Here is a 288,358-nt window from a genome sequence, read left to right on the forward strand (position 1 = left end):
GAACGTGGTTATCTACGCATTTGGACATATGACCGCAGCGCCCTCTCCTGTATAGACGTTGAGCGGCTACATGCAACGTTTCCTCCATGACATCCCCAGCTCTTGAGTTACTACCACACCTCAGAGCCCCCTACTCTGTGCCGCAGTCGTGGCCGAGACATTCTTCTTCCGGCACTCGTTGGGTACGGACGGCGAATCATGAGCTCCGTCGGAGCGGCGATAACGGCCCAGCCGGGCCGCGGTGACTGGGCCTACGGTGCTAAACACCTCGTTTCTTCATGCTGATGTTCGTGGCCGTCCGTACCGCGTCGAGGACTTCCGCGACACCCTGAGCCACCTGGGACTGCTCCCCGAGGTTCTCGCCTTGGGGGCATACCAAATGAACCACGTCTGGGCCGTGACCTTCAAGTCACTCGACGGAAAGCGGAAGATCCTTGCGGCGGGAGACCTCGTCGTTAAAGGCCATCGCTGCGTCAGCATTGACCCGGGAAACCGGGACATTCGAATCAAGCTGCACTGGCTGCTTTACCACGTGCCGGACGACGAGGTAAGGGCGGCTTTCGCACCCTACGGACATGTGGGCGAGGTAGGGATCGAAAAGTGGAGAGTTCAGGGAGTTGTGGGCTGCGGGTCAATGACTCGCACCGCTGTCATCCGGCTTAAGCCTGGGCTGAGTTTAGACAAGCTGCCTCATCAGATGCGCATCGCTGGCGGGATGGTACTCGTCGTGGTGCCGGGCAGGGCTCCACTCTGCTTGCGTTGTGAACGGATGGGCCACATCCGCCGTGAATGTCGGGTGCCCAAGTGCGGCAGCTGCTACCGGTTTGGCCATGACGCCGAGCATTGCGTGAAAACGTACGCAGCTGCTACGGGTCCTGGAGGAGGAGAGGCCAATAGTGAACACCACATGGACGAGGCAGACGCGGAAGAGGCGGTCGAAGGAGTGGGTTCGTCCGCCGAGGTGCCCGTGGAAAAGGCTACAAAGGAACCTGACCAAGTCGCATCGGGTGGACAGCCGAAGCCCGTGGTTAACCAGTCGGCCGTTGTGTTTGCGGCAAAACCTGACTCGGCGACAGGGAGCAAGGGAGGTGTGACAACGAAGGCTGCATCACCGGGCGATAAGTCGACGACGGCAACTGCAGTGCCGCCGGTGAATGAGGTTGACATGGTGGACGCTAGTGTCAACGCGCTAACGATGAAGCGGCCTCGGGAACAGGAGTACCGACGCCCAAAAGATCAGGGGAGACTCGAGCGCGGCAGAACCTCCTGTGAAGACAGCCCTGCAAAAGAAAAGGCCAGTGCGACTTCCTTCCAGCCCTGCGTCCGATCCCAGGGGACCGAACAAGCCGGCTGGTTGATGTTGTACAGGTGCAGCGCCTCTGGGTCTCTAGACGAGGTGAGTCCCTGACTCGCGAGGACGCCTAAAGTCGCCGATATCCTGAAGGTAGGAACGCTGAACGTGCGAGGTTTCGCCTCGCGTCGTAAGCAATACCAAGTTCAAAGGCTTCTTATTGATAAAGGCATTGACGTCCTCGCGATTCAGGAGACAAAAGTTCACAGTGATGAAGAGACCGTACGCCTGTTGGCGCCTTTTTTACCGTGTTTTGAGGTTTGCGTGTCACGCGCATATGGTCTGTCAGAAGGTTGCATGTTGTTTTTAAGGAAGTCGTTAAACGCACAAGTTCAAAATGTGATTGCCGACAGTGCATGTCGATTCGTTATTTGTGATTGCAATGTTAATAACGTCGAATATCGAATAATCAATGTGTACGCGCCAAACGCTTCAAGTGAAAGGAAAATATTTTTTCAGAGTATGGGGTCATATTTAGATTGTCAAAGTAGTATTCTAATGATAGGTGATTTCAACTGTGTTTGTGACACGCGAGACAGATCTAGTACAATACGTTATGACGATAACAGCACGAAGGTGCTGAAAGATTTGACAATAAATTTCAGTTTAGTTGATGTCGCGACTTTTCAGAGGAACAACACGAGTTTGCGTTACACGCACTACCAATCCTCTTGTCACGCTCGCCTCGATAGGGCATACGTGTCTATTGGTCTCTTGTCAGGGCATGATGGTTACAATGTGGCCCCAGTTTTCTTTTCGGACCATGCATTGGTTTCATTTGTTCTCGGTGGGAGCGGAAAGAGGAAAACCAACTTGCGGTGGGAGATGTGGAAGCTTAATAATAGCCTTCTCGAGGACGATGTGTTTAATGAGGCCGTTGAGGAATTATTTAGTAAGATGGCTGGAGTAAGTGAAAGCGCGAGTGAGAGATGGGAATGGTTTAAGGCCACGGTCCCACAGAATGTGGAAGTTTAGGTACTTTTTGGCAGGTCATTACTCATCTCCTTTTAAATACTGTTTTCTGAGATTGATGTCATTCGAAAAACAATGCAATCCTCTTTCATTTGATATTATCTACGTGTTGGTTTTTACTGTACATGCGCATTTGTAGCATTGCGAATATGATGGCGTGGACCCTCACTTGCTCCGCTAGTTCATGTTTTATGAACGATCCATTAAAGGTACCACGGTTCCAATATAGCAGTTTTGTTAAGATGATGTTGGAGCAGAATGTAACGATACACTTTTTTGATATTTGCACTACTTTGTTTTTTAGAGCGCAGCTCTTAGGGGCCCGTTTCCGGCTTGAGCGGCGTCGCCGTCGCCGTCGGCGTAACCGCGCGGTGCATCATGGGAAATGTCCCATAATGCACCGCGCGAGCCCCCCCACCGGGGTCACGTGACCTCGTGGGGGGTCACGTGACCCCCCCGAGGTCACGTGACTCCCCTGAGGTCACGTGACCCCCTCCTCAAGGTCACGTGACCCCCTCCTCGAGGTCACGTGACCCCCCCGAGGTCACGTGACCCCCGCCGATGTCGCGTGACCCCCCGATGACGTCATCGTCACTGATGACGTCACCGGCATCCACATCGTCATCGTCATCATCACTGATGACGTCACCAGCATCCACATCGTCATCGTCATCATCACTGATGACGTCACCGGCATCCACATCGTCATCGTCATCATCACTGATGACGTCACCGGCATCCGCATCGTCATCGTCATCATTACTGATGACGTCACCGGCATCCACATCGTCATCGTCATCATCACTGATGACGTCACCGGCATCCTCATCGTCATCGTCATCATCACTGATGACGTCACCGGCATCCACATCGTCATCGTCAGCATCACTGATGACGTCACCGGCATCCACATCGTCATCGTCATCATCACTGATGTCACCGGCATCCACATCGTCATCGTCATCATCACTGATGACGTCACCGGCATCCCCACCGTCATCGTCATCATCACTGATGTCACCGGCATCCACATCGTCATCGTCATCATCACTGATGACGTCACCGGCATCCACATTGTCATCGTCATCATCACTGATGACGTCACCGGCATCCACATCGTCATCGTCATCATCACTGACGACGTCACCGGCATCCGCATCGTCATCGTCATCATCACTGATGACGTCATCAGTGACGTCACTGATGTCGTCACCGGCATCCGCATCGTCATCGTCATCATCACTGATGACGTCATCAGCGACGTCACTGATGACGTCACCGACATTCGCATCGTCATCATCATCATCACTGGTGAAGCCATCAGTGACGTCACTAATGACGTCATCGGTACCCGCATCGTCATCGTCACGGATGACGTCATCAGTGACGTCAGTGATGACATCATCGGCATTGGGGGTCACGTGACCCCCAAGGTCCCGTGACCCCCCCCCCCCTGGTTAGTTTACCCCCCCCCCCGTGCCCTTCCCTCCTCCTCCTCAAGAGCTGCGCTCTAATTCGGCGTTACAGGGAGTTGTAAGCGGCTTTCATTTTTTCATTCCTCCAAATATTGCCCTAAAATTGACATTTTACAGCACGAATATGTTTTTAATGACAAGCGCTAGGGTAATGCAATTAGCTACAGATGTAGTGCTTATAATTGGTAATATACAAAAAAAAATTTAATGTTGTTTAAAATTTTTTTGTTTAGATATTTTATATCAAACGTAGCACTTTTTGTGCTTCGAGTCATGGTACTTCAAATGCCGCTGAGCAAATAATTAAACTATGATAAAATCTTTTATAACATTTAGAGCTACAATGGTTGCCCAAGAGGTGGACGATGGCTTTTTTTCATTTTCAAAGTCATAACGCTCCAGGAGCACTTCAAACTTACCTGTTTTTGACGCATATCTTGTTTGGACATCGAACAGATTTATTGGCATCTAATAACATTTATTGGTTGTAATAGATATACATTGCGATGTATTACATCTCCACAATGATCTTGCTTTGGTTTCTTAGTAGGTGTAGAGCTTAGCTAATTTTAAAAACATTAAAACACTGTTTGGGTGTTTTGTTGCGCTACCTGGCGGATGGCAGACAAACTGCTGATTTCTAATGTTCAAAAAATTTCCGAGGGCGGCGTTGGCGTCTGTATCATCATCAATCTCCGTGTCTTTTTACCTTCACATTTAAAAAATATATTGAAAGATTTACTATCGATAAATGAATGGTTTAAGTACTGGGTCAGGTTAATAAATCTCAGAAAAATAATTACACAAGCGTAGCGTGATATAATGTGTTCATTATTCGATATGGTTGAAATCAATAAACAATAAAGACGAAGAGGAAAAGAATACACCCGAGTTCACTTCATGCCTAGAGTCACTAAATGAGCTTTAAAGTATTGGCACTCCGTTCCCAAAAAATTGTTTTGGGCGCCGCCACTTTGGGTCTTGCTCAGAGCAAGCGCAACTGCCAATCGTCATGATCCAAAAGTACGACTTCCTCAGCATTAGATGCGGTGCTAGGAAGCTGATGCACTATTGCAATGCTCTGTCGTGGGTTGTTTAAACATTTGTGGGAGACGGAAAAGCATTTCCTGTGATTTTAGATAAAGCTTCAGATAACTGGCAACCATGATTTTAAGCCACAATATGGCCAAGTGTCGTTATTCTGAATCGTAGCTAATTTACTGGCACAAGCGGGAACAATGGGGAAGAGGCAGGTGTCAAAAGGTAGTGGCTTGTGGAATCCACGGGGCTTACTTCATGGCCCCTACAGGTTATACAAGCCTCTTGAACAAGAGCATGAATAGAGTCATTAAATAAGCTACGTTTCAGAGTAGCGACACTTGACCATATTGTGGCTTAAAATCATGGTTGCCAGTTACTTGAAGCTTTATCTGAAATCACAAGAAAAGCTTTTCCGTCCTCCAATTTAAACAGTTTGCGACAAAGCAAAGCAACATTACATGAGCTTCCTAACACCGAATCTAATGCTGAGGATGCCGCACTTTTGAATCATGACGATCGGCAGTTGCGCCTGCTCTGCACAATCACCAAAATGGCGGCGTTCACAACACTGTCGGGGAAGAGAGTGCCGATACTCTAAGCGCAGCTCATTTATTGGCTCTAGTTCCCTCGAAACTCCTTTTCCCTAACTGAAACTAAAAGTAAATATGAATCATACACCATTATTATAGCTTATTTAGTTATATAACCAACTCCACATAATGAGAGGAGGAAGCGGCCGGGTAGGAGAAACGCGGGTTTTATGTGCGACCGTTCTAACCGTCTCAAAAGAGAGAACGCGCGAGCTTGCGCTGGTTTAAAAAATGAAAGCCGCTTACAACTCCCTGTAACGCCGAATTAGAGCGCAGCTCTTGAGGAGGAGGAGGGAAGGGCACGGGGGGGGGGGGTAAACTAACCAGGGGGGGGGGGGTCACGTGACCTTGGGGGTCACGTGACCCCCAATGCCGATGATGTCATCACTGACGTCACTGATGACGTCATCCGTGACGATGACGATGCGGGTACCGATGACGTCATTAGTGACGTCACTGATGGCTTCACCAGTGATGATGATGATGACGATGCGAATGTCGGTGACGTCATCAGTGACGTCGCTGATGACGTCATCAGTGATGATGACGATGACGATGCGGATGCCGGTGACGACATCAGTGACGTCACTGATGACGTCATCAGTGATGATGACGATGCGGATGCCGGTGACGTCGTCAGTGATGATGACGATGACGATGTGGATGCCGGTGACGTCATCAGTGATGATGACGATGACAATGTGGATGCCGGTGACGTCATCAGTGATGATGACGATGACGATGTGGATGCCGGTGACATCAGTGATGATGACGATGACGATGGGGATGCCGGTGACGTCATCAGTGATGATGACGATGACGATGTGGATGCCGGTGACATCAGTGATGATGACGATGACGATGTGGATGCCGGTGACGTCATCAGTGATGCTGACGATGACGATGTGGATGCCGGTGACGTCATCAGTGATGATGACGATGACGATGGGGATGCCGGTGACGTCATCAGTGATGATGACGATGACGATGTGGATGCCGGTGACGTCATCAGTAATGATGACGATGACGATGCGGATGCCGGTGACGTCATCAGTGATGATGACGATGACGATGTGGATGCCGGTGACGTCATCAGTGATGATGACGATGACGATGTGGATGCTGGTGACGTCATCAGTGATGATGACGATGACGATGTGGATGCCGGTGACGTCATCAGTGACGATGACGTCATCGGGGGGTCACGCGACATCGGCGGGGGTCACGTGACCTCGGGGGGTCACGTGACCTCGAGGAGGGGGTCACGTGACCTTGAGGAGGGGGTCACGTGACCTCAGGGGAGTCACGTGACCTCGGGGGGGGGGTCACGTGACCCCCACGAGGTCACGTGACCCCGGTGGGGGGGCTCGCGCGGTGCATTATGGGACATTTCCCATGATGCACCGCGCGGTTACGCCGACGGCGACGCCGACGGCGACGGCGACGCCGACGGCGACGGCGACGGCGACGCCGCTCAAGCCGGAAACGGGCCCCTAAGAGCTGCGCTCTAAAAAGTGAAAGCTGCTTACAACTCCCTGTAACGCCGAATTAGAGCGCAGCTCTTGAGGAGGAGGAGGGAAGGGCACTGGGGGGGGGGGTTAAACTAACCAGGGGGTGGTTACGTGACCTTGGGGGTCACGTGACCCCCAATGCCGATGATGTCATCACTGAGGTTACTGATGACGTCATCATTGACGATCACGATGCGGGTACCAATGACGTCATTAGTGACGTCACTGATGACTTCGCCAGTGATGATGACGATGACGATGCGAATGTCGGTGACGTCATCAGCGACGTCGCTGATGACGTCATCAGTGATGATGACGATGACGATGCGGATGTCGGTAACGTCATCAGTGATGATGACGATGACGATGCGGATGCCGGTGACGTCATCAGTGATGACGATGACGATGCGGATGCCGGTGACGTCATCAGTGACGATGACGATGACGATGTGGATGCCGGTGACGACATCAGTGACGTCACTGATGACGTCATCAGTGATGATGACGATGACGATGCGGATGTCGGTAACGTCATCAGTGATGATGACGATGACGATGCGGATGCCGGTGACATCATCAGTGTTGACGACGATGACGATGTGGATGCCGGTGACGTCATCAGTGATGATGACGATGACGATGTGGATGCCGGTGACGTCATCAGTGACGATGACGTCATTGGGGGTCACGCGACATCGGCGGGGGTCACGTGACCTCAGGGGAGTCACGTGACTTCGGGGGGTCACGTGACCTCGGGGGGGTCACGTGACCTCGGGGGGGTCACGTGCCCCCCACGAGGTCACGTGACCCCGGTGGGGGCTCGCGCGGTGCATTATGGGACATTTCCCATGATGCACCGGGGTCACGTGACCTCGGGGGGTCACGTGCCCCCCCCCCACAAGGTCACGTGACCCCGGTGGGGGGCTCGCGCGGTGCATTATGGGACATTTCCCATGATGCACCGCGCGGTTACGCCGACGGCGACGCCGACGGCGACGCCAACGGCGACGGCGACGCCGACGCCGCTCAAGCCGGAAACGGGCCCCTAAGAGCTGCGCTCTAGAAAAAGGCATCAAAAGAAAAGAGGTGGCACGCTGTGTTCTTTGTTATTACGCGTCTAATTGCAAATTGTTGTGTGTATGTTTATACAGCCGGAAGTTAGTCTGGCTTAGTGGGCGTCTGGTGTCTCAGCTGTAGATGAGCAATTTAGCCAGTGCGGTACAACCGCAAACCTGGGGTCTTTAACGTGCACCACGCAGTAGTGATACACGATCGCACGCCGGTACGATGCTCTTCCAGATCGAAACGGGCAGGGGCGGGATGGGTTCTGCAGCGCGAGCTTTCGCTCTTTCGCTCCATGTGCTCCAAGCTGGTGTGCGCTAGACCATGCACTCGGCCACCTCCACCCCCCCCCCCCCCCCCCCCGCCGTTGTGCGCCTAATTTTTATACAGGTATAAGTATTTGAAGATCGACGATGGACGTCGATCGTCTCGAGGTAATGTAACGTAATAACATTATATAAATAATAAACTTGTTGAAGCACTGAACGACTCAATTTTTCAATTCTTGGATTGTAATATGGCGGTAGCCTATTGTACTTAATGTTGATGAAGAGCAATATAAGGTGACGAGGTAATGATTAAATGATGAGGCTCTATAAGGACGACGACATTAGTGGGTGCCGAACCGCAACGTACAGTGCCAGACTTGTTTCAAGTATCGTGTACCCAAAGACTTTCCTCACCCTCAACAGAATACGGTAGAATCGATGAGGATGCTGCTTTACAACTGTACGTGGAACAGGAAAACTGCACTGTGCAGAAGTGCGGCTTATTCGTTAATATGAGGGACGGATTTCTAGCAGCATTCCCTGATAGACTACTTGGAACAAATGGCCTCGTTGACGTAAAGTGTCCCCGTTCCAAAAGATTCTTGAAATGTACTTAAACCACAAAGGAGTATGAGGCGAAAAATAAGAAAAAGGAGCCTGGTGTGAAAGGTACAAATCACCACCATAGCTTCTACTATCAAATACAAGGGCAGTTACACAATACACAAAGAGAGTTTTGTGATTTAGTTATATTTACACTCAAGGGCATTGATATCCAACGTATTCAGAGGGATGACACCTTTTGGTCAACCAACATAGAGCCTTTTCTACTCAAGTTTTACATGGAAGGCCCGACTTCCGCTGAAATTCCTTACGTAGACAAGTTGTCCGACCGAATAAACTGCCATTACTCCCGATCTTGGAATCTCCCGATCTTCGTTCGTAGGCCATAGTATCATGAGATTGAGTGGTGTGGCTCTTCGTCCGCCGAGTATTGCTTCGGCGGGTGTTTTAGCGAGTAAAATGAGACCGTCGCGTGCTGCTGGAACAAGAACCTGGCGATTCTTCACTGAACTGCTCCTTCCGTAAGCTTCAAAAGGGCTTTTTTTCCGTTTCGCACACCATCTGTTCTGCTTGCCCGTTAGCTGCAGGATGCTATGGTGCACTAATTTGGTGCCTGATGCCGGTTTTTTTTTTTTAGAGCGCAGCTCTTAGGGGCCCGTTTCCGGCTTGAGCGGCGTCGCCGTCGCCGTCGCCGTCGGCGTCGCCGTCGGCGTAACCGTGCGGTGCATCATGGGAAATGTCCCATAATGCACCGCGCGAGCCCCCCCACCGGGGTCACGTGACCTCGTGGGGGGTCACGTGACCCCCCCGAGGTCACGTGACCCCCTCCTCGAGGTCACGTGACCCCCCGAGGTCACGTGACCCCCGCCGATGTCGCGTGACCCCCCGATGACGTCATCGTCACTGATGACGTCACCGGCATCCACATCGTCATCGTCATCATCACTGATGACGTCACCAGCATCCACATCGTCATCGTCATCATCACTGATGACGTCACCGGCATCCACATCGTCATCGTCATCATCACTGATGACGTCACCGGCATCCGCATCGTCATCGTCATCATTACTGATGACGTCACCGACATCCACATCGTCATCGTCATCATCACTGATGACGTCACCGGCATCCCCATCGTCATCGTCATCATCACTGATGACGTCACCGGCATCCACATCGTCATCGTCATCATCACTGATGACGTCACCGGCATCCACATCGTCATCGTCATCATCACTGATGTCACCGGCATCCACATCGTCATCGTCATCATCACTGATGACGTCACCGGCATCCCCATCGTCATCATCACTGATGTCACCGGCATCCACATCGTCATCGTCATCATCACTGATGACGTCACCGGCATCCACATTGTCATCGTCATCATCACTGATGACGTCACCGGCATCCACATCGTCATCGTCATCATCACTGACGACGTCACCGGCATCCGCATCGTCATCGTCATCATCACTGATGACGTCATCAGTGACGTCACTGATGTCGTCACCGGCATCCGCATCGTCATCGTCATCATCACTGATGACGTCATCAGCGACGTCACTGATGACGTCACCGACATTCGCATCGTCATCATCATCATCACTGGTGAAGCCATCAGTGACGTCACTAATGACGTCATCGGTACCCGCATCGTCATCGTCACGGATGACGTCATCAGTGACGTCAGTGATGACATCATCGGCATTGGGGGTCACGTGACCCCCAAGGTCACGTGACCCCCCCCCCTGGTGAGTTTACCCCCCCCCCCCCCCGTGCCCTTCCCTCCTCCTCCTCAAGAGCTGCGCTCTAATTCGGCGTTACAGGGAGTTGTAAGCGGCTTTTTTTTCTTCAAAAACTTGTTTGTTTTATTTGAAGCAAGATTTGGCGCGTTTTCAGAGAAAAGTATTTTCGGTAGGGCAAAAGTAGGTAAAAGAGACCGTAGAACGTTAATGACGTGTTTGGACATCGTGGCAGGCATCGTGTAAACTTCCAACCACTTAGAGTACGCATCGACCTTGACTCCGCAGATGCGGATACGTTTAGCCACCCACCGACTGAATAGTGGATCGTTTTCAGTTATTGTTCATGATGGCGTTGGACTCAAGGAAGTCTTCGAGTCTTTCTACAAAGTAAGCCCAGGTGCCAGGACTTTTGTCGAAAGCGGTAAGTGTTGGAAACGTCGACAACGTCGGTAGCCACGTGTTGTGCTTGACAGTGGACACTTACCATTCGCTGAGAAGAAACTTGCTTGTTCGTCTGCCACGAGTCGTCCGATATCAGGTCATCACCGCAACACCATCTCCCGACAAAACTGGTCATCATTGTCCGCATGTCCATAGTTAGCAATCACGTGAACTTATAAATTCCCGAACGCTCATAACTTGCCGTCGCTAAACGCCGTTCATTCATAGCGTCTTCATTGCAAATAAACGTCTTCCTATTTCTTCTGATGGTTTTCATCATATTCCTCATAAGCTGTACTTACAACATTATGTGTGTCGGTACTTCCGAAACTATTGCAACGGCGTTTGTTTCCTGGGAACTATGTTGTAACAACCTTTACAACATCTTCCGGACCTCGCGAAACACAATATTTCGTGACGTTATTTTAGTCTTCATTAAAATAGTGAGGTAAGTACCGTAAATCGCGAAGCAGTTTATTTGACGTCCGGTTCCACTGGTGTCTTGGAAGATTGAGTCTACTGAGAGTGCATTCCTGCAGAAGAAATTTTCATTGATAGAATATTAACACGTCAATCAACATTTGATTCCTTCTTGGTAAGGTTTATTGCGGAAACCCGTTACAACCGCGGAACCGCATCTCCCTATATCAGAGAAGAATTTATACCCAGCCTGACATTCTGGCATACATCCGTTTGCTGGGCCACGCTACTTGAGCTAGCTGAGCACAGATGGCAGCGGCGCGAGCAAGGCCACGAGGGGAACGTGATGGTTCTTGAGCCATCCCACTGTGAACCAATGTTCCGGCCACCCCACGGGTGCGTGTCGCCATCTATTGGTTGAACTAACGCCTTGTTCAAGATGGCTGCCGTGGGACCGCAGCCTTAAGTGCGAATTTAAATTGTGTGCGATAGAACGCTCCGGTATTCTCGCGTACTGGAAGAAAGCGGAGGAAAAGCTACTCATGGAAGATCTTCAACGGATACATCGCCTTGAATGTGAGAACCCCGGCACGTTCACAGAGTAGCTTAAATGCGTAAAGTCCAATATCGCGGATTTCGAAACTGAAAAATATAAAGGGGCACTTGTACGAGCGCGGGCAGGAAAGTATGTTTTAGGTGAGCAACCAACCAAACGGGCATTAAGTAGCGAGGCTCAGTATGTAAAAAAAGAAAAGCATTGTCGAAATAGAATATGGTGGTCTTGTAAGTAGTCGTCCCGATGTTATAGAAAAGGCGTTCGTCGATTACTACAGCGCAATGTTGCAGCAGGACGGTGGCAATGACTCGCAACTCGGCGACTATCTGTCGGTGATGCCGCGTGTAAACGACGAGATGAAAGAAAGATTAGAAGAGCCGATAAGCGTCGCCGAAATCGAGCGCACCATCGAGGAACTGCCAACGAAAAAGTCTCCGGGACCTGATGGTTTGACAGCGGCACTGTATAAAAAATATAAAAGCGAAATTTCTGAGCAGCTTTATCAAGTCATACGTGAGGCATTCATGACAAACAAATTGCCGCCGTCTTTTCTAAACACGCATACCGTACTCATACCCAAGGATGATGACGCCCAAAAGCTAAGGAACGTTAAAAATTATAGACCGATTGCGCTTAGTAACGTTGATTACAAAGTTTGAAAGTTCTAGCCCGTAGGTTACAAAATGTTATTACTGAAATAGTTGGGGAGCATCAGACTTGTGCTATTAAAGGTAGATCCATTTTAACAAACGTGCATATTGCTAGAAGTTTATTAGAGCTGTGCGACGAGGAGGCGGACCAGGTAGCTATGCTCCAGATTGACCTGGAAAAAGCTTTCGACCGGGTTCAGCACAGTGTAATGTACAAAATCCTAGAATATGTAGGAGTGGGTGAAGTTATAACTAGCTTTGTCAAGATGGCATACACCGAGTGTACTACGCAACTCATAATTAATGGGAAGCCGTCTGCGCGCATCAGCGTACAGTCGTCCGTCAAGCAAGGCTGCCCCTTGTCGCCCTTGTTATTTTGTGTTTATTTAGAACCCTTTTGTAGAACTATATTGAAGAATAGATTAATTAATGGTTTTTCGCTCCACGGAACCGAAGTCAAACTACTTTCATATGCAGATGATGTCGCTATTTTCTGTAGAGACAAAGCAAGTATTGTACAAGCCGTTCGTGACCTAAAATATTACTGCGACCTGACCGGTGCCGCAGTTAATTGTTAAAAGTGTTGCGAGCTTTGGCATGGAACGTGGGCCACGAAGCCTCGTGTATTTTTAGATATCAATTTTATGTCAACGCCTACGCAGTATTTAGGAATACCGTTGCAGCATTATAAAAGCTCGAAGGCGTACTGGTCAAATGTTGTCAAGGAAACACGCGATAGGTGTAGTAAGTGGGGTGGGTGGGAGTTGTCTATATTTACGCGCGCCACCGTCTGTAACATCTTTTAATTGCAAAAGTTTGGTATGTGCTTCAAGTATTGGCGTGCGCACGTGTAAATGTGCAAAAGCTGCACCGCGTTTTTGCTGAGTTCATCTGGCGGTCTGGATTGGAAAGGATTTGTCGCGACAATTTGTTTCGTCACGTCAAAAACGGCGGGTTGTCATTGTCACACATTTTTGTCAGGCAGGTTGTGTCGCGCTTCATGTTTCTTAGGGACCAATCAAATCCATTTCTTCGAGCTGTAATTCAGACCAGACTGCCAGAAGAAATTCCTTTGTTTGTCGTTTCATCGTGTTGTCGGAAACAGCGCCACATTGGTAGTTTTCTTAGAGAAGTGGTAGAGGCGTTCCGTTTTCTGTCTGTTCGTTTTTCTCTTGAATACCTGTCGGGTGTCACGCGTAAGCGCTTAACGCGTGATATCATTGAAACTGTTTTCCCCGTCCCTTTGTACCGGTCCATTTTCCAGGCAAGTCCTGGGCAAGACGAGTTATCCCGGGTTAAAAAGATGGCAATCCCACCTGGTATAAAAACTTTTTTTCTTTTACTTACACACAAACACCCTCCCTGTGAAAGTTTGGCTTGAGCAGAAAAATATTTTTGTTCCATGGGCTGTTCATTGTTCTCTGTGCCAGAAATCTGAGACCATAGAGCACGTATTTTTAGACTGCAGGGACGCTTTACTGTTCTGGGATGTCCTTCAGAGGGCTATCAAAAAAGAGTTACCGTTAACGCCCCAAGGCATCAGATTCCTTCCTGTTGATAAAGATGGTGAAACTCCTGTTGATTTTATTATGGTTTTGGGTTTGCACGCGATTCGGCAAAGCAGAATGGCTGTGCGGCACGCGGATGTTGATGCACGTCCTGTGTGGATGTATTTCGTGGAAACGGTCCGCAGACTGAACTCAGTTTATGCCACGCTGAAGTGTCCACCTGACTGTGTGTCAGTTCTGAATGTGCTAGAAAATATAAGAAATTTTTAACCCTCATGCACGTCGGCCATCCGTCGTGCATGTGTTTTCATCCATGTGACTGTTTGTGTTCTTGTCTAAGCAGGCAATTAAAAAAAAAAAAAAAAAGCAGTCGTGGCCGAGTGGTTAAGGCGATGGACTAGAAATCCATTGGGGTCTCCCCGCACAGGTTCGAATCCTGTCGACTGCGCAAAGATTTTTTTTCTTTTTTATATGAGCACGGACGCCGGACGGAGGGACAAGGCTATACCCTAAGGAGCTTCGCCCCTAAAACGTATTCAAGCATTCCCTTTCTGCGTGATAGTGTTCTGTGGCTAGCAACAATCATTTCCTCATGAAGATCACGCTTATGGCGCAATAGTTGACGGAAGTAGTTGACGACAGTCGTCGCTAGGTCCGACAGAACGGCCGATACAATCTTTTGCCGCATTTCCCCGCTCGCTGTCAAGGATGAGGGGGTTCGCTTCAACCAGCAAAATATGGCTGTTTACTGAGCAGTCGTGCCTGTCGCCATCCCACTCGCTGGCGTCACGGGCGATAATATAAGGCACAAAGGGGCACAGCGACAGACAGCAGAATCCCCAAATACTCGATAAATACCTAAATACAATAGAGCTAAACACCGTCGCCATGTTAACCTAGGAAAGGTTGACATGGCGAGAGTGTTTACGCTCTAGGTAAGGAAAAGCATGGCGTGTGGTATGAGCCGGATCCTTACACAAGGTGCAAGGTGTTTGCGCCAAGGTCCCAGCCAGAAGGACGTGATCTTTGTCATTCTCGACGGGGCGAAAACGTTCGTGCCAAAGCGCTTCCTGACACACTCAATCCGAGAAGCCTTTCGTGCATACAAAGACAAACATCTTGATTCCGGCGTTGGGCTAACGAAATTTTATTCCTTGCGCCTTAGATGGGTCCATTGTATTCCACACCAGGAAGTGTGCGTTTGTGTGCAGCTGCGTTAATTATTACCTTTGTATTGCCGCTCTAGGGAACGTTACAGGCTCAACATTCAGCACTGGTAAAATGAACTCAGCATTTCTGTGCGACCCACAGGTCTGTGTCTTTTAGGAGACTGCGATCACTGCCCAAAAGGCCTGTCCCTTACACTCGAAGAACTTCATATCCTAGAGCAGGGGCGGCCAAACCGCGGCTCGCGAGCCGCATGCGGCTCTTTACTGGTCCAAGTGCGGCTCGTGGATCCCTCGTAAAAGAACCCCCCCCCCCCCCCCCCCTGCACGTATCCGCGTTTCCCCAGAAAAAAAAGAAAGGATTTCAGGATAAAGCAGGCGGTTTGGGAGCCTTTGCCCCCGCAAGTACAGTCGTACAGCCTTGTGCCCCATACGTACGGTCTGTCTCTAAACAAAATTGAAGTTTGTCCTTCCCCCCCCGCGGCTCTTAGAAGTTTCGTGGTTTCGTTTGCGGCTCTTAGGCCGGGTTAGCCTGGCCACCCGTGTCCTAGAGGCTGAAAAGATTGTGCTTACAACTTGAAAGCCCGGCGACCATGTGAAAAAAAACAAAAAAAAACATTGGATTCTGACTTTCCAAAACGTTGTTCAAGTAACGGTTGAAAGTTGGACATTTCCCAACCTTATCCGACCAGCGGATGATAAAGCGATATACGATGAAAATCAGTGAATGCAACGCGGGACCATTTTCTTTCATTTTGACTTTGCTGAAAACTGAACCATCGCGCTTCCTGACAGGGTTCAAGCATATACCACCAAGGAAAAAATTTTTCTACGATATTTACATGTGTAGTGACGACAAGAAAATCTACAAACAGCTTTGCTATCATCAGTGAGGACCTGTGTGACGACGACGCTCACACGAGCTTGAGTGGGTTGAAAACAACGTTGCGGTATACTCAGACGGCTGGCAGCCCCGTCACGTAAGTGACGGGGCTGCCAGTCATTTTAAGAATCGCTACCAGCTTCACCAGTTTGCACAAAACGATTGCCCACAAGCCCCTTGTTATTTTCTGCATCTGGACATGGGAAAATGCATGCAACGGAGTTGGCGGACTCATGAAGCACCAGGCCACGCTAAACAACCTGAGAGAACGTTCAATAAATGCAACTCAGACAACCAGGACAATGGTGAGCGTTCTATCCGAGAAACTAAAAGGCGTGCATATTGTGTATCTGGACAAAAATGAAAATGTTCAATATCGTCAACAGAAAAAAAAAAAAGAGTGGTTGACGGTGCGCGCCTTTCCTGACATTCAGTCTTGGCACGCGTGGCGGCTTTGCAAGTCACCAACCGAAGGAACCTGTGACATATATGTAGCACGGACAGCCGGATCTGGTTAGAAGAAACTATTAAATGGGTACATCGAAGAAAGCCTTAGCGTAAAGTGCCAAATTTGATTCACCAAGGACTGTTCATTTTGAATGCAGGGCCATCTTATTTATAACAGTTTTCTTCGCGGGGTATTTAACATACTGTTTTACTTGGTGATTGCTTATAATCTGTATTTGATCATCATACGAGAATCGCGGAACGTTATCCTTGCGCAGGGTAAAATACCTCGGCTTGCCACGATCTATTCGTACACCGAGAGTATCGGCTCGGTGGCACCCCTCACCTGAAATGGTTTGTCCCCTGAAATACATAGCTAACCTGAACAATTTTAGTATTCTATCTTTATTTTTGTATGTGGAAGTAAAGTTATTTCTTTTATTTTAAGCATAAAATACACTGGAAAGTAAAACTTCACACTGCATCGTCTTTTCTCGAATCATCTCTAATATACCTCGTTGTACGCTGCATGTAAAATGCTGTATATAGTTTCTCTTCACTTTTACTGAGTGAACAATTTCTATAGTTATCCATAGCCTCATCTGAATAAAAATATATGAAAGATGTGCGTTAGTTTCATGAAACGGGAACTCAGAGTCACTTCTCGTATAGTGCACTGCTAAGGGTAGCTGTGTTCTATACGAGTCTTTGAAAAAGGACCCCACTTTGGGGAGTTATGTCTTCTTTCTGAATCAAATAATGCAACGTGTTTTTAATAGAAATGAATGCCGAAATAAAGTATAACAGGGTACCCAAATTAAAAAAAAATCAAAGGTGGTGCTTTTTTTTTTTTTTTTTATTCGCATCGGAAGTTTTCGTTGCTTGATTTTTTCCCCGTGTTTGCCTAAATATATCACGACTATAATGTCACTCAGACACCTACCATATATTTTAATATTTTAAATAATATTCATATATAAATAGAATACTATCTGAAAAGTACATGATGTGATTAAATTATTTCGTGAGATACAAGCCTCCAAATTTTGCCATTTGTCATTCGAGCAGGCATGTTTGGCAATTTTTAGAAAACAAAATATAATATAAATAAACATTATACCTATATTCTACGTGCAAGCTGTACCCATTGTTTGTTTCCAGAAAGTATTAAAATTATCCTAACGTTATCATTTTAGTTATTCACTTTCAAACGTGCCCCTTCCATCAGTGCGCGTTTATGCAACTGTCCACCTCTTCATGCCTTGCAACTTCTCCTGTCCCCAATTTTTTTTTTTTTTCTGGTGGAAACTAAGTGTGGGTTTGTTGATACCAGACACTAGACAATGGCATATACATGCATCAGTTCATTTAAAAATGTCGACCAGCCACCCTTTGGTCGGTTCTATCTGAAATCACCCGGCTGTTTCTTTCCTCTATTTTTTCTGCATCTTCCACTCCGCGGAAAGGAAAAGTAATGAGTGTTTTTGCGAGTTATCAACGTCAGGGATTAGTTTTTACCGGGTTGCTTAATGTACAAAATTGTTCACGTCCTGGACATTTTACATGTACACACTATTGAGACACCCAGACATGTTTTTGTTGTTGCTGAACTGCCTCAGAAAGCTGTCCTCGAGAATTAGAAGGACTAAATGTGACTTATTGATCCAACGTTTCATAGAACTGCAAGTGTGTACGGGAGGAATACCTGAAAAGAAAGATCCTATAGTTGCCTTAGAGAGATAGTCGAGCGTTGGCAGCCGCTCTAAGTCTTACAGGAGTGTCGTTCTCAAGTTCTTCCCCAAGCTTCAACCACCTCTGTATTTTGTTTAAACTTCACAGTTGCGTGCTAAATAAAAGCAATGGAGGATTACTGTGAACGAGTGACACAGATATACTCGTCAAAATAACACCTCCAGGCGGAGAAGGGAGTCCCGCAAGAATAGAATGTATTTGTTGTATTTAAATGTTTCCCAAGTTCTATTGCGCCCGTGTTGTCAGGGTTGCGTCCCAGTAGCGCTTGACCCCCCCATGTTGTTTTACGTTATATAAATAAGTACGCCATCAGCCACCAACCGTGTCGGACGCCTCTTTCCTTCCGGGGCTCCCGCGCCCCCGGCCCACCGGTCACCACCTCGTCAATGTGAGACCCCTCGTTTTTTCCGCAGGCTCGCGTGGGCACTGCTCTTTTTTATTTCCACGGGAGACCGCCTTTTCTTTTAGAGCGCAGCTCTTAGGCGCCCGTTTCCGGCTTGAGCGGCGTCGGCGTCGCCGTAACCGCGCGGTGCATTATGGGTAAATTTCGCCGCTAAATCTAGCGGAAAAATTTCCCCGCTAAATCTAGCGGAAAATTTTCCCCGCTAGATCCAGCGGAAAAATTTTCACGCTAAATCTAGCGGAAACATTTCCCCGTTAAATCTAGCGGAAAAATTTCCCCGCTAGATCCAGCGGAAAAATTTCCCCGCTAAATCTAGTGGAAAAATTTCCCCGCTAGATCTAGCGGAAAAATTCCCCCGCTAAATCTAGCGGAAAAATTTCCCCGCTAAATCTAGCGGAAAATTTTCCCCGCTAAATCCAGCGGAAAACTCCCTCTGGGGGGTCACGTGACCCCCGCGGAGGTCACGTGACCCCCCCAAGGTCACGTGACCACACCCCCAGATCACATGACCCCCCCCGAGAACACGTGACCCTCAGTACCCGTCCCTCCTCCTCCTCAAGAGCTGCGCTCTAATTTGGCGTTACAGGGAGTTGTAAAAGGCTTTCATTTTTTAACTACACTGTATTCTCTGGAGGAGCAATGAAAAAACAAAAGGAAGGAGGTGGGGGAAAGGGGGGGGTTAAAAACATACTGTATTGTAAAGGTTCCTTTGCCACGCACCTTCGGCACAGACCAGAAAGCGTGGCCCCGCCAACTTACTTTCTTTGCAAAAAAAAAAAAAACACACTTTTGTTAGAAGGCGCGTTTTTGTGGTGCCAGGTCCTCGCGCCGTTGCTCACGAAGCTGCACCAAGCGAGCATAATTTTTCTAATATATACGGCTTGCACTGGGCGCGAACCTTCTGCAGCGTGCACTTTGCACCGCCGAATTCGATTTTTTTTTTTTCAGCAGGAACAAATCGCATTAAACACCAGCATATAGTGCGACCAAAACGAACTGTCATGTTTTAAAAGAAACATAGGAACGAATTGACATGTGAGCTTAGGAAAGCAAAATCATCATATTATAAGCAAAAGTTTCGTGAGGCTACTAAACAACGCCCTGACGTTGCCTGGAAAATTACTAATACCCGTGCCCCACTAGAGCGACAGACAGAAGCAAACCACAACGACAAGCCTCAAACCAGAGTCTTTCGCGATTTGAGACGCTTTGTAGACTAACGGAGGCTATGCTCAAACACGAGCATCATGCACGCGAGGGTATCTTTGGCAGGCTTGCAATCGCTCGTGCTTACTTCACGAGCACCGAACGACTAAACGCCTGCCAAAGATACCATCGCGAGCATGCTGCATGGGTTTGAGGCTTGTCGCTGTCTATTGTCTCTGTCTGTCGCTCCAGTGGGACACGGGCATAATGAAGTTTTAAATCGTAGTCAGGTGCATGTTTGGCGGAACATTTTAATGCTAGCTATTCCAATGCACAGCCCAGTGCTGATGATACGTTTTTTTTTTTTTTTTTTTCTCGAACCAACTGACGAAGTAGAGGTGTTTAACATCTTTCTAGGACTAAAAAAAAAAACAGCAAAATTATTGACATTGATAAATTACAAATAAAATCAGTTAAATTTGTATTGGATATAACTGCCCCACACTTAGCACACATATACAACTTACCATTATTATTTGGTCAGTTTCCCTCAAACATGAGGTTGACTAAAGTCACTGTTGTACATAAAGGAGGCGATGGCAGGTTATGAATAACTATAGGCCAATATCTGTGTTACGTACCTGTCTTTTCTAAGGTACTCGAAAAGATTAATCTTACGCGCCTCGATCACTTTTTTTTTTTTTTTTTTATTTGTAAACATTCTATATCAACAGACTATCACATCGGCTTCGTAGCGCATCGCGTGACGCACCGCAAACCGGACACGTAGGCGCTTGGCAGTGCCCCGGCTGACCGGCTGACGTTATTTTTGGTGTTCTGGATGTACAGGACTCTAATAAAAGGCGTCTTCGCCAGTTTCTTTCTGTGCCAAGAATAGAGCAGTTGTTGAATTCAATCGTGTGACCCTCTTTTTGGACGTGTTCTGCCAGCGCACTGCCCTGCACGTTATTCTTTTGAACGTCATACTGATGCTGGCGTAGACGTTCCGGGAAGTTTTTAGTTTCCCCAACGTAGGAGGCGGCGCAGTCACCACAAGGGATCCTGTAGATGAGTCCCTGAGCTTTTTCTTTAGGGGGACGATCCTTTGGAAGCGAGAAGAGGCGTCCAATGGTGGACACCGGTTTGTGTGTCACACTGACGCCGTATTTTCGCAAAACGCGCGCGAGAGTCTCGCTTGGGCCCTTGATGTACGGGACGCATACGCGGTTGGGTGGAGGAGGGACGTCTTCTGTTTCATTCCGTCTAAGTTTTTTGTACACGTTGTTCAAAAACCTGGGAGGATAGCCATTCTGTTTTAGGTCGTGTTTGATCGTTGTAACCTCTTTCTTAAGAGCCTCTTCAGTGGAGCAGACAGTAATTGCTCGCCTGAAGAGTGCGGAAGCCACAGAACACCAAAAATAACGTCAGCCGGTCAGCCGGGACACTTCCAAGCGCCTACGTGACCGGTTTGCGGTGAGTCACGCGATGCGCTACGAACCAAAAAGCGCGCGCAGATACAACGGCCGTTTCAAAGAATCCAAAAACACCGGGCAATTCGCAAGACGACGACAGGGACAAAAACAGTCACCCGTGATCAAGGGGCCGAACTGGCCTTGAAACGTCGGGCTTCATTTCAATTTTTGGTTAGAGTTTTTCCTTTCTTTCAATGTCATTCGTAACCAGGTGGATGTCCACCGAAAGGTTTACGTTTAATTCAAATAGAAATTATATCACAAAATACAGAAAAAAAAATTTGATTACTGTAGGTGTGTTCATTGATTTCAGTGAAGCGTTTGTTGTCCTAAATCACACGGTACTACTTATGAAGCTTACTCAATATGGGGTCCGCGGTGTACCACTTGCCTTACTTCACTCGTATCAAAGAAATAGGACACAGTGTGTAGCTATTGACGGTTCTTTCTCTTCTTTCCAAAGTATTCTTTGTGGTGTACCGCAGGGAAGCATACTTGGACCCATCAATGACCTAGCAAACATTGATGACGAAGTGCCGTTCGTTATATATGCGGACGATACGAGTATGTTTTTCTCTGCGGCCGAGGCTGATACACTGTTGTGCCAAGCCAATTCTACTCTTACCAAATTTGTATTGTGGTCTGATACTAACGGCCTTAAGGCAAATACAACCAAGTCTAAAGCAATCTTATACAGATCAAAAAATAAACCCATTTCAATAAATTACACTCTCTCACTAGGTACTTCATCAATCGAAATAGTCATCCAACATTCATTCTTTTCAAAGCATATGACGTGGTATTGTCATGTAAATTATTTGCTAGCTAAACTCTCTCGGGTCGTTGGTATTGTTTCTCGTTGCCGCCGCAATATTTTACCCCTCAACATGAAACGTAAAATTGATTACGCATTATTTCATTCCCACTTAAGTTACTGACACCTTGTACGGGCTACTAAAAAAAAAAAAAACCTTAAAAGCATATTCTTATTACAAAAGAAACTAATACGATATATTGCTGATGTTTCCTACACAGACCACACAGAAGCGTTATTTTTTTCAATATCAAATAGTTCCGGTTAAACGCATGTATGAGTATCGTTTGCTTTGTTCCATTCGTTTCTTATCTACACTATTCATTGATTTCTTATTCACTATTTCCGAGCTTGTAAGGCATAACAGTGATATCAACACACGTCGCAGAGAAGCATAGGTCCTCCCTTGTTCCCGCACAGACTACAACTTACAAACCTTACATTATAATGTACCACTATTTTAAATAAATGCCTCACAAACAACATAAACATATACATGATTAGCAAACGAGTCTTGCGCTCTTATATCTTCGTTGTTCCCTAACTTAGTGTTATAATGTTTACAAAGTTCTGATTTTTAATTTATTTTTTGTTTCACCAATGTCACGCTAGCAGAGTGTTGCCCTACCAAGCTGCTGCCAATGTAATAAGGGTTCCAGACCCAGTCGAGCTGACTCAACAGCTTTTTGTCTGGGACTCCTTCCAGTGTTTCTGGAAATAAAGCTTTGATTTGATTTGATAACGTCACGTGCAAACCACGTAAAACCGTTCAGTTTCCAGGTGAAATCGATGTCCGCAACACGAGCAAAAGTAGATGTCCGAATTGTAAAGTTGTGCACTAGCGGTCTCGCGATGATGTATGGCGGCCTAATAAAATGTTAGAGTGTATGACTAATAAAGCACAGAGCTGTAAAATGAGGTCCCAAAACAAGTTCAGGTAAAACCGAACATAGCATTAGCCTCCCGAGGCAGTATTTCGCGAAGTTTCGAGTTCATGCAAGCTGATGCCCAAACCTGATTTATTTATATTAAGAATAAAAGAACCTTCGTGCTGTCCTTCGCGCTATTTATGTGTAATTAGGATTATCATTACATATTTATGTATTTCTTTTAGCAGTAAAACATCGTAAATCGGATTCTCTCGAAGAATACCATTTAATACGTTTTTTTTCTCTCTCTTTTTGCACATTTTGTTTGCTTGCCTTCAGCTTTATCGTATGAGCACAAAGCCATTTTTGGCATACTCCAAGACCCGGTGTTTTACGCTGCCAAACGGCAAACAAAAAAAGCACGTTTCTGCAAATGAGCGCGACAGCTGGAGTATTTTTGGTCCTCACGCGTGTTGGTCTCAAACAGCTATGGGAACTTACGGTCAAATTTATTGATGATGGTAAACATATATTTAATTACTGGCTGAAGATTCGACTACATAAAGAAAGGACCGAACACGTTAATATCCATCACAAGTAAATGCACCTCCAAATTATCTGAAAGATATGTTCTGCACATTTTTTCCAGTGTTTTTAACCTCGATTAACACGTGTACAAGTGATTTGCTGATTTATATAATTATGTGTTCCTGACACATTATAATTTTTCAAGCATGTTATTGTTACTGCCTGTTATCGCCTCGTTTATGTGATTAACATCGAGTCCATGTGTCTACGGGCTGGACAAAGCAAAGTACACAGGGGCACGTGGCGGAACTATGATGATTACGCAAGCAGACCGCCAGAACCTGACCAATCGAGTAGCTGCTGTATCGAGTAGAGCATGAAATACTACTCAGTTCTATTTAACAAATATCACCAGTTAGCTAGGGTGATGCTCATTTGTAAATTAAATAGACCGACATCTAGTCAACAACAAATATCAACAGCCAGGCCATGCAAGTTTATCCTGTATAAGAAAATGTTCACTGTGGTACGCGCTATTTTAAGCCAGGTTCGGTCTCAGTACAAGGGTGCGTATATATTGAACAATTTTGATCACTCCTTTCGCTTCTTTCGCATGATTCTTCGCGTAGATGACAGTGCTGAGTGTAAACAGTGTTGGTTAGGACAGCAAGCGTTGTGATTGCCGCTCAGTGTTCTATGAAGAGTAAATTGAAAGGGCTCGTCCTAAACTTTTTGTGTATTGTTGCTTTTAGCTCAGTTGCGACGTCATCATATATATATTGTGCCATGTATTTCGCAAACTATATTTCACGACATATACCAATTTCATCATTTTATATGCGCTGTAATTAATTCTTTTGTTCAAGAGCATAACTAAGATTAGACTTTTAAAATACTCCGGACGCAAAGATGTACCAAACACGCAATGGCGCACCAACTTGTGTTTGAGTGAAGAGGCAAACCAAACCCCCCACCAAGGGGCGGTGCATCCCTTGGGCGCGCCGCCGGCCAGTGTTTGCCCTGCCCAGTGGCGGCTGTTAAGGGGGGGGGGGGGGGGGGGCCAGAGCCCCCCATGCCCCCCCCCCCCCCCCCCCCCCCCCCCCGGTTGGTGGTACGCCCATGCAAACACGGGTGTTTTAGGCGAACTTCCACATTTCGTGACAAGCTTCCGATTCAAATTGCTTGGGGCCCGACCTGCGGGATATTCTTCAGCCAGTTTCAGAGTTCTCCTCGTCACACTTTCCTTTTTCGCCCTCCCTTAAGGGGTGTCCAAACAGGACACTACAAAACGCACGACTCCGACAAATCGTGAAAATTGAAGCGGACTCGCCCGCTTCAAGCCCGCTTCAATTTTCACGATTTGTCGGAGTCGTGCGTTTTGTAATGTCCTGTTTGGACACCCCTTTAGTGGGGGGGGGGGGGGGGGGGGGGGGGGGGGGGTGACGATGGGGCCCCCCTTTCATGACGGCACCTTTCTCCGTGAAGGGACAAACCTCCCTTCACGAGGGGGCCTCCAGTCGCCCTCAGTGGGGGAGGGCGGGAGGAAGACTGGCGAGGAGGGCTTCCACCGTCACTGAGGAGTGTTTTACAGGTCGGGCATTACGATTGTTTGGAAATTTTTCGAACTTTGTGATTGTTTGTTTCCTGGTTGTTTGATTGTTTTTTCTCTGGTTTTTGCTTGTTTTGTTTCCTGGAGGGTCGGCTAGCAGACGCTCTCGCGTACAGGCGCCTTCCTGCTTCGGCTCGCACGCCCTCCAGGACACAGCCCGCTCTTTGTGCAAATAAGAAGTATTATTACTCCATGTGAGTGATGTAAACAAATAGATGTTGAGTCGTATAACCACGACGTTTTGTATGCTATTTAAGACTTTTTTTACCTTTCCGTTGAAATTAAATAGCGCAATTTCTTATTTTTTTATTTGAAAATAAAGATTGATTGTGCGAAAGATAAGAAACTACATAATTACTCGTTTTACGGCGGCAATCGTGTCTATTGCAAAAACAACGCGGAAAATATGTTCTCAATTTAGCGGTTCGAACCGGTTTAAACCTCGTATCCAGCGACTTTAATTTGAACCGCTCCCCGGAGCTGAACCGGAATTGAACCAAAAGCCGTGAACCCGAACCCAAACTGAACCGATAAGAATGGCGGTTCGAGATTCCTCACGCAGCAGGTGCAATGAACAAAATTGAACGAGTGCAAAAAAAACTTGCTGGAAGATTAGCGTCAGGTTTACTGGAACAAGCTAACATCCAATCACTGGAAACTAGAGCGACAATAAACAGATTGCGTATTTTACTACTCTTTTATCCATGGGTTATTTGATGTTAAAGGGTCATGAAACAATTTCCAACTTTTTCCTGTTTAGCTTTCCTCCTCAACTCATAAATCGCGCATTGAACCAAACAGGACTCTTGTTTGTGTACCCGGGCACAGCCATTCTCCCCTAGAAGAGTAGCTCGTCGCTCAAAATGCAGACAAAGGTTGCTTTCCCCACCCTGTTCACCCCGAAGCTGACAGTGCTGTGGAAGCTGCGTGCTCCTTGGGCCAGCCACACCTTTGCCACGTGATCACGCCCACGCGCAGAGGATGAGGTCAGGTGATGAAAGGAAAGCGGCTGATTGGTCCGGCAAGCGCGTCGCTTCCACCACAATGCCAGCTCAGGGTTGAGGGGATTAAGTGAGATCCGGTGTCGTGTGACGTGCGTTTGGGCCCGGTGATGCGCTGCGGGGACCGCGGATGTATCGCAGTGAAAAGGCAGAGAGCTTACGAAGGGAAGGCGTCCGATCCGACGTCCGACCGCGCAATACGGCGGTCGGAGGCGAGGGTTTTCAACGCTCTCCGATGCTACGAAAACCCTCTCCCCCCAAGGTCATTCCGGCAGTCCGCACGTCGGATCGAACGGTTTCGTCGTACATGTGTTTCGCGCTGTACCGCAGTGTTCTCAAATTTTCGTACCGAAAGTCGGGTTTTTGACTTTCTACCTTTTTTTCTTTTGGCCCACTGAACGATGTGCTATTAGTAAAATCCCAATCTAAATTTATTTATTAATAGTGCGAAATACGTAGAATTTTTTTAAACAGGATCGGCTACACTAAATCGTACAAGGGATTGTACGATACAAATTGTATCGTACAATCGTACGATACAATTTTAGGCACGATTTGTTTCGATATTCTTATTTCCCTGCAACAATCGACGTTTGGACGTATCGACGCATGGGAGGGGGTTGTAACCCTTCCGTCGTTGTACGTTTTTGTTCAGGCAATTACTTGTACAACGACTAAGTGTTCTCGAGGGCAATATGCCATTGTTTTTTTGTAACCAGCCCTGCTATGGCCCACAAGTAAAGCAAAAACATATAAAACGTTGATGTCTGTATTTGTTGAAAATTCCTCCAGATTCCCTTCCCTTCGAAGAAACATATTTTAAATCCGTAACATAGTACGTGGCCCAACGAGCGCCTAGCTTCCACTGTACTCGGGGCTGATCATTTTGGAAGAAAAAGAACGGAAGCACACGTCTTTCTCGATTTTTTGTTTTCTTTCGAGTATGCTTGCACCGCTCCCCAACGATCCATCGTCCCCCGACCCCCTGCTCCCGAGAAATATACAATCGCGGCGAGAACAAAAGCGCTTTTACTTTTACAACGCACCCGCCCCCTTCCTCCTTCCCGGTCGAGAGGTCGAACAAAAGCAAACACAAACAACCCAAGCGGAGTAGGGGAGGCCAGGGAGGCGGGCGGCATCGCGTTGTCCGTGAGCTTTCCTACCGTAGGCCGCTCGTCGGCTGGCCTCGCGCAATCAACATGACCTCTATGGAGACACAGGCGAGTATCCCTTGATCTTCGAAACCTTTCTAACCGGAGCCCATTTCGCTCCGTTACCGCAGTAGCATCGAGCGACAGCGTACCGCCGTAGCCCCGCGCCGAGCCGCCAAAGCTGTTTCCGACCGAGGAAGCATTCGCACACTCCAAATTTGTGCCGTCGGTTTGCGTCCGACTTTGTGCGTTTATTTGGAGTTGGGGAAGCAGGCTGGGGAAATGCACTATGTCTCAAAGAAGGTTTCGCCACTTTTTTGTTTATTTTCTTTGTCGCGGAAAACTCGGGAGGGAGATAGCTCGGCAAGTAGCCTATGACCTCGGGAGCCGCAAGAGATACATTGCCCTTGTCACGAGCGCATTGTTTTGACTGGCTTACCTTGCTGATCGCGCGGTAACTCGGCTATTCTTCACGCGCCTGTTTTCGGTAGCTATTGTTTCGGCGAAGGAGAGCTCGGCTTAAAAGACGTCAGGTACGTTTTCGCGTTCCCCGTGGTAATAACTGTCAATGTTTTCGCTCTTTTGGCGCCAAAGTAAGGTATTCCACACCGTCGCTTCTGGTTGGATGACTCGAAACACCCAACTCTCTGTTTGAACGAACCAATTTGTAAACATTTGAGGGCAGGTAGAGCGTTTTTGTACGACAAACCCAATCAAGAGTACGAACATAGCCTTCCTTTAGAAGCCAGTGAAATTACGTGGGTCTGTCCTTTTTTTATATCGAATGAAAATAAACAAATGCCTCCGATTTACTTCGTTCTAATTACGACAATATTCCGACTATGCACCGAGCTCCGTATTAAATATTTGGACATAAAGCGAAGGTTACACTTGCTTTGCACGGCTCAAAGTTAGCAAAGTGGCAAAGTACCCCGTAGACTCGGTGACGCCAGGCAAGCCAGTCAGCCAGTCCGGTCACACTTCACACCCTCCGGAGTTGTCTTCTTCCGCGATAAAAAGTAGTTTCGCGCGGTTCCTGTCGTCTTCGGGTAATCTATCCCATATTTATATACGATGAAAATGTCGCACATATCTATACAGTTTGCCATATAATTTTTAATAACTCGTACTGTCAAGGTTTCCTTTAAATTCAAAATATAGTGGGAGGGTAACGTCAGCGTGGCGGAGTGGTACACCACCAACTAAATTTTCGCCTCTGACGCTAAATTGTTGATGTGTTGTGATTGGTAATTATTGTGTTCCACTGCCGAGCTGCACGGCCGATTTGACCCGGATTTCGTCGAAGGCTGGCCGTTTGGCTTCACTTCAAATGGCCGTGCTTCCGTACGAAGCCTACTGACACCACAGGCCGTCTCGGTTATGCATTCAGGTAATTTCTTTGGCGGTCGACGACTGCTTTTCTTTGAGCACCGAAGTAGGCCTACAACCCCTTAACCTGTGGAAAAGAAATCCCCACGATTGCTCGCACCGTTGCAATAGGACAACGTTATTAAATGGCCCTCGTTTATCTGTTCACGCCTCTGGTGACGTTTGCTGCCGAGTTTACGAGTTGAGTGTTGCGCCTCCGCTGAGCCACTTGCGTTAGCCGATGTATCTGTACGCTCTCTTCAAGCGCAACGTTCGGTATGCATACTCCGCCCTTTCTTCAGAAAACACTGGAAACCTAAAAATGTCCTTTCGCTTACTGGGGTCTAACCGCTTTTAGCGATCATCAACATAATCGCAGCCGTATTCACGAGGTTCCGCTCCAGCTCATAGCCGAAGAGTCGAGTGTCTGCATGTTTATGGACCGAATTCTGCCCGTAGCTACGCGCTTACCGAGGTGTTACTTCCGAGAAGAAAACCATTTGAAACGAGCGCAGCCGTTTTTCTTTCTGGGTCGATCATTTGGCCGTTTTGTTTTTTTCTATTTGTTAGGAAGTATGAGTCATGACTCGCGATGGGGGACGGGAACTTCCCATTGCGGTGTGTTTTGACGATGGGATGGACTAACCTGCTGTGTCAGTTCGACCGATTTTTTTTTTTTTTTTCGCCAGTTACGAGGGGGGTTTTGACGCAGCTGTGGTTGTAAACGCCGTTGTAATTCATTTTTGTTTGTTTTGTGCTTTGGTTGGTTGCGGCAACGCGTAGAACGCAAGGGCGCCCCCGTGACTAACGTTCATCGTGAATCGAGTTGCTTTTAATCGTGTGACGTAGCTCGCGTGAATACGTCGTGGTCTCGGTTTTACGGTCGCGCTACTCATTCGGCTCTCTTGTTGTCGTTTCCTGGCCGTCGGGATCTGCTCTCGTTAGCTTTGGCGCTATTAGAAAGACCGAGGTAAGACCTGTTTGCGAAAATAGTTGGTCTCATACTTGTAGCTCGTCAGCTTTCCTTTGCCCGTTAATCCTGTCTAAATACGATAGCCTCTGCACTTCAGCCATGTATACACCTGTCTTGCTCAGAGAGGGACCACTTGGTGTTCTCGCATCATGCTCATATATTTATGTTTTTGAAAGTTTGAGCTCGGAGCAAATCGAGAGAACTTGTTGATTTCTTTAACAGGTATTGAGATAATTCCTCGATATTGATCATATCGATGCAGTCTTAATTTTAATTTTTGTTAAAAAAAAGGGAAGATGTTTTTTGTTTTTTTTTGCCATTGTTTAATTTTTTAGACGTAGGTGTTTTTAATAATCCTGTCATAATGTGCTGATATCTGACTGAAATGCTTTCTTTGTCAACAAATGATCCTGCCTTTGTATTGTTCTAATGTGCGATAAAAATGTCAAGAACGAATAACAATGCCAATAGTTTTGTACTTTGTTACTTTTTCATTTCTTTATTTTCATTCGCATCCACTGGCATATATACTTTGCTCTTTTCCTAGGAGAGAGGCTGTTCTTTGTGCTTGGATTGTCATCTGTTTTTGAGCCATGTACATTTTTAGATTTTCTCGCGTTTTCAGCTTGACATGTTAGGAATTGGTCGAGGCAAAAGGGAAGACGCTTACTCTTTTGGAATCATGCGGCATCCTTATCTATGTTTTCCCCACCTTTTAAGTTGTATCTCTGTAAGCAGGCTTGACAGCAGTTCAGCTTAACTACAGAAAGGGATAGTGCACAAAAAACAACAAAAAACCTACACAACTACCTTGGTTTAAAACAGCCAACAAGGTAGCCAAGATAGACGGCAGTGCTGACTATCAACTGAAAGTTTATGTCCACCCTTTCCAGTATATGGGCAACAGTGAAATACACAGAGTGTGAGAGAAAAGACATTCAGCATATTGTTAGCTAGGGTATAAAGTGCTGTGCCATAGTCGGTCGCTAACATGCGCCAGTAAGGAAACATATTTCTTTATCCCACAGGCACATTTGTCTTTTAGTTTGTTTATTCTTCCGTTATCTCTGGAGTTAGTTTGTCACCAGTCCTTTTAATTATTTTGCTGTTTTGGTAGTCATATGAAATAAACAAACTTAAAGATAAATCTGTCACCATGGCCTCCCTTAGTCTGTAAAGAAATGTATTTCCTTGCCGGTGCATGTTGGGGACCGACTATGACACAGCACTGTATAATCTAACTAATATCATGCTTAGACTGCATGTATTTTTGTGTCCTTTTTTTTTCACACTGTTTATTTGGCTGTTACCCATATACTGGGAGTGGTGGATATAAACTTTCAGTTGGTAGTCAGCACTGTGCCTGTCTCATCTTTACTTTGTCCTTGTCTTGTCGCACTGTTGTATACCAAGATGCTCAGCAAGCAACTAGCCCAAACATACCTTTTAGAGAATCTACGCGACTACAAGGAAAAGACAGGACACACACCTGTAAGCGCAATGTGTTTTGTCCTGCCTTCAGTATTGATGGAGAAGTGAAGTGGACATAGGAATCTGTCTTATTCAGCCATGGTGTCTCTAACCGGGGTTCTAACCCTGTGCTCAGTCGTGGTCCCTCGAGTCATGCTGCTGCCTGCAGTGATCCTGGCAGTGGCACATGAAGTGGAGCTGAATACCAACATTACTAGATCAAGCTCACAATCTTCCTAGAACGCCTTTTCGTGGCATGTCCACTCTGTGGCGCTTGCTACGCTATAGGCCCAGTGCTATGGACAGAATTGGTCTACGTGCATTCTTGTGGTGGGAGGTAATTCCCTCGTGGCTTTTATGGTAAACATAAACTTTGTGCAAAAATACCGTCATTTGAAAATGATTCTTCTCCATTGCCTATGGATGCGTTGCCACTGGTAGGGCTAGGAACGCTATCCGCCCGTACCCCCTCGTGTGCAGGCAACAGAGAAGAACTGTTTTCGATCATCATTCTTCTATTGAACTTGTCAAATGAGAGATCTGAGAACTTTGGTGGAAACAGCAGACGTCTGCTCTGCCGTAGCTTGTTCTCCAGCTTGGCAGTCCAAGGAAACTTTGGCAGCTAGGAGGTAAGACGCCACAACGACAAGTTTGCTTTGGCTCGTCTTTTTTGCCGGAACTTCTGCGACCAACAGCCAGGATCTCAACATCCGTCAGCATGACACGCGGGGTCGTCCAGTGTTATTGGTTGCCACTCCAGGACCACTTTGGATGCATGGGCAGTGTACGGGCTGTTTGCTCTTCTTCCGGCCTGCAAATACACGAGAGAAACTCCTGGCGTTAACCTTGTCTTTGGGTGGGTTCTCTAGCGAACAATTGCGCGAGAGCTACGGTTTAGAAATGCCCCGATGCTTTTAGGTTGCCGATGCGCACTGGTACGAACAAAATGTCGAGTGAAGTTTTTTCAATTATCTCGAAACAAGGAACGCCGCTGGGCACGGGTGATTGCAGTATAGCTAGCCTACTTGGATGTGCTGCCGACAGATGGCGCAAGGCACCAAATGTGAGAATGTGGCACCTCGACAGACCATCTCTGTACAACAATATGTGCCAACCGGGTCATTACGGCACGTATAAATGCAAGGTGACACGGTGCTCTGGAAAAGAACCCGGGAATGCCGAAGCAAGCGAGTCCAAACATTAGAAAAATTGTGCATTACAGAGACTCCTGTTGCGCTGAAGGAAGCGTAATAAAAACTTTGGGAGATTATCTGCTAAAACCAAAGTCTGGCTCGGCGACCCGTGCGGGGAAGTTTGGCGCATATCTTAGGCGCCGGGGGAGGTAGGTTTCCATCGTCGATGCCTTGCCATTCACAAAGTAGTCGTGCAGATATGGCAACGATACCTTTGGTAGTAGATTTGTAACCTCTTAGAGGAACAAGTGCTCTTTCTTTTCACTCGAGGGATCGGGAAGGCATGTGGATCCCGTATAAGTCAATTCCAAGAGGCACCGCAGTTAGTCCCTTGCGATGAGACATTTGAGGGCCCCCAAAAAAGAGCAAAGTCCCCCCGGAAGTTTGGCCATGTTTGTTTCCCTTAGAATGGCCTGTAGAGGTGTGTGAGGATGTGTTCCAGATGTCGTAACGACTAGCGAGGAAACCCATAAAGCTTTTCTTGGCTGCTCATTGAGAAGGGCGCTCAAAAGTTGAGCCGACGTAGAAAGGTGTCACACTCCACCTTCGGCCGCTTTGGCTGTGGCAGCGGGTGTTGCTTGTGCCCACCCTGTGACGTTCCTCGCCCACAGAGCATGGTGAGCAATGGCTACAGCGGCGGCGGAGCGGGTGGCGGCGCCTTTGACAAGCTGGAGGACGCCATGTCCACGCTGAACAGCCTCTTCTCGTTCACGAGCCCCGCGGTGAAGAAGCTGCTGGGCTGGAAGCAGGGGGATGAGGAGGAGAAATGGGCTGAGAAGGCGGTGGACTCGCTCGTCAAGAAGCTGAAGAAGCGCAAGGGGGCCATCGAGGACCTCGAGAAGGCCCTCTCGTGCCCCGGCCAGCCGTCCAAGTGCGTCACCATCCCCCGCTCCCTCGACGGCAGGCTTCAGGTGGGTGCGGGGCCCCGCCCTTCGGCCAGATTCAGTGTACGCCTGCTCGGGACTTCCATAACTGGAATGGTTTCGTACCTCGGACGCTTTTGTCGGTCTGACAGCTCTGCAAGTGGGACACTTCTGTAACTTGCATGGCAGAGACCGGTGGTTCTCAACTACTGATATTCCAGTGCTCCATTCTGGACCGACGAAAGTGATGGGGGGACCCCAGCCGCTGGGGGAGGGGGGAAGGAACGGGTGAATGAGGAAATTGCATGGCAGACCTAGGCTAAAGCTTTGAAATGGAGTATGATCAACCCTTCTTTGGGCACGCATCTGTTTAGCTTTGTGGAAGAGCCATCATCTGTAAATGATTTTATCGCTCGGCGTGACTGACGTTTGAGGGCTTAACGGTCCCTAAAGATGCCTTTGGGGACTCCAAAGAGTCCCCGAAGGCTTTCAAATTCAAACACTTCATTAAGACGGAAGCTTAGGCGTGTTGGTGATTCATCTTGAGGTCACGGCGCACTATATGAAAGCAAAAAGGGGCAGTCACAAAGAGACAAACAAAAGCGCTGACTTACAACTCTTTTGTATTCTGCATCTACTTCCTTCCTCTTCACGACACGAGTTTAAATAACAGATTGGTTATAAATGAAAATTAAAATGTTTTTCACAAACCAGTGCTATCACTGTGCTAATTATCCTACCATTTTTTGTGTGTCAGTAGTGTTGTGTCAATTGTGTCAGTACCCCATCCCTAATGCTGTCAGAAAAAGAAGTAGAATATTCAGCGCGATGATCGCAGTGGCTTGGGAGAAGAATTTTGGTTTTTCCCTATTTTCATTTATAACCGATCTGGTATTTAAACTAGTCTCATGAAGAGGAAGTAGAAGTAGAAGAATACAAAGGAGTTTTAAGTCAGTGGTATTGTTTGTCTCTTTGTGTGTCTCTCGTTTTGTCCTCGTCTGGTGCGCTGTAACCTCAAGATCAAACACTTCCCTAACTTGGATAAAACCTCGTACTCGGACACTTCTGTAATTTGGTCACTTCCTTGGATGAATATCTTTTGAATTGAGACAGGATCATTGAGCTTTGACATTCCGCACATCCTACGATTAGACAAGTCCGACGTTATAAACGCCCACTGTCTTTTTCCAGTTGGAAAAGTTTCAATGTATTGCATCATGGAATTATTGGGGTTCAAGAATAAGTTATGTCGCTCAGTCCACCATAATTTTTCACAAAATTAGAGTTACAACAAGTAATACATATTAAAATATCTTTGCACATACAATTATGTCAATAAAAAGGTAAATTTCAAAATTACTTTTTTTTCTTGTTGAAAAGTTATTTTTGTTAAAATCAAGTTAGTGATGACAGTTTCTGTGTACATTGTTTTAGTATGGCAATGGTTGTTCCAACTTAGCAACAGTTGTGGAGGGAATAAAGTTCTTATTCAGCACTGTTTTGTCGAGATAAACATGGTTGGGTAGTGTCCAGCCAGCGAGAAAGAGGATATTTTATTACGTCGGAACATTGGAAACACCTCTTTTGCGGAAAATCACAACTCCTGCGGTCACGCTGCCGATTTAATTTAATTTCCCCAGTTACTAGACTCTAAGGAGTTGGCGGCACTTTCTCTTGCATCTCTAGAGCTGGCAATGAATGCGGGAGCCGCCTCTGGAGCAGTTGATTCATTGACGGTTTGATCGGTGAACGTGGATGGTTTAATTGTTAGGAGAGGACTCTCGCGTAACTGGGTCACGGTGGGGCTTTGCTTGGGAGTTGGGCGGAGGGTGACCGGGAGGGTGTCTCCCTCAGGTGTCTCACCGCAAAGGCCTGCCGCACGTCATCTACTGCCGGGTGTGGCGGTGGCCCGACCTGCAGAGCCACCACGAGCTGAAACCCCTGGAGTGCTGCGAGTACCCCTTCTCGGCCAAGCAGAAGGAGGTTTGCATCAACCCCTACCACTACAAGAGGGTCGAGAGTCCAGGTGGGTCTCCTCTCGGTAGAACCCGCTAGGCCAGAACAGATTGGGGACAGGAACGTGTTTTAGAAGAACCGATACTCTGAGCGTAGCTTATTTGGTGGCACTATGCGGTTTGTTCGCTTCTTGCGCTCCAACCGGAAGGATGGCGTGTAAAGCTCGAGGCAGCTAGCACGGAGGTTAACCCACTGCCCTTCCGGTCGGAGCCGGTGGGAGCACGCCATTCCAACGTCACCACGACCCCTGCGCAAGAAGCGGACCAACTTGCGCTCCGCATAGTCGCCGACGGGGCTAGAGTGGCATCTCTTTCCGAGGCGTTCGGCGTGCGCTCGTTGCCTTTTGTAGTGCTTTGACTCTGCATGCGGGGCTCACACCCAAGCTTTATAGAAGGTGGGACACTCTGCCAGAGTGTCGAACCGAAATTTTTATTGGTTTGGTTAGGGTTTGCGGCTTTTGGTTCAGTTCCGGGGAACAAAACAGTTTGAACTTCTACAGTAAAACCTTGTTATAACAAAGTTGAAGGAGCGGTCGTAATTATTTCGTTATAACCATTAGTTTGTTATAGCCAATGTCCATTTCTTCCCACTATTAGCAAGCAAGGGGAATTATAATTGCTTTGTTATATCCATTAGTTTGTTATATCCCGTTTTGTTATAACGAGGTTTTACTGTATATTAAAAATATATTTTCCGCTTTCTGGCACTAGGCACTATTTCTGCCATGAAACGATTAACTATATACTGTAAACGACTAAATTTTCACGAGCATCTAATTTTCGCGAATCTCCTACAATTTGCGAAAAATGCATCCCACGAACAATTCGGGCAATATGTGAATGCTACGGAAGCTGCACTCGATTCGCAAAAACTTGAGCCCGCGAAAATTAAGTCATTTACAGTAGTTGTTTTCTATCGTTCGTATGATTCACTTTTGAGGTACCAAAAATATGAAATCCCTACAACTCAACATCCCTTTGCTTACCGGAGTCGCATATATTTTACCCAAACTAAAAGGTTGTCGCGAAGTGTGGTAGTTCGCCTAAAGTGCCCGTGATTGGTACTTTGCATCGCAGTATTCAAAGGTAAATCGTACTTGCACCGACACAATGTCCTAATTGGAATTGGAGTCGTCCGAGATAAAATCCAACAATTCACTTACATCGCTCTCGCTTTCCGATGAACAATTAATTTCCTCGTCTTTTGAATCTGAAGAGACGTCACAATATCTTCGTTCTCGCCCCAATTTTGAGGCAAGATTGTCACTATGAATGCAGCGACCAGTAGTTGACGCTGCAATTTCTAAATCCCTGTTGCCTCCGGTGGCACATTTTTCTGACAAATTCAGAGATCTACCTTGTAATTCTTTTTTGTGAAGCGCCATCTATTTACGGCAAAGCTAACTAGAAACATGCGGACAAATTCAGGTTGTCCATGGTAGGGAAAGAAATGGGGAGAGCAAAACATATATATGCTTAATTTCCTAACGTGATTTTTCAGTTTTTACGCTAACACCATTTTATGCAAATAAGCGGTCGTACATGCTCTCACAAGTAGTGTCAAAGTGCACTCATAGAGAGTCATATCAGCTGGTATGCGCAGTGACATCATGATGGCAGTGCACCTCACTCGCAAACTACCTATCCTGCTCGCCCAAGTGCCTTACTCTAGTTATTGAATTCAAGAAGGGAAAGACAGTAAAAGGTAATCTAAAAGTTTAAAAAAAAAGAAAGATAAAATAAAACGGGCCACATGCTGTTTTTAAATGTTTAGGGCTTTGGGTTGTTCGGGGCGATTGGTGTCCTGGCGACCAGCGCCACAGTGTCAATCATGCTCGTCGTGGCTTTGCCTTTTGGCGCTTCCAGATTTTGCCACTGCAGAACAAACATGCCAAGAGCACCCGTCTTTTTGTTTTTATTTTGATGTTTATGTTTGCTAATTTTTCCTCAGGGAATATTGCTTTGTAGCAGGAAAAGAAACACACACACTAATGCCACAATAAAGGCACGCGGAGAGAATAGCTCTAGCCTCTTGGCATAGTCAGATGTACTCCATTCCACATTACAATCTTCCACTATGGACGCCACGAGCTACCCGCACCAATCCATAGCGCGTAACTACTTGTCACGTGACTGCGCCCGCTGCGGCGCACCGCCTAACCAGAAGGACACGGGGCACTCTCCGAGCCATGGATTGGTCCGGTGGCTCGCCCTTTGAGGTCCGTGGTAAGGTGAAGCAAAGAAGTGTACTCCACCGCACCGACTTTTCGACGCCAAGTTGTGCTGCACACATACGTGAAATGTTTTTGTTCCATTATTATCGAGCTGTCTCCACGACGACGACGTTAGTTTAGTCAAGACTGCTCCGCTAAAGCCACCGTTGCGAACATTTCATTCACTTCACGCCGCCTCCCACGAGATGGCTCGGCTCACATTCTATATCACCAAACTGTTTTCCAATGAACCAGTAACCGCCACATGAAATTACGGTTCTGTTCTATGGCGCACCGTGCATTCACGAGGGCGCCCATCAAACCACTCTGCCATCTCGCCGCGGGGTCGATCGGGATTTCGAATTCGGCTCCCAACGTGCCGCTTTCTCTCCTAGCCACTGGATGGCACTACAGGCGCCCCATGGCAGGCGAGGAGAAACCTCCTTGCCCATCGATCGATATATATCCGGTAGACAGGGTGCGAAGGGCCTCTTAGAACTTCGGATGCTACCGAGCCCAGGCAAGTGTAGGGCGACCGGATCTAGGGTAATCGCGGGGCACGAGGCCTGGGGGCCCTCTTTGTGTTAAGCTTTGGGTTTAACGTGCGTTTGTAAATATTTGTCTAATGTTGCGTGTATTTGTAGTTTAGATTGAGTGTTTTGTAGCGTTGTGTTTTATGTACCAATAAACGGGGAGCGGAACCTTATTCCGCGAAAGAACCAGGCTGGACTCTGGTCGTTGACGGACCACGTGGGAAATGGCGAATCGGCGGCGGTACGCGAATTAGTACAGTTCCAGTTTGGGTTCAATATTATGTGCTTGACTTTGGTTGCGGTGTTCCGGTTCGGTCCAGAAATAACGGTTTTGCTCCGGTTTTCGGTTCGGGTTTTGTTGGACATCCTGGAAAAAGGGAAATAAGCTTGGGATGTCCCAAATACCTCCCTGATCTTGAGCTCTGTTGTCGACTGAGGCGTCTGCTTGCTTCTCACCGACACCAGAGACAACGCCAACGAAGAATCGCTTACATGCGCGTGAATAGGTAGCTTTATTGATCAGGTAGTTTTTGAACACGTTGCTTGGTCCCGCGTTTGAGAGTGACGTCGGGCGTAAGAACTCTCTCACTTGTATGCAGTGCTCCCTCCGGTCCTGGTGCCACGCCACAGCGAGTACCCACCGGGGGGCCACGCCCTGATCGCTCCGGTGTTCCAGCAAGTGGCGGAGCCTCCCATGCCACACAATGTGAGCTTCTCGCCCCAAGGGTTCAGCAGCCCGGCATCTTCGGCGGCCGGGTCGGCTGCGGGAAGCAGTGCAGCGGGCGGTGCGGGGGCGGCCGCTGCGGGGGTGCCGTCGCCGGGACCCAGCCTGAGCAGCTCGGCACCCAACAGCCCCTTCGGACTGCCCGGTTGGTGCCTTTGGGTTGGTCGGGGGAAGATTTGCCTGGTTTACCTGGGCTCCGACTTTGGTCAGTGAGATCCAATCTGCATCTTGTGGAGCGAGCAAAGAATGCGACTCATGCGCTACGAAGCGCCATTGGCAGACGTAAATAACACGAGAGAACTCCGTACGTCGTCTGCTAACGAGACCTTATAAAATCATGAGCCATTCCACTTTGTGAAGGTGCATGACCACACAATGCCGAAGACTGTCGGGAGCCAGAGGAAACTACATAGCGCGACGGGACTGCCACCCGGTGGAAGGAAAGGAAACTAGGCACGCAAGCGTTTGAAATGACGACAAAGACAGGGCAGTGCGGAGCCCTCTACGAGTTTTTGTCGACGCGTACGAAAAATTCTCTGAACCCTAGCCACAAACGGCTTCGCCAAAAAATGTTGATCGTCTGCTACAAACCGAGCGTCGCGGTGAAGTGAGATCAGACGCAAGTTGAAATTGCGATCGTCCGCTATTTCACGTTGGAAGCCGTCGATGACCCACATTTCGTTTGCAAATCCCAAGTTCCACTGCCACACACGAGCCTACATCGACCGGTGGATGAAGGAGTACTATACTCTGTTTCATACTTAGCGTGCAACGCTGTCAAAGCTACCGGCGCGAGTGTGTGGCCTCATCTATGGTGTTGTTTGCGCGAGAATGCGTGCAAATGATCAACGCCATGCTCGCGCCAGTAGCTTTGGCGGCGTTGCACGCGAAATATGAAACGGAGTATAAGGACAAGGACATCCGAGGCTGCACGACCTCTTTTGCTGTTTGTGTTTCTGAGACGTTCTCACCGAAACATTGCTCAATTGTGAACTTCTGAACGGGTTGAAAATATCCGATGAGGAACTTTTTACTGGAGTCCACGATTCGGCAGTATTTTGACGAGGTTTTTTCACCAACGCAGAAATAATGAGAGAGATCTCACCATTGTCCCAAGTACGCCATATCCACTCACCCAAGTCTACTTATGTACGTCAACAGAATAATTTGAGATTTGCAAAAGAAGCGCGGGTTGTCACTTGCTTCTAACGTAATTTCAGCCGACATGGCACCTCATTTCCTTGTGGCTCACAGTTTGTAGTAAACAATCCACTTTTTTTTATCAGTTTATTAATGCGTGACATACCATATTTACTCGTATAATGAACACACTTTTCTTCCCAAACAATTTACACAGATTTGGGGTGTGCGTTCATGATGCGGGGTAAAATTTCTGCATTTACGCACTTTGCGCAAATCTCATTTTAGGTGCCAATATGATACGGCAGGGTGCTGTGGCTTGTCTCCACTGACGGGGGCGTACTCACGGCTGGTTCTGGGTGCACCACAGTAACCATTCTCTGTAAATTGCGAAACTTTTTTAGGGCATTTTCGGCTTGCCTTCTGCAGAAGGAAAAGCGCCCTACGAAGCTCACTCAGCCTGGAGAGCGACGCGACCGTTCTTGAGCCTTAACCACATTCACAATTTCACTCTTCAAAAGCGGACCACAGACGACGGTGTGTTTGTTGACATCAATGCATCCGATAGGCAAAGAATATCCGGGGCTGGGCGATTCCTCGCCCTCAGCTTCGTTAGGTGTGCGTGCTGGTCGGTTTCACGGTTGATTACTTCCGCAACTATACACTTACAGCCATTACGAGAGCGGCTTGGCTTGGCTTGGCTTGACTTGGCATGGCCGCTTGGCGGCAAAAGGAAATTGGCTTGGTTGTGTTTGTCCTTGGTACTCGCGGAGCCGGAAATTGGAGGTGCATTCATTATGCGAGGGGGAAAAAAACATCTCCACGTGGTGAATGATGTTGATTGGGGCGAAGCTCTGGTGGTGCTGATGATACCGATTTTGTTCATAGGTAGTGCTGACGGTGCTCATTTTTTTTTTTTTTTATTGCTCATAGGTAGTGCTGAGTTCCGTGTTGCGTTTCGACTTCCATTATTACAGCTTTATGGTCGGTGAAATGCAGAGCCAGTGGTTCTTCTCATCCTTTCTCATCGTTTTCATCCATGTCAGAAAGAGAATGTCTGGTATGGAACGTGGTTATATACGCATTTCAGTATTTGCATTAATTGCATTTCAGTATTTGCATTAATTGCATTTCAGCAATTAATGCAAATGTGCAGGCGAGCTGGACAAGAATGACTTTAATAATCCCTGTAGAAGGGGGACAAGTGACAAACACAAACATTTAAACACAGCTAGGTGACTGGTGTGCGATCAAACGTTTGTGTTTGTCCTTTGTCCCCCTTCCAGGGATTATTATTGTCATTCTTGACGATAATAATTGTCAAGAATGGCAATGCGGGGACGTGAATGAAAACACCCAACTGTGGCTTCTTTCGGAGCTTTAACGACTAGGAGTGGTTTGTTAATATTGGCTAAGTGTTGGCATGGTTGATGGCACTGAATGTTCATTTTACTTTTGTGGATTTTGCTGCTTCTGCACCAGGTTGTGGCTTCCTGCTTGCTCTTTCTCTCGTTGCTTCTGACACTTTCTTTACGATTTGGCCCCAATTTTTTCCTAGACAGTTTTGTTGTTTTGTGTCCCGCTTGCATTTGACATATTTGCGCAAGTTGATGCCATGTGCAGCTGTCGCATGACTGGGTGTTCGAAAATTTGCTTAGACAATAATCGGTTATTTAGGCAGGGTTGAAATGCGCGAAAATATAATAAAATGATCAGTTTTCTGACGCACACTGTGCTTATCTCTTTTGAAGCCAAGTACCTTTTGTATATATTGTAGAATTATAGAAATTGGGTTAGCTTGGGATCACTTTAAGCAGCAATTGCTAATGTGTGAAAACACCATTGTGATTGCCGTTAGGCTTTTTATTCTGACGAGAAAGCATTTTTTCGGCCTACTGGTGCAGTTTCTTGTTTTGGCCACCAGAGGCAGTGAACTCTAACTGGCTAGGAGGCATCTTTATTTATTTAGACGCAAGAAATAAAGCCTTTGGTGGCGGAAGCATGCTACCGCCAAAACATGTCGGAAAAAGTTGAGCCAGAAAGTCGGCACTAAGAAACCCCCTAAAGTCCGGAGGATTCTGGGAAAACGGTGGGGCAAAGTCTGAATGCAAGCGAAGGGTTTGGAGCGTGTGTGACCTTGAACGCCCTTGTCCTCCTCTCCCAGACCCCTCCTCACCCTCTCCCAGGGAACCCCCTCGCCACCCCTGCAGGAGCCTCCTCCCCTATGACCTGAGCGCCCCTAAAATAATGCGAGGTGTGTGTGGACCCTCCCCCCCACCGCATGGATGCATTGTTTGCTTGGGACCGCCACTAGAGACGTCTCCTTGTCGGACCCTGCATTGCCTTCCGCTTTTTCTCTGCAGTGTTGTCCTTTTCACTGTACCTGTCGTCACTTCAAATGCTGCAATAAAATTAAATTTATATAATTTTAAATCTCTCACAGGCGGAAGAGACCGTGCTTCAGTGTAACCGCATTAAATTTGCTCTTATTTTATATACATTTACATTAAGAGTAAACTGTGGTTTTGTTTAACTTTATATACAAACAGACCATTATTTTTATGGGTAGGCACAATGCCAGCGTAACTTGCCTGAGCGACATGGAAAGGCTGTAGAAGTTTCGTTTGAAGTTGACACGTGTCATTTTGCTGTCCTCGAATTGAGTCGCTCATTTTCCCCGAGTCTTGCTTGTCCAAGACGCTGTAGGCCCTGACGAGGGATCCTCTCGTAGCTGGAATTCTTGTGGGCAGGTGGAGCTGTGCAAGACATCTCTCTTGCAGTTAATGCTTGTGGTTTTTTTTCATAGTGCACACTCTTTTCATCACGATTTAGATGTCTGCAAACGCTGGTTAGAAGTGCACATAATGTATGTATACATGTAATGGCCGCATTTTCTTTTTTTAATTTTAGTGAAAAGTATGGGTGTGAGCATTGCACAAAAACACTTAGTAAATTTCTTTTTGAGGCCAGACATTATTTATTTTTTAAATGGAGCCACCCACACGGATTGTCAGAGGAAGTGAAATTTTTTGAACGCAAGCTGAGGTGGACAACAGCCGCCAAACCGGAAGTAAAAAAGCTGGCTCCGTTTCTGAGTTTGAAATCGACGCATGAGTTGCAAACTGAAGTGGAAATTTTGAGTGCCGTCTGGCGGGTGTTGTTGAAAGATTGTTCTAGAGTCCTTGCGGCCCATGTCGGACTGCGCTTTCAGCCTTTCAAAACTCGGACGCTGGAGGGTTTTCTGGTTGCATGTTGAAAGCGGTTCTGGGTCGCCTTTGCCTGCTGGCATGCCACGCGATACGGGGAGAATTCCGATGCCGTTTGACATGCGTTCCCTTTTGTGCAGCTGAGACCCCGCCTCCGGCCTACAGCACCCAGGACGACAGCCAATCGGGGACTGACAACCAGACGCAATCAATGGACACCTCAACCGTGCCCCCCGGTAAGACCCGTGTTTCAGTGGCATGCTGGCTGGTTGGCATCGGAAGCACTCCTTGTCTGCTTTACTTGCAAAAACTTGGGCCTTAGAAGGGAACACTAGGGAGAAACAAGAAGAAATTCTGCGAAACCAGTTAATTTTGAAAAATGCCCCATTTACATCCATCAACATTTAGAGAGTATTCCCAGAAAGTTCATTTGTTTACACTGCATAGTTATTTTTTTGTACATCTGGTACTTGTTTGGTAATGGTACAAAAGGAAAAGCTCACACATCCTTTTCCCTGACTGGAATTTAAGGGCAATGCAATTGTGGCATTGTTTTTTTTACTTTGTGGATGTCTTTTATAAAAGATGGGAAGATTTTGTCGACAACATAAAAGGCAAGACAAGTTTGTTTTCTTTTTTACTTTTCGGCGCAGTGTTAGCATAAAATAAATTACATTTTGGAAATTTTGTTTTTTCACTTGCACTCTGCAGGCATTCTGCTGCGTGTCTAGCAAAGAAAAATGTTGGGTATTTCGTTAGTTTTCTAGCTATAGTCTTCCTAATCAATGTCAGTGTGTTCCTGATAAAAACAACTACCGTATTTATTCGAATATAAGGCGGTCACGATTATAAGGCGAGGGGGCAGTTGAAGGACCCGAGAAAAAGAAAAAAAATCGTCATATTGCTATACTGAGCTTCGAATATAAGGCGGGGTATGACTTTGAGACTACGGATTTTGGAAAAAAAGCTCGCCTTATATTAGAATAAATACGGTATAATTTCTTTCATTTTTTGCGTACACAGATTAAACTTTGCACTGCATTCTGCCTCGCAAGTGCCAGTATATGCCTTAAAATCTATTCATGTTAGTAATGGTTTATAGGTTAACCCTTTTGGGTAGTGTCCTCCCCTAAAAACGGACACACTCTTGTCCACCTCTTCCTCCTTTCCCATATCCTTTCCACTTTGTTACCTTGCCCCAACTTTATTGACCTTGCAGCTTAGGTGAGGAGGCCGCTGAGAGGATAATCTCCCTCGCAGAAAACTGAGGTTGTCCCTTTGCCCTTAAAGGGGTATGGAAACCCGATTCTGAAGCCCATCTCTGCGCTTAAACATGAAGCGGGTTAAAGCAGGACTGCACCAACACCAATATTGCGTAGGATAACGCGAGAAAACATACTTTAAGGGGAGACACTGGCGTAATTATTAACTTTTGAACTCCTCGTCCGATTTTAATGAAATTTGGAGAGTGCATTTATGAGCAGATGCAGGGGCACTGTGCAAACTTTGACTTCTCTAGGAGGATTATGTAAAAAGTTACATATTTGTGTATGAGGCTGTGGCACCTTTCCTTAGGAAATCTATCGTATGAAAATGAAATGTTAAACCACTGTTTTTATTGCTTGGATATGAAGTAGAGGGTATGTGGCTTTGGGCTATCTAATTTGTATGATTCAAATGTAAATATTTCAGAGAGAAATTCTGTCTCCAAAAATCGTATGCACTTTCTTTGAATGCCATTTTGCCAAAATGTCACTTTTTCTCAGTGATGACTTCAACTTAAAACAAAATGAAGTAGATAGCCCAATTCCCCAGTAAATTTCAGTTCAGAAACACTTTGAACGAGGCACATGGATATGTTTACCATCAAATGATAGATTCCTTGCTACAAAGTTTGCAGCAAAAAAGTGAAACTGAGAAAAACGCATTCAAACATTGAGCACCTTTACTTTATTAGTTTGGCCCAGTCTGTGTCCACTAAAAGGCGCCGGCAGAGTAGGTCTCCCCTTCGGCTGCCTGGTCCCTCTGTGCCTTGGCGATTGCCGCCAGCTTCCTTTGCTTATGGGCCACTTTCGAAGAGTTGAGGGCCTTCTGCTTCGCCTTGGAGACCTTGGCTTGGAGGGCCTTGTCAGCGTGCTGAACCTGGTGGCTTCCGGGCTTGATTCCCATTTCATGAAGGGCCCTCTCAAAGCCCTTGGGGCCCAGGTTGAATTCCAGGACGGCAAGAGCCACGGCAGTTTCCACAGTTCTTCGAGAGGCGAAATCCGTCTTGGGACACCGCCTCCACACCAGAGCATTGAACGACTCGTTGTTGTTCTGCGTTCCCATCCTAGCACACCTCTCGAGTAGGTCCCGCCTTGAGAGTCTATTGTAGAGGGGCACCAACTCCTTTGCGATGTCTCTGGAGAAGGCAGGGCGGTGTGGCTGTGGCTTCGTCGGCTCTCCTGCTGCCTCCAGCGCTTTCTGGCGATTGAAGTGACACCAGGAATGTTCTCCATGAGGGCAGGCCTGATGCCGGGGCTCCTCATCGGTGGAGTAGCTGTGGAGGAGGCTGGCAAACACTGCCTTCTGCATGGCTGGAACGTCTGGGGCACTGGTCTTCAGTGCAGATGCATAGTAGCTGGTCAATTTCTTCATGACAAGGTTCGTTAGTTTGCCCCTTCCACCGAGACCTTTTTTTGTTTTCTTTAGGGCCTCCATGCCAGCATACATTCTTTTGGCGACGTGGTTCACACAGTCTTCTTTCCTCATGCCCTTGTTGTAAAGATCAAGTCCCGCAACATGGTTGAAGGCTTTACTGTCTCCGTCGCACAGCACTGTCACATACTGCAGGTTGTGGAGTTGAACAGACCGACGGAAGATCTCGTCTGCTGCTTGCAGCTCCATCGCATTTGCAGACCCAGCAAAGTTCTTCTGGCATACTGCCCTGTGATTCTTGGCCCAGTCTTCATGGCTGTCAGATCCCTGTGCAGGTCCAAGGCTACATCCATGGCAATAATTGCTCTGGACAGAATAGTCCAAAACTAGTCCAGTCTCAAGCTCGATGGCAACTCCAACACCAAAGTGTGAAGTGTGCCCACGCTTATGCCAAGTGCCATCATATGTCACACAAACGTCCATCAAATCGCCGCTATCTGACTCGCGTGTTTCTCGTACAGCTTCTGCTGCCTTGCTCATTACGTTGCTGGCTGCTCTCACTGAGGCGTCGTGGACCTTTTCTCCCAGATCTTGATAAGATCGGAGATGCATGGGCTAAGGAGCATTGATACCGGCAAAAAAGTTCGTAAGCTTCGTGTATCCGATTCCACATTCACGAGACGCAAGAGAAATCCGTGCTGCCAATTCATTCTGCCGCGAGTGTCCGATGGTCGACGAGTGCGGCGTCCGAGCAACGTCCCCGCAGTCTGGGCAGGCGACGACGAATTGCGCCTGAACTCCCTTGCCACTCTCGCTTAGCTGAAGGTCTGATCCACGGCACACTGGGCACAGAAGAGCGGACACCAGTGTCTCGATGGCAGATAAAGCAACCAGACGATAACCTTCGGTTGGGGCACCGTCGGGAGCAGCGGGAGCGTCCGTGGGATCCGCAGCGGGATCGCTCTCTTGCAGTAGCGAGATCTTGCGCTCTATCGCCGTGAGCTCCTCCACAACCTCATAATCTTCAGGAAGAGACGAAGAAACGTCGGCTGGTTGTTCAGAGGTCAGGTCCTGAAGCGACGAACCGGGAGATGGTGACGCGCTCGGGAGCGAAGCAGCTGACGCGTCCGACGTGGTTCCGTTAGGGTTAGCGCATCGTACGCGTCCACCTGACGAGCCTCTTGGTTTCACAGAACGGCGGCGAGCTCCAAAGGCTTGGAGGGAATGCCGTTTAACGGCCGGCATCGCGGCGACGAGACCGTAGATAAAACGATAAAACTGTGAGAAATATATAACGAGCAAGCAAAAGAAGCGAACGTTCGGCCGAAGCAACGAGACGAAACAATTCGGGCGAGCGGATCACGTGGGGTGTCACGGGCCAATCCAGGCTTGAGTTTCGTTTTCAAGCCAATTATAGCCGACAACTAGAGGGCTCTGGCTTTGTTCATGCTTACTCTCGAACGAAGTTTACTATCGTCATAAAAGCCCGAAGAAACGACGCTTCTAACGAGGGTATCAACATCGCGGTAGGCCAAATGGGCGCGGAGCGGTCGGCATTTGAAAATGGCGAATATTGTCAACCGATCGCGCGACGGAACGACTCGGGGATAGGAGGCGCGTCGCCGACCTGTCGAAAATCTTTTATATCGGCTTAAATACTCGACGTACGGGCATGAAATTTTATGGAAGGGTACATCATTAGTTTCTGAAATCAGATATAACAAATTTGAAAAATGCACTTTTTTAAAAAAAATCGGGAATTGGAGCCCGTGTCCCCCCTTAAACCAAATAAAACAATGACCAAAAACTACTTGGTGGATGTCTGCGAAGCTTGGATGGAATGTTGCGACGACAAGATGTTAGAGTTGCGCCACAGTGGGATGCATGCTCCTCCATAGAGATGACTTGGGCGCTTTGGTGCAGAAAGTAACGGCAGAGTTGGCCACCATAAGTTTTTGTATCGGGTGGCCTTTCCGGCAACGCTGGTTGGGGTGGCTGGGGGACTGTACATGCGATGTAACGTCTTTTTAAAGCGGCCCGAATGCCCACCTCTTTCGATGACGGGATAGCCGCCTCAATCGACTGTGACTAACTCAATCACTAAGTCGACGCAACTACGATCGTTGCTGAAAGGAGACGGCCCGTACGGCTCTGCAAAGCGGCGCGCATGCAAACAAATTGCCGCGACATTTTTCGTGGCCTCGGGGATGTGGGAGGAGCCGACGTCCAGGAAGATACGTTTGGATCAAAAGAGTGTCGGCAAGATCCACGTGTACGCGTGCACGGTGCCAATGCGCATCGGAACTGCATTGGTACTGCACTCTCGGTAACCGCTTCGAAAACAATCTTTTACGACCGATTTTATGAACCACCGGGTCAGTAGACGATCGCAACTCGACGCTGACGTGACGTTCGACGGAGAAAGGTTGTACCGGCATTGCGTAGCTCCCAAAAAAAGAATGCTTTAATGTGTTGGAATAAAATGGACGTAATAAAAAAATGTGTACGTACGCACCTTGCGAAGGCAATTTATACGGTGTTTATTTAAACCCAATAACGCAAAAAAAGGAGACAGAAACGAGGAGAGTGTCCCTTTAGAACATTTGGCCCCGCTGCATCTGAAAACAAGCTAGGTACGACAAGGGGAAAGACGGGCCTTCTTATCCCGAAATGGAGGTCGGGGCTCAAACTATTCGCGCGAGAAGGGGGCGTGGGCATATTCCATTCCAGCCAGTCCGTCATGTACAGAGGGTAGTGTCCTGGGTTGTGGAAGCGTCGCTCTAAGCCCGGCGTTCCTAGACAGTCCTCGGTGGTCGCTCGGTCAGTGGCGTCGTTACCGTTGTAGCTTTTTCGGGTATCCGTGGTTCCAGCGTTGGTTTCCCCCGCGGCGTTCAGTTTCAAGCACTTCTTTTTTTTTTTTTTTTCGTTTCTCTCGCTGCTGGACACACACAAAAAGAACACACAGAAATTTAAGTTGGTCGTCGCAGCGACGTAAGCAATCTGTGTTGCGGCGATGTAGATTTGATAATAAAAAAAGAGTAAAGCTTTGGAGCTGTCGTAGGCGTGGTCGTAGGATTTCATTGTAGCGTACAAACAATTTGTTCTTTCGCTTTGCTAATATAAATTTCTTCTTAGGTTTTGTCGTAAGATTGTTTGGTGAATAAGCTCCGTTACCTGTTGCGGACGGCAAAGACGAGGCAGACGGGTCTTATAGACGCTTTGCAGCAGCTGTGCATGGGCGCCGCCATAACCGACCTTCAGTTTTTGTTTCCTCTTATTCCGTTCGCTTCACTTCGTCATTAACATAGCAGGCCAGGTCATTGCCATTTTAGATCCTGCCGTGTCCTTCCACCCATCATTGCTCTTTCTGCAGACTCGTCAACTCGGTGTGTCGGTGAAACGAAAGAAGGTCAGCCATGGCGGACGTAATTTGGCGTGTGTGTAAAGCGTCCATAAATACGACTATGCCGAATTGCTTCTCGGCCATCGTGGTCACCGGTGATGTAGCAGCGTCTTGGCCCTCATTAATCTCTTCATACCCACCGCTCTCTTCAGCTTTGGTCGGCAACCGCACACTTCAGGCAGCTCTGCCGGCTCGGCGATATGTTACAGCCCTCGGGTATTTCGACTAAGCGAGATTGTAACGCTATGGTATGCTTGGCCCTACATGGCATGGTGACGTAAAAACTGCTCCAGATCTACCGTATCTCCTGAGATGCATCGCACCCTTCGACAGCTGATTTTGAAGCGCTTGCCTAAATCTAGGCATTTAGAAAGAAAACTATTTGCCTCGAGACTCGATTGGCACGGCTCATGTGGTGAAAAGGAGCACTACGCTTTGTTTTCCACTTACTTGGAGGAAAAGGAATGCTATGCACGCGAGGCCGAAGCAATGAAGGCGCCAATGCAGCGCTTGCGCACTGGAATGATCTGCTAAGAGCTCATGCTCTGTGCCGCGAGTGTGGATGCTTTGTTTCCACCCGCATTGTGGACAGGTGGAATCACCACATGCCTCATGAAGAACCATTGATAAACAAGCGCACACTTCTACACAATTCAATCTGGGTCTCTAGGCCAGTAGCCATCCGCTTAAAATACAACCATGCGATTATCAATCACAGCTTTGTCTGATTCTATTTGACTTATCTCTCAATGTTTTCTGTATATTTTAAGTTTCGATTCAGTACCCCTTTTAATAGGGGAGGTTGGCATGGAGCTTAAATTTTTTTTATTTTTAGAGCTATCTGCGTGAAATTTTCAGGGGACATTCATGACACGCATATAAGAGTAACTGCCAAGTTTCATAAAGCTGTACCCATGGGTTTTTTAAGTTACATATTTTGTTCAGTATGGTTCCCTTGCTTTCTTTATCTCAGGCCTGGAGAAATAGCACAACATAGTGGGAATGTGAAATTTATTACCTATAAGTAGGGCTCCGTGTTTTCGAAGTTTATTTTTTGTGAAATTCGGAGGGTGTTTTTCGGAGTTTATTTTTTAGAAAAAATTTGGTGTTTATTGGAGTTTATTTTTCATAAATCCCCAATTCTCCGAAATTCAAAGATTAATTTCGCAGTATTTCCTATTAAAAATAATAAATAATAATCGGATGCAAATGTATGCCAGATAAAAAATAAAACGCGTTTATATCTATTATGATTTCTTCAGTTGAATTTGGCGTTGGTGTCATTTGCAATACTAATTTGTCCCACGACAAAAGCTGCACAGAAGTGTGGCTTCGATAAACGTCGATATTTTAAAATCAATAAACTGCCGGAGATAGCCGCAAGGAAGCTCGTAGCCATGCCATCAATCTATCCCGCTGCCGCTCGAGGTGGATGTTATAGAGAAGTTTCAACTGCCCCTCTTCCCTATTTTATGCAATCTCTATGGTTCATAGCTTTCACTGTTAACCCCAGAAACATACCCTCTCCTTTCTCTAAATCCCAAATCCCATGGCCCAAACCCAAACTGGAACCCAAAAGAGTGGCTTTTGTCGTGACACGAATGGTACGATGACCTGTTTCCCTGAACCAATTTTGACGAGACAAGTCGTAAGACCATCTTTTGACAACGGTCCGAGGCTTGAAAGATAATTATGGTGTCATTTTCCCAGGACCATTAAACCTGCGCTGCCAAAAATGTAAAAAAAAAAAAAAAAAAAAAAAAAAAAACTAAAATGTTTTTTTTTTGTTGTTGTTGTTTGAGGGGGGGGGGGGGGGGGGGTGGCGGCACGGGCACATAACAGTTCGGAGTTTATCGGATAAACCCAATTGCCAAAAATTTTACCGACGGGTGTTTTTCGGAGTTTTTCGGATTTATCTGAAAACACGGAGCCCTACCTATAAGCATTCCTAAATAGGCACCTCCGGGCCTATTTATTATTTTATTATTTTCCTTTCAGAAACTTTTTCTTAACAACATTAAATTGTATTTGAGTACAGTAAAACCTCGTTTCAACAAAATGGGATATAACAAAGCAATCATAATTTCCCTTGCTTGCTAATAGTGGGAAGAGATGCACATAGGCTATAACAAACTAATGGTTATAACGAAATAATTACGACCGCTCCTTCAACTTTGTTATAACGAGGTTTTACTGTATTATAAATGTTTAGCAGAATTTTATAAAAAAGGAAGCTTGTCATGCCCTCAAAAAGCTATTTAGTAACAATAGAAAAACTTCATGCAAAATCATTAAACTGTTCTCGAGATATTGCCGGGATAAGTGCCAATGCCAGCAGAAAAATCAATTTCGAGAAAATGGCAGTTGAAAGTTGCACGCACATTTTCAGCATTTAGCTCGTTTCAAGTGGCACAATTCTGCTCGCAATTTGTGTTCTCGTGCAGGAAAGAGCTTGTGGACACAGTATGCATGCACATCATTCACCATTTACGGCTTTTATTCATTGGTTTTCTCTCTTGCGAGCAACGTTGCAACCGAAAATCCCGAAAATCGCAAGCAGGATTGCGCCACATGAAACGGCTTACCCACGGTCTAGCTGGAAATGTCCTCGCATACTTTCTTTTTGTTCCGCCGTTGTCTTTACTTAGTTTCGATGGCCGACGGCATAGATAAAAAAATCGCAAGAAGCGACACAATGAGCATGGGTATCCCGCCACGCAGAGGTGGACCAATGATGCTGCTTTTGACGTTCTTAAGAGACAGGATAACTGGGCTAGTTCTCCTGGCAAGCTCTGCTTCCATACGCCACATGCATGCGCTGTCTCCTAATTCATTCTCTGCATCTCTTGCGGTCACAATACACGCGGGGAAAGTATGCGAAAATACTAAAATGAAGGGCTGCAAACGATCGTAAAGATGCCGAAAAGCGAAGTGGAGTTGACAAAGCACAGGAACAAGCAGACGACACAAGGTGGCAAGACGCGCCCTGGCGTCTTGGTAGCCATGGCAATGGAAGGACAACAAACTTCGTGGCCAATAGCAGTCGCGCGCTCTCTTGAGCGGGCCCTTTGGCCAATCCCTGCTTCGCAATTGCGAGGCGGGAAAACGCTGATCACGCCAAAACTATGATGCGGACACAAGTTTGAAGGGCGGCACAATGAAAAAAAAAAAAAAAAAGCTTCATAACAAGACCAAGATGGTGGCCGTTTGCCAAGTCGAAAGCAAGTGGGAATTGCTCAAAATCCGGCTCGATTTTGCCTCTTTAGCGCTATTTGGAAGCCTCCGGGACCTCTTAAATATTTTTTAAGCATATTTTTACGGTGAATTAGGTGCTGATAATTACGGAGGGAGGTAGTTTATGGAATGTACAATCATAGAAAGCGGTTTCCTAAAAATCATCTTTTTCGCAATTTTTCGGCTTTTAATTTTTGCGACCAATAACTTTTTGAAAAAGTTTAAAACTTTTTCTAACCCGACATGCAATTCAAGCCAGCAGAAATCAATGAAAACCGAGGTTGTCGCAGGTGCTAAGAAAGCTTGAAATACCTTTTTTTACAGCAGAGCTGTTAAAGGGATGGTGAACCGAAATTTGGATTTCAGAAAAAACAATGCTAGAGATGTAGGCGGGACGCCACAATCCCTACACCGCTACTCGTAAGGCGATATCTCGAATGGACGACCATATTTTTTGGAAAAAGAGGTCGAGCTTGAACCAGGCCGACGAGGCGCGCGACGTCAATAAACCAAGTTTCCTCCTCTCTTTGCTTCGCTCCCTCAAGGCCGCGAGGCGGAGAAGACGCGAGGCCGTTCCCTCTCCTTCTCGGAGAAACATGACGACATCATCTCTGTCAAATGCGTCTCCTTTTCTTGAAAAATTTGGTCATTCTTTTGAGATATCGCTGTATGAGTGATGTTTTGGTGTTTGTAGCATCCCGTTGCACGCGTTTACCGCGTGTTTTGTGGAATCAAAATTTCGGTTCAGCATCCCTTTAAGGGCTAGGTTCCCCAAGATCGTGTCCGTGTATGTCGACACAAAGCTACCTGGACAGCTACCGTCATCTATAAGCGACGGCAGCAAGCACACAACTAGTATGGTTTCCGCCGTCGCTCGTAGATGGCGGCAACCTTTCCAGCTATAATAGAAGAATGGATAGGTGGGCGCGTTGGTGGAAATTCATTGTGGGAAACTGCGCAAAAAACGGATAACGACAAAGAATCGGGCGCGTGTGCGTTGCGGCAGCGTATCGAGTACAGCTCCACTGGTCTTCCTTCTTCATGAGAGTGGAAAGGCTGAACATTTTTTTGTTGCTATTATTGTTTTGCTTAGTGCTGGCTTTCTTCTCCCATTCTTTCAGCAGAGAGTTGCCAGTACTGGCATCCATGCTTCAAAATTCTATGTTACCCAATTCCATCAGTTTCGATGCTTGCAGCCTTCGCTGGAGTGCCGCACAAAAACGTTACCGGTCGGTACATTTTCCTAGATTGTAGGCTTTTATTTATCGCAGTCCCCCCCAAATACAACGGGTTCTGCAAAATTATTGTTAGTAGTAGTAGTAGTAGCATGGTGTTTGATAAACTGCTTACTGGTGTAAAAACATTGGCGGTTTATGCCCTAACAGTTTTTGGCGGCACAGGTAGTGCTGATCCATGTACCGTAATACCCCGAAAGATGCCCATGTAAGATGGAAAGCAATTCGGGGGAAAATAAGGAGCAAGCTAACTTTCAGTGTGCGATAAAAAAAAAAAAAGAAGAAAAAATGCTAGCTCTAGATTTAGTGACCTGCACAACTTGGGATTGCAGGGCGGGGCAATGAACCCAAGACCCTTCCCAGTGAGCAATGTTGGCTTATCTTCCGTCATGGCTGAACATTACCGAGGGAAATAGGGCTTGCAATTACTAGGAGTGGGCTATCTTTTGGTCTTTCTGTAAAAATATCAAATCGTGCCACAAAAAGGGGGGAGGGGGGCTTATCTTTCGAGGGTTTCGAAGGTCCCTTGGGATATTACAATAGGTGTGAAAGAAAGTCAAGAGACATAACTAGAAGTTTAAGGAAGTAAAAATTATAGAAATATTTTGATCATTCTTTTGAAAGAGATATGGCTCCCTTTACGTGGCATTTTAATTATTCCGATATAGTATTGCCGCGCACAGGGCCAAGCAAGCGACGCTCGGTCACTGGCTTCTGGAAGATTCGCGTTTGTTCTTACTCAAGACGTGACCATCATCATTGCATCCTAGTTTCTTGTTCTCAAAAGTGCCTGTTCATTCTCACCCCCGAACGCTCGAACCTTCTGGGCCAAATTTTCACGATGCCGATTGTGTCGCGACCACGTGGAGTTAGTCTCGCTCTCGCTTCCTGTTACGCCGCCAAATCGCCGTCCGCTTTTCTGCTGTCTCGACGCTAGTCCTTTGTTTTGTTTGGCACAAGGACGCCCCATGAAACTTTCAGTTTGAAACGAGATTTCCACCGCTTCTGCTCCCGTCGATCGTGACGGTATGACCCCTAGGTCTCGGGTATGCCGAAGTGGCATTTCCTATCGTCCATTCTCTCGGCGGGTCTGTGGGGTTGTATGAAAGTGTGGACACATTTGGCGCCTTTCTTCATGGTGGCTTCTCCAGACCCAGATTCTTCCACTCAGAGCAACCCGATTGCTTGACTCCTTTGGTCTGTGGCACGCCTCTGGTGCTTCTGGGAAAACACACTGGTAGCACAATGAAAGGATTGCAGACATGTGAGGAAGTACAGGATTGCCTGTGTTGCAGACGTGTCCCCGGTGAACTACCAGGAGCCGCAGTACTGGTGCACAATTGCCTACTACGAGCTCAACTCGAGGGTGGGCGAGATCTTCCACGCGCAGAACCATGCCATCGTCATTGACGGCTTCACGGACCCCTCCAACAACAACAATCGCTTCTGCCTGGGCCTGCTGTCCAACGTCAACCGGAACTCCACCATCGAGAACACGCGGCGGCACATCGGCAAAGGTTGGTGGTGCTCGCACCTTGCTCCGGTTGCCCGTGTGCTTTCTGCGCTTTGTGGGAGGGATGGAAGGTTGCCGTGTCGCAAGTACCCAATCTGGTGCAAAGTGCAACGCAAAAATTTTTTTTTCTTTTTTTTTAGAAAAAGTTGTTTTTGAAGAAATTTAATTTTTAGCTTTACAAACTCCCAAACTGTCCCCTCGAGGTTTCAATAGTGTCCGCTGCGTGGTTGTTTTTGCTATGTATTATTTTCGATGCACGAGTAATGCGAGACTGTGCGAGGCACGCGGGATCTTGCAGCGTTTTTGTTTTCCCTTTGGAGGTACTTTGTGTATGCTTGGCCTAGCGAGAAGATTGTATTGTCATTTATCGATTTTGCAAAACGTAATTCTTAAACAAAAAGAACACAAAAAAAAAGAAAAAAAGTAATACTTATTGCAAAAGAAAAAAAAGATGTATGGCCACCAGGGTTGTCTCCGAATTTTTTAGGGGTGGACACTTTGCGAAAGCCCGAGCCCGGCCCGCGGGCCGGGCCGGGCCGGGCCCAGGCTTTCGGGTAGGCCCGGGCCCGTGCAGTGCTTTAGCCTACCATCTGCCGCTGTCCATTGTAAAGCAAAACAAAAGTAACTCAAACGTTCTGTTCAGGTGGTTGGTCTTGCTTGGATTCACACACGCATAATTCACACTTTGGGATAATTGAAACGAGTCCTAGATATTTTAATGGCTGTTTATTATCGCGATGCATTTGTAAACCACCTTATTTGTGCCTTAAATTTGGGCTTATACAAGCTTTTCAAACTGTGTTCTTGAAGCTACAAGCGCTGACTTTAATGTTGATCGAGACATATTGGGGCACTACAAACTACCAATGATTATTGCTGGTTTGTATGAGATATATTGTTGTTATTATTACTATTATTAGCGTGAGTAGAAGTAAATTACCCGTTTTACAGAAAGAGAAAAGTGTGAAACGGTATAACCTGCAAGCATAAGTAGTGATAGTGGTCACGTACCAGAGTGTGTGTGTCATCCCCGGTGGAGATGATGTGCCGTGCCCATAACTTTGCCGTTTCTGGACCGGAAGTTGGGGCACCGGTCCATTGATCTCGTCCAACTGCATCTGGTGAACCAAACAATTTGTAGAAAAGATAAAACGTTCCAGGGTGGAAACATCCAAGACATTTTCACATAACGTGTGCAGGGAGTCAGGAGTGCTCCTTTTCTTTCCCCCAGGCGTCCACTTGTACTACATTGGAGGGGAGGTGTACGCCGAGTGCTTGAGCGACAGCGCCATCTTTGTGCAAAGCCGCAACTGCAACCACTCGCACCAGTTCCACCCGACGACGGTGTGCAAGATCCCGTCCGGGTGCAGTCTCAAGATCTTCAACAATCAGGTGGATTTTCTTGCCTGCATTTGTTCGTCTCGGTTGGGATTTCCGACTTGACGGGGAAGTTGCAACGGTTAACATTCCCAGGGAGTTGTCTGAAATCTGGGAATTGCGAGCCACCAGGGGCATAATTATGTGTTTTTGATGTAGTAGTAACAACGAGGATTTTAATTGTAAACCTTTATTTGCCAAAAGAAACATAATTATGTATGCCGAAGCCATGGGAAGGCATCTGGAGCTACTACACACCTGCTCCTTAAAATGTTATTGGCACTATGGCAATGAGAAAAATCTGTGGTAAAATCAATAAAAAGTAACTACACTTAAAAAAAATATCTATATATAAAAAAAAGTAAACTTTTTTTTTTATATTTTAGCTTTATTTTTTAGCAAGCAGAATTTTTTTTTATTAGGAGCTATCTAGGCCTCCAGATGGTGTCAACATGTGTTGCTACACATCAGGTTTCTTATTGCACCATTCTTTGTGTATTCCATATTTTTGCAAAATTCGGGAGTTTGAAATTACCGTAAAATACTGGGCAAACGCCCACTCAAAATGGAGAAATAATCGCGGGAGAATGGGGGACGGGCGCTTGTCTCGTCATCGATTTCACGTGTAAATGTACTGTGTGTATTGCCTCAAATCTTACAAATTTGAGGAAATGGGCCCATAAGGGACATGGGCCTAAGTTTCAAAATGTTTTGAAAAAATTCATTTTTCAATTTTGAGGTTTTCGGTTTTAGAAACTAATTATGCACCCTTACACTAAATTTCGTAACTATGCGCCAAATAGTTATGTTGATATAAAATATTTTCAACACATTGTGAGGCAGTAACAAAGTAAAGGAGTTCAATGTTTGAATGCATTTTTCTCAGTTCCGCTTTTTGCTGCAAATCTCATACGAAGGAATATTTTGTTCGAAGGTGAAAGTATTCTGATACCACAATCAAGATGTTTCTGAACTGAAATTTACTGGAAAATCGGGGTTATCTTCTTTATTTTGTTTTAATTAAAAGTCCTCATTGAGGAAAAGCTACGTTTTCAAAAATTGACATAGGACAGATTTGCATCTCATATTTTGAGGTAATCACTCTTCCTGAAATATTTACATTTGAGTTATAAAAACTAGATAGCCCGAAGTCCCACACCCCCCACTTTTCATTCAAGCAGTTAAAATGATGCCTAATAGCTTCATTTGCATATCGTAGAGTTTTTTTACGAAGGGTGACACATCGTCTTATGCAGTATGTAAAGTTGTCCTAGAGAGCTGAAAGTCTGCACATTACAGCTAAATCTGAAGTTAAATCTCCCCTGCAAATTTCATTCCGATCACTTGAGTAGCTCAGAAGTTCAACCTCTAGCCAGTGTCCCCCCTTAATGTGGTATGGGCGGATGTGCGGTATTCCACGGTAGGTCCTTTTTTTCTTTGCTCGAATCTGCTTAAAAATTGTGTTGTTTGTTGATTCAGTTTCATGTTGCCGTACAAAAGCCTACCATAAAATTCTGAGCAATTGCCCGTTCAAAGTTTGGTGATAATCATGTAAAAATGTTTGTCTATTTTCCGAATGTTACAAAACTGAGGAGTGGGCGCTTCTTGTGGAATGGGAGGATGCTTGGTATTCTACGGTAGCTCAAATTCCGAATTAGAAGCATGCTTTTCATGTAAGGGTCGTAAAAATATTAGGCACTAGAGAAAAACAGCTAGCTGCATTAGGTCCTTATCTCAAACTCTATGTTCACATTTCACACATTGAAAAGCACGCTGAAAGAGCCTGAGCTTCCGCCTGACCTTGCCACAGTGCAGTCTCCTTTCGCCCGTCCATCTGCTACGCTCGCCGTCACCATGGCAACGAAGTCTCTGCCGAATAGACGTACACGCAGACAGTGGAGCCAGCAATAGCAGACGCCATTTGCCTATTTTGGTTACCCGGCGGACATTTTTTTCCTCCTGGAATATAGGACCAAGGTATCCAACTGCCGTTTCGCTTTGTCAAACTCTATGAATTCGTAAGTTTCTAGAGTTGTGGATGTTCGTTCGAGGGGAAGGGAAATCTCTGCTAAAAAAAACATCCGAGCCTGCAAAGATGATTTATACCGCACAAATGCCATATCTCACTTAAGAGCTCATTTGAGCTCATTGTTTGAACTGCCATTAGACAGTTTGTGACACCTCGCCCCCATCCTTTCTCTCGTCCCTGGCAGGAGTTTGCCGAACTGTTGACGCAGGCCGTGAACCACGGCTTCGAGGCAGTCTACGAGCTCACCAAGATGTGCACGATCCGGATGAGCTTTGTCAAGGGCTGGGGGGCCGAGTACCACCGCCAGGACGTCACGTCCACGCCCTGCTGGATCGAGGTGCACTTGTCGGGGCCCCTCCAGTGGCTGGACAAGGTCCTCACCCAGATGGGGTCGCCACATAACCCCATCTCCTCAGTGTCGTGACCCCACCCTCACCCGTCTAACGGTCCCCCGTCTGTCGGCGCTTCGTTCCCCTCCGTTTATTTTTCCTTTCCTTTTTTTTGTTTTTGTTTTTTCCGGCCCCCCCATCACAAACTTGCAGTAAAGACGAGGACGACATACCGGCCGCTTGTTCGGGGCGGGTGACCAGTTTTGGGAAGGCAGCGGCATCCGTTTGTGTGGACGACGGAGTTCCCGTGTAAGGGACGGGGAAGCTGCCTCTAATACAAGACTACGAACGCCGCTGCCTTTCCGCAATGGCAGCTCGAATCCTTCAAGCAAAGGGCTCAGTGGCACCGTAGAAGCTTGCGGCGACAAGGAGGCGTCGTCAAAGTCGCTGGGGGCGTTTCCCCGACGAGGTTCGTACCGTGACGACGGTGGAAGTTTCTGCTTTGCCTCCCGCGTCGTCTCTTCCCGTTGCCGACGGCGTCGCAGACTTTGGGGCTACCGAAGGGGGTCGCCGGGCGCCACCATAAAATGCTGGGAGTCGTCTCGACCACCCCGGACGGACAAGGTGCCATCCTCTCGACACGGTCGTCGCGCACACATGCGTTGCGGCCCTTCTTTATTACGTGTCCCGGCCTTCTGAACAGAGTCTGTGCGTGTCCTCGAGACCCTTTTTGTGTCGTTGAAGGCTTCCTCGCCTTTACGTAGTACCTCACAAAGCATGCCAGGGTGGCGCCTGCAACGCGGTGCTATACTGCGAGACTTGGTTCTTTCCTCTTTTTTTTGTTCGTTGTTTGCGCAGATTGGCGAGACACTGGCAGTTTTTATCCGCTTTTGTTTATTCTTTTTTCTTTCTTTGGAACCGCGTCGCAATTTGTCGTTGCAGCCTAGCCCAGGTGCGGTACCAGGAATCTTGAGGCAGAAGTGAAGCGGCACAATTCCCATATTACGGCACCTCCCGCACCAAAACCTGAATTCCCCGTCCCCAAAGACGCGGTTGCGTAGTAAAACTCCATCATAATACGTAGAGTGAGATCTGTCTATCGGTGAACGCATTTTTGCTTAGTTTATTGTAGCTATATTATGCCGAGACTTCTACGCATACAAAGTATCATTTAACTGCATTGTGAAAAACATCAGTGGCTTTTTCGTGCCATCCTTTTCCTCTTAAATTTTGCTGGCATCCGCTTTCAGTGGGGCTTTCTTCAGTTAGATTGGAAGGGCAAATGAGAACTCATTATTTGATTGTGATGCGTCGTGCTGCTACTGTTTGTTTGTAACACCTGGGCTGCGCACTCTTCGTAGGTAGGTTAGGACAGAATGCCTCCCAGGCGCTCGTCTAATCTATCCGGAAAACCTTGTTTTCTTTTGAGCTTGTTTCAGTGTCCAGAGTGTCGAGCTACCCTTTTTTAAGGTGCGTTTTTATTTCTTGTAAAAAATTTAATTCATTTTTTAAATGTTTCTTTGCACGTGTGTTCTGCCCATTTGTTATGTCGTGGAAGCTGAACTGCCGTTATTTTTTTAGTTGTCATTGTTCGAGACGCTTCCTTTTTTACCTTCCGTTTTATTAGGCTACATGCAGCTCCACTTTTCCAACTTTGCCCAGATGTGTTTTTACCGCATTTTGCGCTTACAGCCGCATGTTTCATTTTACCCCCATGTTTGTTGACAGCTTGTGTTTTAGTCGGGAAGAGACTGAATGTTAACACGAATGGGCTTTTAGTTCTCAAAATGATAGCGGCACACTTATTTCGCACATTATATTTTGACGACGTCGAAACGAGACTAAGATGTGAAGGCGATTCTAGCGACCCCTGTATGCCGTAAACGGAACCTCCTTCGCTTTAGCTGCCGCTTTTGTTCACTACGGTTCAGCTTTGTGAAACTATCGTTTGGGGAGGCTTTCGAGGGAACCTGATCCCTCGAAATGGGTTGAAAAAGAAAGCATGTTTGGCTGGCAGCTTGTGGGTACCAAAGTGCTCGCATGCAAAGGCCTTACAAGGGGACATTCAGAAATCTACAAGCTGACACGTGTATCACTCTGCCAATGTTTTTGTACATCTCTACATGGCAATGTGATACCACGTGACGACGAAAAAGTCTTGTTTACGAATTTCTTTTCTTTTTGTAGATAAGATTGATGTCCCATGCAATAAGTTGAGTGTCTAGAGCAATCAGTATCATTGGTGGTCAGTTGGTCGACACTTTTGTTGCAATAGCACAAGCAATTATCTTTGTTTCTCCCTTGGACGCGTGCCGTGTTTTACTTGAGTGTACTCGGCAGATCCGGAGCATAGCCATATTATTTTGTCACAGCGACTTTGTTTGCAATGCCTGTTTTAGTCCCTCTAGTGCCATGTCTGCCTCTCTGAGAGTTTTGCTGCAGGTTCATAGTTGGCATACTTAAAAGGAAAGCTCATCTTGTCAAGCTGTGTCGACTGAGTTTTAGAAGCTGCAATGTTGTTCTGCTTGGGGACAAATTATGTCTGGTGCCCCCAACGGCTATCGTCTTGGTGCTCAAGTTGTGCAATGTACGCTGGAGAGTGTTGTAGTGCGACGCACCATGAAATGCAATCTGGACAAAGTAAATCGCTGCCTTTTTATACTAATCATCTGCATTGCCTTTTAGAAGCGGTGTTTGCAGCTGCAGTAGATTTTTGTAGGGAGCCTTTAGCAGCAGCACTCTGCTTGTGTGCCTATGCTTTTTATATGCAGTTGCCGATTGCGAGAGACGTTTTGTACAGAAAAAAAGAGAAAAAAGAAATAGAAAGCGCCTTGCCACTTCTTGAGTTGCCAGCTGTGGAAGACTTGTTTTTGCTCAACAGTGTCATCCAGTCGTGGTCTTCAGTGTCGTCCTCAAGTGAATCCTGGCTTTCCTGTTTTGAACCCCATCTAGCCATTTACACATGAGATTACCTTTACCGTTGCATATACTGAAAGTGGAGAGGTCCGTTTGTCCATGTTTCGTCATAGTTTTGCCATCTCTGTTAACGTTTCTGAGGGCACCTTCGCGACAGTGGTCACGGTGCCGCTACTGACTGTCAGAAGGATTCTCGCTAGATTTTTTTTTTTTTTGTTTGTTTTATGTAGAGATTTTTTTTTTAAAGACAATTCACAAATCGTGGTCTTGGGCTTGATTGCACTTGACAGTTTTTGTACAGTTTGTATTTGAAGAAATGAATGCAAAGTGACGTATGTGCTATATTTTGTATTCTGGATTTCATTGCATCACAAAGAAAATTAAAAACATCTCTGTCAAACAGGTGCCCGTTTACTCGCCACGACTACCTGGACCGGGTCATCCATGGTCTAGTTATCATTCAGTCCATATCAGTGGCGCATCCAGGGGGAAGCCCCCCGAAAGCGTCGACACTATGACAGCCTCATTCGACTTACCTGCACCGGTGCAGAGAACTTTAGTGCGGTGGACTTCCGGTCATATCTCTCCACAGAACGGAAGTACATTGCCCTACACTTTTCTGCACCGGGGCAGGTAAAGCGAACAAAGCTAATATACATATGCACTTTGAGCCTGTAGCAATCGGTTTATTGAAAGACGTTTCATTGACGAATCATTTCATAGACAGCTCAGATTAGCTTGTTTCCGTAATAAAGTGCATCAGACTGTCACCTCAAAGCGCCTTCTACAAGTGGGTCAGGTGGGTTAACATTTTTGTAATGAGCCGCCGCAGACTGTCACCACGAAGCGACAAAAACGGGGCGGCTGGATGGGTTAACACTTGCCTCGGCGATGCACGCGCGACAAAATGTCCCTACAGCGTGCAATTCACATAACGAGTGTCGATGTAACATTTGTGCGGAGGATGTCCATGAAAAGTTGTCCACGAAATGTAATTCTGTGAAACGAGTTTCGACAAACGATGGGGACCCACTTTGACCTCCTCTCCCCCTCGGCCCCCCTCCGAAAAAAACACTCACTCGTGCAAACATGTTTGCGTTGAGTGCTATCTGTATGGGTAACCCCAAAGGCTGAAGCCCAAATATGGCAAATCATATTTGTCCAGTTTCTTTCGTAAAAGCAAAATTTACCAGGGAAGGTAAATAGCTTATAAAACGTCGTTGGACGTACCGAGTGCCAGGCAGCACGACAGCGAAGCCAGCGTTGCGTGAGGCTTGCACAAGGGGAAATAACCCACCCCGAATAGAGAGGCAACGGGAAATAGGTTCGACGACGGGCCTTTCATTGTACGCCACCGGGAAATCCCGGAGTACGGGGTACGAGCGTCGAGGCGGTTGCGCGGCCGGTAGGCCTCGTGAATACCGCTACGTGCAACCACACTGGCCACGTCTCGCAAGGTAGCAGGTAGCTTCCGATTCTCCTCATCTCGCCGTAGGACCCGTAGCAGCCCGTAGTACCGACACATCGAAACAGTAAAGTTGTATTCGTTTTTTTCTTATCTGCCCGATGATAAGGAATCAGCTTTAGAACACGACGATCTGGCAACCGCGTTTGTTTACGCGATGGTCCGGAAGAAGCGACGAGCTGCGTGTGGATGAGTGTAGCCGGCTTCGCGGCCGACATGTGCTTTCCCTGTAGTAAGCGTCGTAATTTTATATCGGGAATAAAATAGTAACCGACGAACTGGGTAAGTACTAGGTCGCTCCGAGGAAGTCGACGAGTTGGCGTCGTCGTGTTCGGAAAAGGGTGGCGTAACCTTACATCGCGAGTAACTTTTTGGCCTGACGATGCGCGGATCGTGTGTTTACGGGGAAGTGACCGGGGGTTCGGTCGACGATAGCTGGAGTTCTCGCGCTTGACATTTGCCCACCCTTCGTGTCGCAAGGGCGGATATTCGAAGATTACAGCAATCGCATTCTCACGGATCTGTGTTATCTGTACCGGAGTTTGTTCGGGCCATGGCTGCGGCACTTTTCTGTTCCAGGTCATGTGTTCTCAACTCATTGGCGTGCATCTTGTGGGTGAGGTTGACCTGAATCGAACCAACACGAGGAGCGACGTCGTCGGAGTTCTACGCTTACCAAAAGCCGACGCGTCACTCGTTGAAGTGAGGGGTCTCATCTCCAGCGAACTTGCGGCGTTCCGTCACGACTTCGTGTTCCTCACCCAAGAAAAGTGAGCACCCCCATTGAACGCGTGGCCTCTCTGCAATGATAGAAATGATCCTCTCCTTCTAGGATCCCGGTATGGAAACACCAAGAAAGAAACATAACAGCCAGCGATGTTCTAGGGGGGACCACAGCGTTGTTCATCACGAGAAATTTCGGTGCGGGAATTTTTACCTCGGTGGAGTTCACTGTAACGACAGACACACTATATTTTTGTTTTATTTCTGTTTCAGAGAAATGGCGGATCGGTGTGAAGAAATCCGTTGGACCGGTGATTGGCTTCATATTCGCGGACAGAAACATTTCGCTCAACCAGTTTCGTTCTGAAATCAATGAACAGGCAAGTTTTCTCCTGTTACACACATCTCACAGTTGACCTGCTATCCAGTTTTTGCAAAGTAGTCACTCTACAGGTTCCTGGTTTCATTATCAATCTTGCATAACACAATATAGTCATATAGTCGGTGACGGGTGAAGGGTGGAACCTCCTCCCACCTCCCCCCCTTTGGCAGAGCGAACGCTGGAAGGTGACGTCCTCTGCATCGTTCATTTTGTTAAGGTGGAAAGAGCTTCCACTTTACTCAAGACCGATGACCAGTTCGCACTTTCCACTTTTCCCCCGCTTCCTCCTCCCTCCCCTTCTACCCTGTCCACCATTGCCTGTTTTCCCCTCTTCCAGGGTGGGGAGGATCTTCTGCCTTGCAGAATCTTCTGTCTGGTCATCGGCCTTCAACCTGTCACCGACTCTAGTGTCTGCACGCGCAGAAACAGCACCTCGTTGAGGCAGACCGAGAGTGCCGTGCTTGACGGACATCTGGAGAGTGCGCTAAAATTGCCCAAGCAGAATGCCAGTGAATAGCTACATAGCATATGCGCAATGACGGGGAAGGCAGCGGGACAGTAGAGGTAGCACTACAGTTGACCTTGAAAACTTGGCAGGCAAGGGATCTCAAATGCTATTGGATTACATGCCATTTGGCAGGAGCCAGAATGAAGGAAAAGCTTCCTGACTTCTCGTTGTTGCCCTGGAAGTAACATGTGCATACCTCTCTTCAATTTCAGCTTTTAGATGGAGAGTTTTCCTTCTGCGATAGAAACGGCTGGCCCGTGAAGCAGGAGCAGGAGAAGGACCTGGCTGGATGGGACGTTATTTCTCAGGGAGTTGTGACAATACAGCTACCTCATATCAAGCCACCCCTACCTTGCAATATAAAGGGGAGCAAGGACTGCAGGAAGAGGAAGAAAAACAGGTAACCTTTGTTCACTAACTGTTGTTTTCTTCACATCTAAGTGACATTTTGGTCAAGATGTTCTTTCCACATCCTCATATTTTCTTGACGTTCTGTGGAAATTCTCACATATCCTTGATGTTCTGTCCAAATCCTCGTATCTTGTTGCTGATCTGCTCCAATGTTTGTATCTTATTGCCATTCTTTTCCATTCGTCATACTTTTTTTATGTTCCGTTCAAATCCCAATACAGTCTAAGCTCGTTACAACAGACCTTGATTTTGATCAAGATATCGGTCTGTTGTAAGAGGAGTATCTTGTATGCAGATATTAAGTTGAGTCAATGGTATGTAGAGGAAAACCAACCAAACTTCACAAATTGGTATGTTATATCCAAATGTCTGTTGTAACCAGGTCTGTTGTAATGATCTTAGACTGTACCTTTTTTATGGTTTGTTGAAATCTGTGTATCTTGTTGATGCTACTTGATGCTCTTTCAAATCCTCAACTTCTTTATGTTTTGTTCAAGCTCTTGTAGTTTGATGTTTTGTTCTGTTCAGACCCTTGTATCTCCTTGATGTTTTTTTCTGTTCAAGTCCTTGTATCTTGACATTTTGTTCAAATCCCAATGTCTTAATGTTTTCTTCTAATACTCATACCTTGATGGCAGTGGCATAGCCAGGAGAGAGGCTTATGGGGCTTCAGTCCCCCCCTGAAATTCAACCGACCCTGTAATATAAACATGCATTTGACTCCCCTTTCCCCTTCTTCTCTTCACACCCCAAGTTAAGGACCTCCCAGTCACCTTAACCCCTCCTGAAAAAAATTCCTGGCTATGCCACTGCTTGATGATTTCTGAAGTACTAATACTGTTAAAAAAAAGAAAAAAAAAAAAGACCTCTTTTAGTTTTGTGTGACTGTTTTCATTAATTTTGTGGGGCAAGAACATTAGGTTGCAGAGTAGATCATTGCCCGATCCTTCGCGCTAATGCTTCTTGATTTTATCCTTCTGCTTACTCGCAGCATATAAAATCATATAGCGAGGAATGCACTGGCTATTTATTGACAGTTCACTGGCAGTACACCTTAACCGAGGACCGACACTTTTGAGTCTGCCGTGTGCCTGAGAAACAACTCGATCTAATCTTTCTGAAGCAACTCATGAATATCAGAAATTGGGTCAGCTATCTGAGCTGTAGGCCCCGCACGCTCAGATTTTCATAGGTCCAACTTTGTATGGGTACTGACACAAGATGTCAACCTAAGATCCCGTCAATGTACGACAAATAACACAAAATTGTTCTGAAGTGATATATACTCTGTTTCATGCTTAGTGTGCAGCGCTGTCAAAGCTTTTGGCGCGAGCATGGGGCTTGATCTCGTTGATCATTTGCATGCGTTCTCGTGCGAACAAAACCATTGATGAAGCCACGCGCTCGTGCCAGTAGCTTTGACAGCGTTGCACGCTAAGTGTGAAACAGAGTATAGTTTCTTGCTCATTGTTGAACGATGTGTCTCACTTAACATTATTGAACACTGCGAGAGAAGCTCTTTCCGAGGGCAGTAGTGTGAACCTCCTACGTTTTGCGATTTCAGCACTGGATTCACGCTTCAGGATGACTCCAAGAAAGACATTGTCATCAGCTATGCGCGCAGCGAAGCTGACGAACACGCCAGGAAGCTGAAGGAGTCATTGGAGAGCCTAGGAGCTAAGGTGTTCTTGGTGAGTGAGCATGACTCAGCGGTTTTGTTTTGTAGTACCATACTAGTACAGCCCTGCTTTTGAGTAAAACTTGATTTTAACCGAAATTTGTACACCAAAAAGTTTGAGCAAAATTGGGTGAAACCTGATTTCTCTCTGAATATATGGCAAACTCACATATTGTTTCCAGCCTGGCTTTTAAAGCTATTTGTAGACATTAAGGCGAGGCATAAGTTGTAAATAAAATGTAGTAATTGATGGTTTGACTGATTGATTGATTATAGGACCAAGATGACATTGTACCCGGTGATGATTGGCAAAACCGACTGAACGACGCCATCCAGAGCTGTACCATTTTTGTGCCTCTGGTAACTGCGAGATATGGCAACACAACATACACAAACAAAGAGGTAAGGCTTGGTATAATTAGTAATGTTCTTAGAAACACTTTACTTATACTTAACCAGTGTTAGGAAGTACTTTAACTCTTTCCTGACCATGGGAAAAGTAGCAATTTTAAAAAGATTTGCAAACGCTTTTATTTTCCTAACTAACTTGCATATGGAGAAATATGACACATCAAAATGTGGCCAATTGTTCTTTCAAAAGAAACAGGTTGGTGTAATGTGGGAAAAAGATTTTAAACCTTTATTTCTTGAAAGTACAATGTATGTGTGGAATTTTCATAAATGACAAAACTTCTACAGCTATGTCGAATTAAACAACAAATAGAAAAAAAAAATTCAGAATACAAAAAGCCTGTATTCTGAATTTTCATTCCGTTGGCCCCACGTTGGGCGCCATTGTGGTCAGTTTGCCTTGCTGCATACCCGACCCGGAGGAACAACACAGAGCCAACAATTTCAACAACAAGCTACTACATTTAATGGAACATGGACGAGATGATTAACATGGTTACCAGCGGCGCCTGAGCCAAGGCAGCGACTCTCTGTGCGCCGCGTGTGATCTGCCTTATCAAGGCGCCGCATCCGATGTGCGCGTGGCTTGCGTGACGTCGCCGCCACGCGGGATAAGTTCGGCACCTTTGCCTCGCAGTCGGGCAACTGGGCTGGGAAGCTGCCAGGGTGCCCACAACCTACGGCTATTACTTCTAAAAGTTAATGTACTCTAACTGACGTCTATTTTTGGTTTGTTGGAGAGTTGGCCTCTGTAACACGTGTGGTTTTCAACGAAGGAATGCTTATATTGGTGAAACAGAGATAGTACACCTCACATCCCCAGCAGATGCTTTCTTTGTGTTCTACCTTGGCTCTGTCATAACCTTGATTGCAGTTCCTTCCTGTTTAGCATTTTGGTCCACCTTGTTGGGAACATGAAACGTGCATGCCGGCTCAGGACATTGTTGGAAATTATAGTGATGCTTACTGACGAACATCTGTTAAGTGACACCCAGAGCCGTGTTTAAAGAGAAAGTGGTTAATGGGAGGACCGGGCAGAGCCAGGGCGTGCACCAGATGCAGACAGAGGGCTTGGCATGCGCTCTTGGCCAACCAGAAGCCGAAAAAAATCCCCTGCTGGTGGTAGTGAGAGGAAGAAAAAGAAGAAAGACGTTTACACTTTCTGTAGTGCCGAATTAGAGTGCAGTTCTGGAGGAGGAGAAGGGGAGGGTATGCCCCTCCTCCTCTCTTGCTCCTTTCTCATTTAGCGGAAAATTTTCGCGACATTTATTGCTAAATTTCTCGCTAAATCTACCGGGGAATTCTTTCTGCTAAATTCCCCACTAAATTCCTCTCTAAATCTACCATGGAATTTTTCGCACTAAATTCCTCGCTAAATCTACCGGGGAATTTTTTCCGCTAAATTCCCCACTAAATTCCTCGCGAAATCTACCGGGGAATTTTTTCCGCTAAATTCCCCTCTAAATTCCTCTCTAAATCTACCATGGAATTTTTTGCACTAAATTTCTCGCGAAATCTACTGGGGAATTTTTTCTGCTAAATTCCCCACTAAATTCCTCTCTAAATCTACCATGGAATTTTTCGCACTAAATTTCTCGCAAAATCTACCGGGGAATTTTTTCTGCTAAATTCCCCACTAAATTCCTCTCTAAATCTACCATGGAATTTTTCGCACTAAATTCCTCGCTAAATCTACCGGGGAATTTTTTCCGCTAAATTCCCCACTAAATTCCTCACGAAATCCACCGGGGAATTTTTTCCGCTAAATTCCCCTCTAAATTCGTCTCTAAATCTACCATGGAATTTTTTGCACTAAATTTCTCCCTAAATCTACCGGGGAATTTTTTCTGCTAAATTCCCCACTAAATTCCTCTCTAAATCTACCATGGAATTTTTCGCACTAAATTTCTCGCAAAATCTACCGGGGAATTTTTTCTGCTAAATTCCCCACTAAATTCCTCTCTAAATCTACCATGGAATTTTTCGCACTAAATTCCTCGCTAAATCTACCGGGGAATTTTTTCCGCTAAATTCCCCACTAAATTCCTCGCAAAATCTACCGGGGAATTTTTTCCGCTACATTCCCCTCTAAATTTTTCTCTAAATCTACCATGGAATTTTTTGCACTAAATTTCTCGCGAAATCTACCGGGGAATTTTTTCCGCTAAATTCCCCTCTAAATTCCTCTCTAAAGTTACCATGGAATTTTTTGCACTAAATTCCTCGCGAATCTACCGGGGAATTTTTTCCGCTAAATTCCTCGCTAAATCTACCGTGGAATTTTTTGCGCTAAATTTAGTGGGAATTTTTTTTGCTAAATTTAGCAATTAAATTTTTTTGCTAAATTTAGTGGGAAACTTTAAGCTAAATTAAGCGGGGAAATTTTCTGCTAAATTTAGCGGGGAAGTTTTTCCGTTAAATTTCACGGAGATTCTAAATATAGCGGGAAATTTCTTCCACTAAATTTATCGGAGAATGTTTTCCGCTAAATTCGGCGTGGAAATTTTTCAGTTAAATTTTGCAGGGGATTTTAATTTTGTGCGGAAATTTTTCTGGTATATCTAACGAGGAATTTTTCCCGCTAGAATTAGCAAGGAAATTTTTTGTTAAATTTAGCGGGGAAGTTTTTTCGCTAAATTTTGCGGGAAATTTCTTTTTCTACATTTTGTAAGGAATTATTTTTTACTAAATTTAGCGGAGAAATTTTTCCGGTAAATTTAGCGGGGGACTTTTTCCACTAAATTTAGCGGGGAAATTTTTTTGCTAAATCTAGCGTGAAAATTTTTTCTCTAAATTTAGCGGAAAAAATTTCGTCCTCTTCCTCTCTCGTGATGACACATGTGATGTCATTATGGGAAACCAATGCGCAGTTACGCTGACCAAGTCGGAATTGGGTGCCTAAGAGGTGCACTCTAAAAGTTTTTATAAGAGCATAAGGGTTAAATGTAGTAACTCTTCATGGTTGAAAATAGGGTGCACATGATGTTTCGATTATGATCATGCAGAAAGATGTAAGAAACAAATGTATCACTCTAACTCTGTTTTGCTCTGACAGTGTGTGACTGCTCGGACAGCAGATTTCCGACACTCTGCGCCTGGCGTTTTTGGATTATGTCGATCGTTCCGCTAGTTGCACTCTTCCACCATGATCTTGGATGTCCGTGATTGAAACATCACGCGCACAATATTTTCAGTCACCGAGAGTTGCTCCGACGCACTTACAATGGTGGAACTGCTGCGTCATTTGCGCCAAACTGCGCCAGAATGAAAACCCTGCCACATGCTGCTCCAAAGGTTGCACTTGTTCACAGTTTGCGCCATGTCTGCGCCAAAAGGCAGCTGTTCTCAGAAAGGAAACAAATTGTCTTGCACGTGGTATTCTTGGTGATGCCACTGAAAATGAAGAAAGTACAGTTGTTTTTTCGGATGCCTAAGTGCTATGTGCAAAGAGTAAGTTTGCGCGAATATTCAAATGATTATATACTAGTTTTAAATTATAGGCTATTTGATATTCACTTCAAAATAAAGTGCAATATTCATACAGTGGAATCTCGTTAATTTGAACCTGAGAGGTACCAAAACTTTGTTTGAATAATGCAAAGTTTGAATTACCAGGAGTTTTCTTCCTGGAAACTCATAGGACGGAACCTGCATGTTAGTTACAATTATTCGCCAGTTTGAAGTACAGTGTAGACCGCATATAACGTATGTCGCGGGAGTCGCGAAAATCCGCACTATAAGCGGTACCGCGCTATAACCAAAGCATCAATTTTTCAGGCCAAAATACATGCCATGAGACAACTTGCCTTTGTAAAACAATTTATTTTATATTAGATGAAAAATAAAGCTTAGTTTGAGGAAAGTCTATTTCACCAGACTAGTACAGTTCCGTCTCAAGTGTGTCACACATTTTGAAAGAAATGAGCAGCTTTTGCCTGGCGCAGCCTTTTAACGGCATCGCGGGTTGCGGACGGACGTTGCGAGCGTTCAGGATTGCTAACCCAAATCACTTTTCTCCGGTGATGAAAACGCGTGAAAATTCGCATCTTTTATATGGTACGGACCAGTAATACCTTCAACTTGAGGGTAGGCATGAAATGCTCCAAATAAGAAATCCGGGCAATGTTCGAAAACACAAATGCTTACAAAGCACCACAGGGGGGCTATGTTGCACGTTTTGGACTCCCAGGAGACTAGGGAGAAGGAAGTGACGTCAATGACACAACGAACGCAGCTTGGATGTTGACTGAAGAAAACAAAATCAACATCCAATCTGCATTTGCTGCGTTGTTGACGTGCACTTCCTTCTCCCAAGTCTCCTGGGAGTGCAAAATGTGCAACATAGCCCCCTGTAGTCGAAGTAAACAAACACGACAACACGGGCGTTTCTGCCGTCTTGAGAGTGCCGCCACGCATCGCCGCACGAATAGGTGGATCTTCCCTTCTAGTACGTGCTGGATTATCATAGCGACACACAGTGAAAATTCACGGTCAAGAATAGCGGTTTTACGCGGAACGATGCGCTTCCACCACGCTGTCTATGTCGACGATCACAACCGACGCCGTGTTTGCGGATAGAAGAAGCCGGCCCGCGACCGGCATGCAACGCACGCAAACACTTCTCCTCGACCTGCGACTGGTCTGTCAGGTCTGTCGTTGCGGTTGTTTCAAATGCAGTCGCTATGGCAACTGAAGCCTCTCTCTTCGCTTCTCCCCGCTTCTTCGAGCAACCTCCTTGCCCCGCGAGTGCCGCTTGCGGCTAGCGCCGTTATCTAGTGTCGCACAGGGAAGCCTGCTCGCTGCGCCGGTTGGTCGGCGTTGTCGGCAGGCTGTTCCAGAAACCGCACTGTAACCAATATTTCCCTTCGCGCGCCTGCATTTTAAGCGGTATGTAATTACATGGAGTTCTATGGGAGGCGAACCGGTAATTTAAAAAGGCCGCGTTATACCCGGTCCTGCACTATAACAGGGGTGGAACGGCTGCGCCATTTGCGCCATTTTGCGCCAGACGCATATGTCTGCGCCATCCTGCGCCATGTTGCAGAAACTGCGCCACAGCCAATACCTCGCGCCATTATGCGCCAGATCGCAAAACGTGCGCCAAGAAACTTTTGATTTTGTCTTGGTTTCGGTTTTATTGACTCGATTCGCAACAATGAGCGCGTTCAGCCTGGTCGGCCTTGCAATCCTTTGTTCTGTTTATTCTCCCTGTGTATCCCGAGTCGGAAGCGCGCGAAAAAACTCGGATTCTAAGCGCCACACCACCTGCGACTGGATTGTTATTCTTCAACCATAAGCGGTTAAGCAAGTCGGCTGAGGTGAGGTCGAGTCGTTAAGCGTCAGATTGCCTGAGGCTCTGCGGCCCGGGATCCGGACGTCAGCCAGTTGAAAACAAATGAGCAAGATATTCCTTTTAGTACTTCGTCGTTAGAAGTTGGAACCGCATTCTCGCAAGATAAATCGTGATTTGATTGAACTGAAACGCGGTCCGATCCGAAACCTTGCCGGCCAGCAGCTCTTTTGCGAGTAATAGATCTGCTCGGCGTACTTTAACCTTGCTCCTGCTTATCGCTTCAAATACGATAACTTCGTTAATCGTAGTCTGCTGCTTCGTAATCGAGTTGCACAATAGGATAAACTCGAAATTTGTTGCCCTGTTCCTCCGTGCAACTGCACGTCCATTGCTTGCGCACATCACGGGGTTCGCACATATAATTACTATGTCAAGCACGTGTGGGTTGTGCGATAAGCAGTGCTGGTTTGCATTTTGAGCAGCTGAAAGCCGCTCGGAAAATATCAAGGACGCTATCTTGAGAAACAGGGTACTGGCTTTTTGATTCTCATTAAGGCTCACAAAGTTTCAAGTTATCCCATCTGTTACACTGTTATCCCATCTACCTAGGTCCCTAACCGTTCATGTTCATCTGTTCTGCTAAGTACGATTGAAATTGCTCCCGTGCTTGTCTAAGACGCAAGCTGAAGTGCAATGAAAACTGATCTGAGCTGCTCCTAGCCTGCTCCAGAACGTAGTTTTAGCTGCTCCCAACCTGCTCCATAACAGCTGTTTCAGCTGCTCCCGTGGCTGCTCCCAGGTACATTTCATGAGTTCCACCCCTGTATAAGCGGTTACGTTGTAAGTGGGCTATACTGTAACTACTTTTCAAAGTGTTGATCGCAGCGGGTTAGCCCCCTTGAGTGCGCTTCTTTTCAAGCACTTATGCACTGCAGAGGAGCAATACCCGCAGAGCTGACACCGCAATCTCGCGACTCGCTTCGCCGCAGCGCAGCCGTGCACTTACCGTAGAATACCGCGCATCTGCCCATTCCACACTAAGCACACATACCGAAATTTGTAAGATCTGAGAAAATATGCACAGTACATAGTCTACAGTACAAGCATAGTATAACAGTAATGAAAGGCATGGAAAGAGGCACAGCTACTATTCAATATTCAATTAAAAAATATTTGACCAAAACCACTACTACCATAAAATCCTGAGAAATGGGGTGGGCTACTTCCAAAAGGTAACCCACCCCTATTTTTGGCTTGATCTGGTATTTTCTTTTAAACACCGAAATATAGCCCACTCTTAGTAATCTCGGTGTTCTGGTCAAGGATGACCTTGGCGTAAATGCTTCTAGTTAGCTATTGCGGGATATAAACAAACATTGCAGATTGGGAAGTACAGTCATCTTTGCTTCATTGTCCCTCGCCGCGATAGCAAGTTTGACAAAGACACATGATCTAAATGTAGCATTTTTTTTCAACTTTTCTCGGTTGCACACCAAAAGTCAGCCCACTCCTTATTTTCACCCAATTTTTTTTCAATTTTAGGTTGGCTATCGGGATTTTACGGTATTCACCTTGAATCTGCTTCTACCCGAAATCCATTATTTCCACATGCCTAACGAAGAGTTATTGGTTTTTGTGCGAACGGTGCTCACGTTGATTGGTTGAACAGGTAGCGCTACTCGTGATCAGTTAGAGTAGCTCTGTGCTCCACTTAGCTGCTCTAAGAACAGTGGCAGGTGGAATACGAGCGAGGGCAGCATGAGACACATTCACACAAGAGTAGCCTTGATGTCAAACTCGCAACATTTACCTTGCCATGGTACAAACGCTACAAAGTAGCCAAAAACTTATTCTTTACATCAAAAACATTGTTTTTACGTCAAACACAAATCGGTACACTTAAAGGGCAACTCGGCTTCATTTTTGATATTTAGAAAACTATGTAGCCCTCTTCAGTATCATATAGGAAGACCCCATGTCAAATATTACGATCTAATTCCGTCTATATATTTAATAAACTGGCCAGCAAACCTTCAAGCGAGCCAAGTCGCCGAGATCTGCCAACTCTAGCGTGCAACGTGAGGCGCAATCGTCAGCGCACTCAATGCGACGGAGTTGGAGCGGCCAACGTTGAGCCACTACGTCAGAGGCATGACTACGTCATTCTCACGTTTTGTTTGTTTTTACTTCTCAGAGCAAAATTGAACGATGACATCATGAGTTTCTCCTCCCGGTGTTGGCTGAACGGCATCCACGTGATCACCGTAACACGGATGTGCTAGTTTGCGCTGCCCTGCGTGCTTATCGGTCGGTTTCTCCGCTCCCCCTCTCCTCTTTCGTCTTCTCCCCTTCCCCCTCTCCCCCGGGCAATCACCATCCACGCCATGCGAAGTGACCTGCCCGCGTCGCGTGTCCCGTCCCTCGCCCCCACGAACATCACAAGACCACGTGGTTCGACGTGACGTGGCCATGACTCTGACGGCACGAGACCAATGTTGCCTGACGCAACCGAAGTTTCGGTTTTGGTATGAGCTGATGTTTAAATTAAGATTAGTCAAATAATATTCCACATTTTGCGAATCTGAGGACGTAGAGCTGTTTAGTAGTGCTTTGTGAAATGGAATCACATGTAAGCCTAAATTTTTCGAAATTGAGCGGAGTTGCCCTTTAATGGGTTAATTGAGTCATCTGGAAAATTACTGATGTATGATTGTTCAATAAATGAATAAAAAAAAAGTGAAAGCCGTTTACAACTTCCTGTAACGCCGAATTGGAGCGCAGCTCTTGAGGAGGAGGAGTGGAGGGTATATTCCTCCTCCTCCCTCGTGATCATGCCTGCTAGTCCTCCTCCCCTCCTGCTCCTTCTCCCTCTCCTTTACCCCTCCCCCCGAGGTCACGTGACCCCCCGGACCATACTAGACAATGAGGGGAGGAGGAGGAGGGGGAGGAGGAGGAGGGCAGAGGTCCGGGGGGTCACGTGACCTCGAGGGGACGGGATCACATGACCTTGGGCGGGCCGTCACGTGACTTCGGCGGGGGGAGGGGAGTCACCCCCGGGGTCACGTGACCTTGGCGGGGGAGGAGGAGGAGCGGAGGGGGAGGAGGAGGAGGGGGAGGGGCGACGCCGACGCCGCACAGGCTGGAAACGGGTCATGTGACCCCCTCCCCCCGAGGTCACGTGACCCGCCCGGACCATACTACACAATGAGGGGAGGAGGAGGAGGAGGAGGGGAGGAGGAGGAGGAGAGGGAGGGGCGCGGTTACGCCGACGGCGACGCCGACGCCGCTCAGGCTGGAAACAGGCCCCTAAGAGCTGCGCTCTAATATCTGTAGTGGTCAAGTCCCCTGTAGGTATGATACCTTAAATAGTCTCCCAACATTCCAACAACTGAAGTTTTAAGTTTTTTCCACAGGCTAACTTTTAAAGATATCATATAAGAATTTTTGTCATGAAAGCTGAATATTGTTTGCTTCAAAAGTGGGAATCTCTGCGCCAAAACCCGTTGTTCCCCCCTACGAAAACTGCTCCAGATCACTGTTTGTCAGTTCTGCCACTGCACTTATTTTGTTTCTTACGACCACCGCCAGGGTATTATTTCTGGCTTCTGGTTGGCCACATTCAAATTTGTGAAGACTCCCTGGAACACAACCAGCCCGCTTTCGGCCAATGGCGTTTTTTTATTTGCCTCCTATACTTCCCAATGAATGGCCAAACACCCTCTAAATATGGCTGTGGTGACGTCTATAACATAATTTAAAGTGTCCCATGTGCTCTTGAGGTCTAAAAATATGCCACGATACAGTTGAATTATGTAAATAATGCCGTCTTTGTTACAAAGACTGATGCAACCAGTTTAGCCACGCTAGACTAGTGCAACCAGCGTTCCCAGGACTATTTTTGACTGCCCACCAACTTGTGATAAAGCTTAAACCTACGTTAAAATTGGAACAAGAGTTATTTGGTTAGCCACGAGATTGTGGAACATAAGTCTCCCCAGTAAATTTAATTTCTTGACAGCCCTTGGAAACCATTTATCATCGGTGATCGGTGACCTTTGGCGGTGATCGATGGCCTTTGGGTGTGGTCTGGAAAGCGTTTAAGTACATTGTATTTAAAGTACTACTTTGGTGAGGTTTAGAAAACTTATACTTTACTTGAAGTACATTGTCTTAGTGTACTTGTAATTTACTTAAAGTATTTTTTTTTCTGGTACTTTCCAAGCAAACTACAACTCCCAAGTTTGGAAGTACATTCCCCAAATTCCTGTGACCTTTTTGGCGGGGTATAAGGCAGCCCCCTATAAAAACAGTGATAGACAAAGAGCACAAGAAGTGTCTTTTGGGCAAGCCAAGATCACTCTGTTATTTTTGACATCCACTGGCCAAACTTGTCTTGTCACCAACTTGGAACAACGTCCAAGCTGCTGCGTGGCCACAGGCTTCCACAGCAGCTTACCAACACGCTCGTTAGGAATATAACGTCTCTTTTATCATTCTCGGAAGGCAATAACCACACTACATACGTTGTGTAAAGTGCCGAGAAAGACATGAGGATGAGCGGGTTGGTTCGGGCAGTACCTTGCGCTCGGTGAAATTGACCTCTTTCAAGGACCACACACTCGCGTCCTTGTCTTTCCCAGTACTAGAGTACACAACTTCCGAGTATAACCGTTCACCAACTACTAATAAAAAAAATGGCATATGACAACGTGCTGTCATCTTTCGAAATTTCATCCGGCCATTTCTTTGAGTGAAGTAATGGTGGCTATAAAACCAAAACAATATAAGTGCTTTATAACTTATAAGGCACAAGTCCTAAGTTATAAGTTGACTCTGTTAAACAGTTTGTCAGCGAGAGTAAAACATCTACTCTGTGGCCACTTGACATCATCCCATATTTGCCGCCATTTCCCGAAATAACGGATGCACCCCCGATTGTCCCCAGGGCATTACATACAAAAACTAAAAAACACAAAAAAAACACTGTATAGAGGAATGAAAGGGCATCGTGAAAGATTGTGTTAAAAAGTTAAGTGTTAAGTTTAACACAAGTAATTTGATCATGTTAAAAGTTAAGTAGAGGGCATTTATTTTCTTTCTTGCTGACAAGTTTCTTTCAGTGAAATAGCTGCCAGAGGCATCGACAATGTCATTTTTTGTTTTGACGAAATAAGGTCTAGCTGGATATCGGCTCATAGAGAACGTTAGTTTCTCTTCATTATATTCTGATCCCAGTAATGTCATGTTCTCAAATTTTCACATTCTTTCCCAACCACTCACATCACGTCCTCACGATGTTGGAGCATTCTATGACGCATTGTAGTTTATTTACCCGGGCTGAAAAACACTGTTCTTGTTTCTCTGTAACTGGCTGTGCTTTACTTTGCAAGTACAGCATGTCCCCCCAAAAAATTTACGCGGTTTTTTTCACCGTAAAAATGAACCATGCAATTTTAGGGGCGCTGCACGCGCTTCAGGCGATATGGTCATGGAGGCTCGAAACAAGCTAGTCATTGCTGTTTTTTTTTTATTGTTTTTTTTTTTTCTGGCATAAAATGTTGGGACAGGCACTGCCAAATAAACAAATATTAATACGAGAGTGATAAAATTCGTTGAAGACCGCATTCAATGGCTAAAAGGATGGCACATATCTTGCACTTTAACAGAGTCGGAATAATCGCTTTGGCTCAGGCCGGTCTCTCTTGGACAGGCATCAGTAGGACATAGTCGTGGCATGACGCTGACGAGCTGTTCTCAGTCGTGAAACTGAAACTGGTAAGCGCATGTTGCGCTTTAGCCGAGCCCCGAGTAGTCCGGATTGCCCAGAGGATGCACAGCGCGACCATGAGGCACCGTCTCAGCCACGCGCTCCCAGTGGGCCTTTCACATTGCGGGATATTTTACTTAACCATACATTCTTCGTTTGCAACTTTGTCCAAATTTCGCACGGGGACAGTGAGTAACTTGGGCGTAATAACTGCCATCAAACTCTTTGGCACGATATGTATTTGGGTGGGTAGGATACTATGGTCAACAACAGGCTAAAGGGACCACGACATGAATTTTGTGCTAGAATAAGTGGTATGAGAATGGAAATTTTACTGCATAGGATTTTCGTTGATGGCCAATGAGTATGGGCAGTTGTCGTCACTCGCGAATGACCAGTGGCATGGTGTGCTTAAGCAGCATGCTGGAAGCTTGGAGTCCTAGCATCCCAAACATGTCACGAAAGTTGAAAAATAATTTGGTGGTACGTCCGAACCCCAGGGATGCTTCAGCAGGTGCTTTTCACCAGGCTTTGGCTGTGCATACGACCCAGTGTTATCAAAGACAGCGTGCACTGGAGGGGGAGCAAATGCCGGGTCCTGTCAGCCACTGTAGTGGTCATGCATTTGTGCCTTGGAACTGCTTAATGGTGGGGGAAGTGAGATCATCGGTGGGGGAAGTGAGAGCGTGGGTCGAGGAGAACGCCAGAATGAATCGCAAAGTGCTTGACTCTGTGTTACTTAACAGCTGGCTGTGACTAGATATTGACAGGCCTCTCCTGCTAAATGCGACTCTCCAGCTTGCATTGTTTTGCATTTCTATTGTATTCTATTCTGTTCTTATTAGGTTGCTAGCAGATGCATTTGTCGTTGCGTGCAGGTGAAGCTGGCCGACTACATTGGAAAATTTGTCATTCCCGTCAACTTTCTGAGGACGTGGCCCCCGAACCACCTTGCCATACAGTTTGCATCCATACAGTACATCGACTGGAGGAAACCCAGCGAGGTCCAGCAAGGTACGCCTGTTTCCCCGAAATCCTTCCAAATGCAGTTTTGACCGGTCAATTCTCTGGGAGTTTCTGGCAAAGGCAGCGATGGTAGGGTGACTGGTAGTCACCCTAGATATTCTCTTAACCGCAACTGAGTCACCTGGGGCCTGCGTGCAAGTGGGCTCGTTTCTATTCTCGAGATAAAGTGTGACCCTCGCCAATCCTTGATAACCATATCTTTGGGACCCCACCCGGTGATTGTCTGTAGGTGTTCCACACTGCATAAAATTTCAACCTTGTAGTCTACTATGAACCAAGCTTTATTAACGTAGACATCTCTAGTTGCCACAACAAACCTCCTTCCTTGTGTGAGATCGGCAGATTTAACCTTGTTTTCTCGGAAATGATCAGCAATGTGAGATACATTCATCTTCCTTTTGCACTGAAGGCCTCCTCCCGACAGCACGTCCACGCAGTCCGCTACATATCTTGGTCTATCATTCTCTCGGGCTTTAGCAGCTATGTCGGGGATGTTATACAACCTATCAAATCCTCGCTGTTTAGCTTCTACACAAAATTTAGGACCTTTTTTGACCCCTTCGCGTATATCTTTCGGAAGAGGTTCGCCACCCAAGATGGTGGCAGACTCACCCTTCCACTGTGCCTTCATTTTCGTCATTCTCTTTTTTGTTTAATTTTCGTCTATCTCTTTTCACGCATTAAACACTCGGTCGATAGTAAGCGTTTGTCCTCTCCGTACCTTTGTTCCATCCTTGTCTTTTGCACTTTAGTATTTAAAATGGTCCTGCCAGTTGTGTACGTTAGATGGCGAGTTTCCGCGCTCTTGATGACCAGTTGTTTCGTCCAAATTATTGACTGAAAGTGGAGATCTCATTCACTGTGCACGGATCCAGCACGCACGCTGGACTTAGTCTGAGACGGCGCTGATCACTCCCAGGTTCCCGCGAGAGCGACGGGGAGGAGGAAGAGAGCCTGAGGGTTTGGGAGAAGAGATCGGTGGAACGCGTCGCGAGCGACATCTTCTCCAGTCTGAGGCAGTGCAGGGAGGAATTCCCCTACCCCCACTCCTTTTCGGTGAGTCTCCCACTGGCCCAAAGGGCAAGTCGCTAGCGCCTCCTGCTTTGAGCTGTTCGGGAAAGTCTGTCGAATAAGAACTGAAATCCGGCCAAACGCTTGGCATCCATGATTGCTACTAATATCTCGTTAGGTATGATTTCAGATTTGACGGGAACACCGCTTGTGTTGTCGCCAGCGTCTTTGATATAGGCGACGAGGAAAGGCGACATAGTGCCATTTCTTTTATTAATAGTTTTGTACTCTCATGCACGGTGATTTACGTTGGTTTTGGCTGATTTTATGTTGCGCACATTTGGAATGAATACCATCGAAGGTCGATTTTATGCTCGAGAAGTAATTGGTGACTATTTGCGCACGATCGTGCTGGAAACAAATGCAAAAAACCTCTATCTGCATCTCCCATGCATGATGATGACAACCCTGTGGTTCTAATCTCTTCCACAATGCACACTCTTTTTCTTCTAGGAGAAATCTGTGATTGCACCTGCGGACAGTGGAACACCAATGATTTGTCCAGATGGCCGGCCATTTGTCATCATCAGTGCCCATCCGCAAGATAAGGATTTCGTAAGTCGATGCGCGAAGTGCAACACCTTGACGGGAGAAGTCCGAGGGGATTCTGAAAATGAATAGAATTAAAGAGAAACTCCGCTTCATTCTCGGTTGTTACCAAACACTGTGGCTCTCTTTAGTATCATCTAGAGAGACCGAATATCAAATATTATAACGTAATACCGCCTAAAAGATCACTAAACCGGCCGACAAAAACTGAGACGCGCGAAGTCACCAAAATCCGCTAATTTAGCGGGCGACGTGCGGCGCGGCCAACGTTGTATTTCCGTTGTGGCTGACGTCTGTTGCATACACAGTTTTTTTCTTAGTATTTTTATTTCCAGGGAGAGCTTACCGGGCGGCGCTACGGACGCGCTCCACGTTTGAGCAAGCAAAGAGGCGAGCCTACTACAATAAAGATCAGTGGGCGAGACAGACAAAAAAGAAAAAAATGAATGAGAACAAGAGAAACAAAAAAAGGGAGAGAAGGTTGTACAGGATGACGGGATGAGTTTCGCTGACACACCTGCGAACCGGTGCCAACCGACGAGCCGCCTGGGTTGTTGCCTGGGTTGCCGCCTACATAGCCTGCTTCGTTGCTGCCTGTTCGCCGCCGCGAACAGGGAGCAGGGAGGAGGGAGGGTTGCCGCCCTCCCTCCTCCCTCCTTGCCCTTCCCCTCGCATCCGCGTTTTTCTTGGGTTACCGCTAGTAGATCACGTGACCCCTTGTATTCCACGTGGGTGCCCATGCAACTATCGTTGAGGGTACAATGTTGCCCGGCTGTGCCGAAGTTTCAGTTTCGGTTTGCGATTATGGTAAATAACAAGATCGCACAAAAAATATTTTGCTTTTAATGAGACAAACGGTCTAGGGTTGTTTTGAAGTACTTTTCACGTTTATATCATCCACTATCTCAAAATTTCCGAAATCGAGCGGAGTTGCCCTTTAACTGCAGCTTAGATTATTGGCAGTCGAAAATGAAGAAACGGTGCCACTACATCCACGGATCGCTTGGAATGTCCAGTAAATCTGCCGCGTCAAAATTAGATTATGTAGCCGATCGCCGAACATTTTTTGACAGCTTAAAACACGAGCGCAGTGTCCCTGTTGGGATTTTCCCCTATAAACCTCTAAAAATATTTTGGACAGCTGCAGCCAAGGGAGTTGGGACGCTCGCGAAAATGTTGTCTCATATCTTGAAACTTGAACCACTTAGTGCTCTTTCAATGTGGCAGTGTTGCTGCGTGCTGACGCTCTACATGGCGCAAGGATGCGTGCACAAGGATTTGGTCAAAACTTGGAACTCGCTCATTGGGAACCCGGGTGTTCCCCCGAGTACATGCGCAGTTTGTCGAGGAGTTCACTCGTCACTGACACAATGAGAATGGCAGGGCATGTCCGGGATGCCTGGGATGCCTCCGCCACTCGTTTCTTGCATCGTGTTTTGACTGTACGCGCCTCGAGGTGCGCAAGAGGCCAAAGTGCCGTTGTTCTCACCTTGGCAGTCTTTCCTGCCAACTAGCCCCCAAAAAGGGCAATAAACTGTGCATTGCCCAGCGCTCTTTCTCCCCCAATTATAGTGTTAGAAGTTCAGAGGCCAAAGATCCGCAACTTACCATCATTCAAAAGTTATGCTGTCGAGACTGGTTATAACGAAGTCAGCGGGAATTGGAAATCGCTTCGCTATATCCGCATCTTCATTGTATATAAATTCGTACAAATAACATAAAAGAAAAAAGAAAACGATAACACGGTTTGTCTCGGGCACATGTTTATCGAGCCTGCAGAAAGCGGTCGAGGCTTCCCTGCACGCGTCCTATGCTAGATCGGAGCTGCTTCTTGCACCTGCGAGAAGCCCCGATCGAAAATGGTCCTGCTATTACGGACCGTGTCCACAGCTGTGAGGAGGATGCCGGCGGTAGATGGCATTCTTTACGTTTATGCGCACTTCGTCGAGGATGGCACGCTTTTGGTTCAAGGAGATTGGCTTCGTCTCCCCTTCAAGGTGCCAGCAGTTCCGGGAATCTTCATCGTTGAGTGGCGACGATTCGCCAAATCGGGGCTTGAGCAAAGTACACTTTTGTGCGAGAGTGACCTGAATGACGAGACGCCGACACGGATCACGAAGCAAACAAAGAACCGCGCATGGCACTGAGTTTGCGCTCAAGCTTTTCTGCCGTCGCTATAGAGAGCCTAGATGTAAGAGACGGGGCAACCGCTTGGTCGGGGTCACGTGGTGTGTGGGCCGCGTTTTCAAAACGAATTGCCACATGCAAGGAGTCAGAACTCAAAAGCGTTCACCTTCTGCAAACGTGTCCGCCTCTCCGCCCTGTTACCTCGCCACACTGGTGACGCGACAATCAAATGCAGGCGTACTTACTGCTCCCTCTCTTAAATCTAAGCTAAATCTACGTTATTGCTGGCGCTCTGAACACCCCTATTGGCATACAGCGACGGCTTCTCCGCATGCGATGCGGTAAAGCCGCTTCTCAGATAAGAACCGGGGAGCAGACGACATTGCAGAGACTGCCGCCAGAGGCCTCTCCAGCATCTGAAGTCGGCGGGAATTGGAAATCGCTGATCGCGGTAGCTTCTTGGCCGCGGCAGCAAAGTGTGGCGGTCTGAGACTTAGTAAACTTTCCAAATTTTATTATTTTTTAAAATTATCACAAAGTTTCTTTTCACGATATCTGCGGGAGCCGCTCAATTTCCTTCGCTAAAAACAGACACAAATGCATTGAAAAAGTGCAAGCGGGAATGGGAAGTCGTGATCGTTTCGCTGTAGCCGCTATTTCGTTATAACCGTCTTCGTTATAATCGGTGTCAATAGTAGCTGATTTTTCCGAAAATTTCAATGGAAAAATGGGGCTCGCTTTCGGTAACTGGCGCACTTCAGCTTCATGTATTCCAGTGTGCCGACAACCACCATTTTCCCATAGAAAATTTCAACAATTCACTTATAACTTTTGAGTAAGATAACGGTTCGTGCTGAAACTCTAACATCTGGTTCGGACCCCTAGGGCTACATTTGGGCCGAGAATGAGCCCCAAGCGTTCAACCACGCAGTTTATTTTTGTGATAAAAGAAACCCTAACATTTTTTGGGAGGACTATGCTAGGCTCTATCTGACTAGTTGTGCTGTCAAAGCTGTGGACAGGAGAGGGGAGAGCTGCCTTTGTAGGAATTTCGGGTGACGGGCTAGCCTCTGACGGGGACAGATGCGATCTCTGGGACAAACCAAAAAGGATAAGGGGGGAGTTCCCTCCTCCCCCTCCTCCCATGAGGGCTGTCACATGCTTTGTCTCTGTCGCTCCGATTGGCTCCAAGGGGTAGAACCTTTCCATTTTAATCAAGCTACGGTGAAACGAAGCATCGGACATTTGTGAGAGCGCCTCGGTTTTCGACTTGCTTAAATGAATCGCAGCAAGCTGGAACTTTGTGAGAATGTGACGCTAGCGGTTGGGGTAGAATGTGAAAGTTTGAGCATGTGACGTTACTTGGATCAAAAGATATTCCTTTACAAGGTGGCGTCCACTTAAGCCTAATATTGTCCAAACAAGAACCAAGATTGTGGACCCATGTGGCCTTTATGTCGGTGAAAAACACTTACCAACAAAAAGGAAGATATTGTTTTCTTTCTTGCTGTTAAGATTTTTTTTTGCTGGAGTACACGCATGCTGCGTGTGCCCGCAATGTCATTCCTTGTTTTGGCAATAGTATTGGGCTTAAATGGACGTCGGCTCATGGAGAACTTTTGTTTCTCTTTATCTTTGAATCCAGGTAACATCATGTGCTCAAACTTTTGTGTTCCATCACGACCGCCAGCGTCGCATTCTCGCACGGAGTTCTGGCGTTTTGCAGTGCATTACGTGGGCCGAAAAACAGACTTCTTTTCTCCCGTATGGCCGCTGTATTGGTCGGCCAGAGAAATGAGCAAACGGGTTTCTGCCGGTCGCAGTGTGCCCGCCTGCAGTCCCTCCTGGAGCGCAACTGCTACGAGGCCTGGTGCTCGCTGGACGTGCTGACCTCCTCGTCGCAGAACGCTGGCGCGTCCAGCCCGAGCAGCTCGAACACGACTCCCACGACACCGATGGCCGGCGTGCCGGTCTTCAGCTCGCAGGAGAGCCAGGGTCCGTTGGACGGATGCTTCAGCCAGCCCGCACGGCCGCCCCCGCTCCTCAGAGTCCCGTCCTTCCAATTTTCCTCTAGCATGGACACTGTCGGCAAGTGCCTCTGGCAGATCCCCCCCTCTCTTCCTCCTGCCTTTGCTTGCATCTCAAAAAAAAAAAAAAAAAATCTTATTTTATTGAGTTGTACTGCAAGTAAGTGGAGGCAAAAGCCGAGCCGCTGCTGCACAATCACAGTGCACACTGACCACAATGTCACGTGATGTGGCATCACGCGAAGTCGCGGTGTTGTGTAGCATTTTAGTCCCGCATGATGTCACGGTGTCGCCAACGTTATTGGATGAGCTTAGTTGTGGTACCCCCCTCTCTCTTTCCAGTTCGCCTCTGGTCGTTTGAAGCGCCATCTTGAGTTTTGTTTCAAAACTGTATTTCATATAGTATGGTGAAGTGGCATCTAGATTCGGCGCTTCAAAACATGTATTGCATAGAACGCACCGCAGTTACCGTAACAGCCGTTTGCAAAACGGTGGTGCATCGAACGACGGGAGGCAGACCGGGGGGTGAGAGGGGGAGGGGTATCGCTTGTGGAAGCGGCGTCCATGGACAGTTCCGTAACCGAGTTGATCTAATAATGTTGGATGTCGCATCACGTCGCACCGGGATGTTTAGCGGAGAAATTTTTCCTCTAAGTATAGCGGAAAAATTTTTCCGCTGAATTTAGTGGAGAAATGTTACCGCTAAATTTAGTGAGAAAATTTCTCCGCTAGGCGTCACGGTGTCACGGGGTGACTGCGTTACATCAGCCGCGACGACCCGGCAGGAGATGCACTTGGGGATCTGCTGCGAAACCTCGCCAATGACCGCTCTTGCCATATGAGAGGAGGAAATCCCTCTCAGGTTGTGCTTGCTGCGATGCCAGGGCTGGTTCGGAAGTTTGAGTGTAATGGACTGCATTGCAATTGCTTGCGACGGGGGAGCACGCTGGCACACTGACGCCATCTATCGGCTAACAGATTGTGGAAAACTATCTTAAAATCCCGTATGAATGCCCCCCCCCCCCCCAAGAGATTGCACCGTGACATGCGAATCTGCTGCTTCTGCGGGAAGAGACGCGAGAGTTTGTAGATCATTCCCACATTTTTTTGTTTACGATCTGCACACACAATGTCGGTTCCCGCAATACACAAGTACTATATATGTAGTAGTTTCCCACTTGTCTATCACACTGTGAAACGCAAGTTTGCCACGTCTGCAATCTGCAGTGTCCATTCTTGTGACGTACTAGTTTGCGGTGGGATCCCGCACTTTTGTCCACGATTTGCAAGCAAGAGATTGGTTTTCGTGGCACTTCAGTCTGTAGCAGGTTCTCGGTGAAGCTCGGTGAAGTGTTGATCTGCCGCGTCTGCGTCTGTGGTGCCTGCTTCTGTAACAAGAATTTGTAGTGAATACTCGCATGTTTATTGCACCGTAAAACGCGAAATTGCTCCGTTCACGACCCGTGAGATCGGTTCTCGTTTCGCCTGGCTTGTAGAGGGGCTCCAATGTTTATCGCTAATTTTTGTTTTACAATTTCACCGTCGCATCTTGAAAGATGGCTTACCCCATATTTTTCACGATTTCTCTCTTCTTTTTGAGTGGGCGTTCTTAACCGGATTTTATGGTAATAGTCGGTGACGGGTGGGCAACCCAGGAGATACTCTGCCTCGAGCTTTCTGCCTCTGTAACACTTGGTTCACGCGCAGCTAAATCTCGGAGGAAGGTGAGGAGAGGATGCCAGACCCAGACCTGCTACTAGGTGTCAGCGACTATACACTCCGTGCGGGAACTATAGGGGGCGCTTTGAAAAACGCGCGCAGCGCCGCTAGCGGAGGAGCTGGCGTTCGACCGTGAGGCGCGTTCAGCAGCCTGCGGCGCCTTTTCGCGTGCCAAGCTGTGGTGGCGGAAGCGCGCACGGACGGAATTTTTGCTTTTTGAGCCGATACGTTGAGGGTGACGTTGCATGAATGCTGGGGCAGACCTAAGAAGGGCATTTAGCTGTTCTCCTCTTCTTATATATTGAGTTTTAGTCGTTATTCGGGGGAATTTCTCTAGTTGTGGCCAAAAAAGGAGTTGGAGCAATTTTCCGAAAAGCAAGACGGCCGCCACGATAATTGCTTTGAGTGGGAAATTTATTTCGCTCGTCGCTGTAAACGTAGGGCTGCTGGAACGATGATATTGGAGGCGAGTGAGATGTCCACTAAATTTTTGCACCAAGTGTGCCAAGTTTCATTAATATAGCAGTTGTGATAGTTGTTTATAACGAATGAAGAAATAAAGCTGTACGGTATATCCAATATTGGACCCAAAATGTTGTGTTATTTCGAGCTGTGCAAAGTGCAGATTTGGGCACACGGGTGCTTGGACTTGACAGTAACATGACACAGCACTTATTATAAAAAAAAAAAAAAAAGTGGCATAGGGAAATCAGGTGAAAATTTGGTTTGGGCGGCGTAACTCAATGGGAACCGGTTTTGACCATGAAAAGGTTGTCAAGAGAATACCACTGGTCGGGGGAGGTGGATATTTTAGAGGTAGGAAGGGACTAGTGGACTGGGAGGCACTCACTTGATCGAATGACGTTTTAGCGAACGCCCACGTTTCATCGAACGCCCACGTTTCATCGAACGCCCACGTTTCATCGAACGACACTTTAGCGAAAAGTCGGACGCCGCGAAGCGGCGTTTTCGGGTGGGCCAAGTGAGTTCGTATTTTTGTAATGAGCTGCCGCAGACTGTCGCCGCGAAGCGGCGTAAAGCGCAGCGCGACGGATGGGTTAACGCACGCCCCCGTTATTCGCTAAAACTACCATTCGCTCAAATGTCGCCGTTCGCTAAAATGTCATTCGCTCTTGTCATATGGGCCCCTAGTGGACTGTACTTCCCATTAAAACAACTTTACGAAAGGTGGTTCCAAAGTCGAGAAAACGAAGTTGTCGGCCAACACGGTTTGGCCGCCAAGGGCTTTTGCGGTCAGCTGTTGTGTAATAACCTGTTGTGCGAGGTGCTGATTTTCGGCCCACAGGTACTTTGACATGACTGCACTTGGCACAACACTTATTATAACAAAAATAGTTGGCATAGCGAAACCAGGTGGAAATTTAGTTTGGGCGGCGTAACTAAATGGGAACTGGCTTTGACCGTCAAAGGCTGTCAGAAAATACCACTCATCGTGGGAGGTGCACACTTTACAGGTAGGAAGGGACCAGTGGACGGTACTTCCAGTTCAAACCACTTTGCGATAGGTGGCTCTAAAGCCGAGAAAAAAATATTGTTGTCTACAGAACTCGGGGTGTCAGTGTTTCCACATCCAAAAGGAGGCTGATCAAGAAAGAAAGCACACCACATAAACTTGCATACTCAAACGCCGATTCTCCAGTGATTCCTAGATTCATGGTTGTTTTCTTTAGATTTATATTTGTCACTTTTTTTACCGTTCAAATCTTTCTTCATGAAGTACAGATTGCGTGCCATGTTTGTCTGGAAATATCATCGACACGTACGATGGGGACGAAACTTCTTCGGAGGGCATTCCTCCAACGAAATTGGTACTGCATACCCGCGAGTGTGGGATGGCATTTCACTTCGTCCCATCGGCGCTGACACATGTAGGCGTTACTGGTACGAAAACGAACGCAGGGCGCAAAGCGGCAGTGTAGAATATGTCAGCCGTGCCGACACAGTGGCAGACATGATTGGGACACCAAATTTCTCGCGTCGTACGGCACGGCTCCATCGTTGTCGCTGTCCCACAAAACATCGGCGAGGTGAAAAACTGGGAAACTTTGTCTCCAGGAGATACGACGCATAACTATTGAAGCACTTCATGACGCAGCACTTCATGCTGTGAACCCAGCGCAACAGCACCACTCCGACTTCAACGCGTACCAACGTACGCGGCGTGGTTTCGGTTTCGTTTTCTCTGGGGTGCTCACTGCCTACCTTCGGTACCGGCCGCGCGGCGGCGCGCCAGTCGCTTCGCACGGAGTGTATAGACTGGCAGTTTTGCAGGATTTGCGAGATAAATCTACTATGAGAAATGGTCACTCGTAACATTATGACAATTATTTGGAGATGAGAGAAGGATCCGGACAGATGGCACCAATTTGTTGCAAGTGAATAGAGTGGTCACGAGGTAACGTCTGAGGCAGCTTTCAGAATTGCAAATTTGAAAAAGGTAATAACTGTGTGTGTGTGCCCATCTTCCTCGACCTTGTGGAAACTCTCGAGACACCTTGCACCGAGCAGATCTTGGTGTCAATGTTCTATTGTTTGCCCCCATCAACGTAATCTCTGCCTGGGTTTCTTAGAAACATTTAAATCGAATCCATACGGTCATGACTCGATCGGCGTTGCTTCTAGCAAACCTGCTTTAGAAATTCGGTACAATGAGCACGTTGGTATAGTTCAGCTACAGCGAGGGAAGAATGAACGAGGTCTGGACACACCCTCATTTGTGTTTTTTCCGCTGATGATAGCAGCCTCGAGAATGTGCGCTCATTTGCTCCGTCTCGCCCTGGCTAATGTCTCTGGTGCGCAATGAAAAGCGCACATGGAGTGTGGTTTCCGCTCGTGTCCTGCGCAGAATGTGTCCCGTACGCAGCACAGGCACGCTGCATGGATTCCATGCTCCTTGGTCTTTGGCGGCATGATCGAGCGAAAGATAGTTTTTTAATCCGTAGATTTTCCTAATTCCAGAAACTATGAGACAGAGCTCTTATAAAGCATCGGTCAGCTGCCCGTCTTTTGGACTTGTCTTTAAGTTACCAAACGCATCTTTACACGCTCAAATAGACCTTTTGCCAAATTATCCGAGCACCGAGGAGAATGCTGGGAACGTAGGCACGCGCATTCAATGCGCTCTCCTCGTCGGCGAAAAAACTTTCCACTCAATAATCGCAATAAGGCATTGATGAATGTGACATTTGTTTTAGGGTTTTCCTTTGGAACAGTTACTGCTGCAGGTGCAAGTAAGCTCTAAAGCAACCTGCGTAAATGCATACACAAAATGTGTGTATTTAATTACCTAGTTACATACCAGATTCCAAGCTTTATGTTTTATCTTTTTACGGCGGAGCTGTTAAGGGCTAGTTTCCCCAGGATTGTGTCCCCCGCAAAGAAATGTCGACACAAAACTCTGGTTGCCGCCGTCGCTCATAGATGGCAGTAGCTGTCCAGAGTGTTGTGTAGGCCGGTTGTCCGCTTCCCGGCCGTTGCTCATAGATGGCGCAACCTTTCGAGCCTTTCCACTCTGGTTTGTTGACTTGCGACCGGCCATTACTTTATTCCCACCGTCGTACAGCTTCGCTGGTCTTCCTTCTTCACTTGAGTAAAAAGGCTGAAAGTTTTTATGAGCATGCTTCAAAAAGTCTTGTTTTCTGAGAATTAATTTTTTCGTTACAGCACAAAATGTTTGCTCGCAGTATTTTTGGATCTAGAATATGGAACTGGATACTTTCGGGCTAGGATGCCTCATTCATCAGAAAGTGCAACAAGACTTAACATTTCTGGAAACTTTTACGTAGAAGTTTTTGTAAATGGCAATAACTTTAACGACTTTCTTCTAATTTTCAGTCAATGAATTTTAATATGTATGTGATAACCTTTTCTAAAATGATGCTAAAATTATAATCATGTTTCTGTTGCAGCGTCTACTATTTGTAGAATACTTAGTGCCACAGTTGTCGATGAATAGAATACTTAGTGCCACAGCAACTTTGTACTTTGCCACAGCAACTTTGGATTTCCAGAAAACTTAGTGCCATAGCAACTGTTGCACTAAACATTCTACGAATAGTAGAGAATGCGACAAAAACGTGCTTACAATTTTAGCATCATTTTAGAAAAGGTTATCACTAGGGTTTTGTGTTTCCGTATAAATCCGGTAAAATCCGCAAAATACTCGCTGGTAAAAATATTTTGAATTCGGATTTATATCCAAAGAACTCAGAATTCCGAAACTCAGTTGCAAAGAAAAGAAACTTCCTCCAGGACTCGAAAGACGCTTTCTTCATCCACTTTTTATTGTTTCCAAGTTTGTTGGTTCCACTTTCCTCTCTCCAAAGGCTTAAAAAGTATGTCCTTGAACTCTTATTAGAAAAAATAGGCGTCCTCCTCGCGACAATGGCCGAACCAAGGCCGATTCGTAGCCAGTTCAAGCGGGTGCCTTCCTCCCGGATCCCTTTCTTTCTAAGACCTTCAGTCGCCCTCCCGTGACCTCCTTTGGTTGCAGACCGAACCTTTGCACACATTCCCCTGTCGTCCTCGTTGACGGCAGAAATTCGAGATTCAGTCAGTCGCAATAGGGGCAATTTGGGCCAGTTGGTTCATGATCAAAAACAAGAACCGAAAAAATAGACAGGGACAAGAAGTTGACATAAACGCCTGCATATATTACAAGTTGTAACTAGATTTCAGTTTCATCACGGATGTTTGCAATATTGGCTGGCCAATGAAAGTGTAAGCCCATATGTGATTTTGTATATATTACAAGTTGTAACAAGCATTTGTTTTTGCTACAAATGTTCTAAATATAGACTGAATAAAATTGTATCTGCCGCTACACTGTCTTTTATTGCTGCTCTCAAACATCAGCCTATTTGAAGTTGGACACCCTGAAATGCTAAACACCCCTAAAACCTCGGAATTTCGAGCGTCGTAAACGAATGCTCCAAAAAACTCAGAATTTGGGGGGAAAAAAAGAACTCCCAGAAACACCCCCCGATTTTGCTCAAAAATAAACTCAGAAAATGCAGAATCCTAGTTATCGCGCATTAAATGGGCATTGTAAACAAAGTTGGGCAGAAACATTTGTGATAAAGTTGATATCTTCTTGAGAACTACAGTCGAATCTCGTTAATTCATACTCGAGCGAGACTGAAAATTTGTTTGAACAAAGCAGAGTTTGAATTTTCGAGAGTTTTCTTCCCATAGAGACACATAGGATGGGACTTGAATGTTAGTTTGAATTAAGAGAGTTGGAATTAACGAGATTAGACTCTATAATATATAGGTAGGAAAGAAACTACTCTCATGTTTGTGCTTTTCACCCAGAATTACAGTCGGTATGAGATTTTTATGAGAAATGACGAAATGTTTAAAGTCAGTGCAAGCTGTGTGGGAAAACAAAAAAAAAAGAATTTCTTGTTGCAGACAGTGACAGCATGTCTGCGAAAGACAGCAACAGGAAGAACGAGTTTCGGAGGCAAGCGCAGAGGGCGGAGCTGGTGCTGCTCGTCTTGTCGGAGACCTACATGCAGTCCAGGGCGTCCCAGCAGCAGGTTAGTCCCGGATTGGCACAACTGCCGGCCCTTAGTGCTTCAGAAACATGCTCTACCCTTCGACCGAAGCAAAGAATATATTCGATGCATTTTTTGAACGTAGGTGGCACATCTCCTCGGATGTTCTTTAAAATTAAGAGATATACCACTAAGAAGCCTATAGTGCTGCCTAATGTATGTATTGTGCCGCTTGCCTGTCTGCCTGCCTGCCTGGGAATGGGGGTTGTATATTAGGGTAGGAACTGTGTTTTTGTGGAGTAATGTAGTAGGGGCAAAGGCATGTCACGCACGGTCACAGAGTATACACCAACTCATGTTTACAAACAAACCGGAGCGCCCGGAGCGCCCCTAGCGGACGCCACCGGCGCCGCGCATGCGCGATGGGGGTGTGGGCAAGAAGCTCGCCGTCGCCCATAAAAAAAACATTGAAATGCGATGTTGTCGGCCTCGGTGCGAGTCCCCGCGCTCTTTTTCGCGTTGGAATTGTTGATTCTACGTCCTCCTAACGATGTCTGACTACTTGGGCGGCGTCAGCGAAATTAACGAGGCTCGTTACACCGCAAAACTTCGCGTGAATAATCTGACATGCGGCGATTCATTCCGCGTGGACGCCGCAGAATGTACGCTAAAGCCTGATTCACATGATGAGATTTCGCTCGAAATTTTCAGTAGCGACGTCGCTCGGACTGCAAAAGCGTGAACCGTAGCTGAGATTGTCGACGTAGATACTGAAAATCGCAAGCAGAATCTAACCAAGTGAATCAAGCATAACAAGTCGGTGATGGCCACTGGTAACAATGATCAACGTCTCCTTGTATCTACTGTTTACGTCGAGCCTGCTTACCAACCTTCAAACTTAAGTCTTGTGAGGCCTGCACTTACTTCTTATCGCAAGTACCGGGCCCACGTTTGGTCTGCGGGCCGGTGTCCTCTAAAAGAGCAGACGAGAAGCAGAAACGTTGGAAAGAGCAGACGACAGTTCGAACGATCAGGCGACCGTTTGAACTTGAAGACGAACTGAACGTAGTCCGCAGGTGGTCCGTACGACTTGACAGTTTTCCGGCGTTCATTTTGGAACAAAACAAATAAATCTGATGGCCAGAAGTATCCGTGAATTCAACCCAAAATGCTTCCCGCCCAAGCAATCGTGGTCCGACGGCGTCTGGTTTTCCCTTTTCATGGCACATATTCACGTTCTCGGACGAACCGAGCACATGAAAACTGACCTTCAAACCTTTCTCGACCCTTTTGGTACAGCCCCAGTCGCAGCATTTGACAAGAAGGCAGGTTTTTGTCTGGTTTCTTTCAAAACAACGCAGGAATACACGTCTCAGATGGGCACTTCCGCCCACAGCCCCGGACCGGAAGTGCGTCCGACGCGCCACCGCCGTGCCGTGACGTAACAGAGATGAGTTCGTGTATAACTGAGAAGGACATTGTTAGTTATTGTCTGTGCACTTACCACCTCGAGCTTCTCGAAGAGGCACACAATCACTTGGTGTCCTCCTCTTCCTGTCTTCGATCGCAAAGAAAAAACAAAGGAACAAAAAAAGCGGATATAATTTGCCCCCCTCCCTTTTTTATTTTTTTTTTATTTTGTAGAAATGCTTATTTGGATATTTTGACATTGTTTTTAGGGTCTAAAAAATGGATTCAGGGGCTTGGTGTGGCAAAAAAAAAAAAGGCTTTGCGGAACTGAAGAGTGCCAAGCCTTCCTTTGCGCAGGTCAATTCGCGTGACAGTGTCACTGCACCTCCACTTTACCAAAATAAAAACAAAAAAAAACTTTCTTTAGAAAGGGGGGGGGGGGGGGTTGGTCCTGTAAAAAATGTAACGGATTACGAGGAATCCGTTACGTAAAAAATGTAAGGGAATTACTTTAAAATTACTCTAAAAATATGTAATTATTCCGTTACTAAATTACTCATAAATGTAAGGGATTACAAGTAATTTCGTTACTTGTAACGGATTACGTACAAGTCAGGCTGGGGCTGGACGTTTTAAAAATAATTAACATGATAATAATTCTCGCAAGTGTGAAGATTTTTTTTTTTTAAGTTACACAGCGAAATATTTTGTTAAAACGCTTGCGTCGGTGCGTTTTAACATTTTGTTAAAACGCTTGCGTCGGTGCGTCTTTAGCGATAACATTTTGTTATCGCTAAAGACGCACCGACAGCATGGTCAGTACTCTGCGTCCTGTGCAAAAAAACCCGGAATCAATTGAACATGTATTCCTCGACTGCTGGGACGCAGTGTTCTTCTGGGACGTCCTACAAACAACGCTAAAGAAAGGCTTTTCTCTGTCGCCTCACAGCAGCCATTACTTCACTCTGGAATGAGAGGACACAGTGCCTCGTGACCTTATATTGCTTTTAGGTTTGCACAGTGTTCGTTGGTTACGCAGGGTGGTATTCCACGTCGATATCAATGCACGCCCAGAGAACTAGAACTTTGTCAAAACGGTGTGTTTCTCGAAGGAAGTGTGGAAATCGCAACAACCTTCCCCTAAGTGTTTTTTTTTTGTGCCTGTTCTTGAGACCTGGCAACCATGACATAGTTTTAAAATATTCCTTCGTATCAACCAGAATGACTAATTTTCCAGCCCTTTGCTGGTGTGACTACTTTCCTCCTCTATAGACTACTAGCCTCCTCTATAGACGCTTTAAACGGGCGCCAGATTGAGCCGCTATTGCCGGCCTTCTCTTGTCTCACCGAGATACCGAGCCACTGAAACGGGCGTTGACGAGCCTTTCCAAAGGCCTATGCAGGGGAGAAGGACACAGTGGCACCTAAAGTGACAATAACCTGCCCTGCTGTGGCAGTGACAAAGTGAGGCGAACAGTATAAGACGAAACAAAAAATGAAGGTCCGTTATGGCGGCGCCCTGACACGGCTGCCTGAAAGCGTATATACACCAACTCATGTTTACAAACAAACCGGAGCGCCCCTAGCGGACGCCACCGGCGCCGCGCATGCGCGGTGGACGGTTGGCAAGAAGCCCGCCATCGCCCATAAACATACCATTGAATTGCGTTGTTGTCAGCGTCGGTGGGAGTTCCCGTGCTCTTTTTCGCGTTGGAATTGTTGGTTCTACGTCCTCCTAACAATGCCTGACTACTTGAGTGGCTTCAGCAAAATTAACGAGGCAAAACTTTGCGTGAATAATGTGACGTGCGGCGATTCATTTCACGTGGACGCCGCAGAATGGGTGCTAAAGTCTGACTCCCACGATGAGATTCTGCTCGCTATTTTTAGTCGCGACGTCGCTCGGACTGCAAAAGCGTGGACCGTAGCTGAGATAGTGGACGTCGATACTGAGAACCGCAAGTAGAATCGGGCATTACAAGTCGGTGATGGCCACTGGTAACAGTGATCAACATATCTTCTTGTATCTGTTTACACTTAGCCTACTTACCCCAACCAACCTTCAAAAGTGTTTTAGGCCTGCACTTAGTTCTTATCGCAATTACCGGGTCAACGTTTGATTTACGGGCCGCTGTCGTTTGAACGAGCTGACGTCAAGAAGCAGCCAAGTTTGAAAGAGCAGACGACAGTTCGAACGCATGCGCAATGGAGTACGGGCAAGAAGCACCGCGTCCTGCGTCAACAAACCATTCGAATGTCACGTTGTCGGCGTCTGTGTGAGTCTGCATACTCTTTTTCGCGTTGGAATTATCGATTCTACGTCCTCATCGCAATGTCTTACCACTTTAATCGCCTGAGCGAAATGATCAAGGCTCGTTACGCCGCTAAACTTTCCGTAAATAATTTGACGTGCGGTGATTCATTCGCATGAACGCTGCAGAATGGACGCCAAAACCATGATGAGATTTTTCTAGCTATTTTCGGTCGGAACGTAGCTCGTGCTGCAAAAGTGTAAAAGGTAGCGGCAATGATCGACGTCAACACTGAAAATCGGAAGCGGGAACAGACCAAGCGTAACAAGTCGGTGACGGCCACCAGTAAAAATGATCAACATCTTGTATCTACTGTTTACACCGAGCCTACTTAAGTCTTTTGAGGCCTGCAATTACTTCTTATTGCAATCACCGGGTCAAAGTTTGGTCTACGGGTCGCTTTTGTTTGAACGAGCAGACAAAAAGCAGACAAGTTTGAAAGAGCAGACGAAAGTTCGAACGATCAGGCGGCCGTGTGAATTTGAAGACGCACTGAACCCGTGGGTGGTCCGGACAACTTGGCGGTTTTCTCTCGTTCATGTTGGAACAAAGCAAATACATCTGGCGACCACAAAGTGTTGCCCGCACACGCAATCGTAGTTCGACAGCGTCTAGTTTGCCCTTTTCACGGCTACTATCCACGTTCTCGGACGAGCGGAGGGGGCAAAAACACATGAAAACTGATCATCAAACCTTTCCAGACTCTCTGGGTACAGCCCCCGTCGCAGCATTTTACCGAGAAGGCAGGTTTTTTGTCTCATTTCTTCCAAAGGAACACAGGAATGCATGTCTGGCACGGCGACTTCTGCCCACCGCCCCAGACCGGAAGTGCGTCCGGCGCGCCACCACCGCGGCGTGACGTAGGAGAGTTGAGTTCGTGTATACACAGCATTAGAATTTCGGGGAAAATAATGCAGTGCCCCCAAAGGAGAGGTGCATGAATGGAGAAGTCCTTTATGCAGTCACAATTCTTTTGCCATACGTCACATTGCATATAATTCTGACAGAAAGTGCCGTTAGTTAAAAAAACAAACATCTTTATTGCATTTGAGAGAATGTCTAAGCCAGGCCATTTCTGTATTTTGCAGGCATGCTACTGTTTGCTCCGCAAGAAGGTGGTGGTTGTTTCATGCACGGACAAAGAGGTGCCAGTCTCTCTGCAGAAGCGGTTGCAGTTTGCATCGCACATCGTCAAGGCAAGTGCTGAGGTTGCAACAATAGCGGAGACATTGGTACTTTAAATAAAGTACACACTTAGAGTAAATGTTTTGTCAAGCACAATTAGCATCACAGTTGTGCATTACTTAAGCTCCCGAGTCAGTATTTTTTAAACAAAATTTTCGGGAAATGTAAAGGTGTTGAACACCTTGTGAAATTTGGCTGATGTGGTTGTAAATTGTGCGAGGGCTCATTATTTTTTCGCACATGAAACTTTGTTGCACAGCTGCTTCTGAATGCCTTGAGGCCTGAGGAAAGAGATACCTGTGTGTCTGTAATGTTTGTATATTTGGCAACCCTAATGGAAGGTTACATTACAATATGAATTAGTCGAGAATAATAAAGTCTGCAGTAACACCGATGGTGTGGTGAATTGATCTGGCGACTTTGTCGCCAGATCAATTCACCACAGCCATCTTCAGATCCCTGCACTACCAAACATCGAAATAAGTACGTTGAATGTGCCACTGGCGTCGTCTATGAAATCCCCATGACGTGTGGGATGACATACGTGGGCCAGACGGGCAGGTGCGTTAATGATCGCACCCGAGAGCACGCTGCCTCTACAAGAACGACGCCTTCGGGGCACCTTGCAATTCATTGCAATAGATGCTCTTGCACCCCGGCCTTCAATGACACCAAGATTTTGGCTAGATACTAAGATAAAGTGTCGCGGGAATTACACGAGGCGTATGCAATTAGGACCAGAGACAAGAATTGTATAAGTGACACGTCGGTATCCTTATCTACAAATGAGTTTGAATTTTTGAAACGCGGGCTAAGTAGATAGAAAAGAAAAGATTTTTTTTTCTTTTTTTTGTGTGTGTGTGTGTGTGTGTGTGTGTGGCTATATAACTTGTGAATTTTTCAATAAACATCAGTTGAGAGTGCGCCTTGTCCTGTTTCCCTTCGTCTGTGTCCCTGTATTTTTTCGGCGCTTTTTTGCTTGTCTGCAGTAACAGCAGAAATTTTCATCATACCAGTCCCATCATTGTAAGGGTAGAGTGCGAAGGATCAAACTTGCGAAATTGAATCTGGGCCGTAGCACCGAACTTGCACGTCGCAGGGGTTATTTCTGTGTGGTTTCGTGGAACTCGCTTAGATTTTGGTGGAGTGGAAAGTTACACCCCTGTCAGAACACACTTGTCGTACTGTAGGTCTAGACTCGGACAGAAGCAAGTGGATGTAGTCGGGGTCTCCGACCGAGACTCTGAAACAAGGTGCATGCCAATCCGTGTTACCCTTACCAGTGGACACCCTTTGATGGCATACATGAATTCAATGGGCTTTGTTTTATGAGTAATAGTCATACAAACGGTTTTATCCAAGTTTAGTGACATTTGCCAAGTATTGCACCACTTAAGATTAATTTCATCGGTGGGCTCCTTAACCTTTGTATACAAGATACAGTCATCGGCAAAGAGCCTAGCCTTAACAGTTAAATTGAAGAGTAGATCATTAATAAATATTTTTAAAAAAAACAAAGACCAAGCACTGTCCCTTGAGTTACACCTGATTTTACCTCGATCAAATCGAATGCGAGTGGCTCGAAATTGTTGGTTTTAAAGTAATCGGCGATTGCTGAAATCTTCGGGCGCTTCGCATGTTGGCCAGCGGTGGGGCAAAGCAGATTCACTTAGTCAGCGATGCACCGTTCCTCGTATTGCATCGACATCTTATCAGCCAACCTTCTGACCGGTGAAAGTTTCTCTAGCCGCAGTAGTCTCGGTTCCACGGCGAACTTCAGCCCTTTGTCCAGCGTTGCCTTCAAGATGTCCAACACAGACGCTCGACCGAAGATGGTGACACCCCCCTGCTTCCTTCTTCTTGGTTGTTTTCTGGGCAGCCGGGCCAGCTGTTGATACCACGCAAACTCAGTCGCATCCTTGGTGCTCTGAAAATGGGAAGCATAGCTTTTTTCCGCAGCTGCGTGTTCTCGACACTCCCTGAAGCAGAACACCTTAATGCGATCCCTGAACCTTTCCACTTGTTTCCATGTTTCGGACCTGATGAGCTTGGACATACAGTGATCCCTTATTGTAACGAAATCACTTTTTTCGATATATTGCTTTTATCAACGTTTTTTCTGATCCCATTCGAAATGCACACATTTTTAACCGGAATATTCAAAGTGTATCGGTGGCCAACCATCCTTATTACGAAGGCCGCGGTGCCAAGAGCACGCAAGCCTACACGGAGGTGCACGGAGACGTTTGCGTTCCCTCCCCGATCTCCAGCGAGGCAGACAGCAAAATGGGAAAACGGAGTAAATGGGTGACGTAGGGCAGAGCGCACAGAGCTGGCAGAGCCCCGCTTCCGATGCCGATGCGCCGACGCAGGCAGGGAGCAGCGGGAGCAGTGTGAACGTTCCGACGGTACTCACGGCGCCCGCGGCCAGCGCTGCCCGACTCCTGTTGGAATGGGGTCAAGGGAGCGATGAAGCCAGGAGAAAATTACCCCTTCGAGAGCCCCCGACACGCGCGCCTGCGTCGTACTTCACAAACTTGTCGTTGTATGGGAGATTGGGAGCGTTTATTGAAAGTTGCTTAGATCTGCAAGGTTGAGAAAGGTGGCCGGACCAAGTCCGAAATTGCCAAAGCATTCGACTGTCCGACATCGGCTGTTCGACACTGTCCACCATTTTGCAAAACAAGCGAGGCGTATTGGATGGGTTCGAGAAGCTTCTCATGCAGGAGAAAGCGTGCGCACGACCGGAAGATGAAAGATCGCCACTTGCTTCGTGCACGTCGGATTTTGTCTCGCAAGCATGCTTGCCGAGCCGGCGATTTCCATAGCTGCGAGGATCTCTATATGAGTCTGTGAAAACATGTTGGCAAAGCCATTGAGAATAATTTTGATTCGTTCGCGCTTGTCGATGCGGGCGTTTTCCCGTTGTTGCTCCTGCCACGGGTGCTGCGATCGTAGACCTTGCGTGCGGCCAGGGTAGACACGAAGCGACGTCAAAGAGACACCGCAGGAAACGCCGACGTCTGCTTTGAAACAAAGTGGAGGAGTGCAGCGGCGGTGACAGTGTTCTCACGATACCTAGAGCATTTTGAGGAGAACTGGTACCCGGATGAAATTATCGGCAAACTCCACTTAAATATTTTTTAACTCGGTAAAGCCACCGCGAGATGTTCATAACCAAGGTTTGTTTCATTAAATACTGTAAACAAATTTTTTTTCGCATGCTCAATATTTCGCAATTTAGGTCAAAGCTGAAGTTTTGGAATAATTCGCGGGTTCTAATTTTCGCAATGCGGTGGAATCTCAATATAGATTCCAATGTGTTTACATTTTACCGGAATTGCTCGTGGGACCTATCTTTCGCGAATTGTAGGTGATTCGCGAAATTCGTGAAAATTAAGTTGTTTACAGTATACGGTCAGAGTGTTCCGCAGTGTTCCTGTCCACCTTTAAGGCTGCTGGCACTGTTTTTTTGGCTTTATCGCTTTTATTGAATTACCACTTGTATCGATTTTGTTTGCTGTCCAGTTGACTTCGTTATAACGAGGGATTACTGTACAGTAACCCCTCGTTATAATGAAGTCATTGGGCGGCAAACAAATTTGATATAAGCGGTAATTTGATAAAAGCGATAGAGCCAGAAAAAGAGTGCCAGCAGGCCCTCTGGGTGGACGGGAACACAGCGGAAAACTGTTGATTTCTAAAGCGTCTTTTTTCTCGTTTTTGAAAATAAATCAGTTGGGACTCAGTGCTCTTTCACTGCACCTGTTCTTTCTCTTCCTCCGTGTTCTGTGCGCTGTTTTAGCACCTGGAAAGGGGTGGGAGGAGCTTCCATTTCACACTTAACCTTTGAGCGACTACACCTTATCTATCTTTGTTTTAGTAAAGGAATCCCGTAAAATGTTTCCATATTGAAGTTTAGGTCTAAATGTCTATATATGCAAAGCCAAGGTAGGGAACTCGACCAAGGTTGTCTTCTGTTCTGCATGCAGTACGAGTCGGACAGCTGGGAAAGTCGGCTGCTGGAACAGATGAAGAAAGTGCTGAAGCAGCCCGAGAAGCGGGTCTTTGAGACACTGACGGAGGACACCACGTTTCTGGTGCGTTTAGGCGTTGATTGGGCTTTGATCGGGCTTTGATCGACTGGAGCCACTAGACGAGCTATGTATCCAGTATCAACCCCCCACTCCCCGGCTTTCTTGCGGGCGCCCCCATTTTGCTGCTTAGTGCAGACCAGGCGCAGTTGGCTACCTCGGCGATTCGAAAATGCGACTTCCCGAGCTTTAGATACCGAGTGGGGAATCTTAGGCGATGTCGTTTTGCCATGTCGCGGACTGCTCTAAGATTTTTGAACTTGCAGGATAAGCCTTTCCTGCAATTTCAGGTAAAGCTTGGGGTGACTGCAAAGAATGATTTGAGCACACCAAGATCACCTTTGTGGCCTGTTGATAGTTGCAAAAATGCATTGGCTCGAGAAGGAGGAATCAGTAATTTTTCGTCGGTTGTTTTTAGGCTAGGTGGTGCAAGCTACCGCCCGTTATAAAGGGTACAACCATTATTATCCATCTGTCCGGTGGCTGAGGTGTCGTTACTTTTAGCGTAGCTTACTTAGTGGCTCTAGGATCAATTGTGCTCTTTAGATGTCTCTTTTTCTAGAAACTGCGGGTGTCCGGCTTAAGAAGGTTTTCTGCTGCAGGTGTGACCAACTTTAACCACGTTAGATTTATCTATTTGAGACACTGCAGGCTTTCCCAAAGCCTCGGCAGGTTACACATAAAAAAAAAAAAAAATAGACTGACTGAAATTCCAGATTCTAAAAAATAAAAAAAAAATACAATGCCACACGCAAAAAAAAAACAAAAAAAAACAATGAGCTTTTACAAAGTGGAAGTATGGAATGACAGGATACTGCAAATATAGGAGCAAAAAAGGGGGATCGGTAGCCGACCTCGTCGACGCACCGCAGCTTGGAGCACGCGAAGCGAACGCCAGTGCTGCAGAACCCACATACCCCTTTGCCCGTTTGCATCTGGACGAGCATCGTACCAGCGTGCATATCGCTACTGCATGGTGTACGTTTGAGCCCTCCGGCTAGCAGTGGTACCGGCTAGATCCCCCCCAAGGCAAACTAACGTGCCACCCTCGAAATACGCCCGCACCAGAATTATTATTATCGAAAGTGGAAAACATGTAGCAACGTAACGTAGAAATTGCAGGTACGACCTGTCACAAACGAAATGTGAGTGGTGGGACGCATGCTTTCGATACGTGCCGCGCTCCCTAGAGAGCCGCGGGAATTGACGAAACTAGGAGTGGGTGCTGCGAAGGTGAGCGCCTACTAGAACGTGCAGTTCCTCGCAGCCTCCTTCCCCGCTGTACAATATTGCTAGTCCCCGGGGAGCTCCGAGTGGTGTGGCGGGCATTGGAGGTCACGTGCTCCGCCATTAGCATTTCGTTAAAGCACGACAGTACACTAACTTGTGACGTGCATTGCAGTGAGGTTAGCATCAGACATTTTGGTTTGGGTGAATGAATGGCCAGTGGTTGTTTGGCTTTCAGGAGGCGAAGCTGAGATCGCAGCTTCCAGTGGCAGACTTCAAGGTGTATGTGACGGGGGGCACCCGGGTCACGAGCAAGCGCTCCGAGAGCATCTGCTGGTTAGTGTCTTCCTGCGACAGCACTCATTCTCGAACATTCATGATAGGGGTTAAGACACACCAAAAATAAAATGTGAGATAACGAGACTGCTAGGGCCCATTGCATGTTCCTATAATCTTGCTAAATTTGTTTCGAAATTGGCCCGATTGTTTCCTGGATAAATCGATTTATATGCGGGTCCCTCGGAGGGGCGGAGCGGGAGGCTGGCTATGTAGCCAGCCTCCCGCGCGGCGTTCCCTTGCACACACTCACAGACTTGGCTCTCTTGGCGTCTCGAGCTTCAGCTTCCTCGTTTACTTTCCGCGTTTTGAGCATGGGGTCCTTGACAATTACGTCTACGACGTCACTCGCCTCATCAAAGTGTTCGACATTGATCGCAGCAGCGATGAGAGGGATCGCTATTAAGAGATGTTGGAAGCTGTTCATTTTGACTGGGACCCGCTGGCGACCAGCTCCAGCGACGGCGAGTTACCGACAAACTCGTTGTGGTCACCGTCGTCCGGGAATACCTCGCAGGCGCATGCAGGGTGGAAGGTCGACGGGCCGGGGGCGAGAGCGAGAATAGCGTTCGGGTTACCGAGTTGCGTGAGCGGTTTTGGTCGTACCGCGGCAAGGAGAGCTTGGGCGATCATGGGGGCGCCTAGAATGAGAGAGTGTTCGTGATCACTTGGTTTATGGACACCATGGTGTAACTAACTTGGGCAGTGTCGCCTGGTCGCTGGATGAAAATGACAAAAATTCGTAAATTGATTATTGCAATTCCTAAAGCTCTAAAAATCGTGTAACTTGGTGTATATACTAAGTAGCCTATGAGCATTCCATTTCAAGAATAATCTATCCGTTTAATTTTTGTGTCATAACCGCTTTAAAGCAATGCTTCATCTAATATCTCAATCTTATGGATGGAGTTGATATACGCCGTGCATTTCTGCAGGCAGCATTCTTTAAAGCTTGTGTTGAACGTTCTATTTTTTTTTTTTTTTTGTGTTATTACGCTATTTTATTCCAAATTCTCTCCTTTTTTTTACGATGATGGGCACATCCTGGAATTTTTGCTTCATCCCATAAACTGTGAGAATGCTACCTCCAGACACCGGCGTTTGGTGTTTGTGTTGGAACATTTAGTAGACACCACCATGGTAGCGACAAAGTTTTACCACGGCAGCAGCCAGCTTAGCGTTTACTACTTGTTAAATGGCGCGGTAGTAGAACGTCCGTTCGGTTCTCGTCGGGGCACGTTTAGAATTTCATTCTCCTCAATTTACCGCGCTATTGTACATATTGTCCTATGAAATATGTATTGCACATTCCGTCACACTTTTCTCAGAAATCCCAGCCCTTCAAGGCGTTCCACATTAAAAAACGCACAAAAACCTGTGGTTCTCAATCCTCAAATGGGGGTCCTTAAAAGGGAACTCCGGCGATTTTTTGAGCAACCCCAACTAACTACATTTTCGAAATCGTTGTCCTTTACTCTTTCCGGTATGCTATTTATAGTATCGCGAAATTCAGAATAGTTATTGTGAAATCTGCAAATGAAAATGACGCCAAAACGAAGATTCGAGTATACCCGTGCTTTTCATTACCGTGACGTCACGGGTAGGCCGGCTTGCAGTTCGAGCGGGCAGTCTAAAAATGAACTATGCCGAGCATTTGTATCGTGCTGCTGCGCGGGAGCTGGAGTAACTTTCCGAAGCATTCATTTAACACCATAAAACTGTTTGTAATCAGTTGGGAACAAAGTTTACAGCCCAAAGCGTGAACCCCTGCCTACCTATGACGTCACTTTTTCAATGTTGCCAGTAGAGCTTTTCAGTATGAAAAACACGATGAGGACCAAAATTGTAAATTCTGTAACTTCGCGAAAACAAGTTATTTTGTCCAAATATTTGAATTACTAGTTCAGCGATGTTTGTTGGTGTTTTTTGCAAGTTTTTAGGCAAATCGGGGGCTAGGAAGAAAACGACGGAGTACCCCTTTAAGGGACCCCGAAGGCATCTAGCGCTCGCAAAGCGCTGGACGTTCGGTCGAGCCGGGCAATAAACATTTTCTTGATTGATTCTGGATGTTTTACGAAGCTAAATAGACACAAACCATGTGCACCGAGTGATCAGGGTTGATTATTTTCTGTTGTAGACCTTCCAACTTGATTTGCACGCATGTTTGTTTTTCCATTTACCTTTTCGTCATTGTAGTCGTCCCCCATCACTTTTGCCGATCCAGAAAGGTTCCCAAACACCATTATCTTTTCTGGCAGAGAGTTTTAATCCCCTCTCTGTCCGAGGTTTGCCGTAAGCTCTGGCGGTTGTCGGGAGCCAGTGGGAATGTCGAGTGGCGTGGATGCCCCTGTGTGACAAGGTGCGACGTGATTTGCAGTGCCATAGGCCAGGAGCTGGCACTGCTCAAGTTTGTGAGCCTGTGCACCTGCGGCTTCTATGGCGTCGAAGAGCTGGTGGCCAGGAGTTTTAGCGAGGAGCGCTCCCTCACGGAGAAGCCCTGCCCGCGTGTCTTCCATGTCGTGCCCGAGAGGGATAAGAAGGTAGGCTCTTGGTCTTCCTCTTTCTATCCGTAAATGTATTTATATCTGGCTATCTATATTCAGATAAAGGTATATGGAACTCACTACCACCTCGCTCCAAGCCATAGAGTTGTTATTATGTACGCTAGAGGTTCAACTTGCACTAGTGTCTATGCGACTTCCGTGACGCAAATTGAAGCAGACAGCAGCCAGTCTACTTTGGCTGTGCTCCTGCGCATTGCTATGAAAAAAGGTACGCTCATTTTGTCTCTTCGCCAAAAAATAATGTGGAACACTTTTGTTATTCGGGTCGTACCAAGTACGTAGTATGTACCATTATTGACATTGTAAAAGTACAATTGCTTTAGTTAGTGCATCTTCTTCATCAGCAAACATTGTTTAACTTTGCTATATTTCAGGCCTAAACCTGTTTTCCACAGCATGTGTGTAAAAACAAGCGATGATTCTAAGTAAAATAACAACCAGAAGGAATGTAGAGTGTGTTCAAGGCTTGCCAGCATTCCGGTGATGCTTATATAGTGCTAATATGCCAGTCCTAACACTATATGAGCATCTTTATCAGCGGTTAAAAACATTCAAAATGTAAAGAATAAAGTGTGCAGGCTATGAAAGGGGTCTAGTTCTCTTTTCTATGCCCGGCAACTTTTATCAGGCACTTGTTATCAAAGTTTTCAAGCACGCAGATGATGTTCTGAATGTAGAACAACCATCTTCACACAGAGCAGAAAGAATAAAGCGGTAGTTATTGAAAATTGAACTACCGTATTTACTCGCATACTGAACGCGCTCACGTAATGAATGCACCCCCCACAACGGGCATCAATATTTGGACTTTTTTTTCTCATGTAATCAACGCACCTCCAATTTTCAGCTTGCGAGTCTCGACTTGCGTCCAATTTAGCTAGCCACCAAGCCAATTTTCTTTTTCCGCCAAGCGGTCAGGTCAAGTCAAGCCAAGCCAAGCCGCTCCCGTAATGGCCGCAAGTGCATAGTTGCGGTAGTTGCTGAAGTAATCAACCATGAAACCGAGCGTCGCGCACACTTGATGAAGCTTGGGTCAAGGAATTGCCGAGCCCAGGACATTCTTCGCCTATGGGATGAACTGATGTCAACAAACAAGCCGTTGTCTGTGGTCTGCTTTCGGACATAGAAATCGTGAAAGTGGTTAGGCCTAATTTCACATACTCCGGGTCAATGCATTTATTCAAAATACAACCGTTTCCAAGTTTCGTTCATGGAGACAGCCGTCTCCGTGAACAAAACTTGGTCCGTGCGAGCGGGCTTCGGGGGTGAGCGGTTGGACTTCGTACGAGTTCTTTTACGGATAGTCGCAGATTATACCTGAGCGTGCTCACTGGATACTAGCAATATATATCGCCTAAGAACGGTCGTGTTGCTTTCCGTGCTAAATGAGTTTTGTAGGGCGCTTTTCTTTTGGCAAAAGGCACCCCGAAAACGCCCTAAAAAGGTTTGCAATGTATAAAGCATGGTTCCTGTGGCGCGCCCCCGAATAGCCGTGGGTGCGCCTCCATCACTGGAGACGTGCCACGTACCTTGCTGTCTCATATTGGCACCTAATAGGACATTTACACGAAGTGTGTAAATGCAAAAATTTTACCCCGTATAGTGAACAGATTTGTGTCAATTTTTCGGTAAAAAAAGTGTGTTGATTATGCGAGTAAATACAGTATATTATGTGGTCTTCAATTTATTTTGATTGTTAAGCACGGAGTTACTGCCAAGTTCTTGCCATCCCTCTTGGTTTTCCAGATGTCCTTCGTTCGTTTGGCACGTATATCCCCCATGCTGAAAAGTGCCGACATTGTGTTCGTGCTGACAGTGTCTGACAGTGCACATAAATACATATACAAAGCCGTTTTAGCACTTTTTTTAATGCAATGAAGTGGAAAGAAAAAATCGTGAGCCATTCCACTCTGTCAAGGTGGATGACCAGCGATGCTGTTTAGCACACCGACACAGACGTGACACAGAATTCAGAGTATGCTGCATTAAAGTTGTCCAATTTAGCAGCATGGTACCAGCGTCTTTTGATGCGTTCTCTGCCCCGCAATGTTCGTCATCTTGCCTGGTTTGCCGCAGACGCTTGTTGTTTTGTGCACAATCTTCATCGGTGGTGTTTGCCACCTGCCACCGCCGCTGCCATTCTTGGTGCCGTTCCCGCCGTTGCTCTTCGTAGGTGCATTGCTCTTTGGGTGTCCAGACTATACGCGGCCTCCCCATTACGACGAGAGAAGGGAAATAGACCTATTGCTAAATCACCCAAGCACCAAGGAGAATGCAGGGAATGATGTTCCACACGCCACACATGCCGGCGTCTGCAGAAGTAACTATTCGAAAGCAAGAGCCTAGAACGAATGGCATTTTGCAAGCCCGTTCGTCAAAGCTTTATTTTGGTTATTTACTTCAAATCTTTTATACTGGGAAGGCGTGCAGCAGTGCGAGCATAGAGTTCTTGGTCATGCACACTAAAAGTCCACGGAACCCTAGCCATGAACAGCTTGGCTGTAAAAAATGCTGTAACTGACCATTTATTTAATCTGCCTGACTGAGAAATCTTCCAAGCTACCTAGTACGTACGAATCATTCGGGATATTTGCTCTTATAATCGAGCATAAGGAGAGAATGCACTCACTTTTTCCCATAGAAATGCATTACAAGAAGTCAATTTTCAACTGGTTGCTGTCTCCTTCAATTTGCAACAGTACACTGGTGCCACTTGAACCTGTAGCATATATTATAATAATTCTATGCTTTAGGCATCCCTGATGGCATCTGTTGGCACAAGCAAGTATGCTGTTGAAGTGTGTGCGCGAGTGTATATTCGTCATCATACTTTCGCCTTCAACTGCACGATCTATTTTCGACCTCGTCTTTCCCATTTGCTCATCTGTCCATATAGTACTACAGATCTTCACCCTACCGTAACACGGCACCACGGGCTTTCTCCGCATGGACCACTGGCCTTTGTGCAGCGTCGAGGCTGTCCCCAGCAACGAAGTATCCTCAATAAGTACAGCCACCATGATATGGAAGCTTGAGATAGCTCGTCTTCGATGATTGTGGGATGGCGGTATCTGTCATCTTTGGCACTCTCCGATAGGTTTCATTTTGATGACTACCCGTAAGGATACCTCAAGTTCGTCATCAAGTTTAGGCATCTCGTGAAAATTCCGTGCTCAACAGACAACACCAAGTGGCCTTAGACTTTTGCTACGTCGTTCAAATACACACCGACTTGACTCTGTTACGTTGCGGGTGGCACGTCGGGCACTCTTACGGCCTGGGGCTGTGGGCGAGAGTCGCTATGCAGGAATCCTGCGTTGTATTGAAACAACTAAAACCAGCTTTCTTGTCAGAACGCTGCAACTGGGGCTGTACCAAAAGACCCATGAAAGGTTTGGAGATCAGTTTTCGTGCGTTTTCTGCCAGCTCGGTTCGCCCAAGAACGTGGACAGGTGCCACAAAAAGGGAACGCTAGACACTGTTGGGCTACAATTGCTTGAGCGGGAAGCACCTTGGGTGGAATTCACGGACGCTCGTGGTCAGTGGCGTCGCTAAGGTAGGCGGCACCTGGGGCGGTGGCATGTTGCGACACCCCCTTCTCTTTTCACTGCCCAGTTGCACACCCCTAAGTGTTGCACCCAAAACAACATGCCTTCCCCCCACCCCCCCACCCACACCCCCTTATGATGCTTGTGGTCCTCAAATTTAATTGTTTTGTTTCAGCATGAACACGGGAAAACCGTCAAGCTGTCCGGACCACCCGCAGACCACGTTCAGTGTGTCTTCGCGATCAAACGATCGTCCGATTGTTCCAACTGTTGTCTGTTCTTTCGAACTCGTTCTAATAGACCCTTTGCAAAAACCCCAAATGCCTGCGAATTATGGGAGTCTTCGGTACGCCCCTGCCTTCATCTTTCCTCCGCTACCTTGTGACTTACGCGAACAGGCGCAGGCTACCGAGAGAATAATGCTCGAGCGGCCAAGTCGGACCAGCGCGTGGAAATGGGGGACAGGGTATCGCGTTGGTTAGCTCGCAAGGTTGCCCCTTTCTCGTCCCTCTCCTTTGTTCCGGCTCCGTCATCTTCTACATGACGCCGAGTCAAACCTGGTCGAACCCTGCCACTGTTGTGGTGCACATTAAGTGAATTGGGTGACACTTTAAGACGTGAGGGTAACTTGCGAAGCGTATTCAAATAAGTGAACAGCACGGCGCAGACAAGAGTCGACCCGGGTACTACAAGCAGCACAGGTACGGTACACCGCCAACGACGTACTGGCAGATGGCGGACGGCGGCAGCAGCCGCTGCTGGCGGTGGCTGCCGCGACTCATGCCCACTCACTCAGATGCGACGAGAAAGCATGTGATCTGTACCCAAGGTTCCCAAAATCCCCCTCCGTCGAGGCACTGTACATATTGTAAGGTCAGGCCTGTTGTCGCCTGCTCGTTCAAATGAAGACAGCCAGTAGACCAAAGGTTACGATAAGAAGTGCAGGACTCAAAAGACTCATAAGCTTGAAGGTTTTTGGGGGTAAGTAGGCTCGGTGTAAGTGGTAGGTACAAGGAGGTGTTGATCATTGTTACCAGTGGCGATCACCGACTTGCTATGCCCAGTTCACTCTCTCCGACTCTGCTTGCGACTTTCAGTATAGACGTCGAGAATTGCAGCTACCGTCCATGCTTTTGCAGCCCGAGCGATGTCGTGACTGAAACTAGCGAGCAGAATTTCTTTATGTGAATCGGGCTTTGGCATCCATTCTGTGGCGCCTCATGCCACATTATTTACGTGAACTTTCGTGGCTTACAAGTTTCATTAATTTCGCTCAGGCCACTGAAGTAGCCAGACATTGCTACGAAGACATGTAATCAACAATTCCAACATGAAAAAGAGCATGGGGACGCGGTGCTTCTTGCCCACACCACGTCGTGCAGGCACGCCGCTAGGGGCGCTCCGGTTTGTTCAAAAACATGAGTCGGTGTATATCTGGCGCAAAATTTTATCTGAGGAAAAGTGCAGTTGGGTGAAGCAAAATTTAAGCATGTCTCGATCGTGTTGGACAAACTCGCAGACACACAAAATTTCTTTAGAATAACGCTGCCTGTGTGTGCGTGATTTTAACAAGGTCTCATGACTGCAATGTCATAACATTGTGGTGTTACGCAACAACACGGTGTTTTCCTGTGTGCGCGTGACTTCACGAGGTCTCATGACTGCAACGTCATAACGTGATGTTACGCAACACCACGGTATTGCCTGTGTGCCCGTGACTTTACGAGGTCTCATGACTGCAACGTCATAACGTTGTGGTGTTACACAACACCACGGTGTTTGCCTGTGTGTGTGTGACTTCACAAGGTCTCATGACTGCAACGTCATAATGTTGTGGCATTACACAACACCACGGTGTTGCCTGTGTGCGCGTGACTTCACGAGGTCTCATGACTGCAACGTCATAACGTTGTGGTGTTACACAACACCACGGTGTTGCCTGTGTGCGCGTGACTTCACGAGGTCTCATGACTGCAACGTCATAATGTTGTGGTGTTACACAACACCACGGTGTTGCCTGTGTGTGCATGACTTCACGAGGTCTTATGACTGCAACGTCATAATGTTGTGGTATTACACAACACCACGGTGTTGCCTGTGTGCGCGTGACTTCACAAACTCTCATGACTGCAACGTCATAACGTTGTGGTGTTATGCAACATCACGGTATTGCCTGTGTGCCCGGGACTTCACAGGGTCTCATGGCTGCAACGTCATAACGTTGTGGTGTTACGCAACACCACGGTGTTGTCGCCACGCGGTATTAGGACGTCGTAACATCAACAGCACAGACTCGCGTGACATCGCAAAGTCACAGATCTGCGTTATGATGTCCTTAAGTCTGTAGCGACGCCCTGACGTCAAGGTCATATAAGCAATATAGACCCCAATGGGGCTATATCAGTCTCGTGCACTTGACTCGAAAAAAGTAACCGATTACAGTTACTCTCGCTTTATAAGTATTCAGTTAGATCGCCGGATTACTCGAGGAGACAAGTAGGTAATTGGCCGTTACTTGAAAAAGCTGCTTTTCCGATAACTTAAGATTTTTAAAAGGACATACTTTCTGCCAGTTTCAAAAGGGGCCTTTTGTGCCATTCATTATTGGATTAGGATCAGCAAATTACAATTTTTTTCTATTTCGGTAAATCATCCTTCTGTCGGAGACTTTGCTCCAGGATACCTCGCTAGGAAACTTGTGTAAACATCAAAAAAGGAAAACCAGTAAACATTATTTTAGTACTTCGAAATATTGCTCCTGCGATTACTTTTTAATTTCAAATTAATCATAACATTACGAAGGTACTCCCAATAATTAATTGATTGTGAGTAATTTGATTACTCGCAATGAGTAGCCTACATGTCTGGGCTATAGACCTTTTCATCCTCCTCCGCATGGGCGCTGCCATCTTGGAATCACGTGACGCGGCAGCCATCAGGTTGCTTCAACTTTCTGTTCCGCTCTCCCCTCTGTGCCTTGGCGGATGCGTTGTATTCGTGTTTTTCTTCGCGTTTCACCTTGCTTTCTTGCCTTATTTCGAAAACTGTAGTCCAATACGTCTACTCGACAACTAAGACATCATGAGGGTTCAAAGGTCCTTATGACAACTGAGGTTTGTTTACTAATAGTAGCGGAACATTTTCAGTAAGAAGCGCGCATATTCATATCACGCATTTTGGATCGGAAGGAGCGCAAGGAGATTATCTGCATTTCCTGAAAGTATCGTTCTTTGTATTCATAATATATTTTCTTTTGATTTTCTTTTTATTTTCTTTTGATTATTTGACGAAACTCGCGGAGGAGATAGACAACGAACGTTTAGCTTGCAGTTTATCTGAGGCTAGAAGTAATGGTACGTCAACATCAGGCGATTTGTTTGTTCATAATATCAGACCTACATGTGTATGTGGTTCTCATTTCTTTTTTGCAACGTAAATATTCGGTTGGTCGGTTTACTTATGAAGTTTAATAAATTGTATAATGGTGCTCGCTCCCATTTCGACAGTCATTTAAGTGATTTATGGATTATATTCAGATAACCAGTGCCATCCACATAATTTATTTTAGCACAAAGGTTGGGACTTCCCGCTTAAGAAGCTGCCACAGACACTTAATAATAAGGGGTTTAGAGTAGCGTGAACTAAGAAATAACGTCGCTTCTATTTGGAAATCCAAAACTCGGTTTAGGTTCGGCGCATCCGCAATAATGACGACGCTTTTTTTTTTTTGCGCACGTTGGTTTAATATTTGCCAGTATCTAGAATCCGCAATATTTGCGAAAAAAAAAAGACGTCAGCATAGCAATTACTTGAGTCCAGGATTGTCGATGGCAAATAAAAGTTCACTTTTGGTGGCTGCCGACGCCGAAATTTACAAAGCAAATCTGTTCAAACAAATAAATGTTTGTTCACACAGGTTCATGAAGTGGTGCCAAGCGCTTGAATTCAGCCAAACTTTCCTATGTATATCTCCTCCTGCGCCCTTTAATTTTAATTGGCCAATTTTACGGAAGACAAATGCCAGATTTAGTTTGACGGGCCTGTCACTTGTCTCATATCTTGAGTAAGCAAATATTCATATGAAAATAATTTATTTCCTAGGGCCAATATCGCGAAATGCTGCTAATGAGTTCTTTAGCGAGGTTGATAATTTAAGAAATTTGCTACTCGGCCTCTCAAAACATGCACAAGTACTCAATTAAAAAAGGGAATGAGACGATACTACTTGTTTATATCAATAATCTGCTTCATTACACAATATGTTTTTAGTCTGCGAAGTTCACTAAAGGTTGGGTGCCCACGAAAACCCAAGAGTGAGTAGTAAATTCGCGAGGTCAACTGTTCTGGTCGATTCAGCACAATGCTAATCAAGCTGTCGATATGCTTCTTTACATTCCCGTGTTAGTCTCTTCAATAGTTTGCTTTCCTGGAAACTGGTGTCATCGGGTACGGCCCTAGACGATGGTAATCTTCCCTGTACATCGGTCAGGCGTTTCGCAACCGACCATAATCAAATCAAATGAGTTGGCAAAAAAAAAAACGCAATTTAGGCTAAAATACGCCTCATAGTCCTAAAAGTGGTTCAATACCACTGTTTCATTGGTTGTGTGCTACAAGGAAAATAATCGTAACACAAAATTAAGCAAAAACAACGTAAAACAGCAACATAGCCGCATTCACGTTGAAACCGAAACCAATCAAATTGAAGCAACCTAATGGATGGATGGATGGATGGATGAATACGGCTGAGCCCTTTGGATCGGGCAGTAGCTTACGCCACCTAGCCAAGCGCCGGCACCGAGCGCATCAGCGCCCTCTATCCGCGGGTGAGGCAACTACTAAAATGAAAAGGTCTATATCGCTTATTGCCACGTGCGCCTCCGAGCAAGCGCGCCCGTGGTCTAACGGTCATCGTGCTTGACTTCCACGCAAAGGGCTAAGGTTCGATGCCTGGGAACGGACGCACCTTTTTGTTATTTCTGTGAATGTCGCATTCTGGTAAACTGGAGAACCCTGTTGCTCGTTCGAGGACTTTCTACGCGCCGAACCTTCTAAGCCGATTGTTCCAGAAGCCCACGCGTGTACACCAGGGGCTCTGCCTGCGAGTCGCAGTTAGTCTCACCCCAGCGCTCGAACCTGCTGCTTGCCGACTTCGATGCCCGCGGCGCTTCAGTGTTATCTTCTGTTTTCTTTTTGTTTTGGTGCAAGTTCGCTGCATTGAACGTTTAGTTTCTTTCTTTACCGCTTCATTGATTGTCATACGTGACAGTACGGCCTTTACTCATGCAATGGTTGGTTGCAACGGTGGGGCTTAACGCGCCACTTTTTGTCATAAAGCCTGACCCTAAAACATTTTGTGCTGAAACGATATGGGGCAGATGTTCTTAATTATTCTTAATTACCACAGGACTGGAGTAAAAAAGCCTACCAGAGACCGGACGGAACCTTTGGTGGCATCCCGCACGGCCAAGTGAAGATTGTGGGCAGCTCAATGGCCGAGCGTGACTCTGTGATTGCGCGGGTGTTTCAGGTCTGCATACTGGTTGAAGGTGAGTTTCATTACCTCAGGTCCTGCATTACCTGGGAGCCTCCCAAACTTTGACCATTTCGTACAGTTGATAGAAAAATCTCCCGAAAAACACAAATTAAGCTCCCCCCCCCGCCCCTTTGCGCACTTATACAATAAGTATTTGCCGTTGCAACAGACGGCAGCAATGATAGCAAGGCCCGGCTGTATCTCGCTAGCGTTCAAGACAAAATGGTCAGATGTCTATTTTTTTTTTTTAGTATATCACCGCACGCGCAGATGGCCAAGTAGGCAGCGCGGCTGTGGCCTAACGTTTATCGTGTTTGCTTCCTGTGCGAAGAGCCAGGGTTCGATTCCTCAGAACGACGTGTCTTTCATTAATTCTTGCAATTTAGTGTTCTGGTACATTCGAAAACTCTGTTGCTTGTTCGAGGTACGAATGTTCTAGTCGCCGAACCTTCTAGGCGTGCACATAAGGAGCTCCGTGTGGCGATTCGCAGTCAGTCTTGCCCCAGCGTTCGATCTAGCTGTTACGCCTACTTCGACGCCTGCAACGCTCTGTTGTTATCTTCTGTTCACTTTTTATTTTGGGCACAAGTTTGCCCCCATTAAACGTTTCAGTTTCGTCAGTTATTCCTTGTTTGTCACCTCATCATTTGTGACAATATGGTACCTGATGCTTACTGCCAGCACACACTGGAAAAAAAAGAAAAGCGGATAACAAAATGCCGTTATAGAGAACTTTTGATGCCAAGAGCTCATGCCAAGAGACGCGCTTTCGCTCCGTAACAAAAAAGAAACAAAAGTGTTAGGAACAAAAGGGTCAGATGTCTATTTTGTTTTTGTAGTACCCAATGCTCACGGCAGGCGCTTTCTCTAAAAATAAAATAGCCGTTAACAAAATGCCATTGTAGCTCTGTCAATGCCAAGAGCTCGTGCCGTGAGACGCACTTTCACTCAATCTGGAACAAAAAAGAAACAAATGCATTGAGAACAAAATGGTTGGATGTCTATTTTTGTTTCTAACACTTTTTTTCGCTCACCCCACAGTCATGAATGCAATGCCAATGCCAAACGACTTGGCCGTGACATGCCACAGCCATCACTGTGACTGTACTGTAGATTAGCACAGGACTGCTTAATCTTTTTTTCAAAGGGAACTGAGAATCGTGTTGGTTTAATGAAAACTGACGCTGAAAGAATAAAACAAACATTTGAGAAGAACGAGCAATCTTTCATCTTTCAGATGAAGGATGGGTCGTTCGTCCCAAATGTGTTTTTTTCTTTCGGTGCCAGTTTTTTTTTTTCATACTCTAATTTGTAGAGTGCTGTTTCGTATTCGTGCTTTTGCGACTCCTTGCTGTCTTGAGACTGTTTTGGCCGTCCCGCTTTGACATACACTGCTTGGATGCATGCTGTTTTGATATTGTTCTGACTGTCCGGTTTTCATTGTGCTTTTCTGACATGTGCTGTTCTGTCTCGTGCTGGTCTGTGGTGGTGCATGCAGCTGCAACGTGTTGTCTGCTTTTTTCAGCCGAGTCGGTTGCAGCTGCTTGCTTGCTTGCAGGAGACGAGTGCACTGCGAGACGTGTGGGCGAGTTTGTATGGAACGACAAGCCGGTCATTCCCGTCTTCTGCACGGGAAAGGCTGCGGCGGGGGAGCACAACTCCTCCACGGGCGTCGACTCGACCACTCTGCGCTCCATCTGTGAGGTATGCTGGCACTAAAAGCGCCGAAGGACGACGCAACACACACGCGGCTGAAATTTTTTAACCGAACCCCCAATCCCAAAATTTGGTCATCCGTTCATTTCCCGCTAACTTTAGCGGGGAAACTGAATTGCTGTTCAGGTCACGTGACGTCGAATTTTTCGTTTCAACTTCATTATTACAGCTTTGTGGTCGGTGAAATGCAGAGCCAGTGGTTCTTCTCATCCTTTCTCATCGTTTTCATCCATGTCAGAAAGAGAATGTGTGGTATGGAACGTGGTTATATATGCATTTGAGCATTTGACCGCAGCGCCCTCTCGTCTATAAACGTTGAGCCAATGCATGCAAAGTTTAACGCGATTATATATGCATTTGACCGCAGCACCTTCTGCTGTATAGACGTTGAGCGGCTACATGCAACGTTTCATCCATGACATCCCCAGCTCTTGAGTTACTACCACATCTCAGAGCCCCCTACTCGTCCCGCAGTAGTGGCCGAGTGGTTAAGGCGATAGGCTAGAAATCCATTGGGGTCTCCCCGCACAGGCTCGAATCCTGTCGACTGCGCAACCATTTTTTTCTTTTTTTAAGAAGACCGGTGGGATGGCAGTCGATGTGAGCACGGACGCCGGACGAAGAAGGCTAGACCCTAAGGAACTTCGCCCCCAAAACAAAGGGTCTTAGCAAAGATGGACAGCTCATTCGATCATTCGTCAGTTTACAAAGTTGTATTATGCCCCATTTTAAGGGTTAATGTCTTTGCAAAAAAACTAATTGTACACCGTAGAGACATAGTGCCTCCATCGAGCGACTACAAGGTTTATGCAGCTTTGCAAATGTGTCAAAAGTTTAGGAAGCAACGTTACATGCTCTTTTGCATTTACTCCTCGCAGAACCCGCCGCCTGGAGTGGACTGTAATACATGGTTCCTCCTCAAGAACAGCTCCTCGAGCCCCGAAGACATTGGCAAGGCCGTCAGGAAAATCGTCACAAACGTCTACCGGCAGACAAAGAAACGCCCCACCGAACTCCCCGAAGTTTTGAAGAAAGTTAGCAGACCGGGCTGACATTGTACGTTTGAATTGACGCAAGATGTGAGATGCGCACAATTGGTTGAAGTTACTGCAAGTGATGGTCGAAGCTGTGCGGTGGTGCCTGGCAAGCGTCCCTGGCCATGTTTTCCATTCCATACTCAGACTGGCCCGGCAAGAAAGGATGTGCTACAGGCCGGGCGGTTGATTGTGGAAGCGCCGAATTGGCAGACGGCGTTGCAGCCCATGACGTCCGGAGTTTCCGTCGACCGACCGGTTGTAGACAGGGCTGCGGTACCGTGCCGCTGCTAGGATTATTGGGATCGACGGCTTTAATCGGCTGCGACAGGGAATGAAAAAAGAAGTAGAAAACCAGTTGGAGACGTGCTCCAGAGGTTGTGTGTCGACTTGAAATACTGCCAAGGAGTAACAATCTGGAAGGGAGCACACGTTCCTGGCGAGGGGGTGTCTACGCGGACCTTCAATCTGTGTTCGGGTACATGCAGAGTTTATTTTACATTTCTAGGCCCGTTGATTTGTGGCATCGACTTTGTTAACTATGCACAGGCACGTATCGATCAATCTCGTGGCTGCACCAGATACGGTTAGTTTCACCTCTTCCATTTTTTATGCATTTCGAGGATTGCTCAAAGTATTAATGCCCTTTTGCACATGTTGAATGTGATGTACCCATTCCTTTTTATATTGCATACATGCTTTGGGGTATTTTGCTCATCCTTTTATTGTTTTGTTGACGTTTTCATATTGTGCGTTTACAGCATCCAAAGTATTTTATTTTTATTTAATTTGTACGAGCGTAAGAGCTTGTTCATTTATCGTACGATTGATTTTAATGATTGTTTGCTCTGCCAGCATTCAGTGACAGTGGCCATGTTCTTTTTGTTGCGCAGAAGCGTTAAAACACTTGTAAAATTGTGCGGCACATTGTATTTAGTATTTAGACGATGCATTTCACTTCCGCCGATTACCATTGCACCTTGCTGTTAGGGTCTGAATAAAATATGCAATACCAGTTTGTTTTGTTTGAGAAAAGAGAAATACAGCTTGAGAATGTTCCTGGGTGGGGATGGTACTCACATTGGTGAGTGATGTTTTTTGCCTAGAACAATGGTGTTTTAGCGAAAAGCAGCATTCCTTTTTGCATTTAGTGTTTACGCACAATGACTGAGATGACTAGAGAACCACCAGTATAGGGAGATCTGTACTCTATAAGCATAATATTTTATTTTTGGTCGCGATTATATTTGTAGTTTTTACATGCCTTCTACATTTCTGGAAAGTGCAGGCCATGTACTGAAAGGATGGCCCTTTGCTGTCACTTGGTGGAACAGCCTTCACTGTAATCAAGATGATGCAGAGCCGTATATTGGGAGAGTTTGGCCAGTGGGTGTGGCAACGAAGGCGCTCAAGAGGAGAAAAGTGAAGGAAAGGGAGGAGGACGCTGAAGGAGCGAGAGAGGAAAGAGGGAGCAAAGAGGAGACAACTGCCATTTTGACGCAACACGCTTTCTGTACAGAGCACTGTTGAAGCCACGCGTGGTCTGCTACGAGCAGACTTCTTTTTCGCCCGAATAAAAGTTTGCAGTCAGACGTTGAGAAAACTTCATTCGTTAGCTTTTTGACCGACCAAGGAATAACAGTATATCATTTTCTTGCCAGAGCCAGTAGTATAGAAGGAAATAATCGAAATTTAGATGCCGATCTCAGGCATTCCATCGTGCGAATGAAGCCGGGAGTTCACATGCATGCGCTCACACTTCTCACTCAGCGCCGTGGGCTGATTGGCTCACTGGGGAGGGGGGCATTACGGCGGCAAGATCATAAACTGGGCCAAACTCTCCCGATATACGTCTCTGAGATGATGTAGACTGGCCACTGCTTGAGATTTTGCGTTGTCTTATTCATTATTTTATTTCTCCGTGTGTTCAGGTGTAGATTATGAGGTCTCCTAATCTGCATGCTTTTGGTTTTTTCCTTTTTTTCCACCTGTTCTCTAAACATCTGCCGGGGAGGCTATGAAGATGGGGGGAGCGTGGGCTCGATCATCTTAAGTTTCGACCCTGTCCCTACCACTGCTGGGGGTCGTCAGAGTATGACAGTTCTACTCCTGCAATGCTTTTGTGTCTTTTGTCCAGACAAGGCTTCCTTTATCATGATTGCATGATGTCAGCATTTGAGGGATGGGCTTTTGCACGGCCCAATATGTGACTGGCCTGTGGTGTCGTCTCGCCATGCTGATGGTCCTTCATATGTGTCTTTGATGAGATTAAGATGGTGCGAAACAAATGCTGGAAGAAGTATGCACTCGGCAGCAAGACCACCGCAGCACCGCTACATAACCTATGCAACTGCACTTGGCGTATCGGCAGCCCCGAGTGTCTTGTTGCCGCCACCATCCTGGTGCTTCGTGCGGAATGGGTGCAACGCGGAGCGCAATTTCGTCGGCTTCTTGCACGGGGCTTGCGATGATGTCAAGCTCTTATTGGCCGATCGAAAAAAATAGTGGGTAGACCTCGAGGCATCTGACATCGAGATCTACCCACTATCCTTTCAATCAAAGCCAATAGGAGCTCGGCATCGTTTCGGCTTCACCGCAACTCCTGCGCAAGAAGCAGACAACTTGCTCTCCGCATAGACCTTTTTAGAAATTCAGTAGGCTCAATCGATTTACCCGCATTGGTACAGAAAACTATAGGGCAGTGTACTTCCAGTATGTGTGTTGACATACAGCTGGAAGTACACCGCCCTACACTTTTCTGCACTGATGCAGGAGGTAAATAGAAGGAGCCTAGTGCCACCTATAGTCTAACTGTTGGTCCGCTAATGGCGGTTCATACGTTATATGGCAGACGTACAAATGTGGCAGTGCTTTTCGCTGTACAGTTTTTTCTTTATTCGTTTCAGCCTCGATGCTGACAAGAAAATACCCCTCTCTGCGAGGGACTTGCCTAAGTAAAACTTTATCAAATTCACCACATCAAGGAGTGCGAAAGGAACCCCGACGTGGCATGTTACGAATTGTCTGATGCATATTGAATACGGGCATGTCAAAGGTTTGCTTGACAACCTCCAATTTGTAGTGTACGTAGGCTTAGAAGTTTCATCATGCTCTCATCAAATAACAAATAGCGAACTAACATCTCAACTGCCCAGGCTCTACCCAGTCTTCGAGTTAAGGCCAGTTCACAAATGCAGTTCAGCACTCAATTGACCCTGGAAAATGGCACTGATACAGCTCTCATTTGCACCTGACTTGTTGCCTTTATGGTTGCAGAGTAGTGCACGTGACTTATCGCTGACGTGCTGTTCCCCAGTGGTGTGTGGCGATGCAGCACAGACGCAAAACCAACAACTCGGCACAGCATCAGCGCCGATGTGACGCTGCCCTGTACGTATAAACGGGCCTTTACCCACATTGCGCCCCGTCTTTAACGTTTTCCTTCATGAGCCAGCAAGAGGCTGCCATTAGCATGGACAGATACTGAGTTCACTATGGTTGATTGAACACCATTTCATCAAAACACGTTTCAGACGGACACGTTTCATCAAAGCTTGGCTGGTGTAAGTGGAGCCTCAGTTTAGTGAAACGCTGTTTATCGAAAAAGGGTAGCCGCCTCGGTGGCTCCTAGGGAAAGTGCCTGCCTACAGGTCCCCAGGTGGCGGAATCGAATCCCGGTCAAGGTGCCTGCAATCTAACTGAGGCTTATTGTGGATATGGTGCTGTGTAACCAAGCTTTTGGTTGCGCATCATAAGATCCCCAGGTGGTAAGAAATTAATCCTCAGACCTCCGCTGGGGCAAGCCAGATGCTTGTCGTTGGTTTAGCACGTAAAACTCCCAAATTTGATTTTGATCGAAAAGGGGACACTGTTTAAAAAAATGCTCCCCTACTTCGCGCGTGTTAACCGACCGAGCCCCCCAGCCACAGACTGTCGCCGCTAAACGGCGACAGTTTGTAGCGGCTCATTACAAAAATGTTAACCCACCTGGCCCACCCGTACACACCGCTTCGCGGCGGCCGAATCGCTAAAAGGAGGCTCGTCGCCATGAAGCGACGTGTGCAAAGCGGGCTAGGCCAAAGCGGTGATGCACTGAGGAGCAGACGACTGACTGCAATCAGCTTGTCGTAATTTGTTCTCCGTCCAAAAAGTTTTACCAAACAAAACCAGATGCGGTGTGCGATGTGCCAACTGTGCATGCTGGAGTACTTCCGCTTGCTTTGTCTGGTAGGTTTAACGAGGGCAATGGGAAGGCAAGACCGGCGAGAAGTGCGACACTTTGATGGGTGGAGGATCGACCATGGACGAGCCGAGCCGGCAAATTGCTGCAGAAACCTTTCGCGGCGAGCTTCGCTCACCATCGTGCCCCTGCTAAATTACGTCCTGAAATTTGCAGTAACGTGAACTTATAAATGGTTCTTATAAATTTCCGGGAGCCAGTGAGCTGCCGAACCATGATTTCCGCCCCTTTGTTGCAACAGTGAGTGGACTTCTTCAAAGTGGAGTTTCCATTCACACACCTGCAACCGAGTAGGACGGAGAGAGACAAGACTGGTTTTTAAGCCTCTTGGAACGTCTTAGGACTGGATGCGCTGCTGTGGAGCTGGTTCTACGACGTTGCGAGAGGCTTTAAAGCCGGTCTTGTTTCTTTCTATCCTACTCGGTTGCAAAGGTGTGAACGGTGCTTTAGACAATGGACCTTTTCCGAGAAGCGTTCTGCGCACGCGCGAGCGCCCGATGCCAAGCGGCAGAAGTCGGAACAAAAAATCAAGCAAATTCGGAAAGAGGCTTTATATCAGCGAGTAGAACACGTAACTGCAGCATATATATACTTGTGTTACACAAAAAAAGAAAGTCGACGGAAAGGAAAACACGACGTTTGGGTGGACGTACGCCACAGATGCCCCTCTTTAAAGTCGCGTTGGGCAGACGCCGCTGCTCAGAGAGCGAAGAAACTACTAGCGTAGCTCCCATTATCGATTGGTAGCGCAGGTAGATCACTTCCTCGATTTTTAGTTTGTGCAGCCACCGCCTGGTGCCGTCGGTATGTGGAAAAGGTCCATTGAGTTGGTCCAACCTTGGAAAAACTCAATGGACCTTTTATACATACCGGCTGCACCAGGCAGTGACTGCACAAACTAAAAATCGAAGTGACCTACCTGCGCTACCAATCGGTAATGGGAGCTACGGTTTCTTCGCTCTCTGAGCTGCGGTGCGTGCTCAACGCGACTTTAAAGGGGGGCATTCGTGGCGTCCACCTGAACGTCGTGTTTTTCTTTCCGTCCATTTTCTTTTTTGTGTAACAATTATATATATGCTGCAATTACGTGTTCTACTCGCTGATCCACAGCCTCCTTCCGAATTTCCTCGATTTTTCGTGCCGACTTTCGCCGTTTGGCATCAAGTGCTCGTGCGTGCGCAGAACGTTTGTCGGAAAAGGTTTATTGCATGGTTCAATGTTGGTTGCGATGCATACTAGGGCTCGTTCACACATCTGCAACCGAGTACGACCGGGAGAGACAAGACCGGTTCTTAAGCCTCTTGTGACAAATTGGGACCGGGCGTGCTGCTGCAGAGCTGGTCCTAAGACGTAAGAGTCTTAGGACCAGCTAAGACGTCGTAAGAGAGACGTCTCTCTCGGTCGTTCTCGGTTGTAAATGTGTGAACAATCCTTGTGAAGTTGTGGGAACTTCACAATCTCGCACTAGTGTGCGGAAAATAATCGCTGTCAAAATTCATGTGTATTTAAATTTCTATTTATTTCTGGAGCTGAACGAAGTTGCGCACATCGTTACAACGCTGGTATCTACTTGAACGATAATTAGAGTAAAAAACATGATTTTATTAATTTATTGTTGTTGCACGACTACATAAAAGGCAGCAGGCGCAGACAGCTGCCGTGATCAGGAACAGAACCACGAGAGGACCTGGTACCTGGTGCCCCATAGACAACACAAAACAGTGGTCACGTGTGTTTCATGCCTTTCGGGCCCTTTGGCATTACTATGGTTTTTATTTTATTCGCATTGATAGGTGATATATGGCTGTTCATCTGTATCAGTTGGTCACATGACTGGTAAAAGCGCATTTAAAGAAAAAAATAAAACGCGTTTTGGTCTAAGTTACGCTGTTGTCGAGGCTTCTCTGACGTCTCTGACGGTCATGCACCGACTTTTCTGTGCGTGGCCGCGTGGCCGTCAGACGGCTGACGATGGCGAACGCACAACGCTCGGGCAACATTGAATCTGTGTTTTCGTTTGCTGGGTTTGCTGTCTGCACTAGGGGTGTCGCAAACTTTTGTCGAACCAGATTTTTTGGTCGACTGGGTCGAGCCGGTTCGACGAACCTTCGAACTTTTCACCAGATTCGACCGGTTCGACTTTGTGGACAGTGTGGCCAGACCTTGATATAAGTATGTCTAGGTTTGGAAAAAATTTTTTTTTTATGCAAAGGGTTATTTTATATTATGAACGGTTGTAATTAAAATAAACTAATTCAAATCACTGAAGAAGTTAATAACTTAATTTTTAGTACTGCATTAACTAAAATAGCCAATCAGCGCTGTACTTAATTCATCTCTTAGCCATTATGATCCAATCCGAAGCCAACTGGCCAGCTTGTCGCGCATGCGCACACGAGTCGAACCTCAATAAAAGTTCGTCGAACTTTCCACTAAAAGGTCGAAAAAGTCGAACCTGATCGAACTCGAACCGCGGCCGGTTCGCGACACCCCTAGTCTGCACTGTGGTACTGTGGTGTACACTAGAGCACTATATAGCTCCTACGGAGCAGAGTAGCGCAATCGTTTGAACCCCGTGTTTTGCCGACAACATATGGACAACATTGCCGACAGAGCGGCTTGGCGCGAGTCACGTGGCACTCAGGGTTCCAGGAGGCGGCCCGAGATCGAAACAACACGGCTGATTAAAAAATGAACGGCGAGTTCACACTTTTCAAAAATAGTCTGTCGTGAATTTAGTAAAACGCTAAATACTTTATCAAAGTTTTAATAATATCGGATGCGTGTGCAAATTTTGAGAAGGCAATTTCCAAGGCAATGGCGTTTGAAGCAGACGATTTTTGCTCGCAGCGGAGATGGGCTTTTCGGGTTGGCCGGACGCGAATGGTGTGACGTCGCCGTGTCATCTGCTGCATGATGCCGCTCAGGCAATTTTTAAAAAAAAACTTACGTCCTTGCGTGGCACAAAACTTAGCGCAAATTATTCTAAAATGTTCCATTATTATGTCAAAAACGATTGCCATTCCGTACATTCCCACAATACTGAAGAAACAATGATTTTCTCACCTTCTCCATGCATTTCTGACCGGAGTTGGAACCTCCGGGCGTTCGCCGCTAGCCGCCGAGAGACGGCGTTCTAGATTGCGCTACTCTACTCAGATCCTCAGCTCTAGCAGCTCTAGTGGCTCTAGTCTACACACAGTCGCCACCACAGGTCGCCACAGTCACCAAAGTCCACAGTGGTGGCACGTTCCTGCGCCTCGCAGGTCTGCACCACGTCTGCGCGCGTTTAAGTACTTTTACGGGACCTTCATCTGCGGCCACTTACCGCTTGCAGCACTTTTTACTGCAGCTCTCGCGACCTTCGAACGACGTGCGTGACAGAAATAGCGTACATGTGGCTGTGACAATGGACAGTGACGTGATTCGTGACGGCCGACTGATTGACATCGTCGACGACAAGTGGCGCGAAGACAAGCTGCCCGACGAAGACATCGCTGTGCCGCTCATGGAGCTCCCCGATCCGGAACCGGACAACAGCAATATCCACGAAACCTTGCGGGAACAAGAGCAGAAGTGGACGGACTTGGCCATGAGTCGCCTGCATGAACCGCTGCCGTCCAACAACGCCAACTAGGAACTGCCCCGTTTTCTCAGCATTATTTGGGCCCCAGTTGAGCATTCCTCGTATCTTTATTTAATAAAATAAGAAGAATGTATTTCTTGCGTGTGCTTTGACTGAGTGGATGAATTCTTCCTGCACGCTTCTGCATGCCGCCATTGTTCTTTTAAATAATTTTACAATTACTTGTTTTTTTTTAAACCTGTACCTGATTCACTGTACATTTTTTGTTGATGGTATAAAGAAGATCTTCAATTTGTATTTTCATAAACATCTCTTTTCATCTGGTTGCTTGAAATGGTTAGCGTTTTCTTATTTTAAAAAAGCCCGGATTTATAACTTTGACGGCGGCGCTGGTGGCGCTGCGGTCGATCTCCCCTGCGAACTTTCTTGGGAGAAGAGCCAGAAGAGCCAATCGCAGACAACCAGAAACATCGGTTACCTTGCTTGAGCATGGCATTTGAAAAAACATTGGAAGGATTTTCCATGAGTAAGAAAAAAGGTTAGCGCTTTGTTACTTTTACCAACTGTGCGTTTTGTGCGACGTTTGGGAACGGAGTCAAAGGTAAGGCGAAAATGCTTTGCAAGCGCTTCGAACGTGGCTTATACAACGCTTCGCGGTGGTGTTCGCAACTTCGAATGTAGCACCACTTCGTTAGGCCTAGTCAAAGGTGACTTCGAAAAAAAAGAAAAAAAAATCCGCTTTGCAACTTTGCTTTTTTGAAGCGCGGAGCAAAATACTCCAGTGACAACCTAACAGTTCGAACTGCGAACAGACTGCTCCACTTTAATATGCGTTTTGCGTTGGCGTCGGAATCCTCTAACGGTTCTGTGTAATTTTTATTTCGGGGTGGGGAGGGCGACGGAAACCTTACAACGAAATCAAGGTCTCGGGCACATCGAGCGTCTGTCAGCATTTGAATGGCCTGAAAAGAAGCCACCAGTGCAAATGCATTTTTGACCCGCCCGTGAACGTGCGAGGTGTTGTGGCTTTGAAAACTCCCGGAAACCGACGGGAAGCATCCGACCCCCGCTACGCTTTCGATTAGGACAACATGACGTTCGCGTCTTCCTCCTGTGAGCTTCGCGTTCCAACGCGCTAACCTAGACTAGCGTCCGTTCCCCTTCGCCGCGCGTTGCACGAAAACAGATAACTGCGTCTAAATACATTTTGTGCCCCCTTGCATTTCCGAAATCGTAGGAAAAGTGGCCGAGGGCTCGTTTTGCGCAGAAGACCTTGGTAACGCGCACATTCCGACTGCGCGTTTTCCTGCGTTCATTTGGCGACTTTTCTTTTTCTTTGCGCGTTGTTTTCTCGGCCCCGCGACAGGCATGGACAGCGGGGATTTATCTCCTCTGGGTGGACTGGAAGGTTCGGACCAAACATGCGGGATGTGCAACGACAATTTCAAGCAGCCTCGAGTCCTGGCATGCCTCCATATTTACTGCGAGGGCTGCCTGGAATCCTGCTTGGACGAAAAGTCAGGAGGTTCTAAGGATTACTCTAACATGACGCTCGAGTGCCCCGACTGCGGCTACGAAACTAAGGTGAGTTCTTGTGCGTGTGCATTTTTTCCCCCCCAAGCGCTCGCAATTAGTGCTTGTCGGCCACATCTGCGCCTCGATCGCGCGACCTCCCAGTGCTGTTGGGCACTGTCTATGCGTAGACTGTCATGAGAGTGACTAGCTTCTCACTGCTTTGAAAGCACTACAAATTTGGCAAAAAGAAAATCAACAACCACATAGAGTTGCTTGTATGTGAACAGTAAGTGGCAAACTAGTCAGCTTAGTCATATTTTTGTGCACATGCCACCCTGCAGTGATCTAAGCTCTGCAAGCAGAGGGTCTTGTTACACGAACTGTTTTAGCTGTTGTTGGGCCAGTGGTGAACCGGCCCCAAATGGGATTCAACTCAACTGAGATGGTGCTATGCGGCTATTTAAGACCCGTGAGACCTAAGCAGAACAAAATCTGGTGTGACATGATCTCTGATTGGTAAAGTTAATTTATTACGGGTGCAGTTTTTCTTGTTAATGGGTGTTTGAAGCAAGATATATATATGGCTTTACTTCTTTTTGGAGTAAAGAAACAACGCTCACGACGAGTGCTGACAGGAGAGACATATGGTTCGATAAAACATAAGAAAGACAATGTGAGGGGGAAAAGGGCGGAAACTAGGAAAGCTGAAGTGGAGAGGAGCGACCTCTTTTCAGACTTTTCTTCTGCACTCCCTTTCCCCCTCGCATGGTCTTATGTTATATCTGTCTATAGTGGACGTCACAACGCCATTGAATGAACGATGAATGGACGACGGCTGCTTGCACGGCCCTCCACAGCCTGCTGGGATCATGAAGGCAACTTCGTTTTCGTAAACATACCCCTTCGCAGAATATATACTGCAGCGATTGTGTCAGGATGCCTCCACATGCATCCGAAACAATGAGTCTGTCACTCATGTTTGTCATTGTTTGCGATGCTGCAGACACCACCATGTTGAGAGCAGAAGTCTGTTCGGTCAACTGCGGCAGGCGAATGCAATTGAGTTTCACTGTCGTTCTTCCATGATTGTTGTCGCTGCTGCGCAGTTACGGGTGATTGTGATTGATCCAACTGTTGGCTCATTGACAGTTCAGAACGCTTGTGTCAAAGGGGTATGACTTTGAGGGGGATTCGTAAATGCAACATATCTGCAGCCTCTGGGGTACCGGAGCACCTGGTAAGGGAAGCACGAGTCCATCAAACATGTTTGTGAGCGTTACAGATAGTGCGACAGTGAAAGTGCCTCCTGGTCAAACCCCAAATCCCTGAAAAGTGGGTACAGTAGTACTGCTTGGGGAGCCTCGATACCATCTGTGACAAGCTGCTAAGCTAATGCCGCAGTAAAATTAGGGAGTCTGTCATTTGCTTGTTAGGTTTTCAATACAAACAGATTGAGTGAGGACAATTAAAAGCAGGGATGGAAGTGTTGTGCCATTTGCACCAAATTGTGCAAAATTGTGCCATGAACAAAAGACTGCCACATCTTTCGCAGTGATGTGATTGCTGTGCCAAACTGCCAAGGAGCTAACCCTGCCACATTTTGCCAAAATATGGGTAATCTGCGCAAACTCTGCGCCAAAGGACATATTTTGGTTGCCTTTCTAAACCAAAACTAAACTGAGTATCGTAGTTGAGCGCGCGTGAGCTAGGTGGCGCAAGCAGCCGCCTGACACAGTGTACCCTGCATCAATCGTTCATCCGGTCTTGCATGGTTTTTCCTGCCACGTCTCGTTCCGCACCCTCATTCCTCGTCGTCTCGCATTTCTTTTTTTCTTTTTTTTTTTTGCTTGCGTCGGGGTGTGTACGGACGCTCCGACGCAAGTTGTAGTTCTCACGTTGTGGTAGTTGTAGTCTACTACAATGTCAGAATTACTACAAAACGTGCTGGGGTATTAGCCATGCCATAATGCTATGAAATGAAACCAAGTTTTTGCGCGGCTGGAGTTAGTTTGCGAGCTGAAGCACTCGCTCCTGAAAGCAACACTTCTGTGTCGAAGTATTGCTTTCCTAGGTTTCTCACTGTGTGCTTTCTTTCGGGAGGTACCCCAGTACCTGAAAAATCTGCCGCGAAAGAAAGTTGAAGAGAAATGAGTTAAAGCAAAGAAGGCAATGTCTGCACGCTGAACCCGCACAGCACGCTTGTTTGTCTCAAGCTCGGTCATTGCACAAAGCGCTTCAAGAACTTTTTGACCTTGACTCGTGATGTCTTGCATCGATGTGCTCAGGTTCTTTTTTTTTTTTTTTTCGGTGTGTTTAGCTTGTATCTCGGCCGCCGGCCTGGCAAGCACGTGCTGCTGGACTGTCTTTTGTCATATGTTGGACAGTGACATTTTGCATACAATTTTGGGAACCAGTTAGCGACGGAGCGGAGTGGCATGGTTCCGATCGAACAGGCATCTCCGCTCGTGCCACAATTTCGCATTGCACTGCAGTAATTACTTGTTTCATCAGTTGGAGACTTTCATTTATTTTATCACTAGTCAACGTAATGCTGTGCAAATTATTCTAAGCTGGTCATTTTCAAATAAATTTTAATATGTGCACTTTGATTCTTATTTACCTATAGTGGGTACATATATACGTATCATTTAACTGAAGCATTGCAAAATGTGTCATGTCATTGGCATTTTAGTTATATGTTGGAAGACTCCCAGGTGGTCTAACTTAAAGGGGCGGTGCAACAATTTGCGGACTTTGACTAATTAATTGCGGGAATTGATCTCGGCCACATATAAAACGAAGGACCGAAAACTATTCTTTCCTGCTTGCTCTAGTTCTCATTAAAAAAAATAAAAGAAATTGGTATCTCTGGCACCCCTCAACTCAACATTGAAGCGGCACCAGCTTCGCCTGTGACGTCATTCGGAGTGGCGTTGGTTTCCGGTTGGGTGCTTCTGGCTTCCGTTTCCCCAGCGCTCGCCGGCTCGCCAGGCTCGCCGCTCTCCCGCCGATTCCCGACCAACATGGCGGCATGGGCGGACGGCCTGAGCGACGTCGAGCGCAACAGGCTTGCGACGCGGCGGGCAGTCGAAGTCGAAGTCGAGGTCGAGACACCAGGAACAATAACGATACCACGATACTACGGACCACGAACAACGCACTCCGTTGAGCGAGGGAAAGACAAAACGTTGCTCGTGTAGGCGCCTCGGGCGTCGACGGATAACGGCGACGGCAGGTTTTGTTGACTTGCGGTAGATGGCGCCACAAATAATTCATACCCTTTTAGCGGCAATATTATGCTTTTGAAGCGTTTCTGCATGCCTAAACAACAAGATTTTTTAAACTTAACCTTAAATCAAGCTTACAATTGCCTAACACTATCACTTACAAAAACCACTCCGAATGACGTCACATCACAGGTTCCATTTGCGGCCACCATGTGGCCGCAGGTTGGGAAAAAAAGCGTTTTTTATTTTACGATTACGCATCGAAATAGAGGTATTTTGGGGTATGGTGGTACTTTTTCTCTTACTTATGCCGAAGTAAAAAATATAAAAAATACAAGCTGCACATTCGTTCAGTGTTAAAATCATTGCACCGCCCCTTTAACAATATTTTGTTTATTGCGGCAGGCAAAGTGTCTTTGGTTTGTCCAACGCTTGAAACAAATATTTTTATTTTTTCTAAGGATATCTGCTGGTGAAGGCACTTTTTCTGCTCCGAAACACTGTTTTAACTGCTCCAAAGGCCACTTTTGCTGCTCCAAAACACTGTTGTGGCTGCTCCAAAGGCCACTTTTTCTGCTACAAAACACTGTTTTGGCTGCTCCAAAAGGTGCTCCAAAACGGCTTTGGCCAATCACATCACTGCTTGCGCCAAAATACAATTTTTTTTTGCTGAGAATTGTGCCACACGTGCGCCAAATAAACTTCAACAAATTAAAAAAAAAGATTATTTATAGACCCTAATATTTAGACAAGTAGGAGGAAAGAAAAATTGTACAAATATGTATTTTTCCCAACATCTCTACTTACTGCACAGTTTTTTTCATCTTAGGTCAGAGCAAGTGCATTTCACATGCAGAGAGCAAAACTGAAAAGAGAGAAAGGCGTGTTCGCACTTGCAACCGAGTAGGGTCGACCGAGACAAGACCGGTTTTTAAGCCTTTGGCGACAGCTTAGGACTGGGTGCTCTGCTGCGGAGCAAGTCGTGACTTGCAACAAGAGGCTTAGAAGCTGTCCTACTCAGTTGCAAGTTTGTGAATGGGCCTTAATCCTGCTTTTGCTGGACACCCTGTTATTGTTGGTGCAGTCTTGGGTTTGCAGGTACTGAGACCTGTTTTAGCCAAAAAGCTTTTCCAGCTGAATTTGAAGATGTTTGAGCAACAGATAGTCGAACGACGAGTTCATTGGGAAGTGGTTTTGGCATCGGTTGCGGAAGTCGGGAATGCCGCGAGCACAGCCTGTGCCTTTCTCAAAGAGGGTTAATAAACCCCATCGCAGAGATAAGGAGTGCAAGGGACGCGAGTCAGGCCGAGATTCACAAGGCTGCCGGCTTGATAAGTGAACTTCTCCATCTTGTCGCGGTTTCTGTGTGAAAGAGATTGTGATTACTGAGCGGAGGCACTAAGAGCCACAATGTTTGTCGCCGCTCCCTGGTCGGAAGGGAAAACGTTGAGAACGGTAAGAAGCCAATGAAGGCATGGAAGTGCCTACGCACTGACTTTTCTGTCTACGCAACATTTTAACCTGCACTAGGTTTGCTTCCTTGCAACTGGAGCATGCAAAGTCTGAAACGGTGCAATATTGTGACTGAGGTTATATTTGCGGGCTATATTTGGCACATTTTTCTCATGTTGCTTTTTGGAATATTGCCGGGCGGAAATGTCGCGATCGGGCTGGAACTGACCAACTGGCTGTTGCCTGAAATTAAAATATTGCACAAGCTTACCTTGTTCGCAATAATTGTGGCTAATTTGTTTGTGTACCTTCCATACAAGTGGTTCTCAAACTGCTTCCTTAACCCTTAAATGCCACTTTTTTTTTTTTTTTTAAAAAGCAACCTAATAATGCTACGTAGTTCTATTAAGGAGCTTTAGTCCTCTGGTATAACAGGTAAAATTTGAAAAGTTTATTACGCAAAAATCAGCGGCGAAAAAAAAAAAAAAAAGGGGCGAACTAAATCGAGTGCTGCCATCTATGATCAGAGCCACAAAGTACTTGGACGAGCCTATACTCTGTTTCATGCTTAAAGTGCAATGCTGTCAAAGCTCCTGGCGCGAGCGTGGGGCTTGATCTCGTTGTCATCTTCACGCATTTTTGCAGATGAAGCCACGTGCTCGCGCCAGTAGCTTTGACAGCGTTGCACGCTAAGTATGAAACGGAGTATAGCCCGTCCATAGTATTGAAAGCTACTGGAAAAACACTGGACGAGCTGAGCTCGTCCATGGCATTTTTACCCAGAAAGCGGCCGACGAGCTCGGCTCGTCCAACGCACTTAATGGGTTAATCATAACTTCAGTTGTTCCCCGGACCTATCCTGCCCCTAAGTAGTGTTTTTCTCGTTTAAGCATTCTAGAGGATCTGAGCCATCTGTTAATGCATCACTAATATGCATTAACAAGTGCATATTAGCTAGCTCCTTAGCCATCAGTCAAAAGAAATTCTTAAAAAAAAGTTTGTTTTTCTAAGTTTCTGTTTTTCGTGTATGTTAAGGGGTGACGCGGGTTCTTAAATATATTTGATTTATCTGCAGATTTATTTAAAAATTAGCATACAGATATGCTTTTTAATGATTTCATATCTGGAATTATATTTCACACATCTCTAGAACAAAAGAAATAGCAAAATATCAAATTTCAATTAGGTAATTTCTTTCAAATCATAATCATTTTGATTTTTTTTTTTACTATTTGCAGTGATTTTTAAGGGTGTGCCATACATCCTAAAGCTAATAGAATTTTTATGAAGCCAGATTTTTACCGTTAAAATCGCGGACCTGAAAGCAAACAAAATCTGCCTGTAATTAGTCAACATTTTAGCTAATTATTTTTAATCTATTGACTGAAAAATACGAAAGCTCTAGGATGCAGTTGAGTTGTTGCTAAGAGCAATTCCAAGTTCAGTGGTATTCATTTATGCAAACATAAAAATGTCCGTAAGGAAATGGCACCTTATCAAAAAGAGCAAAGCGGAGAAAATGGCATCTGAAGTTTGTTTTGTGTTAGAAGTTTTAGTAGTGAATTTATAAAAAAAAAAGGAAAGCTTTAAGATGCAGTCTGGTTATTGCTCAACACAAAGATACGAAGTTTTCTAGAAACCATTTATGCCAATGTTTTCAAGACCTAAAACAAACAATGGCAATTAAAAAAGAAAAGTAGAGAAAATCATATCAGAGTTTTTTGGTTGCGAATGTGGGTTCACGTGAATCCTGGACAGTAGTGCTGGGTCCTGTTAAAGGACACATGCAAAGGAAAAAAACATTTTTTTTAGACAGCTTAGATGGAAAAAGGATGTCATAAAACGATTTTACAACGAAGAAAAAAAAATTTTAGAGCTATATTTACGGCGCTATACAAATTTGTAGTTGGCGCTCGCGGGAGCCGCCGCTGGTCACGTGGTAGGCCCGCGCTGCGTCGCCGCTGCACGCTGAGCGTTGTGCGAACGCCGCTGCAACGCGTTTCTCCACGTCGCCGCCGCTGCACAAGTCCGTCTGCTTCGGGGCGCCACCGCCGTCGTCTGACCGGCGCACAGGTCTATCGCGTCTGCTTGCGCTTTTTCAGGAGTTTCCTTTGGGCTTTAAAAGTTACTTATTGATCTTAGTTTTTTGTTATACATCAAACAAAGATGAATAAGTTACTTTAGGAGGCCATAGGAAGCTTCCGAAAGAACGCAAGCACCACGTGATAAATAAAGACCAGTCACGTGATAAACACGGACCACTTTTCCGCGGTGCCCGCGGGCGCCAACTACAAATTCGTTTTGCGCCGTAAATATAGCTCTAAAAATTTTTTTTCTTCGTTGTAAAATCATTTTATGGCGTCCTTTTTCCATCTAAGCCGTTTAAAAAAAATGTTTTTTTCCTTTGCATGTGTCCTTTAAGCTTTTGCCTCTTGGCCATCTTTTTCTCCACCTTCTCACTCTCCATGCGAGCCTTGTCGGCCTCGCAGAGCCTCTGCTTGTCCTTCTCGGGGCTCCTGCGTGTCGGACAGCTCCCATTGCTGTAGCCGAGCTGCTCTCAGTGATGTGATTGCTGCGCCAATTGCGCCAACTGCGCCAAGGGGCTAACCCTGCTACATCCTGCTACATTTCGCCGAAATATGGGTAATCTGCGCCAAGCCTGCGCCAAAGGAGCAATTTCGGTCGCCTTTCAAAACCGAAACTAAACTGAGTACCGTAATTGAGCATGCGTGAGCTAGGGGGCGCAAGCGACCGCCCGACAGAAAGTATGCTGCATCAATCGTCCATCCGGTCTCGCATGGCTTTTCCCGCCGTTCCTCATTTCGCGCTCTCGTGGGTCTACCCCGAGCTCCGCAGGGGGCGCCTGCACCTTAGGTGCTAGGCGCTTGGTGAGTAGCGTCACCACGGACCCGAGCCACTTTGGCGACACCACAGACCCTGAGTAAAAGTGGCTAAGACCCACCCACGTCTGGCTGTGCGTGGCGAGCCCGTGTCCAGGGAAAAGGGCATCCTGGTGGTTGAGCTGAGCCCGGGGTAGGTTTGGACCCTTCGGGGCCCCCCGGGCGAGGCAACACACCACTTTGGCCCCTGCTTCCTATAGACGGGTGTCCTGGCTTGGCCCGACCAGGATGATTCAGTCAGTCGCCACATCTTCTAGTATCCCCTCTTATCTTTCTCTTTTCTCTGCTCTTCTTTTATTCCTTTTCACCTTCTTTGGCGGCAAGGGCTAACCTTGGGTGGCGATAGACCCCTTGTCCGGATCCACACTAGGTTATAGTGCCTGGGCAGCACTGGTAGTGTAATGTTGTCAGCAAAGCCATATTTGTTATGGCACATTGCCTACCCCCGTGTTGGGCTCCGTGGTGGGTGGTGCACCCGGGGCACCGAAATTCTCTCCCATCTCTATGGGTACTAAACAAAAAACCTTTCTTGATCGGCCCCCCAAAAGGGGCCGCACCGAAGTACATGCGATTAATACTACTAGATCTGCAGAAAAATTTCCAAGATTCCTTGTGATGCACTCTGAGAGTGAGAAACCTTTGGCGAAAATGTCACCATTCCTTGTTTCCAAAACACTTGAGTCCATTGTTGGAAAGAACTTCTCTGCCAAGAAAATGACATCCGGAGATCTGCTCGTTGAGATTAAAACCAGTGAACAAAGCACAGCACTCTTATCACTAAATTCAGTTTCTGACTATAAAGTGACAGTCACTCCCCACCGTACATTGAACACAGTAAAAGGTGTGATTTCTGAGGATGACCTCCTCGAAAGTACAGAAGATGAACTTGTAGATGGCCTCAGTGACCAAGGAGTTGTCGCTGTAAAGCGAATCTCCCTTCGTCGAGAGGGGCAAGAGATCAAAACAAAACATGTCATTTTGACTTTCGAGTTGAGCAAAGTTCCCGAGCCAATCAAGGCTGGGTACTTGAACTGTAGAGTACGGCCATATGTGCCGAACCCCAGGAGATGTTTCCATTGCCAGAGGTTCGGCCATAGTGCCCAGAGCTGCAGGGGCAAGACGACGTGCGCCAAGTGCGGTCAGAATGATCACCCGTCAGACAACTGCGCAAACCCACCCCCCTGCGTCAACTGCGGCGAACCACACGCTGCTTACTCCCGTTCTTGTAAAAAATGGAAAGAAGAGAAGGAAGTAATTACCCTCAAAATAAAAGAAAACATCTCGTTTCCTGAGGCCAGGAAGCGACTTTCTTTTCTACAGAAAGGATCCTTTGCTACGGTAACACGCACAGGGGGCGTGTCACCGAAAACCTCGGTGGGAACCCAGGTCTGTCCCAAAGACCTGGCAGCCCCGCCGACACCCCCTGCCCCCCCAAGGTCGGCTCCACGACCACGTTTGTCGTTGGAGCCAAAAGGTTCACGGTGCCTGAATGGTGCTGCCGCGCCTCTCTTAAAGGAGGCAATGGACACCATGGCACCAAAGCAGGTATCCCCTCCAAAGGCATCAGGGGTGGTGCCTCTCGCACCACCCTCAGTCCTTAAAGAGGGTCCGTCGCAGACCACCTCCTCTAAGGAGCTGGAGCGGACACCCTCGTCGTCTGCTCGCTCTTCAGGCCGAGGCAGGGCTTTGCCCACTCCCGCCTCGACCAGCTCTCGAAAGCCTGGCCAGCTGGACGAGGCATACTCGACCGCAAGCCAGCAGTCAGTAGATGAAATGATGGATGAGAGCATGCCACCCTCTGACGACGACCTGGTCCCTTCAGGTGCTGAGTCATCAGTACCTTTTCAGGTCGTAGAAAAGAAAAAGAAAAATAAACTTCCTAGAATTTTGCCCCCAAAGGGATCGTAGTCCCTTTAGAAATGAATCATAAGCAAGTGTCCACTTAGTTATCTTGCGGTGTCCTAAAGGCCAGTTATAATTTTAATTTTAATTTCCAGTTTTAATCTTCACCATGTCTCTGTTTTTACAGTGGAACTGTCGTGGGCTTTTTTGTAATTATGATGATGTCACTTTTTTATTAGACGAACACCGCCCTGCTGCCTTCTGTCTGCAGGAGACGCATCTTAAAGAAACTAGGTCAAATGTACTCCGCCATTATCAAGTGTTTAGACAAGATAGGTTGCACTCTTCTGTGGCGTCTGGTGGTGTTGCTGTAGTTGCCCAGCGCACAACCCCATCTGCCGAAGTGGCTCTCTACACCACTCTCGAGGCTGTGGCTGCCCGAATACTGCTAGACCGGGTGATTACTGTTTGTTCAGTGTACATATCACCGGGATACCAGCTGCAGTACGAAGAGCTAGAGGATCTTGTTAGTCAGCTCCCGGCTCCATACTTAATTTTAGGCGATTTTAATGCACACAACCCATTGTGGGGGAGTGGTAAACGGGATGCTAGAGGAGCACTTGTTGAACGTTTTCTTCTTTCCATAGGACTGTGCTTACTTAACACTAAAGAAGCCACACACTTTAGTTCAGCAACCAGGACTTTTACTTCCATCGACCTTTCTATCTGCCATCCTTCACTATACTCGCTGTTTTCATGGAGGGTCATCCCAAACCCATATGGAAGTGACCATTTTCCAATTATTTTAGAGTTTAACAGTCCTCCTGCTGGTCTTCAAACGCGTACCCCTCGTTGGAAGTTTGAGAGGGCTGACTGGGCAACTTTTAGCAGCTCTTCAGTTTTAGCTTGTTCATCACTTGATGATCTTTCCATCGATGATGTCACTCTGCATATCACTCGACACATATTACAGGCCGCAATCATCGCCATTCCCATGACATCCTCGCATCTCCCAAAAAGGCCGAAGGCGTGGTGGAATAAAGACTGCCGCCAGGCAAAAAAGGAACAGAATCGTGCATGGGGTATCTTTAGGCGTTACCCTACTTCAAGTAATCTGATTGGTTTTAAAAGAAAAAGGGCCCAGGCAAGGTTTATTCGAAGACAAGCCAAGCAGCAAAGCTTTAGAGGATATGCCTCTTCAATCAATAGCAGTTCATCTATAAAGGAAGTTTGGGACCGCGTGCATAAAATTGAGGGTTCCTACGGCGCTTTCTCTGTCCCACTCTTGTGCCGGAATGGAATATGTCCTGCAAGCCTTGACGAACAGGCTGACATTCTTGGTGAGCACTTTGAATTTGTTTCTAGTTCCGAACACTATACGCAATCATTTAGGCGGCATAAGCTACATGCAGAAAAAAAGATTGTGCCTACGACCGGTGGTTTGCAAGAGCCTTATAACTCTCTTTTCATGCTGCACGAACTGCAGATGGCTCTCGATTCGTCCGGACAGACTGCCCCTGGACCGGACGGTATCCACTATCAAATGCTTCAGCACCTTCATCCTTCTACTCTAGAGCTCATCTTGTATCTTTTCAACCGAGTTTGGGTCAAGGGTCTTTTCCCATTGTCCTGGAAGGCTGCCGTCATTATCCCCCTTTTAAAGCCAGGAAAAGATCCTGCCTGTGCCTCCAGCTTCAGGCCTATAGCACTAACTAGCTGTCTTTCGAAGACATTAGAAAGGATGATCAACAGAAGGCTGATGTTTTATTTGGAGAGTAATAATCTTCTTGACAGGTACCAATGTGGCTTTCGTTCAGGACGATCCACGGTCGACCACCTAGTTCGTTTTGAGACTGTTGTGCGAGAGGCATTTGTAAATAAGCAGCATTGTGTCTCTGTCTTTTTTGACCTGGAAAAGGCATTTGATACAACCTGGCGCCATGGCATACTGCAGGATCTGTTCAGCTTAGGTGTACAGGGCCGAATGTTAAGTGGCATTCAGAGTTGTCTTCAAAACCGGACTTTTCGCCTGAAGCTTGGGACAACTTTTTCTAGAGAATTTTCGCAGCAAAATGGAGTACCTCAAGGTGGTGTACTTAGCGTCACTCTTTTTATTGTGAAGATGAACTCAATTGTCCGCGCAATAGCTCCATCTGTTCAGTACTCACTGTACGTCGATCATCTGCAGATTTCTGTATCGTCTTGTAATCCATCCATATGTGAACGTCGGCTCCAGCTCACAATCAACAACTTGGTCAAATGGGCTGATGTCAACGGTTTTAAATTTTCTCCTGAGAAGACCGTCTGTGTGAGTTTCTCACGTCGCCGCGGAGTTTTGCACGAACCTTCTTTGACTATGTATGATGTTCCTATCCCAGTGAAAACTGAACACAAGTTTTTAGGTCTTATATTTGATTCCAAATTGACTTTTGTTCCGCATGTCAAGAGCCTGAAGATGAAATGTTTTAAATCGCTTAATATACTTAAGGTCCTGTCGCATTTGTCATGGGGTGCTGACCGTCTTTGTCTCTTGCGTATCTATCGGTCGGTCGTTAGATCCCGTCTTGATTACGGTTGTATTGTGTATGGTTCTGCCCGGACATCGGTTCTCAAAATGCTGGACCCTGTTCATCATCAGGGGTTGCGGCTTGCTACCGGTGCTTTTCGCACATCTCCTGTTCTCAGTCTATACGCAGAAGCAAACGAGCTCTCTCTAGAGAAAAGAAGATCTGAACTGGGCTTCACATATTTTATGCGAATTAGATCGGTTCCTAACCATCCAACCTTACACTGTATGGAACGAATACGCTACGAGCGAACCTTCAGTAACAAGCCTTCAGTTGTTCCACCTCTTGCCATGAGGGTTCGCAATTCTGCGGAGTCTGTGGGACTGAACGTGTTGCCTCCAGTTGTACAGTGTTTGAGTTCGGCAGCCCCTTGGGACCTAGTTCCCATTCAGTGCGAACTGGAGCTAACGAAATTCAACAAAAAAGACACTCCTCGCGAAGTCCTGAGACAAGAATTCCTTGAGCTCCAAGTACAGTATCACGACTTTATAAGCTTTTACACTGATGGTAGTAAAACTGATTCCTCTGTGGGTTGCGCAGTGATCGGGCCTGGGATGCAGCTTGTCCGGAGAATAAATGACAGTGCCTGTAGTTTTACGGCAGAGCTCTATGGCTTACTCCTCGCCACAGATAAGATCCTTAAAGGGTAACTGCAAAGAAAAAAAAGTTTTTTTTTAAACAGCCTAATTGGGACAAGCATGTCACAAAACAAATGTTCCGCGAAAAAAATGATTTTTTTTATCAATATTTACGCCACAGGACGTAATTTAGTAGAGTCAGAACCTCTCCACATTTGAAACTCCCGCTCTTTCGACCCCCGCGGAAGAGGAGTACGCCCCGCCCCTCACCCTCCTTGCGTTGCGGAGTTGAACGACGCAGCCTCTCGACTTCCGGCAAGATCTGGCAACTACGCGACTACGCCAAGCCGCGGTATTATTGGTATTATTTTGGTTAGACGCGGTTTGCGAGCACATGTAGCGAAGACGTGACCGGAGAAGTGCCCCTGTGATGTTCCCGGAAGACGGAAAGTATCGTTCGTAATCGTCGTGCGCGCTTTGAAAGCGAAGGGAGTCACAGAATCCACGAGTGCGCAACCACAAGCCAAGGTTCACGACAGCGCTGCGTTGGTTTCGGCGATCTCGTTCTGTTTGGTGCAATACGGCGATGCGACAGAGCTGAAACGTTCGTGGTGTGTGTAATGCGGTGCTAACACGGAGCGCAAATTGGTTGTTGTGGGGTTGACATTCAACCAGTTAAGTCCCGTCGTCGTCAGCTGATCCAGTCGAACTGGTCCGGGAGGACGCAGCGAGCATTTTTAAAAGTAAATCTGCGTCGTTCTGTTTCAAAATGTGGAAGTTTCCCGACGCATACCGTGAGTAAAAAGCTGCGGGCGTTTTCAACAAAATTACGTCGCTTTAATTGAACAATGGACTCCGAATTGTTGTCCTAAATCTGCCGTTTTTATGCTTCGTGTTGGACTGCTTTTGCACAGCGACGTGTTGCATCGTGCGGTGTGAATAAATTTGGGCACGATTTCGTATCTGCCTACAGATGCATGAACTGAGACCATTTTTACGTAGTGGACATAGTGCTTTTTTTATTTTCTGTCTAGTCGCGGACGTTAGGTGCACACGGGGCGAATCTCGACGGCCTCCAGAGCAATATGACGAGAACGTAGCTAGACACGTTGGTCGCTACGCGAACGCCCGATTGCCTCCAGCCAAATAGCATTCCTTTCGGGGCGACATGGCTGCTGGAAGGCTCACTGTCGGGATCACGCATCTGACATCTCCAAAAAGTCAGCATTCGCACGCGCAAACAAGCACAACAAACAAAAAAAAAACAAAAAAAAAAAGCACGCTAAGCATGCAAAGAGGAAAACGAAAGAACCGCGCTATGAAAGCCAAAACCCCGCGTCGCATCCTATCACTTACACCTGCGACAGCTGCTAAACACACACTACTTCACATCAAGAAGTCTCACTCAAGCACCTGGGTCAGCACGAAACGACGAAACACTGATCACTTCGGCGAAACGATTAGTCGAGGTAGGCGAGACAGGCGGGAGCAGAGACTTCGGCAGCCATGAAAGAATGGCGAAGCTTTTGTTTGTATGAATCCAAACGGAAGTGCCCGTCTTGTAAACCTTTTGTAAAGAATAATAACTCTCATCACATGGGTTATTCTTTAAACGTAAAAATATGCCGCTCAAAAGGAAATTGCAACATATGACAAAGGTTTAACAACCAAGATCTAAGCTGTCAATCAAACTCTTAGCCAATGAGAACCTTTTGGGATTGACGTCACATAATCACAACTTCGTGGCGCGCGATTTAAAACGGACGAAATAGCCGCAAACTAAAATGAGTCTCACGCAATAAATATTGCTGTAAAAATTTTTTTTTTCTAGCGGAAAAATTGTTTTTTGACATGCTTGTCCCAATTAGGCTATTTTAAAAAAAACTTTTTTTTCTTTGCAGTTACCCTTTAAACAAAAGCTTCACAAGTCAATTGTTTACACTGACTCACTTAGTGCTTTACGAGCTCTTGCCAGAGTGGGAAACGATCGCAATCCACTCGTAATAGAAATAAAGAACAGGCTAATTTCAGCCGCAAAACGGAAAAAGAAAATAATACTATGCTGGGTTCCTTCACATGTCGGAATTGCCGGAAATGAGGATGCTGACAGAGCAGCAAGTACTGCTAAGGATCGAGAAGTCGACCTGTGGAAAATACCTTACAGAGACTATAGGCATGTTCTGAAATTTTCCATAAGACGCAAGTGGCAAGAGGAATGGGACCGAGAAATAAACAATAAGTTGCGCGCAGTAAAACCACTACTTCAGGAATGGGAGAGTGCACGACACCGCGAGCGTTTTTATGAGGTGGTTTTGTGCCGACTGCGAATTGGTCATACCCGTCTTACCCATGGGCATCTTTTGCGTGGGGAGGATGCTCCGGAGTGTGAACACTGCTACATTCCGTTAAGCATCCTACATATCTTACTTGTATGCCCTTTGTATGACCAAGAACGCCACAGACACTTTGCTAAGGTTTACCAAGAGCATACACCATTACATCTCTCGCCCTTTTACTCAGTGATGAGCCGTTGATTCCACACAAGTGTGTTTTCAACTTTCTTAAGGATATAAGACTCCTGGACCAGCTATAATTTTAATAGTTCATCGTATTCATTGCCACATCTTATGCGCTTGTACTTTCATGATCATTGTTTTATTAGATTACAAGCTTCTATAGCTCTTTCTTCTCTTCAACCTTGATTCAGCAATAGTCCTAGTTGTTGGCGCATTATAGCCTTGGTCGCTGCTGCGCCATTAAACCCCAATCAATCAATCAATCAATCTCGTGGGTCTCGTCTCGCATCCTCTTGAAAATATTTTAACGATAGGTGCAACCGACGCTAGCTTGCCGGGTACCAGCCATGCCGTCATGTTGTAAAACGAAACCACGTTTTTGCGCATTGGGAGTTACTTGTGATCTCAAGCACTCGCTTCTGAAAGAAACGGCCGTGGCAAAACTATTTTTGGTCCCTGCCTACCAGTCACCGTGGTTATGACGTCGGGTGTTTCCGTCCACATATTGCTGCAGATATGGCGCTTTCTAAAATGAAACGTAAGGACCGCTGCAGGGTAATCAGCAATCCTGTCCTTGTTTAAATTAAACGTTACTACAAAAGTCCCTCTAGCTCAAAGTCTGTTGTGTCGAAGTACTGTTTACCTAGGTTTCTCTAGGTGGGATTTATTTTGAGAGGGACCCCGGTACGTGAAAAGTCTGTCGCAAAAGAAAGTTTAAGACAAGTTAGCTAAAGCAAAAAAATGGCAATGTCTGCACGCTGAACCCGCACAGCGCGCTTGTTTATCTTGAGTTCAGTTGTTCCACAAAGCGCTCCAAGAACTTTTTGACCCTGACTCGCTATGTCTTGCATTGATGCGCTCAGGTTTTTTTTTCGTTGATTAGCTTTATTGTCCTTGTTTTGTTTGCGCTTTTTAACCTTTTAAATTAGCTTGTGCCTCGCATACTGGCCTGGCAAGCACGCGCCGCTGGACTGTTTTTCTTTTTTTGATGCTGGATTGTTACATTTTGCATACAATTTCGGGGTTGGCGACGGAGCGGAGTGGCAGAGTTTCGGTTTCGATCGAACAGCTGTCTCCGCTCGCATAACGAAGCGCGTGCAACTGCAAGCTGCCGAAGTTGCCCTCACGTGCATGCGAACATGATTGCACGACAGAGGTACCAGCCGGGACGCTTGCAATCCATTGCTTCACATTTGCTCGCCTCTGACAAAAATCTGGCATGTTGGGAACCAGTAAAACGGTGGGAGACGTTTTGGAATTGCTCGGCAACGCCTACAGCACTGTGCACTTGTGGGATGTCTCAACGTCTCTTTGGAGACATTGAAAGTGGACATTCATTACTTGCCGAAAGCTAAGCGAGGCTTGCAGCAGCCTTGCAGAAAGTTTCAACAAGCAAAAGAAAAAGCACCCACCAGTCGTACTGCACCTTTTTCATGTGTACAGTTTCGTATTGTATTGCAGTAGTTACGTGTTTCATCAGTTGGATACTGCTTCAATTTATTATATTATATAACTAATGAAGTTTATGCTTTCATATTTACTGCTAAGCTGGTCATTTTCAAATAAATTTAATATGTGCAATTTGGTTCTTATTTATCTATAGCGGGTACATATATATATATGTCATTTAACTGAAGCATTGCAAAATATGTTGTGTCATTGGCATTTCAGTTAACAGCTTGAAAGACTCCCAGGTCGTCTAACTTGACCATTATTTGGTTATTGTGTCGAGCAAAGTCGAGCAAAGTCGAGCAAGCCTTTGTCCAGCACTTAAAACAAATATTTTGTTTTTATAAAAAAATCTGCTCCAAAAAACACTTTTTGCTGCTCCGAAACACTGTTTTGGCTGCTCCAAAGGCCACTTTTGCTGCTCCAAAACACTGTTTTGGCTGCTCCAAAAGGTGCTCCAAAACGGCTTAGGCCAATCACATCACTGTGCTCTGCTACCGCCTTGCTGGTCTTTGCCATGCTCTAGTTGAAGTGAGACACTGCTTCAGGGACAGCCTTTCCACAGCCAGTAGAGAGTTTTGGCCCCACATCAGTGTGTAGGCTGTCAATGGCGTTCTGCATCATGCCATCAATGCAATGCTCCAGGCGGGCCTGGTTGCCCAGGCTCTGAAAAACCGGCTCGAGTGCTGTGCAAATGAAGCCTGGTAAGGGCTCTTGCGTGTGGGTGACACCTCGTGGTTGACCACTGCACGGTTGTAGGAGTACCAGGAATTGTCTCTTTCAGTACAGTGGCTGTGGTCACGGTGTAAGGTACACTCTTTAGGTGAGGACACGGCGGGGCTGAATGCGCGGCGCGAGAAATCGGATAGCGTTCGTTCGACGGGCATCTGAAAGACTGCATCATTCCTCGGCCACCGTGCCCGCGGCCAAAGGGCGAAACCGTGTAGGAGCGAAAAAAATGATCTTGTTGCCATGACACCCTGGTACACTGTGGTCTTTCTGCACGTGCGACAACCTCGCTGGAGCCCTGCGCGTGTGGAGCATGAGACGGCACGAGCTGTCTTGTGTGCTGCTGCCTGCCTCCTGCGTCTTACACCGTACCCACGGGTCGACGAGACATCTGCCGGCGCCGCTTGAAACCATAGTGAGAGAGAGTGAAAAGTGAACTTTATTGGGCATGTCGCAAGGAGCGCGTTGTCCTCGCCTGAAGATTATTATCTTACACCGTGGCTGTGGTCCAGGGCTTCAACTGCTGACGTCATGTGCAACAACGTTGCCTGCACCGCCTTCATCGAGGGGTTGTCGTGCCTGTGGGTCCTCAATGCGTATCCATTGTGGTTTGTGATATTTTTAATCTTGTCCCGGTTCAGCCTTCCTTTTCCTCCAAAAAAACTCCCCTTGTGCCTTCTTCTAAACCAAGGTGCGAAAAGCTTTGCCCATCCACTTGTGCCCATGGTTCAGGCAGTCCTCTTCGATCTCGAGGTAGCCATAAATGCCCTCCTTCGTCAGAGTATGGAAGGTGCGGCTGGAAATTGATCTACGTGATTCCTGTCTATATAGGATCTGGGAAACCTTAGAGTGCACTAGAAAGTTGTCGTTCTCTAAGCCTCAGATGCATCCTCTGCAAAATATTTGAAAGTTCAATTCATAGTAAAATCTCCAAACAACTAGAAACAAACTATCTCGTCCGCAACACCCAGCATGGTTTCAGGAAAAGGCGGAGTTGCGAAACTCTGTTCTCCGTTCTGTAGAGTAGATTGTTGGGCTTGTTGGTTTTGGAACTTGGAATACATCTTAGCGCTCAAAAACAAAAACAAAAAGACGAGAATCAGACACCGCTGTGCGCGACACAGTGCACTGTGGTGTCTGATTCTCGTCTTTTTGTCCTTGTTTTTGAGCGCTAAAATGTATTCCAAATCTCCGTTCTGCACCGTGATCTGATCTGAGCAGTGCCCTTGACGGCTCCAAAGAAGCCAATGTTTTCTCGCTCATCTTTTTGCCAGAGAGACGCTAAAATGGATATCTAACTTTTTGACGGAGTTCGGCTTTCAAGGTGCCTTCAGACAGTGGCGCGACACGAGGGTGGGTATATTGCAGAGAGCCGTGATGGGGCCCCTTTTTGTTCAATCTTGATGTAAATTACCTTTCACCTGGCATTTAATCACACATCTTATGATGCAGGCGACCATGTTTTTTCGCACCATCGGCTCCATTAAGGACCGGCAGGTCCTGCAGTTTTGACTCCCTCAGGATCTTCGAGTGGTCCGTACTATACAGTATATTCCTCGACCTGAGCAAGACGGTATATCTTGGGATGTCTCGGAAGTGAAGACCGGACAAAGTTGCAATGTTCATTTCGACTGGAGCCCACCCTTCAGTTCTCACGTCGACTACGTCCATCAAAAAGCCAATGGACGGAGGAGGTTTGCGGGTGTTTGTTTCGACCGGAACCCACCCTTCCGGCCGCACGTCGACTACGTCCATAAAAAGGTGAATGGAGAGAGAAGATTTATTACCAGAACATGAAGAACCATGCCTGACCATGCCCTTTGTACTCTCTACACGGCTCTCGTGCTTCCAGTTCTCGAATACTGTGCCCCCATCTGGTCCCCTGGTCAGGGGGACTTCCAAACGCGACTCGAGTCTGTCTAAAGGAAAGCCCTGAAGACAGCTTTCTACAGAGAGAAAAGGACAAGCAAACTCCCTATGAGAGGCAGTCCCTTCCATGGTCTAGGCTTGACAGGCGACGATTTCTTTTCAGCCAAATACTATACAAGTTTCTACACGACGACCGGCCCATCCCTATCTACGGAGGTTAAGGCGTGATCCACTGAACTTTATCCACCCTCGTTGTCCAGGTCCCCAAGCTCTAAAACTCCTTGCCGATCGACGTTCGCCAGGCCACGAATGCAGCTAAATTTTATTAATTAATAGAGCATCTCGGTATCTATGTAAAAATTTTGTAGTCTATAATGCATGTATTCAACTTGAACGTTTACGTACACACCATCGCTATCATGATTCCCCGCCTGTTATCTCGCACCCGAGCAGACAGCCGGCACTTGGTGTACAGGCTTCTGTCTTTTGGTTGCCTCAGGCTCTCGGGTGCGTCGACATTAAGCCAATAACCACTTTGACTTTGGGTCGTGTAAAGTGGCCCATTCTTCTCCAGAGATCTCTCGAACGGGATAGCGGCTGCTGCGGCTTCCATTCGTTCGGCCATGCAGTCGATGCTCTCAAGGCACTCTTGGTTCATAACCCGGTTGCCGTAGCCGTCGTCATCTGGGACAGGTGCCTCCTGGCAGCCGCGGCAGTACCTGGAGATTACGACGTGGTCCGGTGCCAAGCCAGACTAGGGCTCGAATGTGCAGCCCAGTAGAATGTTAAAGGGACACTGAACCGAAATTTTGATTTAGCGAAATAAAGCTGCAAAAGCGTTGAACGGGATGCTACAAACTCAAAGACTTCACTCATACTTCGATATCTCGAATAAATGGCTGTATTTTTAGAAAAGAAGGGTGGGATCAAGTGAGGACTCTGACGTCACAATCCTCCAGGAACAGTTGAGAATGAGGGGAAGTGGCCTTGCCTTTCTCCTTCTCGCTTTGGTTCACCAGCTCGACGGGACAAAGTGGACAGAGGGAAAGAGAATCACAGCGTCGCATGTCTCGTCAGTTGTGTTCAATCGAGCATTTATTTTCCAAATATACGGCCATTTGTTAGAGATACCGCTGTATGAGTGGTGTTTTTGGGTTCTGCAGCGTCCCGCCTATCGCTCCAGCACTGTTTGGTGAGCACGGCATTTCAATTCAGTATCCCTATAAAGTTGTGCCCACGAGTCTTCCATGTCCCATCAAAAATTTGGTCTGCGTTTGAAACGGGGTTGAGGGAGTTCTGGTACAGGACCTTTACTACCTGCACACTTGCTGTTTCTGTGGCTTTTGCTGCCGCCTGGCAAGCTTTCACCATGACGGCCATGTGTCCCCCGGTGGGAGGGGTTCGGGGTTGCACTGAAGTCCACGAGGGCAGTTGGTCCCTTTCCTACGCTCACTTCGGTTGCTCTCAAGTTGATCTCAAAGGGCGTCATGTTGGTCGCTCTGGCGACTCGTTGTGGCTTGAGCACGTGAGCACTAGCTTCATTGCTAGGCCGTACTGCCTCTCATTGTACTATGATGATATTTCAACTGTGGCACTTTCGTGTCCACAATGACATACTTTGTGCCGCGATCATTGTCTTAGCTCGCCAAGCTGACGTCGAGGAGCTCGAACTTTCGTGAAGTGATCGACTTCTCTGCCCGCGGAGCTTATGTGTCTTCTGCAGATTCTTTGCGTTTATGAATGCGGTCAACGCTTGAGCTTGGTTCGACCACGTCCACCAGTGGCGAAGTGCCTGGCGACGTCGCCGAAGTGCATTGCAGTGTCGCTGAAGTTGTTGGTGCAGTTACGTTCACGAGCAGTGAAACAACTTGCGGTGCGACTGGAGCTGACACTAGTTTTCAACGACACGTTGCTCTTATTCTAAGTACGTCTATGTTTACTGTGCACTTTCTGCGTGCTCACTTTCAAACGGGCACTCCTTGCCATCAAAGAATGCAAAACAAAATAAAATGCTGATACAAAGTGGGTAAATGTAAACAAAAATGAAAAGAAGCTGTAGAAGTAAGGCAGCGTGTGATTCGGACGGCGTAGCGAACAAAGGCAGACGACCTCGAGCATGCGAGAGAGCAGGGTGGGGAAGATAGGAAAGAAGCTAAACTGAAAGAAACAAATTTATGTAAACTCAACAAAAAGTCGAATTTTTAGCATCTGTCCGAAACTCCAAAATAAGCTAGCTTTAAAAAAAAAAAAAAAAAAAAAAAAAAACATTTTCTTGGGATGGGAGGAAATGAATGCCATTCGATTGTGCCTGCAGCTGAGGGGCAAGAGCCTGGAGGCCAGCTGCCCGCTGGAGCACGTGCTGGTGAACCAGCTGGACCGGGCGGCCCTGGAGACACTCAGCATGGTGTGCACCTCGTGCAAGGCGAAGGAGACGGCGGTGGCCCGCTGCTCGGACTGCGCCTCCTTCCTGTGCAACAACTGCGTGACGGCCCACCGCTACATGCGCTGCTTCGAGAGCCACGAGGTGCTCACCTTCGACGAGCTGGGTGGGGCCCCTGGGCCGGACCAGATGGGCCACAGGCCGCTGGGCTGCCCCCTGCACGCCGGCGAGATGCTCAAGCACTACTGCCACACCTGCCAGGTGGGGCTTTCCTGCCTCTTCCCCAGTAGAGGACCCTGAACAGCGCCTAGGCTCGGCTTATGACGGCATGCCAGAGGCTAGTGCAACGGTCGCTGCATTAGCTTTTGGCTTTCGCCGATTGAGAATTGCGGCCGAATGCTGACGCGGTGTCAAATCTCTGTCCCGCTTTGGTCAGGGGACATAAAGAATTCAGCATTACAGTCTTGGTGTCTAGGAAAACTGAAATAGGAGGGCACAGTTTTTGAAGCATGATCTCCGGGAGAGAGGGTAAACATTTATTCGCACCCAAAAATTCGTCCTGGAGAGCGAAGCCTCAATTTTCTGCATCGCTGAAGGTCATTTTTTCTCCTCATTAGCTGCGAGGGTGATGAAAGAGGTTAAAAAGGGGGAACGAGTTTCGTAAGGTCCAGATGGAGGGGAGAGAAGGAATAAGTGAAAGGCTGTGTCAGCATTTAAAAAGAAGTTGCGAATGAATGGTGCCTGAAATGCTGCTGCTGCAAGATTCTAGAGTTAATGGCAATCTTTTTGGAGGTTACCGCATCTCATTCGGGAAGTCTACGCGTCTGTTCACTAAAGTTGTAGAGTTGGGAGTGTTTTTGGCAGCGGGTAGTGAGGCCTTCGACGGAAGTAACGCCTGCCAGCCCTCTGATATTCCTTTGTCCGAATCGCCTTAGAGCTAGTTTATTCCCAGTCGGATCCCGTACTCGGATCCTGGGTGAGGCTTTAGGGAACTGAGCGTGTGCGTGGCAGGTGCCCATCTGCAACGAGTGCACGCTGGGCGACCACAAGCAGCCGGACCACCGCTGGGAGAGGGCGTCGGAGGCCGGCCCCGGCCAGCGGACGGAGCTGGAGGCCAGGGCGGCCGAGGGCCGCTGCCAGGTGCGCGCCTGCGAGGACTCGGTGGAGCGGATGAGCGAGGGGCTGCAGGAGCTCCAGACCCAGCGGGACACCGCCAAGGCGCAGATCCAGGTGGGCTCTCTCCCGGACTTGTGTAACCGTCGGCAACCCCCGGTAGAATTGGACGACTACGTTTGCGCACTCGCGGTGCCTCCAGCTGACGACGTCGCAAAAGCGTCGTGCCGTTGCCCGCCGCAGTCTCTGAGGTTGCACGGCAGCAGACGCACATTCCGCTGCAGATTGCGGCTCGATATTCCGTGCAGGCTCGTGCAGCGAGGATCTAAGACGCTGCAATGACGGCTCTCGTTTTCTCACACTTGTTGCCGGAACTTGTACGACCAACTGCCAAGGTCCAACGAGAGGATGCGATTTGTTGTCGCTTCGAGACCGCTTTCGAGGTGGAATAGCGCGGTAGACGCGCCGGTTGGCGACTCCTTCCAGGCACCATATCAGTAACGAGAGGACAGTGACGGACTAGCACGAACGAGCAATTTTTCTCTTTGTACCGGGGGCTGTTGTAAAAAATTCCTGCTTGTGGTGGAACGTGCGCCACCAACTTGAGCAGGGAACACATTGTGCCCGTTTGCACCCTGTCCGAGCTAAATGCGACAGAGCACCAGTGTCGTGTTTATGCTAATGGTGTTGCGTAGTGGGCACATTTTCTGCGTGCATTACTTGCAGGAGGTTGTCTGGGTTGTCAAAAGCGTACCTAATTTTACGACGGCGATTTTTCTGGGTAGCACATTGCATTGGACTGGGTGTGTACGTCCAATGATGGCATGGGGAGCACCGCGGTTGGACTGGGGCCCAATAGTAGAGCGTTGGGTGTCTTGTGTTTGTTCAGGAGGCATTTGAGGGCTTCAGGGCAGCCTTGGAGAGGCGGCAGGAACAGCTGCTCGAGGAGCTGGAAAAGCTGCACTCGGAGGAGGAGCTGCGCATCATGGATGCCATGCACGCCGCCGAGAAGACGACGGAGCGCATCGAAGAGGCGTGCCGCTTTACGGACCGCCTTCTCGAACACGCCAACACCCTCGAGATGCTCTCTATGAAAAAGGTGACCGGGAGGTCTCTAATATCTCGAAAGGCGCCCATTTTTCTATCAAAATCAATAAACATTTAATTAGAAATTATGGCTAAAGCCACACCTTTTGACTGGAGTCATCTGGTGCGATGGAATGATTAGGGAGAAATGAAGGGGGTAGTGTTGGGGGGGGGGGGGGGGGGGGGGGGGGGTTAGATGAGGTGAGTGAAGTTTAATCGATTTTAAAGATGCGACCAGCTGCTCTTTAGCGGGCGGCAAGCGGGTTAGCTTTGAGTCGAGCAACACTGGCACATCACCGTCGTGACGTCACGTTATGGTGGTGTTGGAGTTGATTGGTTCCGCGTACCGCAGCACCCTCGTGGCGTTGCGTCGCAGCCATACGGCCGATGGTCAGTTTTGCCATCCCTCTAGCAGATAGTTTCTGTTTTGCCGTAGACTCCCGAAACCAAACTTTTTGCCGTGATATTTATAAAAATACGCGCAGTATTGAATAAAAATGATACCTCGTAATTCGGGGACACTGCTTTGGCCGAAAACAGTTGTAATCCCAAATTCAAAAATATTGTCCGGAGTTATCGTTTAAAGCCTGACGTACAGCATGGGTTCTCTGCTGGGAAGATGGTCCTCTTTGTGGTCCCCTGTCCTAAGCTGCGAGGGAAGCCAAATTGGGGCAAGGTAGAAAGTGGAGAGCATAAATATGGGAGAGGTGGAGGAGGGCAAAAGTGCAAAGGGTACGTCGGCCTTACCGTGTAGGGAGTCCAGGACCTTGATTGGGTTGTCTTTGCTGGGAGTTGTCTAGTCGGAGGGAAACGCTTTTTAATTCTTTAACTAGCATGTTGTCCAACTTGCTGTTAGAAAAAATAAAGATTTTTTTTTTATTCTAGGTCAGCTCAACAGCATAATGAGGATATAGAGTCGGGGGTAATGAGGTGTTCATATCAAAAATAGCACAAAAAAGACGGGACGAAAAGACTAAGAAGCACGCAGGACAAGCACTAACGGGCAACTAAACTTTATTGAATGCTTCCAACTTCACTATCGCCATGCACGCGCGTAATCTCATAATGAGATAAGCAGGGGCAAAATTCTATGCAACTGGTTGGTGACACTGAATGGATCGGCGGTAACTCGCAATGACATTGCAGTAACGTGGTGTGTTGCGCACATTTCTCCCGTTTCACTCCTGGGGTGGAAGGAAACCCAGTTTTGGGCCCTGTGGATGACTTGCTCATGTCTTTCCTTTCTCGCCGCAGTTGGTGAGCTCGCGCCTGCAAGAGCTCATCTCGGCAGCCCCGCGGCCCGACGTGCTCACCGACCTGTGCTTCGACTCGGACGCAGACCAGTTTGAGTCTGAGCTGGTCAAGATCTGCGGGCACCTGCGCCACCCCCGTTCTTGCCCGTCCCCCCCTCCTCCCCCTGCCCCGCCCTGCCCCCCTTCCCCCTCTCCCACCCCGCCCTCCTCGGCCTCCCCCCTGGGCAATCACAACCACAACTTCGACGGCCACAACCACGTGGCCGGCAGCAGCAACCTGTCTTCCTCGCCGGTGCACTCCGCCTGTTCTTCCCTAGGGGGCACCGGGCCGGGGAACATGTCCCCGCTGCACTCTGCCTCCTCTTCCCTAGGGGCCGGGGGTAACATGTCTCCGCTGCACTCTGCCTCTTCTCTTGGTGAGTCACTCCCCATGCTCCTTTTATTCCTGGGTGGATTCCCTAGATCTCTATTCTTTCTTCCTTGAAAGCAAGTTTCATTCATCTGTTTGTGTTTTGTGCATTCTTCGCACCTAAGGCTTTGCCTTGCCTTCTCCCGGGCTGGTTTGCTCAACACAAACTGAACAGAAATGAATTGTAACAGAATGTTAAGTTGGGCTAGTTGGTTGTCCCGTCATGAACAGAAATCTTGTCGAAGACAGTATAAGAGAGGTCACTGTCTGAGACAGTGCCAGAGAGGCTTGCACGTGAACAACCAAAGTTCACCAGGTCGCTTGCATCTTCTCTGTAATTTCGAAACCAAAGTCTCCTGTTTTTTTATTGCGCATGCATGCCAGTTTCGGCAGGGCTTCATTTCACCTGTCTGAGCTAAGGTTTTTGCTCAGTAAATGAGAAAGTCCCAATTGCAGTAAAGTCAGTGTTTATTTTCGGGAGAAAGGTTTGTTACCGTCGCCGACCGATTTTTCGGACACGTCAGATTATTCGGATGTTTTCGTCGAACCGTCGCTCGCCCCGTAAAGTCGATGTATAACACGGACCAAATATTCGGACGCCATAAAGCTTATTGCTAGATATTTTTGGCATTATTTGCGTGATTTCCTCAGTTTACAGGCACAAAATAGCCGCCGCAATAGCACCACGACCTTACTCGCTGCCATTTTGGTTGTTTTGATTTTGCCCTGTAGCCTCGATACCACATCCTATGCAATAAACAAGCTGGGTTGAAGCTCTGGTTCTGCCACCATCTCCGGGGGCGGTCTCTGGCATCGTTCCTGGCACGATCAGTACTGCTCCCGTTAATTGATTGGTAGGCCAACCTTGATGTCCATTCGGGCTAGAGCTTGGTCAACTGAGACGTACCCGGCACCCCTTTCAATTGTCAAATAAAACACCAAATTGCCTTCATGGTCCCTTTAAAGGACCTCTACTGTACTTGCATTCTTCCTTCAGATGTGAGCTTAACTTCTCTTGACTTCACACTGGAAGAATAAAACAAAAACGGGACAAAGCACAATGACATATCTTTGAACTCGCAACAACAGGAAGGAACTTGAAAGCCTTCTTTGCAGTTCTGTGTCCAGTCAATGCTACTAACACTCAGTTATTTAGCTTTTCCGTGCAGTGATCCTTCGCCCAGATGTCCATGACCTTGTCTGCCAACTCTTTCTTCTCCCCCAAGTGCTGAAGGCTTTTCCTCGTATCATTCTTTGCCAGAGAAAGGTTCAAGCCTAGCAACTGCACTTCTGAATGCGTAGCATTTACAGAGCCAGCTTTTGGCTCTGTGGGGTGTAGTATTGATGGAGAAGAGAGGTGTAAGGTCCTGCCAAATTTAGTGGGAAGGCCATCGCATGATGTCATGGTGTACCCGATATCACATGTGACACCACATCGGACCTTGGCGTGCCCCTAATCTACGAGGGACATCGCCGCCCACTGCGATTGGCCAGCTCCGCGCTGCTGATCGATCGCAGCAGGCAACGATGTCCCGGACCCATTGTGTAGAGAGATGACGTCTGACCATGGTGTGGTGTGAGGTAACCAGACGAGTGTGACAAAGCCTGGCCTTGCCCAGGTGCCGGGTCCTTGGGGGCCGGGGGCAACCTGTCTCCCCCGCTGCACTCTGCGGCCTCGTCCCTGGACGAGAGCCCCGGGGACCCCTTCTCCCTGCCGGCGCCCCTGGAGGTGGGCCTGCTGGCCAACAATGCAGTAGCCCAGTACAACCTGGCGCGCCTGGCCGGCATGGCGGGGCACGACGGGGACGACGGTTCGCCTGGCGACGGCGTGGTCAACATGGCGGACCTGCTGATGGAGGCCACGCTGGCGGGGGCTGCGGGAGCCGCGGCCGCGGCGGCTACTGCCGAGCAGAACGTCCTGAACAACCTGACGGCGCTCGCCAAGCTAGGCTCGGTGTCCCTGAACAACTCCGGTAGGTGTTTCTTTCTAAAACGAGAGACTTGCAGTGAAGGAAGTGATGGTTATGGTAGGGTCTTGTTTAGTGCACTTTTTGGGTTTGAAACTGCTTCGTTCCCGCCTTGGTTCTGCAAACCGTGCACCCCAAAATGGAAGAACCGTCCTGTTTGTGTTGGTGTAGGTTTGCCACACCAGGTTTGGGTGATGGCTTGGGCACCTAGGTCAAAACCCGTGGTCTTTGGACGCAGGCCAGATCATGGTGAACGGCCAGGTGGTGCCAGGCCTGACGCTAGACAATACGGCGACGCCGCCGCCCCTGCTGCCGCCGGCGGGGCGCCCCGGCAGCGGCCTGTCGTCCCACCTGCTGGACTCCCTGATGCTCAACGGGGGCGGGGCCTCCGCAGGCTCCACCCTCTCCCCCCGGTCCTCCTCAAGAGGCTCTCCCCTATTGGACGGCCTCGCAAACGGGGGTGGGATCTTGGGCGGAGGGGTGGGCCGCATCCCCATCCTGGCGGCGGGCAGCGGTCTCGGTGAGCGTTTCCTCTCTTTAAAAATCGTTGTGCCGCCGCACTTTTAACGTGGAGATCATCGTAGCTCTAATTTCTATAGTCCGTCTCGCCTTACGACGAGGATGCCGCAAGCCGTCCAGGCCGATTGGGCGCCGTGAACGCACGGATGTGCCGCCTCGGTCACGGGGGTCGCGCGGCACTGTGTCGGATTCACTTGGAAGGCTTTTCGTGTCCTCCGCGATTTGTTGTGGAACAAAATATAGCGAGCCAGTTCCGAAACCGAGGGTTTCTACCCGGTCGGGTTCCTTCGGCACATGCGGGACCGTGAAAGGGCATAGGAAGCAGTCTGCTGCTCGGAAAACTGTGCCTACGCCGCGCAAGATTGGACTGACCCTCAAGTTGGCATGTGTTCCGTCCAGTGTCTCCGTCGCTGTCGGTGCAGCCCGGGTACGTTCCTCCGCCGCGAGGGTCTGGCGCCAAGTTGAGCACGATGCAGATCAGGTGAGTCCTCGACCATGTCGGAGTCTCTCGGGAGAGGGCGGCCTCGCGTGGCACGGTGGCCACCGACGGAACGGCAGGATGTCTCTCTGGAGCACTGCCCCGTTGCCTTCTGCCACGCTCTGGCTGCACACAAATGCTCCAGGCTCGCGAGATGTCGGAGTATTGTTAAAGCTTGCTGTTCTCGTCTCGTCGCCGACTGCGGTCGAAACTGCTTCTGCAGCACTAAAAAAAGCTACGCTTGCGCCCGTTTCGCACGACAGACTGATCCGTGGACGGATTGATCGCGTGACGACATCTCTGCGGTTCGTCCATCTCCCAATTGCATCCGCACGAGGGAGACGACGAGCAAACGTTAGCGAGGATGGACCAAGCAGTGCCGCAAAACTCCAACCGTGGCATCGTTGTCCAAGAGAGAAATCGGCGTTTGCTATCGCTATAAAGAATCGTACGCCGCTGTTACGTACAGATTGAGACAAAACACCGTGATAGGTTAGCGCAGAGCAACACTAGCTTTACTAACCCAAGGCATGACAGTGAGACAGGCATGGTCCTGCTTGATTAGGCTTCGGTGAAGAAGCAACCAAGTTCCGGGGTCGAGGAGGGGCGTTTGGAGATGCCTTCACGCGCTCGTGCACAGCCACAAGAAAGGCTCGGTGGAAGACTGATTGGACACGCAAGAAATATTGTAGCGTACTAGATGAGTTTTATCGAAAGCTTCTCGGCACGGACCCGGACGTGTACCGGAACCCACGTTGCGTCAGCCGGACAAAGCGTCTGCAGTTTCTTTCCTCAACGATGCAGTATTTATGTTTTAAATTTGATCGTCGGAAAACAGAAAACCAAGAAAGCATTTAACCGTCGCCAAACTAAGCGCTTTTCGACTTAATCTCCCGGCGAAAATCTGCGAGTAAAATGGTGCTCGACTTTATCAGTCCGGTCATCCGCAGACGAGGCGCGGATCGCAGGAATCGGTGACAGGACGGTCGCGTGGTGCATGGTTTGCGGACGAAAATTGAGATTCGGGCCGTCGTGTGAATCGGCTATTGGGGACATCACGATTGCGCGTGCGGGTCTCCCTTCCTCTCGTGGGGGACCATGAAACACAATTCGGTTTGAGTTGTACTAGCTGCATATCGCTTGTTTGGCACATAAAGACAAAAAACTAGAAACTGGCTTATATCCTCCGTAAAATTTTAAATGTCCATTCTCTTTACAGCGGAGCTGTTAAAGGCTAGTTTCTCCAGTATCGTGTCCGCGGACAAGCGGCGCGTAGGCACAAAACTGCAGACAGCTACCGCCTTCAAAGAGCGACGGTGGCAACCAGACAACCGGCCTGCCGGTTGTCTGGTTGCTGCCGTCGCTTATAGATGGCGGCAACCTTTCCAGCCTTTTTACTCTGGCTTTTACCAGTTTGGAAAGGCGAAATTTCTCTAGGCGGCGTCTTAGAAGTCATCCTCAAGGTCGTCCTTGAGGTCGTCCTAGACGTTGTCCTTGAGGTCTTCCTTGACATTGTCCTTGAGGTTGTCCTCGAGGTCGTCCTAGATGTATTCCTTGAGGTCGTCCTAGATGTTGTCCTCAAGGTCGTCCTAGAAGTCATCCTTGAGGTCGTACTAGACGTCGTCCCTGAGGTTGTCCTCGAGGTCGTCCAAGACATTGCCTTAGATGCCGTCCTCTAGGCGTCATCCTTGAGGTGGTCCAAGAAGTCATCCTAGATGTTGTCCTAGATGTGGTAAAGATAACAGCTTCGCTGGTCCTCCATCTTCACGTGATGTGGAAGGGCTCTGCATATTTTGTAGCGTAAGCTACACTGGCCGAGGTTGAGCAGTTTTGCGTGGCTCCTGGAGAGCTGTGCTGCGCATGTGCGAGGAGCAGTGCCTGAACGGGCAGGACTGCTATGGCGCCCAGGTCAGTCCCCCATGCACATGCCGCCATGCGCATCCACCCGCTCGAGATCATGGCTCTTCTGTCCGGTTGTTCTGGGTGGCAGCTTGGTTGCTTGATACATAACAACACGGCCCACAGCTGGCCAAACCAACGACGGGCATCTGGCATGCCCCAGCGAAGGATTAATTTGGACCACCTGGGGATCTTTTGACGTGCAACCGAAAGCTCGGTTGCCTCCTCCGCAATTAGAGGAGCGGAGAAGCTTAACTAATCACATCCCGAAGTAGTCACATACTACGTATACCATGTGTGTGTCATTGAAGCAGCAGTGAGCATGATAAGCTAATCCTAGACAACCAGGAAAGCTAAGAATAACTAGCTGAACCTAAGCTTACGCTACATATATCCTGGCACAGCAGAGTTAAGCCTCTGTTGTTTTTTTTTGTTCTATCTGGGTACGTTAACTTTTGAATCACTCGTAGGTCGGCTCAAAATTTGTGGTCAGTGTTTGTAGCCAGATAGATGGAAGGCATGTGAAGTTCCAACCCTGCGAACCAACTTTATGAGGTACTATACCCTCAGAATGAAGTAAAGCGTAGCTTGGCATGGAATGTGCTCCATGAATCTATCGGTGAGAAATTGTGTTAAAGAGCACATATTTTTCTGGCGGATTGCATACTGGAATGCCCATTGCTGGTTACTATGAAAAGAAATTTCAGAAAATATGCATTTTTCAGGTAAAAGAATTTTATAAGTTTTGCAAATTACAATTTTTCATAATAAAGGAACATGAAAATTTTAAATCTACCGTAATATCCCGAGTCATCGCCCACCCCCCTACCGCCTGAAATTCATTAAAAAAGTGGGGTGGGCCATGTATCGGTGGGTGAGCACAAACACTTAAAAAAGCGGAAAAATCCGCCTATTTCTCTCTGCACATCTAGCGCTGATGCACAAGAGATACATTATACTCAAAACTCGATTTAGTTTCATTGTTTTATAGAAAAAATGCTCATGAAAGAATATTTTACTATAGCAAAGTCCGTTGCTTGCATACGCGCTGGAAACACCGCCGATCTGCACATAGCGCGAACGTTTATTCCGTGAAAGAATGTCACCACTATGTTCTCCTAGTTAGTAAAAAAAAAAAAGAAAGATAGAAAAGTCTACAAGAAAATAGAAAATTCGACCAGGTGCAACAAGCGAGCGAGCGGACCAAAGAAGTCACGAAGAGCGATGCTGGGAAAGCGGGAAAGCCGGCGATCGCGTTGGCAAATACTTTGGCGTCGGGCCAAGTCGGGCGCCTTGTCAATTGCAAGCTCTTGCGCAACTTTCTTGTTTGGTGCGTACATACATACGTGCGTCCGTGCACGGCATGCTATCAACAGGGGTTTGGGACGCTCTACAAACGTCTGTGTAGGGCGTTCCAGCAAAGCTTTATTTACGCGTTGGCTTTGTCTAAAATATTGCACAACCGCGGTGGCGACGTGCGAAAAGAAGGAGCGGATTCGCGGCGACCTTACTTGGGCGGAGACAGACTTTGACCTACACTCCGCGGTTACATACCTCGCGATCCCAGACTGGGTTACTGCTGGTGTCATCTTTCCGATTTTTACACCGGAGCTGTTAAGGGCTAGGTTCCCCAGGATCGTGTCCAGCACCAAACAAATGTCGACACAACGCTCTGGTTGCCGTCGTCGCTCATAGATGGAGGTAGCTGTCCAGAGTGTTGTGTTTGCTGGTTGTCTGCTTGCCGCCGTCGTTCATAGATGGCGGCAACCTTTCTAGCCTTTCCACTCTGGCTTGCCGACTTGCGGCCGTGCATTACTTCATTCCCACGGATACACTACCATTTCGGGGTCGCTCGCGGAGGAAATACGTAAACAAAGAGAAGTGTCTTTCCCTCCTTCGTTTTACTTCGTCACGGTTGTCCTCCAACTCTAAGGTCCGCGGCCGCGTAATTCGGGTAGGATGAGTGTTAGCGGATCGCAGAGTCTGCTTTGGGGTATTTGAAGAAGTGGGCGGTGACTGGCGTTTTTTCGGAAATCGATAATGGCCCAAAAAATGGTGTGGGCGATGGCTCGGGGATGGGCGATGACTCGGGATATTACGGTATGTTCATAATAACTAGCCCCATAAAGTTTCTGTATACAGTCAAGCCCATTTATATCGAACTTGCAAAAAAATAAAAATTTCAATGAATTTGAGAAGAAACAAGCCCAAGAAAAGTTGTTTACTCTCAAAGGAGTGTCTGTACATCGTGAGGGGTGCACCACGCGGCTATTCAATTTCTGCTTTGTTTTTCTAGATCTCACCGGCTCGGCCTCTCCCTGCTCCCTCCGCAAAAGACAAAATTTTTTTTTTTTTTTCTGGGCGGTTGTTGTGGCAGTTTAGAAGGAAGAAAGCCAGCTTGCAGGCAAAACGGCGCTCTTGGCAGTTCAATCTATCCGGAAACGCTGCAATTTTCATTTGATGTAACTGCATTTTTCGCTATGCATTTTCATTGCAGCTATTACCGTATTTACTCGCATTACGAACTCGCTCGCATAATGAACGCACCCCTCCACAACGGGTACCAATATTTGGACTTTTTTTTTTTCCCCTCGCGTAATGAATGCAACTCCAATTCTTGGCTCCGCGAGTCTCGAATTGCATCCAACTTGGCTAGCCGCCAAGCCCACCAAGCCAATTTTTTGTTGCCAAGTGGTCAGGCCAAGTCGAGCCAAGCCAAGCCGCTCTCGTAAGGGCTGCATAGTGTAGCTGCGGAAGGGATCAACCGTGAAACCGAGAGGCGCGCACACTTGACGAAGCTTGGGTCGGGGAATTGCCCAGCCCCGGATATTCTTTGCCTATCGGATGCATTGAAGTCAACAAACAAGCCGTCGTCTGTGGTCTGCTTGCGGACAGTGAAATCTTGAAAGTGGTTAGGCTTGTGAACGGTTGCGTCGCTCTCCGTGCTGAGCGAGCTTCAAAAGGGCGCTTTTCTATGGTAAAAGGCACGCCGAAAGTGCCCTAAAAAAGTTTGCAATTTATAAAGCATGGTTACTTTGACCAGCCGTGGGTGCGCCCCCATCAATGGAGACGTGCCACAGTACCTTGCCGTGTCATATTGGCACCTAATAGGACATATTTGCACGAAGTGTGTAAATACAAAAATTTTACCCCGCATAGTGAACGCACCCCCAAATATGTGTTAATTTTTGGGTAAGAAAAGTGTGTTCAATATGTGAGTAAATATGGTAGTCCAATCAGAAATAGTTCGATTTAAGGGGTAGTTAGAATTAACTGGGTTCAATATAATCAGGTTTGACTGTATAAGCCGCAAACATTAAGCCTCAGTAGTTTCATACTGAAACGACAGATTTATTAAGATGGGAGTAGGGTACCTAATAGTTCGAAGTTTAAACTGCAACATTTGAAGAAGGCATATTTTTTTTTGTAAAAAAGAGGCATTTTAAGGCTGTGTCCTCCCATTAAGCATTGACATTTGATTTTGACAGCGGAGCTGTTAAGGGCTAGTTTCCCCAGTTTCACCGTTGAAAATTTGGCGAGTTAGTTATGCATAGTTACGAAGAGGGAAACAGCGTAGAAAGTACGGAGGACAAAGAACGAAGAACATACAGACCGAGCGCTGACTGACAAGTGCGTCAGTGCTCGCCCGATTGCGCTCTTCGATACAGAAATCACATTCTTGGAGAGCTGTGACACGTGCTATGGTCCGATGTATGTTTGTGTTTTTATGCCGGTAGGTGGTTTCCAGTAATGAACCGGTTGTCAGTCAGTGCTCGGTCTGTGTGTTCCCCTCCTCGTACTTTGTACTCCATACTTTTGGTGCTGTTTTCCACTTTGTAAGTAGTTTCCCCAGTTTCGTGTCCGTCACCAAATAAATGTTGACGCAAAACTCTGGACAGCTATGGCCATCTATAAACGACGGCAGCAACCAGACAACCGGCTTGCTGGTTTTCTGGTTGCCGCCGTCGCTCATAGATGGCGGCAACTCAGGTTTTCCCCATAGTGGAAAGGCTGACTTTCTCTAGGCATCATCCTAGAAGTCGTCCTTGAGGTCGTCCTAGGCGTCGTCCCTGAGGTTGTCCTAGGCATTGTCCTTGAGGTTGTCCTACAGATCGTACTCTAGGTGTCGTCCCTGAGGTCGTCCAAGAATTCGGCCTTGAGGTCGTCCCACCATAGTACAGCTTCACTGGTCTTCTTCACCATAGTGGAAAGGCTGAAAGTTTTTTTTAGTAATGGTCATTACCGCAGACGTTGCTGTGACGTTGATGTCGGACATCCACCCATGGCTGGCATTTGGGCCGTTGCGTGATGCCGGGCACTTCCCATCCAGGTGCAAGTTTGGGCAGCTGGGCCCCAGCAAGGGCCAGTTCAGCTCGCCCCACGGCTTCTGCCTGGGCCTGGACGAGGAGATCATAGTGGCGGACACCAACAACCACCGCATCCAGGTCTTCGACAAGTCCGGGGAGTTCAAGTACACCTTTGGGGTGGCCGGCAAGGAGGAGGGACAGCTCTGGTACCCCCGCAAGGTGCGTCTCTTAAGCCGAGTGTACCGCGCGATGGTCGGCAAAGCTTGGGCTCGGTTGGTTCACTAGAGCAAACGAAGGACAGAATGAGAGCGTCAAAGCACGGACAGGTGACCAACGAGGGCAGGTTTTGACCTCGGTAAAAGATTGGTTGGTTGTAGTCACTGGGGCACTGGTTGCCACGGTTGAGAAATGTGCTTCTCGCCGCCAACTTGATTGCATGGCTCCCTTTGCGCATCGCATGTGGCAGCATTGGGTTGATGTTGCAGCGCTGTCAAGTGGCAATGTCCTCCCTGAAAAGGATGGTTTGGGTGTTGCTCCAAAAGATGGAGGGTGGTGGGAAGGAGTGTGACGGGGAGCTTCCTCGGCAGGTGGCGGTGATCAAGAGCACGGGGAAGTATGTGATCTGCGACCGGGGCAACGAGCGGTCACGCATGCAGATCTTCACCAAGGGGGGCCACTTCATCAAGAAGATTGCCATCCGCTACATTGACATAGTGGCCGGCCTGGCCATCACAGCCGAGAACAAGATAGTGGCCGTGGACAGTGTGTCCCCGACGGTGTTTGTCATCTCGGAGGCCGGGGAGCTGCTGCTCTGGTTTGACTGCAGCGAGTACATGCGGGAGCCCTCGGACATTGCCATCAGCGGCCGCGAGTACTACATCTGCGACTTCAAGGTGGGTCTCTTCCTTTGGCAGCTCTTTTGGCTTTTTTTTTTGCCCACTCTAAGGAGTATGTCGCTAGAAGTTGCCCACAGTATAGGCTGGTTGACCCATTTGCGTTGGGAGTGTCGCTGCTTAAAGGGGCCCTGCAATGACTTTTTTACTGGTTTTTAATTTGCACCGAACCTGAGTGCACTGAACGTAGTAACGGTGTGAAACTTTTCTTTTCTTGAAATTCCCTTTGTTTTAAAAGTTATAGGCAAATTGAAATTACAAAAACAAACAAAAAATAACCTCCCTCATGACGTCCTTGGTTGCTTGAGAGTGACCGTGAACTAGAGGAGAAGCAGTGAGCTCATCGAGCGCTCACGGCTGCCGCACTCCGTGTCGACGGTGCGAGAGGGTGCCAGTAAAGCGTGCTCTGGATAGGCTCTATGCAGCGGGCAGCCAGAGAGGCTCTCATTGCATTTGCTGCGCGATTAAATACTAATTCGGCATGATACTTCATTAGCCACAAACAACAGCAAACACGGGGGAAAGATCAGTTCAGAATGGGAGCCACTTTGCGCTGCCATACCGCGAAACGGCCAAACCGCAAGGCAAAGCTTCTCGGCAAAGGCCTTCGGAACCCTCGGAGCCGGTCAGATCCTCCTGTCCATACGACTGCAGCGCCGCTGCGTACATCCGGGACCTTTCCGTGTCGGCGCCTGATCCCACTACTCCTTTCTAGTGTGCGCCGTCTTTTCCACCGCTTGGTGGCGGGTTTGTCGACGGGTCATTTCTTGCTTCCGTACTTTATGAACTGCATTCGTTTCTTTTCTGATCTAAAATACTAAACAAAAACTACTTTTATGAATAATTGAAACGGTTCGCGCCTTCTATATTTTGTATTTCGACTAAAAAGAAGCTTTTAGTGACTCTGACCAGTAGTAAGCCCAGGACCAAAGACGTGACATTTTGCGTGCTTTCGGTACCGCGGGTCGCCCTCGTCGGTGGAGGAGGTTTCCGCGTCGTCCGGTTAAATTATGACGCACTGATATTTAGTTACTCTCTCCGTGCCCGCTGGCTTGCCCGAACCCCAAGAGACGTGGAAACCCCAAGAAAGATAGACGCTTAAATATGATTGCAGGGCCCCTTTAAAGAGGTAGCATGCTGGTGTGGTGAACACAGACGCGTAAACCAGCCTTTCACTGGGGAAAAAGGATATTTTAAACAACCTAAAAAAATGATATTTTTGTATGCAATTGTTTACGGCGCTAGACTCGTTTTAGTTCACAGCTTTCAAATGCATGCACCAAAAATAGGTACATGACGTCGCCACATGTGCACACTAAGGGCTGCTTTGTCATTGGCTACCTCTGTCCTCAGTACTTGTCCTTTCCACTTTTTCTTTATGTCGCAACACGGGTGAGTGGAGAGGACAAGAATGCTGCCCTTGGGAGTCTTTTGGTGCACGCTTTTGAAGGCTGGAAACTAAAACCAGTCTAGCGCTGTAACTAATGTTACAAAAATATATTTGTTTGCAGAAATTTTTTTCTGGAATAGTAGTAATTCTTTTTGGGGCTTTTTACAAATTGTTTTTCTTTTCAGTGTCTCTTTAAGGGGGGATGTGGCAATTAAAAATATTTTCACAATTTATGAACCAAATACAGCCAAACTTAGTGCATATCTAAAGTGGATGATGGCACCATCGGAACAAAAAGCAGTTCATTGATAACTTGTATACTTCCGGAATTGCAGAAGCATGTGTACTAACAAACTCAACCTGGAATTTGTAAATGCATTAGTCACTATCACTATCTTTATAAAGATATATAGTATATATAGTCACTATCTTTATAAAGATGGATTCTTTGCAAGGAAGCTGTGAAATAACTTTCTAATCTTAATAACGCACAAAAAAATTGAAAAAAAAAAAAAAGTGAGGCTTATTTCCCAGTTTTTACATCCAAACCGCTTTTACAGAAAAGTGAATTACAAAATCATCTTTGTACGACCGAGAAAGAGATAGCTTTACAGCACCGCTGCATGTTTTTGGAGTCCAATGTAACAGACAGAAACATTCTAGCATAATTTTTTAAGTGAAATGTTAAGGGGAAGCACGGCCCAGAAGGGTCTACTTTTCACATCCTTAAAGGGACCATGAAATGACTTTTTTACTTTTTCCAGATAACTTTTACATCAAACCGTCAATGTTCACTGAATGCCGAAGAGGCATCCGTTTTCGTCTCGGTTTATTAACTTCTACACAAAAAATGAATGAAATATCGACTTTTCCTTTCTCTCCAACTGACCGCAAAACAAGCCGTGACGTACGGTGTTTCCGGAACCGGAAGTTCTCTCGGCAGTAGGAGAATGGGACGAGTTGGGGTGCGCCGGTAGGTTTTACTGCGCTGATGTCACCGACGTATTTTCTGAATCGGCGCCTCTCATTGCCGCATCGCAGCTGAGCGAAATTCAATGAGATATGTTGCGCAACAGCGACAGCATGGGACTAGTCCGATACGCCGGTATGCCTGTTGGAAAGTGCAGCGAGTCTTCCGGTGAAGACTCCAGAAGTCAACCCAACTGTCGTAGTTGGTTAAAGGCGGCCCGTGTCAGTCGTTTGCCAAGCGACGTAGATGGAAACAAATTGCCGCGGCGTTTTTCGTGGCCTCGGAGATGCAGGAGCGAGCCGACGTTAAAAACTATACGTTTGAACTACGAGTGGAAATGGAAGGATCCATGAGCGTTCCACTCATGGATCCTTCCATTTCCGTGCAGATATCGTCCCATCTGTGCTCCTCCAACTTGTTAGCGTGCTTCTTTATAGTCCTTTGAAGCTCCATAACTTTCCGCCTTAGCGCTCGGTTATGCTTGCTCCGTGTTAGTCGCCTCTTGAGGCTGTCCCTGGCTTCCCACATGTGAAGGAGGTGGGGATCCACGCATTCATTGTCCTCAGTCTGCACCGTTTTGGTCGCTCAACTCGCGTCCTGCTGTAAGGTGGCGCACCATTCTTGCAGGTTGCCTATGACTAGTTCCCTTTCCTTCCGTGCGGCTCGGAACGCGTGCCAGTCCGTGATGCGCTGGGTGTTGTTATTCTGTTTCGGGGGGATGTGACCCGTTATTTTAATTTCTATTATGTAGTGGTCACTCCCGAGGTCTGTCTGGGTGTTCCTCCATGTGGCTGGCCCCCCGTTTTTGAGGAACGCGAGGTCGGGAGTAGTGTCCTTCTGGCGCATGTTTTCCCTCCGGGTGGGTAGCATGGGGTCCGTTAGAATCGTGAGCTGTTCCTCCTCTATGACTTGGTAGAGTTTCCTGCCCTGGTTATCCACTCGTGTATCCCCAGGCCGTATGTGCCGCGTTAAAATCCCCTAATGTGAGCCATGTCTGCCCTTCGGCTATTGCCGCCACTTTCGCAAAGAGCCTTCAGAAACCGACAGTCTTGTGTGGTCGGCTGTAGACATTCAATACGAATAGGTTATCTTTCTTCTTACCCCTTGTGAAAATTAGTTCTGCAAGTATGCGTTCCACTCCTTTCATGCCCGTGTCGTGGTTGATAACGGAGATGTTTCTGTGTACTAATGTGGTTACCGACGGTTGGTCTATTTCCCGTTGTACAGTTACATATGCTTTGTACCCTGCCAACTTAGCTATCCCAAAGGTGTCCTGTAACGCCAAGAGGTGCGACGTGTTCGCTTTCCCTATGTGTTGCAGGTATTGCTGTACATCCCCCCTTTTTCGTAGGTAGCCTCTACAGTTCCACTGCCACGCGCGTATCTGCATTTCTCCTATCCATGATGGGGCGGCGGAGGGGTGAGGTCTGGCCGATTCTGTAGTGCTTATCTAGCGTCCCGTGACGGGCACTCGTATGGTTTAGAATTACGGATTGGACCTCCCGCTTGAGGTAAGGGACTCTGTCCAATTTCCGCGTAGGTTCCTTGTGTCATGTACCTGGTGTTAAGCACTCCTCTGTGATTTAACCCTTCCATGATCGCCGTTTTACAAGCCCCTACAATCTCCGGCATAAGTTCCTTGAGCGTCTCCTTGACCGTCTCCTTTGTAATTGCTATGTTTATTCCCTTCGTCGGGTCTTCCTCCAATTCGGGTTCCTCCGCCTTCCATTTACGAGTACCCCCGCCGAGGTTTGCGCGTCGGAGCCCTCGCTTTGCATGCGCTCTAGTCACGACTTAAGTTCTAGATTTTCCTTCCTCAGTCTATCCATCATCTGCTTAAGGAGTACCATTTCGGATTTTAATTGACTGTGGCTATCTTTATTAGGTTGGGAGGCTGCGGTTGCCCAGCTCACCTTCTCTGGAGTCTGGTATGGTTTCCTCCCCTGGTCCCAGCTTGGGGTTCTTGATGTTTGTTTAGGGCTGCGGCTCTCTGGCGTCCTGGTCCGGGCTCGTCCTCGGATCGGGATCGTTGCCTCGCCGATGCCGGGGTTTAGACCTGGTTCCCTTGGGCGTGGGTCGCCTGGGGGAGCCGGGGGAAGGACAGCGATCTCGTTCGGGGCCTTTGGCGGTCATCACTTTGGAGTCTCTGGCGCTCCCTGGCTTGTCTCTCCTTGTTTCACCGGCGTTTTTGCACTAGGTATGGCGTTCGGTAGCGTTGTCGACATTTCTTATCTCCCCTTTCATGATCCTTCCCGCACATGGTACATCTCGGTCCACACGGGTGATCCGATGTTGGGGACTTCAGTCCATACTTGGGACAAACTTTTGCTGGGGTTCCTGCTTCCGTGGGGCATACGGCCCCCCGGTGTCCGAAGGCTTCGCAGTTCCCGCAGACTTGTGTTTTTTCTTGTGCAGATAGTACCTGTACTCTGCTCCTTGGTAATAGACATGATATGGGACCTTCTCGTCCTCAAAGATGATAAGCACGCTGTTCATGGTGCCCAATCGCCTGGCGCTGAGAATTGACAGGTTTCGACGCTGAATGAGGATTTCCACGATGTATTGTTCCGTGGCTTCTCAGGGGACGTTGTGGATCACCCCCTTGGCGCTCCCCTCTGGAGGGGCCACGTAAGTGCTGATCTCGTGGATTCGGTCGCGTAGCTGGATCCTCTGGACCGTCCTGTACTTGCCGGCACGGTCCATATCCGGGGTACTAATCAGGAATACGTTACGCACCGCATTGATGCACAGTACGTCGTCTTCAGTCGGGGGTGCCTCCATACCGGCGGCTCTCCGTACCCTATTCAGGATTTCGGCCGGGCTGCATTTGCGGAGGTCCAACCCGTTCCTCGGCCTCATGATAAGTTTGATGTCGTCCCTTGGAAGTTCCGGCTCCTTAGGCCCCTTGCGTCGCGGCTGTCGCGGCGCCTTTCTTTCTTCTCGAAAGTTCTTCCCACCTTCGGTGCGGCTGACGTCACCGCCTTGCGATCGCCTTCTCGCCAAATCCGTGTTCTTGGTCTTGCGGTGATATTCATACCACCCATGGTCTCCCGTGCACTCTTTGGGTGAGATCGGCTCACCCTCCACTTCTACGACCTCCACGATGGTCCTCTGGAGTCCGGGAGACGGCCTGAAGTATCGCTACTGTGGCCACCGGCGTGGCAGCCGAAGTAGGCTTAGCGCAGCTCCCGCCGCCTTACTGAGAAAAAACGGCTCACCGCCGAATTTCCGGGTCCTTCGGCTTGTTCCCTGCTCTCCAGGTAGCGGGTAGCACCGCGGGATCCAAGGTGAGGCCCGTGTGGTACTCGATCACTGAACCAACGGCAATGTGGAACGTATGCCCACGCTTGTGCCACGTCCCGCCGAACATTAGAGTTAAGTCCTTGCAGAAACGTGACTCCATCTACTCGTAGGCTACCTTTACAGCAGTAGCCGACCTTGCGTGAGGCCCGTCCAAGCTCTGGGCCTGTGGCTCTCTGAAAGTATTCAGGTGCTCCTGAAAAGTCTCGCGATGAAGGCCTCTGTGAGAAATATTCATCGCTGACCAGAAATCGTGGAGAGCTGTCTGCCCCTTCTCGATTTTCTAGATGGCCATCGTGGCTCGAATGTTCACTTCAAAAGCAATGGAGTCTGGCTGGAGTGCCAAACTCCAAGCAGAAGATGCAGTGCCTCAAATGGCCCACACAACCTCCACCTTCGTGGCCAGTCCAAGCTTAGTGCTCTCTTGGACTGTCAGCCCGGGTTTCGAACAATGCTTGCGTAGTGTGGAGCAGAGCAGAGTTTTCAAAATATTCATCTGGGCGAGGCTGGACTTTGCACCTGCACTATGAAGTAGGGGGGCTGCTGGGTCAGGCTGCATGGCCTGAAACGTTTTTGGTCGCTGATATAGCGCTAAACTCAGCTTGAGCAGCAGCGCAATGTTTAGCAGCCATTTTGACTTCTTGCTTTAGAAAATGTGTCGTCAAACGAACGGTGGACCATATGTTCACACCCGTTGCCGCAGCATCGATACCGCCACTGGGGCCTGCGATGTCCAAAGCGGCCGAGCTGGTCGACGTTGGCACTCCGGACGTTTCCGGAGCACTGTGATCTGGGACAACGAATTGGCGACGGCCGATCGCATAGAAAAGTCCCTGCTAGAAGCATCGACATGACGCGCGGAGGTTTCGGACTTCACCATCCGAGAAAGCTTCACAGAGCGCTTCCGTGCACCAAAAGCGTGCGCAGTCTTTAACTTCATTGCTGGCATCGTTTACTATCGCAAAAACACGCAGAAAAACGATGCAGAACTGCTAAGAAGAAAAAGTGTCTGAAACAATCTAAGAGATGGTGATAAGCAAAGCGGAACTGACGAAAAGAAAGCAAGCATACTGCTGCTGTATCAGACAAGAGCGGCAGACGGGAGAAATGGAGAGGAGGAGGGAGTGCTGGGGAGGGTAGGGACACGTGTCGCAACCAATGGCATTGGTGGCCAATCACGGTTTTGCAATTGCGAAAGGGAAAACAACCGACCACGCTGCAACCACGTGGACGACACCATTTTGAAAGCCAGCGAAAGGAAGAGAAAAAATTCAGCTCCAAAACAAAACCTAAATGACGGCCGTCAGACCAAAAAAAAAACAAAAAAAAACGGGAGCGTGGATTGCATGAAGGTGGGCTTGATTTTGCGTTTTGACCACCATTTGGGAGCTATCGTAACCTCGTAATGAATTTTTTAAGCATATTATCACAATGAATTAGGGGCTGACAATTAAAAGGGAGATAGTTCATGGAATAAAGAACCCAAATAGAGTTGAACCTCTTTGTAACAAACACTGATATAGCGTATAATCGGATATAGCAAACTAATCACAAAGTTTGGTTGGTCATGCTTTATTTGAATGGGAGTTCTAGTTATATACCGAAACCGTGAGATCCGACATGCTATTTATTGGTTATAGCGAAGCAGTTCCTGCTTTTCTTGCATCACAAAATACTGTGAAAGTTATTTAAAAAAGTAGAAAAAATACAAAAAAAAGTAATTTTAAAACGAAAAATTTCGAAAGTTTATATTGCCCAATGTGCAAAAATGTGCGTTTCGGGAGGTAGTGCCACCTTTGAACCGAGCGAATAATAGCGGGGGCACCGCTGCGGCCTCTATGCGAAACATCAAAAACCAGTGCAGACTAAAACCAACCGCTAACCACGCCAGTGACTCCCCTCGTAGCAGAGCTGCAAATGGCAACCAAGTGGAAAGCAGTCTCCCTGGAGACAAAAGTGAACGTTTTAAGGGTGGTGGACAGCAGTCGGAAGAAGAGAGATCACTGCAGACTTTGAGCTTGCATCAAGCACGATACCTACCATCTTAAGGGGGGACATGGGTCTTTGGAGCCAAAAACTTCCTGCAACTGCATTCTTTTGAAAATGGCGATGGCTGTTGTTCTTCTGAATCTACCACGCTTCCAATTTCGTGGATGAATATTCAAGCTATAAATCAATTTATAATGTCTATGCAGGCTGAATGTGCATTAAAGTTGACTCTAAAACATTGTTTTCACATAACACAATTTTTGGACTTGTTGAAAATATGCAGGAGGGATATCTCAGCATCTAGAGCAGATAGAAATATAACCTTTCCTGAAATGTGTAGCTAAATGTGGGAAGCATACAATGTTGGGAGCAGATTTTTTATACAAGTCTAGAAAATTTTCTTTTCAATATTTTGTTTTATTATTTGTTAGTCATGCATTGAGCACTGAACTTCAATGTGTGGTAAAATCACTAATAATGGGTTTATCTGAAAAGTACTTCCAACATTGTATTATCTACACTTCATAATATTTAGCCATGTGTTAAAAAGGATATTTTGTCGAGCCGTTTTTTACCTACCCTTCCTCCAAACAAAGGCAGGCAAGTTTTAATTATCTTGAGGACAATTCCACTGACTGAGAAAATGACCAGATATATGAAATCAGCACAAAAATCTGAACAAGCTTGTGCAGTTTCATTAGGTTTGGTCATAAATTAAGAAAAAAAGCTCCAAGACCAGTGTTTCCCCTTAAGTGCAAGGAAGGAGATCGAAGACTGCTATGCAAGAAAGCAATCTCAAGATTGACCAGAAGAGTCTTGGGCCTTGCCTCGACCCAAACAGGGAAGAGGCTTTGTTCTCGTGGTTTGAGGACGTAAGAGCGCAAAATCTGCCAGTGTCTGGTCAGCTTCTTCGAATGTAAGCAATCAGTCTGGCGTGTCTGTTAGGGCATGGTGATTTCAGCGTGAGCACTGTTGGCTTCAGCGCAGTGGCTCCAGGTGAAGACGCACCAGTCCATAATCACGTCTTCAAATAAATGGAATAATAAGTCCAGCTAACATCATTTCTCGTCTTTCAAATTGATATCATGTTCCAATCTTTTTTTTTTAATGCTGCTTAGTGACAGGTAAGGATTTCAGGGTCCACGATAGCTAGTTTTTATATTCTTTGGCAGTACAGTCGCCGACCGATTATTCGGACTTAGTTGGGACCGAAAAAACGTCAGAATAATAGAGCAGTCCGAAAAATCGGCAGATTGAAAAACTTGCCTTTATTACTTCTAAGTGGGCTTGCTTAAAAAATCCGTAAATAGTGCCTTGGTTCAGGCTACGCCTGCGTGCCTTGTTTTAGGTTACGCGTCCGTTTCCGTTCGACAGCTTTCTGTTAGCTTGAGAATCGCTGCCTTCTTTTCTAGCATTATGGTCGAGTAGCAGAAGAACAAATGGGGCCATGACATCCAAGCCAGTGTTGTCCGAACGAGATCAGAGGCGCAAATTCCACGAGCGCAAAATGGCGACTGGCGACGCAAAAGAACGAAAAACAAAGCAAAATTATAATAATGATGATGATGATGACGTGCAGCTAAATGGGAAAAAAGGGCTAGCATAGCGCAGTGATGGAAGTGCTGCGCCAATTGCGCCAAATTGCGCCAAGGACGCAATCCTGCTACATGTAGCGCCAAATTGTCATTTTACCGAAGAATTGCGCCATGCCTGCGCCGAGAGGAGATGTAGCAATAAAAGATAAAAATTGAAGTCTTATCAGAGCGCGTGGCGGTACCGCGGTATTTTGCGCGCCGCAACTGTTACGCAAACCGAAACTGCGAGGGCGCATTATCATCATCATCATTGGAAAGAACAACGTTAGCAACATCTAAGACCAATGCCGCAGAGGGTAAGCGAAGAACCGTCCCACTGAGCAGCCTATTTAAAAAAAAAAAAAAAAAGCCGAGTTTGTGGATGTTTTTAATGTTGGCCCGCCCTGTTCCCGTGCGCTAGCTACCAGCAAAGTCAAAGCTAGCGCGAGCCCAATGCTCTGTGCATTCTTGACTCGCGCGTGGGCTCGTGCAGTGTGGGCACCGTTACGGGCTCCATGCGCGCGCTTGTAGCTTCGGCTGCGCTCGCACCGATCGCACCGCTCGCACCGAAGCTGAAATGAAGTATAGTTGAGTTGCACCAAACTCTGGATGTAGTGCTGGTAAAGCCTCACCGTCCTTTTCGAAGCACAAAGCACTGCGCGACTCGCGCGACTGTGGTTTCTGCTCCGCGAGTGTCGCTTCTCTGCAGCGCGTCGGTGCATGCCAGGGAGCGCACTCAACGGATTAACTCGCCGTGATCCGATTGTGACTTCGGCAGCACATCGAAAATGAATCGGAATTTTTGAAGCGAATATCAGATACCGCAATATTTGAAACCGCTGCCCGAAAGACAACTCTAATCTGAACTAAAACATTCCACAACAGTGAGGGTCGTTAGATGCTGCTGCAGATTCCTTAAAAGAAGTGCAGGCTGATAAAACTAAATATCCTGTACCAGCAGAACTCAGTGTGACATATTATTGTAGTTCTTTATCTGACGAGCAGATAAACTTTATTTTTAAAAAATGATTTTTTTTGTGTTTACTTTGTTGAATTTTTTATATCCTATCTTAAAAAGGCGACAGGCGCCGTGTTTCAATATTAGACATGGGCTTTATATAGCAATGCAGCATTATTTCATTTTCAAGTAATATGCCAACATATGCCGGACCCTGCTCCAAAAGGGTCACTACCTGCTCCAAAACAACATTTCGCCTGCTACAAGGCCTGCTCCAAAAGGTCAAATGACACTTCCATCACTGATAGCGTCACATAGCGGTAGGACTCAGGAGTGCTCAAGTAGCGCTGCCAAACCAAGCCAATCCACTGGCAGCCAACATAGAATTCAAAATGACCGCTTCTCGATGGTGTTTTCCGCTGATCGCTTGTGACGATTTTGTCCGAAAAATCAAACTTTCGAACTTCAAGCTGTCCGAAACATTGGTCGTGAATATACACCATTTCTATGGGGTAAGTCACGGTTCCGCCTTTAGGTCCGAAATATAGAACAAGTCCGAAATATCGGAGTCCGAAAAAACGGTTGGCGACTGTATTCTGCTACTGTAGAATACTGGGCATTCGACCGTTCCACACTAGGCACCCATTTCCAAATTTGTAAGATCTGAGAAACAATGCACGGTACATTTATATGTAGAATTGATGACTGGAGAAGCGCCCATCCCCCCATTTTTTTGCAATTATCTCTAAATTTGGAGTGGTTGTTTTCCCGGTATTTTAGGGTATACGAACGGTGCCTCGCTGCTGGGTATCTGCGAAGTTGCTGAGTGGATTACGAACTCGACAGTGAGAAGACCTGAGCAGCGAGGATGAGTGCAGTCAAAACCTAAACTGATATTTGTTCAATTTCCATTCCCTTTCCCCTTCTGCCTTGCTCCCGTGATAACTTTACCTGGTCTAGGCTCTCGTTTTGATAGTAATATTTTTATTTTCTTGTGGGCATCAAAACCTGCCCTCGCGTTATATTCGTGGTCGCGTGATATTTGTGCAAATACTGTAATATTAAAAACTTTATTTCTTTATTAATTGCATATATTTTACCGTGACAATTTGTGGTAGCAAATTGTCAGAGTTAGACAAAAATCGTCATTTTAGTTTGAGACGAGAAACTTTGCCAACATGTGGCCGGCTCGCTTCTTTTTAGGGCCACTGCGTGATTGTGTTCAGCGAGGAGGGCCACTACCTGCGCAAGATTGGCTGTGACGGGGTGACCAACTTCCCCAACGGCATCGACATCAGCGACGCCGGGGACGTCCTGGTGGGGGACAGCCACGGCAACCGCTTCCACGTGGTGGTGTTCTCCCGGGAAGGGTCGCTCCTCTCGGAGTTTGAGTGCCCGTACGTCAAGGTGAGCCGCTGCTGCGGCCTCAAGATCACCTCGGAGGGCTACGTGGTCACCCTGGCCAAGAACAACCACCACGTGCTTGTGCTCAACACCCTCTACATCGTCTGATGGACAGACTGGCACGACGGTCCTCTCTCTTTGGGACGGGAAGGTTTGTCTGCTCGACGGGGACGTCTCTTTCACCCTCTCCACCTGCATTGTGTGTTGGGCTTTGTTTTGGGAGGGAGCTAATCCCTTTTTTAGTTTTGTCTCCTTTTGTGAAGGGAAACCCTTTGTTTTTTCTCGGGCCATTGTCTTTGTTGAGTTGCATTTGCGGGCTCGGGGGCCGGACGCCCACGCTTTGCGACCCTTTTGGTCTTTGCGACGTTGCTTCCCTAGTGCCTTAAACAGTGCCGGTGTTCTCGCGGCTCCAGCGTCGGGCTGGATTGGTTGCTTCGGGGGAGGGGGTCGACTTGCCGCCCCTCTTCATCCCCCTCGAGTTCATTCCTTTTTTTGTGTCGCCCGCCGAGTGGAGGGGACGGGCGTTGGCGCATGTTCGGCGTTTCCATTTTTTTTTTAACTCTCTTGCTAGGAGTCCCAAAGATTTCCCATCTTGTTTGGCTTTTTTTTTTTTTTTCTTGGTTTGGTGAGCAGTCGGTGCTGCCATCTGCGCACGAGACAGGTTGTTCTTTCCAATCTCATTGTTTTTTTTTATTCTTTTCATCTTGCCCGTTTGTTAACTGCACGCGGCCGTAAGGAGACACGAAGTCTAACTGTGATATTCTGGGTATTTGTTTCCTCCAGTTCTTTTGCTCCTCCCTTCTTTCTTCCTCTCACTTTCCCCGCAGCGTAGTTGCGAAATCTCGAGCCCATGTGAGGGGCCGTTCCGTCGCTTTTTTTCCGAGCTTGCGCTCCTTCCCCGCCCTTTCCTCACGTTTTACTCCGGGACTAAGCATAGTTCTTGACGGAGTGAGGTTTTGGTGGAAACTGATACGAGTCTTGTAACACCGCTTCAGTACAAAACTGTTTCCCCCTCCCCCTTCCTTGTTTTTTTTTTCCTACGGTTGCTAAGTCGGCAAGCGTGCGAGACTATTCCCCCTCCGTTCGTTTAGTGAGTTTGCAAAAGCGACTACTACTTATATTTCAGTTACTCTTCTTGGTCACTCTACATTATCATCGCTGCTGTCCCCCCCCCCCCCCCCCCATTTTCTTGCCTTGTCTGTCTGTTCTGGTTCGGGGAATGTTGAACAGACCAGGCTGCCCCGTAACGTATCCTACCGAAAAGCGTACTCAACGGTGCCGCAACATTTTTTCTCCCGTTCTCCGTATTTTCTTTTCCCCCCTCGCGATTATTTTGTTGAAGTACCGCAGCAATGGCAGTTTCGCTACCTAGGATGACGTTTGTTTTGTGGATCTGCCATCCTTGCATCTTGTTGTTCTTTAAAGCACCGATTCATCGATTAACAAAATTCCCCTCTCCCTTGCACCCCTCCTATTAGGAGAGCAGCTTTCTGCAACGCTTGGTAGTTTCCCAAGTGCAGACACGGATGTGTCCTATTGCATGCTTTAGGAGAATTTAAAAAAGAATATATATATATACATACATATATATATTATATACCCTTCGTGCCTAGTCCTTTTTACCGTGCTTTAGTGTTTTTTTTTTATATACATATATATATATTATATATATACACATAGACAAAACGTGCCATTTGGGACCGCGTGTCCCGTTCTCTTTCGATGCAGACGATGTTGGAAAGTATATTGTGTATCCATAATGGCTACGTACGAGGCATGCTACAGTGCGGGTTGGTCTAGCCGTAGTGTCACACAAGCTGCTGCTTTCCCCCTCTCTCTCTCTCTCTTTTCTACCTCCTCCTGTTTTTCAGCCAAAACGCTCAAAATGATTGTGTCTCCTTACGGCTGCATCTTAGTTGTTTTCTGTTTTTTTTGGAAGAACTGGTCTTGCGTGCCAAAATGCATCCCGTTTCCATTTTATGTGTCACAGACGTGTTTGTTTGAATGTTGGAAATGTTATCTGGTTTGTTTTACCTTGGACTGCGTATACGTGTTTGTAGTGCTCCAATGTGTTTTGTTGTCGTGTTTTTCCTTTTATTTTTTTCACTTTGTGGAGGGGGTGAAAGAAGTTGCGCGACGTTGGGACAGAAAGGACTCTGCTTACGATTGTGCGAGCAATGACTGACGAAACGTCCGGTCGCGTCTGCGCGACCAGTTGCCAACCGCTTTTCGGGTTAGTAGTCTGTTAGGGAAGGAAACAATAACTGAAAGGGGTTTTTTTTTCTCGATGAATTCCCGCTTTGCCCCCGTTAAAGTCCTGTTCTCCGTTTTTTTTTTCCTTTTTAAGTGTGTGCACTTGCACATTACCTGATGTGTAAATATTTACACGTACCTCAATTTACACCCATTACAATTATTGCTTATTAGTAGTGTCGATTCCTTGCACGTTCATGGTGGCTGGGTGCCATGGCTTTTTTTTTTTTTTCCCCTCGTTGCATTCTTCTATTTGTGTTTATTTTTATTGTTTTTGATTTTACACTCGAGTGAGCTAGCTTGTGGGTTGGTGTGTGTACGTTCCTTGTGTGTGTGGTGCTTTTTTGTTTTTTTAGTTATGTCTTTTTTTTTAAACTTCGAAACCCGTGTTGCCACTAGTTCTTAACTGTGGTGGCTTCACATAAAAAAAAAAAAAAAGTAAAACAAATGCGGAGGCAGGAAACAAATTGACAAAAGCTAAAGGAAGGCCTCTTCTCCGAATGACGACAAATGATGACATTCCACTCCCAGCCGGCTTTTTAGGGCAGTTTATTATCGCGGCAACAACCACCGTCATTTCCTTTTTACGTCGGAGTCATCCCCTCTTGTTTTAGACAGCACCTCTCCTCGTCGTGAAACAGAAAAAGGGGACGTTTTGTTTTTGCTCGTTTCATACTTCTGCCATACTAACGCGTAGTGAGTATATCGGAGGCAGTGAAATCCATTGAATGCAGTGTTCATTTTTTTTTTTTACCCTCTCCTTTCCCTCTTTTTGACAAGTGTGTACATATTTCTAGTCAGAACATGATGAAAGTTCTTTCTTTTTTTTTTTTTCGTGGTCAGTGTGAGCGAGCTTATCAAGACTAAAGTGTGTTTGGATTTTTTTTTTACTGGCTTTTGTTTTTTTGAAAGCCGTCGGCGAAGTGTTTTTTTTCCCCCTTTTCCCTCCGTTTAAGAAGTCGGCACGTTTGCCGGCCCTGTCTTTACAATCACTTTGGGTTGCTTAATTAAAAGCGGGACGTGGCATGTGCCACGGGCTTGGAAGAGGAGCGACGGATGTTTATTCCTGCGGTGGCGTTTTTGTCTCCGTCTTTGTGCGGGACGGCGTGTTGCCCTCCGGGAATGAGGCAGCTACTGGCCGCTTTTCAGACACTTGTCCCACCTTCCCTATCGAGCCTCCCGGGGTGGTCAAATGTCTGGTGGGCACTGGTCAACTTCGTGGCACAATTGTCGGCTGTGTTAGTAGAAGGCAACGTTTCTCTACCTTGGCACGTCGGTGTTTGTTCTTTATTTCTTGGTTTCCCGCTACGTTGCGTTTCCGCACGTGTGTAAGTGCGTCATTCGCTTGTTTTACAAATCGCCGTGACAAGAACTGTGACACTCATTTATTTCGCTCTATATTTTTGTCATTTTTTAGGCAGGAAGTCCCGACTAACAAGCGTTTATTTGCACGTAGTCTGCCATTATTATTATTATTATACATACGAATATTATATTATACATTATTTGGGGGTTGGGGGGAAGGGACTAGTATTGTTCTGTTTATGGCGTTTTTTTTCCAGGGTACTTTGACTGTTGTAGCATTTGCGTCTTTCAGAGTGGATACGAAATGCGCCGAGAAGTGAAAGAAGGTGTAGTGCTTTTTCCCCCCACCCCACTCATCTACTTGAAACTGTCGATGAGATTTCTTTTTTCTTTACAAATCCTGCAGTTGCAGTTTTTAGTCCCTTGTTTTACTTTAATTTCGCATCTCCATCCGTTTTTTTAATTAATTTTTTTTTTTGTGGCAAGTAGCTTACTGTGTTGCACTGCTTTACAGTTTTTGAAATTCCTTATGGTTTCAATTGTTTTTTTTTCTCATTATTTTTAAGAGAGTTTTACGGAAGAATTCTTCTCCCTCCATACTGCTTTGTTCCGATAAGGTTTTATGTTGTTTTCTAGTGCCAGCACGCGCAAGGTGTCTGCGCGTTCCAAACTCCGTATACATACCTATCTATATACACATTGTACATGAAGACTATGCACAGTACCCTCGCATTTTTTTTACGAGACTATTTTTCTTCCAACTTGTCGTCCGGAACCTTTTTGTTGAGGCACGAAGGTCGCTTCGTGAACACGCCGCAACAAGAATGTTTCCGGAGTCCTGTCACGTTTGCAGGGTTATATTTTCTTCAAATTTTCAGTTTTGTTTTTAATAAGATGGTTGCACATCTATTGCTTACAGTGCTGTGTTCTTGCAGCTTCCACTACCAGACTAGTCCATTTATGTTATCACCAAGATTAAAAAGTAAAAAGAAAAAAAAAATTCCTTTGTATCGAGAAGACGGTGGAGTGAGATTTAGGGGAAAGGGAAATTGCGTAGTGTGCGCATCCTTTTTTTTTTTCTCTACATAGCCCAGCACGGTGCACGTTAACATTGTTCCATGTGAAGTGGATGATGTCTAGAAGCAGTATGCAGTGTGTTGGGTGTTTTTTTTTTCTCTTCGGAATAACCGCACCTTGAACAAGAAGCTAGTATGTGTATGTATAACGAAGACGAGAGAGTCATTTTTGCTTCAAAGTTTTTATTATTTTTTTCCCTCTCTGCCATCTACGGTTTCTCTCTTAATCTATGCAAAGAAAAAAAAAGTGTTTTTTTTTGTGCAGGCTTGCAACTGGCGTTGGCCCTTTAGCTGCAGTTTTTTCTGCCCCTCTGCAAAGACGGCTTAGTCGCACGAGGCGCATCACTCAAATAATTTCTCAGCAATAAGGAAAGTGGCATGCACCTAGTGGTAGACATTGGGATGTTGAGTTCACTGCACTTAACCCCCCGTCGTTTCTTGTTTTGATATGTATATATATGTACACGTAGCTAGCTTTGTTCGGCCGCTCGGAAAATATGCAGAGGCCGCGTGTAGGGTTGTAAAGCGTTTTCTCTCGACAGGTAGTCGGGGTGCTGTCGTCTTGGCTCTCTTGTTTGCACGCTGACCATTGCAGGCAAGTTGGTTGGCCTGCGTTGATGACATGCGATCTGTTGCTGCAGTCACCAGCTTTCTACTTTTTATGGAGAGAGTTCCGTATCGAGTTTTTCTGAGCAGTTTTTAGTGTTTTTTATGTTTGTCCAGGTTTTTTTAGTGTTTTTTTTTTGGTTCACTTATGCTTGCCATTTGATATTTGGTCGCTTTTTTTGCAGCGTAGGAAGGTATACATATATGCATAAATATATTTGCGAGGATTCAGTGTGAAGCTTCGGAGGGCCAACGCTGTTGCAAGTCGTGTCATGCGCTAGTTTTGACAGCGATGATGGAGTGTTTTAAAAATGCAAAAAACAAAAAAAAAAAAAAGAAAAGAAATAGAACAGATAAAGCAGAGAAAAAAAATAAGCGAGTTATTTTTTTCTCCCTCTTTTCGGTCCCCCAATGTTTCTGTGGTTTACACTTTTGAGACGTTTAATGTTTATGTATTTTACACGGGCACTGATATATTTTTGGTGCTGTTTTACAAATGGCAAGAATTTAAAAAGTGGTAAAAAAAAACAAAAAAAAAAAAGTGTGTGGTTCGTCGAAGTTGTATGAACCGCTGGAGTGTTACTACTACTACTACTGGGTGTGCGAGCAAGAGAGAGAGAGAGAAAAAAAAAAAAGAAGTACTGGAGTGACAAAGCGAGAGAGAGCAGCCATCTTTTTTGCCATCCAAGTTGGAACTTGTTGAGATTTCACGTTGGCTTTCTATACCAGAGGCTGTTCATTAGTGGAGCGAAGATGAAGATACAGTTGAAATATATATACATACATATATATATATATATGTTGGTACAAAGCAGTTTTTTGGTGTCTCAGTTGCTTGGTTCTGAGCAGAGCTTGAAACACTATTTGTGCGAGCCACTGGCTGAACCGAGCGGCCGAGGTATTCACAGTTATATTGCATTTACTTGTACTATTTTTGGAACGCAGTTAAATGGAGATGATTTGTAACAATGTTTCACGTTAATTCCAATAAAAAGGCAGTTGCAACCGTTGGTGATGCTTTTCTCATAGAGGTCTCCAGTGGGGCTGTCGGTGCCCGGAAGGCATTTCTGACTGGCATCAAAAGTGCAACAAGTGACGTCGGTGTGGGATGTCCCGGCGGTTACAACATTTAAGCAAACACGAGCGTCGCTGTCGTCCTGACTGCAGACGCTTGGGTGGACTGTCAAACTGGAGCAGGTGTGTGTTCCTTCCACCACCGTGACACCACCAGACACTAGTATGGCGTCGAGAAGCAGAAGCTGGTCAGAGATGGCTTTCAGGCACCATGCCGGAACCTACTGGACACGGGTATCCCTAGTGGACCAAAGTGGCATTGGATTTGGCCCATTTCTATCCAAAATGGGGACGTGGGTTGGACACGGGTGCGTTGACGTTCGACTCGGTGACTGGAACACCAGTCGGTGATGACGCGTCTCGGCCGAATTCCGACGCAGCACCGGTATCCAAACTGTGTCCCACGTTGGCCTTAGGTGACGCCAAAAAGCAAACTACGGGCTACGGCCCTGCATACTCTCGGGTAACTTTCTGTGGCACTTGAGAATTAGGGGAGGGTGCTTTGATGTGCGCTCAACGTGCGCAAGCACACCCGAGCCCATAGCTTTGACTGCCACGGAAGGTTGTCCGCGAGTAGACACCAAGACGCGGCTTCGACGTGGAGCGGCTGCGATGGCGCTGCCGTCGGTGCGTGCACGGACGTATCGCTTGACTTGAATCTAGTTCCTAAGCACGTGGAGGGTCGATGCGTGCCGTCTCATTTTTAAGCAGCGTGTTGGTCGGAAGTGTGTCGCATGACTGGAATTTGTTTCCACTGCACCGGCGAGTATTATAATGCAGGACTGCTAAAGGTCTAGCCTTTGCTGCAGTGTGTGTAGTGCTCAGGTATATAGTCTATTAGATCATTTTCACTGGGAGGCCTGATACAGATTTTGCTGCAGCAGCACTGAGCACCGCAACCTCCACCACGCTTGTCTTTCTTTTTCCCGCACAAACAACATTACTGTGAAATCGCTTCTAAAACTGCATCGTGTGAATCGGGCATAACGTGCATGGCGGTTGTATCTCGTGACATTTCCTGACGCGTAGGTTGCATCGCTTTGGAAAGAACACCTTTATCAAAACTGTTAAATTGCTGTTGTGTGTTCAGTGTTATCAAAGGTGCAGGTGTGCCAGCACAAAATTCTTTGCCTTTTGCACATGCGTGAATCGAAATAACCTTTCGCGAGCACTCGCGCAGCTCGACGAAAGCAGTGCGCATCAAAGAACCCAGAGAAAGATGAGTCACGTACCATTGTCGCACATACTTTGGCCCTGTTAACCTCTTCCCGAGAGAGGTAAACATGTAACCGTAGACACATAACACTCTGGTGATATACGATTTTGCTGTCATCGTGACACCGACGCGTCATCGGGACGCTAGACATAAATCTCTAACAACACTCGACGGATTGCGGAGGTCGCCGAAAGTGCGAAAGAATCGCTTTCCAAACCCGACTGCTCTTATCACAGCCTCGTGCGCCTTATCCGAAAGATCCGACGGATGGCCAGTTTGCGAGTCGATCTCCCGCTCTCATTTTTCCCCACCTAATCTGTGTCGTACGACAACCCCCGGTCGGTGCTCGCGGCTTCTTTGCACAACTAACTTGGTGCCCAGGAAGACATGTTGCCCCTCCAATGCCTGCTGTTTGGAGCCCTGGGCCTTGCTTTTGTTACAGCGGCAAGGGCGGTAAGTTTGACATCTGTTGCTATTCGACGCTTGCGCGTAAATGTTGCCGTAAAGTAAGTTGCTATTCGACGCCCACGACGAGTAGACAAGCCCTTATCTCCCTCTAAAGGATGTCTCTGTTTTCTTCAGTTGGCACTTTCTACATGATGCCACCCTTTGTTGCAGGGGTTTCCCCAGGAATTGAAATTAAGGGGGGCTGTCTAAAGTTTAAGGAAGGGGGGGGGGGGGGGGGGGGCATTGAGAATAGACGAGTAGTTGCGAACTAAGGGGGTGTCTTAGAAAAACGAGGGTAGTGTAAAACCCCTATGGGGGTTGTCTAAGGAAATCACTGCTTCGTTTTTACCCGATGCAAACCACGCAATTACAGTTAAAGAAAAATAACAGAAAACCGGAAGTTTTTCATTGTGGTGGTGTTTAAAAATAGGGACAGAATCGCTCATGAAATCACTAAAGCTTGCGAGACGGGCCGGACTGCTTTAGCGCCCCTTTGATTATACTTTCCAAGAAAGAGCAGCAATTGTTGGACCGGGGAAAGCATACCAGTGTTTTGTCTTTTTTCCGGGGGATCGGTGGCCGAGTGGGCTAGTGTACACCAGCCCGGAGCATGTGGAGCGAAAGCTCGTGCTGCAGATACCAGGGATCCTGGGTTCAATCCCAGCCTCCTGCCCGTTTCGATCTGGATGAGCATCATACTGGCATGCGGTCATATATTGCTACTGTGTGGTGCACGTTAAAGACCCTAGTGGTTGTACCACACTGGCTAAATTGCTCATCTGCACCTGAGAGACAAGTTGCCCATTGAGGCAGACTAAGTTCAGACTGTATAAACATACCCACACACTAATTTCTTTGTCTTTGCACGGTTTATTTGAGTCACATGTATGTTGTTTATACTAGATGCCATCATGAAGAAACTTCAGTGAGAATCAGTGCTGTGTACTGTCGGTTACCTTTTACTTTGTCCACATATTTGCGCTGTTTCTGTTTTTATTCTATACTTAGACAGTTTTCCAAAACTTTATTGTGGACAATTTCCCAATTTGTCTCACTCCAACATGGACATTAAGCGGCGGGAAAGAGACCTATAATTTCAGCGATGTCCATCGTTTTCGATTGAATTCGAATAGCTGGCATACAGTTCATAAATTTTATGGTGATGCAAATATGCAAATACAAATGTATTTTCGGAGGAAATATTGGAACACGCATGCATATTGCGGTGCTTCCCAATGCCGCACTGAAGAAGCACCGCCATACTGCTTGGCCGCGCAGATTTCCTTCAAGGTGTCGTCTTTTTCGTAGACGCAGTTCGGTGAATGTCAGCGGGGATTGCAACCGTCGAATAGGTGAGCCAAACTGTACCTCTTGCACGTGGACCAATCTCTTCATTCTTTCTGTTTTTGAGTTGTAGCTTCTATCCGAGATGTTTTCGTTTACGCAGCTCGGCCGTTCCTTCGTTCGTCATCAATTTGGACTTGTCGCCAGCCGAGAGATGGAAAGAAGTTGCGACGGCAAAGCGTCGAGAGGTAAAACTTTAATTACGGCTCTCACCGAAGAAGTTAAAGATCTTGGAAAAATGTTGACTCATTCCAATGCCTGGTTCGGACATTTGCATTCGTTATACCCAAGAACCACTCGAGCGCCAAACGGAAACAACCTGAAGCACGTGCAGCGTGCACGCGAAGGTACCTTTGGTAGGCTGCTAGTTTGGGAGCTGGTGAAGTAAGCGCAAGTCTGCCCAGGATACATTCTGGGGCAGGCTGCGTGTGCTCGAGGCCCGTGGGTTGCTTTTGTTCGTTGCCCCAGCGGCTCGAGTAATTAAAAGGACAGCCGTGCCACCGGCAACCCAACACCAGTCATTCGGCTCCATGTAATACGATTCCCATCAGTGACAAAATGAGAAAGGCATGAGCACGTTTCAGAACATAATGGGTGAGCTTGGAGCACGGACCCACAGCGGGGCATTAATACGAGAGGCATTCGAGGGAGACGTCCTGTCCTCGTCGTGATGCATTGACTGGGCGTGAGGCCCAGCCCAATGCCGACCAATCTGTGTTTGCTCACTCTTCCTGCGATTACCTCAAAATGACATTGTGCGGCTTTTATTATTGGCAACGACGGAAGCGCCGCGCCAAATTGTGCTACGAGCAAAAGTCCGCTACATTTTGTGCTGACGTGCCTCGCAAAAAAGTAAAATATTTTTTTTATCAGTCGATTCTAATGTTTGGATAAGTAGGAGGAAAGGAAAATAGTAAAAAAATCTATGTTGAGGGGTCTCCATATTGACCATATAGTTTGTTTCATCATATTGGGCCAGAGTGCAGTTGAAAACTCAAAAGGATGCAACCGCGAGCAGGCAACTAAAAGCGCGAGTCACGGGACATTCGCCACCCATGATTGGTCTTGCCGATGAAAGAACACGCGCAGGAAGATGACGAATGCCACGAGGTCGCACTTTTATGCCGTTGGATCGGTCTCATTGGCTCGTAGGGTCAGCTGCACTTTAAGGTGAGATGAGGTACAGATATTGTTTATCAACTGCACTGGTCAGTTCATCGCCAAACGATGTTGGCAGTGTGAAAAGCTAAAAGTTGCGAGAAAAAATTGCAAAATAAGAGGATGTCGACTACTGTGATAGGACAGAACCCGGGTCTTGTACTCCTGATGAGATCTCTCGATTATCGTGTCTGTCTGTGCACTTGCTGCAGTGTACTGTAGCACTTTAGCCCCTTATGTCAATTTCGAACACCTCTCACCAGTGCATGCGTTGAGCGTCACCTTTTTGTACCGGAGGATGACACGGGGGAGCGCCTGGATCAGGTCAAGAAACGGAGATGTTTTGCGAAAGAATGTTTTTGGGTTTTATGGTGTTTTAATATCTTTGAATCTTCATATTTTCTGTATAAAAATAATAAGTGCAGGTTATGATCGTGAAATTAGTCAAATATGCGTTTGAAGATCTCCCGGCAACCCAGCGATAGGCGGCATGCATGGAGAAGGGCGGTTGAATACAGGACACGGGCGAACATGGCACTTTGGGTCAGAACGGTTCAGAGGCGTGAGACAAACACAAGTTGCAGGGCGACTCAATCTTTGACGTCGCTGCACTGGCGCGGATCGTGCGGGAACTTTAAATTCCGCTTTGGGAAATTGATTTTTTTTACTTCACAAATACAGAGTTCCCAAGTTTCCAATTTTTTAAACTAATATACAGGCATTGTTTTCAATTGTTTCGGATGATGAAGAAAAAAAATGCTTTTGACCTGTCAGTGCCCCTTTAAATCATGAATAGCCAACTTTCTCGAGGCTCCATCTCAAGAAATTCATGTTTTTATTTTCGGCACAAGTTCACCAAATTAAACGGTTTGCTTTTCTTTGTTCGTCGCCTCATTATCTGCCATTTGTGACAATATCTGGAGTTTGGTAGGCTCATTAAACTTGGGGGACACGTTTTTATTGATAGACATACTAGTCAATATGATTTAAGGTAGAGTAAGTAGACATGCAAGCTGGTTTATGTTACACATTAAAAAAAAAAAAAAAAAAAAACTGGAGACGGGGGACGAAAAGAAGGGGAGAAACAAAACAATTTAAACAACATTATTGACGCAGTAATATACATACCATCTCCCACATCCGTTTCTCGGCGGTTTGCACATGTCTTCGTGGCCTTCAGCTAGGGTACATATTGTCTTGATCTCAACTCATACAAAGCGGTGCAAACGTATCACCCAAAAACCGAACCTGGTGCAACCCTCGTGCACCCCCTTGATAAGGCAAAATAAACAACAAAACCATTTTTCCAAAAAAACAATTTTTTTTTCTTTTTAAGGTGTGTTAACGGATATACTGGTTTCTTGCTGACATTTTACAGAAATCACATATACAAACTGAATAAACTGTCGAGTGTTAAATGGGGAGGGAGACGGGCTTTATCCCAACTGAAGTGCTGTGCCATGATTCATTTTTCAACTGTTTTTTAATGTGCATTGTAAATGGAACCTGCACTGACCAGAGTGTTATTTCCAAAAAGAAGGGTTTGTGTTGCTCTTGCACCTTATCTATTCTTATCACAAAAGGTGAATAAGTAAAATGCTCCAGTAGCAAAGAGGAACCCTCGATCATTATCGTAGAGAATTCAGAGATGCAATCACTTTCTCATTTTCAAGTGGTTTGCTAACAGACATTGGCATCTGCTCCAAAAGCATTGTTGGCTGCTCCAAGCCAACATTTTGACTGCTACAGAACCTGCTACAAAGGGTCAAATGCCTCTTCTATCGCTGGAGACATCATTGGTGAACCTTTCACGGTTGACACTTATTAGTTGCTCTGATCACAACCAAAGCACATGATGAACCAGCTTCGGAGAATGTATTCTTTTCTTCAAGTTCCTACCAGCTTGTGCCAATTTCGTATTTCGCATTGCTATGGTTGGTTCATAAAAAAATTAAATAAATTTTATATGAATTGCATGACTTACATTGTCACACTTAATGACATTTTTTTTTTTTCTTTTTACTTTTAGGTTTATCGGATGCATGAGGCACTCATGAACCTACTTGGTTCTATCTTCGGAGGTCGAATTTTGTCACTCGTTGACAAAGACATGGTAATTATCTCTCTCTCTCTCTCTCTCTCTATATATATATATATATATAAAAAAAATTGTGTTTGGTTTACTTAAATGGGCTTACCTTTCTTCAATAAAAATTGCTAGCCCAAGCTTCTCCAGAGCCTGCCTTGGACTTTCAGGGAAGAAATGAAAGCTCTGTCAAATCTAACTGGACTGCCTTTAGGTATGATGCCTACAACCGTCTCAATCAATAATGTGTCATCTGATGATGTTTTGACTTCCACCCCTTTTGATATGTTTCTTGCTAATCAACGTTTACATGGTGCGATACAAATTTTTCTGGTCGTATTTTAGGCGAAGTTATCCTTTACAATGTTTTCTACGAGTTCTTCACAGTCTGCACTTCAATTGTTGCAGAAGACCTCAATGGTACTGTAGAGCTTTTCTCTTTCTTGTGGTTGTAGGCGAGCCAGTCATTTAAACCGGGTGTACTGTTTTTTAGGGAACTTGTATCATGCCCGGAATCTTGACTTTGGACTTTTCCTCGGGTGAATATCTCAACACTCATATTCGTCCGTAATAGGTTGCATGTTCCTATCTTAGTTTCCGTGTTCAGTGTTACCCAACTCTGTACTCAAATAGCACTTCACACTGGCATGAGTCCATTGCTGTCCTATGGTAGATAGATTGTAGTTTTCCTCTGCTCGGTTATCTATAAGATACTGTTAGCTTCACAGTTGCTTTGTTTGCTTGTCTGATATGATTGTTATCCGCCTGCTTTCAACACCATTCAGCATCTGCCATTCAATTGTTGTCTGCTGTAGAACTTTAGCTGCGCTTGCCCTCTGCATTTGCAGGCTAGCATCATAACTTTGTTTTGCTACTGCAGCTGTCTACAAAAATCTACATTAGTTGTTTCTGGCGGGTGCAAAGTATGTTCATTACTAGAGTACCCTGTAATCAGTATGCATAAAGTGAAACCATAAAGAAACTTTAGGAGTCTTAAAGGGGCCCTGCAAGGAATTTGTGACTGGTTTTATTTTTGCACCGTACATGAGTACAGTGACTGTAGTAGCTTAGTGAAAGTTTTCTTTTCTCGAAATTTCTTTTTTAAGTTACAGGCATATTAAAATTACAAAGGCAAACAAAATATAACCTTCTTCATGACTTCCCTGGTCCTGGCTCAGGTGGGCAATGGTAGAAGCAAAGCGACTGGCCAATCGGCTGTGGCTTACGTTAATGGTCGCTTTTCCTACAGCCGCATGCGTGTTAATGGCGCATTGCTTGCTTCAGCCTTCTACCACGCTTGGGGGCATGTATTTACCGGGTTTCCCGGAGTTGGACCTCCGAATCCTCGATAGGACTGCAGAGATGGGAGTGGTACCGTACGAGGAGACTCCTCCCTAAAGGGGCACTGACTCCCCAAAGGTCGTATTCTGTTTTATTGTCTAAAACGATGCAAGCTGTAGTCATAGACACGCAAAAAAAAAAAAAAAAAACGCATTGCAAAAAAAAATTTCCTTGCGCGCGCGCGTACCTTTTTATTTTTGGCGTTTATATCTCTTGCGCTCACCTCCTTGCTTCTTTTGATCGGTGACGTCAAAAATCAGGAAATTTAGAAGCTTTGTAGGTGACATTTCTATAACATTTAATAACGGCAATCGTAAAGCATGTTTTTTAACGCAATTGCAAAGGCACTGCAGCCTTTCTTTTTGAAATACCAAAAATCAGATTTCGGTGTGATGTCGCTTCCTGGATTTGTATCCTCCCTCGGAAAACTTGGCGGTGCTCGAGCAGAGGCTTATCGCCAAGTCGACGAAGAAACCGTTTTTTTCCCGCGCCGGCACCCTTCTATCCCGCCTGCTCACCTCCTCATCGCTTCGAGTCGCGGTGCCAACGGCGCTTTGCTTCACAGCGTGGAGCGGAGGTCCGAAAGAAAGTCGAGTCGCAGGAGACCGCAAAGTTTGACGCACTGCACTGGCGCGGACCGCGCGGGAACTTCAAATTCGGCATTTGGAAATTGTTTTTTTAATTCAGAAATACTGAATTCCCAAGTTTCGAATTTTGAGGGTACTGTCCCGGCATCATTTTCAATCGTTTCGGATAATAAAATAAAACATGATTTTGATGTGTCAGTACCCCTTTAAAGGGATGCTGAATCGAAATATGGATTCCACAAAGCACGGCGGTAAAAACGTGCAAAGGTATTTTACAAACACCGAAACAAAACTCGTACAGCTATATCTCGAACGGATGGCGCATTTGACAGAAATGTGTACATCATGTATCTCCGAGAAGGAGAGGGAGCGGCCTCGCGTCTTCTCCGCCTCCCTGCCTTGAGGGAGCGAAGCGAAGAGAGGAGAAAACGAGATATCTCCACTCACGTGCCTCGTCGGCCTGGTTCAATCTCGACCTCTTTTTCCAAAAATACGGCCATCCATTCGAGATATCGCCTTACGAGTAGTGTTGTAGGGATTGTAGGGTCCCGCCTACATCTCCTGCATTGTTTTTTTTTTTTTTAAATCCAAATTTCGGTTTACCATCCCTTTAAGCGTCTGGAGTGCGCTGGCGAAGTCTCTTGGTCTCACCTCGACGTTGCTCAAGTTCCGGGTGGGTCTCCTGTGGCGCACGACCACAAGAGACAAATTCATTCTTTTGCTTTTTGCAAAATGAACCGCCGGCGTCGTGCGTCGTTTGCTAGGATCCGCAGGGGTGCCTGCACCGGCCTGCCCCGCATCTTCCACCACTTGGTGGCGGGTATGTCAATGGGTCATCGCGCTTGTTTCTTGTTTCCATACTTTCCAAACTGCATTTCTTTCCACGTCTACAACACTGAACAAAAACTGCTTTCGTAAATAATTGAAATGGTTCGTGCCACTTATTTTTTGTACTTCGACTAAAGAAAAACTTTTATCGGCTCTAACCAGTCGTAAAGCAGGAGCGGACCGGGACTGTCAGCGTTACGAATTCGTCGCATGCCACGTGCAGTCGGCACCACGGGTCGCTCCCGTAGGTGGAGGAGGTTTCCGCGTCGTCCGGTGAAAATATGACGGAGTGATATTTATTACTCTCTCCATGCCCGCTGGGTTGCTCGAACCACAAGAGATGTGGAAACAGCAAAAAAGGTAGGTGCTTAAATAGGATTGCAGGGCCCGTTTAAAGGGGCACTGACAGATCAAAATCTTTTTTTATTATTATCTGATACAATTGAAAATGATGCCTGTATGTTACCCTAAAAATTCCTTTTTCAAAGTCTGAGAGGTTGTTGGGTGTTTAAAATAGAGAACTTCATCCGATTCCCTGATTCACCGATCCTCCTTAGTGCTACATGTGTCGAACGCCACCACGTTCTCCGAGGGAGGATAAAAAGCCATGGGCGGCGGCATCACTTTGGACTCTGATTTTTGGTATTTCAAAAATTATTTTTCAAGTGCGTCCGCAATTGCATTGAAAAGCATGTTTTACGAATGTTGTTATTAAATATTATAGAAGTGTCACTTACAGAGCTTCCAAATTTCATAATCGATTGCGTCTCAAATAAAAAGAAGCAAGGAGGTGAGAAAGGGGAGAGAAGGGTGGCATCAAAAATAAGGTGCGTTTGTGCGTAAAGAAATGTTTTTTTTTGCGTTGTGTTTTTTTTCCGCGTCTGACTACAACTTGCGTCATTTTAGACAACAAATAAATATGACCTTTGGGGTTTCAGCGCCGCTTTAAAGGGACGGTGAACCGAAATTTGGATTTAAAGAAAAAAAAAACAATGCAGGAGATGTAGGCGCGGGATGCTACAACCCCTACAACACTACTAGTAAGGCAATATCTCAAATGGACGGCCGTATTTTTGGAAAAAGAAGTCGAGATTGAACCAGGCCGATGAGGCGCGTGACGTCAAGATACCTAGTTTCCTCCTCTTCGCTTTGCTTCCTCAAAGCCGCGAGGCGGAGAAGATGCGAGGTTGTTCCCTCTCCTTCTTGGAGAAACATGACGTCAACATTCCTGCCAAATGCACCTCTTTTTTTTTAAGAATGCGGTCATCCGTTCAAGATATCGCTGTATGCGGGATGTTTTGGTGTTTATAGCATACCGTTGCACGCTTTTGCTGCGTGTTTTGGGGAATCCAGATTTCGGTTCAGCATCCCTTTAATGGTTGACGTATTCATTAAAACATTTAAGAGAGGATCAGAGGAAAAGGAAGAACTAGGGGGGGGGGGGGGGGGGGATTCTTTGCTGTTGCACTTTTTTTTTTAATGTGGCTATTATGTTTATATACATTTCGAAGTCGTGTCCCATTAGAGCTATCCGGGGGATTTTCATTTGTGGGACCCACGTGTTCCCTGCACCCCTATCTAGGCCCAGCTGGGCGTCGGCATATCGGGGTGCGTCCAGGTTGCGAGACTTTGCCATTGTGAACTCGCTCGTCCTTGTTGGGTGACTTGCCACCGGCACACCCTTTGGGACCTCTATATCTGGACGTATCTGCTCCTCCGAAAAGTAAACCTACTTGCGACAAGCGCTCATTTACAACGGCCCGAGGGGCTCTCGACAGGGGAGGGCCGGCCTTGCTCCACGGAGCTCTCTTCTTTTTGAGGCTCTTCCCCTTTCCGTGAATCTGCCTATTATGGCAGCGTGGAATCCGCCCCGTGATCCTGTCAATCGAGCCAGCACCGATACGACGGACTTCACCGAGGGCAAAATGGGTTGGCATTGCAGTCAACAAACATGTGTCGGGCTTTACTCACGGGCTGTTACAGGGAAGGCAGCTTACCTCGTACGTCGAATACCAGTGGAAATAATGTAGTACATTTTAAAAAAAGTCGAGGCGAAATGCATTTTTAAGTAATATAACTTCAACATATTGTATGAATTCACTGATGTGTTCTATTTCAGTGTATTGTCGTCTCGCGCTCCTGAGCGAGACGACAATACACGTGTGCAGGTGCTGTTAATCGTTCATTTCATACTCGGCAGACAGTAAATTGTGCGCAGGATTCTCAGAAGTGTTCCACAAACTGGTGGATGTCACGTGAACTGTGTACCGTAGTTCTATATTATTTGGTGGTGCACTTGTGATCCTCGTCGTCTGCTAGGGCACGGGCCAGAGCACAATGTAGAACTTTCGATTGTCGTAGGTTAAGAAAAGGAGGCCCTACCCACAAATCTCTGCTCGCCATGATTGATGGTTTCCGCCTCTCCGGCATTCGCTCTGCCAAAGTGGAAAGAGGGTTTTGTGGGAGGAGCTTGTTACGATTTTCTTCACCTTCGATGCACTGTATATGCTACTGGAGCTGTTTATTTAAAAATTCTCTATTTGGACATCCTGCTTCCAGATGGGACAGGGAGAATCATACCTGGGCCATGACAGAAACGCTTAGACCGACAGTGGTCGAATTGGACTTCCAGAGATCTGGAAAGACTGTCTTCAAGGCCGTCAGCTTTGCAGGTTACTTGGGCGTGCTGACTGGCGTTAAAAAGGTGTACCTTGCTTGTCATTTATTTACTTTCCTGTCATAGGACCATTTTTTGTCCACAACACTAACCAGGAAAAGAATGTTGACTAGATTTATCGGTGATACATACCTGGCGTTCACGTCGCTCATAAGTAGAGTGGGTTGTTACTAAGAGTACTCTGCTTGATCTTTGAAACTACGGTTTCTTCAAACTGAAAAACTAAAAACGTGGAAGTGGATTATTTCACTCGTATCTATCATTCTCTCGATTGAACAATGTAATTCCTGTTTTAAGAACGTGCCATCTTTTTTTTATATTTCAAGGGTGCCTTCTCGTTGACGATCAACGAACGCTTCAGTTTGAATGGCGGATTTATTGGTGAGCTCACATCTCTTTATGCACGCTACAGGCACCAGATCAATATAGATGTGTGTGATTTCATCTCTAATCGGGCAGGCTAAGAGTGCCTAACCTTTATTTTTCTGCGAAAAGAGAATATATGTACTGGGGGGCATTTTAAAAAGAAAGGAGGGCACCACCTGCAAGTTTCTCGTATTTCTGGTTCTCGAGTTATGGAGCGTAGGATACGCCGCAGCAGAAATGAGGGTTTTCTCTTGCTGTCGCAGGTCGTATGTGTGGCACCCTCTGCTGCCCTTATTTTCTTTTTGTCTTTTTTAAACTTTTTCTAGCATTTAGTAGGTACTATAAAGACACTCTGGATAAAATACAAATTTATAAGTTTTTTAAATTTTTATAACACAATGTGAAACTGACCTCTTAGGTCGATTTTCGGTCAACTTTGACAGGTCCCCACTTTTGTTAAACTTAACGTAAATGATCTTTTTCAGATCTACCGAAAACCCAAAACAAGCTGATTATAGATAAACTAATATCACTCAGATCTGGTACTTAGTTATATTGCTATCATCGCATAAACAGTGTTTAAAATAACAAAAGTTGCATGTTTAAAATTATTTTTCTCAAAAAACCCTTTTTTTTAATTTTTAATCTTTATTCTTTTAGATACAATAGTAGACTATTAAAAACTGTAATCTAGAAAATTGTATTTTGGTTGTATTTGTGGATACGGACTTCTAAAAGTGCACTATTCCAAATTTCAATAATGTTTATGGTTGGATATTGAGGTAACTGCTAACAATAAATAGAAAACCTTACGTAGGTCAAAATTCTGCTCAGCAGAGCGTCTGTGCGAAGACTTGTTTAAAAAGCTCATAGCAGGAGATTCGAGTCTTAATAGCGGCCATGCAAACAATATATTACAATTTCTGTTGGTAGTTCGTGATAGACTACTATATTACCTAACTGTGAATAAAAAATAAAAAGTGTTTCTTTTTAGAAAATCGACTCCAAATATTAGTTTTTCAGGCAGATGTTGCGCATTATATATTCAGCGCAAAATATTCAGATATATACTCAAAAGAAAGAGCTTAATTAGAGTCCTACGGTGATGTAAAGATCATAAAAATATGTTGATTAGGTCGCACAGCACAACAGCTTGCTGAACTTTCTAAAATATTGTCGCAGAGGCGGTTTGACAATTAAAGAAACAAGAACATTAAGGATCTTATGACCTAGATGCTTAATTAGCATAAAAAAGCATATCGCGAGAGTGTTCTTAAAAAGTTATATTGATTTAGCGTAAAACATAGGGAAAAGTGATGGGAGTGAAATATGGCACCTCCGATAAGCTGGAAAAACATCAGTTTGCACCTTGGCCGCTTCAACTGTCCATACCTTGAGAACAAAAAAATCTGACGAAGTCGCCGTTTGCGTCTTCCTTTATTATAGGAATTGCCCAAAAACATATTTTTTTGACAAAAATTAAAAATTTGACCCAAAATTCGTGCCTGAGTTGAGATGAAATCACCCATATATATATATATATAATCAGTGAGAAACGCTTGTCAGTAAGGAAGAAAATATTGTTTTCTTTCTTGCTGACAAGTTTGTTTTACTGATATAAATGCTACAGGCACCAGCAATGTCATTTTTTGGTTTGATGAAATTAGCGTTAGGTGGTTGGCTTATAAGAGAAAGTTAGTTTTTCCTCAATGATCTTTTGATCCAGGTAATGTCATGTTCTAAAATTTTCACATTCTATCTGAATTGCTAGTTTCCGATTTTCACAAAGTTTGAGCACTCTGCGATGCATAATTTATTTAGGAGGGCCGAAAAACACGGTTCTCCTTTCTCGGGAAGTCCCCGTACATGTAAACAAAGGCATTTGTTCCCAACTTCCGTGAGCACTGCACACGCACATAGATACCTTTAAAATGTGATAATTTCTTGCTACCTAAAACCCAAAGTCCAGCAACTCCGCTGGAATTCAAAGACTTTCAAACGCTGCTTTTATTTTACCCCGGATATATTTTTTTTTTATATAGTAGTTCCATGGAAGTTCTTCAGTTCTTCACTTTATTTTCTGTCTCCTAACCCAACCACGTCATAGAACTGGGTTTTGAGGCCCAAAATGAGCACGAGCGATCTCCAACTTAATTATATCGGCATTTAAATGCTGCTCTTTTTAGGCCTGCTTGAGTGGATTCTCGGCGACCACAGTCAGCATTGGGTTGGGTTCCTGACGCGGGACCTGATGGAAAACGCAACCAGCTACGACGTCGCCAAAATGACACTGTCCACGACAAAACTTCTCGCCCCCGTCTACTTCATCCTCGGTGGAACCAAATCTGGAGAGGTAAGGTGCACCACGCAGGACCAATCAAATGTCTCATCTATCGCTTTCCTCCGTTTCGGCAAGGTTACTCCTGCGCTTAGTCGCAGGAGTAACCTCACCGCTTGGTCCTGTCTCGTCTTCCTCGTGACCTCATTTTTTAGGCGCTTCACAAGTTAAACATGTACCAGCTTGCCCACTTATTAATTTTACTCCGGCAATTTTCTCGTCTTATCAAGGGTTTGTCAATGGACCTATTTCAGTTCTGTTCATGCGCAGGCCCCCCCTCACGCAGCGGCGAAGACTTGAACTACGGGTGGCGTACGAAACTAAAAAGGCACTGCCATTCCTGCTTCCTCCGCGATTCATATGGGTTGCGGAGGAGGTAGGTAGGAGATGTAGCGCATCTCCCCTTCTGAGCCAGGCCACACAGTTCATCTCTCTGTTTTCTCCTGCTGCTCTCATCATCTCCTTCCCCTTTCAGACGCCAAGCGTAGTTGGAGCTTTGACCGCTTGTTGTCTTCTTTATGTGAAAGAGGTGCATTTTTTTTTGTTCCACAGGCTGCCATCATAACGAGGAGCAGGAATAGCGACCACGCGGACGTGTACCAGCTTTCGGACACAAAGGACAAGTGGTTTCTGCTAGAGACCAACTACGACCACTGGAAGACGCCGCCGTCGTACGACGATCGCCGCGGCCCCGGTATCAAGTGCATGAGGAACATGACACAGCAGGTAGGTCTATATTCTTCCTCGGGGGGGATCGGTGGCCGAGTGGTCTAGCGCACACCAGCTCGGAGCACGTGGAGCGAAAGCTCGCGCTGCAGAACCCAGGGATCCTGGGTTCGAGCCCCACCCCTGCCCGTTTCGATCTGGATGAGCATCGTACCGGCGTGCGGTCGTGTATCACTACTGCGTGATGCACGTTAAAGACCCCAGGCTAGCGGCTGTACCGCACTGGCTAAATTTCTCATCTTCAGCTGGGAGACTCGTCGCCCCTGTGAGGCAGACCAAGTTCTAGGCTGTATAAACACACACACAACCCAATTTGTTTTATATTCTTCCTCTTAACATATACCTTGACATGTAGCGAAAGATACGTTCCTTCGAGCCAAAGAGATTGTCAAACACTTTGACAACACAGCATCGGAAGTCTCGTACGAAGCAATGCCACGTGGTTCGCTAGGGTGGTCTTTTGTACACGGCTGTTCCTTGAAATGCGGGTCAAATCGCTCCTGCAAAAGGTATGTATCGTGCGGAGAAAAGGAAACTTAATAATATATATATATATATATAGGGTTGTTAGTTTTTGGGTAAAACTCGATTTTACCCGATTTTTACGCCCTGAACATGTTTTAGGAGGATCGGGTTAAACCCGATTTCTCCCCGAATTCCAAATCCACATAACCAACCTATTTATTTTTACGCCGTACGGAGTTTGCGGTGCACACACGCTAGCTACCCTACCTCAGGACAACAGTGACCTATAATTCATTTCGCAAGCTGCTTGCAGTTCTGTGGACGCTCGCTACACGTCTCTGAACCGACTGCCCAACGAGCGCATGCCTAGCATTCTACGGAGGCCGGCTGAAGAACAGCGACAATAAGCGTTAGGGCCTCGGGGGGACATTTCCGTCCCCCCGCATATCAGTCGCTGAAAGGAAGAGTGCTCAGTTGCACTGGCAGACCAGATACCGACTCTAGAGCACTTTCTTGCAGTCAGTACCCATTGAAAACTGTTGAGGGGCGTCTTAAGAGCCGGCTCCTTAAAACGCCTCTTTGTTGATGGATATAGAGACGGTGTCCGGAAGATTTACGGGCACCTTTTTGCTTGTTCCAAACTTATTGTTCTGGAATAAACTCCATATGGAGTTTCGCAAAAAAGTTTAAAACAACATGTGTGAACCGTCTGCATTGCTTGCTTAACGCTTGCTTAAGTTCCTGCCCACAATTGTCCGTAAAACACGCTAAGGGGGCCCCAGTACAAAAGAAAGCTGCATAACCGTCCTTCCATCAAGCTCAAAAAAAAAAAAAAAAAATCTAACAAGGGGCATGGGAGGCCGTGTTAAATTTTGTTGTTCTGGCCCGCTCTTGTACGAGCTCACAAACGCCAGCTGATCTAGAGAGGGGAACTTTATGGCATCCTTGTTTCCTTGTTGAGGAAAAGAGAACGAGAAGGCCATTGTGCCAGAGGCCCTTTGGAGTGTTTCTTTTGCTTTCTGCCTAAACTTAAATAAAAAAACAAAACAAAAAAAAAGACTAACATTTTTAAATTTTCAGGGGCCAGCATGGGGCCCCCTGACAGCCTAGGGCCCAAGGGTGCAGCCCCCTTAGCTCGTACCTTAATCCGGCCCTGCCTCCACACACTCGTGCTCTTGTTCCATTTTTCCAAAGATGATGATATCATCCAGGTGTGCCACAACACCAGGGATCCCAGAGATCAGACTGCAGACGACACGCTGAAACAGCCCCAGTGCTGCCAAAACACCAAAGGGCGATTGTCGGACTCGGTACAGTCCTTTCAAACTGTTGATTGTACGGAGCTCTGCGGACTCATCGTTCAGCATCAGCTGCTGGGAGACCTGCGCGAGGTCGAGTTTCGTGAAGATGCAACTGGTGCCTATTGCCGCAAACACTTCGGTGGTGGTCGCTCGAGGGTAAACATTGCTTTTCACTGCCTTGTTCACCGTACTTCGATAATCCCCACACAGTCTCAGGGACCCACCTTTTTTTCTCACCACTACCAGTGGCGTCGCCCAGCTGGCATACTGGGTAGGCTCCAAGATGCCTTGCTTCTGGAGGCGGTCCAGCTCGTTGTTGACGTCTTCAATAAGAGCAAATGGCACCAAATGACACTCGAGGAACTTAGGCTCGGCAGTGCCTTTCAGTTCAATGTGAAGCGGTGCTCCTATAAGTCCTAGCAAGTCATTGCCGAAAATCTCCTGAAGTTTCTGTTAGATCCTCTTCGGAGCTGCTCAGCTTTTGGATGCCTTGCATTCCAGTTCCTAGCACCGGAAACCAGTTCTTGCCCAGTAAACTGTTGCCTTACCTGCCAACCACTAGCAATGGTAACGTTGCAATGTAATCTCTAAACACAATGTCCACCATCGCTTTACTGAGATTCGACAGCGTTTCATATGACCAGCTTGGTGCTTGATTCATGATGGGGATCTTTTTTCTTGAGCTTGCTTCAATATTGCTGTACATGTGCACTGACTATCAAACCGGGTGCAGCAGAGTCCACCTCAATGGTGACTTGCTCATTTGCAAGGGCAACCTCGATCATCTACTTCTTTTGTGCCTCGGCTAGCTCGCGAAGGAATAACTCATCCACTTCATGGACCTGTTTTGCGTTGCCCTGCTTGCCTCCCGGCGCTGGCTTCACCGCCTGTTTTTTCAAACGGCACGCTGCCGCGATGTGCCCTAGCTTCTGACCCTTATAGCATGTTGAAGTTTTGACCTTGCATGAAGTTGGAAGATGCTTACCGTCACAATGGTAGCAACTCTCTTTCTTTTCGTGAGGCGAGCTCCTTTCTGCCGTTGTGTGCCTGCCGCCATCGCCACCCATGACGTGTCTTTCGATCCTTGTTGAGATCCTTCAGCTGCCTGGCTGCGGCTTCCGCCGTGAGCGCTAAGTCATGCTCCACGTGGAACGTTAGCTTCTGTTCAACACGCAGCCTCTGTTGTATCGCCTCGCTGCTAATTCCCCACACAAAATGGTCACGGAACACTAAATCAACAAATTGCAGAACGATAGAAGGCACGCGCAGCATTTTACGGCGTCCTGAAAAACCACACAAATTCCACGAGTTTTTAAGTTTCGGTTTGCAATCGAAGCGCTTCTTGGCACTGACGGCACCGCACCCCATGAACAAATAGTATAACCAGCCTCTGCTGCATTGTGCGAGGACAGCGCAGCAAAGGTTGGTTTTATGATTGCTCCATGGGGCGCGGTGCCGCCGGGGCCGAGCTGCGCTCCGATTGCAAACCGAAACTTAAATACCCGTTGAATCTGCGTTTTTTTAGAAAGCCGTAAAGTGCTGCGCATGCCTTCTATCGTTCTGCAATTTATTGATATAGTGTTTTTCGATGATGCTGAGCAATTTTCTAATTGAAGCCTTGCCCTTAAACACATTAAAAATCTAATTATCTCGGACATTAATAATTTTTCTAAATAGGCCCCTGGCCCAGGACCAAAAGGAAACAAGCCTTTTTTGTTGTGATGAGTAGTTTTCACAATATCGAATTTGTCCACTTTTCGTGAAATATTCTGTATTCCTTTCCGGATGTACCTTTCATGCGTGAACAAATGCAGCCACTTTTACCGGAAAGCAGTAATTTGCGGACCCACTCCAGCTTTGTCATGCCACTCGGTAACCAAACGTTTCGGGAAAACGTGACCAGGGTAGTAATTTTATTTCTTGCGATTTGATGGCAGAATGAAATCAACTCAGAAGCGAGAGTGATGCTCTAAAATTCAATAAAGTGAAATTTGATGAAATGCATTGAGTGATTCGATGAAAGGACATTAAATAAAATGTTTACTTCTTCAACGAAGAGGGCAATCGATAAAATGTCCGGTAACCGTCCGAAACGACTTAGGATCCACGAGACAACACGTTTGACGAACCTTTGTAAGGGGAAGGAGTCTCGAAGAAAATAGCCATCGCTAGGGAGGAAACATTCAAGGACTGGTGTATTTAGGTTTTAATCAGAGTGATAATATTGAACTACCGGTGTTTTTCGATTTTAACCGATTTTGTATTTTCGTCACCGGCAGATGTTTATCACTGTTTTTTTGATTAAAACCAGAAAGTGCACAGCCTAGTTGTAAGTGGTCACAAGCGAGCACAGCGCACAGGGTCACAGACAAATGCAAGTGTTTGAAGCACTCGTGGATTTCAAGCCACGTAATTATTGTGAAGCCGAGCATAGGTGGCAACGTCATGTCTTCCGCATCGAACGTGACTGAATCTGTTTGTCTTTTTTTTTTCTTTCTTTACCTCAGGCCCTTGGTTTCAAAGGACTCTTTGACGTCCTATCAACTCAACCTGTTCTTAACCTGGTAAGATTTGAACGTTTTATCGGCACCTTATTGCTAACCTGCCAGGTTCCCTAGAGGAATTGTGAAATGTTTTTGTACTTGGGATATCTCTTTCCTTTTACCTGTAGTCAAAAAGAAATCAAAAGCACACACACATACCAGAAGCGCGAGGTGCATGCCCTGGGCTTGATCGCTTTAGCTGGTACGCACTGAAAGATGACGAGCGCCATGACGTTTGCATTTTTGGTTTTGCTTGATTGGCCTAATGATTCGTAGCTGATGTAGAGCAAAGAAACATGTTTGTGCCCATGTTTTCACAACCTAGTTTTTGAACAGAAATAACAAAGACAAAAAAGCAGCATCAACAACAGCTTACATTTAACTTTCCTCCCCCGAAATTGTGGGCCCTCTATTACGACTTTTTTTGTTTGTTTGTTTGTTCCACAGCTAACGGTGTACACGGCCTTGATGCGAGCGTCCACCGGCGAGATAGAGACATACATCCAGAGCTGCAAACCCCCGTGCACTCCATGGTAGCCGGAGCTCAAAGACGGGGTGTTCCTGAACCCTTTCAGACTGCGGGCTGGATCCGCGGTAACCTCCCCCGTACTGCGGACCGGATTTGTGATATAGCCTGTGCAATGTCGCGGGCCAGAACACAGATGATGGCGAGCAGATCGCTCGATGAAAAATAATAAATACAATAAAGTATGCTTCGAGCACAGCCGTTTTCAGGTAGAACTTATATGTCCTTCAGTCACCGGGTCTCGAAGGAGTCGACGTTTTAGAAAAGCGATACAGATGGAAACAGACGAGAACGAACCAATTGTGTGTTCTATAGATCCAGATCACCCAGCAATGGGTTATCTTATCTGATATCTCATACCCAAAGAAAGGTAAGCTACAGTGAATTTAAGACTAATTCTGTTTTTAGGTGTCGTATATTTTGGCTTGTGAGTATATATGTTTAGTACGCTGAGAAATGGGGGGGGGGGGGGGGGAGGAGGAGGAGAGCGAGAGAGAGAGAGAGAGAAAATAAGAGAGTTACAATATTTCAGCAGTGCATAAAATCATTGTTGCAAGCACAGTTTCATCTGAAACCGCACAAAACTGGTTTCCGTCCTCTAGAAAGGTGAAAACGATCCACAACAGAGCTAAACGATATCACCTGATGCGTCCCGACTCCATATCTCTAATGCTCATCGCCAGCAGTGCTGGACTAATCTGCCAAGGAGAATTTTTGGTGGATTGGGAGCGGTTTTAAAACACTTTTTTGTGGGTATCTTTTTGGGCGTGCAAGCATGCGTTTGCATCTACCACACTAAAGATGCGAGCTTCAGGCCCTTTTGGGGCGCTCCAAGTCCACCGAGGGAATTGCATATCAATTATATCAAACGAGCCAAACTACTATTACCCTAATATACTGTTGGGAAGCACTTGCAGTACAATTGTACTTAAAGTACTACTTTACAAGATATTGGTATGTCCGATGTAATACTGCTCCTTTGAACACACATAGACCAAAAAACAAGCGCCGAAATTTCGTTGCACTATCCCTTTAAAGGAGTACTTCATAGTTCCGGATTTGCCTGAAAATTTGCTAAACACGCCAACAAACATTGCTGAAATAGTAACCGAAATATTGGACAAAATTAAAAAAAAAAAGGTGGAAAACGTTTACAGTTCTCTGTAATGCCGAATTAGAGCGCAGCTCTAGAGGAGGGGGGGGGGGGGGGAAAGGTACGGAGGGGAGGGAAGTGTAAGAAGGGGGGTTTTACCGGGAAATTGTGGTACCGGGAAATTGTGGGACAATTTCCCCGTAAATTCCCCGCTAAATTTAGCCGGGAAATTTCCTCGCTAAATTTGGCGGGAAAATGTTCCCGCTTAGTTATGTGGGAAGATTTCCCCGCTAAATCTAGTGGAAAAAATTTGCTGAGAAATTTCCTCGTTAAATTTAGCGAAAAAATTTCCCGCAAAATTTAGGCGCCGTGTGACGTCATTATGGGAAACACGTCTTGTAATGCAACACGCGGTTACGCCGACGGCGACGGCGAATGCTGCTCAAGCTGAAAACGGGCACCTTAGGGCTGCGCTCTAAAAAAATTTGCGAAGTTATTAAATTTTCAATTTTGGCCCTCACCGCGTTTTTTGAAGTAAAAGTCTTTCCCGGCAACAATGAAAAAAAAAAAACTTTGGGGACGCTTAATCTTCACCTTTAAGAGTGGAACGCGTTAGCATTATCGGATCCCGTTTGCAAAGCCCTCATAAACACGTGCTCGTAGCCTAGTTGTGCAAGCGTGCTCTAGTCGGTAGCGTCACATGTCACATGACGTCACACGTGGCTGTGACTTCATGACCTTATTGACCCGCCAAAAGTGGCGGGAAAATGTTCTGCTAAATTTGACAGGAAAATTTCCCGCTAAATTTGTCGTGAACATGTTTTGCAAAATTCGGCAGGAAAACTTCCCTGCCAGATTTAGCGGGTAAATTTCATAATGCAATACGCGCAACCACGTGTGACGCACGTGGCTGCGCGCGTTGCGATATGGGATTTATTGGTCCCACCGACGCCAACGCCGGATTTTCTGCGACACGAGCTCCCAAACGCTATCGTAAAGCGAGAGTGTGGAGTGCCGCGCTGTGCTTCGGCCATGACGAGGGCCAGTGCGTAAGACATACGTGAGTGTCGCTGAGACTGTGGGAGGTAACGACCCGTCGGAACATCATGCGGCTGACGCCGAGGAAGTCGCCGGAGGAGGGGCGGACGAGCCACCAAGTGAGGCGACGCTCACCTTGCCCAACCTTGCTGGTGGTGGTGGAAGCAGCAACAGCAAAGAAGAGCGGGGTCCCGCACTCAAACTAACACCTGCTAGCAGTGCCAACGTGTCCCAAGCTGTCGACAAGGCAGACGATGCGCCGGCAGGGACTAGGCCGTAGAAGGGCTTAGTCGCTTCTACGGGCGCTATGGGTTAAGCCTGATCTAGATGAGGTGGCACTCACCCTCGAATCTGCTCTTCGCGTAGCCACGCTAAACATGGGAGGCCTAGCAGCACGGAGGAGGCAGAACCAACTTAGCCGACTCCTACTAGAAAACAATATTGATATCATTGCAGTACAGGAAACAAAAGTTGAAAGCGTTGAGCAGACAGACCAAATAGTACAGGCGTTTAGAGCCCGATTCAGCGTTTGTGTTTATCATTCTGTAGGTTACTCTGGGGGCTGCGCTTTTTTGCTTCGTAATACTATTGGTATCGTAGAGGACCCAGACAACACTTGGACATGCCCAGGATGTCCTCAGGACAACCTTTTGAGGACATTGTGATGTCCTGAGGATGTCCTCAAATGATCCTGGAGCCACCCTAAAAACGTCCTATTGTCCGGCCTCAGGACATCCTCAGAACGTCCTCAGGAGCTGGCAGCCAAGGATTTTTCTAGTACATTTTTAGGACAATGCACTGCAGGTGCAGCTGTTCACTGAGCTGTTAGGATGCTTTCATTTTTATTGTTTTTAGCTTTTCTCCAACTGGATTTTGCACCTGAACATGCCTGCAAGAGCCGCCTGCAGAAAGTAATTCATTGGTGTGTACTATTTTAAAGTCAAATTCACACACTAATTCTAGATTACTAGTCAGTGAGAGGTTAAGAACACAGGGCAAGGGAAAGGGGGAAGAAAGCTGACGGAATGCTGAAGAGGAGAGAAAAAAACCTCTTCCCTCCAGCATCCCGTCTGCTTTCTCCTCTGCATCTTTCCTTGCCTGGTGGTCTTAGCCTGTAACTATGAGCATGATCATGCCATTCATTATTGCAAACAAAGGTAACTGTTCAAGAAATACTTTATTGGAGAGCAAATGTTACATATGACTTTTTGCAATGTCTGCACGAGACATGCAGTCTGGCTTCGTATCTTGGCAGCACTAGTGTGAATAGTCAGCGGGATCTAGAAAAAAGAATCAATTCCATAATCATTATTAATAAAAACAGGTCATGTGAGAAACCTAATACCATCATGTTGAACATCTCTGGCTTTTGATTGCAGCTTTTTCAGTTTTTCTCCAGCGTGGCGCAGCCACACTTTGATGATGGTCTCCACGTCAGCTTTGCAGACTCAACAGTTGATTTCACTGCCCCTGAAACATTGATTTGTGATGACAGTCACAGCAGAAAACTAAGATGGTCTAGAAAAAAATCACAATTAATGTCAATAAAAATAGATGTTCCAGAAATTATGTCCCTTAGTGCTAACGCACAACGATACATAGCTATCTGACCCACACAGCAAAATTTTCACCTATTTAGACAGAACTATGTTCTAAAATTGTATCATTCTCCCAGTCCCGAGTCAAGTTAGTTTGTCGGTTTTCATGTAAAATCAGTCTTACATAATTTTTACCATCAGGGAAAGGACATTCAATGCAATCTGCATTTGACGCTAGCTCTGAACCCGACAAGGCCCTTGTGCAATATTTTACATAACTAGTTTAGTGCATAAATTAGATGACTCGCACACGACAAACAAAAGTGTCTTACTCTAAATGATGTCTGCCACATTGAGATCCCGAAACTTTTCTTTGACTTTCTGGCCTAACCAGCTGAAATTTACAGCCACTTTCTGGCTAAGCAGGACCTCCAAGATGTTCCTGGTAGCAGACCCCATCAATCTTCCACCGAGGCCAGTGAACTGATGCAGCTAAAAAGAATATATTGGATCACATGGACGCTCTTTTTAAGTCAAAGGTTAGAAAACATAACAGGATTGAGAATCCTTCACACCAGAAGCGTTCTTTTCCTTTCATCCGAAGATAGACTAGAGTCAAACTCCAGAAATGCCTCCAAGTCGGCGAACGGCTTCTTAAAACTTCCTCCTCTGCACTTAAAGCCCGAGGGACACAATTGCATAGCAGTCATGCGATCCCATCCAATTGCCCCCCTTGGTGTACTACCCTCATCTGTATTGTGTGCAGTGTCCTCGTGACTTGTTGTTCAAACTTTGAAGATTTGTAAAGAACAAAACATATTTAAGATATGAATCACATGAAGTTGTTATTCATCCTCTTTTAGGCAACATGCAATAATAAGCAGACAGGATGGACCAAGTTTTCAGAAATTAGAGTTTTCAAGTATCAACTAAGAGTAACTTTCCCCATGCTTACCAGAAAGTCTGGAAGTGCTGGCAGCTGAAGGGCATGAAGTGTGAAGTCTCTCGTCAGACCTTGCTCGGGGTGCTGCAAGCCATCAAGGCATAAATAAACCAATCGAAAATCACATTCTTAAAAGCTTACCCGGCCGGAAATGACTAGTCTCAGGCCTTGACAGTGTCACGGGTGGGGAACAGATTGTGGCGTTCTGAACCCCACGGCTGCCATGGGGCTCTGAGCCTATTTGAAAGCAAAGCTGCTTAATTTCACTTCTGAAAGTAAGCTTTGAGAATGCGACAAAACCACTTTACTTACGTGGTGCCCTTCGTATACTTCGAAGCTGGGATCCCGGTCGTGGCCAGCTGGAAGGGTACTCTGGATATCCTATTATAGAGTGAGAGCATGCATGCCACGCGCGCCATAACTTCTTGGCAAATAGATAAATAACCATGTACACAAGTCTCATTTAACTCACGTGGGCTTGGAATTGATAGACCAGGGCTTGTAGACAGCTGGGTGTTTTCCGATCTGTTGTTACCACTTCCAGTTGCAGAGATGTGCGCAACAATTCCAATCAACACTGTAGCTTACTGGTAAATAATGCGCCACATTCTGGGGACCAACATCGGTTGTAGCATCAAGCAAACACCAATATGCAATATGGGAAACGTAGGTGTAAAGGCGGACATTGTCATCATCAGTTAATTTAACTTCTGGAAGTAAGCTTTGAGAATGCGACTAAACCACTCTACTTACGTGGTGCCCTTCGTACACTTGGAAGCTTGGACACCGGTCTTGGACAGCTGGAACTGTACTCTGTATATCCTGTCATACAATGAGAGCATGCACGCCATAACCCAAGTAGCACAAAATGTGGCTACAACGTTACTGGAATGTTGTCAGGTAACGTTGCCGAACGCTGCTAACAACCGCGGATTCTACACTCCAGTAACGTTACACCACAATGTTACAGTAACGTAACTGCATACGTTACCTGGACATTACCCAAATAACGTTACTGGAACGTTGTTAGATAACGTTGCCAAACGTTGCTAATGGCCACCAGTTCTACCTTCCAGTAACGTCACATCAAAATGTTGCAGTAACATAGCTCTCTATGTTACCTGGATGCTAGATCAGTGATGTTACTAGGACGTCGTCGCTAACGTTGCTAGTTGTTGTTAATGGCCACGAATTCTACCATCCAGTAATGTTACACCAAAATGTTGCACTGACATTACGGCTTACTTAAAAGTGAAGGAATAAAAATGTGAAGAACATACACAAACGACCACTCTTTTATTTCGCAACAACGTTTATTTTTTGAGGAGCAAAGAGTCGCATACAGGTCGAGATCAACTAGATACCGAAGGTGGAGTGTTACTGACTCATCCCTTATCTCCCTAAAGTTCCTTTGATCAAGCCTTCCTTTTGCAGTTAATCTTGACCTGTGCGCGAGTCTTTGCTTCCAAAAAACGAGCGTCGTAACTAAATGAAAGAGCGGTCATCTGTTTTTCCTCAGTGCTTTTATTCTGTCAACTTTCAGTAAACGTTTTTACAATATGCTGGCACTGGCCAGATATTACTGCATGTGTTACTTGGACATTACTGAACAATGTTATCCGAAAATACATTGACAAGCGCTGCCAGGAAACTGCATTTATGGTTGTCATGAAGTCATTTTTTGAGCAGGTGCCTGATATGAGTAAATGGATGTGCATTACAGGCCATTAATGAATCAGAATTTTGAAATCCTAGAAGCAGGACTCCGGAAGAAAACAAGAAGTTATTGGAATAAATTTATTTCAAAAACGAAACCAACATTACAAGTACCAGAGAATTCTTCTGTTTCTTACAAGCTATTAGATCTACAAAATTGTAAAGAACACACTAAATTACAAGGCTGATCTGCATAAAAATAAAAATGTAAAATATTAAAACTCCCAGTAACATAAAGCAAGTAGCCTAAAATAAAATTCTAAATATATCTCAAATTACACCCGATCTTGGGCTAGGACATATAAATAAATAACTGAGGCAATAAACCAAAAATGACTAGAAAAAGAACATAAATTTTAAATCTTCTAAAAATACCACACTAATGTGTACATAAATTAAATAAAAGAAACCACTAGCTGGGGCTAAAATGTATGCATGCATAGAAATTAAAGGTAACATATGCATATTACAAATTGACATAAAAAATTCAAACAACAGGGACTCTACTCATGGGATGGCTGTAAAAAAAGAGAAAGAAATCATTAGGAAAAAAAGCATTTTAAATGATTTAGAAAGCATGAATTTTTTTTTTTTTTTTTCAATTCTATGCATTTAGCACGGTTAACCAATTCCATGCTCCCAACTGGGATCAAAGTAACCAACTACTAACATTTAAAACTAACAGAAAAATCAAGGCAGAAACATGCTGAAAAACAGCGCAAAATGCACGGATAAGAAAACACACAGGACAAGGTACTGTGTGTTCTGTTTCCTTTGTCTGGTTTTCGCACCGTTTCTCAACATGAATTCTTACCAACTAGCCCAGCCCAACTGTCCATCCTTGTAATCAGAAACATGCTTGCCTTCTCCCCTTGTGGCAGCCCCTCAGTCACTCCTGAGAAGAGGCACACTGCTCCTGCAAAAAAATAACACAAAAAAGTTGGTTGCATTCAGAAAATGGGTGCCTATTTCAGGGCAAAGAGTGTCATCAAGATAAAAAAAAGAAATGCCTACATCTGTCCTAGCAGTTTCACCACAGTTTCTTTGCATGCACAAGCCATTCTTTTCATCCAGTTTAGACTTTTACCGCAAAGTGTGACCTACCCACAGAAGACAGTGGATACGCGACTTATTCTTTTCTGGCAAGGTAGGCGGCTGTTCTCGGCCACTCACTTTTTCCCACTTCAACCTTCTATTTATTCATGCGTGAAAGGCACTTTCTTAAGAGGGAAACAGCTATTTTCCGCAGCGCCTTTTTTATTTTGTATTTGTAGATTTAACTTTGTTTTCATTTTATCCTAAGAGAATAGCTTTCTTTTTAAGAACATAGATGTTCTTAAAAAAGACGTGCCTGCCCTCTTCGTCAATTTTTTGTAACCGACAGAACCGTGGACCTGTCGGATCTTTGACATGCAGTATATTACTGTATGTCGAATATCCGGCAGGTCCACGGTTCTGTCGATTATAATAAATTAACAAAGAGAGGAGACACGTCTTTTCTTTTCCCCGTATCATGGGCCACGGAGACAGATCACTGCCTCAAGGATGGCTTCATCTTGAAGCAGAATAGGTCTCTTCAAGGATGAAGATATATACCGTATACGCTTTTGAATGGATGTGCATTCATCACTGCACCTGATGATCACAGCTTTTAAAAGTGTCGTTAGTGTTACCGTGTCTTATTGGCCTCATTAACAGAAGTCATAATTTACTAAAAAAAAAAGAATAGAAGGTGACAAAAAAAGGTTCCTTCCTTTTATAAATATATAAGTTTATAAGTTACAATAAATATTAAAACACTGCTATCCTCCCGGCACTAAAAAGAAAAATATTTCTACTGCTCAAATAAGCTACGTTCAATGAAACAACTTCAATGAAATGGCGTTCAATGAAACAGCGTTCGATAAAACTGTGTTCAATGAAACAGCTTCGATGAAACAATGTTCAATGAAACGGCGTTTGATGAACTGTCCGGACCCAGGGGCAATGTCAATGAGCATCATATTTTCTACAATGTCAAGCTCATTGCAGACGATGTCATAACCTGGTGTTCTTTCATTGGCTAAATAAATTTCTTAATACTTAAAAATGTCTTTATGTAAAGTGGACTAATGCCTTTGTTTGAAATCTGGGCTTGTTTTAGGATGCAAAAGTATTTTTCGGGAGTTTAAGCAAAATTAGAAATATCATATTACCATTTTCTTGGTCCTAGCTGGTGCATGCCTGACCGATTCAGCAGCAGCCCATTTGGCGTCGGCTTCCTGCACGATGATGGCTGGCTCATTGTTTTCTGCCTTCTGTTTAAAGCAGGTGCGCACAGCTCCTGTTTCAAAAGTATATAATTACAACACAACGTCAGCTACCACAGTGAAATATCGACAATTTCATGCCCTACTTCAGCATAACTTGGCAGACATCGGTAACTATGAAATCAGCCAGGGTGTCTAGCAAATTCCTCCTTCTAAGTTCCCCAGCTTTTCCAGGTTTTAAATTCCCTGTCCATTACAGAAGTTTGGAGATGTGGTACGAACTGCTACTAAACACCTCAGTGTCCACCGACTCCTCACTGCTCGTACCGCAACTTTCAAGTTCCTTGCGAACACTTTCGGCTACTCTATGTCTTTTTTGGCGATCGGATAGCTCTGATAGCGAACGCTTCGCCCGCTCCATTGTTCAGCACAAGAAGTAACAACAACGAAAATGAAACATACCTTTGTTTACGTTTCCTCCACGCCGAGAGATCGGCAGAGCGGTCCGATGAAACAGGCCTTGACGGTCCGTTGACATACGGTCACGTGGTCAACCTGGCTTCGACCTTGCTTGGCTTGAGCTACTTGCACTCTTGGCGTCTTGGCTTGTCAACAGTGTGCGTAAACGAGTAAACGACTAAACATGAAGTTTCAAGTAGGAATAAACTGTGGAAATCTGTCTGACAGTACTAAAATAAGTTTTTTTTAAGAGTTATAAAACATTACATCGATTGGAGAAATTGGAAATTGGTATAAGCCGTACAGCCATAACCGTGATGCCGTACTAGTGTGCAATCATGGCGGACGATGGCGATCTTGCAACGTCTTGCAGTGATCAGTGGATGACCTCGACCGTAATATCGGTAACGATAGTGAACTGTTAACATCGAAACGGTAGTACCGTGGCTATGCGACTGTGCTGTGCCATTGTGATGTGTCCAGATAACAAATGTAGGCAAAGAGTGGTCCACGCAGAGCGAGCTTCGAAGCCTCAAGCTCAAATATGTTCTCGTGTCGACGGCTCTTTGGCGAGAAGTGAACGGGGGCTAACAATGTGTGTGCGATTATACTCGTTTCATTATAATTAGGGTCCATATTAGATGAGCGAATGACGTTTTAGCGAACAGCGGCATTTGAGCGAATCGACGTTTTAGCGAATAACGGGGGCGCGCGTTAACCCATCCGCCGCGCGGCGAGTCTGCGGCGGCTCATTACAAAAATGTGAACCCACTTGGCCCACCCGAGAACGCCGCTTCGCAGCGTCCGAATTTTCGCTAAAGTGTCATTCGGTGAAACGTGGACATTCGCTAACACGTCACTTGATAAAGTGAGTGCCTCCCCCCTTGGGGCCCTTCATTTTGAGTGGTCGGCGGAGTGCGTCCTTGTATCCGTGGCCCTTGATGCTAGATCTCCTTCCTACCTGCCCCTCCCCCCCCCCCCCCCCCCCCCCTCTCACTCACTTTTCTTTATTCTCACCCCATTCCCGTCCCATCTCTCCTATGTTGCCTTTTCTAACCTTTCACTCCTCATTTCCTCGCATGATTTAATGTTTGTGGCCCCCCCTTCCCCACCTTCATAGGATTATATGTTCGTTGCCTTTGACCTTTGATCTCGACTTCGGACCCTTGACTGCTCCTCCTCGCCATCTCCCCTTCTATCTCCTCGGTCTCCTTATTCCTCCCTCCCCTCTTCCTCTACTCTCTTGTCCACCTTCCTCTTCCTGCTACCCATCCTACTCATCTTTCCTCCCCTCTTCCCCCTTCTCTCTCGTTTGAGTGATTCTATGTTCATGGCCTTTGACCTTTTCTTTTTGGTGGCAGCTGCATATGGCTCTTCATTTTGAGTGGTCGGGGAGGTGTGATCTTGTGTCCATGCAACAGGGGTGGAACGGCTGCGCCATTTGCGCCATTTTGCGCCAGACGCATTTGTCTGCGCCATCCTGCGCCATGTTTCGGAAACTGCGCCACAGCCAATACCTCGCGCCATTATGCACCAAATTGGAAAACGTGCGCCAAAAAAATTGTATTTTGTCTTGGTTTCGGTTTCTATCGACTCGATTGGCAACAATGATCGCGTTTAGCTTGGTCGGCCTTGCAATCCTTTTTTTCTCTTTATTCTCCCTGTGTATCCCGAGTAGGAAGTGTGCGAAAAAAATTCGGGGTTCGGATTCCAAGCGCTACACCATCTGCCTCTGGATTGTTATTCTTCAACCATAAGCGGTTAAACAAGTCGGTCGAGGTGAGGTCGAGTCGTTAAGCGTCAGATTGCCTGAGGCTCCGCAGCCCGGGATCCGGACGCCAGTCAGTTGAAAACAAATGAGCAAAAGATTCCTTCTAGCACTTCATCGTTAGAAGTTGGAACCGCATTCCTGCAAGATAAATCGTGATTTGATAGATCTGAAACGCAGTCCGATCCGAAACCTTGCCGGCCAGCAGCTCTCACGCGAGCGGTCGATCTGCTCGGCATTACCTTGCTCCTGCTTATCGCTTCGAATACGATAACTCCGTTAATCGTAGTCTGCTGCTTCGATATTGAGTTGCACAATAGGATAAACTCGAATTTTGTTGCGATATTGAGTTGCGCAATATGAGAAACTCGAAATTTGTTTCCCTGTTCTTCCGCGCAACTGCACGTCCGTTGCTTACGCATGTCACGTGGTTCGCACATAAAATCACTCTGTCGAGGACGTGTGGACTGTGCGATAAGCGGTGCTGGTTTGCATTTTGAGCAGCTGAAAGCCACTCGGAAAATATCAAGGCTCACAAAGTTCCAATTTTTCGCATCTGTTACACTGTTATCCCATCTGCCTAGGTCCCTAACCACTCATGTTTATCTGGGCTGCTAAGCACAACTGAAATTGCTCCCGTGCTTGTCTAAGACATAAGCTGGAGTGCAATGAAAACTGATTTGAGCTGCTCCTAGCCTGCTCCAGAGTGTAGTTTTAGCTGCTCCCAACCTGCTCCAAAACAGCTGTTTTAGCTGCTCCCGTGGCTGCTCCCAAGCACATTTCATGAGTTCCACCCCTGATGCAACCGAGGCCTATGACCTGCGATGTTTTACGTCTTACCTGGCCCCACCCCGTCCCATCTCCTCATTCCCCTCCACTCCTTCTCCCCCATTGGTCTCATATTCCCTCTGTGTGCTCTTCCTCCCCTCTTTCCTCTCTCCTCCCTCTGATCTTGCTCCTCCCTGCCCCACTTCTCTTCATCTTTCTCTTCATGCTCCCTCAGCCTCTCATCCTCATTCCCCTTTTCCTTTTGTCTCCTCTCTTCCTTGTGTGAGCATGTGTTGTTAGACTCCGAACTTCATACTTGACCTCTTTCTTCCTGCCTCTATTGTCCTTCCCATCTCATCGCTCACCTTCCCCCTCAACCGTCTCCCTTTTCCCCTCCTCTGTCTATGAGACAATGGCTACCGCCAGTCGTCTCACTTGCAGTGTGCTGCAATGAGCCGCCACTTTTTGAGTTTTCCGAATAGAGTGCTGAGCTGTAAATTGGACTGAAATATGAGCTTCTGCATGTAACTATTTCAAATTTTCAACCAGGGTGTATCTTATACTGCACGCTCCAAGATTTCTCTAAATCTCTATGGCAAGCACTGGCGCAGACAACCTAGACAGGGCGAGAGTAAGAACCACCCAGTCGCTCGATTTGACCCGAGTCCGTCGTGAAATTAGTCCTCGCTTCTATTTTAAATAGTAGAAATCATTTTGCAGCAAGCTCGGGTCGGATAGAGCAGTCGGTCGACCCCAAGAGCTCTCTGCGACCTGGCCGTAGGGTAATCATGTTCGTATTTTTCACAGAAACAGAGCTACGCTTCGAAAATAATGCAATAGAGCACACAACTAAAATACACTTTTGGTGATAATTTTAGCTAGCTACATGTTCCAAATTAATTTACAGGCTACGACTCTCATGCCATCCTATACATGTTCGGGAGGTCTTTGGGTCGTCGCGTCACCAGCGCGAGTTTTCCACCTTTGATAACACAATAACACCCAATGACTTCACCCTCTTGTTATCTTTAGCATGCGTTCCAAAAGCTGGACATTCGAATGACCTTAACCTAAAAAGCTATGATGAGGGTGCATGCTAGCTCGTGAATATTGGAAGCAAGGAAATGCCATACACACAAATGAATTCAATTTTATCATAAACCTTTTGGACAGATATTTTTTTAATTTTCTGCAATCTTTCCAGGGTACATTTTGAACATTTGTTTCAAACACGCCCGTCACAAGCATTAGAGCGGTCTTTCTGTTTGTAAAAAAATAAAAATGTTTGAACAAGAGAATCAACATTGAACTATTATAAGTTTGGTATCTTCGTGTATCCTTGACCAGCCTCTGTGTGATGTGGTGATGCGTCACATTTCGTCACATTAGGCCAACATCGCTGCATAACATTGCCCGTATGTCAGGATGGAAATGTTACCAAGAGGTTATTTCTAAACGTTGCTCCAATGTTGCTTCTCTAACATTCCTGGAACGTTTACCTATGTGATGTAACGTTACATGACGTTCAGTGACATTCAAACAATGTTACAGGAGAACGTTTCTGTTACGTTAGTTTTCAAACATTGCTATAACATACCCAAATGTGCCCCAACGTTACATTACATTTGTGACATTCCAGTTACGTTATGGCAACATATGGTGCTACTAGGGAACTTACGTGGCAAATAGATAAATAGCCCTGTACACAAGTCTCGTCCAACTGACGTGGGCTTGGAATCGAACGACCAGGGGTTTTAGAGTGACGGGTGCCTTCCCACCCCTCATCACCACTTCCTTCTGCAGAAAAGTGTGCGACATTTCAAATAGTGACGAATCCAATTCACAATTTCGCTTATTGGTAAATAATGTGGCACTCTCTGGGAACCAACATTGGTTGTAACATCAATACACATTATGGGAAACGCAAATGGAAAGGTGCATACTGTCATCAACCACTGAAGTGAAAAAGCATTAGAATTCTACACATGCTGTCGCTGCCCTGCTAGTGACAGCGACACACATGCTGCAACACTATATATGCAACTGTGAACAACTGTGTGTACAAGAGGGATATAAGCGTGCAACATGCTGTTCATAGAAATAGACTGCTACATTGTTTGTCCTGTAGATTTGGCTTGTATGCTAAATATTTCATATTTATGCCTCACAAAGATTTTCGGGAAGCGTACCATTGTGTCTGGACAGCTGGGAATGAAGCACATCCAATGGCCTTCTCGTGCCCAACCTGTAGTCTCTCGAATGGTCTGTGGGACATCAAGTATTCAAGTGTATGGAATAAATATACCGGTTAAAAAATTACCTAGCTAACCCAATACATCTAACGGGAAGTTGCAAGTGCAGAAATAATGTACAATATACTTCTAAAAATTGACCGCGGTGGTGATGGGGATTGCAAGTCGTCCTCATCTTCTGAGCTGTACACTCGTTTTGTCTTTCTTTTTCGTTTCCCGCTTCCGAGATCCACTTCGCATTGTAAGTCACCCGTGTCTTCCGCCTTCCTCAACCTTTGTCGTGCTTCTTCGTATGTACATGAAAAAAGTTCTGTTGATCTACTTAGTCTAAATTGCGCATAAATGTAGTTTGACATCGACAGCAACAGGTGCCTAAATTACCATGAAAGCCCATGTACATAATTGTATTACCATATGCCTTTACTGCAGTGCAGGGCACTGGTATCCAGTCAGGCCCTGGGGTTGCTCCCGCTTTCAGCAGGCTCTGCACTTTATTCCTTTCAGGAGGCCACATGCAGTAGTCTTCATGTACCCAGTTTTTATGAACAATAGCCACTGAGTCATCTTTTTCAGGAAATTTAACAACGATGTAGAGACCACCTTACAAAAGAAAGAAAACATTTTTATGAGCATACCATTTTACACGAGTGCTTCACAATGACAAGAACAACTGGCCACTGCATCTCTTACAACACAACAGCATGCAGAAGAGAGAACACAATGGTCTCCCTTTTAAATATAATTTTGAGGCAGTTCTGAGCAATACAGTGGAGTGGCCATGACCGCAAACAAGAAAGTTGCGAAACTGTGCAAATCCTCAGCATCGTTGACGGGCATGGCAACGAATACAGGTCCCTCCGTTCAAGAAACTTCCTTCCAATAACACATGGAGCTCCAGATGGGAAATGAGCAAAGTTCTTCACTATGATCACTGACCCATCAGAAAGTATGCAACAGCTGTTTTTGTTGCCAACTGTAAGAGAAACGTTGGCTGACAATGCGAATTAAAAAAAAAAACTGTGGGCATTGGCAGGCCTCAATAAGCGGCCCAGAGTTGTGCGGTGCAGTAAACAATGGGTAGTGTGTCACCTTCTGCTGCCGTTCCGGAACGACTCCCTGCTCCGACAGCCAGAGCTGCTCGAGAGGATATTCTGGCTTTCGAAGCATTCTCTTCAGAGTTGCCATGTAATTTTCAAACGGAAACGCACTCCAATCATCCAAGCATCCCAGGTGCTGAACGTCAGATGCAAGATGAGACAGTCCATGCACATTGTGTGTTACATGCTCTTGGCCATAAATCTCAGTAAAGCAACTAACAAAACACTTCAGCAGGTCTCCCGCATACTGAATTTCAGCTGTGGTGGCAGCAAGTGCTGCAAGTAGGCTGATTGCCACATGCAAGACAAGAAAATTGTCATACATGTGTGAGGGAATGAGTGACAACAGCAGTGGATGTGATTAATAATAATAATAATAATAATAATAATAATAATAATAATATTTATTCCACTTTCATGTTTGTTTTCGATATTTTCGGGCCCGTCAAAGCCAAAGTAGGCTTGTGGGACATGGCCCGGAAGAGGTAGTAAGCGATTATATACATCTACTTAACAAACACCGATAAACAGTCATAGTTGTCCGGGGTGGGGGAGGGGAGGCGGTGGGTAGTCAGTCACTTTGTACATGGCACGGATAGAGATACTAAATCACAGTAGACCGGTAGAAACATTATAGACATATGTACAGGTACATGTAGAGACACACACAAAGCACGCATATAGATATATACATGCCACTGACAGAGATAGTCAATCACAGTGAACCGGTAGAAACAATATAAAAATATATACAGGCAAAATAAAAAGGTTCCCACAAAGTTGTCAAAAAAAAGAGAAAAAGGTAAGGAAACATTAACGAGTACTTAAGGTAGAGTCCAATCAATTAGGAATTTTTTTAGTTGCTTTTTTGAGGTAAGCGTAAAGATGTCATCAGGAAGCGAATTAAATATTTTCGGGACATAAATATCACGAGTAGCTTGTCCGTAGCGAGTATAAGAACGAGGTACAACATAGCGAGGACTATCTCTTAGAGCTCGGGAGGACATGTAAGTTTTTTTGAAATCATCCATCCAAAAGTGGCGCAAAATTACTGAATTCACAAACAACTTTTGGAAGGAAGGTAAACCAAGATACTCAAAGATACTTCCGCATTCTGTCAAATCACAGTCATACGCCACGCTCTTCAGTAAGTTCCGCAGAATATTATCGATGCGTATTTGCCATCTTATGGAGCAATTGGAAAGAATGGTGATTCCATATCTTAAAACGCCGTAAGCAAGACTGCTGGCAATAGCTCTGCGCACACCGATTGGAGCAAGATGTTTAACGGTGTACAAAAGCCAGGCAGTACTTCTGAGTTTGCTACAAATATAGGACAGGTGGGTGTTCCAAGCAAGGTCGCTGTCAAAATAAACTCCCAGGTATTTAACTGAATTGACATAAGAAACTGCCGTACAGGAACAAGAAGCACAATCGGAGGTATGAATGAAGAGAGGAATGTTTGTCACAGTTTGTTTTAAGGGATTTCTAAAGCATACTAAACTAGTTTTTGAGGCGTTGACTTTGATGCGGTTGTCACGAAACCAGTTCATAGCAGTGAAAACAGCTTGTTGTAGTATTTGTACGGCTGATGTGTAGTTGGTGTGACACGCAACTAAAACTGTGTCATCCGCATATTGAAATATATGACAATTTAAGATGTTTTCTGCAAGATCATTCACATAAATATCAAACAATAAGGGGGAGATTATGGATCCTTGTGGAACGCCACACGTCAGAGACACCTGTGTGCTCATGTTTAGACCTCCCAGAGCAACAACCTGGGAACGATTAGAGAGATAATTTGTAAGAAGTGTGTGAAAGTTGCCACGAAATCCCAGCTTGTGTAATTTCTGAAACAATATACTGTGGTCGACGGAGTCAAAAGCTTTAGAAATATCTAAAAATAGACCGCAAGTGTATAGATTATTGTCAAAAGCAGAATGGAGGAGGTCGGAAAATTCTTCTAACAGTGAAACAGTTCCAAGACCCTGTACAAAACCAAATTGTCTCGATGAAATTACTGAGAACTTGTTGAGGAATCCTGACATAGTTATTAGCAAGTGCTTTTCCAGAAGCTGACCTATGACAGGCAATATGGAGATTGGTCGATAGTTTTCAAATTTGTCTTTTTGACCCTTCTTGAAAAAGGGTTTAACAAGTGCTGTTTTTAAGATTCTTGGAATTACACCGGTCGTTATGAAACCGTTTAGCATGAATAAAAGAACAGTAGTTAAAGCCGGAAAATTTTGTGGTAGAATTCTGATCGATATGCCATCAATTCCGTTTGGTTTCGTTTCTTTGAAGCTAAACACCAGAGAATGCAGGTCAACATCAGTGATGGTTGGTAAAAGTGCTGACTCACAAATTGAATTATTTAGGCTGCAAACGCCGAGAGAAGCCTCAGATGATACTCGTGATGTGCTCGCAAAATAATTGTTGAATGAATTTGCTACTAGCTGGGGATCGTCTTTAAAGTACTGCAAGGGAGACTCTGGATGTGTAGCTTTTCCACGCAGTTGGTTGACGATGGACCACGTCTGTTTGGGGTTATTTGCAGCTTTGTCAAACTGTCCTCTAAAGTAGCGCCGTTTTGAGGCGCGTATCAGCGCACATGCTTTATTTCTTTCTATCTTAAATGCGAGGTGGAGCGCGCTATTGTTCGGCGCACGCTTGGATCGTCTCCACAACAGGTCTTCGTATTCGATTGCTTTAATAATATCTGGGGTTATCCAATGGCTTTCCTTTTTTCTTTTTCTAAAACTAATTGGACGCTTCGCCTCATTTCTGAAAAACTGGATTCGTTCGCAAAATTTCTTGTCATGATACGCATGATACGCAAGCGCCGTCATGATACGCAAGCGTCGTTTAAGTCAAGTAACGATGACCAAGTGAAAGATTTTATAGACAAGTCAAGTTTCCGGTGATCTATGATCCAAGCGTCAGTTGTTTTATCTTCGCCTGGAAGCTTTTGCGTATCATGACGGGACAACAAGGGTGTCCACTGACATGCTGTAAAATAATGGTCTGCCAGTTTTTGAATGATTACGCAGGATTGAATATTAAAACTTGGACCACGCACGTTAATGTGATCAAGGCACGATGCAACTAGTGATCCATTTAAAAACTCTTCCCTTGTTGGAGCCTGAATGCTGCATTCAATACCATGAGAATAAAAAAGTGTGAGGCAATCAATTACGACTGGTTTGGATGAGGCTAATATATCTATGTTAAAATCTCCCACCAAACACACCTGTTGTTCTAACGTCCATGATGAAACGACGTTTTCAAGTTCTAGAATAAAATTGGAAGCACTGTTGGACGGAGGGCGATAGACTGCCATTAGCAAGAACGAGACATGTTTCGTGGTTATCCGTAAAGCGACACATTCAGCGTAAACGAAGAAAATGTCCAATCGGGATGTGGTGTATACGTCTCTAACAAAAGCTGCAATTCCGCCACCGCGTCTGTCGGGGCGTGTATAGCAGAAAGAACGATATCCAGGCAAAACAAAGAGCTCCAGCGACTCTGAGTGAGTAATAATTTCTGTTAAAACGAAAGCGTCAATTATGTCGTTTAAGTTTAGAGCAATCGTCAAAAACTCATCCCAGTATTTTCTTATACTACGAATGTTCAAGTTGAGCAGTCCAAATGAATTTCCAGAGGTATGGCTAAAACAAACTTTGAATGCGCCTACATCGGGAAAGGTGAAAAAACTGGAACCCATGAGCTCACTTGATCTTGTCTGAATCGCTCTTTCTCGCAATATGAATAACTGTTGTTCCCTCAGACTTTTTGACGAGGATTCTACCTTCCTTAGTTCAGACAAATTTAAAATTCACTTCGCGTGCCTTCCCCTTCGCTAGCCAGAAAAGTTCCCGCTTTGCTTGTGTTAAGTTTTCATTGAAGAACATTTTTGGCAGTGCGTCGTTCTCAGAAAGGGCGCGCAGTTTTTTTCTAGCTGCGAACCATCGCTCCCTGATGGCGACATGGTTGAACTTAACCAGGATTTTTGGGATTGTGTTCTGTTTTGCAGGAAGGCGGTGAATTGACTCAATGTCTGAATGTCGAAATCCTTGCAGGTCGAGTTTCGCCGCGATTTCCGACAGTCGGCCTGTCAGATCCTCGTTCTCAACAACTGGAAGGCCGCAAACCTCCATATTGGCTCTGCGACACTGCTGCTTGGATTCGCTTACTTCAGCGCGTAATATCTCAAGCTGTGATGCTTGGGCAGTGACTGTATCTCGCAGAACAGACACTTCAGATTCACCCATATTCGCGTGTAGGCTTGCGAGTTGTGATGCTTGGGCAGCAACTGTAGCTTTCAAAGCTGCCACTTCAGATTCACAAGCCTTTAGAGCAGTTTCGCCAGACTTCAAGCCCTCCATCACGGTGTCATACTGCTTGGAGACAAATGACACTGTGTCTTGCAGCTCGCTCATAGTCTTATTTAGGTTTGCTACTTCTGCTGCTAGGGGCAGTAGGTCTTTGGTCTGGTTTATCAGAGCTTCCACTTTCGAGCTAATGTCAGGAAGAGCTTTAAGCTGAGCCTGAATGGCAGACAGCTGTGATGAAACGCTTGCGTCAAACTGCGCATTGTCTGCTTGACTACTAAGATTGCCTCGCCTACTGCCAGGCCTGCAGCTCTTGCACTTCCATACATCTCGTTTTGTATCACTCATCGCATTAAATGTGTTCGGTGCAATGCCCGAGCAGCCCTGGCCTAAATGATAGCTGCAGTAACATTCAGAACATGTCATGAATCTACCGTCAGCAGGCGTTGGCTTGTGACACGAGATGCACTCGTTGGAATCACCCATTGCAACGCGAGTTAGTGTGGGTGACGCTGGAGCAAAGTTACTTGAGATGAGCGGGAACTCGGAAGTTGTCGGTTGTGATAACGAAGGTCGTGAACAAAACACTGCCGAAAACCACCATCGTAATGGTAGGAGGCGTGTCACTGACCAGAAGAGATCAGCAATGAGCAGCGTTGTGGCGAAAAACAGCAGGAGGGCCTGTCACTAAGTGAAACCGCAAAATACTTGCAAAAAGCCGTCGTTTGGTTGTATAGTGGCGAGCTTCAGGGTCTCAGCTGGAGGCAGCAGGATGCGAAGAGGAAATGATCGGTACTAAGCTGAGGAAATAGCACACCGTGAGGTCTGTGCGCGTAATGAGACGCATGATTCCCACCGTGAGAACAGTTTGTCCAGAGATCATGAAGTCTGACGATGAAGGCGAATGACGAGAGCCCTCACTTGGCGCAATAGCTGAGTCGGCGTGTAGCGGTGGCGCGATGTTGAACACTCCGATGCCAGGCACACAAGTGGCGTCAATGGTACTGGGGCAAGCTGGTCGTAGGGAACATGGCGGCGATCGTGCAGGCGGGTCAGTGATCACCTCAGACGATATGCCCGGCTTACTTGGATGGAAGGATGTCAATCGACAGCCCCATGTAGAGACTCTCCTTCTTGTCCAGATGGTAGGACCTCGCAGAGGATTTAAGCCGGCGAAATCATCAAAATAAAGGCTAATATTTGCCAGCGGCCGAAAGGAACGGCGGAGCCCGACGACTTTTTTTTTTTTTATAATAATTTTTTTTTAAATATAATATTAATAATAGTAGCTTTATTTTTTCCAACAAAATACAATGTTGAATTTGAAAAGGTGACATGGGAAAAAAGCTGTAAAAACAGCTTGACGAGCCCCGAGCCACCTATACCAGCAGTCGCGATGCAGGCGCCAAAGAAATTATACAAAAATAAAACATGACATATGTGTACTACATGTTTGAGAAACTTCACAAAAAAAAAAAAAAAAAGAGCTGACGCTATACAAGATAAGTAGCATATTCATACAGTTTACACAATAGCGAAAACATACACAGAACTTTAGGACATCACTGAAATAAACGCAAAAGAAAACATCGATTCAAGAGATTTTAGCGCTTATTCCGGACAATGTGGCTCGAAATTAAAATTTGAAATAAACATTTCCCGTAAGATGCTCACCGATATATTGCTGAGCTCAATACCTTGCCTAGTAAGCTGGTTAAGGGTAGTCGGCAAAGTATATTTTAAACTTTGGTGGCCGTAATTTGTTTTAAAAAAGGGTACTTCCCAAGGTTCCTTAATTTGTGTTGGGTATCTATAAATTTTATCTGTTAGCTTCGCTAAGTTTTTAATGTGATATTGGGATAAATTTGTTTCTATTTTATACCTTGCACATAAACGATATTTATATAAATTAAAAATTTTCATCACATCAATTTTACTGAAAAGATCATCGGTTGGATGTTCTAGTGGCACATTAGAGATACTTCGTAATATCTTTTTTGTAATATAAAGATTTTGTGGAGGTTTGTATAGGTAGTAGTGCCCCATATGAGTTGACCATAATTTAAATGTGAATAAAATAATGAATTATATAATATTAACTTTGTTCTAAGTGGTAGAGTGTGTTTATGATGATATAGAATACCGACGATGCTAGATAATTTTGATACGATATGATTAATATGGTCGTCCCATAACAAGTTTTCTTGAAAAATAACGCCCAAAGTTTTAAATGCGGGAACAATTTCTATCTGAGAAGAATTTATAAAAATATCCTTGGTAACATTAATATGTTTATTCTTAAGTCAGAATATAACTGCTTTTGTCTTAACGGCGTTCATTTTTAATGCATTATGTCTACTCCATATATTAAGCTTTTCTAGTGTTTCGTTCGCGTAATCAATAAGCTCCGACGCATCATCACCATCAAACAATAAGCTTGCATCATCTGCATAAATAAAAAAATGAGTTGAGTGACTAATATTTACGATATCATTTATATATACACTGAATAAGAATGGCCCGAGAATGCTTCCCTGGGGAACCCCTGATTCAATCGGTTTTATTTCAGATGAATGGCCGTTTATATGAACATACTGTCTGCGGGAAGATAAATATGAACGTAGAAGTTTTGATACATGACCACGAAATCCATACATATCTAACTTCTTTAGTAGCAAATTATGATCTAGATAGTCGAACGCTTTAGTAAAGTCTACAAATAAGCCGAGAGTGAGTTTCTTTTTTTTCGAAATTTCTAAGTATATGCTCTTTTTGCGCAAGGAGAGCCAGTTCTGTGGATCGATGTTTTCGAAAACCAAACTGCGACGAGCTAATCAAGTCATGATTATCAGCAAATGTTGTCATTCGAAGTAGTATAACTTTTTCTAAACCCTTAGAGAAAACAGGAAGAATTGAAACGGGTCGATAATTGCCCAGTTCGTTTTTATTTCCTTTTTTATATAAAACTGTTACCTTCGCTAGTTGCATTTGACAGGGAAACACACCGTTTATGAAACAGAGATTGAATATATGTGCTAAGGGAAGAGAAATAAGATCAATTACGTATTTAATTGGTTTGATCTGCAAGCCATCAGGGTCGCAACTTTGGCTATTTTTTAGTGCATTAAAGACTGATATTACCTCTGAAGCCGTAACAGGCATAAGAAACATGGATTCATTATTTCGAGCATTTATATATTTGCAACCATCTGACTGGGGACGTTCTTTAACTAGACTTGCATAACAGTCATTAAACGCATTTGACAATGCTTGTCCTGACAGTTCTTGATCATTGTGACTGATCTTTAAAACTTGTTTTGTGGCGCACGAACGACCCAATACAGAATTTAGTTTTTTCCACACAACGTCGACTGTATTATTACAAGAAAGAAAAAAAGTCACAAAAATAAATTTTCTTAGCATTTTGGAGTTCTTTCTTTAATTGGTTTCGATAACGTTTAAATACTGCTAGTTCTTCGAGTGATTTTGTTTTTACAAATTTTTGATATAACGCATTTTTAATACGAATTTTTATGAGAAATTGTTTTGTAATCCACGGTTTACAACTTTTTCTATGAGTGCTTAATTTTTTATACGGAAAGCAACTTTCATATAGTTGTTTGAATTTGTTTAAGAACAAGTCATATGCTTTATCTGCGTTCGTTTCATGAAGGACATCGTCCCAATCCATACAAGATAGTTTTTGTCTGAATTCGTTTATGTTATCAGGCGTTATATTCTGAAACTGTATAGCTAACTGATCATTATAATTTATGTTTATAGTTTGATTTTTCTTTATACACAAAAATATACCCAAGTGATCGCTTATATCAGCTATCACTACGCCAGATTTGATATATGATGTATCGTAGCTTCTAATAAATAGATCTAATAATGTCGATGATTCCGTTGTAATTCTTGTAGCTGTATTTATCATATTTTCACATCCGTTTGATTTGATTAACGCATCGAATTGTAATTTACATGTCGTGTCAAGTAGCATATTAACATTAAAATCGCCTCCCAAGATTACGTTGTATTTATTTTCATTCGCGAACTCGAGAAAAGACTCCAAGTAAGCAAAAAAGGAAGACAAGTTCCCGCTTGGCGGGCGATAACAGACAGCTATAAGGCTCTCTCCCATCAGTAAAGACAGCATCTCGTAGTCTTTGTGAACGCAAAGTTTGGCGCAATTGCTGCGCCAATTGCGCCAAACTGCGCCAAGGGGCTAACCCTGCTACATCCTACTACATTTTGCAAAAATTTGGGTAATCTGCGCCAGGCCTGCGCCAAAGCACCAATTTCGGTCGCCTTTCAAAATCAAAACTAAACTGAGTATCGTAATGAGCACACATGAGCTAGGTGGCGCAAGCGGTTGCCCGACACAAAGTACCCTGCATCAATCGTTTATTTGATCTTGCATGGTTTTTCCACCGTCTCTCGCTTCGCCTTCTCAATGCTCTCGTCGTCTCGCGTCTTTTTAAACTTTTTCAACGATATACGTGGGCATGTGCGGACGCTCCGACACTAGCGTGCTGGGTACCAGCCATGCCATCATGCTGTGAAACAAAACCACGTTTTTCTGTGGCTGGAGTTACTTTGTGAGCTGAAGCACTTGCTCCTGAAAGCAACGGCCGAGGGAAAACTATATTTGGTCTCTGCCTGCGAGTTTTCGTGGTCGCGGGACGTCGTGTGTTGCCGTCGCCACGTCGCTGCAGATATGGCGCTTTCTAAACTGAAACGTAAGGACCGCTCTAATATTCATCAACATTCCTGTTCTTGCTTAATACGCTACTACAAAAATCCCTCTAGCTCAAAGACTGCTGTGTCGAAGTGCTGTTTACTTAGGTTTCTCTCTGTAGGCTTTTTTTTGACGGGGACCTCTGTATGTGAAAAACCTGCCGCGAAAGAAAGTTGGTGAAGAGAAGTAAGCTAAAGCAAGGACTGCAATGTCTGCACGCTGAACCCGCACAACGCGCTTGTTTCTCTCGAGTTCATTCGTTGCACAAAGCGCTCCGAGGACCTTTTGACTCTGGCTCGTGATGTCTTGCATCGATGTGCTCAGGTTCTTTTCTTTTTCTGTGTGTTTAGCTTGTACCTCGCCAGCCAGTCTGGCAAGCACGTGCGGCTGGGCTGTTTTTTTGTCGTATGCTGGGCCGTTACATTTTGTGTACAATTTTGGGAACCAGTTGGCGACGAAGCGGTGTCGCATGGTTTCGATCGAACAGCCATCTCCGCTCGCGTGACAATTTCGCATTGCACTGCGGTGGTCACGTCAATCAGCAGTTCGAGGCAGCTTCCATTTATTATATAACTAGTCAACCTAATGCTGTGATATTTAATACTAAGCTGGTCATTTTCATATAAATTTTAATATGTGCAGTTTGGTTCTTATTTACCTATAGCGGGCACATATGTACGTATCATTTAACTGAATCATAGCAAAATGTGTCATGTCATTGGCATTTGAGTTACATGTTGAAAGGCTCCCATGTGGTCTAACTTGACTATAATTTGTTTATTGCGGCGAGCAAAGTGTCATTCGTTTGTTCAGCACTTGAAACAAATATTTTTATTCTTATTCTAAGAATATCGGCTCCAAAAGCCACTTTTTCTGCTCCGAAGACCTTGCCGAAAGAAGCGACCGTGCTGTTATGAGCTCCACGTTCGACTCTTTTTTTCGCCGGATCGTCAAAACGTAAGCCAACCATCTCTAGTGTACGTTCTCATAAGGTCATCGCCCCTTACCCGGTGAACTGTTTTGGACCCGCGACGCCCAATTTGAGCCGGTTCACGCCTTCCTCTCTGTGACTGGCTGACGAAGCCTAACGGAAGAATCAGCCTGGTCCGCTCACGGCTGCGACCCAGGCGCGATGGCAGCGCCATCTCGCGAAGAAGATATGCAACTGGACGGAACCGGAGCTGGAGCGCCCGCCGCCCTCGCCTGCGAAGGGAGAGAGGCCGCGCCAGGTCAGCGCAACGCCGACAATGCTTTGCCTGACGCTAAGAAGCGTCGGCACGACAGCACATCTGACGACGCAACTGACCACTGCCACTTTCAAGCGTCGTGGTCCGCAAGGGACCCCGACAACGACGACGACGGCACCTGGAACATGGCCACAGCGCGACGAGGAAGAACCAAACAACGGCCAGACGCCATGAAAGAGAGACGCGGCCTGGACCAATATGTACTATCGTTCCGCCCAAAAGGGCGTCGAGCCATGGCAGACATCCCTCCGAGGGAACTTCACCAGCAAATCAGGGCACTGGCAGTGGCACCGGAGACCATCAAGCATCTAACGGTACGTGTGAACGATGTGTCCAACACTATGACTATTACCACCTATGATCGGCTACACGCCTCAAGACTACGCCAGCTCAAAGAACTTCGGGTACCCGGACAGCCCCCTCTCGAGGTGACCGTCCACCAGATCCCCAGCCGCGGCATGTCTCGTGGGGTCATACGGACACTTCAAACAGAAACAGAAGATACCCTTAAAGAAGCGCTCGAGAGCGAATCCGCCACCATCCTCGCTGCCCGCCCCATGGGCAAGAGCCTGATGGCATTGATCACCTTCGCGGCACCCAGACCACCGCGCACCATAAAGTACTGGAGCCGACTGACTACCGTTTCACTGTACGTGCCACGAACCTTGGTGTGCTTCCGCTGCCACGGAACGGGGCACAAACAGGACATTTGTACTAAACCGGCTGTGTGTGAGAGGTGCGGAGTGGGGCATGGCTCCGAGACTATCTGCGCCGGCGACAAGCTACACTGTGCCATTTGCGACGAGGACGGGCACCTTGCCACAGAACCCAATTGTCCTGAGAAGGCCCGACGCCTGGACAAGCTCAAGGCACGTACAGGGCACAGATCGCGCAGCCGAACGAGACGCGCTCGATCCGACACATCGAAACGACCGCCAACACCTAGCCCAGAAAGGCTAAGAGGCGAGGACTACCCACCACTGCCCATCAATAACAAAGATTGCCAGCAAGGACAACGAAGTCAGTCGGTATCCTTTACGCCTGCTGCAAGCTATGCAGAGGCAACCTTACCAAGGAAAAGAAGTAGGAGCCGTCGACGGAATCCGTAGACCCAACGACCCAATAAGGACCCTATCGCCGAACTCAAAGAAGCTCTGGCAGACTTGGACAAAAAACGCGCAGAGCTAACAGCTCGCCTCCTTGCACTCGAGGAAGCTCGTACAAAAGAGGCTGAAGTAGAAAGGCAACGTAGAAAAGACGAGCAGCAACAAATTGAAGACGAACAGAGAAGGAAGACTGAGGAAGCACGTCGAAACATGCACCGCCTCCCGTCACCACCCCCGTCGGGAGGCACTCACTTGATCGAATGACGTTTTAGCGAACGCCCACGTTTCATCGAACGACACTTTAGCGAATAGTCGGACGCCGCGAAGCGGCGTTTTCGGGTGGGCCAAGTGAGTTCATATTTTTGTAATGAGTTGCCGAAGACTGTCGCCGCGAAGCGGCGTAAAGCGCAGCGCGACGGATGGGTTAACGCGCGCCCCCGTTATTCGCTAAAACGACCATTCGGTCAAATGTCGCCGTTCGCTAAAATGTCATTCGCTCTTGTGATATGGACCCCCCCCGTCATGCCGCAGGCCCAGTGCGCCCGCCGTTAACACCCAACAGACACAGGAGATTATGCCCGACTCCAGAAACGCCCAGGACTCGCACGCACAGCTGCTCAGTACACTACGGACCTTCATGGAACAGCAGCAGCAAATGTTCCTACGGACGCTCCAACAAACAATGAGCAACTACCAAGCCCAGCAGCAAGCATTTTACCAGCAGCTACTGCAACAGGAAGCAGACCCGGAACACAATGGCCACTCAGCAAGCACCATCTAACAGCGCTAGTCGCCCCCCAACCTCCCAGGGAGGCGTCCCCACTTCGTGCTTCCCCACCCGACACCCGCAACCCATACCTTCCCCCACTGCCAACCTCGCCACAAACTCCTCCCCCTTGATACCGGACGTCCTCCAGTGGAACTGTCGCAGTCTCGGAATGAGCGCCAATGAGCTTGGGGAACTGTTTCGTTACGAGGGTCAGCCGACAGTCCTGCTGCTTCAGGAGACCAGGGGGACCACACCGGGCGTCCCAGGCTACTTCGGTTTTTTCTCACCGTCCATCAAACGCCAAGGACGCCGCGGCGAACCGGACCTTGTGCAGGCCCAGGCCGCAGTGTTCGTGCGCCGCGATGTTCACCACTTTCAAATTGACACGGCAGAGTACTGCACCGAATTCCAGGAGGTTGTGGCGGTACGGTGCCGCCTGGACAAGAATAGGGAGGTCATTTTCGCCTCCGTTTACTTACGCCCCGAGACCAGTCGTCGGAGTCGAGGGAACTTCTCGTGGCTGCGCCAGCTGCGAGTGCGATACCCGAAGGACCGGATACTTGTAGCCGGCGACTTCAACGCCCATCACCCCCACTGGGGCTACAAGGAGGCGACGCCAAGAGGCCGCCACCTGGAAGAGGAGGCCGAAGCGGCAGACCTGGTGCTCGCAAACGATCTTGACTACCCGACGCGCCACGCACTCCACTCGAACCAAAAAGACAGCATCCCGGACTTGACATGGGCCACCGCTGGCTTCGTGACGGACTGGCGGTGTGACTCGCACCCGCGTGGAAGTGATCACTACCCTATTTGGATCTCACTCAACGTGAGGGCCAGAGCGAGACATGCGCGCACAACCAAAGTGACTGACTGGACCCAGTTTCGGCTGGCCCTTGAAACGACCATGGAAGAGGATGACCCCGTAGTAGATCGCATTCTCGGGGCCGCCAAGGGAGCCACAACAGAAATCGAATTGACTGAAAACACGCCAAATCCAGACAAACACTTATTGCATCTATGGGAGGACCGCTCCGCTTCATGCCGAGTACTTGAACAACGGGCGCACCCACAAGGACCTAGTCAAGGTGCGCAGCAAAACTGCGCAGGCCAGACGACATGTCAAGCAACTTTCCAGGGGACGATGGCTCGATCACTGTGCCTCGTTCGACGAGCGGACTGGTCTCCACAAGCTGTGGCACACGTTTACAGCCATGTCCGACCGCGCCAAGTCACGGAACATTACAGGGAATGCGCTACTCGGCCTACAATGCACACAAGAAGAGTTTGAGAGCCAAGCAGCAGCAACATTCTTTCCACAACCACCAACTGAACAGTTACCATCACCAGAAATCTACACGCCCGAACTACCTGAGCGCAACGATGGTTCAGAGAGCCTATTCACGATGGCCGAACTCGTAGCCGCCCTCGAGAACGTCAATGTCCGCAGCGCACCCGGCAAGGATGGTGTCACGTGGGCAATGTTACGCAACCTACCCGAAGCCACGAAACAAACGCTGCTAGATTACATAAACGACATTTGGGTCAAGGGCGAGCTCCCAGGATGGTGGAAGCACTCCGTGGTAACACCCATCCCGAAGCCGGGTAAACGGCCAGACAACATTTCCCACCTACGTCCAATATCGCTCACGCCCACAGTATGCAAGCTGCTCGAACGGATGTGTGCGACGCGACTCAACTACTACCTGGAAGAAGTCGCCGACGGCTACTTTTACCCGGGACAGACCGGCTTCAGACCAAATCTCTGCACACACGACAGCCTATTCCTACTCAGGAGAATTGCAAACACCCGTAAAGGAAGGCAGAAGAAACCTGGAATCCTTGTTGCTGTGGACCTCAAGAAGGCCTTCGACACCGTACGCCACGACGCCGTGCTAGGAGCCCTGAAGGAGGCCTACCCCGGCACCAGGATGCTCAATGTAGTCAAGTCTTTCCTCAAACACAGGACCTTCGAAATAAGATCAGGCAATAGAACACCCCAGCAATTCGAAAACAATACAGGAGTTCCGCAAGGCGCGATCCTCTCGCTCATCCTCTTCAATCTGGTGATGAGAGAACTGGCGCAACGACTCGAGCGCGGGGGTCAAGTGCGGTTGACCATGTACGCGGACGACATCACAATTTGGACAGAGCCCTCCGACCATCCAACCACAGAACGGGCGAGGGAGGCTATTCAGTGGGCCCTGGACACTATAGCCGAACATCTGGAAGCCACAGGAATGAAGGCCTCCCCGGAGAAGACCCAGTATCTTATCCTAGGAGGGGCAGACACTGAACGCAACAAGATTGACCTCTCTCTTGCGGGGGTGCGCCTGCAGCGTCCGCCGGAAGGCTGGATGCGCATCTTGGGCGTGCCTCTCCACGAAAAGGGAGGTGCTGGTACCTGGCTCAAACAGCTCGGCCCGGTATGGAAACGATTCGTCCACCTCATCAAGCGGATCTCTCACCGGTTCGGCGGTGCTGGCACGCAGGTTGCCCGAACACTCGTAATGTCTGTGCTCACATCGCGAGCCTGCTACGGCGCGACTTGTTTCGACTTGACGAAAGCACAACGGGCCAAACTGGAAAGCCTCTATCGCGAAGCGCTCAGAGTTGTCACGGGGCTTCCCAGACATACACGGGTGGAAGAACTATACCGTTATGCAGAACTGCCAACACTGGACAGCATCATCCGAGACCGGAAGAAGGGTGCGGCCGAACGCCGCGAACTCACTCAACAAGGCCGTAGGTTGCTCGACTATGACGGGCAGACTTCGCCTGCAGTAGATATCCCACCTCGCCTTGCGCCGTGGGAAGACGTGCTCGTTCTGGCCCCCAAACCAGTACCTCGAAAGACCAGCAAGTTCCGCCACAATAGGCAACGCCAGACAGTTACAGATAATGCCAAACCATCAGACGATCCATACGAAATTACAGGTTACACCGATGCATCCTGGAATCCCGAGAACAGACGAGCGGCCCTGGCGGTGACGGACCTCCACCACCCACCGCAGACGCTGCACCTCCGATACGAGACCGACCCCTCAGTGGCCGAGCTAGAGACGCTCGCCGTCTACCACGGCATCGCGTGGGCGGCAGAACTCAAAGATGACACTCGCAAGATTACAATATACACGGACTCGCTGGAAGCACTTAAGGCGTTGTCCAGGGCACCACGAAGAGGAACTGCGGCCTACGACGTCAAGATGCTTTGCAAGCAACTACAAGACACAAGGAATATAAAAACCCAGGTGCTTTGGGTTCCGGTCCACTCTGGCAACCAAGGCAACGAGGCTGCGCACGACCTGGCGAGCGAGATCACTTCCAACCGCTCGCAGGACACCGCCACGCCTCGCCTCGCCAGACCGCGACCAGACCCCGAGGCCGAAAAGCTCCGACGCAAGTTGGAACGGCGCAGAGAGCTCCGAGCACAAATACCACAGAATGAGCATCCCCTACCCCAGGGGCTCCCTCGAGGCGCGGAGGTGGTCATCCACAAGGCCAGGACGGGTGCCGCCCTAACCGAGGACGTCTTGGCCAAATGGCGCGCTTACACTAAGAAGCACCAAAACCAGTCACCGGTGAACGACGAACTGGAAGAGCCCTCTGCGGACCCCAACCCTTGTATTGTGACATGCCGCACGTGCGACATTGGAGCCCGCCCTACGATCCAGCATTTACTGTGGAACTGCCCCGGTCTAGAACCGATAAGGGCGAAGCACAGAGGTCCCACCATTGACTCCCTCGAGGCGTGGACTACCCCACAGACCGACGCCCGTCAGACTTTACTCTCGCTCTGGGAGTTTGTCCGCGAAGCCGGGATAACCGGAAGGATATGATGCCCTGTTCCTTACCCTTTACCCTTCCACATCCCCAGCATTAGGCCATAGAGCCACCCTTGTGCAATAAAATGTTCTCCTCCTCTCTGCTCCGAAACACTGTTTTGGCTGCTCCAAAAGCCACTTTTGCTGCTCCAAAACACTGTTTTGGCTGCTCCGAAAGGTGCTCCAAAACGGCTTAGGCCAATCACACAAGAACAAAATTCAGTAGCTTTCCATTTTTCTAGCTCTGCCAGACTTCGTGGCTTTCGGTTAAAATCAGAAGGAACAAACTGTGCTAGCTTCTGATTTCTTTCCGACATCTCACTGAATACGTTGCTTCCAAGTCTTACTTTCTTTGGGCGACGAGCCCAAAGCAGGAGCAGCTTGCGTGTTACACCCAAACAAACGAGATGCATAAAATCTAACAATACATCCTTCACGAGATCTATCGGAAGTACCTCTAGAATACTTTGACCAGTGTCGTGTTGCTTTTGTGACTTGCAGCGGAAACTTTGATTGGTTCGCAATTGCTTGGTCATATCTGGAAAGCACACCCTGCCTTTCCAGTACACACCCAAAACAGTGCATTTTGTGCCACTGTGATAGCCCATATGGCCTCTAATGTACAGTATGATGGCTTTAGCTGGTGCATCGCAGATTATGGCATGAATTCTCACACGAACTGTCACTGTGTCAGTAATATGAAGCCTGCAGTGATCGGAAGATTGAGTTCATCAACGAACTGCTGCAGGAACTGGTTCGCGTCCTGAAATTTGCTACCCCTAAAAAGAAAAAAAAAAAAAAAAAACACACAACAAATGGTGCCTCGTCTTCAAAGTTGTTGATACGCCCAAGAATAGGCCAGAACTGGATTTTGGAGCTTTTGGATATAGGGAGGCCGTCTATATTAAAACTGAGGCTCAATTCAGTCGGTAACTCCGCACAGTCTTTCAGGATTTGACGAAGCCCCGCCTCAACACCAAAATTACAGTATTCGCCTTTCTTCACCATACCAGATGACTTTTTTGGAGTCTGTAACGAGGCCTTTGCAGAAGATGGTTGTAAAGAAAAGCATATGTGGCTGCGCAGCACTGCCAGAAGCGATGTGACCGCGGAGTGAGAGGATCGAGACTCTACTGCCCATGTTTGCAGCCTCTGTCGTATCAGTGGCACAGAGTCATGGTGATCGAATCCCCAACCACTTGTTGCACGCTCGTTGGCGCCAACGTTGGTGCACTCATGTTGGAGCAGAGAATCGTCTTCTAATCCAAAGATCGTAAGCGGCAGGTCGACCTCTCCATTGTCTGGACTAGGACTACGTTGGTACGGCACACATACATCGTTATCGGAGTCAGGAGAAAAACACACCGCCGAGGATGGTTGTGGCAGTTGTGGCAATTGCGGTTCGTGCGAGGAAGATGCCCTTGCTACCAAGTCTACTTTCGCACAGTTGATGAGCTCGAAGCATTCGTTTACGCGCCAGCATCTTTCCCGCCGAAATTGCCGTTCACTGCTTTCCGCCATTTCGAAGTACTACATATAAAAAGACACTAGCCTTCGTCACTGCCTTGCATTGCTGCCATCATCAATTTGGATGGAACAGCGCGGATATAGACTCACAGCTCGGACTAAGAACTCAGTGATATGTTGTTGTTGTTAAAAACTTTATTCTTCGTACATTCAGAAGGGAAAAATGATGGGATCAGGCGACCGGGAGCCTTTGAGCCCCGGCGGCCTCCGTAGCCCATTCACAGGCCGCCTCTTGAACGACCGGATCTGAGCTACACATCAGTGCATCCCACTGCTCCATAGTTTCGACGTTTCCATATCTCTTCGGGAGGTTGGGGCACCCCCACATCATGTGGGTGAGGTTCGCTGGCTGAGGACAGAATTTGCATATGCCCGTGTACCTATCGGAATAAATGTGTGAATATATTGTGGGATGAGGATATGCGTTTGTCTGCAATCGGCGCCAGCTATGTTCCTGGGCCTTGCTTAAGGATTTGTGGCCGGCGGGGTTTCGTTTGCGAGCGAGACGGTATGCCTGCGTAATTTCCTGATACGTGGTCAGTACATCCTTGTGGAGGGTCAAACCACTTTCCCTATCTCCCGGTGCCCGGTAGGCAAGTTCTCGGGCGGTGTTGTGGGCAAAGTCGTTGCCTGGGAGAGAGGAGTGGGCGGGTGCCCAGACAATGCTGACCGTGTCAGTGGGGACGATGTCTCGGAGGATCCTGGCCGCGAACCTCGATATGCGGCCCCGGGCGTAATTTTGAACTGCGCGCTTGGAGTCTGAAATGACGGAGGTAGCGTTAGGTAGCGTGAGGGCTAGGGCTATGGCTGTCTCTTCCGACTGTACTGGTGGTGGCGATGGATCCGCCGCTGAGAAGTACCCCCTGGGAGTTCGTGACGACCATCGTCATTGCTGGATTCGTGGAATGGTCGGCCGCGTCCGTATAAACTGCGCCGAGATCCTGATGGTATCGTTCGTGAAGATGCTTGCAGCGGTCTCGGCGACGTGCACCGTGGTATTCCGAGTGCATGTTTTTCGGCAGTCGGGAGACCAGAAGGTGCTTCCGGACTTCCCTTGGGAGGTTCATTTTGGGCTGCGTCGTTCCCTCGTGTTGAATGCCTAGCGCGGCAAGAATATGTCGGCCCGTCGCCGTGGCGGTAGTATACACAGTTCACGTTCACTGCTCAACTAAATTTCACATACAAATTATTACATGTAGTTGCGTAAGTTTAGGACATCTTTTAACTACAGTTTTGATCGAACAATTCTTTAATAAAACCAGGGCGCACTGCAATTACTATCAGTTTTGTATTTGCGCAGTATTTCGAAATTCAGTTCCATTGGCAACATTCAATCTAGGTGCCGCAAGCTACCGCCTACTACAAGTTGTACCGTTATGGCAATTATCCACCCATCCGAGAGACTCAAGCAAGCTAAGCCAAGCCAGGACAGAAACAGAAATAGCCTCGAGGCAGGGTGGGTAAAGGTGGGTGAGGAGGAGTGGCAAATCCCGTGCGCCGACACCCGGGGTCCCGAGTGAACGATCGCAAAAGAGAGCGACAGAACACGAGAGAAAGAAAGCAACGTTGCCATGGTAAACGCAAAGAGTGAAAACTCTCAGCAATATAAACAGTGATAATTTAACGTTGTAAACTAAATTCTGAGCTATTCTAACGCTTATAAAAAGCAATAAAGTCATTACGCTGCATTAACTTCCCTTCTGTCGAAATCTCGGAAATCTGGTGGTTGCGCAGTTTCGTATTCCTCAACCGCGCCCACCCGCGCCCCATCGGCGAAGCCGGGTATATGGTTTAGTTTAGCCCAAGGTTACTAAAACACTCAGTTGGGAAACTCGCCGTCGAAACTTGGGCCGCTGGCGTCCACCGAGACCGAGCTAAATGCGACAACAGCGCCACTCTTTATCGTTTGTCTGTACTGTGGTCACCTTGAGCTTCTGAAAGCCTCTTTTTGCGTAAAAACAAACGAAAAAGACTCTTTTTGTATGAAATTTATTGGAGTTTAGTACAAAAAGAGGGGCGCGTTATGTTTTTAAAATCTTTAGTTTGCAGGGTTTTGCGGCACAATTAATATTGTTTTTATTCAACCATGCCTCAGTGGGCCTTTCAGGTAGCACGTCCCGCCCTAGGTGTATTTTAACTTCGGGTAGTGGTACGCGGCGTGTCCGCCGGGGAGACGGGGGTGGCACCCCTGTAACCTCTACCGCTGTATCTGTTCTTAAAGCCAAACTAGAAGTCACACGCAGTTACTCGAGTGGCCGCTGCGGGAGAAATGGTGGCGTTGTGTTCGTCATTAGCTGGGTGCTCGGAGACAGATTGGGGCCGCTTTTTCAAAGCTGTCTCTATGGGAGTTTCCCAACTGAGTGTTTTAGTAACGTTGATTTAGCCATAGAGTTATTATAATGCACGCTAGAGGTTTAACTGGCGCTAGTGTCTATGCGGCTTCCGGGAGGCAAATTGAAGCAGACAGCAACCAGTCTACTTTTGCGGTGCTCCTGTGCATTCCTATGGGAAAACGCGCGTGAATTTTGTCTCTTCGCCGGAAAATAACATGAATAACTTTTATTACTTCGGTTGTACGGGATAGTATGTACCTTTATTAATATTGTAAAAGTGTAATTGCTTTAATTACAGCATTTTTCTTTACTATTGAAGGATGTTACGCTTCGCTATATTTCAAGCCCAAACCTCTGTTCTATGGCAGGTATGTAATAACGAGCGACGCTTCTGAGCTAAATAACGATCGAAAGAAATGTAGAGTGTGTTCAAGGTTCGCTAGCATTCCGGTGGCGCTTGTATATTGCTAATATGCCCGTCCTGTCACTCTATGAATATGACTCCGTCGTTCATCTTTACGATCGGTTACCATTCGAATGTAAAAAAATAAAGTACGTGGGCTACAAAAGGTGTGTCTTTTTATTATTTCCTATGGCAGGCAGTTTTTATCGGGCACCTGTTCTCTGACTTCTCCCTACTTGTAAAGATTTGAAGCGAGCGGTTGATGATTTGAACCCAGAACGATGCATCTTCGCACATTATCACGAGCAGAAAGAATAAAGCAGTACTTATTTATTGCAAATCGGACTATATTACGTGGCTTTCAATATATTTTTATCGCTTGTATGCACGAGGAGTTACTTATCCAGTGTTACTGCGTAGTTTTTGCCGTCTCTGTTGGTTTTCCACATGTCCTTCGTTCGTTTGACACGTATATCCCCCATGGCGGAAAGCGCCGACGCCTGCCGACGCCGTGTTCGCGCTAACAGTGTCCGACAGTGCACACAAATACATGTACGAAACGGTTTTAGCACCGTTTTTCATGCCACGAATTTCAAATAAAAACGCCGTAACTGACCAATTATTTCGTCTGCGTGACCGAAAAATGTTTCAATGTGCCTAGTACGTACGAAATATTCGTGATATTTGCTCTTGTAGTCGAGCGCAGCGAGAAAATGCACCCGCGTTTACCCATAGAAAAGCATTACCGGAAGTCAATTTCAGACTGGTTGCTGTCTGCTTCAATTTGCAGCAGCACACTAGCGCCAGTTGAACCTCTAGCGTACATTATAATAACTCTATGAGTTTAGCGTTAACGCGAGGCCGTACATCTGCGCGCTATGCAAAAAGAAAGCTTCGAAAGGAACGCGAATATCTTTCCACCGGTAAGTCCGTGGATTGTTGAAGTTCACGAAACTGCTCTGATGATGTAACCGTGTTTGGGACCCCGAGGGTCTGCCTGCATGATCCGCCGCTTGCGGCAGCCAGAATGTATGGGAAAATGGCGGGTCTTTTCCGCTAGAGTTATACTTCGTTTCAGCTTCGGTCCAGACGCAGCCGATGCTACAAGCGCGAGCATGTGGCCCAGAACAGTGCTTGCTCTGCACGAGCGCGCGTGCTTGGCAGGGATGCTGAAAGCCCGGAGCTCGCGCTTGTAGCTTTGGCTGCGTCTGGACCGAAGCTGAAACGAAGTATAGTATGTATGATCTCTATGCCTCGAGGTTGATGATGACTTGATAATGTGGATGCTTGGGCTAGTTGGTAATTCATGATTGGATGGAACAGCGCGGATACAGTCACACTCACAGGCACACAAGAAGGAAACAGACTCGCAGCGCTGATTAACAACTCAGTGATATCTTTCTTCTTCCTCAATCGTCATGTTCTCCTCCTTCGCCTGTTCTCCTTCGTCATGTTCTCCTCGTGATGCGCGCGTGCCGGGGAGTAATCCCCGGGATTTCTCCCTCGTGTGAATACCCCTTTAATGAGAACATTTTAAATTTTTAAACACCAGAAACAAAATAGCCAATCAACATTAATAAATAGTAAATAAATAAATCAGAACTAAAAACAAATGAAACTGAAAAAATTAAGAGAAATATTTAAAGTTTAATTTATTAATTATAATTTATTTTCTAAAAAATATTTTTTAAACCTTATTTTTTATTTTATTTTAAATTTTCTTAGCTTTATTTGCTTTTAGCTGTCATTTATTTATTTATTATTTACTTATTAATGTTTATGGGCTATTTGGTTTCTTGTGTTTAAAAATTTTAAATGTTCTCATTAACGGCGAAGGAGAAGATGATTTAGTGTTTGAACAGCGCAAAGACGACAGGAAGATAGAAGAGAAGAGGACAGGACGAGCGCTGACTATCAACTGATGCTATTTATTCAGAAGAGGATGAAGTGCGCGAGACTCAAGAGTGCCAAAATGCACTTTTTTCATCAGACACACGCGCGGCAGCTTTTTGCACGGGAGTGGCCTGTGACAGCCGGCGTCACCTTTTCTTCAACCGAAAGCGCAACCAGAAAGCAAAAGAAAGAAAGAAAGAAAGAAAGTTGCGCTTTCGGTTGAAGAAAAGGTGACGCCGGCTGTCACAGGCCACTCCCGTGCAAAAAGCTGCCGCGCGTGTGTCTGATGAAAAAAGTGCATTTTGGCACTCTCGAGTCTCGCGCACTTCATCCTCTTCTGAATAAATAGCATCAGTTGATAGTCAGCGCTCGTCCTGTCCTCTTCTCTTCTATCTTCCTGTCGTCTTTGCGCTGTTCAAACACTAAGTATGAACCAACTAGCCCACCGCAGTACCTTATTGGAGAAGATGATGACGATTTGAGGAAGCAGAAATATATCACTGAGTTGTTAGTCAGCGCTGAGAGTCTGTATATCCGCGCTGTTCCATCCAAATTGATGATGGCAGCAATGCAAGGCAGTGACAAAGGTTAGTGTGTTTTTAAATGTAGTACTTCTTCGAAATGGCGGAAAGCAATGAACGGCGATTTCGGCAAGAAAGACGCCGGCGCGTAAACGAATGCTTCAAGCTTTTCAACTGTGCGAAAGTAGAGTCGGTAGCAAGGGTATCTTCCTCGCACGAACATTAATTGTGATTTTTTTCTAGACCATCTTAGTTTTCTGCTGTGACTGTCATCACAAATCAATGTTTTAGGAGCAGTGAAAGCAAATGTTGAGTACGCAAACAAAGCTGACGTGGAGACCATCATCAAAATACGGCTGGAGAGAAACTGAAAAAGTTGCAGTCAAAGGCCGGAGATGTTCGGCATGATGGTAAGTTTCTCACATTACCTGTTTTTATTATTAATGCTTATGAAATTGATTTTTTTTGTAGATCCCGCTGACTATTCGGACTAGTGCTGGCTAAGATGCGAAGCGAGACTGTACGTTTGGTGCAGACATTGAAAAAAAGTAATGTATAACATTTGCTCTCCAATAAAGTATTTATTGAACAGTTACCTTTGTTTGCAATAATGAATGGCACGATCATGCTTATAGTTACAGGCTAAGAACATAGCGCAAGGAAATACGCTGAGGAGAAAGCCGACAGGATGCTGGAGGGGAGAGGTTTTCTTCTCTCCTCTTCAGCATTCGCCAGCTTTCTTTCTATTTTTCCTTGCCCTATGTTCTTAGCCTCTCACTGACTAGTAATCTAGAATTAGTGTGTGAAATTCACTTTAAAATAGTGCACAACAATGCATTTTTTTTTCTGCTGGCAGCTCTTGCAGGCATTTTAGATTCAAAATCCAGTTGGAGAAAACCTAGAAACAATAAAAATGAAAGCATCCTAACAGCTCAGTGAACAGCTGCACCTGCAGTGCATTGTCCTAAAAATGTGCTAGAAAAATCCCTGGCTGCCCTCCTGAGGACGTGCTGAGGATGTCCTGAGGTCGGACAATAGGACGTTTTTGGGATGTTTCCAGGATCATTTGAGGACATCCTCAGGACATCATAATGTCCACAAAAGGTTGTCCTGAGGACATCCTGGGGACGTCCAAGCGTTGTTTGAGGTGGGGGGCGTCTTTTCAACTGGGTACATCCCCCGGTTTACGCACTTCCAACGCCAAAGCCATGCGAGACTCGATAGAGCATATGTTTCAGCGAGCCTTGGGCCACTCCGTCCGGACTACGACGTCCGGCATGGGTCTTTTAGTAACCATAGTTTAGTTATGTTTACACTTGGGGTAAAACAAGCAAAGTCGCGCTTTAACTGGAAACTTTGGAAATTTAACGATAAACTTATCAAAGATGAAACTTTCACGAGCGGCGTAAAAGGTGGTTTAGAAAAATTGCAAGAAGCTGTGACAAACTTTGTGGGAATGTGAGAACTGTTTAAGAACGAAGTTAAAGTTAACGCGGTTGAAAGATCTTACATAGCACGTTATAACGAAAGGCAAATTGAGAAAAAGATGCAAAATCGACTCGATTCTTTGTTAAGTGTAGAGAGCGCACAACCTGGCAGCTTTACCAAAGGAATAAGCAAAGTGCAAAGCCGGTTAGGACTTATCGACACTGAAAACATAGAGGAGCCCTGATAAGGGCGCGCGCGGAACGACTGTGGGCGGGTGAGATGCCAACTAAGCGTTCTCTCGGGGACTAAAAAAATATCCCGCAAAGAAAAAAACACAAAAAACACACACACACACACAAAAAGAAACGAAGTACATAAAATTTAGTACGGAAACGTGATCACCCGCGATAAAGCATTGATTGAGTGCGCCTTTTTTGAGCATTATCGAAACCTTTTGGGAGCTGAAAGATATATTGGAGGAGGATTGGAAACAAGATTTTTTCCACTCATGGCAAAGTTTGACCAGGAAGTTAAAGCAAGCCTTGAAGTACCGATTAGTGCGCGTGAAATAGACAGGCAATCGACGAATTGCACCTCGGTAAGTGTCCCGGACCTGACGGTTTGAGTGCTGCTTTTCGTAAGGCTTTCAAAAGCGAGGTGGCAGAAGTGATGTATCGCGTGTTAACCGAGTCGTACAAAGAAAAAGAATTTCCTCTTTCTTTTAAAAGAACGCATATTGTTTTGGTTCCTAAAAGCGATGATCCAGTTAAATTGTTGTCTGTGGGGTCCTATCGTCCAATCAGCTTCGCGAACGTCGCCTATAAGATATTTATGAAGGTCTTAGCAAGGAGACTGCAAAACGTAATAAAAGTAATTGTAGGGCCCCACCAATCTTGCAGCATCAAGGGTCGAACCAATACCACCAATATTCACGTGGCAAGGAGTATTTTAGAATGCTGTGATGCAACAGGGGACCGAGTTGCAATGTTGCAGCTTGATTTATAAAAATCTTTTGATCGCGTTGTGCATAAAGTTCTCTTTAGCATTTTAGAACATATCGACGTTGGCGCTGTACTACTTGACGGGGTTAAAATGGCTTATGAAAAGTGAAGAACCTTTGTGAAGGCTTCCATGTACGGTCCTCCGTAAGGCAAGGGTGTCCCTTATTGCACTGGTTGTTCGGCATTTATTTAGAGCCTTTTTGTTTAAAGCCTCTTAATAATGAAAGCAAATAAAGGGATTTAGACTATTGACAAACGAAGTCAAAGTTCTCTCATACGTGGATGAGGTAGCAGTTTTTTGTCGCGATGCGGAGAGTGCCAGCGAAGTTGTCAAGGAGGCTCTCTCGCAGTGCGAGTTGTCGGGCAGTGCTATAAACTGGGGAAAATGTCTGGGTTTTTGGCACGGAAGTTGGGAAAACGTACCTGCTATTTTTGAAAACATCCAGCGGACTCTCTCTTTAGCTAAGTACCTCGGGGTGCCACTAGAGCACTACCAGGACACCGCGGACTACTGGAAGGAAGAAATCGAACAGGCCCGAGCAAAAACATTAAAGTGTGTGTGTGTGTTTGTGGGGGGGGGGGGGGGGGGGGAGGGGGGGCGAGGGGGGGGGGGGCACGGGACGCGACCTGTCAACAGTTTCTAGCATGTTTATTGTCGCAAAAAATTTGGTACGTCCTCCAGGTCATGTGGATGTCGAGAGCCGCCAGCATCCAGAAGCTGCATAGAGTGTTCGCGGTCTTTGTATGGGGCTCGGGATGTGAACGCGTGAGCCGTACAAATTTGTTTCGTGCCGTCCAAAATGGTGGACTTGGTTTACCCCACTTTTTTCTCCGTCAGGTATTGTCAAGATTTGTTTTTCTAAGGGATCAGAAGGACCCTTTTATGCTAACTGTACTTCAAGTTGGACTGCGAAACGCACTGCCTGAGTTTTTGTCTCTTCTGCCGATGTAAAGTTTTCGAGAGTTTGTGGTTTTCTGTATGAAGTGGTTGAAGCCTTCCGGTTTTTGAAGGTGCGATTCTTCATGAAATGCCTAAGTGAGGTTCCAAGGAGGCGTTTGCATAAGGGTTTAACAGATGTGGTGTTTTCGGGACCCTTGTATTGCTCTCTGTTTGCTGCAGACACGGGAAACGATGTTTTAAAAAGAGTTAAGAAGATGCCGGTACGACCTTCTGTCAAATCATTCTTCTTTCAACTACATAGTGATACACTTCCTGTGAAACCCTGGCTGCAAGAAAGAGACATTTTTCGTGCCCTGGTCAATTGATTGCCTGTTATGTAAAAAGCCAGAAACTATAGACCATATATTTCTAGACTGCTGGGACGCAGCATTTCATTGGGATATTCTACAGCGTGCTTTGAAAAAATGTTTGCCAGTAACAGCTCACGACATACCTATCCTCACGACAGATAACGAGGAGAACATGCAACGTGTTTATGAGGCTGAGTCTCTACAGTATGTGGAAGTCCAGGATGGCTGTTTGACATCCCGATTTAGACGCTCAACCGGTCAGAGACCACTTTATTGAGAGCGTGTGTTATTTACGAGAAGTTATAAAGTCGAAGAGCAAACCGCCAGAATGGCTGTCTGTGCTGGACAAACTTTATTTGAAACTAGTTTAGGGCCTGATGTACTGGCAAAATGCGAATGGTTTGTGTACGAGAGGAGTGTAGTGTCTGAGTGCATCTGTGTCGTGTACCTAACAGGAAATATAGAAAAAATAAAAGCTTTACAACTCCCTGTAACGCCGGATTAGAGCGCAGCTCTTGAGGAGGAGAATGGAAGGGTACTGAGGGATGGGATGAAAGGGTACTGAGGGATAGGTGACCTCAGGGGCGTCACGTAACATCAGGGGTCACGCGACCTCAGGGGGGTCACGTGACCTCAGGGGGTAACCCTCATGACCCTCGTGACCCTCGTGAGGGTAACCATCCGGGCCCTCGTGAGGGTAACCATCGTGACCCTCGTGAGGGTAACCCTTATGAGGGTAACCCTTGTGAGGGTAACTCTCGTGACCCTCGGGAGGGTAATCCTCGCGACCCTCGTGAAGGTAACTAACCCTCGTAACCTTCGTGAGGGTTACGAGGGTTACCAGGGTTACTCTCACGTGGGTTAGGAGGGTAACCCTCGTGATCCTCGTGAGGGTAACCCTCGTGAGAGTAACCCTCGTAACCCTCACGAGGGTTACGCGTGGTTACGCCGACGTCGACGCCAACGCCGACGCCGACGGCGACGGCGACAGCGACGCCGCTCAAGCCGGAAACGGGCACCTAGGAGCTGCGCTCTAAAAAAAATCGGTGGCCAAGTGGGTTAGCGCACACCAGCTCGGAGCACATGGAGCGAAAGCTCGGGCTGCAGAACCCAGGATCCCGGGTTTAATTTCCATACTGGCCCGTTTCGATTTGGATGAGCATCGTACCGGCGTGCGGTCGTGTATTACTACTGCGTGATGCACGTTAAAGACCCCAGGCTAGCGGTTGTACTGCACTGGATAAATTCTCATCTACAGCTGGGACACTCGTCGCCCGTTGAGGCAGACCAAGTTCTAGGCTGTATAACTATACGCAGAACCCGATTTTTTAGGGTATGTAGATTCATCTGGAAATTCAGTCAGCTGTTACATTAAACCGACGCCGAGAAGCCAGCGTGTCGGTCAGATGTCCTCCTACCGCTTGTGTCCTTTCATCCTGGCAGAGAGAAAGAGACACACAGAGAGAGAGAGGGGAAAAAGTGAGCGAGAAAATATGTATTCTTGAACAAACTCCCTGCTCAGCGCTGGAGAAGCAGAAATGACAAGAAATTTACGTATCCGCTAAGCCTTAAAAAGAAATAAAAAACCTATCCACTCACTGACTGTAATTTTTTCATTTTTGTTCTATTTTACGTTTCAATTGACTAATCCTCATCCTATCGTGAATATTCCTTGAGAATGAAAATAAACAAAAAAAAGCTTAAGATAAAAAAAAAAACCGTTCTAGCCCCAGGGTATGTTTTTGCAGCTCATAATAAAGGCTCGTATTCGGAAAGAGACAGATGCCACTGCTCGCAAGGAACGATGACGTCACCCGGAGGCTCTCGCCGCAACGAGGCGTCTGCCACGTCCCCAGAGGACGTCGCCGAGGCACGCGTGACGACCGCAACGGCGGTGTCTAATTAGGGCCAAATCCGTCATCAAACTCGGGATATCTCTGTTTCTGTTGGTCTTTCCAAACAGCGTTCTGGACATTAAACACGCAACCTATAGCGCAAAAAAAAAAAAAAAAAAAAAAAAAGCGACGTTTTGTTGTGTAGACGACAAGCAGAGCCCGTCTGCTAGAGCCATCTCTGATGACATTCTTTCCCTTTCGCGCCGGGTTTGCCGACGCCGCCCACGAGGGTCTCGAAACAGAACAGAAACCAAAAACCGGTACAATGATCCGCAAGAAGCAGCAGCATCCAGCGGAAACTGCTTCCGGGTGAAAGGAAGATTTCTTCCTGTGCTGTCCAAAGCCCCGAGAAAGCTTCCTACATTCATTATTTGGCCTGTCAAGTCCGCCGGCTCGCGGATCGTTTTGACTATGAGACTATGGCCTAGGCTTGTCGGGTTGTCCCGAATCGGCTTGTGCAGCGGCTGTTTATTCAAACATGCGTGGAGTGGGCTTGAGGCCCGTAGCGGGGCTTAAGCCTCTTGATGGCTTGAGGCAGTTCTGGTCTCAGAGCCTGTCTGCTGTTGAAGAACTGCGGGTCGCAAAGAGAGAAGGTCGAATTATAGACCTTTTTCATTTTAGTAGCTGCCTCACCGGCGGATAGAGGGCGCTGACGCACTTGGCGCCATTAGGTTGCTTCAATTTGTTTGGTTTCGGGTTCAATGTGCGCGGGTTTCGGGTTCAGTGTGATGTTTTACGTGGTTGTTGCTTAATTTTGTGATCAATTATTTACCTTGTTACACACAACCAATGCAACCGCGGTATTGAGCCACTTTGACAACTACGAGGTGTTTTTTGCCTAAATTGGGGGCTTTTTTTACCAACTCCTTTGATGTATCTGATTATGGTTGGTTGCGGAACACCTGACTGATGTACAGGGAAGATTACTATCGTCTACGGTCGTACGCGACAACACTTGTTTCAAGAAAAGACCACTTATGAAGCGACTAACACGTGACACTAAAGAAGCACATCGAGAGCTTGATTAGCAATGTGCCGAACGGGCAAAGCAGACGAACTCTCGAGTTTACTACTCATTGTTTGGCTTTCGTGGGCACCCAACATTAAGTGAACTACTCAGACTAAAAAAAGTAACGAGTAATGATGCAGATAATTTTATAAGCTAGTATAATATCGGCAGTCTTTATTATTATTATTTTTTTTAAATTCAGTATTCGAGCATAGTTTGACAGTGCGACCTAGGCTGAGTAAGAAATTTCTTAAGTTTTGAACTCTGCTAAAGTACTCATAAACAGCATTTCGCAATATTGGCCCTGGGAAATAAATTATTTTTATATAAACATTTGCTTACTCAAGTGACAAACCCGTCAAATCACGGGCCTGTGAGAACAAATATTTATTTGTTTGAAGTTGAACAGATTCGCTTTGTAAATTTCGGCGTCGCCAGCAACCAAAAGTAAGCTTCTATTCGCCATCGAAAACGCTGGACTCAAGTAATTAACATGCAGACAACTTTTTTTTTTTTTTCAGCGTCAAATATTGCGGATTTTAGATACTGGCAAAAGTTAAAACAGCGTACGCAAAAAAAGGCGTTGTCATTATTGTGTATGCAATAACGACCGCATTTGGAATTTGCTAATAGAAACGACGTTATTTCTTTGTGTGCGCTATTCTAAAACTCGCTACTGTTAAGTTGTTTGCGGCAGTTGCTTACTCGCGAAGTCCGAACCTTTATGTTAAAATAAATTAAGTTGATTAAACTGGTAATTTAAAGATAAAAATAATCAATAAATCACTTAATGACTATCGAAATGCGAGTGAGCACGGAATACAATTTCTTAAACTTCTAAAGTAAACCGACCAACCCAATGTTTACGTCGCAAAAAAAAGATTGAGAACCTCATACACATGTAGGTGTGATATTATGAACAAAAAACCACCCGATGTTGACTTACCATTATTTTTAGCTTTAGATAACATACAAGTTAAACGTTCCTTGCTTATCTTCTCCGCGAGTTTCCTCACATAATCAATATGAACGGTTTTCGATATAATATGAATACAAAAGACGATACTTCCTGTAAACACAGATAGTCCTCTTGCGCTAACTATTTTTGACACTTTCCGATCCTTAATGCGTGATATACGCTTCTTATTGTGAATGTTCCGACACTATTAGTAAACAAACCTCAGTTGTCATAAGGACCTTTGAAGCCTCGTGATGTCTTAGTAGTCCAGTAGACATATCGGACACCAGTTTCCGAAATAAGGGAAGAGAGCGCGGTGAAACGCGACGACAAACACGATATTTAACGTATCCGCCAAGGCGCGGAGGGGAGAACCGAGCAACAAGTTGAAGCAACCTAATGGCTGCCGCGTCACGTGATTCCGAGATGGCAGCGCCCATGCGAGGGAGGATGAAAAGGTCTATAGGGGTTGCTATGACCAGCTTGTTTTCCTCATTGTTTACCAACACAAGCCATGGACACTGGATTCTTTACTCCTTCTTTCTTCATTGAGCGCTGGACAAAGATGTGGCACGATTCGTGCCCAATATTCCCCCGTGCTAATTCAAGATAAATGAAGCAAACAATTTTTTACACATGATTGGATAGAGGCGCGGAAGGACAGGGCCAAAGTGAACGAGGTAACGACACCACCGAGCGATCCGTGTTGTCGTTACCTTCTTCACCTTCTCCTTGTCCTTCGGCGCTTCTATTCAGTGATGAACCAACTAGCCCTATTGAACTTTTTGCTGAAATTGTAAACACTTGCATAACCCGTAAAGTGAAGGACAGTTGTAGTATCGGTGGCCGAGTGGTCTAGCGCACATCAGCTCGGAGTACATGGAGTGAAAATTTGCGCTGCAGAACCTACAGATCCTGGGTTTATTCCCCACCCCCCGTTTCGATCTGGATGAGCATCTTACCGGAGTGCGGCTGTGTATCACTACTGCGTGGTGCCCGCTAAAGACCCCAGGCTAGCGGTTGTACTGCACTGGCTAAATTTCTCATCTTCAGCTGAGAAACAATTTGCCGTTGAGGCAGACTAAGTTCAGGCTGTATAAACATACGCACACACAAGTTTGTTTTCGTGAAACATAGCGATTGTTGCAGATTTCACGCGTTAGGAAAAAAAGAAAGGCCCTGATGGTGGAAGGGCGCGAGGTCGCGCGCTACTTGAGCAGATTCATATAAACGGCCAGCAACAAAACGAACGCGCCTCGGTTTTTTTCTTCCCCAACACCTGGTACCAAAATCCGACTGAACGAAATGAACCGCCTTCGCAGAAGCCGTGGCATCGTTCGCTCCATGCATCGTGTCCCGCGCCCTCGCTCAAGCGGACACCCTCTTAGAGAATATGGCTACAACCGAGCTCAAATGTTCATTCCGCTTCAATGCCTTTCCCAAGAGCGAACGCTCTCAAAGAACTCGACAGCAATATTCTCGAAGCAATTGACCTATTGCTATATTACCCAAGCATCAAGGATAATGCAGGGATTGGTGTTCCACGCGCCGCATGTGCTGACCTCAGCAGTTGTAACTTTTCTAAAGTAAATAAATAAAACAAACGGTATCTTGCACGCGCGTTCCTCAGCGCTTTATTTTGGTTATTTACTTCGAATCATTTATACGGAGAAGGCGTGCGCGTGTGGCGCGTGGAACACCAATCCCTGCATTCTACTTGATGCTTGGGTAATATAGCAAATGGTCTATTACAAATGATGCATTGGACAACGAACTTGAGGGTGCTGAAGTATGCCGTCTGCGTATAAGTACCGCTATTACGCAAATCAACTACGCTCTGGACCCTCGCTTCACCATCGGTAAACAACGTAGCCTGGAGTCCACGTCTACACCATCGCTCACTCTCCAGTGTGACAGCAACCCTCGACCACCGGTCCAGCTACAAGAGGCTGACCCATCGTTGCTCTTTCAAAGCTGCAGGTACCTACATTTGCTGAAACCCTTAGCGATTGGCAGGAATTTTGGGATCATTCAATGTTACCATTCCACAAGAATCGCGATCTTCCACTAATTGAAAATTTTAAATACCTCCTCACGTACCTGACAGCGGACGCTAAGCGAGTTGTTGAAGGGATTCCGCTGTCCGAGCTTAGAGTTCGGACACTTCACGACCAATTTGGGCGACGTGACAACTTAATCGACCATCACATTGACCAGTTACTCAACCTGCCTGTAATCAGCACTTCCAACAATGTAACCAGACTTTGTCGACTCTGCGAATGAATACTTTTCCAGACCTTCGCTCGAAGGCTTGGATGTGCCACCGAGCAGCTACACAGTTCTCCTGCCCCGCGTTCTCGTGCGTTGCCTTACTCGTGATTTCGCTATCCTGTACTGACAAATGTTGAAGGAGGCCGCACCGACATACGCGACGGATACCCCTGACTTACGCCACAAAGAACAAGTTTGCATCATTATCATAATTATGGCGTTTCTTCGGATGCCGGTGGGAATCCGAGAAGGTGGTCGCCTGGATGACGCAATTCACACTCGCCAACATGGGTTACTGCCGTCAGGACATCAGGAATCATGACGGCGAGTTGGGCCAGTTGGTTGTTCATTGTTAAAGTTAGACGACAAAAAACAACAAGGACACTATAAGCCATGCAGACAGGACGAGGCGTACTCTCAACTTAACACAGAAGAAACACAAGCACGAACACAGGATGAGGTACACTATTCGCTTTGGAAATATTTTACAAACACCATGCAGATAAAGCAGAGGCAAAAACTAGCACAGTTTGCTATGTGACACGTTCGTTTGTAAGATATAAATATTTTTTATCTGTTAAGAATAACGAGGGGGCACTGATACATACATCGGTACCATGGGATCTTATCATAAAACCCTCCCGAATTTCGCGCGCAACTTTTGTTGAGCCGCTACCCATTATTTTAGTTTTATTAAATATTGGGTTACACTCATATCGATCACAATGTCCAGCAAAGTGGCCAGACGGGGACTGTCTAGTTGACGCAAAGTGTTCTCTGATTCTGTCGTTACTGCATCCAACCGTCTGACCAACATACACCTTCTCGCATGACAAGGGGATCTCGTAAATGACGGAAGTGACACACTCGCGGTACTTAGTCACTTGGTTCTTTTTGCAAGTCCCTTCCGTGACAGCAGAGTCATTTGGGCATCTTTGCATTGTGCAAAGTAATTAATGTCCGATTGTGCTAACGCACCGCCACTCGGAGCACGAAGAGCGGTCCGCTCCTCGTGCTCCGAGGCAGAACCCGAGGATTCTGGGTCTGATACCCGCCCCTGTCGGAACGGTGATCGCCAGGCGCTTATTAAACTAATATGGAACCGACGATATACGAAATGCACAGCGCCATTTAGTGGAGCGCCGAAGAACATTGCTCCGTCTCCCCAGTTGGCTTCCGCGATGGCGAAGGGCCAGCGCGCGTAGTTCTCAAGAATCATTCTCTCGCACAGGCACTCGCGCAGAAAAAGCACTTTCGAAAACCAGGCGCCTTCGCCCGTGCCTTTGCCGGCACGCAAAGCGAAATTTCCAGCTGAAGTGCACGTCCGCCATGTTGGTTATGGCGAGAAACCAGTGACTGGTGAAATGACGAGCACGTAGCACGTACGCTATCGGAAAGAGCATTCAACTATGCTAACCCTTAGCTCGTATGTGTCGGTGAGAATCGATGGCGGTATGCGGTAGGCCTTGATTGTTACCGACAGCGCTACAAAATTTACAAACGGCGGATGAATCTCGACGCAACAAAGATTGCAGCACACACAGTGTGGCCAGACGTGCGAAAAATGTCGAATATTTTGTGTTCCCTCGATGAACATGGGGTGATCCAAAAGCGTTTCATGCTAGCGCGTTTTGTGCGGTAGATGCGAGCGCACGCCCGAACACCCCCGGGCAGCCGGGGGTGTTCGGGTTCGTGGGCAGGTCGTTCCGCGGGACAGAAGCAGTCATCCGTGATTAAGGCTGCGGTCCCACGGCAGCCATCTTGAACAAGGCGTTAGTTCAACCAATAGATGGCGACACGCACCCGTGGGGTGGCCGAAACATTGGTTCACAATGGGATGGCTCGAGCACCATCACGTTCCCCCCGTGGCCTTGCTCGCGCCGCTGCCAGCTGTGCTCAGCTAGCTCAAGTAGCGTGGCCCAGCAAACGGATGTATGCGAGAATGTCAGGCTGGGTATAAATTGTTCTCTAATATAGGGAGATGCAGTTCGGCGGTTGTCGCGGGCTTTCGCAATAAATCTTACCAATAAGGAATGAAATGTTGATTGACGTGTCAATATTCTATCAATGAAAATTTCCTCTGCAGGAATGCACGCTCAGTAGACTCAACCAGTGGAAGCGGACGTCAAGTAAACTGCTTCGCGATTTACGGTACTTACCTCACCATTTTAAAGGAGCAATGCAACAATTTTTGTACTCTGGGCAAATACAGCTTAAAACGGATCCCTAACGTTAATGACCTATGAAACACGCGTTCGTTTTTCACCCCACGCAATAGAAGTCCCAGAAAAAAATTAAAGAAAACGAGCAGCGTTCACCCCCTCAACTCGCAGCCAGAACAAGCGGCCACGTGATCTGGAGCCGATTATATGCCGCCAGTGTTGATCATAGCCACGCGCTGGGGTTGGCAAAGCGCAGGACACGCGCTTAGTTCCAGACATTGTTATGGCTCGGCTATTGTCGTCGTTGCAGCGATTGGATACGGGTCACTACCCGAATGCTTCTCGAGCTAGCAATTATCACGAGCACAAGTCGAGTGCCCCCGCAATGCTCGGGTCCAATCTATGAACCGCATTCAAATATCGTCACTTGGGTGTACCGCGATCCCCGAGTTACGTCATCAAATTTTGCAAAGGAGAGATTGAATGAAAATGATCGCTTTTGTCCTTGAAATTACACCGCAACAAAGGAGTTTCTTGGCCAGTGGCGTTGCGTGTGAGTATCCTTGAGTCCCAGGTGTGCCAGTAAGCTCGTGTAGAGAGAAAAACATTCCAATTGAATATCGTTGCACAGCTCCTTTAATGACGACTAAAATAACGTCACGAACTATTGTGTTTCACGGGGTCCGGAAGATGTTGTAAAGGTTGTTACATTATAGTTCCCGGAAAACAAACGCAGTTGCAATATTTTCGGAAGTACCGACAGACATAATGTTGTAAGTACAGCTTAGGAAAACCATCAGAAGAAATAGGAAGACGTTTATTTGCAATGAAGACGCTATGAATGAACGGCGTTTAGCGACGGCAAGTTATGAGCGTTCGAGAATTTATAAGTTGACGTGATTGCTAACTATGGACATGCGACCAATGAAGACCAGTTTTGTCGGGAGATGGTGTTGCGGTGATGACCTGATATTGGACGACTCATGGCAGACGAACAAGCAAGTTTCTTCTCAGCGAATGGTAAGTGTCCAGTGTCAAGCACAACACGTGGCTACCAACGTTGTCGACGTTTCGAACACTTGCCGCTTTCGACAAAAGTCCTGGCACCTGGGCTAACTTTGTGGAAAGACTCGAAGTCTTCCTTGAATCCAACGCCATCATGAACAGTAACTGAAAACGATCCACTATTGAGTCGGTGGGTGGCGAAACGTATGCATCTACGGAGTCATGGGCGATGCGTGCTCTAAGTGGCTGGAAGTTTACACGATGCCTGCCACGACGTCCAAACACGTCATTGACGTTCTACGGTCTCTTTTACCTACTTTCGCCCCTACCGAAAATACTTTTCTCTAATAACGCGCAAAATTTTGCTTCAAATAAAATAAACAAGTTTTTGAAGAAAAAAAAAAAACCGGCATGAGGCATCACATTAGAGCACCATACCATCCTGCAACTAACGGGCAAGCAGAGCAGATGATGTGCGAAACGAAAAAAAGCCCTTTTGAAGCTTACGGAAGAAGCAGTTCAGTGAAGAATCGCCAGGTTCTTGTTCCGGCAGCACGCGACGGTCTCATCTTACACGAAAAAAAAACCCGCCGAAGCAATATCCGGCGGACGAAGATTCACACCCCTCGATCTCACGATACTGTAGCCTAGGAACAAAGATCGAGAGATTCCCAGATAGAGAGTAATGGCAGTTTAATCGGTCGGACAGCTCGTCTACGTGAGGAATTTCAGCGGAAGTGGGGCCTTCCATGTAAAACTTGAGTAGAAAAGGCTCTATGTTGGTTGACCAGGAGGTGTCATCTCTCTGAATACGTTGGATATCAATGACCTTCAGTGTAAATATAACAAAATCACAAAACTCTCTTTGTGTATTGTTTAACTGCCCTTGTATTAGATAGTAGAAGCTATAGTGGCGATATGGACCTTTCACACCAGGCTCCTTTTTCTTATTTTTCGCCTCATACTCCTTTGCGGTTTAAGTATGCTTCAAGAATCTTTTGGAACGGGGACACTTTACGTCAACGAGGCTATTTGTTCCAAGTAGTCAATCAGGGAATACTGCTAGAAATCCGTCCCTCATATTAACGAATAAGCCGCACTTCTGCACAGTGCAGTTTTCCTGTTCAACGTACAGTTGTAAAGCAGCATCCTCAATGATTCTACCTTATACTGTTGCGGGTGAAGAGTCTTTGGGTACACGATACTTGAAACAAGTCTGGCACTGTACGTTGTGGTTCGACACCCACTAATGTCGTCGTCCTTATAGAGCCTCATCATTTAATAATTACCTCGTCACCTCATATTGCTCTTCATCAACAGTAAGTACAATAGGCTACCGCCATATTACAATCCAAGTATTGAAAACTTTAGTCGTTCAGTCCTTCAACAAGTTTATTATTTATACATTGTTATTACGTTACATTACCTCGAGACGATCGACGTCCATCGTCGATCTTCAAATACTTATACCTGTATATAAATTAGACGCACATGAAGGGGGAGGGGGGGGGGAGGGGGTCGGTGGCCGAGTGCATGGTCTAGCGCACACCAGCTCGGAGCACTTGGAGCGAAAGCTCGCGCTGCAGAACCCACCCCGCCCTTTCCCCTTTCGATTTGGAAGAACATCGTACCGGCGTGCGGTCGTGTATCACTACTGCGTGGTGCACGTTAAAGACCCCAGGTTTGCGGCTGTACCGCACTGGCTAAATTGTTCATATACAGCTGAGACACCAGACGCCCACTAAGGCAGACTAACTTCCGGCTGTATAAACATACACACAACAATTTGCAATTAGACGCATAATAACAAAGAACACAGCGTGCCGCATCTTTTCTTTTTTTGCCTTTTTTTTTAAACCAGCGCAAGCTCATGCGTTCTTTCTTTTGAGACGGTTAGAACGGAGAAACATAAAACCCGCGTTTCTCCTACCCGCCCGCTTCCTCCTCTCATTATGTGTATTTTGTTATAACTAAATAAGCTATAATAATGGTGTATTCATATTTACTTTCAGTTTCAGTCAGGGAAAAGGAGTTTCGCGGGAACTAGAGCCAATAAATGAGCTGCACTTAGAGTATCGGCACTCTCTTCCCCGGCAGTGTTGGGAACGCCGCCATTTTGTTGCTTGTGCAGAGCAGGCGCAACTGCCGATCGTCATGATTCCAAAGTGCGACGTCTTCAGCGTTAGATTCGGTGTTAGGAAGCTCATGTAATGTGGCTTTGCTTTGTCGCAAACTGTTTAAAGTGGGGGACGGAAAAGCGTTTCTTGTAATTTCAGATAAAGCTTCAAATAACTGGCAACCATGATTTTAAGCCACAATAAGGCCAAGTGTCGCTACTCTGAAGCGTAGCTTATTTAATGACACTATTCATGCTCTTGTTCAAGAGGCTTGTAATACCTGGAGGGGCCATGACGTAAGCCCCGTGGATTCCACAAGCCACTACCTTTTGACACCTGCCTCTTCTTCATTGCTCCCGCTTGTGCCAGTAAATTAGCTGCGGATAAGAGGAACGACACTTGGCTTAAAATTGTGGCTTAAAATCATGGTTGCCAGTTATATGGAGCTTTATCTAAAATCACAGGAAACGCTTTTCCGTCCCTCACAAATGTTTAAACAACCCGCGACAGAGCATTTCAATATTGCATTAGCTTCCTAGCACCGCATCTAATGCTGAGGAAGTCGTACTTTTGGATCATGATGATCGGCAGTTGCGTTTGCTCTGAGCAAGACCCAAAATGGCGGCGCCCAAACCAATTTCGGGGAACTGAGTGCCGATACTTTAAAGCTCATGTAGTGGCCCTAGTCATAAAGTGAACTCGGGTGTATTATTTTCCTCTTCGTCTTTATTGTTTATTGATTTCAATCATATAGAATAATGAACGCATTATATCACGCTACGCTTGTGTAATTATTTGTCTTATATTTATTAGCCTGACCCAATACTTAAACCATTCAGTTATCGATAGTAAATCTTCCAATATATTTTTTAAATGTGAAGGTAAAAAGACACGGACATTGATGATGATACAGATGCCAACGCCGCCCTCTGAAATTTTTTGAACACTAGAAATCAGCAGTTTGTCTGCCATCCGCCAGGTAGCGCAACAAAACACCCAAACAGTTTTTAATTGTTTTTAAAATTAGCTAAGCTCTACACCTATTAAGAAACCAAATCAAGATTATTGTGAAAATTTAATACATCGCAATGTATATCTATTCCAAACAATAAATGTTATTAAATGCCAATAAATCTCTTTGATGTCCAAAACAGATATGCGTCAAAAACAGGTAAGTTTGAAGGGCTCCTGGAGCGTTACGACTTTGAAAATGAAAAAAAGCCATCGTCCACCTTTTGGGCAACCATTGTGGCTCTAAATGTTATAAAAAGTTTATCATAGTTTAATTATTTCTTCAGCGGCATTTGAACTACCATGACATCAAACGTAGCACAAACGAGTGGTACGTTTGATATAAAATATCTAAGCAAAAAATTTTACACAACATTACATTTTTTTCTGCATATTACCAATTATAAGCACTAGATCGGTAGCTACTTTCATTGCGCTAGGACTTGTTATTAAGAACATATATGTGCTGAAAAATGTCAATTTTAGGGCAATATTTGGAGGGATGAAAAAAACAAAGTAGTGCAAATATCAAAAAAGTGGATCGTTAGATTCTGCTCCGACATCATCTTAACAAAACTGCTATTTGGAACCGTGTTATCTTTAGTGGATCGTTCATAAAACATGAACTAGCGGAGCAAGTGAGGGTCCGCGCCATCATATTCGCAACGCTACAAACGCGCATGAACAGTAAAAACCAACAGATACATAATATCAAATGAAAGAGGATTGCATTGCCTTTCGAATGACATCAATCCCACAAAACAGTATTTAAAAGGAGATGAGTAATGGCCTGCAAAAAAGTACCTAAACTGCCACATTCAGTGGGACCGTGGCCTTAAGGGGCCGAGTTGGCTCCGAAACGTCGGGATCTTTGCTTTTATTAAAGCGTGGTTAGAGTTTCAAGTTTAAGTTTTACTTCCGTCACTCAAATGACATGTTGCCTGCAGCGTTGTGGTAGGCTTCTCGTCATTAGTAGGTCGGGTGTGGTGGAGCATGCCTTAAGGCCATAATTTCCCCAATGTGCAGTCGTGTTTGTGAAGCCTGGGAACAGAAATTCTTCTAAAACACCGCCCCCCCCCCCCTTTTTGCGCTCTCTCTCTTTGACCAGTGATCGCTGTTTTCTCGCTTAGTGGATTTAGGTGATTACAATTTTTAAAGTACTTTTTCTAGGTCACACGATTTTACCGTAACTGCGATTATCATCACACCTATTACTACTCAAATATTCAAGGCCTGCTTATGATCAGTCTTAAATTTTAACCCTTTGCTTCGTGCACTGATTTTCACATCTGATATTTATCGACTATTGATAAATGTAGGGCTTTGGATACAGTTGAAATCATGGCCGATTTGGATTTCGATGTTCAAAGCAGCCGACGGAGGGCAGTGAATGCGAAACGCTCGGTAACTACGGAGAAGGACCTTTATCGTCAGGGAATGTTGCAAGTAGACTGATTAATTGATTAACCATTTTTTCACTAAAAGTCCCGGGTGTTTGTTAGAAATCCGAACCCGGCTTTTCGCAACGCAAAAATAAACTAGGCATCGCGGAGAGCTCGAACTCTGTCAAAACGTAGCCCCAGCCGTTGGAGCAAGATGCCGAAGTTTCAGCACCAATTGTTATCTTATTCAAAAGTTATAAGCGACTTTCTGAAAACTTCAATGGAAAAGTGGCGGCCGACGAAGCACTCGAATACAGGGAGCTTTATGGCGCCAGAAACCGAAAACGGGCAAAAACAAGCCCTACTTTCTCTTAAAAAAAAAAAAAAAAAAAAGATCGCTTATAATTTTTAAATAGGATTACGGTTTGTGCTGAAACTTTGGAATCTTGCTAGAACAGCTGGGACTAAGTTCTAGCGGAGTTTGAGCACTTCTCGATGTCTAGTTTATTTTTGCGGTGCGAAAAGCCGTGTTCCGATTTCTCCCAAACACCCGGTACTTGTTTTAAGATCATCCAGCCTGAAACCGCTGAGCTTGAAAACTTAAGTTGTCCCTAATACAGCGTTGTCGAAGTTTGCATTGACTCTAGTTTTTCACGTATACGTCGCTTCGTTCATGGTTTCGAACGCTGCCAGCGTTGTGGGCGCGAGAGTGTATATCGCTATAAAAATTGGGTTGTGTGTATGTTTATACAGCCTAGAGCTTGGTCTGCCTCAACGGGTGACGAATCTCCCAGCTGTAGATGAGAAATTTAGCCAGTGCAGTACAACCGCTAGACTGGGGTCTTTAACATGCATCACGCAGTAGTGATACATAAACGCACGCCGGTACGATGCTCATCCAGATCGAAACGGGCAGGGGTAGGGATCGAACACAGGATCCCTAGGTTCTGCAGCGCGAGCTTCCGCTGCACGTGCTCCGAGCTGGTCTTCGCTAGCTTACTCGGTCACCGATCCCCCAGTATATCGCCACACTTGCACGCATGTTGTGCGTCTATCAAGAAAGCCCACCCCTTGATAGTAGCATTGAAACCGCTACACACTTTGTAGGAAACGACGCAAGTTCGTTTAAAAAAAAAACAAAAAAACAGCTGAGTTTTTTAGCCAGATATTTGGTTCCATTTCAAACGCTAGATATACGTTTGCAGCGCCATCTTTCGTAGTAATAAGATAAATAATTCTTCTAATCTAGAAGTGGGCTTCGAAGATGGCAACAACGCTAAGGCTTCATCCTTTGACGTACGCGCCGAGGTTAGTCTTTGTGCAGCTCATACCGATCTCTCTGGCGCTTGTAAATTGAGATTTGCACTTTAAGAAGGTTCCCGAGGTTGACTGAAATACATTTCTTTTGCTCTATCGTCGTGTCGTTGTTTTCGCTTTTTTTTTTTTTTTGTTTCTTTTACAGTTACTCTTTCAGATCACCGAACCCAGCAAATTTGTTTGCATGGCTAGAATTCAACGGTATCAAGAAATAAGACAAAGACAGTGTCTTGAGAGGAATTTGAAATGCAATGTATCCGTGTCCGTGGTGTGTCTCTGTTGGGTTGTCGGTGTGAATCGGATGCCCTAAATACACGCGCTTCTCGAAAAACGAGCAGAAATCGACACTGGAAACGTTGAGTGCGCGTAGGCTCTTCATCTCACTTTGGCTGCATCTGCCGAGTTATTTGCTTTCCTTCGCTAATGCTACAAAAAAAAAAAAAAAAATGAGAACCGAACAATGGCCGTTTGTGAATTCAGGTCGATGCTCGCTTCTTTGGATGCCAACATTTCGTTTTGCCTTACGATGTAGCGCAGTAGATTCTACGCGCCGTCGGAGCGAATTCTTTGCCGTCTTAGAGTCACGTGACTGTCGGGAAGGGTGATGTGCCGCGCGGGGCACGTTGTCACGTGACACGTTCGGAGCGCCGGCAGAGCATCGAGGAATCGCCCCCAGGCACACACACACACTTCCCTTGTTTTCCCTCGTGTATGTATACAAGTGAGTGTGGCTTTGGTGTAGCAACTCCGTGCGCCGACTGATAGTCTAACCCAATTTGTGAGCCTGGATCCGGAACTCTGCGACGAGAGCTGTTTGCAAGATGTCTCTTTTCATGCCGGTCATATGTGTGACTGTGTGTGTGTGTGAAAAGGGGGTGGGGGCGTGTAGGCATGTGCGGTTGGTGCGTAGGGCTCGACGTGCTTGAAGAGATTGTGGGGCTCAATTTAAGGCAAACTCGTGAGAGAAGAGTGCACACTGAACGATCGCTACACAACGAATGAGTGCGTTTGTCTTGGAAGTTACCCTGAAATTTGAGCGGGGGACTATCGAATTACCGGCTAAAAGGAACGGTAGGTAATATGTTATTTTTAGTTGAAGGGTGGTGGTGGTTGAGGAAGGGGGGGGGGGGGAGGGGGGGAGGGGAGGAAGAGGGGGAGCTCTTTCAATATGACGAACATAAATAGAAAAGCCAGATTTTGAGAGGGAACCAAGATTTGGGTGTTTCGGGTTGCAAAAACGGTCGCGCGGAAACACGCTTTTTTAATAAGATATACGCTATTTAAAGAAATACTTCGACGAAATTTGATATATACCCGGCGTGTTCAGACATTACAATCGCACGTTTGAATTTTGAGCCTAACGGCGGAATTTTTCTTTATTCGTTTTTTTTTTGTTCTGTTTGGCAACAAATTTAGTGGTCCCATTTATTGGTTAGCCCCGGCGCACTTCCGGTTCAAGAATATTTCCTAATTTTTGGCTCATCATTCTTGTATCATAAGAGTGAAGTAAGTCAGACAGTACTATAAGGCCACGGTCCCAATTAAAGTAGAGATTTAGGTACACTTTGGAAGCTTATTACTAATGTTGTTATTAATACTTTTTCAAATTAATAGTTTAATTTGCGAGATAATATAACCCCTTTTCCTCTGGTACAGTTTATGTTTTTTTTTTTTTGTTCTTTGTGTACATGATTATATTGTCAACGATTCGGAAAAACGTGCCCTCACTTGCTCCGAGCTTTGAGGCTTTGTTAACACTAAAAATAGCACAATTTTAATAACGCTTTTTTGTTAAATGAGAGCAAGGCTGGAGGAGAGCTTTCTAAGCATCTGGTGTTACTTTACTTTTGTGGGATAGCTATTGGAGAAGCCCCAATAGCCTCCACAGTAACACTTTTTAACCAATTGCATTCTGATGTTTTGTTTTATTTTGCAGACTTTCTTGGCTTGAGACGGAGTGCCTAGATTACTTCGAGACATGGAAGCAGGAACAACTTATAAGCTACAGTTTCTGTCTCAGGAAACTTATGAGGCGCTAAGAGTGCAAACAAAGTCCACTGTTCTGTGTACGCGGAACCTCCTGGATTCAGGGTTTCACTTCGTTTTGACAGCGAAGTTTTCAAGTGACGACGTTGAGTCGCTTTTCTCGACCATCAGGCAGCTGAATGGGTCGAATGACCAAACGGACGCCTATGCAGCCCTGTCAGCCCTTCAAAAACTCCTCGTAACCGGCATTATTCATTCTTCAGCTAGTGGGAACGTTGGAAGTGTAGTGGGCTCTCTCGGGGAGGCAACGAAGCTCCTGCTCCCTTACCTTCCCACGTTGGAGCGCTATCCAGGTATAATATAGAAACCACATGTTTATAAGCAGGCATTCCAACATTGCGTGCCAAGTTTAGCTACTGTCCCAGACAGCACACGACGTCGGCCCAACATTGGTATTTAATTGCAAACAATGGTCCAACATTGGGCCAATGCGGCCATCGTAGAACCAATGTTGGTGGTACACTGGAATATACTGGCCAACGTTGGCCTGACTTGACCAACGGCTCACCAACGTTGGTAATCGATTGGCTTAGGCTGACCAACATTAGCCTACCTCAGCCAATGGCTTACCAACGTTGGCAATCGATTGGTTTAGACTGGCCAACATTGGCCAACCTCAGACAACGGCTTAGCAACGTTGGCAATTGGTTGGCTTAGGTTGGCCAACATTGGCCTGTCTTAGCCAATTGGTTACGAACATTGGTAATCAATTGGCTTAGGCTGGCCAACATTGGTCTATGTTAGCCAATGAGTTGCCATCATTGGTAATCGATTAGCTAAGACAGGCCAATGTTGGCCAGCTTAAGCCAATCAATTACCGACATTGGTAATCGATTGACTTAGGCTGGGCAACATTGGCCTGTCTTAGCCAGTGGCTTACCAATGTTATATATAATTGGCTTAGTTCTTTTAATGTGCTGATCGCGCACGCTGAGAACAATCTCTAGCTATGCCCCCGGGGGGAACGATTCTTCTGTTTTCACACGCAGAGCAAGTTAGCAACTGAATTAGAACGCTGTATGCGTTGCGAGCTGTAGCAAGTTTGAACGTCCACGCAGAAAAAAACCGTGTTCGGTGACAGGTTAAAAATAAACGCTGGGGAGGAGGTCGACTCCTCCTGATCTTTCGGTCTACAAATATGGAAAGAGATGGGAGGAGCTTCTACCACCTGTCACCGACTATAACTAACACGCGTCTTCCCAAAACTGATAGTTATGCTTAGTAAATTCCACACGAAATACAAAATGCACGCCTCCTTCGATTTGTGTATATGTTTATACGGCAAAAAGCATAGTGCCTCTTCTCTTATGCCCATTTAGCGACGCAGCCGGGAAACCTTTCCAAAGGGGGGGGGGGGGGGGGAAGGGGAGGCAGGGTTTAACCCCGAAATTTCCACCGGCCTCCCCAACCTAGGACACGGGTGTATTGTCAGCTGTATGTGATCTTGAAAATCTCAAGGCAACCCGCTTTGCTGAGCCGCAAAACGCGGCCTATAATTCAGACTGAACCGGACAAAATTAAAAAATAAATAAAAAGCACTAATAATTTTAGCAAAAAAATAAAACCTTAAACAAATATCCAGCGACTGATTAAGCAATTACATGTCTTCACGAATAAAAAATTGCGTTGAATTAACATCTCGAAAAACCTATGTTTGAGGTAAGAGTGACATAAAGCTGATGCGCATTTCAACCTGTAAAGAAAGGTTATCACGTAACATATAACAGAAGAAGCTGAGCATTATGCCTGCTTGCCCAAAAATGACTTCAAAGTGCGTACAAAATACGGCAACTGCAGTACTGACTACGGTAGTGACAACGCCCTCAGAAATATAGGCTGTAATAGAGCCAACGGGTTACCAAAGTTGGCAATCGATTGGCTTAAGCTGGCCACCAATTGCCTGTCTTAGCCAGTGGCCTACCAACGTTGGTAATTGTTTCTCTTAGGGGGGGATCGGTGGCCGAGTGGGCTGAAGCGCACACCCAACTCGACGCGCGTGGAGCGAAAGCTCGCGCTGCAGAACCCAGGGATCCTGGGCTCGAGCCCCGCCCCTGCCCGTTTCGATCTGGATGCGCATCGTACCGGCGTGCGGTCGTGTATCACTACTGCGTGGTGCACGTTAAAGGCCCCAGGCTAGCGGTTGTACTGCACTGGCTAAATTGCTCATCTACAGCGTGTGACTCGTCGCAACCTTAATGGCTGACCAACTACACGCTGTATAAATATCCCCACAACCCCAATTATTATTATGATTGGCTTAGTCTGGTGTGATGAGCGATCCCGCGACCAGCCGAAGAGGACGAGAAAGAAGAAGACGAGGTGGGGGCATGCGAGGAGCGCGAGAGGGGATTCGGGCGGTTGACAAAGGACGGTGCAGACGCGACCAGGCCGGACCTCCGTCGGCGTGACCAGACGTCAAGAGGCCCGACCCACAACCCACTTCTCACGCAGTCCGGGCGCCCACCTTCCGGAGGTAGACAAGACTGCATGCGTGGCGCAGTTGAACACCCGCTGCCACTCCGTGCCACAGACGTTCTGGGCGTGACTCAAGCCTTCGGCTAACGCCCAACTGCCTCGTCGCTACGTCCTTCGGCCCAGACCTTGGCGGACACCTGGTCATAGGCTGCCACCGGCGTACGGGTCCTGATTCAAGCCTTCGGCCATCGGTCAACTGCCTCGTCACTACGTCCGGACCTCGGCCCTGACGTCGTAGACCCCCGATCATCGGCTACCACGGGTGCTACGCCGCAAGGACTGAAAAGTCGTGAGCGAGGGACTTTTTAGGGGACACTCAAACCTTAACATTTGTTGAAGTGCTGCTTGGGAGTGTGCTTTACTAAGACCAATGTGGGTTTGAAAGCGTTGATCTTTGACCGTTGGAACTTTTCGTAGATGCCATCAGTGCGAAGCTAACAATTGAAGAATCGACAGCTTAAAAATGGTGCTGAAGTGGCTGCCAGGGTCTTGCGACAGGGGAGGCTGCAGGAAGAGGCGTTCGGAAGCCGTAATGGCTCCCCAGCCCCAGGACTCGCCCCAGGATCTTCCCCAGGACCAGGCATAGGCTCCCCGCTGAGCTTCCTCCCTAGCCCCTTTCAATAAAAGTTCCGAAAAAAGTAATAATTGATCTTGAGTTAGTCATTTGCTCGCCAGATAAAATAGTGCACAGACAAAGCATAGGAGGACCTCGCCATTTGTGCCCAGAATGTTGTTCTTGCAGTGGGCTGCTAATAAGAAACAGGCCAGGGGTTCTTAAAACCCAATGTTGGAATAACCAGGATTTAAACACATTGCCATCATTGCATAGCCAGCATTAAAGATATGGCATTAACACTGGGACATGCCAATGAATCAGCTTGACTGCCGATAACGGCCTATTCAATGATTGAACTTGTATACCAATGATGGCATAGCCATTGAATTAGTGTGAAAGCCAAAATTGGCATAGCCAATGACATAGTGTGGATGCCAACGATGGCTGAAATATTGGTTTAACAATGGCCTAAAAAAGGTGCCAATGATGGCTGGATCATTGGTTGAACGATGGCCCAACGTTGGCGCCAATGACGGCTGGAAGGTTGGTTGAACGATGGCCCAACGTTGGTGCCAATGATGGCTGGAACATTGGTTGAACGATGGCCCAACGTTGGTGCCAATGATGGCTTGAACATTGGTTGAACGATGGCCCAACGTTGGTTCCAATGGCTGGGCCAACATTGGAAGAAGTTGCGCTCGGCCATCGTTGGCCATCATCATCATCATCATCGGCCATCGTAAAACGGATGAAAGGTTCATACCAAATTTCTACAAGTTCTACAAACATACTGCTGTCACACAGTTACATCACACAGAAGTTTGTCAATACCTTTTTTTTTTTAATCTTGTGGCCTTACTTCAATTGCGATAAAGCTCGTGCACCACTCCTTTAAACTCTTGGCGGTTGGTGGGCACTATATGTAAATCCGTACAAATTGTCCTAAGCAAGGAATTTGTTTTTAAAGAATAATACTCTAACAATTTCTGCAGTAAAGGAGGTTCACCTCCATTTTTTGTTTACCATAGACTGATATTCTACTTTGTGAGTATTAGTTGAGATTAGCATGTCACCATCCTCTAACGCCCTCATTATTTCACAGGCGCTCCACAGCAGAGCCTGCGATCAAGCACACTGGCACTGATTGCTGGTTTTCTGGTGAGAGCCATTCAGGACAATATTCACTGTGAGGGGTGCCTCGTGAAGCTGCAATCTCCCACCTCACGCTCCACTACCACTGCCTTATTGCAGGCATAGATAGAGGAGGGCTGTCGTACCCCACTTCGACTTTTGTGGGGTTCATCAGCCACCTCGAAAATGCTGCCTCCAGCGTGGCTCCCGTTCTTGTAACGGTGCCGCAACCGTTGAAGAAGTTCGTGAACCTAGTGCTTCCGGCCGTTGCAAAGAACCCGCTTTTTGAGTGCTCCAAAGACAAGACTGTGCCCCATAGGATGGCCCTCCTTAACATCATTGTGCGGAAGTTCATGAGGCCATTTTTGTCGAACTTCACCAGCAAGCTCACAGAGACCCAGGCAAAGAAGAAGCGTCTGCACTCCATGCCGACACCAGGAAAAGTATTAAAAGTCTAAGTAACAGTAAATGTGTGTGAATTGAGACTGTTCAATATATAGTCGGTTACAGGTTAAGAAAAGTTTTCGAGGGAAAGGAAGGCTAGGGAGGGAGAAGCAGACTGAATGCTAGAGAGATGAGGAGGAAACTCCTTCCAGCGTTTCGTCTGCTTCCTCCTCCCGAGCCATCCTTTCCCTCGAAAACTTTTCTTAACCTGTAACTGACTATAGTGAATTGAGTCTTCAATAAACACTTATGATTAGAAGTACTATGTCGTTTTATAGCTTTATAAAGAGTGCAAACAGTTGCTTATCAGACTCTCGTTAGTGCTGATTGTGCATGTCATTCTGTCATTTTAATTTGTTATTTATTTAGTATTTATAAAGTAATCATTTCTGTATAGGCAGTTCTAAGTGTTTTGTATGGTCAATGCGTGACCACTTTTGGTATGTCCGCCGCTGATTAGTTATTTCATGCATTTTTTTTTGTTCTTTCTTTTTAACTATTTTTTTCTGAGCTGAGTGATGCATGTGTAGCTAACGATTCAGTGATGTGTGAGCTTGCTTGTCAGGCGGCGTTAGATCGCCTTTTGCTTCCTCAGCCTAGACGCAAAGTCTGAATAAAGATATTAATATTATGTGTCCGTGAAACGCTTGTACTGTGTGTCATCTTTTATAAAAGAATATAAACTTGAAATATTTAATATTGAGAATAGCTTTTCAAGATGACGTTTCCCTCGTGGAATGGTCTGACCCTTCGTATATATTAACCAACCTTTAAGAATGTCGTGCCCTTGCAACTGCGAGTGTGTAGGAGCGATGATTTTAGTCTCAAATTGGCATCAGGCAGCATCTTTATGAACCTACAAATATGTTAACTATGCCCATAATCCACGTAATCGTATTGAGAGCGTTTGAAATGTGCAAAAGAAGAAAGCGCGGAAAATCGGTGAAAATCCAATTCACCGGAGCCACGGTCGTGAGTACAGCCTCCAGGAGCTCATTTCACAATACAAACTATCCTGCTCGGGAAAACTATTGTCTAACGATTCAGTTCCACTTGATGTTCCCTGCAAGATAGGTTTTATTAACATTGTTTGTTTACTTAATAAAATTTGATATGTCTGAAGCGAACCTCGCGTACACATGCCCGTCACGCCCCACAAGATCTCCTTACGGCGTCCGTGCAGACGCGCTTTTTTGTGGCGGGGCACTGGCGGCCCCTTGCGGAACTCTTTGTCCCCACCAAGCGGTCACGTGATATTTCCGGGGACGCGCGCTCCCGTAGAGAGAGGCGGAGTGACCTGGTCGCCGGTCGTGCATTGAACAAAACGAGAAACGCATAGGAGTGTCCATAATAAAATATTTGCACATATACTAAGGAACACAGGGTCTCTTATATTATCTCTAAGACGACTTGAAGGCGAAACCCCAAGCGCCGATGCATTAAAGACAGACACATGATTTATGGATATGGCGGTACCCCTTGGCGGAGGGGTACTGCGTCGGACTACTGAACGAATTGTCGCTGGTTCGACGACGGCCGAGGGACAAGAGCGAAAAGTAGTTTTGGAGGAATATAGCGCCTCCGCCGATTCTGGCGCAAGTAACGCCATCTTGTGGTCCTGTGACGAACCGTGGGTTTTCGTACCTTTCGTGTCGCCGGTTTTCGTACCTTTCGTGTCGCCGTCGAGTTTTGGTAGCTTTCGCGTCGTCGACGTGTTTTCGCTCAAGGACTTTGAAGGTCAACTGAACGATTAGAATTGTAAGGCTTTCGCCTTGCAATGCAGACGGTAAATCGATCACTCAGAAGGAGTGCCGCATGATTAGCATTCATGCCCTCCACTGGTCAAACTAAATCTACTATATACTATTGGTTTCACAGCTGAGGACGTACTTCGATTAGTATTATTTTCATGCTATACAAAATGTTTATGCTTGAGTAGCATGGGATATCCTCATTGAGGAGGAAAGCGAATCGCAAACCGTGTTGATGCTCTGGAAATACCGACATTTCTTTTTCATTTCACCACTACAGACGGCTTCTCTCGGCCTTGCAGGAGAGGCTGGCGTGCACTTGTTTAAGCAAATTGAAACTCGTTTCACGCACACAGAGGGACCTTCGTTTTCGGGTTTACTACTTTTCAAAATTTGGGGGGTAAAAATCGGTCGCTATTTCTCAAGCTGGTAATAGGGGGGAAGTGTTTTTTTTTAAAGAGACTATTTTAGAATACGGTGTTTTCGGGTTATATTTAATAAAATAATACATATAATTTGCAATAAAAAAATCTGTTCGCTTGTAGACGTAAAACATTGTATTTACAAAACAATTAAAGTAGAAAATATAGTATTACAATATAGTCCGTATTGAAAAACAGCGCAAATAACACACGGACCTTGAGGAGAGAACAAACAGGACGAGGCGCTGACTATGAACTATCTATTCAGAAGACATGCAGAGAAATTCACGCGAGGACGGCTTCTTCTTTTTCCTCTTCCACCAGTCATTCGCCATTATCCGTGGGTTATTCGCGCTGCTTTTCAATATGGATTCATATTAACTAGCCCAACTTTCCGTTCTAGTATGAAATATAGTATTACACCTCACTTGATTTTTTTTTATTTTCTACGATCAACGTAAATAAATGGCCCCTCGCATAATAAAAATAAATTAAATCACTCTTTCGTGCGAAAAACTATCTCCCTATTCCAAATTTGTCTGATCTTTGGATATATCTCGAAGCACAGCCTCCGGTATGACTGCTTCCAAAAGTCTAGAACGTAAACAGAAAAGGTTTGCTAGAATTAATAATTTTAGATGTTCACATAACTCATACGTTTACCATGAAGTATTGAAATCATTACAGATATCGGAACTTTGAGCAAGACGGTGTTCGCGCGATCTTGTATTTTTGTTTAAATATACGCACTTTTACTTCGACATTAGCTTATCAGTCTTCTGTGCACTATCATATACCTGGAAGAAATGTTCAAAATCACCGCATGTTCCACGTTGACCGCTCACAAACTTTATGTTATCATCGGGTCTTATTCAAAACTAGTTAAACCATCTAGACTCAGCCGATATGTACTTTATAAACCAGATTTGTGCCGATTTCAATAGTGGAGGGGGGGGGGGGTGCAACGCATCCACAGATACATCTTTCTCATCAAAATAAAAGACATCGCTCGAAGCGCTACACGCACGCGCCTCGGAGAGCTCGTGAAGAGAATGCTCTGGTGGTGGTGGAAAACCTCTTTATTGGTCCTGCGAAAACCCCTACCCCTCCGTCACCCCTTCACCAACACACCTACGCACAGTCTGCCGGTGAAGCAAGCGCCGGGTTCGCTGGACGAAACCCCTTTGTCCCTCCAAGTCCACACACATCACACCATCCTTGAAGTCCTCCGGCCAGTCCTGGGTCCCCGATGCCTCATGCCCCCGTTGTTCACAGTCCCACACAATATGCTGCAGCGTTGCCCGACTGTCCTTACATGCTCTGAAGCCGCCACCACAGGCAGACAAGTCGTTCGTTGTCTCTTTCCATGTCCTCCCTTTCAATAACTGGTAGGACCTCGCGGTTCCCATGAGTGGTTGCGCCATGTATGTGCTTGATGTATATACGTAGTCACTGCTGAGTATTTTGTTATATTTTGTTGCTTGCATTTCTTACCTTTCTTATTCTTTATTTGATTATTGTTTTAGTACTAACAAGCGCACCAGTGTTTAGGCTTTGACAAAAAAAGTATTATTATTATTATTGTTTCATCGAATCAGAAAGAGGACTGGAATGCTAAAACAATATAGCCATAGTGTTGACAGGTTGTTGGGATTCTCGTTTTGGGCGTCCGCCCCAAAACGTCGTGTATACCTTCCTGTCCGCCTGTTTTTTCGAGAAGTACAACCATATTATTATCGATTTGGTGTTCTAGCTCATCGTGCTCGGCAGCGTCCCCATTCTCTAGGATTCCGTACCCCGAGAGGTGGGGCCAGGCCATCGCAGTCCTGTCCGCTCGACAGAGACTAGCTCTGTCGGCGGGCAGCAGAGGACCTTCAGGGTTCTCTAATGTGTTGGGCAGAGATCGAAGGTGTCGAACACGGGGGCAATCAACTGGGAGTCGGCCCGCGCGCTCATAAAGCCGCGGCGCGTCAGCCGCGGTCCCAAGCTCGGCTTCCCCTCGGGGAGATGCCGGACTGCGTGGCGGTGACTCAGCCCCAGGAAGGCGCGGGCGTCCTAAAGACGGAGGCGATGCTTCCCCGCTGGTAGCGAAATCGCCCGGAAAAAGGAGGGTTTCGCACGAGACACAGCAAAGAGCGGGAAATCGGGACGGGGAGGTCCGTCGGCGGGCTCAGTTCGGCATCAGTCTTCTTAAGGCCCCGCTTATCCTCACTTCAAACCATACTATAGTCGGTTACAAGTCAAGAAGGTAGGAGAAGCTCCTCCCACAAGCGTGATGCGCCCGTTTCAAATTTCTCCGCAGTCGAAAGAAGAGTTCGCTGGAAACGCTCCTTGTTCCGCTTCAATGGATTACCACTTGTCTCCGATCCCACTTTTTAAGAAAGCGACCTTTGTATTCATCGGGGAGGGAACCGAGCCCCTGAAAGCAGCCTTTGTATCCATCGGGGGGGAAGCTAATCCCCGAAAGTCGTTATTTGTTTCCGTCGGTGGGGGAAAACTCTAATCTCCCTCTCGTGGCTTCCACAATGCTAAGTCGAAGTCGAAAGATAAAGCAAATATGTACAGAAAGGCAAGACCCTCCTCGCGCGTTGGCCGCGCCGTCACGGAAACGGTGGGACGCTATTGGATGCGGAGGTGGCGGAGGGATATGGCATTCCCTTTGAGGGGCATTTGCCGCTACCTTCTTAACCTGTAACCGACTATAGTCCGTAACTTAAATGCTCTACTCGAGTGCCTGGATCTTATATACTTTTGGGAGTGACTTGGTATCTTGCAAATACTTTCAAAAGCCAATACTCAGTACTCTAACTTAAATATTTGTCGCGAGTAACTTGTACTCCCTTCTTAAGTTAGTTGTAGGTTACCTCCGCATTTTTTAAAAGGTCGACGGTGACCTAGATTCAGTTCCGGAGACATCTCTCTTGTTTCCATTGTAGCTTATCTTTACCCCCCAAGTTAGCACAAAAACGCTTGTTCCCTCTTTTTCCTACTTGCATTTTTTTCATTCTTCCCAGGAAAATGCTTTGACACGAAGAGCCCCTGGCTGACGGAGAGATAACATCTTGTCTCTCACACTGATTGGATGGAAGGGGGAAACGTCTGGTATAAAACTGTGTTAATATTTTATAAAAATTTGTAAGTTGAGAATAGCTTGGAAGTAACTAATCACTTTTATAAGTATTTAGTGCCCTACTCAGATACTTTTCAAATTTGGGTATTTAGTACTCTACGTAGTTACATGAGCCTGGTATTCAGTACCTTAAATCCTTTTTTGACTCTCTTGTTCAACTCGGCTAAAACTCCCAACCTCCCTTGAAAAAAGAAAGATTGTGAAGAGAGGGCGAAGGTTGTCCAGGCGGCGTAGTTCAAAATACGCTCGTGCCGCGAAGTTTCGCTCCACGGACGGTCTTTCATCGTCGCCCTGGTGGTGAAACTCATTTCTGGAACAAGATGGCCGCGGCATGTCCGGGGCGTCTAGTTCAGAAGCGGAGGTGATTGGGGGCCATTTGCGCACTGGCGCCAACACGTTTCAACTCGCGCGAGCAAAAGCGAATGAACGGCCCACTCTGGCAAGCACACTGAGAGCAGCTAAAGTCACTGGATCCTTGGAAAGTAGCGCCAAGCTCCCCGTATGGCCGTCATTTTGGTCCGTGAAATGAGCTAGTTCTTCTTGACCTTGGTGAGCCTGTAAAATGATTGTAACTGAACAGGGACTGACATAAGACTCTTGTCCGCTTACAATGAAGAAGAAGATGAGGGGCAGGGGCTGGCGCGAGGGGAGCCATTAGGTCAGTAAAACGAAGGTTCCCAACGAAGTCGGTTGTCCTGTCTTTCACGAATCGACCTCACAAGGTCACCGACAAAGTCATCAGTCGACGAAATAGAGAGCTTATATGTGCAACAATTAATGGTGCAAGAAACCCGGGACCTTTGGAAGTGAGGAATCAACATCAGGATGGATCGGCTGAAGACGAAGCGGAGGGTTCGACGGAGCCAGAACACGAAGATAATTACCGATATCACGACTGCGCTCCAGTCAACAACCCTTGACATCAACTCCCTGAAGAACCTACGAGACAGGCTGATCGCCAGCAACGAGGAACTCCGCAAGGTCAACGAAGAGATTGAGCCGCTGATCACCGATGCCGACCTCGAAGCGGACTATGTTGCTGTGGCAGACTACGAAGATCAAGTAGCAAGAGCCCTCAGTGAGGTACGCAACAAAATCGAGCGTCAACCGGCAGCACCAGCCATTTACCAGGTGGGAGACGACGGTGACAGAGTCATACCCCAGGCCACGGGCGTGAAACTCCCTAAACTACAACTACTGCAGTATCAAGGTGAGCTTACCCTCTGGCAGCCCTTCATGGAAGCAATTCCAAACTGCCGTTCACCGTAACAACAGACTCACGGAGGGAGACAAATTCCAATATCTACGCTCCCTGCTGAGTGGGCCAGCTGCCAGTGCTATCTCCGGGTTACAAGCAACGGCAGAGTGCTACAAGGACGCCATAGAAATACTATCCGAAAGCTTCGGGAACAAGCAACGCATTCAGCGTGAGTACCTCGAAAGACTGCGAAGCCTACCAACGGTGAAGTCAGATCGAGATGTACGAGGACTAAGGAATATTTACGACCACGTCCAGACCAACATTCGTGGCTTGCGTGCCCTAGGCGTTTCGAGTGCAACGTATTCTACTATGATGGTGGACGTACTCCTGTCCAACCTCCCGACCGATATAGTGGTGGAGTACCATCGACTCAAAAGATACGGGATAGGGCTTGGAGTTCCAATCAACGGGAGAGAAAGAGCCGGAACGACTGACGATGGACAACCGTTAGACGACGTCTCGCCTTCGCCAACAGATTCAGATGAGGAGTTGGATAAACTCTTGCGTTTTATGCGCGTGGAGATAGAGAGCAGAGAACAGTCATCGCCACTCGAGCGAAGGCCGACAACCGTGCCAACAGTGGCGCAAAATCAGAGGCAAGGCGCCAATCCACCATCAACGTTGGTGTTGCACACTAGCGGAACAGACAACACCTGCTTCTTTTGCAACTACCGAACTCACCGTACCGGTGATTGTCCATCGGATATCACACTAGATGAGAAAAAGAAAATGCTAGCGCAAGACATGAGATGCTTTCGTTGCACGAAGCGAGGTCACCGATCAAGGGATTGCCGTAGTCAACAGAGATGTACCGGATGCAGGGGAAGACATGTCACCTCAATGTGTAACCCGGCGTGGGAAGCTTTATCAACCGTTCAGGAGACTGCCAACGTTCTTACCGCCGGTAGTACCCCGAGAGTACAGACTCCGAGCGTCCTATTACAAACGTTCCGAAGCTGGGTTGGAACCGGCCTGAACCAAGCTTACATCCGCGGCATTATCGACCAAGGAAGCTTAATTTGAAGGTTGTCGGGGAACGTATCATGCAACTCAACACCTTTGCTTGCAGTGACTCAAACAGGTGTAGGCAGAAGTTCACCGTAGTTAGAATCCATATTAGGGGCCAATATAAGACAGCGGATCATGTCTTAGAAGCAGTCGTCGTGCCTTTCATCTGTCAAAACATCATAGAAACTCCAGTAGAGCACACATTTCTCAAGACTATCCCAGGAGACATCGCCGACAAGTTGATGTTTCCATCGACTCAAGTGGAAGCGGGCATAAGCCTTTTAATTGGAGCGGACCAGATGTGGAAATTGTTGACCGGCGAGACGCGCCGCTCATCTTGCAACACCGGGCTAGTAGCCACCGCAACGACTTTGGGATGGACCTTTCAGGGTCCAACGAGCACAGTGAGTGTCTTCTCAGATAATACCACAAATTTGATGGTGTGCGTGTTGAACGTGGGAGGGGCTGACGAAGAAGATGATGCAGCGTTAAAACATTTCTGGGAACTGGAGACCATTGGAATCGTGGATGAACCTATGGATAAGAAACAACAGGAAGAAAAGGTGTTTGAGCAATTCAAGGAAAACATCCGACAAAAGAACGGTCGGTACGAGGTCGCGTTGCCGTGGAAGGAGACAAAAACGACCCTTGGAGATAATTACATGATTGCCAAAACCAGACTCCGAAGTCTTGTACGCCGTCTCTCACAAGATGGCTCTATCGCCCAGTATGACAAAGCAATACGTAGTTACTTTAAAGATGGACACGCCGAAGAGGTAGAATTAAATGCATCAACCTACAGGCACGTTTATTACATGCCTCACCGAGCAGTAATTCGAGTTAACTCGGAGTCAACTAGACTTACCGCCGAATTCAGAAACCTCACTCAAACTACACTCAAACTGAAGGGCCCCTCCACTTCCTCGAGGAAGGCGCGAGGGCCGGCACTGGCCAATCGCGACGGCGGATCCGTCCTCGTGATTGGCCAGCGCCGGCCCTCGCGCCTTCCTCGAGCAAGTGGAGGGGCACTTCAGTTTGAGTGTAGTTTGAGTGAGGTTTCTGAATACGGCGGTTAGAGTAGTATTCGACGCATCTTCCCATGCAGCAAACACCGGATCTCTCAATGATCACCTTGAAAAGGGTCCAACGACCAACACGGAGCTTTTGCCCGTCCTACTCAGATTTCGAATGCAGAAGGTGGCCATCACTGCAGATATTCAAAAGGCGTTTTTACAAATAGTCATCTCGGAGCGTGACAGGGACGCTCTCCGGTTTCTTTGGTTTGAAAATACACCCAAACCCAACGAGCCACTGCCAAACACGAAGGAGTGGCGCATGACGAGGGTTCCTTTTGGAACAACTTCCAGTCCCTTCCTACTCGGGGCTACGATACAGCACCACTTGCAAAACGTGGGTGGACCCAACAACGACATCGCAACTATTTTGCTCCGATCCTTTTACGTGGACGACCTGCTAACTGGAGCAGCGAACATTAAGGAGGCACAGCGACTCGCTGACGGAGCACTCACTTTACTCAGGGAAGCAGGCATGGAACTGCAAAAGTGGAACACCAATTCTTCTCAACTCCAGGAACTCTTTGATTAAAGAGCGGATAACGTCGATCATTCATCCGAAAATAAGCCATTTAAGTCCCCCGAGGTCACCAAAATATTGGGATTGGTGTGGGATAAAAACGCGGATCATTTCAAGTTCTTTGCTGATCATCTCTTGGAGATACTTTCTACAAATCTGAACACAAAGCGCTCCGTACTCAAGGCCTCGGCTAGGATCTTCGATCCCCTCGGTTTCCTGTCGCCGTATGTTATAAGAGTGAAAATTTTATTTCAACGTATATGGCAATGCGGACTTGGATGGGATGAGGTTCTGACAGAGGCTCTTTTGCAAGAGTGGAAATCCTGGTGCGCCGATTTAACGGAATTACCACAAATCACGACGCCGAGATATCTGCTGGGTGTCGAAGGTGAAAGCGAGCTGGAGATTCACATCTTCACCGACGCTAGCCCTCTGGCGTATGGTACCTGCGCATATCTCCGTGCAGTGAACAAGAAAGGAGAAGTCAGCGTGAATCTGATATTTTCCAAGGCTAGAGTTGCTCCACTGAAGGCACTAACCCTTCCACGGTTAGAACTGATGGGAGCGCTATTGGGAGCACGCATTGCTACATATCTTCGTAGCTCATTGTTGGGCCACACCGTTACAATATGGTACTGGACAGACTCTACTATAACACTTGGCTGGATTAAGGGATTGGCAACCGAGTGGCAACCCTTTGTGTGCAATAGGGTGACAGAAATACAAGAACTCAGTGATCCGTCCAGTTGGCACCACTGCCCAGGTTACGAGAACCCAGCCGACGCTCTCACTAGAGGAAAGACTGTAGTACAGCTAGAGACCCAACAGGTATGGTGGTCAGGGCCGGAATGGCTTGCCCTCGAACAGCGAAACTGGCCAGTTAGTACACCCGTAGAGAACCTTGAAGACATTGATGGGGAGAGACAGCAGCGAACCGAAACGCTGCTGACTGTTGTACATGAGCAAGCTGCGCTTTTGGCGATTGAAAATTTCAGCAGCTACACCAAGATGTTGCGGGTAACTGCTTGGGTTAAAAGATTTGTGCGCAATTGCCGCCAGAATAATGGGTCAGCTGAACTACCATTGACTACACAAGAAATTACGGATGCAGAACTTTTCTGGATTAAACACACTCAAAAGGAATGCTTCGATAAGGAGATACAAGAGATAATACAAACTGGGAGAATTGCTACAAGATCTAAAATAAGTGATCTACAGCCGTTTCTTGATGAAACCGGAATCATGCGCATACAAGGCAGACTTCATCAAGCTACCTTGACGAAAGACGTAAGACACCCTATCCTTTTATCGGGAGACCACCCGTACACTAAGCTGCTGGTCACTGCAACACACCTCAGAACAGTACACGGAGGCCTGCAGGCCACATTGACAGAACTACGTGAAAGATTTTGGCTGCCAGGAGCACGAAGAATTGTGAAGAAGATCCTCGCTCAGTGCCGGACCTGTCGGCGGTTCAGCGCAAAGCCAGCCACGGCTCCAGTAGCTCCACTACCACGGGACAGGGTGGAAGAGGGACACCCATTCCAGGTTGTAGGAGTCGACTTCGCGGGGCCGTTATTCGCCAGCTCAAAGGGACAATGTGCTAAAACGTACATTACTCTCTTCACTTGTGCGACTACTCGTGCAATACACCTCGAGTTAGTATCCTCTACGACCACTGCATCGTTTCTTTTGGCTTTGAGGAGATTCGTGGCTAGAAGAGGAATTCCGACCACAATTTATAGCGACAACGCATTAACATTTAAAAGAGCAGCGAAGGATCTGAAAGCTCTATGGGAGGCTATTCGCAGTACCGGATCACAAGACTTCTGCAGTACCCACCGAATAACCTGGAAGTTCATCGTAGAGCGGGCCGCCTGGTGGGGCGGCTGGTGGGAAAGAATGGTGCGATCGGTGAAATCGTGCATGAGGAAAGTTCTGGGACGACAAAGTCTGTCTTTTGAAGAGCTAACTACCGTACTGACCGACATCGAAGCAGCAATCAACTCTAGACCCTTGACCTACTTACACGCAGATAACAGCGAACCAACAGCCTTAACACCGGCTCACTTACTCATCGGACGACGATTGACAACCCTGCCAGAGACGGAGCCGCCACACCCAGTCGCGTCCTCAAGAGATGCGCTTTCACGACGGTGGCAATATCGACAGAAGCTCATGAACAATTTCTGGGTACGCTGGAAAAAAGAATACCTCCTAGAGCTTCGATCAGCACACCTAGCAACGCCTCTTAACAGCCGACCACCGAAAATCGGAGACGTGGCACTCCTGCACGACGACATTGCCCCGAGACATCTGTGGACCTTGGTTCGTGTCATTGATGTACTATCTGGAAGAGACGGAAATGTGAGGGCATGTACCATAAAACTACCATCCGGTTCAGTGACACGAAGACCAGTACAACTGTTGTACCCATTGGAAGCCATTTGAACTTCAATGTATTTTCCTCGCGTTGTGGGGGCGGGGAGGATATATGTAAAATGATTGTAACTGAACAGGGACTGACATAAGACTCTTGTCCGCTTACAATGAAGAAGAAGATGAGGGGCAGGGACTGGCGCGAGGGGAGCCATTAGGTCAGTAAAACGAAGGTTCCCAACGAAGTCGGTTGTCCTGTCTTTCACGAATCGACCTCACAAGGTCACCGACAAAGTCATCAGTCGACGAAATAGAGAGCTTATATGTGCAACAGAGCCGATCTAAATTCGCTGGTGAGGGGTAGCTTTACGGAGACGTTTTTTGTACACCGAGATTTTGCTATCCACACACCGGCGAAATGCGCACATCTTCGTACCACTACCTCGTGCTGTTTCGGTGTTTGGAGTGTACTGTGTCAGGACACGCAAGAAGAACAATATGATTGCAAGAGATCCGTGAAGATGGGCATGATTAATAAGTTGATTGCATTCACAGAGCCAAAGACGCTTATATTGGCGAGGAACGCTTCCAGTACACTGTTAGCAAGTCCCGTGTATTTGGTGAATATTTGGGGTGAAAAACACGCTATTTACACAAATTACCATAAATTTACACGATAAGTAACGGATAATTCGTTCAAAAATCATGCGAGGTTGTAAAAAACGTGTTTTCGTTCGGTCATACACGCATAACCGTGTAGCCGACCTCGATAACACGTATCGCCCCCGACGACGACCGCGGCGTTGCCAGGCTCACGCCGCCAGCGTTGTTCAAGGAAACCTCGGTAGAGGCCGCCAAGAGTCAGGATGACGTCACAATGACGTCAAATATGTTGATCCCCCTCTCCGGCAACTAGGACGGGTATGTTTCCTCGGGGCGCTCTTTCTGCGCTCAAGCGTAGGGTTCTTGTTTCCACCGCCTCAAAATATGGCGTTACGATCGACATGGCCGCCGGGCCGGTGGCCATGGCAACGGCAGCAACGGCGCTACTTGTGCCACCGGTGCAACGGTCGCCGACAGCCGATGAGCATGATCGTCAGCGCCGAGTGTCCTGCGGAAAACGTGGTGTTCGCTCGGTCTGCGCTAATTTGACTTCGAAAGTTCTGGTGCTCTCGGAAGAGGATACCTTCGTGCTACTGCGCTGCGAAATGGTGCGGGAACTCCAGCAAGTCGAAAGTCTTATCGCTCCTTCTATTCCGAAAGGTGTCCCGAAGCGAGACGTAAAGTTTATAATTAGAATGCAATTAAATGCAAAGGTGCAAGCGAGCTGGACAAGAATGATGAAAATAATCCCTGGAGAAGGGGAACAAGAGGGACAAAGGACAAACACAAATCTCCAAACACAGCTAGGTGACTGGTGCGCGACCGAAAAAATCCGCCTGGTCCGGGTATCGAACCCGGGACCTCTCCATTACAGGTGGAGCGCTCTACCAATTGAGCTAACCAGGGGTTAGACATCAGTAGAGCAAACGGGTTTTATCAGCTGCCACCAGTCTAACACCAACAAGGGTGAAGCTTGCAATTTAAGGTTATAATTAGAATGCAATTAAATGCAAAGGTGCAAGCGAGCTGGACAAGAATGATGAAAATAATCCCTGGAGAAGGGGAACAAGAGGGACAAAGGACAAACACAAATCTCCAAACACAGCTAGGTGACTGGTGCGCGACCGAAAAAATCCGCCTGGTCCGGGTATCGAACCCGGGACCTCTCCACCAGGCGGATTTTTTCGGTCGCGCACCAGTCACCTAGCTGTGTTTGGAGATTTGTGTTTGTCCTTTGTCCCTCTTGTTCCCCTTCTCCAGGGATTATTTTCATCATTCTTGTCCAGCTCGCTTGCACCTTTGCATTTAATTGCATTCTAATTATAACCTTAAATTGCAAGCTTCACCCTTGTTGGTGTTAGACTGGTGGCAGCTGATAAAACCCGTTTGCTCTACTGATGTCTAACCCCTGGTTAGCTCAATTGGTAGAGCGCTCCACCTGTAATGGAGAGGTCCCTGGTTCGATACCCGGACCAGGCGGATTTTTTCGGTCGCGCACCAGTCACCTAGCTGTGTTTGGAGATTTGTGTTTGTCCTTTGTCCCTCTTGTTCCCCTTCTCCAACGTAAAGTTTCGTTTTTCGCCGATTTCGTTTCAAGCCCGTTCCATGTGGTGCGATCCTGGTTGCGATTTGCAGTCTCGTGCGGCAGAAACCCTGTGAACACAGCACTTAGCACACGTTTGTTTTCGTTTTTTCTTACGTATGAGCGACGTTGCACCTGAAATTTGCAGGCAGATTGAACCGTACCACGTGCGATGCGCGCAGGACGACACAGGCATTTTTGGTGCTCTCTTTCTGCTCACAGACCCTTCCTTGCCTTACTTTTGTGGGCGAGCTTGAGAGCTTTCTGGCGTGCAATCTCAATCTGGTATACAAGGATGATGTGATGAAGAATCTTAATGCTTTCATGACAGAACAGTCGGAGACCTTCTCTGTCCAGCAATCGGCTAGAAGTTCCTACAGATGTTCTGCTATGAACCCTGGTGAATTTACGCCTTTTATAAAAAGAGATCTGCAAAAACCTCATTTGAAAAGGTCAGCAGCTGATAGGAAAGCACAGAAACCGTAAAACAAGTCATGTATTAGCTGAGTAACATAAAAAAAAATCATCTTTTGTCTACCAAGCATTGAAGTTTCTGCTGATCAAAACTGTGGTGGTGCGATGTCTTTTATAAATGTATATTTCTTTCATTGTGCTCTTTCTTGCTTCTCGTGCTATCTGTTCTATTGTGACGTAAATCTTGTTATCTGTATTTATCTTCCATTTGATGTATGAGATCTCTGTAAATAATAAAGAATGTATGAAAAATAAATTAGTGCTCCTTGCCTCCTACCCACTTGAGCAGCAGCGTCTCTGAAGTTGCGTTACAGTGGTTTATGAAAAAAAGATATATAATAAAAGCCCCAGAAGACGAGAATGAAATCGACGAGAATTGAAATCAGGAAAGCAAACCGAAGGGGGGGGGGGGGCGGGCAGCGAGCGGGGGCGCACCGGCCGCCTGGGACGATGGATAAATAGGATGGATGGATGAATACGGCTGAGCCCTTTGGATCGGGCGGCAGCTTACGCCACCTAGCCATTTTGTTTTACCATTTAAGCTTAGAATATTTAAATGTGAAATCTATATTCACTCCGCAGTGCAAAGAAAGTGAGGCCATGAAACCCCCTTGCCATCAGTGGATAAGAAAATACCTAGTTTTCTCTCGATTTCTGCCACCATTCACTTAATCTTTGCTTGGTAATCTCTACAGTCTTGAAATCCACTCTCCCTTCGCTGTCTCTAAAACCCAATGACTTTATTAAATCTATGTTGTCTTCGGTAGGCATAGGGTGAAGCCCTTTACAGTAGAGTATCAAGTGCTCAGCCGTCTCCTCCTCCTCTCCACGAGCAGTGCACACTGTATCAATTTCCTGGTACTTCACTCTGTATGTTCTGGTTCGCAGAACACCCGTTCTTGCCTCAAACAGCAATGAGCTTCCCGTAGAATTGTCATAAATGCTTTCTTTGGCAATAACTCTTTTGTTTAATCTATAGCTTTCCAGAGCCGTCTTTGTCTGCATTCCCTCTAGCCACCAATCTCTTTCTGTGACCTTAACTTTCTTCTTAACTGAGACTTGCTCTTCCGTATCTTCGCTATAGCCCAAAAACTTTCCTCTTAATTTCCTAGTGCGCTGTCTCCACTTTGTGTCTACACTCCTCATGTATAAATAGCTGAAAACCTTTCGTGCCCACTGCTCCCCGTCCATTTGCCTCAACCTATCCTCAAATTCTACCTTGCTCACCGCTTCCCTGCTCTCAAACGATGCCCATCCCATGTCTCCTTGTACTCCCTGGTTTGGCGTTTTGCAATGTGCCCCCAAAGCCAGTCTACCTACTCCGCGCTGTTTTATTTCTAGTCTCGCATGCACTTCGGATTTCATGCATAGCACTGCGTTTCCAAAAGTCAAGCCAGGCACCATGACCCCTTTCCAAATCTCTCTCACCACCTCATACCTGTTGTAATTCCAAAGTGCTCTATTTTTCATTACAGCTGCATTTCTGTTGCCCTTACCTATTATATACTTTTCATGGTCTCTGAGATATTCTGCACCATCACATATCCATACTCCTAGATACTTGTATTTACTAGCTCTCTCAACTGTAATATTCTGTATCTTCAGCCTCTCAACTTCATCCTCGTTAAAAATCATGACTGCCGATTTTTCGCTACTGAATTCTAAACCTAATTCCTCTCCTTCCCTACCACAGATGCTCATTAATTCCTGCAACTCTGTCCTGTTGTTAGCCATTAGTACAATATCATCCGCATACATCAATCCCGGTAAGGATTGCTGAATTTTTTGGCCTAGCTTACTGTAAGAAAGGTTGAACCCAAGCCCACTCTTCTCTAGTCTATCCTCCAATCCTCTCAGATACAACATAAACAGCAAAGGCGATAACGGGCACCCCTGCCTGAGGCCTCGTCTTATCTCTATTTTCCCTGTCGCCTTTCCTTCCCATGTTATAATCACCTTGTTATCTTTGTAAATGTTCCTTAATAGTGCTGTTAGTCCTTCATCTAGGTTTAAGTTCTCCATTATGTCCCACAGGTTTCTTTGGTTCACATTGTCATAGGCACCCTTGATATCCAGAAATGCCAGCCAGAGCTGTCTGTTTTCTTTTTGCGCTATTTCTATACACTGTGTTAGAGAAAATAAATTGTCCTCCAACCTTCTTTGTTTTCGAAACCCGTTCTGTAATTCGCCCAGTATGCCCTCGCAATCTACCCATTCCTCCAGTCTGTTCTTTATAATCTGCATTACCAACCTGTAAATAACCGGTGTCACGGTTATAGGACGATAATTCCTAATATCAGACTTATCTCCCTTTCCCTTATATATCAAACTCATCCTACTAAGCCTCCATTCATCTGGAATATTTCCTTTTGTTATCATGGTACTCACTACCTCCCTTAGTTTTGCCTTAGATTTAGGACCCAAATTCTTCACCAGCTTGATAGGGATACCATCTGTGCCTGTCGACGTGCCACTAGGGACTCTTCGTTCCGCCTTTTCCCATTCTCTTTGTCCAAAATCCGCGATGTCACAAACTGGACTGCTACTTCCTTCGGTTCTCCTATCTTTCACATGTAACCGTTCCCGAAATTTCTCCTCCATCACTGCTCCTATATATTGTATCGCATCATCTCCCTCTAATTGATCTCCCTGATGCGAGAGTAGGAACCTCTGTCTAGCTTGCGTTGTTTCACCGAGTGAGTTCAAGTGCTCCCAAAACTTCTTGGCAGCGTTTCTATCTTTCTTACTTACATTACTCATCCATTCCTCACCCTTTCTCTGAATTTTCGCATTGATCAAACTGGATGCCTCTCGGCGACATGTTATAAAATTGTCCCATTTTCTTTTAGTTCCGTTTCGGACTCCCCACTACGCTTGGAATACCTGTGTTCTCTAGAGGCTTCCTGACGTTTTTGTATCGCTTGCTTCACTTCTTTGTCCCACCAGCTTTTTGGTCTATGTCCTTGCTTCCCTTTCGTTTACTCTTCACTTTGTCTAGTTCTAGAGCAAAAAGCCTAGTTAGGCTCTCATAGGTCCAATCTGTATACCGTTGCCCTGAAACTGCTGCCTATATTCTTTCAACAACTATTTCCAACTCTTTGTCGCTGCAGAAAGTTTGCTTTGAATTATGTTGTCTAGTTTCAGCATTTACTTCTCTGGCAAAATTCAGCTTAATACGTTTGTGATCACTACCAAGACTTTTGGAACCTTCTTCATCTATTTTCATTACTTGTAACTTACCATATATTTTGTGTGACATGAGTACGTAATCTATAGTTGAATGCAGATTGCCAGTTTCCCAAGTTATGTGCCCGTCACACTTCTGACTGGTATTACATAAAACTAAGTCATGTTTTTCCACCAGTTCTAGTAATATGCTTCCAGTTGAGTCCGTATACCCATCCAGACCCTCAATATGGGCATTCATGTCTCCCATAATAATTATTTCGGAGCCTTCCCCTAGTTCACTAATGTCTCTTGATATGCAATCAATCATTTTTCTGTTTTCCTCTTTAGCACCTGTCCCTGTCCATAAGTAAACCACTCTAAGGACTGTTGATTCCCCAGCGACTTTTCCTTTCAGCCACAAATGTTCGGCGCACTCCTTTCTGATCCTTTGAAAGTTCATATTCTTCTTAATAAATGCTCCAATTCCACCTCCCTTCCTCGTTCCCTCCATTCTGTTGCATTCTTCCCACACATAGTCAGGGTTGCAAGGTGGCTGCTCCATGTCTCTGAGATGTGTTTCCACAAACCCATACACCATTAAATCGTCCTTTCTTAGTTGCTCCTCTACCTCTTCCCATTTTAACCTATTTCTACCACCCTGCATGTTAATATATCCAATGTCTGATTGTGCTGTTTTTTTATACCTGTTCTTACGTTTTCTCCTCTTTTTAACCCTGGGTGCCTCTCCTGACTTCGTTGGCTTTTCAATTACTTCAGTGCCCCCAGGGCCCTCGGTCCCCCCAAAAAAGCAGTCACCGTGCGGCCCATCCTATCCCCCACCCTGTAAGCCGTGGCCTCACTGTAGTGAATGCCATCTGCAAAAGGGCGGGAGCCAGCCTCGTACACCTCTCTGTTTACTTCCATTACGTCGTACCGAAGCTGTCGACTCATACCCTTAATTACTCCGTTGGCTTCGACAACCCTCCTCTCCGTTAACCCGGACTGCCCCCGAACTTCTGGAATGGTGCACACAACCACATGCACATTCTCAGACACGTCCCTCAGCTTACGTATTCCCACGTTTAGCTGCTTTCCGAGGTTCTGGCTCCTACCCTTCAGCACATCATTAAGCCCCGCATGAACTATTACTAGGTTCCTTCCCTCCCGGTTATCCCACACCCCGTCACGTGCTGCGGTCATAGCATCCACCATACACTTCCCTGGCTGGACCTCTACGGTTACCCTCTGGTCTCCCTTCACCCTGTTATGTACACCCCTCCTAACCCGTGCTACGTTAGAGCTCCCCACTACCAGTACCCTAGATCCCCCTGGTGCCTGCGCGCCTTTGTCCTGCGACTTATCTCCTGTCACCTGACTGCCCGACGCCTGCTGCTCGAAGGCGCCATTGAGCTGAGGTTCAATCAGCTCTCCAGCGTCGTCGAGCCCGCCTGCCAACAGGCCGGACTCCCGACCACCAGGGACCCCAGCCTGCAGACTGGCGGTTCGTCCCGCTAGAACTGACACTTCCTCCTTTCTTCCCTCGCTACTCTCACTCGCTCGAATTACACCTTCCAGGCGCTCTACCCTACTGTCACACTCCCTCTTACGCTCCTCTAAACCCGCCTTCCATACTTCCCCCAGCTCTTCCGCCTGCTTCTCGAGGCCGACCCGCTGCTCCCTCTCATGATTAAGCTGCCTAGTCAGCTCCTCTACCTGGGCCTCGAGACCCACCCGCTTCTCTCCTTCTGCCTTAAGCTGGGCCTCAATCTCCCGAACTCTACCCTCCCATTCCCCAGTTACCTGCTGAAGCTTCACACAAAGCCGACACTCGAAACTCACCTCCGCCGCCACCTCCAGGCTCCCGAAACCCGTCTCCTCCAGGTAACACCACCTCCCACACCCCTCGCACTGCACCAACTCGTCCCCACCCTTGTCATGCCGACCCAAATCTAGACCCATGTCTAGACCGGGAACAAACCGTCCCTTCCCGCCAAAAATTCAAACAGAGCCTACTTTGCGAAACTAACGTTAACTGCTGCTGTTCAAACCTAATACTGCTACCGCATAGTCACTTCCAATCAACTCTCAAAAAAAGAGAGAGAAAAGAAGAAAAACTGGCACTTAGCTTCGGATGCTCGAGGAGAACCAGGAAACATGTCCGCTCACCGCAACTCAGTACGAGATCCGACGCAACAGGACAACTTGCGCCATCTAGGGGCAAGTAGGGGCGGCGCGGCCCGGCAGCAGTAGAGGCGGCGATTGTAACGCCATGTTTTGAGGCGCCGGAAACAAGAATCCTACGCTTGAGTGCAGAAAGAGCGCCGCGAAGGAACATGGATGTTAACGGCTCTACCCGTCCTGGTTGCCGGAGAGGGTGACCAAGATATTTGACGTCGCCGTGACGTCACCCTACTTTTCTCTCTTTTTTTTCGCTCATCGGTCGCTCTTTTCTCGGTTCTTCGCTCGCTCGGGCACCCGGAGCGCGTTACAATAGCCAAGGCTACGGCTGCGCCGGCCTGGCATTGCCGGCTATCGAAGCACCGGAATGCTTGGGGACACACTTAGAAAGGACCGTCGAGACAAATGCCGCGGAAAGAAACATATCTTGGAGACAGATATGCACCACCCGCCATTTTCTGGTCGATGGCAATGCGGCTTCCCTCATGTCGCCCATGTTTGCATTTAGTTTAGGGGTCTTGATAATAGTTTCTTACATACCACAAATAAAGTCATGGGTCTAATTATTCGTTCCAAGCAGTTAAAATGAATATAAAAAGCGTGTCCTCGATGTGAACACGTGACATTGCAGTTGGTTTCGTTTTTGCTTCAACCTTCAACTGCAAGCGATCTGGCCACGGCGCAAGCGCAACGCCGATGTACGGTGGAAGCAAGAGCCGGTTGGCCTTCGTTCTTTTTGTTTGACCGGGGAAAACCTAGCCACTACGCATGGCGCCGCTATTGTTTTGGTTTGACGGGACGCGAGAAGCTTCGCATAGAGCTTCGCAGTTTGCGACCACATAGTGAAGACGTGACCGAAGAAGTGCCCCTGTGATGTTCCCGGAAGACGGAAAGTACCATTCGTCGTGTGCGCTTTGAAAGCGAAGGGAGTCACAGGGTCCACGAGTGCGCAACCACAAGCCAAGGTTCACGACAGCGCTGCGTTGACTCCGGCGATCTCGTTGTGTTTGGGGCAACACGGCGATGCGAGAAAGAGCCGAAACGTTCGTGATGTGTGTGGTGCAGTGCTTGGAGGTAGAAACCCGCACTAACACGGAGCTTATATTGGTTGTTGTGGGGTTGCGTTTGACGGGTTCAGCTCCGTCGTCGTCAGCTGATCCGGTCCAGCTGGTCCGGGAGGACGCAGCGAGCGTTTTTAAAAGTAAATCTTCCTTCGTTTTGTTTCTAACTGTTAAAGTATCCCGACACACACCGTGAGTAAAATGCTGCGGGCGTTTTCAACAAAATTACGTTGTTTTAATTGAACAATGGACTTCGGATAGTTGTCCTAAATCTGCTGTTGTTATGCTTCGTGTCGTTGGACTGCATTTGCACAGCGACGTGTTTGCACAGCGACGCACACCGCTCGAGTAGATGATTCGGCCCCGCAAACGACCGGTTATACAGAATCTCGGGGAAATTTAAGTCACCACCGATGTTTTCCTGTAAATCTCGTGTGACTCGTGTGAGTTTGTTGCGCTCATCATGCGGTGTGAATAAATTAGGACAAGATTTTCTACCTGCCTTCAGACGCATGAACTGAGTCCAATTTTTTACGTAGTGAACATAGTGCTTTTTCTTTACTCTGGGAAGAGGCCCGAATTTGTCTCTTTTCCCTCTGGCACTGCCCCAAGTTTCAAGTTGCAGTTTCAGTATACATACCTACAAACAGGTTGTGGGAGCCGCCCGCTCCACTTCCCTGATTAGGCCCTATGGCCGCGGAAAAAGCGCTCCGAGCTGTCTAACCGTCAGCCGGAGCGCCCCGTCTCGTGCCTCGGAGCAGCAGCCATCTTGGCTGCTTACCCTCGCATCGCATGCCTCCATCCCCCGTGCCCCCCACCTTGCGGGGACACGCGAAACGTCCCCCTGACGGTTGGACCTTCTTGGGTCCGAGGCTGAGGCCGTCAGCGGAGAGGGAGAAAGAGAGATGGGGGCCTGGTACCCCTCTCGAGGGGACTGCTCGCGGGGACATCCAACTGTTCGGACGTGTGGCCCGGCCCTCCCTGACGGCCCACCTCCGAGCCCGCTCTCGGGAAGGCAAGACAAGGTAAGCTCTGTTCCTTCCTTGTCGCCCTTGGCGTGTTTCTTATCTGTATACGATTAACTCGTAAAATAAACACCCGATTATCCCTTGCCTTCGGCGTATCCGTGTGCTCCCTTTTGAGAGTCCCGGCTAACGGTTTCAGCTGACAGTCGAACCCGCCGCAGCGCTTAGCATGATACGCTGCGGAGTGGTAGGTTGAGCGGTCGGCCTCCTTGCCGGACGGCGCCACCCCTTTGAGACCTCCACATTTTTGCGCTATTTTGTGGGAATGAAAGTAGGGAGGATAACGCACCTTTACGTCTGGAGATCGGTCCGGTGCTCAGAGGGGAAAATCCGTTGCCCGTCCCATCGCGCGGCCGACGGCTACCAGCGAGGGCGGTCGCCGCGCCGGGTTCGGCCAACGCCATGCCAACAACGATGATCCCAATATCCGGCAGCGTTTATTGAGCACCAGGGGTCCCCAACAAGACACTGTGGTCAAGCGAGCCGCGGACACAGTGCCCGCATCGCCCGCCGACCTGAGAGCCAAAGGGGTAATGGCGAGCGGAGTCATCGCCGGTCGGACGAGCTCTCGCCGCTACCCATCGTTGCAGGAATTCGGGGCCGGGGCTCTCGGCAGACGGACGTCCACAGGTTGTGGGGACGCCGACTGTCAGAGCCAGGGGAATCGCTAGCGTGGAGTCGTCGTCGGTCGGACGAGCTCGCGCTGTGACTCGACCCATTGCCCGGAGTCCAATCCAGGACTCCACGACCACACGGCCGTCCACTCTGAGGGCAGGCCCGACTCTCCCCACCGCGATGTCGCTGTTCCCCCGAAATCGGGGAGACGCGCGGAGGAGTGCGAGAGAGTGGGTCAGCATGGTGACGTAGTCTCTCCGACACGATACGGAGCGACCGGGCTCGAAGTCAGACGGCTTCGCCCGGAACGGCCTCGGCTTACGCCTTCTCGGGGGAGGGAAACCAGTGGCTCCCACAAGGTACAAACTGCTCTAAAGCAGGTAAAAGACTGGGAAATCAGGACGGTGCGGACACCGTGTTTTGCGCTTTTCGCAAGGTGACTGATGCTTTTGCGAGGTATGCGGAATATGCAAACGATTTTGTTATGCCCGTCGTTCGCGTCTCCAGAAAAACGAATAAGATTATCTACAAATTTAGGCGCAATCACAAGCCAAGATTTACGATAACAGTGCGTTCGCTTCGGTGGTCCGTGTAGTGGTATTATATTCTGCTCTCTGCAACACCGCGTCATGACGAAGAGCTGGAACGGTCACGGTCTGTGCTTGGCTACCGGTTGACAGAAACCCGCATCGCTCGCATTGGCACCGAGTGCACTTGGGCTGTTGATGCTCAAGCCTTTCATACGCGACTTGTTGCCAGCTGATCCTGCTGCTCGACGGTGAGGAAGCGGCGAGAGTGACCTCTGAAGTAAATGTAAACCCTCGTTCATCCAGTTATCCAGTGTCAAAGTGTGGAAGATGTCCAACGTGTACTGAGAGCGGGAACTACGAGCGTTTTGCCTTGCTTTTATAACCGAAATCAGAGTAGCGAGATAATTGCCTTGCGTACTCCAACATGACGGAAGCAATAAGTTTCAACAGGTCGAGTACGTCACTGCGGATGTAGGCGAGACGGTGCATACTGTTTAAACGCTTGCAGTATCCACGAGTGCTACCAGAAAAACGACGTCAACAGAGAAGGAGCTCGCGATTCAGCATAATGCAGTGCCACGGGCCCGTGAATTTTTAATGTCGCTATAAAAAAAAAAAAAAAAAAAAAAAAACGCATCAGCGCCACACCAGTGATCGCGAATAACACCGGTCACAAACTCCCAAGCCTCACCGCTCCACTCGACACCAACACGACATACGACAACAATCTGCATCAAAACGCCCCAAAAGTGCAGGCGTCTGCTCCCGTACGCGTACTACAACTAGCGGAAGTGAAGTGTTCTGCGGATGTCCTTCACAATAATATATATAAAAAATGCTTTGCGCAAGTATAATTTTCATTGATTATTGAATACGTACTGATAAAATCCCAATCATTTGTTTTTCCATCTGATTCAAGCTAGTCGGACTGCTCATAACACTGGTCGAGCATGAAAATAACAAAAATTTGAACTTTTTCATGGCCTGTTCAAGATTTATCGTTAGTACATCGTTGTTTTTTGCAACGGACTAATTTTACAGATTTTGCCTCCATACTTTTTAAATGGAAACAGTTCTTACATACGGCTGTCCATTGTGCCGTGTTTTGTGTCTTCTATAAATCTATAACGGTCAGCGACCAAAGAGCTCACCCGCACATGTCAAGCTTATATACGCCGCGGGGAGAGTACGATGTTATACTCCGTTTCACCTTATATTGTACCGCAGAGAAGGCTAGAAGCGCGAGCTCATAGCGTTGGGAGCTGCTCTTAACGCTCGAGAGCTTGTGCCGCCGAGATGTGCCCCAGAGCAAGGAGTTCACGCTTGTAGCCTTTCCTGCGGTACATCATAAGGTGAAACAGAGTTTAGTAGGAAGTGTCGGGCGTAGTGTCGGAGTTTTGTTTGTGTATGTGTCGCTGCTGTGTACTACGTGGTGCTCGTGTTGTCTGTAATGTATGTAGAGTTGCAGTCTACTCGTGATAGTTCCCAGCGTATTAACAGACTCCTGCTTTTTTTTTCATTGGTTGCTAGAAAGCTCACTAGGTGGCGCAAGTTACCGCCCGATTCCAAGTAGTTTGCTTGAGTTATTTATGCATGTAAATTCGGTATCCGTTTTTTTTTTGTCTAGCGGTTTTGTTGTAGCTGTCGACGCCACCGAGCGCCGACGACGCACGTACGTACCTTTGCACGTAGCTACGTCCGTCGCTTGGAGACTGTTAACTGTGCATAAAAGACAACGAACGAGAACAAATGCGTCCTGTGTGCTTTCAGTTCGGCTGAAAGGCGTGGCTCGCTGGGCTCGTCTCTCGCCTGTTCTCGGCTGCTGGCCGCCATGTTTCATAAGGAACACGTTGAACCGTGCTTCTCGGAAGGCAAACACGGTGTAGCGTGTTAAGTTTGCACGGCACCTTGTGTGTAGGCGAATAACACAGATAGCTGCGTGTAAAACGATCACGTTTCGACGTGTCCGCTATGGGACAACGGTTTACACGTCTGGGCGTGTTATTTTTACTAACAGTGTACGATGATACTTCATGATGATCTTGGCGCGACTGGTTTAGAACGATTTTCTGGAAGTTTAGGAGAATTAAATGGACCAAGATGGCTATTTCCATGGCAACGTAGACAGATTAGCCGATCGCCTGGCGAGGTTTTGGTCGTCTGTATGTTAATATCTGTTTCTGTCCGGATACCAGGTAGGGAAAGCAATGTCACTACGTTCTCAGGATGCAGTGACTTTAAAGCGGTACTCCGGCGATTTTTTTATGTTCGCTAATTTGCCTCAAAATTGGCTCAACACACCGATAGACATATGGCTCTACGAGTTCCCCGAGTATTGTGAGAAAAAAAAAATCGCGAAGTTATTGAATTTTTGAATTTCGTTTTCAACGTGTTTCTCAAACCGGAAGCCCCTACTGGCAACATTGAAGTGTGACGACAGAAATAGTATAAAGTGGGCAGTAAGCCACGT

General features: G+C 46.8%; 5 protein-coding genes, 1 long non-coding RNA gene and 1 other non-coding gene across 19 annotated transcripts; 6 read left to right on the forward strand and 1 right to left on the reverse strand.

Moving 5' to 3' along the window:
• The first annotated feature begins 14,527 nt into the window (after positions 1-14,527).
• Trnas-gcu lies at positions 14,528-14,609 on the forward strand. The gene has a single exon. It is a non-coding gene; the product is annotated as a tRNA-Ser (tRNA).
• A 12,736-nt stretch (positions 14,610-27,345) lies between these two features.
• Positions 27,346-62,173, forward strand: LOC8037499 (protein mothers against dpp). 6 transcript variants are annotated; one of them, XM_029971277.4, is made up of 9 exons: positions 27,365-27,471; positions 33,018-33,317; positions 35,124-35,295; positions 38,630-38,899; positions 42,059-42,148; positions 43,241-43,336; positions 54,905-55,126; positions 56,354-56,514; positions 58,713-62,173. In XM_029971277.4, exons 1-9 carry the CDS (start codon positions 27,451-27,453, stop codon positions 58,950-58,952), a joined length of 1,572 nt encoding a protein of 523 aa, XP_029827137.2. In that variant the 5' UTR covers positions 27,365-27,450; the 3' UTR covers positions 58,953-62,173. The 6 variants fall into 6 exon arrangements, with proteins under 6 accessions (XP_002405164.2, XP_029827137.2, XP_029827158.2 ...); XM_029971298.4 differs by lacking the exon at positions 27,365-27,471 and adding an exon at positions 27,869-27,935; XM_029971285.4 differs by lacking the exon at positions 27,365-27,471 and adding an exon at positions 28,578-28,792.
• A 1,207-nt stretch (positions 62,174-63,380) lies between these two features.
• On the forward strand, positions 63,381-118,426 carry LOC8037492. 5 transcript variants are annotated; one of them, XM_029971263.4, is made up of 19 exons: positions 63,381-63,520; positions 63,818-64,008; positions 64,071-64,159; positions 64,235-64,341; positions 65,064-65,251; positions 66,827-66,953; positions 67,217-67,342; positions 79,290-79,425; positions 80,357-80,493; positions 80,962-81,063; positions 85,008-85,272; positions 92,364-92,491; positions 97,260-97,367; positions 101,349-101,456; positions 102,916-103,013; positions 105,391-105,553; positions 114,533-114,674; positions 116,220-116,365; positions 117,256-118,426. In XM_029971263.4, the coding sequence occupies exons 2-19, from the start codon at positions 63,821-63,823 to the stop codon at positions 117,427-117,429; spliced, it is 2,532 nt and encodes an 843-aa protein (XP_029827123.2). In that variant the 5' UTR covers positions 63,381-63,520; positions 63,818-63,820; the 3' UTR covers positions 117,430-118,426. The 5 variants fall into 5 exon arrangements, with proteins under 5 accessions (XP_029827123.2, XP_029827119.2, XP_029827124.2 ...); XM_029971259.4 differs by having other exon boundaries at positions 63,383-63,520; positions 116,187-116,365; XM_029971264.4 differs by having other exon boundaries at positions 63,397-63,520; positions 85,008-85,179; positions 116,187-116,365.
• Positions 118,427-124,837: 6,411 nt separating this feature from the next.
• Positions 124,838-125,370, forward strand: LOC8037500 (anaphase-promoting complex subunit 13). The gene has a single exon (XM_002405124.5). It carries the CDS (start codon positions 125,061-125,063, stop codon positions 125,286-125,288), a length of 228 nt encoding a protein of 75 aa, XP_002405168.1. The 5' UTR covers positions 124,838-125,060; the 3' UTR covers positions 125,289-125,370.
• A 336-nt stretch (positions 125,371-125,706) lies between these two features.
• LOC8037495 (B-box type zinc finger protein ncl-1) lies at positions 125,707-180,020 on the forward strand. Of its 2 annotated transcripts, none has more exons than XM_029971233.4 (12): positions 125,707-125,775; positions 126,604-126,821; positions 148,196-148,522; positions 149,273-149,491; positions 150,264-150,473; positions 151,715-152,129; positions 153,742-154,095; positions 154,328-154,609; positions 155,008-155,089; positions 161,316-161,511; positions 161,880-162,185; positions 173,570-180,020. In XM_029971233.4, the coding sequence occupies exons 1-12, from the start codon at positions 125,727-125,729 to the stop codon at positions 173,876-173,878; spliced, it is 2,967 nt and encodes a 988-aa protein (XP_029827093.3). In that variant the 5' UTR covers positions 125,707-125,726; the 3' UTR covers positions 173,879-180,020. The 2 variants fall into 2 exon arrangements, with proteins under 2 accessions (XP_029827093.3, XP_029827097.2); XM_029971237.4 differs by having other exon boundaries at positions 125,715-125,838.
• A 1,525-nt stretch (positions 180,021-181,545) lies between these two features.
• On the forward strand, positions 181,546-200,231 carry LOC8037496 (acid ceramidase). 3 transcript variants are annotated; one of them, XM_002405127.5, is made up of 13 exons: positions 181,546-181,753; positions 183,056-183,099; positions 183,195-183,279; positions 186,279-186,362; positions 186,471-186,549; positions 186,681-186,755; positions 186,829-186,874; positions 191,651-191,795; positions 192,095-192,149; positions 194,321-194,487; positions 195,025-195,198; positions 199,472-199,528; positions 199,955-200,231. In XM_002405127.5, the coding sequence occupies exons 1-13, from the start codon at positions 181,688-181,690 to the stop codon at positions 200,042-200,044; spliced, it is 1,167 nt and encodes a 388-aa protein (XP_002405171.3). In that variant the 5' UTR covers positions 181,546-181,687; the 3' UTR covers positions 200,045-200,231. The 3 variants fall into 3 exon arrangements, with proteins under 3 accessions (XP_002405171.3, XP_040067759.1, XP_040067760.1); XM_040211825.3 differs by lacking the exons at positions 199,472-199,528; positions 199,955-200,231 and adding an exon at positions 196,875-198,259 and having other exon boundaries at positions 181,617-181,753; XM_040211826.2 differs by lacking the exons at positions 199,472-199,528; positions 199,955-200,231 and adding an exon at positions 196,858-197,008 and having other exon boundaries at positions 181,624-181,753.
• A 6,808-nt stretch (positions 200,232-207,039) lies between these two features.
• Positions 207,040-209,783, reverse strand: LOC120841056. The gene is made up of 3 exons (XR_005715684.3): positions 209,073-209,783; positions 208,557-208,684; positions 207,040-207,277 (listed from the first exon to the last, which is right to left on the reverse strand). It is a non-coding gene; the product is annotated as an uncharacterized LOC120841056 (long non-coding RNA).
• Positions 209,784-288,358: the final 78,575 nt, after the last annotated feature.

The sequence above is a fragment of the Ixodes scapularis genome, unplaced genomic scaffold (genome assembly GCF_016920785.2).
Source record: "Ixodes scapularis isolate PalLabHiFi unplaced genomic scaffold, ASM1692078v2 PGA_scaffold13__105_contigs__length_92229423, whole genome shotgun sequence".
Lineage (NCBI taxonomy): Eukaryota > Metazoa > Arthropoda > Arachnida > Ixodida > Ixodidae > Ixodes > Ixodes scapularis.

Bases quoted from the DNA above. Each gene is read 5' to 3' on its own strand.
- LOC8037500 (XM_002405124.5), top strand. From the start codon at position 125,061: ATGGACAGTGACGTGATTCGTGACGGCCGACTGATTGACATCGTCGAC.
- LOC8037499 (XM_029971277.4), top strand. From the start codon at position 27,451: ATGACCTCTATGGAGACACAG. The intron at 43,337-54,904 runs GTAAGACCCGTG...CCTGTGTTGCAG, and splicing joins CACCTCAACCGTGCCCCCCG to ACGTGTCCCCGGTGAACTAC. The intron at 56,515-58,712 runs GTGGATTTTCTT...CGTCCCTGGCAG, and splicing joins TCAAGATCTTCAACAATCAG to GAGTTTGCCGAACTGTTGAC.
- LOC8037495 (XM_029971233.4), top strand. From the start codon at position 125,727: ATGGCATTTGAAAAAACATTGGAAGGATTTTCCATGAGTAAGAAAAAA. The intron at 150,474-151,714 runs GTGACCGGGAGG...TTCTCGCCGCAG, and splicing joins AGATGCTCTCTATGAAAAAG to TTGGTGAGCTCGCGCCTGCA. The intron at 152,130-153,741 runs GTGAGTCACTCC...GGCCTTGCCCAG, and splicing joins GCACTCTGCCTCTTCTCTTG to GTGCCGGGTCCTTGGGGGCC.
- LOC8037492 (XM_029971259.4), top strand. From the start codon at position 63,821: ATGTGTTCTCAACTCATTGGCGTGCATCTTGTGGGTGAGGTTGACCTG. The intron at 81,064-85,007 runs GTAAGTCGATGC...TGCCGGTCGCAG, and splicing joins ATCCGCAAGATAAGGATTTC to TGTGCCCGCCTGCAGTCCCT. The intron at 92,492-97,259 runs GTTAGTCCCGGA...TGTATTTTGCAG, and splicing joins CCAGGGCGTCCCAGCAGCAG to GCATGCTACTGTTTGCTCCG.
- LOC8037496 (XM_040211825.3), top strand. From the start codon at position 181,688: ATGTTGCCCCTCCAATGCCTGCTGTTTGGAGCCCTGGGCCTTGCTTTT. The intron at 186,875-191,650 runs GTGAATATCTCA...TCCTGCTTCCAG, and splicing joins GACTTTGGACTTTTCCTCGG to ATGGGACAGGGAGAATCATA. The intron at 191,796-192,094 runs GTGTACCTTGCT...TTATATTTCAAG, and splicing joins TGCTGACTGGCGTTAAAAAG to GGTGCCTTCTCGTTGACGAT.